Source organism: Hemiscyllium ocellatum, chromosome 32 (assembly GCF_020745735.1).
Source record: "Hemiscyllium ocellatum isolate sHemOce1 chromosome 32, sHemOce1.pat.X.cur, whole genome shotgun sequence".
NCBI classification, from domain to species: domain Eukaryota; kingdom Metazoa; phylum Chordata; class Chondrichthyes; order Orectolobiformes; family Hemiscylliidae; genus Hemiscyllium; species Hemiscyllium ocellatum.
In genome coordinates, this window is record NC_083432.1 from 46,832,414 (window position 1) to 47,120,771 (window position 288,358).

The 288,358-nt window shown below is 39.8% G+C and overlaps 3 protein-coding genes across 4 annotated transcripts in view; all 3 read left to right on the forward strand.

Annotated features, from left to right (window-relative positions):
• The first annotated feature begins 3,237 nt into the window (after nt 1–3,237).
• Nucleotides 3,238–212,264, forward strand: npepps (aminopeptidase puromycin sensitive). 2 transcript variants are annotated; one of them, XM_060848704.1, is made up of 23 exons: nt 3,238–3,571; nt 89,645–89,729; nt 101,224–101,301; nt 103,702–103,823; nt 104,620–104,727; nt 115,602–115,802; nt 117,424–117,520; nt 118,577–118,610; nt 135,017–135,131; nt 145,834–145,998; nt 149,157–149,261; nt 152,584–152,644; nt 154,520–154,629; nt 157,734–157,797; nt 162,796–162,935; nt 167,565–167,699; nt 175,092–175,311; nt 180,269–180,411; nt 193,109–193,165; nt 196,736–196,843; nt 200,973–201,128; nt 206,474–206,521; nt 211,099–212,264. In XM_060848704.1, the coding sequence occupies exons 1-23, from the start codon at nt 3,272–3,274 to the stop codon at nt 211,249–211,251; spliced, it is 2,805 nt and encodes a 934-aa protein (XP_060704687.1). In that variant the 5' UTR covers nt 3,238–3,271; the 3' UTR covers nt 211,252–212,264. The 2 variants fall into 2 exon arrangements, 1 of the variants encoding a protein (XP_060704687.1); XR_009646443.1 differs by lacking the exons at nt 206,474–206,521; nt 211,099–212,264 and adding an exon at nt 198,425–198,560 and having other exon boundaries at nt 200,973–201,052.
• A 23,149-nt stretch (nt 212,265–235,413) lies between these two features.
• kpnb1 (karyopherin (importin) beta 1) lies at nt 235,414–276,527 on the forward strand. The gene is made up of 22 exons (XM_060848669.1): nt 235,414–235,771; nt 235,903–235,961; nt 244,056–244,238; nt 248,576–248,776; nt 250,014–250,166; nt 251,036–251,095; nt 251,182–251,271; nt 252,810–252,920; nt 253,596–253,697; nt 255,487–255,711; nt 256,503–256,694; nt 258,335–258,465; nt 258,825–258,972; nt 259,812–259,883; nt 260,284–260,428; nt 262,603–262,685; nt 264,418–264,525; nt 265,091–265,234; nt 265,553–265,658; nt 265,746–265,860; nt 266,384–266,545; nt 274,571–276,527. Coding segments are annotated over exons 1-22 (2,646 nt in total). The 5' UTR covers nt 235,414–235,716; the 3' UTR covers nt 274,572–276,527.
• A 10,340-nt stretch (nt 276,528–286,867) lies between these two features.
• si:dkey-225f5.4 (uncharacterized) overlaps nt 286,868–288,358 on the forward strand; it is a 20,300-nt gene continuing 18,809 nt past the window's right edge. Inside the window, exon 1 of the mRNA XM_060848887.1 lies at nt 286,868–286,943. Coding sequence (XP_060704870.1) covers nt 286,882–286,943 — 62 coding nt within the window. The 5' untranslated portion in view covers nt 286,868–286,881. The remainder of the gene's footprint in view (nt 286,944–288,358) is intronic.

Here is a 288,358-nt window from a genome sequence, read left to right on the forward strand (position 1 = left end):
ATAAAATTACAATCTCTTAGTTAAAAAATTCTTCAGCATCTTCACCTTCAATTAATTTGCAACTTTCAGACTTCACATAATGAACATTTTTCAATTCAGCCTTTGTTTTCCACTTTTTTTTTGAATATAGCGGTGTCTTGTACTGCACAGCCCTTCATTCAAGCCTTCAACAACAAATAGTTTATAAAAGACAATAAACCTATGTTGATTCATAGAATTTGTCCACTATAGTGCTTTCTAAACTAAAGATTTCCCCCATGTGGTTGACAGAAACCTTAACCAATCTGGGAAATTTCTTGCAGTTCTGCTCTCACCCTTTCCCTCCCTCCCAGAATGACAGCGTTTGCCTTGTCCTCATTTCCACTCTGCTTGTGTTTGAACCTTTATCATGGACAGATCAATATATATTCAGACAGATATATTCAATATTCAGGCATTTATGGAGACTCTGGACAATGTCTTTGTCTCTTCACTTTAATAGATTATAACTTCCTTTGCCTTCTATTCCATGACATCTTGATCAATTAATCTTCTCTACCACCTTCTATCCTATCCTTGACATACTGTTTACTTCTTCCTACCCCTCCACCTTTCCAACAGTATATAATCTACCATATTTCTTCCCTCTTCATTTTAAAGGAGTCATGTTCAACATGAAAAGTTAATTCTATTTTTCTATCCATAAATTCTGCCAGATCTGCTGGGTTTGTCCACCATTTCCATTCATGTCATAGAATCCCTACAGTGCAAAAAGAGGCTATTAAGCCCTCCAAGTTTGCACTTACCCTCTGAAGATGCAGCTACCCCCAATTCTATCCTTGTAACCTCATACTTACTGTGGCTAATTGTTCTGTCACGGGTAAACCCTCCTGCTTAATTTAAAACAGCAAACTCAGACAAGATTTATCCCGTGCAGTAATTTGTGAAAATTCAAGACTATTTAAAGTAAAAATTAACAACAGAGAATAATTAACTAACAACTCTTTACAACTCCTTCCTCTAATCTTTTGCTTTCCCCTCTATAATACTACTCCGATAAAATCCCTGATTAAGATTTACTGAAAAATTCAAATTTTAAAACCAGCCTGCTGTCGAATCTTCTCTTTATATTTTCCTTTGTAGATTTGCTCTCCAGGTTGGTGTTGATATTTTAATCTGTGCAAACTCCTTCTCTAGACAGTCCTGACTAGCAACCTACATCTGTTGGTCTTTTGGTAGTTTTCCCTCAACTGCTACATTTTTTCCAGACTTATACCCTCAAAGTATCAGATTGTGTCATTAGTTTTTAATATTGTCAATATACTAAATTCAAACTTAATTGGAGTTTGGAACTTTTTGGGTATAATTTAAACTGATTGGCCAAATTCAAATTTGTTTTTGTCTCCAGGCAACCAGCTACACTAGCTGCTGGACTAAAAAGGTTACTCTATATCTTGATCAGAACACTTGGTGCTGTCAAGTAGTTCTGATAGCTTTTAACTTTCTGAAACGTACAGTACACCTATATTTTCATAACACTAATCCACCTAGGCTGCACATAACAGTCAATTTTAGCATGGCCAATTCTCCTACTCTTTACACCTTTGGACTTTGGAAGGAAACTAGAGCACCCGGCAAAAACCCACAGACACACAGGGTTAGTCATGCTAACTCCACACATAGTTATATGGTGCTGGAAAAGCACAGCAGGTCAGGCAACATTAGAGGAGCCGGAGAATCGACATTTCAGGCATAAGCCTTTCATCAGGAATGAGACTTGTGGGCCGGGGGTCTGACAGATAAAAGGGAGGGGGTGGGAGTGGGAGGGAGGTAGCTAGCTGAGAATACAATAGGTAGAAGAAGGTGGGGGAGAAAGTGATACGTTGGAGAGGAGGCTGGAGCCGATGGATAGGAAAGACGATGGGCAGGTCAAGAGAGCGGTGCCGAGTTGAAGGCTTGGGACTGGGATGGAGGGGCGGGAATGAGGAAACTGGTGAAATCCACATTAATCCTGTGTGGTTGCAGAGTCCCAAGACGGAAGATGAGGCGTTCTTACTCTAGGTGTCTGGTGGTTAGGGTTTGACGATGGAGGCGGCCCAGGACCTGCATTTCCTTGATGGATGGGAGAGGTAGTAGTGGCCTCCTCTATTGTCAAACCATGAAAATCCTGGGCCTCCTCCATCGTCAAACTCTAACCATTCGATGCCTGGAGGACAAATGCCTCATCTTCCGTCTTGGGACCCTGCAACCAGACGGGATTAATGTGGATTTCACCAGTTTCCTCATTTCCCCTCCTCTCCACCTTATCCCAGTGCCAAGCCTCCAACTCAGCATCACCCTCTTGACCTATCCATCGTCTTTCCCATCCATCCAGTCCACCTTATCACCTCCCCCACCCTCATCTACCTATTGCAATCTTAATTACCTTCCCCAGCCCCATCCCCCTCCCATTTACATCTCAGTCCACAAGCCTCATTCCTGATGAAGGGATTATGCCCTAAACATTGATTCTCCTGCTTCTCAGATGCTGCTAGTGCTTTTCCAGCACCACACTCATCGACTCTGGTCTCCAACCCTCACTCATCCAACTCATCTATGCTGACCAGGTTTCCCAAACTAAACTAGCCCCATTTGCCTTCATCTGGTCCATTTCCTCGAAACCCTTCCTGCTAATGTACCTATCCAAATGTCTTTTAAATGTTGTAACTGTGTTTGTATGTTCTACTTCCTCTTGCAGTTCACTTCATATATACAAGACCTTCTGTGTGAAAACATTTCCCCTCAGATCACTTTCAAATCTTCCCCCCCTCACCCTAAAACTATGTCCTCGAGAGTTTTGAATTCACATACCTTAGGGAAAAGATCTTAGCTATTCGCCTTTTCTATGGCCCTCTACAAGGTCAACCATGCACCACACTATATCTGCGAGTTTTCCAGGCAATCGTACCGTCTCCCTACACTCCATCTTTGCAAGTGTTTCCCCATTCAGATAATGATACAATTTTTCCGTTTAAAGCCACTGTGCCTGCCTCCCATCAGGCTCTCAGTCACCCATTAGGCCTAGGCAATGGTTTCCATGACACTCACTTCTCTCTCCCTCCTTCCCCACCCACTCGCAATCACGCGCACGTAAAGATCTGTGACGACATGCGTCGCCTTGCGGATTCTCGTGCCGCGAGTCACGTCCACTGATGTCGAGCGTACACCGGGTGGCGCGCGGGAGCGCGCGCAGGGTGACGCGCACGCACGGACTGGCGGACGGGAGGGGGCGGTCAGTTTGTCAGCTTCATTGATGTTGCTCGGCGGCGCCACCGCGGTCCTCGCTTTCCGCCGCCTGCTCACCGCCTCGAGCTGCTGGAGAGGCCGCGTCCCTCTCATCCTCCGAGCCAGAGCCCCGACACCCGCCATCGGCAACCGAGACGGCGCATCTAAGAGGCTCCTCGGCACCCGCCCTCACTGTCCAGACAAAATGCCGGCCAAGAGACCCTTCGAGCGGCTCCCCACCGACGTGACCCCGGAGAACTACTCGCTGTGTCTGAAGCCCGACCTCATCGACTTCACTTTCGAAGGGAAGCTGGAGGCCTCTGTGGAGGTGAGAAGCAGCCTACACAAAGGATATTTTTTAATTAAAAAAAACACTCCGTAATTGAGCCCTGGGCTCGTGGGTCGGGATCTACGTTAAAGGCCGCAAATTTACCTCAAAATAATAACCCCTGGGGCGCAGGTTTGTAGCCAATCCGGGTGCAGGCCTTTACCTGGACTTGTGATGGGGAGTGGTGCTTTTAATTCTTGATGGTGATCACTGTAACTCTGCAAAATGAAGGGAGAAGGAGGATTTGATATAGTTTTAAACCCTGATTCCTTAGTGTATACTCATTTTACGAAGGGGGAGGCCTGAGGTTGTTTTTTAGTATTAAATGGAAGACCTCTTTAAGCTTAAATACTGAATACGATTTGTGCAGAAAGTCCACCGCCCCGTCCCGCCCCCTTAAAATGCAAGGCCAGAAATTTGGAGTAAGTGTTGCATAAAATATAAGCGTCGGGGGGGGGGGGGGAGAAGAGGTGGAGAAGCGCACATTTTGAGAAATGTCGAATCTGTCGTTTAATATCTTTCTATGACCAGGGCGCAGGCGCCGTGTTCAGTCTGTTGCCATTGACAGCAGTAATCTTGAGTTTAATATCTTTTTAAAAAAAACTTAATTTTTTTTAATAGATGTGCTTAGGATGTTTTTTTTAAAGTCATCTGTGTCAAGGTACAAATTGCTTGAAGCGTTAATGATTTTATGTATGAGACCATAAATCATTATCTTTTGGAATAAATCTTTTTTTCTAAAATGAAACAGCTAACGTATTTCCGTGTTCACAGTACTGGATTATTGCCAATTTTTATAAACAAAACGATTAATGTACACTGAATAATTAGTGAATCTTAACTCGTGTTGCTCTGTCTCTTATATTTTTGTTTCTGTTGCATTGGTGTAACTTTTACTACTGCTCCGGCCATTTTATCTAAATCTCCGTTCTGATCTAACGTGCTCAAAAAATTGGCAGTGTTGATCTCTGCGTCAAAAAGTGTGGAGCTGGAAAAGCACAGCAAGTCAGGCAGCATCCGAGGAACAAAATGCCTGAAACGTCGACTCTCCCGTGCCTTGCATGCTGCCTGACATGCTGTGCTTTTCCAGCTTCACACTTTTTGACTTTGATTCCCCAGCATCTGCAGCCCTCACTTTCTACTTGATAGTCTCTGCACTTTGTTTGCTTAAATGATTTTGGCAATGGTTAGGTATTGTCATATCTTAGTCTTCTAATTCCCTCTGTATCTTGGGATTTATGGTTTATATTTTATTTGAATTTTTTTATTATTTGGCCATTTTTAAATTACCATTTATAAGTCTGGGATTTTAAGATATGCTTGGCAGTCCAGATATTTCAAAAAATTATTTTTACATCCCCATCCATACATATAGAAAGAGCACCATGGCTTCCTTTTCAATTTTTGAGAGCCCCATTTAGTCCTTTTGATTTATTGCACTTTTTATTTTTGGTGGTGAAACTGTTCTAATTACCGTATATTTTATTTCAATCTGGGTTTCATGGCAGTTACATTTTACAGAAGCCCATTTGTACACAGCATTCAGTTTCCTTCATTTGCGCTCTTCACAAAGTGTCTTGTAGAACATTGAACTTTTCAGGCTCAGAAATGATTTTTAAATTGCATGGCCTGATCTCTGGAACCACCCCTCTAAATACTTTCCCTTCAGGATCTGATTTAAAAAGCATTCTCTGCAATAATTTTCCAACTTTTCATTCAGTTATCTGGTCTAATTTTCTCCTTAGATATTCATTTCTCCATCTCTTTTTCCTCCTCTGTGAATCATCTGTGATCTAGTACGTCAGATTAGATTACATTACTTTGTGTAGAAACAGGCCCTTCGGCCCAAGTCCACACCGACCCTCCGAAGATCAACCCATCCAAACCCATTCCCCTACATTTTACCCTTTCACCTAACATTATGGGCAATTTAGCATGGCCAATTCACCTAACCTGCACATTTCCTCCCACAGTCCAAAAACCGGAGCACCTGGAGGAAACTCACGCAGACACAGGGAGAATGTGCAAACTCCACACAGACAGTTGCCCGAGGCAGGAATTGAATCTGGGTCTCTGGTCATGTGAGGCAGCAGTGCTAACCACTGTGTCACCGTGCCACCCAAAAACTGGATCAGTTTTTGTCCAATGTGTACAGAAGGGTTTCCTGACACAGTATGTTGAAGGGCTGACCAGAGGGAAGGCCACACTGGATCTGATGCTTGGTAATGACCCAGGCCAGGTGTTTGATTTAGTTGTAGTTGAGCACTTTGGAGAGAGTGACCATAATTCAGTTACGTTTAGTTCAGCAGTGGAAAGGGATAGGTACATGCCACAGGTCATGAGTTACCGATGGGGCAAGGGCAATTATAATACGATTAGGCAAGAATTAGGATGCATAGAATGGGGTATCAAAATGCAGGGGATGCGGACAATGGAAATGTGGAGCTAGTTTAAGGAACAGATATTACATGTCCTTGATGGGTATGTCCCTGTCAGACAGGGAGGAGGTGATAAGGAAAGGGAACCGTGATTTACTACAGAAATTGCATCTCTTGTTAAGCGGAAGAAAGAGGCTCATGTGTTGATGAGACAAGATGTTTCAGATGAGGTGATGGAGAGTTACAGATCAACTAGGAAGGATTTAAAGAGAGAGTTAAGAAATGGAAAGAGAGGACATGAGCAGTCTTTAGCAAGTAGAATAAAGGAGAACCCTAAAGCTTTCTATAGGTATGCAAGGAATAAAGGGATGACTAGAGTAGGAACAGGACCAGTCAAAGACGAGTGGGAGGTTGAGTGTGGACCCTGTGGAGATTGGAGAGATGCTAAGCTAGCGTTTCTCATCGGTTTTCACTCAGGAAAGGAGAATATTGTAGAGGAGAAGAATGAGGTGTGAGATATTAGGCTACAAAGGATCAAAGTTAGTTACAAAGAGGTGTTATCAATTCTAGAAGGAGTGAAAGTAGACAAGTCCCCTGGGCCGGATGAGATTTATCCAAGGATTCTCTGGGAAGCTAGAGAGGAGATAGCAGAGTCTTTGACTTTGATTTGAGTCGTCATTGTCTACAGGTTTAGTACCAGAGGACTGGAAGATTGCAAATGTTGTGCCCTTCAAGAAGGGCAGTAGAGATGACCCAGGTAATTATAGACCAGTGAGCCTTACTTCTGTTGCAGGAAAGGTTTTGGAAAGGATTATAAGAGATGAGATTTATAATCATCTAGCAAGCAACAATTTGATTTCAGATAGTCAACGTGTTTTCATCAAGGGCAGGTCGTATCTCACAAACTTCATTGAGTTTTTTGAGAAGGTGATGAAGCACATAGTCATAGAGATGTACAGCATGGAAACAGAACCTTTGGTTCAACCCGTCCATGCCGACCAGATATCCCAACCTAATCTGGTCCCACCTGCCAGCACCCGGCCCGTATCCCTCCAAAGCCTTGCTATTCATATACCCATCCAAATGCCTCTTAAATGTTGCAATTATACCAGCCTCCACCACATCCTCTGGCAGCTCATTCCATACACTTGGCTACCCTCTGCGTGAAAAGGTTGCCCCTTAAGTCTCTTTTATATCTCCCCCTCTCATCCTAAACTTGTGTCCTCTAGTTATGGACTCCCCGACCCTAGGGAAAAGACATTGTCTATTTATCCCATCCATGCCCCTCATAATTTTGTAAACCTCCATAAGGTCACCCCTCAGCCTCCGATGCTCCAGGGAAAACGGCCCCAGCCTCTTCAGCCCCTCCCTGTAGCTCAAATCCTCCAACTCTGGCAATATCCTTGTAAGTCTTTTCTGAACCCTTTCAAGTTTCATAACATCTTTTTGATAGGAAGGAAACCAGAATTGCATGCAATATTCCAACTGTGGCCTAACCAATGTCCTGTACAGCCGCAACATAACCTCCCAACTCCTGTACTCAATACTCTGACCAATAAAGGAAAGCACACCAACACCTTCTTCACTATCCTGTCTCCCTGCGACTCCACTTTCAAGGACCTATGAACCTGCACTCCAAGGTCTCTTTGTTCCCAACACTCCCAAGGACCTTACTATTAAGTGTATAAGTCCTGCTAAGATTCGCTTTCCCAAAATGCAGCACCTCACATTTATCTGAATTAAACTCCATCTGCCACTTCTCAGCCAGTTGGCCCATCTGGTCCAGATCCTGTTGTAATCTGAGGTAACCCTCTTCACTGTCCACTACACCTCCAATTTTGGCGTCATCTGCAAACTTACTAACTGTATCTCTTATGCTCGCTTCCAAATCATTTATGTAAGTGACAAAAAGTAGAGGGCCCAGCACCGATCCTTGTGGCACTCCACTGGTCACAGGCCTCCAGTCTGAAAAACAACCCTCCACTACCATCTTCTGCCTTTGAGCCAGTTCTGTATCCAAATGGCTAGTTCTCCCTGTATTCCATGAGATCTAACCTTGTTAATCAGGCTCCCATTGGGAACCTTGTCGAATGCCTTACTGAAGTCCATATAGATCACATCTGCTGCTCTGCCCTCATCAATCTTCTTTGTTACTTCAAAAAACTCAATCAAGTTTGTGAGACATGATTTCCCATGCACAAAGCCATGTTGACTATCCCGAATCAGTCCTTGCCTTTCCAAATACATGTACATCCTGTCCCTCAGGATTCCCTCCAACAACTTGCCAACCACCGAGGTCAGGCTCACCGGTCTATAGTTCCCTGGCTTGTCTTTACCGTCCTTCTTAAACAGTGGGCCCAACGTTTGCCAACCTCCAGTCTTCCGGCACCTTACCTGTGACTATCGATGATACAAATATCTCAGCAATAGGCCCAGCAATCACTTCTCTAGCTTCCCACAGCATTCTCGGGGACACCTGATCAGGTCCTGGTAATTTATCCACCTTTAGTCGTTTCAAGACATTCTCCTCTTACACGTCTTCTCTGTAATTGGGACATTTTGCAAGATGTCACCATCTATTGCCCTAGTCTGTATCTTCCATATCCTTTTCCACAGTAAATACTGATGCAAAATATTCATTTAGTACCGCCCCCATTTTCTGCGGCTCCACACAAAGGCCGTCTTGCTGATCTTTGAGGGGCTGAAAATGTGTTGCTGGAAAAGCGCAGCAGGTCAGGCAGCATCCAAGGAGCAGGAGAATCAACGTTTCGGGCATGAGCCCTTCTTCAGGAAGGCTCATGCCCGAAATGTTGATTCTCCTGCTCTTTGGATGCTGCCTGACCTGTTGCGTTTTTCCAGCAACACATTTTCAGCTTTGATCTTTGAGGGGCCCTATTCTCACCCTAGTTACCCTTTTGTCCTTTAATATATGTAGATGAGGGTAGGGCTGTTGACGTGGTATCCATGGACTTTAGTAAAGCCTTTGATAAAGTTGCACATGTTAGGCTGTTGGAGAAAATGCAGAGGCATGAGATTGTGGGTGATTTAGCAGCTTGGATTAAAAATTGGCTTTCTGAAAAAAGGCAGCAAATGGTTGATGGAAAATATTCAGCTTGGAGTCTGGTTACTAATGGTGTGCCAAAAGGATCTGTTTTGGGACCACTGCTGTTTGTCATTTTTAGAAATGACTTAGGCACAAGCATAGGTGGATGGATTAATAAATTTACAGATGAGACAAGTTCGGTGGAATAGTGGGAGTGAACAGTTTGGAAGAACATTACAGGTTGCAAGGGGACTTGGATAACCTGCAGAATTGGGCTGAGAGGTGGCAAATGGAGTTCAGTGCAGCTAAATGTGAGGTGATGCACTTTGGGAAGAAGGCAGAATATTGGCAGCATCCAAGGAGCAGGAGAATCGACGTTTCAGGCATGAGCCCTTCTTCCTGAAGAAGGGCCCATGCCCGAAACGTCAATTCTCCTGCTCCTTGGATGCTGCCTGACCTGCTGCGTTTTTCCAGTAACACATTTTCAGCTCTGATCTCCAGCATCTGCAGTCCTCACTTTCTCCAGGCAGAATATTGGGTCAATGGAAAGATTCTTGGTAGTGTGGATGTACAGAGGGATCTTGGAGTAAATGTGCATAGATCCCTGAAAGTTGCCACCCAGGTGAACAATGCTGTTAAGAAGGCATGTGGTGTATTAGGTTTCATTGGTAGAGGGATTGAGTTCCAGAGCCGCAATATCGTGCTGCAACTATCAAAACGCTCGTGCGGCCGCACTTGGAATTTTGTGTACAGTTCTGGTCACCATATTTCGTGAATGATATGGAAGCATTGGAAAAGTTGTAGAAGAGAATTACCAGGATGTTGCCTGGCCTGGAGGGAAGGTTTTATGTGGAAAAACTGAGAGATTTGGGTCTGTTCTCATTGGAAAGAGGAAGGCTAAGACAGGATTTGATAGAGACATACAAGATGATTAGATTGTGTAGATAGCGAAAGTCTTTTTCCTAGGATCATGATGTCATCTTGTACGAGGGGGCATAACTAAAAATTGAGGGGTAATAGATTTAAGACAGATGTCAGGCAAAGGTTCATTACACAGAGTGGTAAGGGCGTTGAATTCCCCGCCTGCCAGTGTAGTTAACTCAGCCACATTAGGGAGATTTAAACAATCCTTGGATAAGCACATGGATGACGATGGGATAATGCAGGGGGGCGATCTGAGAATAGTTCACAGGTTGGCGCAACATTGAGGGCCGAAGGGCCTGTTCTACGTTGTATTGTTCTATGTTCTACATTAAAAAAGGAAACAGTATAGAAAGAGGTGGATTCGAGCAATTGCCGTCATGATCTTGATTTGCCAAACCTAATTTTTAAATTATTCTTTTATTTTGGAAATAATCCAAAATCTTGTTTCTTGCTTTGTTTTAGAGTATTGCTTAGTTCTGTGTCTCATGAAAACTACCTTTTCAATCCTATCGCATTTGCTTGATTTACAATACTGCCTAGCAGTGAGAACCGACTTCACCTGCTTTATAAATGATTATAAAGTTAAAGTGTTCAATAGGAGGAATTGTAGAGTGTGGAATTCTCAAAATGGTCTATCAATTCACTGGTAGTTGCTGAAAATTCTCTTAAATTCACAGTATAAATCCTTAAGGCACATAGCAAAGGTCAATAATGCAATAGCCAACAATTAGCAATAGTATTATGCATCAGGTATTGAGGTATTAGAACTATTTGAAGTAGAAGTGGGGTGGGTGGTGGAGTGTGGAACAGTGGTTTGATTCCAACATTGGATAGCTGACTGCATAGAGTTTGCACGTTCTCCTCATGTCTGTGTGGGTGCCCCATGGTGTCCAGGAATGTGCAGGTCAGGTCGATTAGCCATTGGAAATAAAGTTAGAGGAATAGGGTAAGGGGCGGTGGTGAGTTTGGGTGGGATACTCTTGGGAGGGTTGGTGCAGTCCCAGTGGATTGAATGGCCTCTTTCTGTACTCTAGGGATTCTGCGTTTTTATAATTTAATGTGTACATGCAGCTATTAATATGTAACATAGAAAAAGGTTGGGAGTCCTTGATTGTACAACCTATCCTTCACACTGAAAGGCACAAGGCCTTAATGCAAGTGTTAAGAAAAGTTACTCCATGAGGAAATGCGATACTAATTTTTAAAGTAATTATTATTTTGTCCCAAATGTGTGCACCTGTCTAGAGCAGGTAGTAAATGGACTGAGATTGGTCTAAGTTTATTCATGTCTTTGGCTATGTAAAACCTGGGAACATTTTTGCACTTGACTATCGAGTATTAGTAAACCATCAAAAGCTCAAGGATCAGCATTAAAATCATTTAATTTACTATATAATTTCTTTCTTAACATTTTGTGAGAAATGTTTCCTTTCAGTGCATTGAGCTAAAATCTGGTCTCTTGTCCCCAGTTTTTAATTGCTGCACGATCAGTACCTGCTGTTGCCTAGGCCCCAAGCTCTGGAATGCTGTCTCTACGTTTCTGTTTGTTTTTTTCCTTTCAGATGCTTACAAACTATCTCTAGGAATAAACTTTTGGTTATCTGACCTAATATCTTGTGATGTGGCTTAGTGTCATTTTTTACTTTGTAATAATCTTGAGGCATCTTGGGATATTTCATTATATTAAAGATGTTCTATAAATAGGATTAGTTGTGCATGTTTGGCCATGTAAATATAATCTAATAACTGTGCTGGAAAAATTACTAGACAAATGACCAAATACTGTGATTGTTGCAGAAATTGTTTCTATTTGAACCTATGAAAAAAAACATTTCCTCTGTGAGTATTTGTCCTTTCTTGGTACCTTTCGGTACCAAACTGTACATGTATTTAAAGCAGTGACATGAGCAATTTTAATGTTTAGTTTTCAGTAGAAGTTTGTAAGATAACTGGTGGAGTTGTTATCCTGTACAGTGTGTAATATGGTTGAGTCCACTGCTGTCTCAATTAGGGCATGCACTGCAAGAGAAAAATATCAATGCACTCTGACCATTCTTTCTGTATGGAGGCTATATGATGGATGGAATCAGGGCATTATTATGATGCATTGTAAAGTTGAATGATCTACAAATATTATGTTTAGTCTCCTATATGAACTTTGAGTTGTCATTGAGTTTCAGTACTATTTCTAGTCTTGTTTCCCTGAGTGGGTTTTTTCAAGTTCTCACTCGCTGTTTGTTTGTTAAAATATGACAGTAACAAGAATGTAACAGCAAATCAAAAATCCTTTTTGTAAACACTGTTAATGCAAATGCAACTTATTTTGGTGTCATATTTATTTGTAGATTCCTATTTGCACTATTTTCATTGGAAAATTATAGACCAGTAAGCCTAATATCAGTAGTGGGGAAAATTCTTGAATCCATTACCAAGGACTTTACAATGGAGCATTTAGAAAGCAGTGGCAGGATGATACAGAGTCAGCATGGATTTATGAAGGGGAAGTCATTCTTGACAGATCTATTGTAATTCTGTGAAAATGTAACTAGCAGTGTTGACAGGGGAAACCAGTCAATTCAGTATATTTGGACTTTTTCCTGAACGTGTTTGACAAAGTCCTGCATAAGAAATCATTGTGTACGATTAAAGTGCATGGGATTAGGGGAAGTGTATTGAGATGCATAGAAAACTGATTGTCGGAGAGGAAACGGAGCAGGCTGTAACTAGTAGGATGCCACAGGGGTTGGTGTTGGGACCCCAGCTATTCAGAATAGAGATTAATGATTTGGATGAGGGAACAAAATGTAACATCTCAAAGTTTGCACTTGATACCAAATTGAGTGGGAGGGTGAACTGTGACGAGGATGCAGAGATCCTTCAGCATGATCTAGACAGGCTGGTTGAGTGGGCAAATCGATGGCAAATGTAGTATAATTTGGATAAGCGTGAAGTAATTCACTTTGGAAGCAAAAACAAGAAGGCAGATTACTATCTGAATGGCTGTAAATTGGGAGAGATGAGTGTGCAGCAGGACCTGGGTGTCCTTGTGCACCAGTCGCTGAAGGTAAGCATGCAGATGCAACAGATGGTAAAGAAGGCAAGTGGCACTATGGCCTTAATTGTGAGAGGTTTCTAGTACAGGAGTAGGGATGTGTTGCAGTTATGCAGGGGACTCGTGAGGCCACACCTAGAATACTGTGTGCAATTTGGCCTACGTTTCTGAGGAAGGATGCTCTTGCTCTCAAGGGAGTGCAGCGAATGTTTACCAGGTTAATTCTGGGGATGGTGGGACTGATGTACAGGGAGAGATTGACTAGGAGGAGTCCAGATGAATGAGGGGGGCTTTCATAGAGACTTATAAAATTCTAACAGACGAGACAAGGTAATGCAGGGAGGATGTTCCTGATGATGGGTGTGTGCAGAACCTGGGGTCACAGTCTGAGTAGAATGGAGATGAGACATTCCTTCACGCAAAGAATGGTGAGCGTGTGGAATTCATTACCATAGGAAGTAGTTAATGTCAACACAATGAATTTATTTAAGAGGCGGTTCGATAGAGCACTTGAGGCATGTAGGATCAAAGGTTATGAGGAGAAAGCAGGGTTAGGCTATTGAGTTGGACGATCAGCCATGATCGTGATGAATAATGGTGCAGGCTCGAATGGCCTCCTCTAGCTCCTATCTTAATTGTTTCTATGAGGGAAGTGTGAAAGCATCTATTTGCATAATTTCTTTGAAAAGTGAACTAAAGAAAGAAGTGGGAGAGTGTTATGATGTGTTTGAAGGGGCTCATGGTTGGAAGTTGCAGAAAAGGCTGAAGGTATGGTAAATATGGACCTTGACAAGGTAGTTGGTCTGGACTAAACTTTAAAGTTGTAAGGAGATTGAGTGACAGAAATTGAAAGAATGGTTGGATCTGGCCAAGGGCCTTTTTGACCATTTTATAGGAAATCTAGTTTGACTTCAGAGTCTTCAGAGGATGCAGGATGGAAAGTGTCTTGGAGAGATGCTTCTTGAAGTACTTTAAGAATCAGTGATTTATATATCTGAAGAAATATATACAATTAAAACTAAATTAATATTAAGACCTATCCCCATCAAAACATGCAAGAGCAAAAGTTTAAAATAAGTCTAGCAGAATCTGTGGAAAGAATAACCGTTCATTTTATTGAGTCTGATATATCTTTGGAACTGATGAGAGGTGGGAAAAGTGATGGATTTTATGCTGTTGAAAGGCGTGCTCCTGCCCACTTTTTTCAACTGTATACAATCAATCACTTTTTTCTTTGGGAATGAAGATTTGTGGAAGGGTTGTATTGGGCTCAAGGTATTATCTTTCTCTTTCAAATGCTGCCTGACCTGCTTTTTCTCCAGCACTTCCCAATTTTATGTCACATCTCCAGCACCTGCAGTATTTTGCTTTTGTTTGAGTTTAAGTGGGATTGGGCTGGGGAGAAAGATGGATTTAAATCAATAAGTCTCTGTCCTTGGGAAAAGGAACACTATAAATTTTCCAATTTAAAAATGTACAGTGATTTGAGAGCTTTTTATTGTGCAGTATTCTGGATTTTATTGAGGTAACACTGTTCTTGCTGTTTGTGAACACGTTTTTCATTGATTGACAGATACATTTGTATTTGTCGAAGGAAGATGTTGCATCAATGTATGTTTCACTTAATGTCATTGTGACCCTTTTTCAAACCTATTTAATCATGTATATTATCAAATTGTTATAATTAATTACAACTATAATTGTCTTTGAACTGCCTGCTTAGCGAAAGATTGTGTGCTGGAGAGTTGTTAATAAATAAGTTCCTATTTTATGTTTTTGACTCTTGAACTGGAACTAAGCTTATAAATCATAATTAAAGCAAGTATTTTCTATTTTGACTAATATTTACTTGGTGCAATAAATAATAATTGAAAGTAATAATTCACTGAGAAGTAAAGCATCCCACAAATTGGTAGGTATCAATAAGTTGGAACTAAAACACCTTCAGGAACTGGGGGTCAGATACAGGCTGTAAATTAGCTTGGACTGATGAGATAAACTCTCCCAGTTGAAATCCATGAAGACACTGAAATGTCTCTAAGAACTATTCATTCTTTGTGCTATAGACTGTTGATCACTGTTACCTATCTATGGTTCTGGATAGTCAGGGCAGGATATGAATACGTTCATCCTAACCAAAGAGTGTAGGATTTTTAGGGGTTGGTGTGAATTAAACAGACTTCAATCCTGAAGGTCAAATAACTTTGTAATTAATTAATAAAGACACTGGGAACTGCCATTTTTAACTTTGAGAGAACTAAAGGCAAAAAGTAGAATGGTTAATCAAAGGAAAATAATCATACTGTGATTCTTCCTTGGGATGAATCAGCGCAGAACAGCTTACTTCAGCATAATTTCCTACTTCTACAGCCTCTTTCCATTTGCTTTTCAATAAGAAAATAATAGTCAAGGAAAAATGCCTTTGGCCTTTCAATGTGTGACCCTAAGTTTATTATTCACTCATCTTTTCACCCAGTGACCCTAATATCTGAACAATAGATGATTTATAAAGAAGTAAAATTTTTGCTACATCTTGTGTACATTCCAACAAGAGTGAAAGGGAGGCAGCTAAACTCAAGTTATTGGATGAGTATACAGCAAGAGTCTGTATGATGCATGTTGGATGAATTCTTTCAGTGCCAGGCCAAATTCAAAATATTGAATGGAAGTGAAAGAGAAACCGTGACTGGTAAAGTGAGAATATGAAAATAGAATGGCAGATATAACAAAAGGAACACCATTTTTGTGTACAGTATAGTATTCAGGGAAGTAGGTGGTGGGGTGGGATAATTAAGAGGAAAGAGCATGTGAAATTCCAGGAGGCACAAGACAAAGCTGGAATACTTGATGAACACTTTGCATTGGTGTTTGTTAAGGAAAAAGGTGCTGACAAAATATCAGGAGCAACAAAAATTGATCTGAAGGTTGGACTGAAAAGGCTGACTATGATAAGAGTGGAATTTGCATCCCATATTGCTTAAAGGAAGTGGGAATGCAGTTTGTAGAATGTCTTGCCGTAGTCTTCAAATCTTTGCTGTACTGGGTAAGTTCCTGAGGATAGGGAAATGTGACACCCTTACTCGAGGAAATACATTGGGTTGTCCTAGCAACTAAAGGCTGGCCAGTTTTAAAATCATGGAGTAAAGTTTTAGAAACAATTGTGGAAGAAAAATCAATAGGCACTTCTTAGAAGCTTCAGTTAAATAATGAGCTCCAGCAAGAATTCCTAAATGGCAGGTCATGCTTGACTAACCTGATTGAATATTTTGAAATAAGAGAAGATGAAAGGGAAAGCAATGGGTGTTGACTTTATGGATGTTAAGAATTTTCTTAAAATCCGCAAAGTACTATGTAAAACACTGGTTAGTCAGCATGGCCCTCCTTCTGTGCCTTGTCACTGTGAAGTTTTTGCACTCCACTAATTGACCTTTTGAGGTACTGTAATTCAAATGGTTTAATCTTACATATGCCTACACAATCTGTCTCATTGCTGAAACATGTGATAGTAAGGATTAAGCTATGCTTTTAATGACGACACAGAAACATGGGCATTTGTATGTAAGTATTTTCTTATTGCACTTGGTATAGCAAATATATCTCTCAGAATGCTTTTGGAGTCAGGTCCCCAATTTATTTCCAGAAGAACTGATATTTCTATTCCTAAAAGTCAAGTTTCGATAATATGTAAATATGCAATAGCTGTAAATTTTGCAGTAACCTGTAACAGCTTATCCTCTGATTCATCTTTTATGCTTTTTGACACCTTTAATTCAAGTTTTTAATTGAAGACCTTAAAGTTGCTTTTTTTTTGCTGAGACCTTGTTCCTCACCTAATTTGGCAGTGTCTGCACTCTGAATATGTATAAGGTGCACTCATCTTTTGGATCTGTCAAAGCCAATTACTGTTGAAATTCCAGCAGTTAGTTTTTTTAATGAAAGCTTCATGAATAGAATTTTGAAAGCAAGCAGATAATTGTTTTGACAATGGTTAGAAAATGTAAATGTATTAATTACTATCAGGTGTAAAACAGTTCTATGTGCAAGGATCAAATGTTTTCTGCTAAGCTCATGCTGGATCGAGGAATTTCTTGTAATTTCCAGCAAAGAAAAAAAAGGTGTAAAGGAATATGGGGATAGTGTGGTGAAATAATATTGAGATGGAATTTCAGTTATGACCCAGTTGAAGAGCAGAACAGGTGTGATGGACTAAATGCTTATACCCCCCTATTTCCTATGTTTCCCTCAACGTTGACAGGCATTAAAGATTTACCAGTGAATTAAACTAATTCGATCCACAAATTCCTGTAAGCATGTGGTCAACCCCAACAGTTCTGACAATCCTATCTCAATGGAGGTCCAAACAAAGGGGACACAACTGTGTTTTTTAAACCCAGGAGCCCTTTATTTGCTAAACCTTACCTTATTGTCTAATGCTAATGAAAGCTTACTGTTCTACTTCAGTGCTGCTAAATCTCACACTCCTAACAGTATTGCTAACTAGCAATTTGAGAAGATTTGAGGCTGACTATTTGACATTTTCTTTCCAACTGATGGCCTTCTATTTCATCTTGGAGCTCATCTTTAGCTGTAAAAAGAAAAGGGATGAAGATTAATTATTTAAAGCAATATCCATGCCGCACATTATGAATCTTCCATCTGCTTTCACTTCCCAACTTCTATTGTAAATTGTTATGCTCACATTTATAGTGAAACTAAAATCCCACTTAATAAGTTTTCATAAACATGTAGGTAGAGCTTAAACTTCTACCACCCTTAAACCCTTTGCTTTACTTTGGGATCTTCTCAGATGCTCAGTGTTCCATTTTATCAATGTGTGCTTACACTTTCTGAAATGTGGTGAATATATCCTAACATTTAAATGTTTTTACTAGTTCTTCATTTTCTTGACAGTGAATTTATTTCCATGCTTTTTAAATTACCCTCTTATGACTGTCTTCTGTTTTTCTTAATGATATTTCCATTTGTGTACACCACATTTCTTTTGTTGTTTGTTCGTCCAGTTAGATGGTCTCTAAGTTGCTGACTTCACCTTCTGCTTCTAAGCTCTCAGTTTTAAGATTTGCATTATTGAACATGCTTGCAGTTGGTTTCTTCATTCCAATCATTTGATATATGTATGAATGATTTATTTACATGACAATTTTACTGTCATAATCAAATGCTTTCTGCTTTGCACCAAAAATAAAGTCATATTATAAATCCAGCCTAACCCTGCATAGAAGTTAAACAGTCTTAAACACCCCTATTCTTGAATTAGGTTTGAATGAAATAATTAACTATTGTGATTTATTTGAATTTTTTTCAAAGAAGTGTTCAAATAAACCTTGCATGAAAAATTCCATATACTGAACTTCCTATTATTCATTGAGTTCTAGCCCTAACACTTTGGCTCCTTATTGATTCACTGGCTAGTGGAAAAGCTAATTCACCTGCAGTTTGGTTTAATGATAATATTGTCATTTCTAATTCAGATGCCTGTGGTGGGTTCAAATTTGGTTCCAAGACTTAAGCACATAATGCTTGGCTGACACTTCAGTACTATCTTTGCATGAGGTGAGAAAGCAAGGTCCTATTTTTTTCCCCCCTCTGACATAATTTAAAGTACATCCATAGAAGATTCTTGTATCTTGGCACCCCTAAATCAACACCACTAAAATATGTTATTGGCCATTATCTCATTGCTATTTCTGTGTCCTCACCATAGTTAAATTGGTTATAGAGTCCGAGTCATATAGCAGAGAAACAGACCCTTTGGTCCAACCAGTCTATGCTGACCATTATCCCAAACTAAATGAATCCCAACTGCCTGCACTTAGCCTCTGGCTTTCCAAACATCTCTTATTCATTATTTATCTACATGCTTTTTAAACGTTGTAACTATACCCACACCTGACACTTGTTTAAAAAAACACACACAAAATTGCCCCATATGTCTTTTTACAATCTTGCTCATCTCCCTTTAAAAATATGACCCCTAGCCTTGAAATCCCCCACCCTAGGAAACAATTCTTGCCCATCCTTATTTTATAAACATCCAAAAGGTCGTCTCAACCTCCTATGCTGCAAAGAAAAAAGTCCCAGCCTATCTAGCCTTTCCTTATGACTCAAACCTTCCATTCTTGGCAACATCCTGGTAAATCTCTTCTGAACCCTCTCCGCCTTGATAATATCCTTCCTATTACAGGGTGACCAGAATTGGATGCACAACTGATTGTTGGACTTACCTTCCATGACAATGCTACTTCAGTTCAAAAGTAATTAAATTTTAATGAAACACTTTGGCACCTCCTGAATGAGCAAGAGATGTTAAATATGTGGAGTTGATGGCCTAGGAACATTATTGTGAGACAATTAATCCAGAGACTCAGGTAATGCTCTGGGGAGCTGGGTTCCAATTCCACCATGGCAGATGATGGAATTTCAATTCAAATAAGAAAACATCTGGAATTAAGAGTCTAATGATGATTATCTAATGATCATGAAGCCATTGTTGATTGTCAGAAAATCCCATCTGGTTCACTAATGATCTTTAGAGAAGAAACCTGCCATCGTTCCTTGGTCTGGTCTGGATGTGACTACAGACCCATAGCAATGTAGTTGACTCATAACTATTCTCTATTCAATTAGGGATGTGCATTGAATACTGGCCTAACTGATGATGCCTACATCTCACTTTTAAAATAAATAAGTTTGCTCTTTTGTTTACACTTACTTACATTTTCAAAACTTTGTATATCCAGTTGAACCTGTTCTGTTGTGGTAAATGTATTCTTTAGTTTTGATGTTTCTCATCGTAACTGATCTCCTTATCCCTGCTATTCCATAGTCCAAATGTGTATTCAATAAGAACAAAGAAAATTATAGCACAGGAGCAGACCTTTTAGCCCTCCTGTTAAGTTTTTTTTCCCTGAGATTCCTGTACACTTGATGCAACTGCAACTCGCCAACTTCTGTGAACAAGCAAAATTTATTAAGCACAGTACAATACAAGCTTTGGAGAAACCCTCAACACTCTTCGCCATGCTTGCGAAGCGTGCCCAGTGAAGCTCTTTGAACAAAGGAAACAGTTCTTCCTTTATACAAAATCTTTACATCGTAGTTAATAATGCCCACAAGACAACCTCCAGTCACATACCACTCAAGACACAATGCAGTGACGATATCACCTCCACAAAAATCTAATGCAAATCATTCCTTTAATGGCCAGATCTGATGTGATTTGTACTTTTCTTAAACTACAGGGTGTAGTCAGAATTCCAACTATAATGTTGTTGATTTCTGAGTGGGGATGAAAATATAAATAGATGACGACAATGTGAATAGCTTTGAATGACAAGGAAATGGCTATGTAAATGGCTTTGAATAATAGGAGTTGATAATTTAATTTCTTACAAACGATCTGCAAATCAGAGGCATCCTACCTTAGAATTTCCTGCAGGTCAGCAGGGTAAGTTAACTCTTTAATATCACATTACCTCCTTTTATTGTTCCATGATAACTACCTAGATGGCACTACCCGCTTTTCATAAGACTCTGACAGCCAATATTTAAGCAAGCTATTGACACAGAGCATATAATGATTCTAACAACAAAAATCACTAGTCTGTGCAGTAGATAGGATCTGCAGGATCCTCCCATATGGAAAAAATGTTCACCAGTAAAGTTCTTAAATCCACAGTCCTTAATGACCACTCCACTTCCTCCATGTTGAGTAGAAATGAGCCAGTTATCAAAAATCTCCTTCGGTAATAATACCCTTATTGGCATAAAATTCACTAAAGAGGAGGAAAGCAACAACAAATTGCCATTTCTAGATATCACAGTAGAGTGAATAGCCAATGGGGAACTTCAAACCAGCGTCTACAGGAAAATAGCACATACGGACCAAATACTGAACTACCAAAGCAATCATCCCAACATCCACAAACTAAGCTGCATTAGAATATTATTTCAAGGAGCCACCACACAGTGCAGCACCCGAGGAATTACAAAGAGCAGAGGAAAATCACCTATCTGGCATATTCAAATAAAATGGATACCCAATGAACATAGTCCACCAATTTCTCAGCAACAAACCCAAACAAGCAGACAAAATGCATCCAGAAACCTTAACCACTCTCCCCTACATCAAATACACCTCTGAAATAATTGCCAGACTACTCTGACCTCTTAGCATTATTATAACCCACAAACACACCAAAACTCTATACAAACAACAAGCAAAACCAATGTCATCTATAAAATACCTTGCAAGAACTGTAACGACTACTACATTGGACAAACAGGCAGAAAACTAGCTACCAGGATGCATGAACATTCACTAGCCACAAAAAGACATGACTCACTCTTACTAGTATCCTTATGTACAGATGAGGAAGCACACCACTTCGACTGGGACAACACATCCATCCTAGGACAAGCCAAACAGAGACAGATGAGAATTCCTCGAAGCATGGCATTTCCTTATCCACAGACACATTGATTTGGGCCCCATATACCAACCCCTGAGAAAGGACAGAAATGATGTCACCAAACCCAAGGAAACTTACCCACATAAATAGAAAGTGGGTCACTAACACCACTGCTTCACCAGAGGTTCACCGATGTTAGCTATTATGGTGACAAAATGTCTGAAAATGAACCTATCAGCTCAGCGAGCAAACTTACATCTGACCTAGTATTTTAACAAAGCAAAGTTTTTAAATATCAAACACTTTCATATGGCATAGTTTATATCGAAACTTCCTTTTTCGACCCAAGTATTAGTATGATCTTAATTTCAGTGTTTCTCTCTTTTTTTTTGCATTCCCTCAATGAAGTTACACTTATAAAAAGAGAAAACCCTCTGAGCAGACCACACAGTACTGCAGTCCAAGCCACTCCCTCCCCCAGAAGAAAGACTCTCCCAGTCGAGTCCACAGCCCAGAAACTGAGACCCTCAAAACAAAAACCCGGGCAAAGCTTCCCCAGTAGTCAATGCACTTCTCTGTTGGGATCCGAGCGGAGTGGCTCCACTTTCTTCCCCTTTTCCCAGTGATGCCATGTTATCCTAAAAGTACTTCTAAGGAGAGGTGATTAGATTAGATTACTTACAGTGTGGAAACAGGCCCTTCGGCCCAACAAGTCCACACCGACCCGCCGAAGCGCAACCCACCCATACCCCTATCCCTACATTTACCTCTTGCCTAACACTACGGGCAATTTAGCATGGCCAGTTCACCTGACCCGCACATCTTTGGACTGTGGGAGGAAACCAGAGCACCCGGAGGAAACCCACGCAGACACGGGGAGAACGTGCAAACTCCACACAGTCAGTCACCTGAGTCGGGAATGGAACCCGGGTCTCAGGCGCTGTGAGACAGCAGTGCTAACCACTGTGCCACCGTGCCGCCCACTAGGTGCGGGGGATAAAGGCGATAACTTTTAAGTAGTACCAAATTTTGTTTCGATGTTTTTCTTTCAAGTTCCTAATTTCTAACTTTTTTTTGTATGCACTCACATTATGTTCCAGTTCCTCAAACCTAGTGTCTGTAGTCTCCACACCTTTTTCAGGGTCTTGACCTTCGCATGGGGGATTTTCTCTCTTAACAACTGATCTAAGACAGGATGGTAGAGACAAACACAGGAGCTATACCTTCTATCTTTTTTCCTTGCAATCTAAGTTCTGGACCCTCAAACCTCACCACTAGAGGATTTGAACCCCCTTTTACCCAGGGTACTTGAATTCCCTTTTACCTGGGGGACCTGAACTCCTGAATTCCCAGCAACTTATGATTCTGAAAGCGAGCTTGTTGGCATGTAAGTGCGTAAGTTACCTCAGAGATTCCATCACTACAGAGTCCTAGGGGATAAGGGATTGTCTGAGTGGTAGGTTAAGGAGAAAGATTAAGATAAATCTGACCTTGTGGGCCCATCTGTGTCTCGCAATCGGTACTCAGATGATCACTTATTCAGGTCACCTGGAAACCTATATATGTTGGAATTCCATCACTGCCACCAAATGTTAAGCTCTTTTTCCCCTGAGATTCCTGTACACTTGATGCAACTGCAACATGCCAACGTCTGTGAACAAGCAAAATTTATTAAGCACAGTACAATACAAGCTTTGGAGAAACCTGAACACTCTTTGCCATGTTTGCAAAGCATGTCCAGGGAAGCTCTCTGAACAAAGGAAACAGTCCTTCCTTTCCACAAAATCTTTACGTCACAGTTAGTAATGCCCACAACACAACCTCCAGTCACTCCCTCACAGTCACCTGCCACTCAAGACAGAATGCAGTGTCCTCATCACCTCCAGAAGCAATGTAATGCAAATCATCCCTTAATAGCCAGATCTGCTATGAATTGTATTTTTTTAACTGCAGGGAGTAGTTAGAATTCCAACTATTATGGTATTGATTTCTGAATAGGGAGTGAAAATGTAAATAGTAGGAGATGACAATATAAATGGCTCTGAATTGCAAGGAAATGGTCATGTAAAATGACTCTGAATAATAGGAGATGACCACATAAAATTTCTGAGTAAAAAATGAGGTCTGCAGATGCTGGAGATCACAGCTGCAAATGTGTTGCTGGTCAAAGCACAGCAGGTTAGGCAGCATCTCAGGAATAGAGAATTCAACGTTTCGAGCATAAGCCCTTCATCAGGAATAAGAGAGAGAGAGCCAAGCAGGCTGAGATAAAAGGTAGGGAGGAGGGACTAGGGGGAGGGGCGATGGAGGTGGGATAGGTGGAAGGAGGTCAAGGTGAGGGCGATAGGCCGGAGTGGGGTGGGGGCGGAGAGGTCAGGAAGAGGATTGCAGGTTAGGAGGGCGGTGCTGAGTTGAGGGAACCGACTGAGACAAGGTGGGGGGAGGGGAAATGAAGAAGCTGGAGAAATACGCCCTCGGATTAATGAGTTCAACACGCGGCGAGATATTGAAGTCCTCAGCAGGGGCCTCACCTTCGTTCCCCTACGCCCTCGGATTAATGAGTTCAACACGCGGCGAGATATTGAAACGACCCCTTCTCCCGCCTCCAACACACCCCATCCACCTGGACACCCCGTGCAGGCCTCCTACCCGCCCTCGACCTCTTTATAGCCAACTGCCGCCGTGACATCAACCGACTCAACCTGTCCACCCCTCTCACCCACTCCAACCTCTCACCCTCAGAACGTGCAGCCCTCCACTCCCTCCGCTCCAATCCCAACCTCACCATCAAACCCGCAGACAAGGGAGGCGCGGTGGTAGTTTGGCGCACTGACCTGTACACCGCTGAAGCCAAACGCCAGCTCGCGGACGCCTCCTCTTATCGCCCCCTTGACCACGACCCCACCTCCCACCACCAAACCATCATCTCCCAGACCATCCAGGACCTCATCACCTCAGGGGATCTCCCATCCACCGCCTCCAACCTCATAGTCCCACAACCCCGCACCGCCCGTTTCTACCTCCTGCCCAAAATCCACAAACCTGCCTGCCCCGGCCGACCCATTGTCTCAGCCTGCTCCTGCCCCACCGAACTCATCTCCCAATACCTCGACACGGTCCTGTCCCCTTTAGTCCAAGAACTCCCCACCTACGTTCGGGACACCACCCACGCACTCCACCTCCTCCAGGATTTTCGCTTCCCCGGTCCCCAACGCCTTATTTTCACTATGGACATCCAGTCCCTGTACACCTCCATCCCCCATCACGAAGGACTCAAAGCCCTCCGCTTCTTCCTTTCCCGCCGCACTAACCAGTACCCTTCCACTGACACCCTCCTTCGACTGACTGAACTGGTCCTCACCCTGAATAACTTCTCTTTTCAATCCTCCCACTTCCTCCAAACTAAAGGAGTTGCCATGGGCACCCGCATGGGCCCCAGCTATGCCTGCCTCTTCGTAGGATACGTGGAACAGTCCATCTTCCGCAACTACACTGGCACCACCCCCCACCTTTTCCTCCGCTACATCGATGACTGTATCGGCGCTGCCTCGTGCTCCCACGAGGAGGTTGAACAGTTCATCAACTTTACTAACACCTTCCATCCCGACCTGAAATTCACCTGGACTGTCTCAGACTCCTCCCTCCCCTTCCTAGACCTTTCCATTTCTATCTCGGGCGACCGACTCAACACAGACATCTATTATAAACCGACTGACTCCCACAGCTACCTGGACTACACCTCCTCCCACCCTGCCCCCTGTAAAAACGCCATCCCATATTCCCAATTCCTTCGTCTCCGCCGCATCTGCTCCCAGGAGGACCAATTCCAACACCGCACAACCCAGATGGCCTCCTTCTTCAAGGACCGCAGATTCCCCCCAGACGTGATCGACGATGCCCTCCACCGCATCTCCTCCACTTCCCGCTCCTCCGCCCTTGAGCCCCGCTCCTCCAACCGCCACCAAGACAGAACCCCACTGGTTCTCACCTACCACCCCACCAACCTGCGCATACAACGTATTATCCGCCGCCATTTCCGCCACCTCCAAACGGACCCCACCACCAAGGATATATTTCCCTCCCCTCCCCTATCAGCGTTCCGCAAGGACCACTCCCTTCGTGACTCCCTTGTCAGATCCACACCCCCCACCAACCCAACCTCCACCCCCGGCACCTTCCCCTGCAACCGCAGGAAATGTAAAACTTGCGCCCACACCTCCACACTCACTTCCCTCCAAGGCCCCAAGGGATCCTTCCATATCCGCCACAAGTTCACCTGTACCTCCACACACATCATCTATTGCATCCGCTGCACCCGATGTGGCCTCCTCTATATTGGTGAGACAGGCCGCTTACTTGCGGAACGCTTCAGAGAACACCTCTGGGCCGCCCGAACCAACCAACCCAATCACCCCGTGGCTCAACACTTTAACTCCCCCTCCCACTCCACCGAGGACATGCAGGTCCTCGGACTCCTCCACCGGCAGAACACAACTACACGACGGCTGGAGGAGGAGCGCCTCATCTTCCGCCTGGGAACCCTCCAACCACAAGGTATGAATTCAGATTTCTCCAGCTTCCTCATTTCCCCTCCCCCCACCTTGTCTCAGTCGGTTCCCTCAACTCAGCACCGCCCTCCTAACCTGCAATCCTCTTCCTGACCTCTCCGCCCCCACCCCACTCCGGCCTATCACCCTCACCTTGACCTCCTTCCACCTATCCCACCTCCATCGCCCCTCCCCCTAGTCCCTCCTCCCTACATAAAATTTCTTACAATCTATCTGTAGGTCAGAGGCATACCACCCTAGCCTCGGGACTTCCAATTTCCTGCAGGTCAGCAGATTAAGTTAACTTGTTAATATCACACTCCAAGCCTGCGCCAATCATCTATCTAAACCTGTCACCTATTTTCTAAGGACCTGTATCCCTCTGCTCCCTGTCCATTCATGTATCTGTCTAGATACATCTTAAATGATGCTATTGTGCCTGCCTTTACCACCTCTGCTGGTAATGCGTTCCAGGCACCTACCACCCTCTGCATAAAGTAGCTTCTACATATGTCTCTCTTAAACTTTTTCTCTCTCACTTTGAACTCGTAACCCCTAGTAATTGAGTCCCCCACTCTGGGAAGAAGTTCTTGCTATGCACCCTGTCTCTTATGATTTTGTAGACCTAAATCAGATTTCTCCCCCCCCCCCCCTCCCGACTTTCAATACTCCAATGACTGAATTACCAATAGTTAGAGTTGATTCTGCACTATCTCCCACGTTTTGTATTCAATTGACTTCCAAATCCATTGACAACTTCGCTATTTGGGTCTATTTCAGCATTTTATTTTTCCCAAAACACATTTACATAATTTTGTATTTATGTGTCTCCTAGCCTGTTGATATCTTGAATATTTACCCATAATTTACTATACTTCCTACCCTTCCAAGACCCAGTTTTGATACTGCCTCTATTCTGTTGGGGTAATTACTTAATGCGGTTAATTCTTTTTTGTATAACAATAGCATGGCAAAATTAAAATTTCCTGCCTTATTGAATGTGTGTTTAAAATGAAGGGTTTTCTACAAATGCACTATTTTTACTCTTTTATAATTCCAATAGCTTCCTCATCCACTTATTATTGAAAATATTTCCCAAATAGAATGCAGCAGTTTTAAATGAATGTGAAATGTAGCCAGAGCCTGATTTTGATGTTAACTTTGGCAACTTCCCAATAACTTTGTGTCCCATAAACTTTAAAGCATATTGATGCAACTTAGGCTTGCCTAAATATCTTGATGGGAAGTGGTAACAACTTCAGTTTGTTGTTTCTTTGTTTAAGTTGCAATTGCAAATATACAAAATGTAATCATTCTCCTAGAAAAAAATGTTATAAGAGAACCTGTTAATTTCTGTCAAAAGTAGATCAATCGTATATTAGTCCAGGCATAGATGAAACGAATTACCTGATCTTTTCTGAATTACAATTCTGTATTTGCTACATGCTGCAAAACAAAGTACTTCCATCAAGGAACATTTCATTTAGTATGGTTAAATTACTGATTGTACTTAACCTAACATCCTAATTTTATTTTCTGTAGATTCAACATGCTTTCACTTATTTTGTACATAATTTGCATGATGGGAATTATGCCAGTTAAACTGATGTGGACTTGTTGGGCCGAAGGGCCTGTTCCCACACTGTAAGTAATCTAATCAAAAAACAAGAACATAAAGAGCTGGAGCTGGCGCCTGATTTTATTTTACCTCAACTCCATTGTCTTACCTAATCCATATATCTCTTGATTTCTTCGTGACTATCTAATAATCACAATGTAACAAGTTCAGAGCACATTGGATTGATGATTAATTAGAGGGTGCTGATCAGTATGAATATAAATGGGTTACTCTCAGTTGGCTGATTGAGATCAGTGGGGTACGACAAAGATCAATGCTTGGGCTCGGCTATTCATAATCCGTGCCAATGATTTAGATGGGGACTAAATGCAGTGAGGTCTTATTTCTAAGTTTGTTGAGACAATGATGAGATGGGGGTGATGGAAGAAGGCTTGAAGTGAATTTGAAAAGGAGAATGAATGGGAAAGAACATGAAAGATTGACACGACATGAAGTTATCCACTTTGGTCAGTGGGGTAGAGATGGGGTTTATTTCTTTAAAGGTGAGACATTGGAAAATGTGGATGTCTGAAGGAGTCCGGCTGTCCTTGTTCATGAATTGCTGAGATCTAACCTGCAGGTGCAATAATCAGTTAGTAAAAAATGAGGTCTGCAGATGCTGGAGATCACAGCTGCAAATGTGTTGCTGGTCAAAGCACAGCAGGTTAGGCAGCATCTCAGGAATAGAGAATTCGACGTTTCGAGCATAAGCCCTTCATAATCAGTTAGAAAAGCATAAGTTTCCTTGCTAGCGGATTTGAGTGGAGGAGTAGAGATATCTTGCTTGAATTGTAGAGAACCTTGGTGTGACTGCACATAGGGCGTTGTGTGTAGTTTGGACCCCTGACCAAAGAAATGATGATTTGCATATAGGGACTGTAGCAGAGGGTGACCAGACTAATACCTGGGATGGAAAGACTGTTCTGTGAGGAAAGACAGAGGAGACAGGATCTGTATTCAAAATAGTTTGGAAGAATGAATGGTGATTTCATTGAAACCAAAAAATTCTTGAAGGGATAGGCAGGATAGATATAGGAAGGATATTTCCCCTGGCTGTGGGAATTCTAAAACTAGGGGATATAATTTGACAATAAGGAACAATGTACAGAACAACCTTTGTTATCCGAAAGTCAATTATCCGAATTTCACATTATCCGAGCAAGATCTCAAGGTCCCGTAAAAACATTGTTCGGATAACGGATAATCAGTTTTCTGAACAAAATGCTCCCTGTCCGTCTCGCTCGGATAATTGAGGTGGTTCTGTACTTGGATTGAGATGAGGAGAAATTTCCTCTGGTAACTTTTTCATGCACAGGGTCGCATTGAATGAGCTGCCAGAGAAAGCAGTAGATGTAGGCAATGTTGCAACATTTAAAAGACATTTTGGAGTCTACATGAATAGAAAAGATTTAGGGGGATGTGGGCCAGAAGCAGGTCAATGGGACTTGTTTAGTTTATAACCTGTTCGGCATGGACAAGTTGAACTGAACGCTGTTTGACTTTGACTTTGACTCTGACCCAGAGAGTAGTGAAGAATGGAACTCCAGAGGACTGTGGATGTTCAATCATTTGTGTTCAGAGCAGAGCTCAATAGTTTCTAGACATCATCAAAATTAAGGCATTGGGGGGAAATGGTATTCAGGTAGATCGTCTGTGATCTAGAATAGTGAAGCAAACTCTAGGGGCTGAATGTTATTCCTTCTCTGTTCTTATTTATCAGTCTCCGTCTTGAATCCACTGAGCATGTATAGACCTCCTGGGACAGTAAATTCCGATAGTTCATAACACTGAGTTAAGAAATGTTCTCTTCGTCTCAGCCTGTAATGACCATCCTCTTATCCTACAATTACGTCCCTGATTCTAGATTCTCCCATCAGGTGAAGCCGCCTTCCAGCATTTATCTTGAAAAGATTTCAGAATCTTTATTCTTGAATGGGAGCACCTTTTATTCTTTTAAATACCAGAAAGTGTGGGCTCATTGAACTCAATCTCTTCTCATGACACCACAGGAATGAATTCAGTGAACCTTTGTTGTAAACGCTCAAAGGTGGTTATATATTTGTTTAGGTATGTAGACCAAAACACTCTCTAGTTTATTCTAGTTGTGATGTCACTTGAAGCAATGTATACTTGCAGCAAGACTTATTTGCTATTATTTTCCAAGTCCTTTTGTTCTAAAGGCCAACACACTACCAGTTACTTGCTGTCCTGCATGCTAATTTTGTTTTTCTTGTCCAAGCATGCCAATCGTAACTGAGCACAACATTTAATCTCTCTCCATTAAAATGCTGTTTTTATTTTCTTGCTATCTAAGTGAATGACCTCATGTTCTTGCATTATACTCCATTTACCTTCCTCATTCGCATTCACCAAACTATTAAAAATAGCTTCCTCCCTGGTTGATTCTGGGAAAGTGTCCAATTCATCTATAAACTTGTTCTCCAAATTACATGATGTACTGGATTAATTTAATAAGTTGAAAGCTGAGACTTTTCTTTACGTAAGCCTTCAGCCAATTTTTCCAAAGAGGTATTAAGTGGATGTGTTGCATGTTCATTGAATGGAATGTTCCGCAATTTGGTAAGATCACATCAGGGTGAGGTGCAAGGGAGTTAGGGTGCTACAGAATGGATTTGAGGCCCTTTTTTTTAAAAAGGAGGAAAATTGACCTGCATTTAGAAAACAATTTGGGCAGCAAAGCTGGTTATCTGCCAATGTTTGTGATTTAGTTTTTGGATTAGGGTTTGGAAACTGATAGGGAAAGTGAAAATGACAGGCAAGTTTGGAAAGATTTTGAAACAACTGCAGCATATCCCCAGATATTGGTTGGTTGTGCAGTCTAAAAGTAAAGTTTCAATAGTCCCAGAGGATCTGAGGGTTACTTTCTCATTCGAGAGAGACAACCTGTGATGAATTTCACCTGAGGAACACCACCTGTCAGACGAGGAGCAAGGTTGAGAAGGCAAGACCTTTATAGTAACTTCAGGCAATGATGGAGTTGAACTCTCACTGTTGGTATCATTCTGCAGTGTGAGCTAACTGTTCGGCCAGCTGAGCCAAAGGTGTTCATTGGGATTGATTTATGCTTGGGAGCATGAACATCTTTAGTGCGGAAAAGCTTTGGAATAGTCTGGTCTGTAGGAATGTTTAAAATTGCAATTTAGCAACAAATTAAAAGATAATTGCACCTTCAGATGCAGGAATTTTTTTTATCATTCTTCCTTTGAGGCATGGGCTGCGTTTTTTGTATGTGTATGAAGGGCTAGATTTTAATGAATTCTGGGTTACCACTTTGAAAAGTCTATTGTTACAATGTTACTGACTTTCTGTTGAGACAAATTGTATAAAATGTTGGTTAGGCCACTGCTAGATTATTGTGTGCAGTTCTAATATCCACATTATAAGAGGAAGAGTTTTAAATGAAGAGAGATTTAATAGACTGGGATTGTTTCTTTTGGAGCAGAGGAGACCTAGAGGATGGGGGAATATCATTGAAATGCATAAAATTATGAGGGCCATAGATAGGGAAGACAGAAAGAAGCTTTCTCCTTGATAGTGACATGAATGATGAGGCGTAGATTTAAGGTAAGGGGAAGGAGTTTTAGAGGGGTTGAGAGGGGATGTGAAGAAATTATTTTCCCCCATCCAGAAGGTAGTGGGAATCTGGAACTCACTGTCTGATAAAATGATCGAAGCAGAAACCCTCAACGTTTAAGAAGTATTTACATATGCACCTGTGATGCAAAGGCATATAAGGCTTTGTTCCCAGTGTTGGAAAATAGGATTAGAATAATTGGGTGGTTTTTAAACGAGCGCAGAAAACCTTTTTCTGTGCTATTGACTTCTTTAACTCCATACTTTATGGAATCATTGTGTGCCTGATTTAGTTAATGTCCTTGTGATTATTACTTTTTAAAATCAACATGAGTCATTTCTAGAATTTTGTTGTCCTGAATTGAGTTCTGACTGTTAAATGCACCAGTCTTACTGAACAATGTGTTCTGGAAGAAATGTCATTGCTTTTCCACTCTTAATATATTTTCAGAGGGCGGATATTTGGATTTTATAGTTTTGACTTTGCACCATTTGACTTCCTTTATGTATTACCCTTTCACGACATATTTGGAGTCAGTTTTTCTCAGCATCATCCTCTGCAGGAGTATGTAATTTTTTTTACAGCTTGACAAGTTTACATGATGTGCATTAGGAAGATGGGCATAGTGATTTGTATTGGTAATTTAGAATAATAATAATCGATTTTAAAACAGACTGAATTATGTTTATGTTCCCTTGCGCAATTATTTGCGACCAGCACGGACCAGTACTTGAAATCATGATGTGGCCATTTCAGAGGCTTGGATATCACACGGGCAGCAATATTTGTTGGATGTTCCAACTTCTAGATGTTTCAGCGGGAATAGGAAGGGGAGGTAAAAGGTGCAGGAGTAGCATTGCTAATCAGGGATAGTATGACAACTGTAGAAAGGGAGGTTGTAGAGGAGGGATTGCCTACAGAGTCAGTATGGGTGGAAGTCAAACAGAAAAGGAGCAGTAATGGTATTGGAAGTTTTTTTACAGACCCAACCCCACCCTCCAAGAAAAGCAAAACTGGTGGCAGCAGCGGGGGGAATTTTGGAATGATGCAGAAGTAACAGGGTTGTTGTCATGGATAACTTTAATTTTCCTAATATTAATTGTAGTCGGGATTGTGGTGCTGCAAAAGTACAGCAGGTCATGCAGCATCCGAGGAGCAGAAGAATCAACATTTCGGGCATAAGCCCTTCATCAGGAATGAGGCTATGGGCTGGGGAAGTGCGGGTGGGGGAAGGTAGCTGAGAATATGATGGGTAGCTGAGGGTAGGGGTAATGGTGATAGATCAGGGAAGAGGGTAGAGTGAGGGTAGGGCTGATCAGGAAAAGTGAAGGGAACTTGTGCCTGGAGTCCAAGGAGATTGGGGAAGCCTTAATGAATACTTTGCTTCAGTATTCATTACTGAGAGGGACCTTGTCATTTGTGAGGACAGTGTGAAGAAGGCTGATATGCTTGCACAGGTTAATGTTAAGAAGGATGTGCTGAAAAGTTTGAAAAACATGAGTATAGATAAGACCCCTGGGCCAGATGGGATATAACTAAGGTTACTACAAAAAGTGAAGGAAGAGATTGCTGCATCTTTGGCAATGATCTTTGCGTCCTCCCTGTTGGCTGGAGTAGAACCAGATGATTGGAGGGTGGCAAATGTTGTTCAGTTGTTCAAGAAAGGGAATAGGGATAATCTTGGGAATTTCAGACCAGTCAGTCTTATGTCTGAGGTGGGCAAATTATTGGAGAGAATTCTGAGAGACAGGATTTATGATTACTTGGAAAACCATAGTTAGATTAGAGATGGTCAGCATGGCTGTGAGGGGGACAGGTCATGCCTCACAAACCTTATTGAATTCTTTGAGGATGTGACAAAACACAATGAAGGTAGAGCAGTGGATGTGGTATATATGGATTTTATCAAGGTGTTTAATAAGATTCCCATGGTAGGCTCATTCAGAAAGTATGAATGCATGAAATATAGGGAAATTTGTCTGGATACAGAATTGGCTGGCCCATAAAAGACAGAGGGTGGTAAATGGACAGTATTCAACCTGGAGCTCGGTGACCAGTGATGTTCCACAGGGATCTGTTCTGGGACCTCTGCTGTTCGTGATTTTTATAAATGACTTGGTTGAGGAAGTGGAAGGGTGGGTTAGTAAGTTTGCCAATGACGTGAAGATTGGTGGGTTTATGGATAGTGTGGAGGGCTGTTGTAGTTTGTTGCAAGACATTGACAGGATGCAGAACTGGGCTGAGAAGTGGCAGGTGGAACTCAACCTGAAAAAGTCTGAAGTGAATCACTTTGCAAGGTAGAATTTGAATGCAGAATACAGGGTTAAAGGCAGGATTCTTGGCAGTGTGGAGGAACAAAAGGATCTTTGGATCTATGTCCGTAGATCCCTCAAAGGTGCCATCCACGTTGATAGTGTTGTTAAGAAGGCATATGGTGTGTTGGCCTTCATTAGTGGGGGATTGAGTTTAAGAGCCGTGAGGTTATGCTGCAGCTCTACAGGGCCCTGGTTAGATCACACTTGCAATATTATGCTCAGTTCTGGTCCCCTTATTATAGGAAGGATGTGGAAGCTTTCGAGAGGGTGCAAAGGAGACTTACCAGGATACATCCAGGACTGGAGGGCATGCCTTATGAAGAAAGATTGAGGGAGATAAGGATTTTCTCATTGGAGCAAAGAAGGGTGAGAGGTGACTTGATAGAGGTGTACAAGATGATGGGCATAGATAGTGGTTTATCAGAGACTGATTACCAGGGTGGAAATGGCTATCGTGAGGGGGCATAATTTTAAGGTGATTGGAGGAAAGTTTAGGGGAGATATCAGAGGTAGGTACTTTACTCAGAGTATGGTGGGTGCATAGAATGTACTGCCGCTGGTGGTAGTAGAGTTAGATACAATAGGGTCATTTAAGTGACTCTTGGGTAAGCACATGGATGCTAGTAAAATGAAGGATATGGTAGGTTAGTTTTATCTTGGAGTAGGATAAAAAGTCGACACAACATTGAGGGCCGAAAGGGCTGTACTGTACTATTGTATATTCTATGTTTAGCACGTATCACTCAAAAGACTGCACTTTTTCTTAATTCTGTTTCTAAAATATGCTTGACAATGACAAGGCATAACTAGTACCCTGTTTGTGGGATAGTTTTTTTTTATGGTGAGTAAAGCGTTTGCAAAGGTCATTTTGGAAGGGGACTAATACACTGGCAGGGAAATTTGCTACAACTGCTTGGGAGGATTTAAACTCGTAAGGTGGTTGGGGGGGTGGTCACCTGCCCTGCCCTGCCCACTCTTGGGAAATAAGGCAGGGCAGGTGACTGAGGTGAGCACTTTGGGGCCACCGACCATAATTCTATTCGTTTTAAAATAGTGCTGGAAAAGGATAGACAATTGAAGTTCTAAATTGGAGAAAGGCCAATTTTGACAATATTAGGCAAGAACTTTTGAAAGCTGATTGGAGGCAGATGTTTGTAGGTAAAGGGCCGGCTGGAAAGTGGGAAGCCTTCAGAAATGAGATAACAAGAATCCAGAGAAAGTATATTCCTGTCAGGGTGAAAGGGAAGACTGGTAGGTATAGGGAAGGCTGGATGACTAAAGAAATTGAGGGTTTGGTTAAGAAAAAGAAGGAAGAATAGGTTAGGTATAGACAGGATAGATCGAGTGAATCCTCAGAAGAGTATAAAAAAAGTAGGAATATACTTAAGCGGGAAATCAGGAGGGCAAAACGGGGGCATGAGATAGCATTGGCAAATAGAATTAAGGAGAATCCAAAGCGTTTTTACAAATTTATTAAGGACAAAAGGGTAGCTAGGGAGAGAATAGGGCCCCTCAAAGATCAGCAAGGCGGCCTTTGTGTGGAGCCATAGAAAATGGGGGAGATGCTAAATGAATATTTTGCATCAGTATTTAATGTGGAAAAGAATATGGAAATAGATATAGACTGACATCTTGCAAAATGTCCAGATTACAGAGGAGGAAGTGCTGGATGTCTTGAAACGGCTAAAGGTGGATAAATCACCAGGACCTGATCAGGTGTACCCGAGAACGCTGTGGGAAGCTAGAGAAGTGATTGCTGGGCCTATTGCGGAGATATTTGTATCATCGATAGTCACAGGTGAGGTGCCAGAAGATTGGAGGTTAGCAAATGTGGTGCTACTGTTTAATAAGGGCGGTAAAGACAAGCCAGGGAACGATAGACCGATGAGTCTCACCTCTGTGGTTGGCAAGTTGTTGGAGGGAATCCTGAGGACAGGATGTGCATGTATTTGGAAAGGCAAGGACTGATTCGGGATAGTCAACATGGCTTTGTGCGTGGGAAATCATGTCTCACAAACTTGATTGAGTTTTTTGAAGAAGTAACAAAAGATTGAGGGCAGAGCAGTGGTTGTGATCTATATGGGCTTCAGTAAGGCGTTTGACAAGGTTCCCCATGGGAGTCTGATTAGCAAGGTTAGACCTCACAGAATACAAGGAGAACTAGCCATTTGGACACAGAACTGGCTCAAAGATAGAAGACAGATGGTGGTGGTGGTGGAGGGTTGTTTTTCAGACTGGAGGCCTGTGACCAGTGGAATGCCATAAGGATCGGTGCTGAGCCCTCTACCTTTTGTCATTTACATAAATGATTTGGATGCGAGCATAAGAGGTACAGTTAGTAAGTTTGCAGATGACACCAAAATTGGAGGTGTAGTGGACAGCGAAGAGGGTTACCTCAGATTACAACAGGATCTTGACCAGATGGGCCAATGGGCTGAGAAGTGGCAGATGGAGTTTAATTCAGATAAATGCGAGGTGCTGCATTTTGGGAAAGCGAATCTTAGCAGGACTTATACACTTAATAGTAAGGTCCTTGGGAGTGTTGCTTAACAAAGAGACCTTGGAGTACAGGTTCATAGGTCCTTGAAAGTGGAGTCACAGGGAGGTAGGATAGTGAAGAAGGTGTTTGGTATGCTTTCCTTTATTGGTCAGAGTATTGAGTACAGGAGTTGGGAGGTCATGTTGCAGTTGTACAGGACATTGGTTAGGCCACTGTTGGAATATTGCGTGCAATTCTGGTCTCCTTCCTATCGGAAAGATGTTGTGAAACTTGAAAGGGTTCAGAAAAGATTTACAAGGATGTTGCCAGGGTTGGAGGATTTGAACTACAGGGAGAGGCTGAACAGGCTGGGGCAGTTTTCCCTGGAGCATCGGAGGCTGAGGGGTGACCTTTATAGAAGTTTACAAAATTGAGGGGCATAGATAGGATAAATAGACAAAGTCTTTTCCCTGGGGTCGGGGAGTCCAGAACTAAAGGGCATAGGTCTAGGGTGAGAGGGGAAAGATATAAAAGACCTAAGGGGCAACCTTTTCATGCAGGGGGTGGTCCATGTATGGAATGAGCTGCCAGAGGCAGTGGTGGAGATTGGTGCAATTGCAGCATTTAAGAGGCATTTGGATGGGTATATGAATAGGAAGGGTTTGGAGAGATATGGGCCCGGTGCTGGCAGGTGGGACTCGATTGGGTTGGGATATCTGATCAGCATGGACGGGTTGGATTGAAGGGTCTGTTACCATGCTGTACATCTCTATGACTCTAAAAGATATATCTTCATGCTATTTAGAATTGCATTGTAGTCTTTTTTTTGTTTCACTGACTTTGAATGTTACAATTGAATTTGGAAAATTCCACTGATGGCTTTCTACTGGAAATGATATTCTTGATGTGGGATTTCGAACTGAAGTCTTTCCTACCTCATTTTATCAGTGTTAAAATCCCTAGCAAAAGCCCATTGCAGGTTTCAGGAATTGGTCTAGTATTCTTCTCTCAACCAATCCAAGCAAAAGGAAATCACAGGTCATTTATCTTATTGCTGTTTGCGAGAATTTGTCCCTGTATTGCATTTGGCTGCCATTTATTTACATAATGACTGACATTACGTAGAATGATTCTGTGTGGAATGATTTGAGATATTTCTGAGCAATATGATGAAGCACTATCGATATTACCTTTTCAAGTAAGTGTCAAAACATATTTAAAATCATAGAAGAATGGTCACTTTAGCCACCCGCCTAGTCGTGCATGTTGGCATACTCAATAGAAATGGTAAATGGTTTGTTAAAAATAATTAAACAATTCATTATTAGTCGAGAGTTATAATTGCTGTGATCATGAATAAAAAGTGATTTTGTGAAACTATAGTGGAGCTGCCTGTTGAATAATGAATTCATGGAATAGCTGTCCCTCATTTAACGTGAACAATATAATTTTCAAAATAGTATGGAGCAGTTCAAATGAATTAAGTTTTGCATTTTGTAAAATAATGAGCAACAGGGCAAATAGTCACTATAATTCATGTATCTCAGTTTTGTGTAGTTAACTTAAACTGCCAACAAGACTATGGAAATAAGCATGTTCGGATTGATACATTGTAGTCATTCAAATTGTAAGACTGACAAACTGCCATGTCATCTGTCATTTGGAAGATTAAATAACTACTTTAACTGGGCTTGACATTTCTTGACTGTTCAGATTTATGTGTGCCACTGTTTTCTCTCTCATTTGGTGACTTTCTGGTGGAATAAATTTTGACTTCTGTTTGACCTTGTATGAATCATTATCTGATTTTGTTGAGCAACATTTATAGCATTGAGGTTTCTTTGTCATAATAGTGTAGTATAATTTGAATTCACTTTCATGTTTGTATATTATGCATTTCATTTATTGCAGCTTTGAGTTCACAGTCCGCTTTTGATTTAGCATCATTGGGAATTTTAACTCTTGTCTGTCTATTGACAATTTCTAAATCTTTTGTGTCACCGTATAGCATGATGCTTGTTCATATTGTGGTATTTGTTAATTAATGATTAATGACTGAATGTATAGGATCAAATTGCTTTGGCTGAAGTAGTTGGATAATGTATTTGTAACATTTGTATTTCAGAGCTGCTTTGCATTTTCATAAATTGCATGCACAATCAGTCTTTGAGGATGTATTTGATGACTAGGTGATGGCAAAGTGCTAATGTCATTGGACTAATAATCCAGAGTGCCAGAGCAATGTTCTGGAGTTATGGCAGCTGGTGAAATTTTAATTCAATAAAAAAAGTATCAAAAATAAAGCTAGTCCAATGGTAGCCATGTAACTATTGTCAATTGTCATAAAACCTGTCTGATTCGCTGATGTCCTTTTGGGGAGGAGGAGTTGGGACTGCAATCATGACATGGTACTCCTTCCTGCGCATCTCCCAAGGGCATTTAGGTGAGTTATAAAACCTTTATAGTGAAGTGATTCAAGATTGCTTTTTCAATATGTCTATGGCTCTGTACCAATCACTGTTAGAAGATAGGACAACAGAAGTCGGCTATTTATCCCATCACTTGACTTGAAACAATAACTCTTTTTCTCCACAGATGCTGACAGACTTGCTGCGTTTTGCCAGCAATTTCTGTTTTTTAAGTATTTTAATTTGGTTAAGAAGATTAATGAAAGTTGTAATTTAGGCTTTACTACTTGGGGTCATAGAGGTGTGTGGCATGGAAACAGTCTGTTTGGTGCAACCTGCCCATGCTGACCAGATTTCCTAAACTGAACTTGTCTCATTTGGCTGTGCTCCTCTAAAACTTCCCAATCCACATACCTGTTCAAATCTTTTTTACATGTTAGAATTGCACCCACCTTTGCCATTTCCTCTATTAGCTTGTTCCGTATATGCACCACCCTCTGTGTGAAAAAGATGCCTCTTGGTCCCTTTCAAATCTTTGCTCTGTCACCATCAATGTATGCCCTCTAGTTTTGGACTCCCCTACTCTGGGGAGCATATCAGGGTATTTACCTTATCTATGCCATTTGTGACTTTATAAACTTCTATCAGGTCACCCCTCAGCCTCCTATTCTCTGGAGGAGAAAAGTTCCAGCCTCTCCTTATATCTCAAAACTTCGGATCTCCGTGACATGCTTGTAAATCATATCTACACCCTTTCCAGTTTAATAACATCCTTTACACAGCAAGGTGACTGGAATTGTACACAGTATTCCCCTTTAGTGTTCCTAATGTTCTGTACAGTTGGAACATGAAGCCCAATTCCTATGCTCAATACTCTGACCAATTAAGCCAAATGTACCAAACTTTGTCTTCACCACCCTGTAGAGCAGTGACTTCAATTTCAAGGAACTCTGTGCCTTCACCCCGCGGTCTCTGTTCGACAACACTCAGTCATAGAGATGTACACAATGGAAGCAGACTCTTCAGTCCAACAAGTCCATACTGACCAGATATTCTAACCAAATATAGTCCCATTTGCCAGCACTTGGCCCATATCCCTCTAAGTCCTTCCTTTTCACATAACTGTCCAGATACCTTTTTAAATGTTGTAATTGTACCAGCCTCCACCACTTCCTCTGGCAGCTCATTCCATACATGCACCACCCTCTATGTGAAAAAGCTGCCCCTTAGGTATCTTTTGTATCTTTGCCCCTCTCACCCTAAACCTATGCCCTCTAGTCTGGACTCTCCCATCCCAGGGAAAGGACCATGTCTATTTATCCTATCCATGCCCCTCATGATTTTATAAACCTTGATAAGGTCACCCCTTAGCCTCCATGCTCCAGGGACCACAGCCACAGCCTATTCAGCCTCTCCCGCTAGCTCAAATCTTCCAACCCTGGCAACATCCTTGTAAATCTTTTCTGAACCCTTTCAAGTTTCACATTGTTTCGATAGGAAGGAGACCAGAGTTGCACGCAATATTCCAAAAGTGGCCCCGTACAGCCACAACATGACCACCTAACTCCTGTATTCAACACTCTGACCAATAAAGGAAAGCATACTGAATGCCACCTTCACTATCCTATCTACCTGTGACTACTTTCAAGGAGTATGAACCTGTACTCCAAGGTCTCTTTGTTCAGCAACATTCCCTAGGACTTTACCATTTAGTGTATAAGTCCTGCTCTAATTTGCTTTTCCAAAATGCAGCACTTCACGTTTACTTAAATTAAATTCCATCTGCCACTCCTTAGCCCATTTGGTCAAGATCCTATTGTACTGAGGTAACCTTCTTTGCGATCCCCTACACATCCAATTTTGGTGTCATCTGCAAGCTTACTAACTATACCCCTTATGTTCACATCCAAATCATTTATATAAAACAACGAAAAATAGTGAACCCAGCACTGATCCTTGTGACACACCACTGGTCACAGGTTTCCTATCATAAAAGCAACCCTCCATCACCACCCTCTGTCTTCTACCTTTGAGCCAATCTGTATCCAAATGGCTAGTTTTCCCGACATTCCATGTGATCTAACCTTGCAAACCAGTCTCCCATGAGGAACCTTGTCAAATGCCTTACTGAAGTCCATTTAGATCACATTTATCGCTCTCCCCATATTCAATCAAGTTTGTGAGATGTGATTTCTCATGCACCTGATTAAGGATTCAGATAATATGTCAAATTAGTGATTAAACAATCAATAGATACCTGGGAGAAAACTGTCTGATTAAACACGGTGGCTCAGTGGTTAGCATTGCTGCCTCACAGCACCAGGGATCTGGGTTCAATTCCCGCCTTGGGCAACTGTCTGTGTGGAGTTTGCACATTCTCCCTGTGTCTGCATAGGTTTCCTCCTGGTGCTCCGGTTTCCTCCCACAATCCAAAGATGCGTAGGATAGGTGAATTGGCCATATTAAATTGCCCGTCGTGTTAGGTGGACTAGTTGGGTAAATGTAGGGTCGTTGGAGGGTCGGTGTGGACATGTTGAGCTGGAGGGCCTGTTTCCACACTGTAGGGAATCTTTTTAAAAAAAAGCCATACTGACTATGCTTAATTGATCCTTGCCTCTCCAAATACATGTAAATCCTGCCCATCACAGGGTTCCCTCCCAACAAGCCCACCACCGATGTCAGACTCACCAGTCTGTAGTTCCCCAGCTTTTCCTTACCATCTTTCTTAAATAGTGGCATCACATTAACCAACCTCCAGTCTTCTGACACCTCACTTGTGACTATCGATGATACAAATGTCTCAGCAAGGGGCCCTGCAATTACTTCCCTAGCTTCCTGCAGAGTTCTAAGATACAGCTGATCAGGTCTTGGGGAATCTATCCACTTTTATGCGTTTAAGACATCCAGCACCATCACCACTGCAATGTGGACATTTTTCAAGCTGTCACCATCTCTTTCCCCACGTTGGTCTATAATACAATTCCAATAAGGTGATCATCCCTTTCTTATCTCTCACTTCCACCCAAATAACTTCCCGATGCATTCCCAAGGAATATCCTCTCTCAGTACAGCAGTAATGCTATCCCTTATCAATAACACCTATCCCCTTCCTCTCTCGCCCTCCTTTCTATCCTTCCTGTAACATTTGTATCCTGGAGCACTACACTGCCAGTCCTGTCCCATCGTTTCTATAATTGCTATGATATCCCAGTCCCATGTTCATAACCATGCCCTGAGTTCATCTGCTTCCCTGTTGGCCCTCTTGCTTTGCAGTAAACGCAGTTTAATTTATCAGACCTACCTTGTTCTCTGCTTTGTTCCTACCTGCCTTGACTGTTTGACTCGCTGTCTTTGTCAACTGTACCAGTCTCAGATTGATCTCTTTCCTCACTATTTTCCCTGTCTCCCATCCCTAATCTTACCACTTTAAATCTTCTTGAAGCAGCTCTAGCAAATCTCCCTGCCAGTATATTAGTCCCCTTCCAATTCAAGTGCAATCATTCCTTTTTGTACAGGTCACTTCTACTCCAGAAGAGATTCCAATGCTCCAAAAATGTGAACCCTCCTCCCCTGTGCTAGCTCCTCAGCCATGCATTCATCTGCTCTGTCCTCCTATTCCTACCCTCACTAGCTCGTAGCAACAGGTGTACTCCAGATACTGCTAACCTCAACAACCTCCTTTTTAAATTCTTACCTAACTTTCTATATTCTCCCTTCAGAATCTCATCCTTTTCTCTTCCTATGTCATTCGTTCCAATGTGTGCAATGATCTCCTGCTGGTCCCTCTCCCCTTTGAGAACATTCTGCAGTCTCTTTGAGATATTGTTGATCCTGGCACCAGGGGGGCAACACAACATTTTGATTTTTTTCCGTGCTGGCCGCAGAAAGTTCTGTCTATGCCTCTGACGAGAGATTCCCCTGTTACAATCGATCGCTTGGAACCCGACATACCCCTTATTACATTAGAGCCCATCTCATTACCAGATATGTGGCCATTCGTGCTACATTCCCCTGAGTCCATCACCCTCTACATTTTCCAAAACAGCATACTTGATTGAAATGGGGATAGCCACAGAAGACTCTTGCATTACTTGCCTATCCCTCCTACCTTTCTTGGGGTTAACCCATCCACCTGACTGTATCTGCAACTTTTCCCCCTTCCCATAAGTGCCATCAATCTCACCCCCTAACTCTTGTAAATTCCTCATTGCCTCTAACTGCTGCTGCAACCGATCCATACGATCTGATAGGATTAGAAACCAAAGACATTTCCTGCAGACATAATCAGTAGCATGGAAACTCTCCCTAAACTCCCACATTCGACAGGAAGAGCATATCACTCTACTGAAGGCCATCTATGCTACTTCACAATCTACAGACCCAGAAAATGGCACTGTCGTTTTGCTCTAAAAAATGTGCTCTAGGTGCACTTAGTACTTGGGGTATATATCCTTGAACAATAAATATACTGTAAATTTTGGAGACTCGATATGAATGCAAGTTTGGTCGTCTTTACATAGTATCAGTAATTATGAGCAAATTTGAGGATTGGCTCTGTCAGTACCAATTAAGTAGCAACCAACAGAGTTCTACAGCTGACTGACCAGCCTGGTTTTGAGAAACTGAATTCCACAAAGGCACTAAGATTGTTGTCCACCTGAACTTGCTGAAATTGTATCAGTAAAGGTTGCATGAAAACTGTTACCCAAGTTTCAGTCTCTGGTTATTCTAGCTAAGACTTGAAGGTTTTCACTAATTAGACTAGGTGGGCCAGATGTTAAGGGGAGTGATGCTGAGCTGCATGTAGATATTATGTAGAATCATCCATGTACAAGTGTTACAGCATGATTGCTTCCAAGCTTTGAAAGCTGCACCTTTCAAAACCACAACCACATTAGTTAAATGTACGACTCATAAATTGTGTATGGTTGAAGGGATATTGTAGCTAGAGTTGGAGATTACTGATGATAATCCAGAAGACAATAGAATTTAGCCCAACGTTTGTAAGAGAACAACTGTGGCACGTGAATTTAATAATGTGTAGATTGTGCATTCAAATGAACTTGCTGAAATCTTTTGTTTGAGAACTACGTCACAGATTTTCAATATCTACTTGCAAAATGTAGATAAGGTTCGAAGGTCCTTAATTATTCAGCCATAATTTTACACCATTGGCCACTGCAACAGGAATCCACCTGTTTGCAGAACCCATGAACAGAACAATCACAGGAGCATTCATATTTATTGTCTAAGGGATAAATTCCATAGGCATAGCATATTTCACAAATTAATTGACGATATATATTCCAAGCATTTACAGATAGAGATTGTAGTTGAATTGTCACTTCGAATATAGAGGCAAAATAATTAGTTTGTATCCTCAGTTGTCTTTTTTTGTGGTGACTCACATGTTGTGTTTGAAGAATATATACTGTGGATTGCTGTAGTTCTTCAACATTTCATTAAGTTGGGATTGTACTTTCGCCTCTGGAGCTGTTAATATGTATTCTTCCTGGAGAGATGAAAAGAAAATACCTTTTCTCCAACTGTCAGGCTAGAACTGTCAGTTTGAAATTGCTGTCTTCTGGTAGTTCAAATTTCCATTGCACAGCTTTATTTTAAGTGATCAACAAATTTGCAAAATGTTGAAAGTAGAAGAATGGTGACATGCCTTACATGATTCTTCCACAGTGGACCCAAGAGTGTAAACATTTGAAAATCTTAATTTTGGCCTGGTTTTATTTCCTCACTGCTGAAATGCAGATTTTTTTTTGAGAGTATAATTTCCTGTGATTTGTTGTCATTATGGTCATGTTATGTGTGTACGTTTTATGTTGCTTAATCTGGTCTAGTGACATTTAGGACTGGATGCAGTAGAAAATTTAATTTACTAGTAATGTTTTTATAACGTATCTAGGAAATTAAATGAAAATTAACTAGGCATATGATCTAGGGTTGATGTCACAGAAGAAAATGAAGTGTATTATAGAAAGCATAAAGAGCAGCAAGAAAATAGGTATAATAAGGCGATGATTATATGGAAATGGGGACAGCAGTAGGCCATTCAGACCTTCAATCCTGTTACAGAGTCTTAGAGATATACAGCATAGAAATAGACCCTTTGGTTCAACTTGTCCATGCCGATCAGTTATCTTAAATGGTCCCATTTGTTAGCACATGACCCATATCCCTCTAAACACTTCCTATTCATATACCCATCCAGATGCCTTTTAAATGTTGTAATTGTACTAAGCCTCCACCAGTTCCTCTGGCAGCTCATTCCATACACGCACCACTCTCTGCATGAAAAAGCTGCCCCCTTAGGTACTTTTCAAATCTTCCTGTCCCATCTTAAAATTATGCCCTCTAGTTTTGGACTCCCTTAACTTGGGGATAAAACCTTGGCTATTCACCCTATCCATTCTTTGTTTTTCTAAACCTCTATAATGTCATCCCTCAGCCTCCAACACTCCAGGGAGAAAAGTCCCAGCCTCTTCAGCTTCTCCCTAGAACTTAAATCCTCTGACTTTGGAGACATGCTTGTAAATCTTTTTAAAACTCTTTTCAAGTTAATTACAAGCTTCTTATAACAAGGAGGCCATAATTGAATGCAGTATTCCAAAAGTGGCCTAATGAATGTCCTGTACAGCCTCAACATGACCACCCAACTCCTGTACTCAATGCATTAACCAATAAAAGCAAGCATACCGCTGTCTACCTGCGACTCCACTTTCAAGTGAGAATATGTATAGGGTATAAGCAGGTAGGGAAAGAATTAAGTTTTGAGTTTTGTGAAACTAGAGGTTTGACTGAGCATGACTCGGATCAGATAACTTGCAGTTAACAATGAGGTGCTGGAAGCAAGGGTAATGGGTTAACAAGGTGGAAAAGCATTCATTATGTGGAGCCATTTAACAATATTGGAAGCATTCAGTATGTAATGTCAGTTTAACAAGGTGAAAAGTATTCATTATGTGAAGCCAGTTAAGGTTAAGAACATGCATTATGTAACACCAGATGGCTTAATCTTTGCTATTGACACTCACTGATTGTAACGGTCACCCAAACAATATGCATGATGCCTCACCTGGCTGTTCTTCTCTGTAAAATGACTATATAATTCATTATAAAACTGCAGTTCCAGAGAAGATAGAAAGCTCATGTCTCTGTGCACATGGGCGATTGTTCTCGCTTCCTCTAGGGCCCGGAATAAAAAACAAAAAAGTTAAAACTGTACTGTCTCTCTGACAGTATTGCTTCGACTGAGGGGGAAACCGGATGACACCAGGAACTATGAACCTGCACTCCAAGGTCTCTTTGTGCGCAGCACTCCCGAGGACCTTGCCATTTACGATGTGTCTGGACAGATGCATGAGTAGGTGGGGACCAGAGGGATACAAATGCTTAGGAATCGACCAACAGTACATTTGGATCGGCTCAGGCTTGCAAGGCCGAAGGGCCTGTTCCCAGGCTGTAAATTTTCTTTGTTCTATTTATTTAAACATTTACTACAGTATCACAGTTACAGAGTAACAAGACACCAAGCCGTAGTCTAAGTAGACGTTCGAAAACCTCAGCAGAGAAGAAGTGCCAGCACTTGCCAACCTCGTGCTCTGTCAGACTACTTTGAAAATGGCACTCACAATTCTAGTATTTATCCAATTTTTGCCCACTAAGCATGTCAATCAAACTCATGCTGATGAACATGATGTCCTCCCCACATTCCTGCTGTGCTTGTGATGAGCTTGTTAGTCTTTTGATCGCATTACTAGAATAGCGATGACGAAACTGCTCTTGTACTGACTCAGGTGATGACATTGTGTTGATATCCTTTAAAGTTTGGTCACATACCCGTTACCTCATGTCCTTGTTTAAACCTGATAACTGACTTTTTTTATGCTTGGTCAGTAAACTCTGTATTCAAACCTCTACCGTCTTTGCTCTTAGATACTTGAAGTGAACTGTCAAAGACATTTGTTCCTCCTTAATAACTAATTGTTAAGTTTCATAGCTGCCTAAATGTGTTCTTGTACAGAGGTGGACTTCTTGCTTCTCCCAGCAAAGTTAGCTTACTTAATACTTTTTCCTTTTGCTTTATTTCTAACATTCTTTGGGTTCTTTAATTTGATGCTTTCCGTTTGTGTCCTTTCTCAGTGCATCCTCTTCTATTAAAAAGTAGTTCACTGATGAAGCAGCTGAAGGTTGAGCCAAGAACATAATTCTGATGATATCTTATAGTGATGTCCTCTGACAAAGGAGGAGATGGAGATAAGCCAGGTACTTAGAGATCAATCTTTCAGTGAACCATTGATAGTGCATGAATTTTTACAAGCTATAAATTGGATGAAATTAATTGCTGCTTATACCTCTAAAGTCAACCAATATGGATTTGTAAATATTAAAGGAAATATGTGGCAGCATAGATAGGAAGTTGGTAAGAAAGCATAGTGGTACTTAATGAATATTTAGTATAGAAGAATGTAAATACTGGTTTCTTCAAGGAATCATCATGGTTGAGATCATTGCTTGATCATAGAAAAACAATGCATACCGAAAATTGAAGACATGGAGGAAAAACAAGAGTGGTTAATTGTGGAAAGTTAAGATTAGGTATTTTGCTAATGAGGGCTGTCTAGCTATGGTTTATGCTTTAAAGCTCTGGAATTGTGGGCATAGGATGGGTGGGACGCCTTATGACGGAGCTGGTGCTCCTGATGAAGGGCCTTTGCCTGAAATATAGATATTCGTGCTCGTTGGATGCTGCCTGACCTGCTGTGCGTTTCCTGCACTACTGTAATCGGGACACCTTATGGGTTTGGTGCATAGTTACTGCAAAGAGTTTGAGAAGATTGTGAGTTTTTCTCATTTTATGGCCCTATGGAGAGAAACCTTCCATGAAAGTTGCTAAATATGACACTCAGCTGATTTCTGGTAAGGTTTAGCTTAGTTTTTAACTTCATCCCTAGCTCTTAAAAATCTGACCATGGGACTGGCTCTGTTTTTGTTGGTAGAACAGACAGAAGCTGAACAACACTCGTTCATTCCGATTAACATCTATTTCACCGATGTTGAACAACCTTTGCAAAGAGTGGATAATCAGCTTCCTGTCGACAAATGGGAATTTTGTTACTGTTGGTTGTGGAAAGGATGGATAAGCTGGATCTTGTGCATGGTAACAATGAATGCAGGGGGAGTCTTTTAGGAGGTAATGAGCAAGTTAGACAAAGAACAGCAAGTGGGTGTGATTTATTTGAATTTCCAGAAGGCCTTTGACAAGGTAGCACAGAGGAAGCTGCTAAGTAAGAGGTGTTAGGGGCAAGGTACAAACCTGGATAGCGGATTACCTGACTGGTAGAAAGCAGATGAAATTAATTGCTGCTTATATCTCTGAAGTCAACCAATATAGATTTGTAGATATCAAAGGAAGGCTGGGGATAAAGGAAGGCTGCCGGTAACTCATGGAGTTCTGTGGGGGTCCGTGTTTGGACCACACCTCTTCATATTATGTATCGAAAATCTGCACAAAGGAGCTGAATGCATTGTTGGGAAGTTTGCAGATAATTCAAAAATAGGTGGCGAGACAAGTTATGAAGCGGGGAGGCTGCAGAAGGATTTGAGTATAGGAATTGGGAGGTCATGTTGGTGGTTGTACAGGACTTTAGTTAGGTCACTTTTGGAATATTGCATGTAATTCTGGTATCCTTGTTATAGTAAGGATGTTGTGAAACTTGAAAGGGTTTAGAAAAGATTTAAGAGGATGCTGCCAGGGTTGGAGGATTTGAATTACACTGAGAGGCTGAATAGGTTGGGGCTGTTTTCCCTCGAACGTCAGAGGCTGACGGGTGACCTTTAATGAGGTTTATAAAATCATGAGGGCATGGATAAGGTAAATAGCCAAGGTATTTTCCTTCGGGTGGGCGAGTCCAGAACTAGAAGGCATATGTTTGGGGTGAGAGGGGAAAAATTTAAACTGAGGTAATTTTTCACGCAGAGGGTGGTGTTTGCATGGAATGAGCTGCCAAAGGAAGTTGTGGAGGCTGATACCCATCCAGATGCTTTTTAAGTGTTGTAATTGTATATGAATAGGAAAGGTTTAGACTGTTATGGGCCAAATGCTGGCAAATGGAACTAGATTAGGTTAGGATATGTGGCGGTATGGGCGAGTCGGACCAAAGGGTCTGTTTCCATGCTGTACATCTCTATGACTGTGTATGTAAAATTCAGTATTCTTAGCAAATAATCGTAAACTCAGTAGTACAGGGAAATTTTCTGCAGTTCATCTGAGGTAAATTGGAATTAAACATTTGTGGTTCAGAATACTTGATCTTATGCTCTGGAATTTCTCATTACAGACCATTTGGATTTAAAAGGTTTGAAGCTTTAAAATTTGATTTTAGCAGTTTTGTAACATGTTTGCATTATTTACTGTTTTAACTAAGTACGTTGGATGATTGATTAGCTTGTGATTCTGAATGCAGACTTTCCTTATAATTTTCATGTTAGCAGAGAGATTTGAATGAAGAAAGTCTTCAAGTAAGGAACAACCAGGAAAGAACTCCAAGCTGGTAGACTCTATAATCTGTGATGCAACTCTTTGGGAGTCTAACGTGTTAATCAGAAAATACTGGAGGTGTGAAAGAAGGGCACAATAATTATCATGGATGATTTTAATCTGCATGTTGACTGGAGAAGTTAGATGGGCAAGGGTAACATGGAAGAGAGTAATTTGTAAAGTGAGTCAGGGATGGTTTCTTAGAGCAATGCATTGCTGACCCTACCCTGGACTTTAGTTATAATAGAGTTAAATTAGGGTAGAATTAATAAGAATTATGGATCCTGGAGGTGGTAGTGGTTATAACTTTAAAATTTCAAATTCAGTTTGAGGAAGAGCAACCTGGGTATCAAATCTGTGTCCTCAATTTGATTAGTCCCCATTAGAGGTATGAAGAAAAAGTTGTTTTAAAAAAAAAAGTGGGCTGTGAAAATAGACTAAGGGTAAAGTCAGTAGATGAGCAGAGGCAAATATTTTAAGTAGATATTTCATAATACATAGCAAAAATTTATTCTAATCACAAAAAGAGAACTCAGTAAGAATGTTGAATGACATGTGACTAACAAAGACAGTCAAGGAGAGTATCCAGTCAAAAACTAAAACATACTAGTGATAAGCCAAAGGATTGAGACATTTTTTAAATGCTAGCAGCAGATGACTAAGAAGCTAATAAAAGAGAGAGAAAATTGATTTGTGAAAATAAGTTTGCAAGAGCTAGAGGTCTTGCCATAACTTGGCAGGCTGTTGATGAGGAGGCCGCATCTGGAGTACTGTATACAGTTTCTATCCCTGTATTTAGAAAAGGGTTTATTGGCATTAGGATGATTCAGTAGAGGTTCGCAAGGCTGATTCCTGGGGTGAAAGGATTGAGCTATCTGGAACAGCTAAACCAATTAGGCTTTTATTCATTATTTTAGAAGAACAAGAAGTGATCTTATTGAAATATACGTGATTCTTTTGGGGACTTGTCAGGATAGATGTTGAGGAGCTGTTTCTGCTTATGGGTAATTTTGAACTAGGAACATTCATTTAAACTGAAGTTTCTTCTCCCAGGGGTAGATGACTGGGATGGTCTTCCCTAGTGTGTTGTGGAAGCTCAGTCATAGTGTTTAAAGAGGAGGTAGATAGATTTTTGAAATAACGGAGTTGAGGGCTGTGAGGAGCTGGCACAAATAATAAATTGAGGTTTGTGGTGGGCAGATAAGCCATAGTCTTATTGAATGGTCAGGCAGGCTTGAGGGGACCAAAAGCCTATTCTTAGTTCTTATTTTCTTCTGCCTTCTTGCTCTTTTAGTCTCATCCAACTAGAATACTAATGCAACAGCCTTCTAATTACAGTTTTTAACATCCAAATGAATGAGGAAGAGGTGACAGCTCAATAGTATTAGCTCTGGACTGTTAATCTAGAGACCCAGATAATGTTCTAGGGGGCAGAGTTCAAATCCTACCATGGCAAATGGTGGTATTAGAATTCAATAAAAATCTGGAATTAAGAGTGCAATGATAATCGTGAATCCACTTTTAAAAACTGACCATGGGAAAACTCATCTCTCTTTGAGAGAAGGAAATCTGCCATCCTTACCTGGTCTGGCTTACATTTGACTCCAGATTCACAGCAATGTGGTTGATTGTTAATTGCCTTCTGGCAAAGTAGGGATGGATAATAAATGCTGCAATGATACCCTCATCCTATAAATTAACTTCTTAAATAAAATATCAGCAAGTAGGACCTCTGCTTCGTATCATTTGAAGTCAGCATCTTTGACAATGATGCAGATTTTCAATATAAGACTCGAATGTTAGCCTCCGTTGAATATTCATATCTAGTGTTGGGCTTAAACTGTGCAACCTAATGACCCATAGATGAATACACCATCAGCCTTGCCAAGCTGAACCTTGTAGAATATGTAAACCCGAGCTGCACAGTGTATCAGAATCTTGACATTTTGCATTAAAATATTAAAGAATTAAAACTTGTTTTTGATGTGATTAAATCAAGATTGTATAGGGACAAGAGCATATAACTTGACAACAATGGTTTTGTGACTCACTAAAAGTCCTTTGTGTTATAATCTATACCATTGAACTGTGAGATTATCATTTGAGATAGAAGTTTCTATAGCACCTTTAAAAGTGTCTAAAGTTACAATTAAAAACAACAATTGCAATACAATGGATGGAATCGGTGATTTAAAATAGCCAGCTAGTTTATCTACAAATTAATAGGGGTGACAATGATGTAGTTTGGCAAAGAACTGCAGAATGGTGTAAGCTGTCAAAGCTAAACTCCTGGCAGCATGCAATGGTAACCTGCAAGGCATTGTAATTGCTGCTGTAATCACTCTTTATCGTGAATTTTGGCTTTCATTTCATGGCAGGCTGATTGTTCTGGCTGTACTCTATTTAGTAGCATTGTTGCTCAGGATTCTGAGTTGCCTTTTGATCAGTGTCCTTGATGTGTGATAATGAAAAAGGATTAATGGCAGTGCCATTACCACAGATTGTAAAATAATCTCCTGTTAATAATGTGGATATTGTGTCCAGCATGCACACTATTTTGCAATAAAAGTTCAAATTTTTAAAAGTGCGAATATGAAATCTGCACTTCAGTTTTAGGCTGATGCAAGTGATACTGCAGAAGCACAAAGTCTGATACTGATTATGCAGCAATTTCAGGGATTGTTATAACTCCTTCAAGAATTTTATAGATTTTTCAGACAAGGTGCTGCATGGATGGAACGAGCTACCAGAGGACATGGTGGAAGCTGGTGCAATTACAACATCTAAAGGCACCTGGTAGGCCTATGATTAGAAAGAGTTTAGATTAGATTCCCTACAGTGTGGAAATAGGCCCTTCAGCCCAACAGGTCCACACCGACTCTCCGAAGAGTAACCCACCCAAACCGCTTTTCCCTCTGACTAGAGCACCTAATTGACAATTTAAGCATGGCCAATTCACCTAACCTGCACGTCTTTGGACTGTGGGAGGAAACTGGAGCACCCGGAGGAAACCCATGCAGACACTGGGAGAATGTACAAACTCCACACAGACAGTCACCCAAGGTTGGAATCGAACCCGGGACTCTGGTGCTGAGAGGCAGCAGTGCTAACCACTGAGCCACCATGCCACCCCAAATTTAGAGGGAGATAGTCAAAATGTTGGTAAATGGGACTAGATTAATTTAGGATATCTGGTCAGCATGGACTAGTTGGACCAAAAAGTCTCTCTCCGTGCTGTACAACTCTGACTATAACTGTTCAACATTTTGTCTGGGGATTTCTTTGTTTTTAGAACCGCCTTTGTTAAAATAGTCGGTAGAATACTAGTCTACAGTCACTGGATGGAAGTTATGCATCTTGTGATAGATACAAAACTATATCTAGGCCAAACTTTGCAGTTGATGAAATTCTGCAAGTCGCATGATTTGTGTACCATATAGAAAATTGTAGAACTCTGTCAATTGTTATTACATTGAGTGACCTTTTTATAAGGAAATTTCTCTCAGATTCTCAAGGAATCTTTAAAATTGCATTCTAATCAGGCCAATTTGAGGATAATTATAGATGCAAGGAAAGTGGAATTTGCAAAATTTCCGTACCAACTCACATGGTTAAAATAAGCTACTTTAGTGTTATTTAAATGGAAATGAAAATCACTGCCACATAGGAAATAAATCCATGAGATAAACTAGCAGCTAGCGGATAATATAAAGGAATGAACGAATAAGATAAAGATTATAGGTCAGGCCTTGTTATCTCTTTGACAGTAGAAGTACAAAGTCAGACTGATACTGTAAAGTTTATTTAACTAAGCTGCATGCACTTATTGCCTGGGTAGCTAAAGGTTGGTGATCTGTCAATCCAGTTATTAAAGATGAACTTTGCTCTGTATGTTTTGATCCAATATAATAGTAGAGAAGAACTTCAAATTGAGAGTCTCTGTATTTCTTGAAACAAGATTCTAGTTAGTTGTGTGGCACATATTAGTTGTATATAGGATCTTGGGTGAATTTTAGTTGCAGTCAGTTGTCCAGTTGAAGAGCAGGTATCTTTCATAACCATGGTTTCCAGCACACTGGTTGATAGGGTCCTCAACTGCATCTGACCTACCGCTCATGCTTCTGCCCTTGCCCCTTCCCATCACTCAACAGCGTGATTAGGTCCCCCTTGTCCTTACGTTTCATCCCACCAGCCTCCACATTCAAAAGGATCATTCTCTGCCATTTCAAACAATTCCAGCAGAATGCCACCACCAAATATATGTTCCCCTCACTCCTGCCATCTGCATTTTGCAGGGATCATTCCCTCTGGGATACTTTAGTCCATTCCATGACTACCAACACTGGTCCCGTCTCTCCACGGCACCTTCCCATGTCATAGCAGAAGGTGCAACACCTGCCCCTTCACCACCTCCCTGCTCACTATCCAACAGTCTTGCCAGGTGAAGTAGCATTTCACCTGTACCACCTTCAATCTTGTGTATATTCGCTGCACCCGATGTGGGCTACTCTACGTTGGAAAAACCAAATGCAGACTGGGTGACCGCTTTGCAGAACGCTGCAGTACTGTGTGCAAGTGCAACCCCAACCTTCCTGTAGCCAGTCATTTCAACACAGAGCCCTGGCTCGCATGCATACTTATCTGAGCTCAGATGCACAAACTGGAGGAGCAACATCTCATCTTCAGACTAGGCATTTTACAGCCTTCTTGATTTAATATTGAATTCAACACCTTCAAATTGTGACTCCCATTCTTCTAGCTTTACTTGTAACATTTTCTGTCAATGTGCCCCCCCACCACCCCCGGTGGGACTATCTTCTCTTTCAGGTCTGGCAGTAAGACGCACCATTATTCTGCCATTGTTATATTCCTTTCACGTAATCTGAACTATCAACATCGTCTCTCCATCAGCAATGTATATCCACCACCCACCACACACAAGCCCCCCTCACCACCACTGTGCCACCACCCCCCCCAATTTGAGCAAAAAATGCTGCCCCCTCTGCACTTCACTTCAGCTCTGATGAAGAGTCATCTAGACTCAATGTTAACTTGTTCACTCTCCTTGGATGCTATCTGACATGCTGTGATCTCAAGCATTTCTTGTTTTCAGGTATCCCTATCCATTTGTCCTACCAGTTGACAATCTCAGCATCTGATCTTGCACATGCACCAGTCTTCCCAGAACAATGAATGACAGGCATGGCATGTAGGGAAAGATCTGGGGCTGCTCTAAGTATAGTGCAATGGTTTATTCAACTGTAATTAATTCCTGACACTAATTGGCTAGGTGTTGCTGAATATTTGCCTTGGCTTGTGCATTTGTATCAGTACTGACCAGGATAGCATTGTTTTTTATTTGTCCATTCCTAATTGTCCTTGAAGTTGGTGGTGAGGTGCTGCTTTGAACAGCTGTAGTCCATGATGTCATCATGTATCATAGTTTCTAGGCACCCTCAGCCATGTTGTGCAGCTCTGGTTAGCAGCATGCCAGTCAGTCTACCTGCCTCTATCATAGGCAGCAGATAAGCTGCAGGCAATGTCCCTCCACACCTCTGATTAACCTTCTCCTGAGTCCACGTTGCCTCTTCCTTCAAGCCCATTCCACTATATAGCACACTTCATGTGATAGTCCAGTTACTGGCTGTTGCCTGCTGTTGTCTCCTGGGCTCGTTTGAACTCAGCCCGAGATGCTCCAACCTGGCAGAACCATTCCTTCAATCCAGTTTTTCCTAGATCTGTAAGCTCTACCTTCTCTATGGTCATTTGACGGTGCTGCTTTGATGTCACAGGCTACTTCATATGTGGTAAGCGTGACTTTCAACACTGCTGTTATCAAATTCGGTTTGGTACTTATTGGTAATATTGCAGTTTATTTCTGTTGGTTCAGGCCAAAGCAGTGCTATCTATGTCACCAACTTAATATTTTATAGGGAACTATTGGGACTAGTTTTTGATGTCTTGGAACCCATGTATAGGAGACATTACCCACTTTTGTTTCCTTCGGCATTTCTGGCTAGAAACACGTTGAGCTTGAGCGTAAGAAGCAAAATACATTTAAATGGATTTTTGCAGTCTTTACGTTATATTAACTCTGAACAATTGGTTAAAAATTCAGGATTTGGGTGGCATGGTGACTCACTGGTTAGCACTGCTGCCTCAGTGCTTGGGGCCCAGGTTCGATTCCCAACTCAAGTGACTTTGGAGTTTGCCCATTCTCCTTGTGTTTGCGTAAGTATCCTCTTGGTGCTCCAGCTTTCTACCTCAGTCCAAAGGTGTGCAGTTTAGGTGGGTTGACCATGTTAAATTACCGAAAATGTCCAGGAATGTGCAGACTTGTTGGGTTAGCCGTGGGAAATGCAGGGTAACAGCGATAGAGTGGGGTGGGATGCTCTTCAGGTCATTGTGGACTTGATGGGTCAAATGGCCTGCATCCATACTGTCGGGATTCTATTCTGTGATTTTTGCGAGACAAATCATAGTTTAGCCTTTAATGGAATTTAAGATCCTTGGCAAGTTTCTGACAGACTGAACTTTGAAGCATGCTCGGTGTCTTTAGTTAAAGCAGGTGTGACTAAACAACTATTAACTATTAAATTCAGGTTTTCAGATCCATATAACTTGACCATCTCAATTTCTTTTTACTTGTTTTGCCCTGTTCATATTTCAAGAGTTTTGTTTTAAAATTATCACTCTTGCCTCATGGGTTAATATTTCAAAGTGTACAAATTGTTTTAGATGATTTCCAATCAACATGTTCAGAGATGTTACTGCACATGTCTGGAACATGTGGGACTTGAACCTGGGCCTGCTAGGCAAGTTGGAGGTACCATTGCAACACAAGAACTCCACATAAACTGCATTATTGATGGCTTAAGGCAAGGTTTCCCAAAACAGGGTCATCAGCTGAAGTGTTGGGGCGGTGAACTCTAGCACAGTAATGAGTGTCCCCTTATACTCATAGGTGGTCTTCTCCCTTCATCACTCAGTGAAGTGTCATGACAATTATTAAGCCTGAAAAGTGAGTAATAGCTGCAAATATTTTGTGAAGCACAAGCTTAAGATATTTGCAAGTTGATGTTAGTTAACTTAAACTCTTGTGATCCATTTAATATGGATCACAAAACCTAGCATCATAGAATTCAGCAGTAGGTTACTTGTCTCATTCTGCTTGTCTTGCCTTTGTGTAAGAGTTGTGCATTTAATCCCATGTCCATACACCCACTTCCTTCACAGTAAAAGATAACCACAGATAGGAATATATCCATTTATAATTCTTGAACCAACTACACCTTTTAATAAGATAATGGCTGATCTTTGTTCTTATGTCCTCTTTCCTGATCTAAGAAGAAGGATCAGAGGAGGCCATTTGGCCCCTTGAGCCTGCCTGCGAGTCAGTATAATGAGGCTGATCTGTATCAACCCTGTTTTTGTGCTAGTTCAGCATAACTGTCAATACCTTGATACGTCAAACATCTTTCTATTTCACCCGTAAATATTTTGAATAATCCAGCCTCCATGGCTATCTGAAGAGAACTTCAGACATTCACTAGCCTCCTAGAGAGAAAATTTCTTTGCATCTTGGTTTTAAATAATAGTCCAAATATTCTTAACCTATATTCCCTAATTTGAGATTCCACCATGAGTGGAAAACATTTCTCAACATTTAGGCTATCAAACTCCTTCAGAATCTTGCATGTTTCATTAAGGTCACACATCATTTTTCTAAACTACTGAATAAAGGTGTCCTGTGAACTGTTCTTGATCAGTCTTCATCCCCGGATTCAGCTTTGTAAATCTCTTTGTCACAGTTTCCAATGCTAGTAAATACTTATACTTATTTAAGTACAGGGATACCAAAACTGTACATATTACTCCAGATGTGATCTCACAGATGCCCTGTAAGGTTATAACAGGAGTTGTCTGCTTTTGATCTGGCAGGAAAGGCCAAAACTCCATTTGGTACCTTAATTACTTGCTGCACTTGCATGCAGATGCTTTGTGTCTTATGCATATGAATACCCATATACCTCTGGGTGCTGCATGTTTTTTGGAGTCTTTACATTATATTAACTCTGAACAATTGGTTAAAAATTCAGGATTTGGGTGGCATGGTGTGAATAATAGCTCACCTTTTGATTCAATCTACCAAAGTTCATGACCTATGAATAGGAAGGGTTTGGAGGCATATGGGCCGGGTGCTGGCAGGTGGGACTAGATTGGGTTGGGATATCTGGTTGGCATGGACAGGTTGGACCGAAGGGTCTGTTTCCATGCTGCACATCTCTGTGACTCTATTACCTAACATTGTGACATTTAAACTTCATCTGACAGACTAAGTCCAGGTTGTTTTGTAAATGTGAATTCAATATAGACACGCTTAATGAATTGGGGACGCTTTTTCTAAAGTGTGAACTTTTAAACATGTGTTGGCAGTAATGCAATTGCGTTATCAACACTAAGTGCTGTCTCTAAAGTGCAATTTTTCTATAACACGGGGCTCCGCAAGAACATAACCATCGCATTATAGAAGAACGGCCTGTAAGTAGGCAAAAGCCTACCTGTGTCCCCTTGCAGATTCCTTATGTGTTCAACACAACCTGCTCTCTCTACTTTTATACTCTCAGCAAATTATGATACATTACACTTTGCCCTTCATCCAAGTCATTAATACAGATAGTAAATAATTTAGGCCATAAGACTGATCCTTGTGGCTCTCAAAGAACAAAGAAAATTTACAACCCAGGAACAGGCTCTTCGGCCCTCCAAGCCTGAGCTGATCCAAATCCACTGTCTAAACCTGTTGTTTCGAAGCATCTGTATCCCTCTGCTCCCCACCTACTCTTACATCTGTCCAGACACATCTTAAATGAATCTACCGTGCCTGCCTCTACAACCTCTGCTGGCAACACGTTCCAGACACCCACCACCCTCTGTGTGAAGTACTTGCCGCATGTATCCCCCATAAACTTTTCACCTCTCACCTCGAAAGTGTGACCTCTCATTATTGAATCCTTCACTCTGGGGGAAAAAGCTGATCTCCATCCACCCTGTCCATATCCTTCAGTATTTTGTAAACCTCAATCAGGTCCCCCTCAATCTCCTTTATTCTAATGAAAACAAACCTTACCTACTCACCCTCTCTTCATAGCTAGCACCTTCCATACTAGGCAACATCCTCGTAAACCTTCTCTGCACCCTCTCCAAAGTGTCCACATCCTTTTGGTAATGTGGTGACCAGAACTGTACACAGTATTCTAAATGCGGCCGATCCAATGTCTGTACAATTTTAACATGACTTGCCAACTCTTATACTCAATACCCCATCCAATGAAGGCAAGCATAAAATATATGCCTTCTTGACCACTCTATCCACCTGTGCAGCAACCTTCAGGGTACAATGGAGTTGTACTCACAGGTCTCTCTGCCCATCAACTTTTCCCAAGGTTCTTCCATTCATGTATAATTCGCTCTAGAATTAGACTCGCCTAAATCCATCACCTCACATTTGTCTGGATTGAACTTCCATCTGCCACTTTTCCACCCAAATCTCCAGTCTACCTATATCCTCCTGTATTCTATGACAGTCCCTTATGCTTTCTGAAACTCCACCAATCTTTGTGCCATCTGCAAATGTGCTGATCAACAGTGCCCTCTTCTAGATCATTTATGTGAATCACAAACAACAGTGGCCCCAACGCTGACCCCTGTGGAAGATCACTGGTCTCCTTTCTTCATTACGAGAAACTCCCTTCAACTACTACTGTCTCCTGTTGCTCAGCCAGTTCTTTATCCACCTAGCTAGAATACCCTGCACACTGTGACTTCACTTTCTCTTATTAGTTTACCATGGGGAACCTTATCAAACGCCTTACTAAAGTCCGTGTATATGACATCAGCAGCCCTTCCTTCATCTATCAACTTGCTCACTTCCTCAAAGAACTCTATTAACTCTATTAAGTTGGTAAGGCACGATCTCCCCCACACACAACCTTGTTGCCTATCACCGATAAGCCCATTTTTCTCTAAATATAAATAGATCCTATCCCTCAGTACCTTCTCCAGCAGCTTTCCCACCACTGACGTCCGGCTCACTGGTCTGTAGTTATCTGGAATATCCCTACTACCCTTGTACATGGGGACAACATGAGCAACCTTCCAGTCCTCCTGCACCTCACCAGTATTTAAGGATGCCACAATGATATCTGTCAGGGCCCCAGCTATTTCCCCTCCCCCCTCCCTCAGCAACCTGGGATAGATCCCATCCAGTCCTGGGGATTTGTCCACCTTAATAACCTCTAGCCTACTCTACACATCTTTCCTACCTATGTCAACGTGATCTAGACTAATCAAACTTCTATCTCTAATCTCAACATTCATCATGTTCCTCTCCTCAGTGAACACTGATACAATCATTCAGCACTCCACTCCACTGGTTAGATGTGAAAAAAGACCTATTAATCACAACAATGTCTTATGTGCATTAACTAGTTGTCATTCCATGCTAATACATTAATCCCAATACTAAGATCTCCAGTCTGTGCAAAACCTTTTATATGACTCCTTATCCAAACATGCTACATCTACCAGTTCCCCTTCATCAACTCTACTCATTGTATTCTCAAAGAACTTCAAATTTGTCAAATGTAAATTCCCTTTTGCAAACCTGTGTTGATTCGGTTTTATTCTAAGTTTTTCTAAATACCCGTCTACTATTTTAATAATGCACTGTAGCATTTTTCCAAAGATATGTTAGGCTCACTAGTCTACAGTTTCCTGCTTTCTGTCCCCTATCCTCGAGTCCATTGGAACCCTTTTAGAATCCAATAAATTCTAGAATATTTAGACCAATGTCCCAAGTATCTGAGTAGCCATATCCTTTAGATGCAGGCCACGAATAATGGCAATATGCCTGTATTAATTCCATCAGCTTTTCAATACTTTATCCCTCATGATGAGATGATTACAAATCCTTCCTTCCATTAGCACCTTGATTATCTGTTAGCTCTGGGATATTTATAGTGTATTTCACCATGATGACTGATGCAAAATATTAAATTATCTGCCTGCTCCCTGTTGTCAATTTCCTAGTTGTGACCTTCAAAGTTCCCCAATTGCTTTAGCTCATCTCTTTTTATATACCCACAGGAGCTGTTGATATTTGCTTTTATATTTTCTTAGTAATTGACATCGTTATCAATTTTCTGTCTTTGTTTAGCTTCTTAGTTATCCTCTGCTGGTTTGTAGAATAAAGAATTCCCAATCCTCTGGTGACCACTAGTGTTTCGTCACGTTATACACCTTAGTTTTTGATTAGATATTCTCCTTGAAGCACCTTGGTTAACAAAGATAGTCATTCTCCTCCGAGTCCTTCATTTCGACTGGAATAAATTTTTGCTGTGAGTTATGAAAAATCTGCTTAAATGTTTACCCACTTTGTTGCCACTTGGTCTATTTTACCAGTCAACATTAGAAATTTTTTTTCATGCTACTTTAATTGTTGTTATTTATGTTGAGAACATTGTTTTGAGACCCAGGTTACTCTCCCTCAAACTGAAATTAAAATTCTGCTCTTAGACCCCATTCTCTTTCCTTTTTCCTTTAACTCTTGAACCCCTTACTAATCAACAACTTCTGTCTCTGTCTTAAGTGCCATGCTGTGAATAAATTTCTCCTACTCTTGGTCTTGTATGATCAACCTCTTATACTACACCCACTTGATTCACCAGGCAGGGAAAACAACTTGTCTACTGTTGTCACATCCGAATATCAGACTTGTGAAAGTTTAACAAAATTTAGGCTGAGCACATGGAAACGCAAGTCCAATCTACTGAACTTTTCTTTGTAGCACAACACTCTACTAAATGTTCACTGCCCCATTTCCCAGGCAGGGATGTCCTTCAATGAGGAGAATAAGACAGCACAGTACTCTGGGGGTGAACTCACCAAAGCTTTGTTTGATTGACACAAGTCTTCCTAATGCTTGTTCCCCAGCTCCATTGTGATGATGTCATCTTGTTTCCACTTCACTCAGAGCAATATGCTCAGAGACAAAGTATGGTTTTATCTTCCTTTATTGCAGGCCCGAGAGAGTGATTGCCTATGTGCACTGGGCCATGTGTTTTCAATCTTTTCGAACAGCGGTTTCTTAATGAATAGTCAATCTATTTGGATGCTTACCCCACAAAGGCGGCAGCAGCAATTTTGTTGTTGGTGTCCAGTCCGGCTGCCCTGGAGAGGGGTCAGGGTGGATGGAAGGGGTGGGGGGGAGGTGGAGTTGTGGGATGGGGACAACAATAGGCGGGGGGACAGTGTTGGTGGCAGGGTCTCGCACGCTGTGTTCTGCTGCAGTCTTCTGAACGGGGAGCAGACTTTAAAAACTCTGAGCCCTAGAGAAAAGGCATTTAATCAATTAACTGAATAATCGATTATCCGAACAAAATAGTGCCTGCCCATCTCGTTCAGATAATTGAGGTTCCCCGTACACGTTCTCAATGAAGGCTGTGCCATTTGCAATTCCAATTATCTCTGCCACTGAAAGTGGGCTCACATAAAGTTTTCACTTCCTTAGGACCGCTTTCACAGCATGAAGTTAGTTATTCTGTGAATAATGTATGTATTAAGCTCAAAACGTGAATTAGTTCTGTTTTGGTGAGGATCAATACTCAGAACTTTAGTATTCATCCTAACTGGGAGACAGGATAGATTCACTTTACTTTGCAATGTTTTAGGTTTTTTGCACAGATTGCTGTAGATTTTTTTAACTGAAGTGGTGGAATTTGTTACATCTGTCAAATGTGAGCAGAGTTTTCTGAGCAACTTGTTGACTGTGGATTGGCCTGAATGTGCCTCGGTGAGATTTTTTTTCACTCCTGTAGTCACTGACATCAACCAGACAGGATAAGACCTCAAGGAGAGTAGCATAATTGTGATAATGTTGAGTTAAAATGGTGGAAGTATTTGTTCTGTTTGAAGTATTTGCTTCATTTTTTCTTTGTTGTACCTGCATGCTAACGATTGTGTTTCTTGTAGAAGACACCAAAGTCTCTAAGTATCAGTTTTTAAACGTTTTTCACCATTTCAGCATAGTGATATGAAGATTTGCTGGGTGGTTGATAGTGAGGAAGGTCTCAGATTGCAGGAATAGATAAATGGATTGGAGTGTAGGTTGAGAGGCGATCTTATAGAATTTATAAAATAATGTGGAGTATAGATTTGAATTAATAACAGTGGTCTTTTCCCAAAGGTGGGGTATTTCAAGATGAGGGGGCACATTTTTAAGGTGAGAGGATAAAGATAATAAAAAAAATGTGACGGGCAAATGTTTTTACATAGTGGTTCACTGTGGAATGAACTTCCTGAGGAAATGTTGGATATGGGTACAATTACAAATTTTAAAAGAATTTGGATAAGTACCTGAATAGGAAAGGTCTGGAGGGATATTGGCAAACTACTAGTTTAATTTGGGATTATATTCGGCTTGGGCTGAAGAGTGTGTTTCCAAGCTATATGACTCGAAGACAATGGACCAACTGCTGGAAATATTGTGTTTTCTCGTTGGTGCAGATTCAGCACACTCAAAGACCCCTTCTGTCCTGTACGATTCAGTGATTTCAAAAATGTTATTCTATTCCTACCCAAAGTGAATAGTCTCTCATTCTCCCAGCCTAGACCTGATTTAATTATTTCCTCTTGATATATCCTGTCTATATCCTTTATTAGCCACTTGTTCAGCCTGTCTTCATAACTAAACTGTGTACACCAGGCAACATGCTGGTGAATCGCCCCTCTACAGCTCCTCCAGTGCAATCACATCCTTCTTATAGTGCAATGACCAGAACGGCATGCAGTACTCCAGCTTATTGACTTGGATAGTCCATTACCTTGTAACTTTTTATAAAAGTCATTAATATCGATTGTAAATAGCTGAAGCCCAAGTACTTTTAGCAGCATCCAGCTAGTTGCTATTATATGTACCTAAGTAATATATTTTGGACCTACTTACTATAGTCTCTGATTACTCTGCTCTAACAATCAAACACTAAATTCCATATAGTTCACTGATCTGAGTGTGTTTGCTTATTTTAGCTCAATTTGTTTCTATGATTACTTTATAAATATGTATTTGAGAATAATAGCTCGAAGTGTGGTTCATAGCCTGTTGCAACTGAGGCTGGTGAGCTCTTTGCTCAAGTATTGGCAGAATTTAGTACCATTGGTATTTGCAGAAATGTGTTTTACAAGCATGTCCTTTGTTCAGCGCAAAACAGATTGAAAATATAGGTCAGTATTAGGAAAGTTACCTATAGCAAGCCTGCCTTTCCCAGTTGTTTGTGATTAACCTAATATTTTTTTCTTAATTTTCATATTGTGTTAGATTTTCTTGGTAACCTCCCTTCCTGATGAAGGACTTTTGCCCGAAATGTCGATTTTACTTCTCGGATGCTGCCTGAACTGCTGTGCTTTTCCAGCACCACTCTAATCTAAACTTTGGTTTCCAGCATCTGCAGTCATTGTTTTTACCTAGCCTCCTATTTAACCATGGTTTTCTTCACTTCCTAATTTCTCCTCCTTTGGCTTGGTTTTTTTTGTCTAATATTTTCATGAGTTATATGGGTGTTATTTTTTCTATGTTAAACGTATTGCTGTACATAATGTGCTGAGATGAGAGTGGTGCTGGAAAAGCACAGCAGGTCAGGCAGCATCCGAGGAGCAGGGAAATTGACATTTCAGGCAAAAGCCCTTCATCAGGAATGGCTACATGATGTGCTGTTAAGGATTTCAAAAGAACAGATTTTAAAGGAAATACTATGCTAAAACTGTGTGTATTGGGGAATAGGAGTTGGTTAGCTTAGGTGGCTAGATTGTTGGTTTGTGAAGCAGAGTGAGTAAGAGGAGTTTTGAGGATATGGGTCAAATGCTGGAAAATGACACTAGATTATCTAGAATATCTGGTCGGCACAACTGAGTTGGACCAAAGGGTCTGTTTCTGTGCTGTACATCTTTGTACAGATTTAAAAGGGACCCAGGAGGGCAACTTTTTTTACACAGAAGGTGGTGTGTGTATGGAATGAGCTGCCAGAGGAAGTGGTGGAGGCTGGTACAATTGCAAAATTTAAAAGACATCTAGATGGGTATTATGAATAGGAAGGGTTTAGAGTGATATGGGCTGGGTGCTGGCAGGTGGGACTAGATTGGGTTGGGATATCTGGTTGGCATGGACGAGTTGGACCGAAGGGTCTGTTTCTCTGCTGTACTTCTGTGATTCTATTTGGAACACCTTCATCAAGTTGGGATAATCTGTTGGGTTCATGGATTGGTTAAGTTATACTCTTCTCTTCTGTTCGTGTTTCATTCAGCAATCTTACAAATAAATTCAGTTTTGTTTGAAACTTTGTGGTTGAGCCAGTTGTATCACTCCTGGAATATCAACTCTCCATCTGCTTAAAAAAACTAGCAAACTTAGGTCATAGTCTACTTTCCTGAAATGTTTTGAGGGGTCTGGCCTGGTCCATTGTCATCTCATTCCCGACTCGAAGCAAAACCCTCAGGGACACAGTATAGTTTTACCTCCTTCATCTTTATTCCAGGTCCTGGAGGGAGAGAGAACAATCGTCCATGTACACAAGCATGAGTTCTTGGTCTCCTTTCAAACAGCAGTTTCTTCGTGAATTATATAGTTATTTGCAGGGAGGAGCATCCATATACGGCAACATACATATCAGTGAGTCTCCGTCGTAAAGATTAAGCCATCTGCTGTTAAACAGTGAATGTTCTTAACCTCTAACTGGCTTTACATACTGAATGCTTTTTCATTTTCTTAAATGGCTTTACATAATGAATACTTTTCCACCTTACGTTTACGGTAAGTTCTTATTAAATCCCAATCATGCTTTCTGAACCTTTTGTTTCACAAAACTCAAAACTTAACTCTTTCCCTACCTGCTCATACTTTATACATTTTCTAACCATAACAATCTTAATGGGCAAAAACAAGACTTAAAAGAAGAATACTTCAGTATTTGTATCATGGTCGTTGTGGGGAATGTGTTGGCCCTTGAGCCAGAAGTGACATTGTTCACACCAAATCAACATCAACCTGGCCAAGGAAACACTGACTGCACTATTAGGAGACCCAATGACACATACACCAAACACCACAACTTCTTCAGCAAGGGCAGTATGTCACGCTAGTGGACCTATCCCTTACCAGAGAAAGTGAGGACTGCAGATGCTGGAGATCAGAGCTGATAATGTGTTGTTGGAAAGACGCAGCAGGTCAGGCAGCATCCAAGGAGCAGGAGAATCGACGTTTCGGGCATGAACTCTTCTTCCTGACCTATCCCTTACCCCCTACTTCACCTTCAACAACAAAACCTACACACAAACCAACTGAACACCGTGGGACCTGCAATATCAGGGTTCTTAGCAGAGGCAGTAATGCAGAGACTCAAACAAACAGCTCTGCCAACCATCCAACCCAAACTTTGGATTTGCTATGTGGATGACACCTTTGTCATCACTAAGTGAAACAAATCAGGAAGTCTTCAAAACCTTACTGGCATAAAAGTCACTAAAGAGGAGGAAAACAACAACAAACTGCCATTCTTAGATGTCACAGTGGAGCGAACAGCCAGTGGGCAACTTCAAACCAGCATCTATAGGAAAACAACACATATGGACAAAATATTGAACTACAGAAACAATTATTCCAACATCCACAAATGAAGCTTCATCAGAAAATTATTTCAACGACCCACCACACACTACAGCACAAAGGACCTATGTAAACTAGAGGAAAATCACCTATACAGTGTATTCAAGAAGAATGGGTGCCCAATGAAAACAGTCTGCCGATTTCTCAGCAAAAAACCCAAACAAGCAGACAAAATGTATCCAGAAACTTTAGCCACTCTCTGCTACATCAAAGACATCTCTGAAATGACTGCCAGACTATTCAGACCCCTTGGCATCATGGTAGCCCACAAACCCACCAACACACTAAAACAGCAGCTAATGAACTTGAAAGACCCTATACAGACAACAAGCAAAACTTGTGATGGTGGTATAGTGGTGAGCATTGCTGCCTTCCAAGCGGTTGACCTGGGTTCGATTCCCGGCCATTTGCAGTGTTGTGGTTTGTAAACGGCCTTTTAATGGAAAGGCACTGAAATAAATCTTTCATTCTTATGGGTGACACGGTGGCACAGTGGTTAGCACTGCTGCCTCACAGCGCCAGAGACCTGGGTTCAATTCCCACTTCAGGCGATTGTCTGTGTGGAGTTTGCACATTCTCCCCGTGTCTGTGTGGGTTTCCTCCGGGTGCTCCGGTTTCCTCCCACAGTCCAAAAAATGTGCAGGTTAGGTGAATTGGCCATGCTAAATTGCCCGTAGTGTTATTTACACTACGTAATCTAATCTAATCTAATCTAATCTCATGTCATTTACAGAATACCATGCAAGAACTGTAACAAACACTACATTGGGCAAACAGGCAGAAAACTAGCCACTAGGATACATGAAGATCAACTAGACACAAAAAGACATGAACCTGTCTCTCACTAGTATCCTGACATACAGATAAGGAAGGACACCACTTCAGCTGGGACAAACACATCGATCTGAGGACAAGCCAAACAGACGTGCCCAAGAATTCCTAGAAGCATGGTGTTCTAACCGGAACTCTATCAACAACCACGTTGACTTGGACACCAATTACCACCCGCTGAGAAAAAGAACAGGAAATGACATCACCAACCCAAAGAAAACCAAACATATAAATAGAAAGCAGGACTTATCAGCAGTGCTTCGTCTAGAGCCTCACTGAAGATGTTACCTAGTATGGTGACAAAGTGTCTGGAAATGAACTTTCCAGCTCAGCTAGCAAACCTACATCCAGAACCTTAACCTGAGTTGCAAATCTTCTCAAAACTTGCTAATAACATTGACATAAAATTTTTATATTTTATAGCAAGCAGTATTCTGGAGTGTCCCATCTACTGCATTCAAACCAAAAAAAAATTAAGCTCAAGCTTTATTTATTTGTATGACACTACATTGTCTAAAGCTATTCAGGTCTCTGTAACTTAAACAGATGCAAAAGATGGGTGTTATAGAATCTAGGCAACAGGGAAAATCTTGTTGATACAAATCTACTGGGTATAAATTTAAACAAAATTTTAGCTCTAATTTTTGGGAATTGCATTATGGATATTATTTCTCTTCCTACCTTTGAATATGGTGAAATCTCTTGCACATAGTCATGGAGGAATTTATAGCTTTAAAGGAGGCCATTTGACCCATCAGATTTTTCTCAAAAAAATTAGAACATTTAATCAACATAATTGAGTTTGATCTCGAATGCATGGCAGTATTTATCACAAAGAGGACTCATTTATGTTTTTATGCTGTTGTTTTATATTCATTTCCCAGATGTGGGTATCACAAACATAGCCAGCATTTTTTTTAGTCATCTCTTAACTGCTTTTGAGACAATGGAGAATTTGCTAAACTGTTGCAAAGGGTATTTAAGGGTCAGTGATGTTGTGATTTGCCTGGAAATCGTACAAGCACAACTAATTTGCTTAAAGAAACGTTAGTGGCTTTTTTACAACAATGTAGCTGCATGATTATCATTGATTGATTGAACTTAGTTGCTATGCTGGGTTTCCAACTCGACTGCTGACCATGAGTCCAGGCCTCTGGATGGCAAGTCCATTGACATACCCATAATGGTTCTTTGCCTTGTATCCTTTCAAGAAAGGATATTCTTTTTGAGGAGGGTCTTGTGGTGCTGTGATAGTATCCTTGTCTTTGTGCCCTACAATCTTTGGAGGGTTAGTGTGGACTTATTGGGCTGAAGGGCCTGTTTCCATACTGTAGGCAATCTAATCTTATGGGTGTGGTATTCAGCAAGAGCAAATTGGAAGGACTGCAATAGAGCGTGGTAGATGGCAGGAGCGACCAACTAACAAAAGATTTAATGATGCAAAAACCAAGGAGGGTATAGTTTAGAATATCATTTTATATATAAATGAGTATAGGAATGCAGTTATGATCAGATGAGGCACCAACGGCTATGCAGTCATCTGAGTGCAACATGAAGAGAAAAAGAAATAAATAATCCAGCATAACAATTCACAGGATGGAGAAAAAGGTTTACAGTCTAAACTTATTGAATTTAAATTTGAGTTCAGAAGGTTTTCAAGTGTTGAGATGGAAGTTCTTTTAGATTGCATTGAACATCACTGGAAAGTTGCAACATTGTGTGGACAGAAAGGTCAGTGGGAGTAAGGTGGTGAAATAAAATGGCAAGGAACAGAAAGCTTAGGGTCATGTTTTCAGACTTGAGAGATGGTCAATGGTTGTTCCAGTCTATAGTTGGTCTTCCTAATAAAAAGCAGTAGAAATTCCACCTAAGTCAGAGATTAATGAGTGAAATTATGAAGAAAGTTGTATGATCTTGATTTATATTCCGTTAAGTTTAGGGTTGATCTAACTGAAATATAAAATGAAAAAAGGAGTTGATAGAATAGCCACAAAGGACCACCTGCCAGTAAAAGTCTGGGCAAAATCTTAAAATTCAAGGCAGGTATTTTAGAAGTGAAGTTTCAAAACCTTTTCACTAAAAGGGTATCAGAAAATAAAACTCCTTCAACTTAATGAAGTGTTGAAATTTCCAAGACTAAGATTTTTGTTAATTAAGGTTATTGAACGATATCGAGAGTGAATCAGGATTGGAGAACTGAGAGGATTAGGACTTTTTTTCTTTATTCTAAAACTGATCTCATGTTACAGTTTCCTGTCTATAATAGTAAATTAACCATTAATAGACATTGTGCTCTTAAAAACAACTCCACTTTGACAGAATAATGTGTTGCACACTATCTATAGATTTTACATCTATAACTTCAAGTTTAAAAAAAAGTGCGTTCTCTACTAAAAGTAATTTGCATAACATAGCAAAGTTAAATAATTACTACTTGAATTGAATAAAAAGAATTTGAATTAATTAACTTTGAATTAAGAGCATTAAATTGCCTATACTTTGACCTTTTTGGGGAGGGGTGGTGAAATGACTTGAGCGATACCATGGATGATGATCTGTGGCTTTGAATTGAAGTGGTTGTTGAAAGTTTACTTTTAAGTGCTTTCTTATGTAAAACCTGAGGGGGAAAGTGCACCTCTTGTAGAATAGATGGAAATGAGCCTTTCTTTTGGTGCATCTATGGAACTATGCATATTTTGCCTAATGTGAAGACTGGTTCCTGTGGCATTTTTCACTTTTCTGGATTGCATAGTAACATTTTAGTGCTTGATGGTAAACAATGGGTCAGGACTAGTGTGAGAGCTAGTATTTTGTTGCAGGACCCTTCATGTAACACATTTAAATCCCTGATCTGAAAAGTCTATGCACTGCTTTCTCCTACTTTTTGTTTGACTTCCTGACACGTACAGCATTTGAGAGTTGCTTGGATGAAACCATTGCCATACTTTGTTGCTGAATCTATAATCTTCTCTGGATAGTCCATTTTGGTGACGCCATAGATCTTGCCAGGAAAAATAAACCAAATGTTCCTGAGATGGTTATTGATGAAATAGAAGACTACTTTGATCAAAATGGATGTTTTCAGATTCTTCTTTCGTTTGAGGCTTCTCTAATAAGGTAAAAGGTTGTTATGAAATTAAATTATATGATGGACATCTATTTTATTGTAGGCACTGTTAATACACATTGCCAAATATGCAAGTTGACAATGTTTTCTACTGGCTTCTCTGTTCACCTCTGGGTTGGTTTTCAGAACTTGGCATAGTTCTAGTGTTGCACTCCTCACTGTTGGGTAGGTTTCCATTTGCTTCAGCTCAGATTCAAATGGAATTTGTAGACTGCCTTCAGTATTAGTATAGTACCATGTTAAGATTTAAGTTACTATCAGTTGATAAACATTTGTGCAGTATCTTTTCAAGACATGTGTTTACTGATTACTAACAGAACCCTTTGGATGAAATGTTTTATGGAAAGATTATGAACATAGTCTGGTCCAGATTAATATTAGCGAAATTGGATTATTAGTTTATTTCCGGTGCAAACAAGTCTTCCAACTCCATGCCCCAACTTATTTCTCACCCTTTTTATCCTGGAGGTACTGACTCATGCTGGATGACAGCTTGTAGAATGTTGACCGCCCTCTAGCAGCTTGCCTGAGTAGATATGTTTTATGTGGGGAGGCAGTGGCCTAGAGGTTTATCGCTGGACTCTTAACCCAGATAATGTTCTGGGGACTCTGGTTCAAATCTTGCCACAACAGATGGTGGAATTTAAATTCAATAAAAATCTGAAATCATGAGCCTGTGATGACCAAGAATCTATTATCGATTGTTGTAAAAACCCACCTGGTTCACTAATGTCCTTTAGGGAAGGAAACTGCTGTCCTTACCTGGCCTGGCCTACATGTGATTCCAGACCCATGTGGTTGATTCTTAACTACCTACATGGGCAATAAATGCTGGTTATCCAGTGACGTCCTCCGCCCATGAATGAGTATGAAAGAAAAGTGACGAGATTTGAGTATTGGCATGCCATTTGGCAATTTCAACAACTTGCTTTTAAATACATTTTAGCATAGAATAACCATCTCTTCAAAGAGGTAGAAGAATGGACAGTAGAAACTGAGCCAAATTAGAGAGTTGGAGTGGTGTTCAAAAGCTTGGGTAAAGAGATTTTAAGATTGTTTTCTGAACAATGGTGAAGCAAAGGAGTTTAAGGAGGGCATTTCAAAGTGATAACTTTGTGGATGAAGGCACAGCTGAGAATGGTGGAAGAAAGGTGAAGGAGTTGGTGGGTATATGAGTAAGAACCAAACATTTTTGAATAACTGATCTCCTAAATAATCAATTCTCAAAACCCAGTTTGTAGCTTAAACAAAAGATGTAGCAATTTATTAATAATAATGAGTAAAATTGATCAGTCATCTAATTGGTTTATGCTATAACCCAAAACCTAAATTTTTAATCCCATTCATACATAAGGCAGACACAGACAAGCCAACAGTTAAGGGATAAATAAAGAACATAACAAAACTGGCCAGATTACTTAAAATGGTTTTCATGACCTATTGTTTCACAGGCATAGATGATGGCTTCTGGTTGATTTTCTAAAACTGTTGATCTGAGTCACCTTTACAGTTCGCTTGGATAAAAACAATATTTGTCCACCACTGTGATGTAAAATGAAAGTGTGTTTTGGTTAAAGCTTAGTAGTTTAACCAATCAAATCACATCTGGAATGCAGTGCTTTACACTTGTCTTTTAAGTAAAATACGAGTTAGGGTCTAGGCTATCTTGAAATGTTTTGAGATTTGGTCTGGTTCATAACACAAGAAACGGTAGGAATTAACAGGTATTTTTCTGAATGGCACCCAGTGACTAGTGGTGTCAGTGCTTGGACCCCAACTATTCATAATACATTCATGATTTAGGTGAGGGTACTAAATGTAATATCTGAGTTTGCAGATGAAATGAAACAGGGTGGGAGGGTTGAGCTATGAGGAGAATACAGTGTGATTTTAAACAAGTTGAGTATGTGGTAAATGAAGTATAATGTGAATAAATGTGAGATTATCAATTTTGGTGCCAAAAACAGGAAGGCAGATTGTTATCTTGATGGTAGATTGGGAAAGTGGGAGGTGCCACAAGACCTGGATATCCTTGTACACAAGTCACTGAAAATAAGTATCTTGTTGCAGCAGGCAGTGAAGAAGGCACATGGTATGTGCCCTCATTGTGAGAGGATTCAAGTTCAGGAGCAGAGATATCTTGCTGCAGTTGAACAGGGCCTTGGTGAGACCATACCTCTGGTATTATGTGCACTTTTGGTCTCTCTATCTGAGGAAAGATGATCTGGCTGTGGCGGTAGTGTAACAAAGGTAAAATAGACTGATGTCTGGGGTTGTAGGACTGACTTTTGAAGAGAGACTGATTGGTTAGGGCAATCATAGTAAGTGACATTTGCATCTCTCAAATGCCAGGCAATTACTGTCTCCAATAAGAGGCCCATCTAACACTGCCCCTTCACATTCAAATTCCCACTATCAACATCCTTGGGGTTGCCATTGACCTGAAACTCAATTGGACATGCGACATAAGCATAGTGGCAACAAGAGCAGGTCAGAGCATAGGAAGACCGGCGAGTTATTCACCAAATCAGACCAATTAATCTTTCCACCAGCTTCCGTCCTGTCTGTTCCTCCCCTCCCTCTCTCGCTCCACCCTCTTACTCCCCCCACTGTGTCCCTTGAACCCTTCAGTCAATGAATACAATTTACAGAAGAACATTTTCTTTCTTTGTCTCAATCACACATGAACATCTTCCAACTTTCTTACTGTGTCAATTTGCAGCCTTCATGTTTCCCTAGCCTGAAGAGTATTGAGACATTCACATTTCAGAGCTGTGAAGATGAGGGAGCTGCGCTTCATAAATTCAAATTTGCTCAGTGTGGTATACATGAAAATGTATTAGGATTGTTCTATTATCTGCATATTCCACTCAGCTTATTAACTTACAAATTATTTTCTTATTGAGTATTTGTTTTTTTAAGTCTTCAAACAACCAGAAGTTTTAGTTATCCAATATCCCACTGTGAAATATGCGCACATCTAGCCCCCGGAGAACAAAGTACTGCCACACATTCCCCAAGTGAACAAATGTTATCACCTTACACCGATCCATTTATACTAAGAACAGATGTCCCCAATTCTTAACAAATGGGCCACCCCGGCGTGGTCAAGCGCTTTCCTAAAATTTCCTTAGCAGATATGTAATATCTAAGGCTACAAGCTTTCTCAAGTAAGCAAAAAAAACCTTAGAAAAATGTGATGTATTTCATTAGAAACCTATAAAAGTTTATCAGGACCAAATGAGATAAAAGCAGGAAGAACTTTGATAATCGGGGAATCTCTCACTAGTGGTCACATCCTAAGGGGGTGGGGTAGACCATGTTGGGTTGAGATGAGAAATTTCTTCACCCAGAGAGTGGTGAGCCTGTGGAATTCTCTGAAAGCGGTTGAGGTTAAAGCATCGAATTTTTCAGGAAGCAGTTAGATATAGTTTTTATAGCTGAAGGGTATGGGGAGAAAGTAGGAATAGAGTACTAAGTTGGATGATCAGCCATGGTCATATTGAATGATGAAGAAGGCTCAAGAAGAGCTGAATCACATACCCATGCGAGTATTTTCCATTTTTTTGTAAAAAGTAGAGCTTCAAAAATAACAACCTCTGGATTGCTACCTTAGCAACATGTAAATTGGCATAGGATGAATAAGGTTAGAGAAGTGAATGTATGGCTGAACGTCTGGAGTGGGTGAAGTGCAGTCCATTTGGCACTGGCACCAGCATTGGGCAAAGTAGGATGTATTTTGTTGGGACAGTCTTTACCTGAACTGTAGAGTTCTGCTGTTCTGATGAACCATGTAACTAGAAGAATAGAAGGGACTTTAAAGTAAAGAAGTGAGAATGAGGGTTCAATGTACCAAAACAAGGAATACAATAAAGACATAAATGAAAAATACATATGTGAAAACTGAATGTCAGAGAACAGCAAGAAAGGGCAGTGGGGAGAGAAAAGCTAACTATACATTAACAGTCAAGACCAAATGCTACCAAGCTAAACAAAAAAAAGCCAATATGATTTAATGTGATTATTGAGATGTGACTGCAGAGATGACAAAGAGCAGATTTTGAATATTGAGTGGTGTATGACAAATCAAGAAGAAGCTTGGTAAAGGCAGCGGGGCAGCAATGTTAATCAAAGATAATGTGCACTAATTAGAGGTGACTATGATTCAGGAGATCAGAATGTAGAATCAGCTTGGGTGGAGATTAGGAATAATTGGGGGAAAAGTCACGAAATTTACAGGCTCCCTAAACAGTGATTGCAATGTGGAAAGAAGTATGTTAAAAATATTTGGTGCTTGTGGTAGAGGAGCAGCAATAATTGAGTAATTTTAATTGACATATATATTGATAAAATCAAATTGGTAATATAACCTTAATGAGTTAATGGAATGCTTTTGGGATAGTTTCCTAGAGCAGCACATTCTGGAACTAATCCGAGAGAAGGCTATCCTGGGTATGGTTTTGTTAATGTGATCGGATTTTAAGCAAGATATTTCTAGGTCACAGCGATCATCATATGATTGACTTTGACATCCACTTTGAAAGAGGGAAGAATGGGCTTAATTATAAGCTTAAAAAAGGACAACTATAGATCAGAAACTCTAGGGCAAATCAAATGTCTGTCATGGGGAAAAGTTTAAAAAATCAATCATACAAGAGTTTATAACTGGGCATTTTGAAAGACTGGGGGTAATCTGACAGAGTCATTGTGGTTCTATGAAAGTAAAACCAAATGAAGAAGGCGGTCTTAGGTTACAGGAGGATAAAGCTGGGCTAGTCAGATGGGCAGATCAGTGGCTGATGGGGTTTAACCTTGCTATGTGAGAGCTGATGCACTTTTGAAGAAGTAACAAGATAAAGGAGTACTCAATGAATGGCAGGACAGTAGGAAGCTGACAGGAGCAAAGCAATCTTGGGGTGCTTGTCCACAGATCCTTGAAGGTGATAAGGCAGACTAATAAGGTAGTTAAGGCACACAACACACTTTCCTTTCTCAGTCATGGCATAGATTGTAAGGTCAGTGATGTTATGTCAGAGCTGTACAAGAACTTGATTTGCCACAGCTGGAGTATTGTGTACAATTCTGGCTGCTACACTATGAGAAGGATATGAGCTCTGATTGCACCGGAGGACTGCAAATGAAATTCACCAGAATGTTGTCTGGAATGGCTCAGTTTAGTTATGAAGAGAGGCTGCATGAGCTTGAAAGATTTGAGCAGAGAAAGCTGAGAAGAGGGTCTGGGGTGTATAAGATTGAGGGCATAGAAAGCAGCTGTTCCTCTTATTTGAAAGGTCAGTACGATGGAACATAATTTTAAGGTGAAAGGCCAAAAATTTAGAGGGGATCTGTGGAAAACCTTTTCTCTCCCAGGAATGATGGGAATTTGGAATGCCTGTGCCCATGAGTGTAGTTGACGTGAAAAACCTCGAGTCTCTTCTGTACTGTATGATTCTGTGTTTAACCAATTTATTGCAGTTTAAGTGACACACTGTGAGTAAAGTAGAGCCAGGTGACATTGGGCTCTTGGATTTCCAGAAGATGTTTTACAAGCTTCCACGTAAAAGATTGTATGAAATTGGAGCTTGAGATATGGCGAATAATATTATAACGTAGAACATTGGCTGGCTTGCAGAAAGCAGTACATGTAAAGGAGTCTTGTCTTGTTTCTAGGTTGGTAGGATATGTCTAGTGTAATTCTTTAGAAGTTTGTGTTGGATGGCTGGTTTGCAATGCAGTATGGTACTAACAGCATGGGTTTGATAATGGTTGATGTTACCATCAGATTGCCACCTCTCAACTCTGCCCATTGCCTGAGGCATGATGACCTCGATAACTTTGCTTCCATGACTTTACTGATGATCAAGAGAAAATTGGGGTGGTAATTGGCTGGGCTGGATGTTTCCCTGCTTTTTATGTACTGGACGTATCTAGGAATTCTTTCTCTTTGCCTGGTAGAGTCAGGGTTGTAGATGTATTAAAGCAGCTTGGCTAGGGACGGGAAAGTTATGGAGCACAGGTCTTCAGTACAAGTCAGAATGTTGTTAGGATCCATTGCTTTGCCACGTCCAGTGAATTCAGCCATTTCTTAATATCTCATGGAGTTGTGGAATTGGCTGAAGACTTACTTTAGTAATATGGGTGTCTTTGGAGAGATTGAAATGGATCATATATTTAGCACTTCTGGCTGAAGATTGTTACAAATCTTCAGTCTTTTATTTTGTGTTGATATGCTGGGCTCTCTGATCATTGAGAATATTTGTGGAGTTGTCTCCTCCAGTGAGTAGTTTAATTGTCCTTCACAGTTCGTGAGTGGATGTTGCAGGACGACAGGGACTAGATTTAACCTAGCTGTAGTAGAATGATTTAGCCCCCCTCTATCACTTGCTATTGATGCTGCTTGGTACTCAGAACTCCATGTTGTAGCTTTCTAAGGTTGCTACCTTATTTTTAGGTGTGTCTGATGCTCGTCCTGGCATGACATATTATTCATTTGAAACAGGGTTAATCTTCTGGCTTGATGTTGATGATAGAGTGGGGAATATTGCTGAACCATAAGATTGCGGATTGTGTCAAAGTTCAATTTTGCTGCTGTTGGTGACCTGTAGTTCCTAATGAAGAATGTCCAGACTTGAGTTGCTAGATCTGTTTGAAATTTATCCCATTTAGTGGTTGAGTCACAAATTGCAACATAGGACATTCTCAATGTGAAGACTGGACTTTTGTCTCCGCAAGGATGGTGCAGTGGTTGCACCTGTTAGTGTTGTAATGGGACAGATGCATTTGCTGCTGACAGATTGGTGAGAAATTATGTTTCTTAATGGTTCCCTACCACCTGCTTGTAGACCCAGTATAGTGGCAATGTCCTTTTACTTGATCAACTCAATCAGTAGTAGTGCTGCCTCTTCATTCTTGGTAATGGACATTGACGACACACTGAGTACATTTTGTACCCTTGCCACCCTCAGTGTTTTCCCCAAATAGTGTTTAGCATGGTGGAGTAATGAGAGGTTGGGTGAGTATGCCATGTGGTAGTCAATGGGTTGACTTGCACATATTTGACCCTGATGCCATGAGACTTCATAGTGTCTGAAGTAATTGTTGAGGGCTTCTAGCACAACCTGTTCTCAGGGTATACCAGTGTACAGCCATGCCTGCTAGATCTGCCCCATTAATGGGACAGGACAGGTTAGTGATGGTGATAGTAGCATCTGGGACATTGTCCATGAGTACAATGGCATAAGTATGACTGCTGGCTATTGCTTGACTATTCTGTAAGACTGCTGTCTCAATTTTGGTACTTGCCACCAGATGTTAGTAAGGAGGTCTTTGCAGCATTGAGTTTGCTGTTAATGTTTTTTCAGCTCAGATCGATGCCAGGTAGTCTGCCTGGTTTCATTCTTTTGAAACATTTTAGGAATTTGATTTTAGTACATCATTTCAGAAGCAGTTAAGAATCAAAGCTATTCTGCGTTCGCAGTCAAATAGTGCACATGAGAATTTTAATTTGATTTGATCTATTGCTGTCACGTGTGCCTAAGTACAGTGAAATGTTTTGTTTTTCAAGAAGAACAGGCAGATCATAGCAAACAAGGGCACACAGATCATAGAGCACTTAATGCGAGATATGCAAGGTGATGGCTGCGCAGGAGGTGTGCAAAGCAAGATCAGCATTAAATTTGAAACTAGAGCAGTCTGTTCAGTGTAATTCGGCAAGGAAGAAGCTGTTCGTGATCCTGTTGGTGCGTGTTCAAGCTTCTGGATCTTCTGCCGGTTGGAAGAAAGTTGTTCCATGGTGGGAGGGGATCTTTAATGAGGTTGGCAACCTTTCCGTGGCAAAGAGAAGTTTAGGTGGAGTCCATGGATAGGAGGTTGGCTTTCATGATGGTCTGGGCTGTGGATGCAACTTTCTGTAGTTTCTTACGGTCCAGGGCAGAGCAGTTGCTGCACCAAAATGTTATGCACTCTTGTTCAAATGCTTTCTATGGTGCATCTGTAAAAGTTGGTGAGGGTCTTTATGGGCCTGCCAAATTTCTTGAGCCTCCTGAGGAAGAAGAAGCATTGTTTTGCTGCCTTGACCATCGCAGCGTAACAGAATTTCCAGCAAAAATGCTGATTGTGAAAAGAGAACTATTGAATTGGTCAGTTAGTGTGTTGCATATTGAGTGTGGTGCCTGTTGGTAGGAGTCGTCATTATTTGTTATGAGTGTGTTTGCTGTTGCTCATTGGAATGCAACTGTAATGGCAGTGACCTCTCCTGAAGTTGGAGACAAAAGCTTGTTTACATGCTTGTTTTGCCAACCTTACGTAACAGCACATCTGAGATCATTAATGTTTTCGGCCTTCACTCCCTTTTTGTTGGCCTTTGCCAAATGCATTATGCTCAGAGCTGACATTGATATAGCTTCTATCATCAACACTTTAGAATCTCTGATAAATAGCTAACAGTCAGTTTCGGAGACCACGTTAAGTGAACTTTTATCTTAATAAGTGCAATTGATATATGCTATACAATGTAATGCTTTGAAGGTTTAAAAAAAACTGGTTCATTTCGATATAGTATCACTTTATCTTTATTCACTGTCCTTTATGTTTAATTATGGAATAAGTGAGTTTACCCTGAAAACTGTAAACAACGTTTTAGTCATGGTGAGGTTGTGGAATAATCCTTATGCCCAATAATTTATATTCTTGCTTACAAATCTGCAATTATTTTTGCATTGGATAGATGTATCCTTACTTTAAAAAAATTGTTTTGAAACAGAACAATGCTGCATGCTTGGTATTGCTTGAATAATGTGTTAATGTTTTGATGCTGAGTTAGAATGCTGCAGGCTGCAAGTATAAGTATAATGGTTCAAATTGTGTTGGATTCAAGTCCCTGTGACTGTCCTGATCTCCCTATTTTCCCTCTTTGAACCAAATTTTGCATTATGTATTGATACATGTAAACCACGATTCAGAAGTCGTATTTTATTTACAGATATAACTTTAAAAGTTGATGCAAGTTTTAAAATAGAATAATCTTTTTGTAATTGCTGATGTTCTGCCTCTGTACAAAGTAACACAGACTTTTCAACTTCATCATGATGGGGTTAATTATTAGATCTGTTACAGTTGGCATTCCTATATGTTTGTTCATAGATCGTTTATTTTCTTTTAATGAATTTATTTTAGCTGAATATTTTTGGCATATGTGCCACCCAGATTTCTTTGTTTCAACCTGGCTTGAGTATTTGCTTCAAAATGTTGAGACAGACTGGAGCTTGCTTCTAGTGACAGCACTGCATAACAATGTGTGGTATACCTAGCCCCAAATGAATATTTTAATCAGCATATGGTATAAATTATATACTTTTTTTTAAAAAAGGGTGTGTTCTGTTGAATCAGTGAAGAACAAGTACCTACTGTCTTTAGGACCCAAATTATTTGCACCTATGAAACAAATAAATATTCAAATATATAATTAATAACAATCATGTTTAAAAGGACCCACTACTTCTAACTACAATACAGGGTGACAGTAAGCAGGTGTGATGTCTGTAATTCTTCGAATGTGATTTGCTCTTTGTTGAAAGCCACTGGCTTCCAGAAGTTGAAATAGCATGTCATTGTTTTGTTATAAAATTACGGTTTAAAAATTAACACACCTCTAAGAGGGGAGTTGGAAGACAGTGGTACAGTTGTGGCAAAGCCAGAAATGTTTGTTATTTAGTAGTTGACATATGAATATTGCTGTCTATTGGACTAAAAAGCCACTGAAATGCTAGGACATGGTCTCTGTACCCTACCACGCAGGTTTTTATCATTTTAGAAGCTGGGAAGTTAAATCTCCTGAAGAAGGGCTTATGCCTGAAACGTCGATTCTCCTGTTCCTCGGATGCTGCCTGACCTGCGCTTTTCTAGCAACACCTTTTCAGAACTTCACTGTTCACTACACCATCAATTTTAGTGTCATCTGCAAATTTGCTAACAATATCTCCTATATGCACATCTACCTCATTTATATAAATGATGAAAAGCACAACTGACTTCAGCATGCTTTCATATAAAGGCACTATGGTATGTTAGATCGGTGGTTCTTAGTACAGAACATAAATTTATCAGCTATTGCTCTCTGTTGCAACCTATAGTCTTAACTTAAACCCTGAGGTTGAAATGGAAAACCTTCCTGTAATTTACTATTTAAATCTTAAGTTTTTTTTAAATCACCACAGGATGCGATGCTTTGATCACCATGTGACAGGTGTTACAATTGTAAGCAATGTAAATACTGGAGGATTGCCACATCAGTGTACAACAACATTTTATTTGAACATTTTGTTTCGTAGGTATTTCTGATCACTGAAGTATTTGACCATCAATTTTAGAAGAAATTGTATTGCTTTCCAAAGTTGTAATTTTTCCACAAATACTTTCCCCCACAAAATTATTGCATATGAGCCTGTGCAGTATTTGTTTTTCTGTAAACCTTTTTGTCTTGTGTTCTCTTTTTATGTATTAATATAGTGTATAGGTGTTGTTATCATTGAAAGTATTTCAGTTACATATAATTTGTTGACCACTTTCTTCCAACTTTTCTAATTTGGGCATCACTAATTTACATGCATATGTACACCAAACAAGCAGAAACATAGCAAAACAGTTGGTTTGTTAAATTCTGTTTCAAAACTATTCCCTCTTAAAGTGGAATAAAATTCCTCCATTCTCTAATTTTTTTTTAATGAGCATCGACCCCACATGCAAAACACATCTGATCTTGTGCTGCTGAAGGCTACCGACATACACCTGTGGATGGGTATTGTTACCATTGCATGCTGGAAAAGGAACCAGAATATATTTCAGACAAGTGTGCATTTCTGTTTACCTTGAATCTTCAAGGTGAAATATTATATCTATAATAAAAATGCAATACTGCACATTCTGTAAATTTAAATAACATAGTGTGATAATCCAGAAAAAGCAGTCATGGTTCAGTTTGAAGTGATTCTTTGGTTAGATAATTTCTCGGAATTTTCAGACAAGTATCTGTAATCACAACAAAGTTGTTAGAATGGATAGCTTCCAGAAGACTATTGGCAGAACATCCTAAGCATGAATTAATCTAAGTATAGTCCATATTTCTGAGAATCTGATTGCAACCAAGATTTTATACATTTGACATAGGAGGTAAAATGCTATCTCTTGAGGTTGCAAATTAATTTCAAGTGGCAAGAAATTTCATTTGACTAATTATTGTGCACTTCTAGATTCCAGTCTGCATTTGGTCTGTTTGACTGTCTTACATATTCAAGTTAGCAAATTACTCTGACTGTGTGCTTGTGATGTTTTTCAAATTATGCTGAGGCAGCGCAATTTAATGTTAAGTTAAGAATCCATTTTACTTGCGTGAAAGTTTTGGAGGCTCAAATTTGGCAATTGTTGAGAAAGTGTCCTGAGGTAACTCTGCTGATATCTGTGACTAGGCAATTGCAACTTTCTGGAGGTTGGCAGTTGACAGTATTGATTGGCAAAATAACTAGGAAATGACTGATGTTTAAAAGTTGCTATCTGCATAGCTCTTCAGACCATTAGTTTTATTGATTTCCTATGCATTAAATTAAATGCCATAAATGCAGCCAAAATAAATCCGTATTAATCTTGAGGGTTTTTGGATTATTTTCCTTGATAATTTTCCAGTATACCATGCTTTCAGTGACTTATTCCTGAAACTGAAGCATGCTTAAACATTTTGAGAGAATATCATGGGTCAGTATTGGAGCACAATGTGGCCACTTTTTTCCTTTGCCCCTCAAACCCTCTGTATGAACTCTAGTTTCATCCCTGCTGCACTTGGAGTTGTCGATGAACCTGAAGTTTTCTCTAGCTGTTATCACTAAAGAAATTTATTCAGTATTGCTTGGTTACATTGCACCACTAAGATGCTTACTGAGGCAGAACCCATTAAGAGGTTGGCGTCCTGGGAAGAAATTACCATGGTGTCATTAGCAAAGGCAGAGGAATGACAGTAAGTCACCACTTATGTGCCCTCATTTGGTGGGAATGGATTGGTGGAGTTTGGACTTGATTTATTTACTTAATTCTTAAGTAACTTAATTTCCATGTCTGAGCTAAGAGGGCTGGATTCAAGTCCCACCTGCTGTAGGGGTGAGTCATATCATCCATGGACAAGTTAGCTTTGAAAAAACAATATCTTAATTCTGGTGGAGGGGGCATGTTGGGGTTTAGTATGCCACCATCCTGCCTAGTTAAGTTCCCTTTCCAGATCTCCAAGTGCTGTATCTGAGACAGAAAGATTTTACTCCGTGCTTCTCATTTATGTCTTCAATAGTTTACTCTTGCTTCAGTGTCTGTCTGTCTGTCTCCCTTTCCTTTCTTCCTTTCCTTTCCTTTCCTTTCCTTACCTTTCCCTTCCCTTACCTTTCCCTTCCCTTCCCCCTCTCTCCTTTTCCCCCCCTCTCCTTTCCCCCCCTCTCTCTCCTTTTTCCCCCCCCTCTCCTTTTCCCCCCCCTCTCTCTCCTTTCAAACACCTGTATAAAAGAAGTACTATAAAATTACCAACATTTTGCTGGTTTTAAATTTTTGATTTCTTTTGGTGAATGCAGTAACTGCACAGTGCAAATTTGAATGGCCATATGCTTTTATGAATTTATAATTACATAATTCAGCTGTGCACCTTTTAAAAAAAATAAATATATTCAGGTACTTGTATTTTGAAGGCTTGAAGTATTGTCCATAACACCTTTTACTGCATATGGCAAAAAAATCAAACAGGGTATTCCCATGGTGCAGTGGCTACAAGTCCTGTCAAAGAGAAGCATGAACACTAAATTTAAATAAGAAATTTAGTGTTCTGTTCAGTGCACTTCTTTACAGAAGGAAAAGGTGTACAGGAATCTGCAATGATTCTTCTAACAGGAACTAACATTTGGTCTGCAACATGCATTCCAATGCTAGTTGTGCATTCGATATAAAATTAGCACTGACTCATGTAAATCTTATCTCTTAAAAACAAATACCCACCATGAACTAGTTGGATTATTCTTGCATAAATAATATATTCATAAAAACTACTTAACTTTACCACATTTACCAAATGTAAACTTAACTTGAGTGAAATGTGGGTTTTTTGTATTGCTTCAACTTATTTGGCCTTTATAACGTGTGACCCTGAACAATCAAGCTTTGTCTGTTTTCAGTAACTCTATACACTCTTAGATAGCAGCGTGGTACACCACATCCTCTGGCAACTCATTCCATACGCATACCACCCTCTGCGTGAAAAAGTTGCCCCTTATGTCTCTTTTATATCTTTACCCTCTCACCCTAAACCTATGCCCACTAGTTCTGGACACCCCGACCCCAGGGAAAAGACTTTGTCTATTTACCCTATCCATGCCCCTCATAATTTTGTAAACCTCTATAAGGTCACCCCTCAGTCTCCGACACTCCAGGGAAAACTGCCCCAGCCTGTTCAGCCTCTCCCTGTAGCTCAAATCCTCCAACCCTGGCAACATCCTTGTAAATCTTTTCTGAACCCTTTCAAGTTTCACAACATCTTTCCAATAGGAAAGAGACCAGAATTGCATGCAGTATTCCAACAGTGGCCTAACCAATGTCCTGTACAGCTGCAACATGACCTCCCAACTCCTGTACTCAATATTCTGACCAATAAAGGAAAGCATACCAAACGCCTCCTTCACTATCCTATCTCCCTGCGACTCCACTTTCAAGGAGTTATGAACCTGCACTTCAAGGTCTCTTTGTTCAGCAATACACTCTAGCACCTTACCATTGTGTATAAGCCCTGCAAAGGTTTGCTTTTCCAAAATGCAACACTTCGCATTTATCTGAATTAAACTCCATCTGCCACTTCAGCCCATTGGCCCATCTGGTCCAGATTCTGTTATAATCTGAGGTAACCTTCTTTGCTGTCCACTACACCTCCAATTTTGGTGTCATCTGCAAACTTACTAACTGTTGGGATCCATTATTAAGGTTAGGCAGTGTAAGAAACTTTATTGTTAGGTAGTGCTCACGTAAGGTAGTATTAGCAAGTCTGGAACTTGTTAGCTTCACTAGACAACAGTAAGCCATTATGTTACACTAAGAACAGACTGAAAAGCTGATGGCATAGCCTTAAGAGGCCCCAGGGAGGGTGAAAAGATAACAGGACATTGGAACCCTGTTAAATTGCACGTAGCTCAAACTGAGGTAACAGAATGTTATCAGCTCGGGACCAATGCCATACGAGTATACCGTATCTTGCCAAATAAGGATGTAGCACTGGGATGCAAGCGGCTAAAAAGCTAGACAAAGAGAACAATAGACAGAAGGTGCCTTCTCCAGTGAGCTGAAAACTTCACTGTATTTGTGTACGGCTCTCTCTCATTAAAACAGCTTATATTTTGAATCAGATCCAGTGTTTCTCTCCTTCAAACGAACACGGGGACGGTAGCCCGTCCTAACATAACTGTAGCTCTTTATGCTTGCATCCAAATCATTTATGTAAGTGACAAAAAGTAGAGGGCCCAGCACCGATCCTTGTAGCACTCCACTGGTCAGAGGCCTGCAGTCTGAAAAACAACCCTCCACCACCACCTTCTGTCTTCTACCTTTGAGCCAGTTCTGTATCCAAATGGCTAGTTCTTCCTGTATTCCATGAGCTCTAACCTTGCTAATCAGGCTCCCATGGGAAACCTTGTCAACCGCCTTACTGAAGTCCATATAGTTCACATCTACTGCTCTGCCCTCCTCAATTTTTTTTTTTACTACTTCAAAAAACTCAATCAAGTTTGTGAGACATGATTTCCCACGCACAAAGCCATGTTGACTGTCCCAAATCAGTCCTTGCCTTTCCAAATGCATGCACATCCTGTCCCTCAGGATTCCCTCCAACAACTTGCCCACCACCGAGGTCAGGCTCACCGGTTTATGGTTCCCTGGCTTGTCTTTACTGTCCTTCTTAAACAGTGGCACCACATTTGCCATCCTCCAGTCTTCTGGCACCTCACCTGTGACTGTCGATGATACAAATATCTCAGCAATAGGCCCAGCAATCACTTCTCTAGCTTCCCACAGCGTTCTCGGGTACACCTGATCAGGTCCTGGTGATTTATCCACCTTTAGCCGTTTCAAGACATCCAGCACTTCCTCCTCTGTAATCTGGACATTTTGCAAGATGTCAGTCTATATCTATTTCCCTACAGTCTATATCTTCCATATCCTTTTCCACAGTAAATACTGATGCAAAATATTCATTTAGTATCTCCCCCATTTTCTGTGGCTCCACACAAAGGCTGCCTTGCTGATCTTTGAGGGGCCCTATTCTCTCCCTAGCTACCCTTTTGTCCTCAATATATTTGTAAAAGCCCTTTGGATTCTCCTTAATTCTATTTGCCAATGCTATCTCATGTCCCCGTTTTGCCCTCCTGATTTCCCGCTTAAGTGTACTCCTACTTTCTTTATACTCTTCTAAGGATTCACTCGATCTATCCTGTCTATACCTGACATATGCTTCCTTCTTTTTCATAACCAAATACTCAATTTCTTTCGTCATCCAGCCTTCCCTATACCTTCCAGCCTTCCCTTTCACCCTGACAGGAATATACTTTCTCTGGATTCTTGTTATCTCATTTCTGAAGGCTTCCCATTTTCCAGCCATCCCTTTACCTGCGAACATCTGCCTTCAATCAGCTTTCGAAAGTTCTTGCCTAATATTGTCAAAATTGGCCTTTCTCCAATTTAGAACTTCAACTTTTACATGTGGCCTACCCTTTTCCATCACTATTTTAAAACAAATAGAATTATGGTCGCTGGCCCCAAAGTGCTCCCCGCTGACACTTCAGTCACCTGCCCTGCCTTATTTTCCAAGAGTAGGTAATGTTTTGCATCTTCTCTAGTAGGTACATCCACATACTGAATCAGAAAATTGTCTTGTACACACTTAAGAAATTCCTCTCCATCTAAACCTTTAACACTATGGCAGTCCCAGTTGATGTTTGGAAAGTTAAAATCCCTTATCATAACTACCCTATTATTCTTACAGATAGCTGAGATCTCCTTCCAAGTTTGTTTCTCAATTTCTCTCTGACTATTGTGGGGGTCTATAATACAATCCCAATAAGGTGATCATCCCTTTCTTATTTCTCAGTTCCACCCAAATAACTTCCCTGGATTTATTTCTGGGGATATCCTCCCTCTGCACAGCTGTAATGCAATCCCTCATCAAAAATGCTACTCCCCCTCTTCTCTTGCCTTCCTTTCTATCCTTACTGTAGCATTTGTATCCTGCCAGTCCTGCCCATCCCTGAGCCATGTTTCTGTAATTGCTATGATATCCCAGTCCCATGTTCCTAACCATGCCGTGAGTTCATCTGCCTTCCCTGTTTGGCCCCTTGCATTGAAATAAATGCAGTTTAATTAGTCCCACCTTGTTCCTGCCTGCCCTAACTGTTTGACTCACTTCTGTTCTCAGCTGTACCCGTCTCTGATGGATCTCTTTCCTCACTATCTCCCTTGGTCCCACCTCCTCCTCTCCCTCCCCCAACCCCCCCCACCTTACTGTTTAAATCCTCTCAAGCAGTTCTCGTAAATTTTCCTGCCAATATATTAGTCCCCTTCCAATTTAGGTGCAATTTGTCCTTTTTGTACAGGTCACTTTTACCCCAAAAGAGATTCCAATGATCCAAAACTGTGAATCCTTCTCCCACAGCCATGCACTCATCTGTTCTATCCTCCTATTCCTGCCCTCACTAGCTCGTAGCACTGGGAGTAATCCAGATATTACTACCCTTGAGCACCTCTTTAAATTTCTGCCTAACTCTCTGTGATCTCCCTTCAGAGTCTCGACCTTTTCCCTTCCTATGTCGTTGGTTCCAATGTGGACAATGATCTCCTGCTGACCCCTCTCCCCCTTGAGAACATTCTGCACCCTCTCTGAGGCATCCTTGATCAGGGAAACAACATTCTGCTTTTTCTCTGCAGACCACAGAAACGTCTGTCTGTACCTCTGACTACAGGATCCCCGAACACAATTGAGCTCTTGGAAGCCAACATACCCCTCGTTGCATTAGAGCCAGTCTCAATACCAGAAACTTGGCTGTTCGTGCTACGTTCCCCTGAGAATCCATTACTCCCTACATTTTCCAAAACAGCATACCTGTTTGAAATGGGTATATCCTATCTCGCCCTTCCTGGAGTTAACCCATCTATGTGACTGTGCCTGAGACTCTTCCCCCCACCCCCCCCCCCCCAAATTGCTATCCATCACATACTGTTGCTGGATAAGATTCAGATCTGATCCGATCTGATAAGAGATTGAGTTTAGATTTTTTTTATTTGTGAATTGTTGTGAGATTTGTGAACGGCACTGTATGTAGCAATATCTGAGCTGAAATACCAGTATACTATAGTTGGAGTACTGCATGTGATAAAACAGCAAATTCCTGGGGCTGAATGAAGATTCAAAGCCAAATGCCGTAACTTGAAAGATATCTTTTGTTCCTGTTTTTAAAAAAATCTTAAAATATGCCATCAAAGTCCGAGTTTCTTTACTGTTTCATGGGATATGGGTGTGGCTGGTATTTATCGCCCATCCTTTGTTGCCTTTGAGAAGGTGATAGTGAGCTGCAATCTTGAACTGTTTGGAGTAGGTTTGGTAGAAATATATTCCACAGCACTTGGGTCACATTGTGAAATATTTTCAAGTTAAGGATGATGTGAGACTTGGACACGAAGAGTCAAGGTCCTATGTATCCCTTACCCTTGTTCTTAAGGCAATAGAAATTCTGGGTACTTCAAGATATGAGACATTGCACGTTTCTGGTGTGTGCAAGGAAGAAGAAAAATCTTCAATCCTTCAGAAGTTAGCATACTGGTGTTCCTCAAACTTTGACAAGATCAAAATAACTTTAAACTTGCCAGTGTCCGTCCTTATCCCTCTGCTTTTCCTTTTTGCTCCCTCCCCAGCCTCTGAAGTTTCCATTGCCGCCTAATTCATTCTGTCCTTATTGGTTGAGCTGTTGGTTAGAGTAGGATAATGCATAACTTTAATGTCATGTTGAGTCATAATTAGATTTTAAATCAGGTATTTGATTCATTACCAAGACTTACAATTTGGCTTCAGTAGAAATTGTCCATCCTTTCCTCAATTCCAATGTCAAGAGATGCATTTAATCACCTTCATTTCAGCTCAGCTTCACTATTACCTCTTTTGATTACTGAGCTGTACTCTATATAAAGCGACCAGTATTTCTCTTGCTTCTTTTCTCTGTGCTCCAATTTTAGAATCTTTACCAGTCGCTACTCCATGACCTTGCAAGCTGTACATTTTTTACATTCCTACAGTATAATTGATATACTCACTCTTATAATTGATATACTTTGAATTCCCCACTTGCTGCTGAAGCTTCAACCATGCTGCTTGCGCTAGAGACCTAGTTCCCTAAATGACACTAGCCTGTAATTTTTCAATCTATTATCAAATGTCTCCTCAACACCACTCCTTAGTCATTTCTGAATGATTCTGCATCCATTCACTACTTTAAGTAAAACGTTTGAATGCCCACTGATTAAGTGCAGTTTTGCCGAAGAAGTGTAATTTTTTAATAAGGAAACCTATCATTTATTGGTTCAGCCATCTAGCTTCCTACCCCCTGAGTCCAAACAGATCTTAGATGCACAATGCTAATTGTAGTGGTTGTTAACAGTGCAGTGCCCAAAAGAGTTATAAGGAATAACTCCTCATGAATCTTTACATTCCATTTAACTCCAGGGGAAATGACATCTATGTCTACACTTCCTTGCCCCATCCTCATCTTACATGTTTCAACGAGATTGTGTCTCATTCTTCTAAATTCCAGAGAACATAGAATTTACTCAGTTTCCTCTCAGGACAACCCTCTCATTCTTGGGACCAATCTTGTGATAATTTGTTGTACTAATTCTAATTTTAGTATTGATTTCCTATATGAAGATTGAGGGAGCGACCTTCTGGAGTTTTATAAAATCATGAGCATGGGTGAGGTGAATAGCTAAAGTCTTTTTCTCAGGTAAGGGGACCAGAGGGCATAGATTTAAGGTGAAGGGGGGGGGGGGGGCTGCGGGGGGAGATATTTAAAAGGGACCTTAGGGATAACTTTGTCATGTAGAGGATGGTACGTGTTTGAAATGAGCTACCAAAGAAATGATGGGGCGGGTACAATTACAATATTCAAAAGGCACCCTGGATGGGTATATGAATTGGAAGGGTTTAGAGGAATATGAGCTAAATGTCGGCAAATGGGAGTAAGTCAGATTGGGATGTCGGGTCGGTGCAGTTGGATTGGACTGAAGGATCTGTTTCTGTGCTGTCTGTCTCTCTGAAAGCTACTTTCTGAAGGTGAAAAATCTATTTCATATCAAAGATGTCAGTTATTGTAGATTAAAACTGTAAATTGAGTAACAGTAATTTGATATTTTTCAACAAAAGACTTGGAAAATCTATGATGATTAAATCTTACAGAAGATCAAATACTTCTTGACAAATTTAAGAAAATGTTTTATGCTATCCAGTGTATTCATACACGATGTGGAATTTAATGCATATTTTCTTTCAAAGTCTGTACTTCAACATATGTCTGCAGGTTTGTACAACATTGGATGGAAGTGTAGAAGATATTTTAACCACTGCATCATCCAAATAAGTTGAAACTATAAAAGGGTGGTTTTGCAGTGGTAAAATAATGCTGATTTACTCTCCCATATGTGATATTTTTGTTGTCAGCTCTTCCATGTAAGAGAGATGCTGCCTGGCATTTCCCCCAAGTTGTTCTTGTTCATCTTCACACACTGAGCAGTCATGGATTGAGTTTCCTGCTTCCCTTCTTGGTCATTGACTGTGAGATGAAAAATTGCTGAATTAAATTTCCAAAATGGGAGTGTAAATTTGAAATGAGAGAGCATTCAAGACCAAATAAATTCATTAAATGAGATATAATCAAAAGTATGTTTCTAGTGATTGTAAAAGGTATTTCTGTGTTTAGTGTTCTAACATTTAGACTTGTGGTATCTTTGCAGGTTAGACAAGCAACAAATCAGATTATGATGAACTGTGCTGATATAGACATCATAACAGCATCATACGTTCCTGAAGGTGGTGAAGGTAAGCATGATTTTCTTCTTTCCAGTTTTACTTAAAATTCCTAAAACTATTGCTTCCGTATTGGGCAAGAGCATGATTGCACGATGCCAGTTGTATAATTTTACCAAACATTTAGTTGTCTATGTAACTTACGTAAAATTGAGCAGTTTTCCAATTTAAACAAACCTTATTGTATATTCAAAATCACCACCCTAGAACATTGAGCATAGCGGAGGATGGAATCAATTAAAAACAACAGCAATTGGCTAAGGATTTTTTGTCAGCTTTTTGCAAATCCATGACTTCTACCACCTAAAACAACAAAGGCAACAGTTGCATGGGAATTCCAATATCTGTGAGTTTTCCTCCAATTTACGGATCATCCTGGCATAGAAAAATTATAACTACTTGTTGTTTGGTCAAATTCCTGGATCTCCGTCCCTACCAGCCCTGTGGGTGTACCTACACACGACTATAGTGGTTCCATAAGGTGGCTAATTCCACCACCTCAAGCTGTTAATGATGGCTAATAAATCTGTGATGCTCACATCCTAAGAACGAATGTAAAATAAAGTGCTCCATGCTCATCCAAGGTTTAACAAGCAGATAAACTTGCCCTTCAACCACCTGCCAATGAATGTCATTTTACGTTGCTTAACCTCTGCCAAAATATGCCAAAGATAATTCATTACCTGATGCACTTTCTATTTAAATCAAATGAGGTGCTATATAAATTTTGACATTTCCTGCGATGTTACCCATGATGTTGAGTAGGCTTATAAACTTCAAATTAATTATTCAAACAGCAATCAACAAGATTTACTGGGCATGTACATTTTATACTCTGCTTGGATAGCAGGAACAATTTCTTGTAATCTTTTGTTGTCTTTCTGGCTGGAGAATTGTTTTACCTCTTCTCTTGAAGTTTTGTGATCCCAGCCAAGTAACTTGCTTCCAAATATAGTTGTCATGCTTTTTTCTAATTTGGTTTTCAAATAATTGTGCTACGCCAAAAAAAAGGTTTCACTCTGCAAGTTTGTTTCGTAACTCAGTGCTAATCTGGATCATATTTTTTGCATCTCCCTGAGCTACCTTGAATTCTGTGATGTGCCAAAGTGAATTTTCCCATATTCAAAATTTGTTTTTGTCAAGTGTTCAAAAACATTTTTGATACAATTGCACCATGACTTGCACAAAGGCTGTCACAAACTCGTGTGTCAGCACATTTTAAGTAGCTTCATTGTAACAGCTAATAATGTTATCTGGTCTCTTTGATTATATAATCTCTGTTGTCGTCTCATGTTCTACCATCACCATCCCTCCCCTCCCCAAGTTAATTGTTATATTGTGCTAGTTTACTATTCCTGTCCAATTGTCAGTGAAGCAGGTCCATTGTGTAAAACTGCTTTTGACTCCGTACTGACTGGCATAGGGCTGAACAATCCTAATCAGAAGTATCAAAAAAGCAACATCCCCAGCTGAGTTGTTCTAACATAGCATTAGACAACACAATTTAAAGACAGTCCCAAATATGATACGGTGATAACTTAGTTAGATACAACATAAAGGTGTCAAAAAAATTTCACCATTTTGACGATATTAGGATGCTTGCAGCAGCACAGAAATTAAGTGCACATTTCATTAATATTCCAAGTGGATTTTAGATACTGCAGTATAATGCAAAGAAACCTGTGCCAAATGGTTTACTTCAGCAATAACTAACTAGATTTATTGGATCAGTGTTAGTTAAAATTGTAACACACCTTTCTTTTATCTGAGCTTGCATTGCCAAACAATTAATGTTTGGGAGACCAGCAAGAATGTTAACTGCTTCGGATATTCAAATGTGTTTGTGTACCCATTGTTTCCATGAAAATGTAAAAATTATGCAGCAGCTTTTACTGTTCTCATTTCACTTCAGATTCAATTTTGTTTGACTTCAGAAGTGGTCATCTTCAAAACAAGGTTTACCTTATCGAGTATCTCTATTTTGTACTGTGTTTTAAGCTAAATATAACCAGGGAACCTTTTGAAGACAAAAGAGGAGCTAAAAGAATTAGGAACTTAAATATTTGACCTCAAATTCATATTCCCTTTGTGGGAAAATCTAAAGCCTCTCATCATAATTTTAGGAAGGGGGTCCCTTGTTTAAATCAAAGATAAGGAATTTCTTACGGAATTTCTTGTGATGTTAAAGAGTTTAAACATTAAATGAGTAAACTATATATGTTACACATGTAAAAAAAAAAGTTAAGATGAAACATTGGCAAATGAAGTTAAGTATGGAGAAATATGAAGTTTCTCCTTTGGCAGGAAAAACAAAATTAGTGTAAATGATGAGAGGCCGTGAAGTTTTGGACTTCAAAGGGACTTGTGTGTCCCTGTCCACGAATTACTTAGTTACATGCAGGACCAACAAGCAATTGAACAGGCAAATAGTATGATGGCCTCGTTGAAAGAGGATTTGCGTACAGAGGAACCTCGGTTATCTGGCATTTGATTATCCGAATATTGGATTATCCAGCAAGATTGCGAGGTCCCGATGCTTGGCTAAACTGTTATCCAGCTTTCGATTATCCGGAATTTGATTATAAGAACACAATATTCCCCATCCATTTCCTTCAGATAATTGTGGTTCCTCTGTATAGCAGTAAAGGTGTCTTACTGTAATTATGTAGAGTTTGTAGTTGGACGACATTTGGACTATTTTGTATAGTCTTTCTCCCTTATCTGCAGAAAGATTATACTTGCCATAGAGAGAGTGCAACAAAAATTCAACAAACTAATTACAGGGACTGAGGGATTGTCCTATGAAGAATGCTGAAATACTCAAAGCTTTTTATTGTTTAGAGCTTAGAAGAATGAGAACTGATTTCATTCAAACACAAAATTCTTAATGAGGCTTGATGGGGTAAAATTCCCCTGACTGGGTAGGATTGTTGAAGCCAGGTGACAGTCTGTGAGGCACAGGACATTTTTAATTGAGGTACGGAGACATTTCTTCACTTGGGTAGTGAAACTCTAAAATTCTCTGTCTTCAAAGGCTGTAGAGTTTCAGTTGTTGGGTTTAAGACAGACTGACAGATTTTCTGGTGGGAAAAATTCAAGAAAATTATCTTGAAGTAGACTTAATCTAATTGACTGGTGGCATGGGTTTAAAGGGTTGAGTGGTCTACTTCTGTTCCTAACTTTTATTATCTTGTATAAATCTTAATTGACACAGCTGTTATACTGAATGTTTTATCAAAACCTGTGAAGTGATTTTTCCCAACTGGAGTTGTAATTCACGAGATGGATGACCTTCTACAGACTGGATTATTTTATGAATGTTGCTTTTTATTAATTACAAATTATAGAATCGCTACAGTGTGGAACCAGGCCATTCGGTCCATCGAGTTCACATCGACACTCTGAAAAGCATTCCACCCTGACACACCCTCCTGTCCCTCTGCATTTCCCATGCTTAATCCACCTAGCCTGCACAACCCTAGACACTATGGACATTTTAGCATAGCTAGTTTACCTAACCTGCACATCCTTAGACTGTGGGAGGAAATCAGAACACCAGAGAAAACCCTCACAGACACAGCAAGAATGTGCAAGCTCCACACAGACAGTTGCCTGAGGCTGGAATTGAGCCCAAGTCCCTGGTGCTATGAGACAGTGGTGCTAACCACTGTGACACCATGCTGCCAAATGGAAATGGAAATTTAAATTGGATAAAGAGATTTTCAAAGGCATCAGAAGTATGTGCTCAACAAGAATTTGTTTTTTTTTTAATGGCTTTCAACAATGCAACCTGATGATAACCTGAGCATTAAACAAATTCTATTGTCAATTGTAAGAATACTAAAATGGTTAGTTCATAAATCTCATTCAATGTAAAGCAGAAATCTTTGCCTTCTTTGGACATTTAAATTATATAACAGTACCATTAATTTATGTATTGTGTTACTGTTTACATTTTCTTCAAATAAGCCCATAAAATATAAGAGCACAAGGAAGCCATAGCATCCACTGAAATCCCTCAACTCTCTTCCTGTAATTCCTTAAACATTTTCCTTTTAAGGTAAGTGTGTCAGCAACCTAAATTGACCGCAATCGTCTTTTACCTTTTTTAAAAAAAAATCTAGAATGCAGGTTATGAAATCAAGCCAATTGCATTAGTTCACTTCTACTTTGTTTACTTAGGGGTGGCTGTCTAAAGTTAAAACCAAAAAAGAGTGCCTGTGTATTGCTATTATTTTCCATTCTAATAAAATGTCCAATATTTTCATCTTTTGTTTACATTAAGGAAGTTCAGGATTTATTTTGTGAAAGTGAGTGAATAACTGTATAGTGAGAACCAAGAGTGTTCATTTATTTTCCATCTTCAGAAAGTGTTGCTAAGGGAGAATGATCATGAATCGTATAGATTTTGAGCCCCCGGTTTGACATACTGTTATGAAGGTATAGGGACGTGCTGTACCTTTGAGAGTTGAAGGACTTAGCAAACAGAGTGCTGGAGAATTTACAATGTAACGTTTGGTCCAGCATCTAGTAGTACTTGGGTTGTTATGAGACAAAAAAAACAAATTTGAAATTGGCCAATCAGTTTAAATTATGCCCCAAGATTCTAAACTCCAATCAAGTTTGAATTTGGTATTTTGACAATATTAAAACCAATCAAATGATCCGATGCTTTGGGGTATAAATAGTAAACAAATTGAGCAATTGAAGGAGAACTACCAAGCCACCAACATATGCATACTGCCTGGAGAATAGCTCCCTTAAAGATATCTTTATCTATCAATGACCCGTGAAACATAAACTCTAAGAAGAAGAAAAGAAGACTGATGAAGATACAAAGAGAGATTCAACAGCTGGCTGGTTTTGAAATTTGAATGTTTTGGTAAATCTTAATCGGTTTTATTGGACCAGTATTATAGAAGAAAAAGTGAAAGATACGTTTGAGAAAGGAGTTGTAAATAGTGATTAGTTAATATTCTATGTTAGACTTAAAGAACAAAATTCTTAAACTTTTTTGTACTTTTAAATAGTGACTTTTGGGATAGTTCTTGGCCTTTCAAATTTTCACAGATTACTGCACGGGGTAAATCTTTTCTGTGTTGCTGGTTTAAATTGGTGGGGAGTTTACCCCATGTCGTAGTGTCATGCTTGGTAACCTATTTATCTGAAAACTACATGCAAATTGTTCAGACTGGTCTATCAGATAACTCTTTTTAACTCTTGGTTGTTTACCGAGGCTGGACTCATAATTGTTGTTCCAGCAGTAGCAATCGTTTACTGCACAGTGGGGCGTTGTGATTCAAATTCTGGTGTTATGTTGTTTTCTCCTGCTATTATGGAAGACAAACTAAATTGTCATGGTGCAAAACGGAGACACCACCTGATGATCTGGCTCAGCAACAGAGAGTATACAACTAAATACAGTCTACTGTCACTGTGCTGTCAGCATTTGGGTTGTGTAAAGTGGAGAGATGTTTTGAACAAAATACTAGAATGACTTCTGAAAACAAATGCCTGCCCCCTCGTTCCCAATCACCACTGCTACCCACTAAATGTTTCTTATCTACATTCTGCCTCTTTACCACCTGATGAAAGACATGATGGCAGGTTCAATATACTAGCTGATAACACTCTGCTCTATCTTTCCACCATCTTTGTTGATTACTGTAGTATTGTCAGTTTGCTAATCTGCTGTTCATCCAAGTGAACTGTAATTTTCTCTAGATGAACATTAGGGAAGATTGAAATTGATAACTTTGCCTCTCCATCACCTATTGGTTTAAGTTAAACTTCATGTTTGGTAAGTTTGATATTCTGTTTAACTCTATTTTCTTCTTCAAAGCAGCAACTATTTCCAATTTCCTTATCACACATCTTTATTCTGTCTTAGCTCATCTAGTGGTTAAACCCTGTCATCCGAGCTTTTGTCCCTCCAGGTATTCCAGTGCTATCCTAGTCAGCTTTCAATCTTCCATCTGCAGCAGTTCTTGATCTGTCATTTGTAATTCTCATCCTTGATTTAAATCCCTTGACAAACAACCTGTATAAACCATCTGTATAAACTCCTTAACTCTACAATTCTCAGATTATGGGCAAATGAAACTTTGGTCTCGTGTGTAACTGGCACACCATTTGGCCCATAATTGGTGGCCATTCATTTAATCAGCTAGGTCCTAGACTCTAAGTTCTATTCAACATTAAGCAGTCAAAATTGTGAAACACATTGCAGGGGTAAATAGCATTAAATTCCATTTGTTTTTCGATGGTTGAATAGTAGTTTCTGTTCTTGTGTATTCAAATGTTTCTGAAAGCACTTAATGGTACATTTAGAACATTTTGCAGAGAGAGCAATCTTTTATAAACTGTGAAATTTTTGTCAGAAAGAATTCTTTGATCAGTTCTTTGGTCTACATTAGTCACAACCATAGATGTGATTAGTTGGAAGGAGTTGTTGTAGCAGATTTAACTTACTTGTGATTCTAACAAAAGTTCAGAAAGAGAAGGTCAAACTTAAAGTTCCTCTTGTACAGAACAAAGAGCTTATGGAGTTCCTGTAATGGCAAAAGGAAGCAGGAAAACTGTGTCCAGTTTTGGTCCCCACATCTCAGGAAGGGCATAATGGCACTGGAGCGTGTCCAGTGGAGATTCACACGGATGATCCCTGGAATGGTTGGTCTAACATACGAGGAACGGCTGAGGATCCTGGGATTGTTTTCATTGGAGTTTAGAAGATTAAGGGGAGATCTAATAGAAACTTACAAGATAGTACGTGGCTTGGAAAGGGTGGACGCTAGGAAATTGTTTCCGTTAGGCGAGGAGACTAGGACCCGTGGACACAGCCTTTGAATTAGAGGGGGTAAATTCAGAACAGAAATGCGGAGAAATTTCTTCAGCCAGAAAGTGATGGGCCTGTGGAATTCATTGCCGCAGAGTGTGGTGGAGGCCGGGACACTAAATGTCTTCAAGGCAGAGATTGAAGATTCTTGATGTCACGAGGAATTAAGGGCTACGGGGAGAATCTGGGTAAGTGGAGTTGAAATGCCCATCAGCCATGGTTGAATGGCGGAGTGGACTCGATGGGCCGAATGGCCTTACTTCCACTCCTCTGTCTTATGGAAAAACAAACTAGCCATTGCTGATATTGCCGTACAATGCACTTTTCAAAAAAAAAATCTGTAATCTCTGCTAGCTGCACCCCATTCAGATCCCTCAGCTCTTGAAATTTTGGTCACTTGCACATGATCAATTTTCATTGCTTTATCTTTAGCACTGTGCCTTTCACTGCTTGGCCCTGAGCATGCTTTGCTCCTTTAAGATGCTCTTTGAAAATTAGCTCATTGACCATATATCTTGGCTTAGTATTTTCTGACATATTCTAAGACAGATTGATATTTCTTCTGGACAACTCCTTGGAATGGTTTGTGACATTGAATATGGTATGTAAATGTAAGTGTTGCTCAGCTTGATCAAAAGTTACAGAGAGGCTCTATGTGGGAGAGGGGAAGCATAGGTTTATGAGGCAGAAAGATATGGCAGCAATGCAGGGCAGCTATCAGGATACAAATACCTGGAGTGCATCAGAATATACAAATGTAGAAAAACAACAGCAGTAGAGTCTTAGGATCAAATGTGGTAAAAACGCAAAATTAATGCCTTTTTACTTAAATCCATGTTGTACTAAGAGCAAAGCAAATAAACTAACAACACAAATGGAGCTTAATGCTTTATAACCATTATGGAAACATGGTTACACAGGTCAAAACTGGAATATCCCTGAAGTAAATATTCAGGGATATGTTCATTTTCTAAAGGACAGGGTGATGGTTTAGCTTTGTTAGTGTGACGTGGAATAAGTATGGCAGCAAGAAATGAACTTAGATTGGAAATTGCAGAATCCATGTAACAAGTAGAAAGGGATAACAAAAGGAAGAAATCGCAGTGGGCGCAGTCTAAAGCCCCCCTAACAACAGCTATATACTGTATGGCAGAGAATAAATCAAGAGATGATGACAGGTTTTAAAAAAAGGTAGAACCTTTACCTGGCTACCATTAAGCCTCACTTCAATGGGGAAAATCAAATTGGCAACCAATGGTAGTCATGAGGAAGAATATAATTACTTGTTCTTTTGTCTCCCTCTTTTTTTTGAATAGGGATGTTAAATTGACAGCTTTCCAATTCTCTTAACTTTTCCTGAATCAGTGGATTCTTAGAAGATTACTTCCAGTACATCCACTACAGTTATAGCTACTTTTAAAATCCTAGGATGTAATCCCATCAGGTCCAAGTGCAGTGTTCCTTTTAATGTTACTACCAGCTGTACGGGCCTCCAAGGCCTGTGATGGCAGTGACTTTCCAGAACCAGAAGTCAGTGTCACGGTCAGCATGCCATTGCCAGCTGCTGTGTGCGCAACATCTGAGCAGCTGCACACGTATACAGTTTTGAGAGGATGTCATCTGGGTCACTTACCAGCCTTTAGTGCTATTAGTTGTTGTGATTTTGCAATGTGTTCAGCCCTTCTGCCATTTCCTGGTTTCTCATTATTATTGTCCCATCCTCATTCACTTAAGTTCACATGAATCTCTCTTGTCTTTTTTATATATTTAAAGAAGCTGATAACCCCAAAAGGTGATCTGTAAACTCACCACATCTAGCACAGGTGGACCTCAAAATGTGGGACAGATAAGATATTTAGATTTGTGCATTTGCTGTGACATCTCAATTTGCTCTGTGAGTATCCCTTTTATGTATTCTATATCTTCCCAGGTGAACCACCTCCATTATGTTTAGTTGCAAACTTAAGGGTTTCCATGAGTTGTCGGGGATGTTTGTTCTCTTCAAGGATGCTTCAGGGATATTCCTAAAGCACTTCTGTTCTGGGAGATTCCTGTTATGACCTAGTTCAGTGTTAGAAAGGTGGTTTGAGGAGTCTGATGTCAGACCTATGAATTGTGTGTCCTGCCCAGTGATTTTTAATGAAGTAGGTCTTCTTTGTTATACCCGCTGAAGAAATAGACTGGTTATTGGGATCATTAGTCACCAACCCATTCACAAGTGTCTCCAGATTATTTTTCATTCATTTGCAAGACACTGGCCAGAACTTATTCCGTGTGAACATAGCTATTCATCCCCCAGATTTTACTCTCAATTAAATCAAGCTCTATCAGATTTATCTGTGTAAAAGCCAGCTACTTTCAAGGCTGTATCTGGATAATCTTGCTCTTTTGACAACTCGTGCTTCCTGTCTCCACTTGACTTACTTTCTTGCCCTTGCTAGACTGACATTGGAATCATTCTAATTTCAAGGCATATCTATTTCCTTTTTTCTCTGCTTTGTTTAATAGGCAGTGTTTCTCGAATTCTATAAACCCAGCTACATGTCAGCTAATGCTTTTATCACAATCCTGTGAGATTGACCATTTTCCTTTTGGCTCTGACATAACGTGGAGGCCGTCTCCACCCCCCTCCCCCCGGTCGTCACAGTGGTTTGCTGTTCCAATAAATACAAGTCCCATTAATATAACAAAACAGAATTTAGTCTCTTAAAATTATAACCAGGTTATGGACCTTCCAGAATGTTTTCTCTCGCTCTCACTTGCTCTGGGGTCTCTGTCCAGCTGACCCCTTGTATATCCATGATGACATAACAATGTTTCTTTCGGTGGATTGGTTTTATGTTGTCAAAACAATCAGATTTAAATTTAATAGTTTTTGGTATATAACTGCCTGGTTCAAATTGATTGGCTAAATTCAAAACCCATTGTCTTGGCAAAAACTGCTGCTTGGCCTGCTCACTGTCTGGCCTTTCAATACGAATGTTTTCGTATGGGCTATCTGTGCACCCGCTCTTAGACATACATTTTAAAATCTCTAAGCAGCAAAGAAACATTATATTTTAAAGGGATCACGCAATGCTTTTCCCTCCAGCATTTTACAATTTTACACACTTCAAATTCTAACGTCCTGTCTCCCAATCTACAATTGCTCTACCCAACTGTGAAACACTGAAACGTCACCTTGAGCCCATTGTATTAAAAGTGCTATGCAAATAAAGGTTAAAGTACTATCAGTTTTAAACACTTTCAAAGCTTCCCTCTTTTGCTATCATGTTTTAATGAATTTGAACTTGCCCCATGATTTCTAGTGCTTCTCCAGAGCTGCTAATACTGTCGGACATAATTGCAGCTTTGAGGTTAAAGTCTCAGATCCAGGCTTATTTCATTGCTGCTAATTGAGGATGCACATAGCCTCATGCATTAAATTTTGGGTTACAATCTACTGGGGATATTTTTGTTCAGTGGATCAGTTGGCTGGAAGCTAGCTTGCAGTGTGAAGCAGTGCCAACAATGGGAGTTCACTTCATGCACCAGCTGAAGTTATCATGAAGGACTCTCCTTCTCAAACTGTCTCGTCATCTGAGGCATGGTGACCCTCTGGTTAAGCCACCATCAATCATGTCTGCTTAATGGGAGAGCACCCCTATGGTCCAGTGGTACAACGATGATTTGATTTTACGTTGAATTTAGTTCAGGGAGTAGGTTCTCAATCATGAAGTGTTTCTGCAGAAACAGAGCACAGAGGACTCATCTTCCAGTTAGTTTTTTTTAAGCTGTATGTACTTTACGTATTGCTGTAAATGCATTTTGCGTTCAAAATGTTACAGTTGTCTTTTAATGTGAGCAGGAACTGCTACAGATAACTACCATGAGTTCTTGCTTGTATTTGTGTTGTTAATTCTTTACTTACAGTATGTACTAGAAGCCAATGAGCATATTGTTCTGCTCAGTTTGCATTATAAGTAGTCATTGATGAGGAGAAAAAAGCGTATAATCTTTATATTCTTTGGTTAAGGAGGAAGAACATCCGGCAAAGACCTGGCTCCTGCTCACCACCATCCGTGTAGGTGCGGCAACCTCGTAGAGAGCACATTGATTTGTGATACTGTTCACAGTCAAACAGTTCATTTGCACTCACTGTTGGTACCTAATGGCCAGTCTGGCAAGGTACTCCAGGCCTCTGTGGGAACTGCATCATGGTGAAGGATAGGGATGTCAATAAGGGGAGAAAACTGCAAGAGGGGAAATGAAGATGTCGTTTTGAAACTTTACATAAACTTCAATAGCAGAGGTATCTGGTTGTGATCAAAAAATAAGCAGCAGCTAACTGTCCTGTTCGAAGGCAGTCTACTCCACATGTTTCGATTGGTAGTTCATTGTTGTTCTAGCACTTAGCTTTCAATAGCTGGACAAAAGAAAAACCTATGCATGGCACATTTAGAACTGAACAGTCATTCATGTCTGTCCCCTTTAGGTTGTCAAACATTTCTTGACAATGAATACCAATCTGTTTCACAGGAAGGCAGAAGACCCTTGCGAATAAATAAACTACATTATATAGTTGGTCCAAATTGTTTTGTCTTCCTTGTGGATCAGTGTATTACATAAATATAAAGGTATAATTATTAGTTTGTTGTTTGTTCATTTTAATAAATGTATGCCTTTCTACAGAAATAAACGCAACAGGATTCAACTATCAAAATGAAGATGAGAAAGTAACACTCTCATTCCCTAGTGCTCTACAGAAAGGTAACATTACAAGTTTAATTTGGTTTGTATAACCTTTTGGTTCACTTCTGATACTTGCATTAGATGGGGGAAAAAAAATCTCATGTCTCTGAATTTTCCTGTCTCTTTGGTTTCTCTTTGGAGTCAGAGATGTACAGCACGGAAACAGACCTTTTGGTCCAAATTGTCCATGCTGACCAGATATCCTAATCTAATCTAGTCCCATTTGCCAGCATTTGGCCCATGTTACTCTCAACCCTTCCTATTCATATACCCATCGAGATGCCTTTTAACTGTTGTAATTGTGCCCACTTACAGATAGAAATTCTGATGTATGACCATTTTGATATGTGCCAGGAGTCACAATTACAATTGTGATCTTCTGGCTATGGTTTTCTAAACGTCAACTTCAGTGGTTGGAAACGTGTGGGCTCAGACTTTGTGAATGGATTGTTCAAAATTATGCTTTGGAACTTTTTTATCTAGTTTCTATTTGAGCTTGGAAAATCCACCTATTATGGCATTAGACTAATTCTTAAATTATTCAGGGTATTGTCTCTAGGAACCCATTCCATGTCTTGATTTATGTATGTGCTCTGAAGAATGTCTTGATCAACTATTAAAAATTGAAGGCGCCCATGCCTAGTCTGTTGTGTGGATAATTGCATTTTGTTGGATTTTTAAAAAAAAAAATTCTGGGCTAAAGCGAAAATAATTTTTAGGTGTATGCATAATTAATTTGTTTCTTGAGCTGTCCTTAATTTGTTTTTAATTTTGAGTTGATCAGTCATTTTAACTGTGTAATTGTCAGTTCACTTGGTTGTCAATTGATGAAAGAATGCTGTAGTTAAAAAACATTGGCAGCAATTCAGTGGGTTTTTGTGATAATTTCTCACATTATGGGAGGAGCAGTGGGCTCAGTTAACTAGTTGCTAACTTGTAATTGGGACTGAAACGTACACACAGTTAGACCAAGGAAATAAACAGTGGAAGAGAATAGATTGTTACAGGGGCACAAAGGATGGCAATCGACAGTCAAGAATAAAGTTGCACAGCAAAAAAAAAAGCTCCTTCTAGTTCAGGAGTCATTTTATACTTTTGGCACTTGTCTTCATACCTGTTATATTCAAAATGGCATTTGTTTTCACTGGAAAAGAACCAAGTATTGTTGTTGTGAAATGTTTTAAGTTTTAAATCACATCATTTGGTAGGAATGAATTATGTAATTCGAACTTATCCCTTGAAAAAGGGATTCCAGGGAATGAAAATAAGACCTTCCAACTGATTACCTATCAAATTATTGAGAAGGGGAAACATCTATCATGAATTTTACAATTGAAGATTTTGCTAGTTGATTATTAGAGCATTTTTCAGTCATGTGTGCTACACTGATGATAGGAATGACAAGCTAAACAATATCCTCAACCAGAAACTGAAAGGTACTTTGTCCATTAAAGGTCACAAGTCAGGAATTATGAGTGGGTCCTCAAAATACTTTTTGTTCAAGGGATGGAATTGGGAGATGAAAACAGAATAAACCTTGAATGTTAGACATAAAGGTGAACCTTTGCTATTGTGCAATAGATCTGTCAACATTTGAAAGAAGGATGAATCATAATGTGGTCAAAGTAAGCAGTCTAATAGGCTAATTCAGTGCACATTTGAAGAGTCAGTCACATTTAGGATGGCAAGAGTGCAGTTTCATCTTTTGGACTATATAACCGCTATTATTTCTACTATTGTGGAAGATGATATGCAGTGTACGTATGGTTATAGTGGAAAGTGTGCTAACTGCACAATTTGGAGCAGTTGCAGGAAGAATTCAATGATAAAGTAGTCTATAGTTTTGCTCAATTTTTAAGAGAAAGACACTTTCCTTTGGTCCTTTAATAAAAATGTCATATTTACTGAAAACTGAGTGGTGTATTAATGCCCTGACTGACCTAGTTTTAAATTTGGATTGTTCGTATGGTATGTTCTTGTCTTATTGGATGAAATTACCTTCGGCAGTTTATCTCTTAAAATTACGTGTCCCTAGTATTAGAAGTATCCAGTTTTGCAGCCAAGGAAAACCCAAGAGAAATGTGTTTTTTGGTGTTGGATGTGAAGATAATTACAATGATCTTCTGAGATGGCTTTTGGGTTCATTATTGGAACAGACCAAAAGCATCTGTTACTATGTATTTGGCTTTGCTGTGCGTGTTAATTCCATTTCCAGCATTTATACCCCCAACAAAAAAGTTAATGCAAAAAGTTGTATTAAAATCTTCCACTCAGGAAGCTGTACTGATATCCTCGGTGCTTAATAAAGAAGGTCATTTCTGTCAGCTGTGCAAGTTTGCCAGTCTGCTGTATAGTCCATTTGTAAATATTAATAAAACATACTTTTTTCATTAATTATAGCATTATTTTTTGGAACAGGTCGTGGCATGTTGAAGATTGATTTTGTTGGTGAGCTCAATGACAAAATGAAGGGATTTTACAGAAGCAAGTATACAACACCATCAGGAGAAACTCACTATGCTGCTGTGTCTCAATTTGAGGTTAGAAAATAAAACTTCAGTGTAGTGAAGTCCTGTTGAATCATTAATGCATTTCTGATAAAACTTGAGGTTTAGGGCTAGGTTTTGAAAGTGTGGCAATTTATTAGTATTGATTTCTGGAGTTAGAAAAGCAGAGTGTGGCTCTCGTTCTTTACCAGCCTGTTGGGTGTCACTTTGTGAGCTTTTAAGAAGCTCCATCTGCTGGAGGAGAAAACAAAGAGCATCAAAGGCCATATCTTAAACAGCTTCCACTGAGCTTGAGAAGTGCTTAATTTTTAAAGTTATTTGACTTTGAAATTCTGCTTTTGTCTAAAACGAAATAGACGGGTAGAGGTTTTGGAATAGCAACTCTGGGATTGAACCTGTGCTTGCTGGTTTTCACCTTGGGCTATTCATGTTGGGAGGATGGGACTTAATGAGTCAAGAGTTGCTAGGATCCCTTGGAGTTTGGGGGAAGATGGACATAGAATCTGATAACCAGTTCATGTGCCACTACACAAGTAGAGCACATAACAAATTATTTTATTCAGCTAATAATTCACTTAGTAACTAGGTTTTAAAATGTCTGTACATTGCAAATCACCAGATTTGGATTGATGGATTTGAGGCATTGAGCCAGTATTAGTCTTTAGTTGAAACAGTATTATGCATTTAAACCCATGTCATTATTCCATAAATAGAAAGCATTGCCCACATTTATCCTCTGCAGTTTTAATTATCTGGTTTGACTTTTGATCTTTTGATTCCATTGCTGTTTGCCCTCTTTACCCATTGTTTGTTTTTTCTCTCTCTCCAGCCTACAGATGCACGGAGAGCATTTCCATGTTGGGACGAACCTGCCATAAAAGCAACGTTTGACATCACGTTAATTGTTCCGAAGGACAGAGTTGCCTTATCGAATATGGTAAGTTTTAATGTGTACTTTGTTTCCATGTATGATCCTGTAAAAGGAGGTACTGGTGGAATAAAAAAGGATGAAAGCTGTTCAAAAGTTTATACGGAAGAATTGCAAAGAATGATTCATAGCTAAATTATTAAAATGAAGAAGGCAAGAATTGTCTTATCTGCAGAATAAGTAAATGTAATTACTGTGCATATTGTCTAATCACCATTTATCTCAAACAAAATAATTTGGATTGTGTGTTTTTTTTCCTTTTGGTCAGGTTTGCTCGCGGGGCCAGCATTTATTACCCAGCCCTGCTGCCACTTGGGTGCTGTGACCTGCTTTCTTGATCCATTGCAGTTCATTTGGTGTTAGAGAGGATGTTCCAGGGTTTTAACCCAGTGACAGTAAAAGAGTAGCAATATATTTCCAAGTCTCTCAAGTGAGTGGCTTAAACAGGAACATGCAGAAGCTGGTGTCTTGTGTATTTGTTGCCTTTGTCCTTTAAGATAGTGGTGGTTTTGGGTTTGTAGATTGCTGTCCAAGGAACCTTAATGAATTTCTGCAGTGCATCTTGCAAATGATTCATACTGATGCTATTGTGTGTGTCAGTATGTGAGGGAGCGAACTTTTATCAGTGTGGTGCCAGTAAACAGGCTGCTTTGTCCTGGATGGTATCAAGCTGCTTGAGTTTTGTTGGAGTTCCATTATCTAATGTGGGACAAGTAAAGAGTATTCCATCATGTACCTGCCATCTTGTCATTTGTGGGCAGGCTATGTGAAGTTAGGAGGTGTGTTACTCGTGGTTTTCTGAAGCCTCTGACCTACTCTTGTAAGCACATTATTAATATGGCTAGTCCATTTCAACTTCTGGTCAATGGTTAACCCCTAAAATAATGATAGTGGCAATTCAGTGGTGTTTCAGTTCCCTCTTGATGGAGATCATTATTACCTATCAAGTGTCTGGCACAGACATTCGTTCCCACTTAACAGCACAAAGCAGAATATTGCCCAGGTTTTGCTAAATTTGGACATGACTGCTTCACTATGTGAGGAATTGCAAATGGTGCTGAATACTTAGCAATTATTAGCAAATACCCCCATTTCTGATCTTATTATGGAGGTGGGGAGGGAGGTCATTGCAGCAGCTAAAGATGGTTGGACCAATGGCACCACGCCAGGGATGTACCCGAGCTGAGAACACTGACCTCCCACAACCTCGACTGTCTTCCTTTGTGCTAGGTGTGACACCAACCAGTGGAGAGTTTTCCTCCTGATTCCCATTGACTTCAATTTTGCCAGGGCTCATTGATGCCACAGTAACTCAAACGTAGCCTTGATGGTAAGGACAGTTGCTCTCCTCTCCTCAGGCATTTAACCAGTATTAGTTTTCAGTTGAAACAGTTTTATGCTTTTAAGCAAATGTCATTATTCCACAAACAAAAGCCATTTCCCACATTTATCCTATGCAGTGTTGATGGCATATACATTATGTGGTTGGACTTTTAGATAATTCTTGTAAAGTTTCTCATGTTTAGAAATATAGTTTTCACTCTATAGTCTGTGTTCTAGGGCTAAAATGAGTGCAGGAGCTAAGTGGTTTTGGTATAATCGAAGCTGAGCATTAGTGAGTAGGTTATTGCAAACCAAGTGTGGCTGCATAACACTGATAACACCTTCCATCACTTTACTGATTATTGAGAGTAGATTGATTGATTAGGTGTCACTTACTGGGTTAGATTTTTTTTGTGCAGGACACACCAAGGCAATTTTCCATATTATTGGATAGATACCAGTGTTCTAACTGTATTGAATAGCTTGGTAGAGACATAGAAGTTCTGGAACAGAAGTCTTCAGCACTATTGTCCAAATGTTGTCAGGATCCATAGCCTTTACCATATCCACTGTCTTCACATATTAACAAGAAATAGATGATGTGAATCAGATTGACTGAAAACAGTCATCTGTGTCACCGGGGAACTCTGGAGGTAATTGATATATATCATCCACTCAGTAATTCTAGCTGGAGATTGTTGCAAATGCTTCAGCCTTTTATGTTCATGTGCTGAGCTCCTCAGTCACATTGAGCATGGGGATATGTGGAGCTGCCTCCTCCAGTGAGTAGTTTAAGTGTCAATTCATGATTGGTTAAGGCAGGACTGCAGAGTTCAGATCTGATCCATTGGCTGTGGAATCACTTAGCCCTGTCCATATTTTGCTGTTTGGAATTCAAGGATTCCCGTGTTGTAGCGTCACCAGGTTGATACCTTATTTTTAGGTATACTTGGTGCTACTCCTGCTATGCCATTCTGCACTTTATTTTTGAACCAAGGTTGATCCTGTGTCTGAATAGCAATGGTAGAGTTGGGAGGATACTGCACCAAGCGATTGTAGATTGTGTTTGAGAACAATTCTGCTGTTGCTGATGGCCCACAGCATCTTCTGGATGATAAGTTGCTAGATCTGTTTGGGATCTGTTTCATTTATCACAGTATTACTGCCACACACTGCAAGGGAAGGTATCTTAATGTGAAGACATGACTTTGTCTTTACCAAGGCTGATGGTGTCATGGACGGATGCACCTGTGGCAGCAGATTGGTGAGGCTGTACCCAAGAATGGTTTTCAAAATTATTGTTTGCTTCACCATTGGCGACAGACCCAGTCTATCAGCTATGTCCTTTTAGTACACGGTCAGCTTAGTCAGTAACAATGCCAGTCAGTCAGGTTTTGTTACTTTTTTACTGGAGTTTTTATTCACAGTTTGATTCAACTGAATGACTTGCTAAGGCCATTTCAGAGAGCAACTACAGTGCTGTGAGCCTGGAGTCACATGTAGATGAGGCCAAATAGGATAGCAGATTGCCTTTCATAAAGAATATAAGTGAACCAGATGGGTTTTTGGTCCAAGCAACAATGGTCATCATTCGAGTTTTGTTTCAAGATTTTAAAATAAAATTTCAAAATCACTATCAGCCATGGCAGGAATCTATCCAGGTCAGGATTACCCAACACTAGTTTATTAGTCCAGCGAATGTCACTATGCCTGTACCTCCATATTAGCATAGTCACTATGTAGTTAGATATTGTACTTTTCTGCTTGAATAAAAGCTGATTAATTTCTCAGAGAAAACTGTGATGGACCGCAACTCATTTAATTTCCTCATTACAGATCCAGGTAAGTGACCATGGTGAGATGTTGTGTAACCTTCACTGTTACAGTGACTTGCTGTCAGCTTTCTCAGCAAGCATTTCTTACAACACCAGTGGGAAGTTTTGAATTACTGACATCTTTATGGATACTTGGAAAACTTGTCTGTTTTCCTACTGAATCCAGTAACTGTAAAAAAAAATGTTCAATGTACAGAAAGAGTGTCTTGTGAGCAAAGGCTAAGCAGGTTGGGACTTTACTCACTGGAGTTTAGAAGAATGATAGGTGGTCTCACTGAGACGTAAACCCCTTAAAGAACTTGACAGGGTAAGTGCTGAGAGGATGTTTCGCTTTATGGGAGAGTCTAGGACCAGATGGCATTGTCCCAGAATAATTCCAATTTAAGATCTAGTAGGAGAAATTTTCTCTTGGAGGATTGAGTGTCTTTGGAACTCCTTGCCTTGTGAGGGTAGAGTCCTTGTATATATTTAAAGTGGAGATACCATATATACTCAAAAGTCAAATTTTTTGGACTATTTTTAAAGGTTCAAATTACAGGGTTGACTGTTACACGGGCAGTAGTTTTGAGGGGCTGAAATTCATGCTGCAGTTCGAAATACCATATTATTGGCAGAAGTTGATTTGATTGCTCAACTAATCCCTGGTTTAAAAAAAAGAACAACACAATGAATTACTGTAAAGGTACTTACCAGATTAAAAACAAGAGAAACAAGAATGAATTTCTGGTAGTAAATTTTATTTATACATACCGGTATGAAAATTTAACACATCAAAGATTCATTGAAATCCTGCAAAATCACGCTGTTCAACATAATCACGGCCTGGTGTAATGGCACACTTAAAATGAAACATTTATTAAATTCTGAATGTGTAAACGTCTTGAACATTCCCACCAAATTCTTCCATTTCCCTCCCATTTACTCTCGTATGTAATGAACCTCAGCAACATTAACAAATTTGTCAAGGAATTAAAGATCTATGTAGGTAATATGTTTCACTTTTATTCAGATAGAATGGCACAATTAAAATAATTAACTTTTTAATAACTTTTGGATGTATAGTGAACAAAGTGCAATAAGTACTGATAGACTTGGTACTGGTCTGAATGAGTGAATGAATCAAAACATGCTGTAGTTAAACCGGTTGGCTAAATGCAGTTATGAAAGAATGAATAGAGACTCAGTATAATAAACAAAGAGCAATGAGTAGTTACTGGTATGAATGAATACGAATTTGTTTAAGTGGGTTAATGGGAACATGCAGTTTTCTTTGTTGGAGGTTTATAATGCAATATAGTAGGGTCAATTTTTACGTGAGATATAAGGAAAATATAAGATATTTGGCCAAAAATAAAGGGTCGACCTTTACATGAGGTCGTCTTTTACATACTTATATATGGTAGATGGACTTTTGATCGGGAGAATTATGGGGAAAAAGCAGAAAGGTGGACATGAAGCATGTTGGACCAGCTGTGATTGTGTTGAATGGCAGATCAAGTTTAAGGAGCTCAGTGACCTAATCCTGTTTCTATTTTTCATGATTTTATGTAGAATTCTGAATGAGAGGGGTCTTTGAACCTTATAGTGTGTGCTAGCTAGTTTTTGAAGTGAAGAAAAAGCAGCTTAGTCCACTATGTTACATTTTAAAAGGTCATTTATATTTTCCATAATTACGTGTGTGGATGGGCCCATAATCATCATCCTGTTATGATGATCTTAACCCTACATGTCCTCAGTTCTGAAAGTTGAATTCATGCACTGCCATGTCTGCCTTCAAAAAACATAGGTTTGTTTTCAGTGTTTAATGTTTTTTTGCTTTCATTTCTTGGCTTTAAAAATATTTTATAAAGTTTTATGAAGTATTCATAACCTGGAATACTGCGCCCATATTGGAGGAGGCTGTTCACTAATAATATGGTAAGAGGGTAAGAAACTCGTCCCTCTTCATTGACCTCAAGCTCCTTTATCATTTTCATTGGTGTTTGCTGTCACTGTCTTCTGATATTACTGAAGGATTGTTCATGTTTCCTTTTCTTGCAAGTTTGAAATGTCAGTAATTATGTATGAAGTACATTCTGATTTATGCTGTAACTCATTCTCTTTGAACTGTAAGCATTGAAATTTCCCCACTTAAGTTTCTCCTCAAGCTGCAGCCTAATGCCTTCTAAAATACAAACATGGCAATATGTAATTTACCTCATCTCTCTGTTTTCCTACCCTTTGGTAGGAAATGTCAAACATCGCCCCACAGATACATTTGCTGTTGGCCCTTAACTGGGTTTCTTAATTATAATGTACTCAAGTTTGAGGTGCTCATCATCATCATCATCATATGTCAGTAATTGCTGTGTATAACTGTTAGTTAGAGATTAGCACGCTGAGGTTACAATCCCATTTTTCAGGTGAATTTCTGATTCAGTGTCGTAAATAACATTTGTAACCCTATCAAAACTTCAGCTAGGTAGCACTGTTGAAAGGAGCTGTAAGTGTATTTTAAAGTTCTCACTGGGAATTATTCTTGTCAGATTGGGAGTGAGGCTTATTGTTTTCTGATTTACGTACATTTGGAGCAGCTATTAATTTAAACGAAACCTATAGCACCTGGACTGATGGTGCTTTGAGTAATTGACAAACCTTTTACCATGTTTAAGCTTTGACATGTCTTCTGTTGCTATTCCGTGATCATTTTATGCAGGAAATGTTAATAGAACATAGAAACATAGAACAGTACAGCACAGTATAGGCCCTTTGGCCCTCAATGTTGTGCTGACATTTTATCCTATTAACTTACCCTTCATTTTACTATCATCCATGTTCCTATCCAAGAGCTTAAATGTTCCTGATGTATCTGATTCTGCTACCACTGCTTGCAGTGCATTTCCCGCACCCACCACTTTGTGTAAAGAACCTATCTCTGACATCGCCTCTAAAACTTCCTTCAATCACCTTAAAATTATGCCTCCTCAGGATAGCCATTTGCACCCTGGTTAAAAAGTCTCTGGCCTCCACTCTATCTATGCCTCATCATGTTGTACACCCCTATCGAGTCACCACTCATCTGTCTTCACTCCAGTGAGAAAAGCTCCCTCAACCTTTCTTCATAAGACATGCCCCCCAGTCCAGGCAACATCCTGGTAATTCTCCTCTTCACCTTCTCTAAAACTTTCTATAATGAGGCGACTGGAACTGAACGCAGTATTGCAGATGTGGTCAAACCAGGGCTTTATAGGGATGCAACATAACCTCGTGGCTCTAAAACTCAAGCCCCCTGCTAATGAAAGCCAACGCACATTGTCGTCTTCACAATCTTATTAACTTGGGTGGCAACTTTGAGGGAATCGTGGATGTGGACCCCAAGATCCTTCTGTTTCTCCACACTGCCAAGAATCTTGCCTTTAATCCTGTATTCTGCATTTAGATTCGATCTTCCAGAGTGAATCACTTCAGACTTTTCCAGCTTGAACTCCATCTGGCATTTTGCAGCCCATTTCTGCATCTTGGCAGTGTCTCGTTGCAACCTACAACAGCCCTCCATAATATCCACAAACCCACCAACCTTCATGTCATTGGTAAACTTACTAACCCACCCTTCCACTTCCTCATCCAAGTCAATTATAAAAATCATAGCTGAGGTCCCAGAACAGATTACTGTGGAACACCGCTGGTCACCAAACGTCAGGCTGAATATTTTCCATCTATTACCACCCTCTGTCTTCTAAGGGCCAGCCAATTCTGTATCCAGACGGCCAAATTTTCCTTTATCCCATACCTCCTTACTTTCTGAGCCAGAACGCCTTGCTAAAATTCATGTTCACCATGTCCACTGCCTACCTTTATCAATGTGTTTTGTCACATCCTCGAAGAATTCAGCAAGGTTTGTGAGGCATAACCTGCCCCTCTCAAACTCATGCTGACTATCTCTAATCAAACTATGGTCTTCCAAGTAATCATAAATCCTGTCTCACCGAATCCTCTCCAATAATTTGCCCATCTGGTAAGATTGACTGGTCTGTAATTCCCAGGATTATTCCCAATCCCTTTCTTAAACAAGGGAATAACATTTGCCACCCTCCAATTATCTGGTACTACAATCAGTACCTACAACAAATCCGAAGCCTGACCTGCTGCGCTTTTCCAGCAACACATTTTCAGCTCTGATCTCCAGCATCTGCAGTCCTCACTTTCACCTCCATGATGCTGCAAAGCCTACCATTTGCCCACCAGGCTGGTCTTTTTGAAGATATGCTAGTTAATATGCCAGGATGGTTAGGTACATCAGTTATGGCACAAATCTTTAGGTATGTTCAGGATCATTACTACAGAGATGTCGTTAAAGGACATGATGGGAAATTGCACAGCTAATAAAGAGTAGTAAAGCTCTTTACAATTGTGATTGCATTTCATGAGGCAGTAACTGTGCTCAGAGCCTGTGTCTGTAATGATTAACAGGAAGTTGATTTGAAAGAGGTTGAAGGTGCAGTTATGAGTGAAAAGGAGATTCTGTCAGAACATTGAGAGTGGGAAGAGATTATGTGCAGTAAGCTAAAGAATGTGTAATTGATACAGGCAATGAATGTTAAGCAGTCTAAACATTTAACTGTTTATGTAGATAACGAGCATTCATAATTACTGTTTGCTGTTTCAAGCTGTAATTTTATCTTGAAATTAGTACAGGAAATAAAATTATTCATTTTTATTTTGAGTTGGAAGGAATAGTAAACTTTCTGTTGCTGTAAAACTAATGTTAGTGTAATGTTCGTACTGTAAGCTCTTAAAAATTTGTTAATCTACTGCAATTAGCCTAAGCTGTGATCTGATGGTGTGTGTTGTGGACCCTCCCAAAGTTAGGGAGAGCAAGACCGGCCACATCAGTTAAATCAAAGCAATTCTCATTCATATATTATTTGTCCTGTGCACTTGCTTTGATGTTGACACAGGCACAATGTAAAGACACAGTCTGCTTTGTAGGTAACCATGGCTTGTTTGCATCACAAATTCTTATCATGGGGATCCATGAAGATCTGAAGTTCAATTCCTTCAGATGCAACAGCTGGGCTCATAACATTGTGAATCTGCATTCAGAGGCTTTGTTGCCCTTTTGGTGAAATAAACTGATATTAGAAACTTGTGAATGTTGAAAAGGAAATGGCTCTAGGTTTTAATTCTTTGTTTCTTGTAATCAGGTGCTAAGAATGGATTGGGATTAGCTTCAGTTAGACAAATCTGAGAGAACGAATTTACAAAATAACTGGTGTTCTTATGTTCATTTATTTTGTTTTGTTATTGTTTGAAATGTGCAGTTACTTCTCAGTGGTTCTAAACCAGTCTGTCCAGGTTTGCTTGAAATTAGATTCCAAATGTTAAATAAAGATCACGCAAACTTCAGCCTCAATTTTGTTTTTATAAACTTACACCGTTTACTGATTCTGTTTTGACTGTAATATTAGTAAATCTACCAGTCCCAACATTCATGTTTCTGTATCTGTTGCGTTTGACAGAAGTGTTGAATTTTGTAGAATTCAGCCTTTATTTACAACTGCTACTGAAGACTGGTTGCAGTATTGCATATAATCTAGCAGATCTGAAATATTACTTACGACAAATAACAATTCCAGCATCTCTTTCTGACCAGTTCTTGTTCATTTTGAACTTGCTTGCTTTTGGAATCTGTGTGCCTTTTTCAAGAGAAGAAACAAGAAGACTAATCCAAAACCTCAAATTCCCACTGTTTTACCAGTTGCAAAGTTTTTTTTGCAATAGCCTTCGTAGATGGTTGATCTCTTGGATCTGTGAATTATAATTGGGGAAATCAAGAAAAATTCTCAATATTTGAGCCACCGTACATCAGTGCAATGTCCTACCTGTTTACACCCAAGTGCCCAGATTTTTGTCAAAATTCACCTCTAGCTGAGTAATATTTTGTTTATTCTTGATCGTAAATTCGTCATCCTTGGGACAACTTCTAATGTGCACAGCAGTCCAAAAATCATGACCATCTGGGTTTGATTTTTGGGAAAAAAAGAAATGGCTTCTGAAAAAATTTCTGTTTCTTTTAATGCTAACCATGCAGATTCATACCATTAGTGAAACTACTACAGTTGCTTTTTTTGGAATGAGCCTCTTTTCCCCCAATCTGCGTTGAAAAAAACCCTCCAAATACAGTATGTAGGTGTGGAACAGGTTGGTCCGCAAAGAAGACAAAACAGTAAAAGAGATGTGCAAACTAATATGAAGTTCTCACTCTTGGTGTACTGTCATCATAGATGGGCTGACCTGAAAAAATATCTGCGGATGAAGTAGACTGTGGCCCCTCCAGCTGTGGCAAAACTAATGGAACTTGGAAACCACCAGAGTATTGTAATTTTCTGCAGGTTTCCTGCTAAACCATTGACAGTGAGATATCATACTAGATTCTTGAATTTTTCAACCTCTTCGCTCTTTGTTGGTTGCAAAAATGCCATTGGCCTATCTAGCCTTTAACATCTAAGATTCTTCCGAGTTGTGATTTTCCCAATAACATTCACTCCTGATTAAACACTCTGTGGGAAAAAAAAACTCAGATGCTACACTGAATTTAGCTTGATGAAAACCAGAGAAATTTGGATGGTTTAGGGAAGAAGATGACCCTATTCCTCCCTGCTGTCCTATTGGATTTGCTCACGTGTGTATTGGTTGAAAACAAAATAGGTTATAATTGTGATAGCTTCCAAAGTTGCACAGACATCTGAGTTACTATATGACCATTTATTGAATTGTTGGAATGTTGCTATCATTGGTGCATTCCAACCCAAGAATTGAGAAAATTCTTGGCTTGTAATGTGGACTGTAACTGAAGTAATTGTAAAGAAAGTTTATTTATTCAGATAAATGGGATAAAATTGCTCTGATTGAGGCTACTTGAAGAACCATGACACATGCTTGCTGGTTTTTGTTTTTCTCTGACCAAGAGTTTGTTCTGTCAGTATTGGCGTGTTATTAAGTCTGATCTTTTTTCCATTCATCAGTGACTTGTTTCATTGGAAAATGCATGTTTCAAAACTTGTCAACCTGAAGAGATGTCATGTTTAAAGCTGATAAAGAGAAAAATTGATGTGTAATTTGTTTTGACCTTTTGTGTGAAAACGTTGCCCCTTAGGTCTCTTTTATATCTTGCCCCTCTGACCCTAAACCTATGCCCTCCAGTTCTGGACTCCCCCACTCCAGGCAAACGACCTTGGCTATTTATCCTATCCATGCCCCTCATGATTTTATAAACCTCTATAAGGTCACCCATCAGTCTCTGACGCACCAGTTAAAACAGCCTTAGCCTATTCAACCTCTCCCTATAACTCAAATCCTCCAACCCTGGCAACATCCTTGTAAATCTTTTCTGAACCCTTTCAAGTTTCATAACATCCTTCTGACTGTTCACAAGACTGGTAGGGAATACAAGGCTACATCTGCTCTAACTTAATGGTAAACACAACAATTAAAATGAGTGCTGATTTATAAGATTTACTTCAGTGATGTTTCCTTTTGTGACAATTTTGAGTGATTATTTCAACCACTGCTAATACATCATGTGATACAAGGATTTTTTTGATTTGATTTTTATTTAACCGATCCAGTTTATTTTAGTACAGAATTCTTCATATTGTTGCAGTACAGAATTGGATATTTCCAGGTGAAGCGTGTTGCTAATGCATTCTGCAATTTCTAACCTGAGTTCTGCCTTCAATGTTACAGAACGTGACTGAGCGTAACCCATATCCTGACGACGAAGACATGGTTGAAGTCAAGTTTGCCAAATCGCCGATAATGTCCACGTACTTGGTGGCATTTGTGGTTGGTGAATATGACTTTGTGGAAACCAGGTCATCAGATGGCATTCTAGTCCGTGTCTACACACCCATTGGAAAAGCGGATCAAGGAAAATTTGCTCTCGAGGTTGTTGTTGTTTTTGTGTCCTTTTGTATAGTGTATCCTTAAAAAGAAATTGAGGGAGAGGAAGAACTGCCCTCGTTTCTTGAATCCAAGATATCATTTGTACTCCGGTTCTCTGAATGAAACTTTAAAGTTATCTGATCCCTTAAGAAGATAGTTAAAGGGTAAATTCAAAATGGGCACTTGTGCCATTAACTTTTACTTATTAATCCTTTTACTGTTTGAACACCACATGGTGTTCCAGCACTACATGACACTATGTACTCCAGCATGCTATGTGAGTGAGCACACATTGGTGACGTACAGATTTTTAAAGCAATGAATTCCTAGCTGCATGAGACTTAAAGTAAAACAGTGTTTCATCAAAGTGCAGATAACTTGACATGCAAGTCTTTTTGACCAATCTAGTGGCCTTTGTGGTAATGATGAGGACAGAGGACGAGGGATGATTTGTCTTGGAGTTGTGTTGGAAATGCCATTGGAGGAATCTGGAGGACAGAACAGGGGAGGGGAGTTAGTGGGGCAATGAGAAATCACAAACACAGCTCATAGCTTGTAAAGATCTAATATTTCAATTAAAAGAAATTAATACCAGTATGCTTAGAATTTAAACCAAGGGCATTGTCAAAAGAATTAGGTTTTTGCATGTCATAAATTTAGTAAATGATATGTAGGACACTTTTTTTTGGTGAATAGCAGTGCCATTCACAACAGAAAGACCTTGGGATTTCTATAGTTGGTTTCCAATCTTTGGGTTAGGGAAGCTGAAGTCATCTGTTCTCATCGGTTACTGCCATCCAGAAACCTTCCTGTAACTTCTGTGTGGGAACATCAGGTGAGAACCAGACTTGTCTGTGGAGAGTCTCACTGCTTGAACTCTCAGTTGATGACGACTGGTAATTTGGATGAAGTTATGTAGGATGATTGCATGATGTTCAGGTAACAGTGTCCCAGCAAAGAGTCAACACCTTCAGGAAGGTAATTGGTGGAGAGTGATGGGAGGGAGACATGCAAATCCTTCAATGAGAATCCTCAGTGAAATATTTTGGATCATGTGCTACTGTGTTGTGTATAAATCAACTTTGTAACCCTACTGTTTTTCTCCATATTAGCAGTGACATTGCTCATCCTCCTGCTGTAACTGCTGACTCATAGGGGCCAGGTTTCCAGGTAAAAAAAAAGGCTCTCTGGGGAAAAAGTATATCTAGATATTGGGCTGAAAATAATCTTCCTAAATAGATACTAGTACAGTCTTTTGCATTTTGCAATCATGTTAGGTTTAAATGTAACTTTTAAAAATGCATTTTAAATGAGGAAATTAGGACATTAAGAAACTGATTCCCTGCAGACCCATCAGGAAGAAGGAATGTCACTGTCCATTGCAATTTAGAGAATAATTCCCTTTTTAAAAAACAAAAAAAAAATTCCACTTTGGAATATATTTCCCATTTTTTTATAGCATAAGCATCTCACATTCTAGATTTTTTTTTATTGCTTTAGTGAGATCTTAAAGGAATCAACTCTGTTCCTGTTTGTATGGAACAGAAATAGACATTTACAGATGAGCAGATAAATGCAGTTTTATGTTCAATAGTAATAAAAGCTCTGCTTTTCTCTTCATTAGGTTGCTGCCAAGACACTACCTTTTTATAAAGAATATTTTAATGTTCCGTATCCTCTTCCAAAAATTGACCTGATAGCCATTGCAGATTTTGCAGCAGGTTGGTACATTAAAGATGTCACTGCTTTTCAAATTAATGTTAGTCATTTTGTATTTGCTAGCCTATGTTTACTCTTATTTACGCCATGCCTTGTTTTTGAAATTCTTGTTTGTGCTTTTGAATCCCTCCATTACCTCTTCCCTCCTCACTTTGTAATTGCTTTTAGCCACAACCCTCTGTTATATGTACTAGTTTAATTCTGGACTGTTGAGCATTGATGATTTTAATCATCTGACCACTAATGGCTATACTGTCAACTGCTAAGATGATAGCACTGAAATTTCCTCTCTAAACCTCTCTGCCTTACTCCATCTTGTGGACATGACACCAGCTTATAGTCCAACAAGTTTATTTGAAAGAACAAGCTTTCAAAGTGCTCCAAAAGCTTGTACTTTCAAATAAACCTGTTGGACTATAGCCTGGTATCATGTCATTTTTAACTTTATCCATCTTGTTTTCCTTTAAGATATTCCTTCCAACCTCCCACTTTGACCAAACATGATTTGGTGTGATCATTTATTTTGCAATATTCCTTTAAATTGCTTGGGGACATTCTATCACATGGAGCTTTATAAATACAATTCTTGTAGAGGTGGTGATTTGAGACCCTCTGAAATTCATGATAAAAATGCAACTATTTAATCCGTAACTTTTTCTGAACAAAAATATGCCTATTTACATCATCCTAATGAAATAATTTATTCAGAAATTGTGCCATTTTTGACAGTAACTTTGTGAAAAATTGTGCAATGAATTCTTGTCATCTATTGTCTTGTTTTCCGATTGCCATTCCTCTGTTCAGTTGGTGACTTCCCAATATGTCACTCAATAATTGGCTACTGAAAATTTGTTGAGTTCAAAAATTGATGGCCTATTAATTGTAATCTCTACGTGCACAATTCCATCCCTTCTCACACCTATATTCCTCATGATTGCCAAAGGAGAGAATGACTTCTACTCGTCATCTCTCTTACTTATCTTTCTTTGAGAGCCGTATGTTGTCATCCTTTGATGCCGCAAATTTGCCATCCCTCATGGTGTTGTTTTTATTCACAGGTGCCATGGAAAACTGGGGCCTTGTAACATACAGGTATTTGCTGAAATGTGTTTATATTTATGTAACTTTATGCAATGTGGAGCTTAAACAAGCAGTTGGTTTGTAATTGGGAATGCTGGTTCTCTGGGAAATAATTTTAGCAGTTATGTTAAAGCTAAAAATTAGACAGATCTTAAGTCTAATTTCTAGCAGAGTAAAATTTCAGTTGGACTACAGAAATGCTCACCTCAATGTTCAGTAACATCTCGGGCTTCACAGAAAAAGAGCCGCAAACTGGGACTGGAATCTTGCTTCCATAATGAGAGAACAGGTTAGCCCCTAGGATCATTACAGCCGTCTGTGATTGTATGGGTTCTTTTTCTAAAGTCCTTTGAAAATCCCTCTGCCTATCTTTTAAAATTGTCCTTTTCAAAACAAAGTGAATGGTGGAACAATGTATATGCTGTATTCTTTTTCCTTCAATTTTATTGAGTTTTTTGTACTCCCGTTTTGTCGGTCCAGGCATGGACTAGCCTATTTTATATTGCTGAGCCTATCCTCTGTTGTGTAAAAGATGAAGGCAGGTACTTTGAAGATTATGTGCCAGATGAACAGGGGGGAGCTGAAAAGTGTGTGCCAGTCTGTATAAAGTAACCATTCTAATTTTGTTTTATATACGTGCTGCCACGTAGTTCATAAACAGTCAGAAATTTATATGTAGTCTCATAGATGCAAGGTTAGTTTTTTTTATATTCTAAGGTGTTCTGCCTTTGGCCCCCTGTTTGTAATGATTTTTGCTGGTCACAATTCCATGGGCAAAGGTGATCTTCCATTGAAGAGGTCACTACAGAGGAATCTTGATTATCCGAAGAACATGGGCGGAGAGTATTTCGTTCGGATAATCGATGCCAGATAACATAGTTTAACCAAGCATCAGGACTTTCCGATCTTGCCAGAAATTCTGATATTCAGTTAATTGAATGCCAGATAATCAAGGTTCCTCTGTATTTATATTGCTTAGAAGGATAACTATCTACACTTATTTGGTCCTCTTCAAATATAAACATTCCATCAGAGAGAAATTAAAAGCAAAAGTGCTGTACAATTTTTTCGCGGTCTGTAAGGGTCCTTTAAATAGTTTAACCTACTTTTACTATATTAATTTTATTGAAGTGGGAGGCTTGTAAAATATGTGCTTCATTAATTTGTCACCTTTCAAATTTAATCAGCATCCTTTTCTCCTTAATCAAATCAAAGAGTGTTAAAAGACCGGAGCTAGTCTTTACCACAGTCTTTCTCCACATGCTACATCCACTCTCCTGCCCATTTCTTGCCCCTTTCATATTTTTCAAGTAACTAAATTGCCCGAAAAATTTTCTAAAAATTCTCCACTCCCAGTATTTGTTGCTGAAAATGTAATTCTTTAATTGTCTTTTTAATTGAGTTTTTTGTACTCCCCTTTTAATTTATTCTTTTATCTCAAATATTGTTCATTTCCTTTACCATCCTTTCAACCAATAGGAACAATCCAGTTAATCATCATTGTTATCAAGCTAAGTTAGTCATAGCCTAGTGGGAAGCACTCCACGCGTGAGTCACAAAGTTCCAAGTTCAAAACCTGCTCCAGGGCCTGACCACAAAGGTCAAGGCTAATACTGTCGAAGGAGTACTGTACTGATGGAGCTGCCATGTTTCAGACAAGAAGTTAAGTTGGATCCATTGCTCAATTGAATGTGAAAGACCCATCTCTATTTTCTTCCTAGCCAATATTTATCTCATAATATTAATTGGGATAGTTTTAGAATTAAATGAATCAAGAGATCAGAGTTATTAAGGTACATACAAAAGAACTTTTTGTTGTAGTATATAGCAAGTCCAACAAACTAAGATGCAGTTCTGGACTCTTGACAGGTGAAAGGAGTAGCAGCAGGAGGACATTTTGGTGATCGTGTTCATAATTCTACTAGTTTACCAAAATTACAGTAAAGCACAATGATAGAACAGGTCTTGGAGTTCTAAACTGGAGCAAGGACAATTTTCCTAAGCTGAGGAATGATTTTGCAAAAGTGAACTGTAAGCAGCTACTTGAAGGTAAATCAGTGTCAGAGTAGTTGCATGCATTTAAAGGGGAAATTCAGGAGTTCTTAAAGTGAAAGTCTTCACGCAAAGGAAGAAGGTGTACAGACAGCTCTAGAGCCCCCTGGATATCCAGAAGCTTACATGATGAGATAAGGCAAGAAAAAAGGAAAGCTTATGCCTGACACTAAGAATCCAAAACCCAAGAGGCAGATAGAAGGTTGAGCAATAAAGTCAAAAAGTACAATAAGAAAGCAGTGACATGACTATGGCTAATGAGAGAAATTCAGAATAATGTTCGATCAAGGAAGGGGCATACGTATTGTCCAAAAAATGCAGCAGACCTGAAGATAGGGAACAGTTTAGATTTCAGCAAAGGAGGAGGAAAATAAGAGTATGAAAACAAGTTTTTGGGAATGTATAAACTGATTGCACAAGTTTGTGTGTGTGAAGAGAAGATTAGTGAAGAAAAGGTAGGTCTCTTGCATCCAGAAACAAGCGAAATTATAATGGGGATCAAAGAAATGGCAGACCAAATACCCAGGGCCTGATAACCTACAAGTAGAAAAAGTTGCCTTAGAAATAGCAGATGCGTTGATGGCCATGTTTCAGAATTCTGTAGCCTCTGGAACAGCTGTTATTGATTGGAGGTTGCTAACGTAATGCCACTATTTTAAAAAGGAGGTAGAGAGAGAGAACAGGGAATTATAGATCTGTTAATTTGACATTGGAAGTGGGGAAAATGCCACAGTTTGTTGTAAAAAGGTTTATTAGCAGGGTACTTCGAAAGCAGTGGCAGGTTTGGGCAGAGTCCAATACAGAGAGATTTACAAAAAGAAATGGAATTTTTTTGAAGTTGTAGCTAGTAGAGTTGATGAGGGGGACCCAGTGGGTAGCTTTACTTACATTTTCAGGAGGCTTTTGATAAGGTTCCATGTAAGAAATCAGCACGTAAAATGAAAGCACGTTGGATTGGAGATTGTATACTAACATGGATAAAGAACTATTTGGGAAACTGGAAGTACTGTAGGAAGTAAATGAGTCTTTTTTTTTGAGTAGCAGCCAGTGGTACTGCAGGCGTCAGTGCTGGAACCCCAGCTATTCACAATAATGTTAATGGTTTATATGAGGAAGCTAAGCTAATTCTGAATTCGGAGACAGTGCTAAACTGGATAGGAGAGGGAGCTGTGGGAACGATGCAAAGATGCTTCAGTGTGATTTTGACAAGTTGGACAAATGTATGGCAGATGAAGTATAAATGAATGAATGTGAACTTATCCAGTTTGGTAGCAAAAACAGGAAGGCAGATTCAAATCAACCAAATATCAATTTTAGCAATACATTCAGTGTCGGGGTAATTAAGGAGAGTACCACCAATAAAAGAATCTAATATATATGTAATTCAGAAGATTTTAAGCCTGTCTTCATTTAAAAACAAACAATGTCGATGTAGTTGAGGAGGCAGAGAATTAAGTATTGCACATGATAAACACAGGGGGTGTGGAATTATAATGATATTAACATTCTTGAAAGTGGATAAATTGCTAGGGCTAGTTTAAATGTACTTCATGCTGTTCAAAGAATCCAGGAAGGAAGATGTAGAAATTATGACTATCATTTTCCAATCCTCACTCGATATAAGTTTGATGTTGGTGGTTTAGAGCTCTGCTAATTTTGGGCTTTGTTTTGTTTTAAAAGGAAGCAAGGGAAAAGCCCGTATAAATTTCAGACCCATAGACTATCCTCGGTAGTGGGCAAATTGGAAACAATTCAGAATCACAAAAAATTGTCATGGATTTGTTGAGGGAAGATTATGGCTGACTAATGATATAAATGTTTTGAGGAAGTAATTAGTATTGAAGATAATGCATTTGATGTGATCTACATGAACTTGAGCAAGATCCCACATGGCAGGCTGGTTTTGAAAAGGAGCACATGGGATTCAACAGAATGTTGCAGGCTGTTTATAAAATTAACTCAGTGGCAAGAAAGTAGTTGACAAATACTTTTGCAATTGGAAGGCTGCCTTTTTGGGCTAGCTCACTGCTTGGTCCCCAGCTTATGGTGGCACATATTACTAATTTGAACAAAGAGGATGTGATTGGGTAATTTGCAGATGACACCACAATTGGCTGCAAGATTGATAATGAGAAAATTAGTTATAGACTGTAGTATTATATCAATGAATTGGTCAGATGGGCAGAAAAGTGCGAAATGTAATTCAACCTGGAGAAGTGCTAGGTCATTTGAGCAAGTCAAAGTAATATACAATAAGCAAGAAAATATTAAGAGCTGTCGAGGAAGTGAGGGACCTTAGTGTGAATGTTCAAAAGTCCCTGAACTTACTTTTCTGACAGGAGTAACTATGAACCTCTTAATTGGATCCTGAAACAGAGCCAGCTCTGGCTAGTTTCTTTCTGAAGAGGTTTAATTGGTTTTATCAGCTTCAGTGACAAATTGTGTGTCCCTGTTGGCCTAAAAACAATACTACACATAGTTGGCTATTGTTGGCTGAAGCATTCCAAAATAAAAAGTAGGAGATCCGCAATAATCGGATGCCTAGCCTTAGGATGGTATCAACCGAAAGAGTGTGGAAGGGCCTTATTACCCACGAAAGTCCACTGGGAAATATCCTGGACAAACAACCTCCTTATGTTTGCATATATAGCACTGCTCTATTTTTAAAAAAAAAGCTCATGCTACCTAAATTACAGCCCTGAACCTGTCAGACTTAGTAAACAATCCTTTTTCAAGTGGATCAGAGGCCCACTAGACTCTTTACTTTCCAAGTCTAGGAGTCATTCCAGATGTGTCGGTAGCTCAGTAGACAGTGACCACGTAATAGAAAAGCCTAAGCAGGCTGTCCATTCACTAAAAAGGCAATCTACACGGAAATATAAACCTACGACAAAACGTACAAAAATTCAATGGAGGAAAAGGGAGCACATCAGAGAAGGTTGCCAAAACATTCAGCTGTGAAATATCTGAAACATGTGACCTATATGCAAGGAATCACTATGTGGTTGAATGTCTGCTTGAGAAGTAGTGATCACCAGTTGGTTGTTCTGCATGCTTTGTGGCTGCCATCTCCTGACCGTAGGCCTGTTTTGCTGACAGGCAACAGATAGACCGACCATTTAGAATAAAGGTGGAGAATATCACTCAACACCCTGCCACTTTGTGAAATGTAGCAGCAGAATGCTGCCTAACCAAACCAGCACAGTTTGCTTGAACTGAAGTTCATAAATGAGATTGGCTTTGATCAGCATGAAATGTCAGGCAGGATTATGTGACATGAAGTATCGTAGGCTGAAGAACTCGTGGACATCTAGGGTGATCCCGAAATCAGGGCCATTGACATTAAGCTAATGGAGAGCATCACTGAACTACCATAGAATTTCTACAGCATGGAGGCAGGCCATTCAACCCACTGAGTTCACAGAGCATCCAACAGAGGCCCACACCCAATCCTTGTAACCCTGCATTTCCAATGCCAATCCACCTAACCTGCACATCTTTGGATTGTAGGAGGAAGCCCACACAGACACTGGGAGAACGTGAAAACTTCCCACAGACAAATGCCTGAGGCTGGAATCGAACCCAGGTCCCTGGCACTGAGGTAGCGGTGCTAACCACTGAGCCACCATGCCGCCAACTATTAATGACTGGGAGGTCTCAAGGCAATGAAAGAGCAGCAAAGAATGATAAGATCTATACTTGAACAGCACCACAATGGTGGAAAAATGGAGAACTAAGTCATTCCAATAAAAACAGAGGAGGGAATAAAGCACGCTCTTACCAACACTCTTTTCAATATTGCATTGGTTGTTTTGGTGTACTTCCTAAAAAGGACCACCTAAGAAGCTTCCATGCTCCTGGGAAGGCAGAAGAATCAACTGCTCTGCTTTGGTCTTTGCGGACAACATAATTCTCCTTGGCAACTCCTGTGATGAATGGAACAGAATATTAATCTGGACCATTGAGTAGACATAAAATGACTATTGTCAAAGTACAAGACTTAACATCAACACTACAAAATTAAAAGGCTTTCACTTCACCCATAAGGGGACAAACTTCCTTCATAATCGCAACAAGAACTGGATTATTAAGGGTGAATCCAAATCCTGCATCCCACTGAGAAGTACTTGGGAGGAGAAGCTTGAAGCCTAGATGGCAGGCCTAAGAGAAGCTGTTCTCTGATCACGCAAAATTAGGATCCTGAAGACTGTTGTTATCCTTAGGTTGAACTCCCATTGGATCCTGTCCGAAATGTTGCACTTCTCAAACTTGGTCAAATCATCAAAAATTCTATTGAACAGATCCAATGCCTTCCATCACATACAACTGATGGTCTTCTGTACTCCAACAATAGGAATGGTGTGCTCAGCCTATTAAAACCTGAAGTACAAATTCCAGCTGTGATTATTTGAAAGCACACGGCACGTCCGGACAATAGATTAATCAAGTATTATCCCAAATCTGGGAAAAATGCAAGACAGGTGATATAAAGGCACTGCAAGTGCCCGAAGTCAAGCTCCCACAGGATTTTAGTGTTAGCTTTTAGCATTTGCTGGAGTCTTGAAGCTGGATGTGGAAATTGTTATTCTGCTCTCTGTTACAAATAAAAATTTGGGCTTGTTTCCAGCTCCTAGTGATGAGACTATCTATTTTACTGAATTTGCCTTTGCCAAGTGTGTTTATCGAATCATGTAATCCCAACAGTGTGGAACCAGGCCATTCAGCCCATCGAGTCATCACCAAGCCCCAGAGCAGCCCACTTACCTGGGTCCCTGGTGCTGTGAACCACTGTGCTGCCTTATGTTTATGGAATGTTATTATCTTGGAACAGCTAATCAGTGGTGGTTAACATATATGTAGTCTTGTTAAATATTTCAATAGAGTTACAATTGAGCTAATTTTTTAAATTCTTATTTTGTCTACATTTAGCTATACTGTAAGAATAGTGTGTTTTGCTTCAAGTCTGGTAGTTTTGCCACTTGAATTACATCCAGAACATAACGCCTTGTGCTTTTTTAAAAATTAAGAAAAAGTTGGGTTCTAGGTTATCTTTTTAATATATGTTAAGGGGCTTTAGTTTGGTCCATAACAAATTAGGGTCTCTTGTTGGGATCAACATCTCTAATCCTAGGTTGGGTTTAGGATTATAGAACTAACACTTTTTTTTTCAGATGTTGTTTGGTTAATTTAAATAGAATGTGCATTGTGTTGAAATGGCTCTTTCAGTCACTAAGAGTTTCTATGACTCTGACTCTTGGAATGGAAGAAGTCACTTGTGGAGTTGTTCAGAAAGTTAGCAAAGCAAAGCTTTTGGAGTTGGCAGACAACCTGGGGTTGCTTTTGTCCATGTGAAAAGGAGAGGAAATTGCAGCAATAGCTCGACATTTACAATTGTGAGAATGTTTTTGGAATCTTTGGATATGGCTAAACTTCAATTGCAAGCGAAGCAACTTGAACATGAAGAGGAAATGAAACAGTTTAAATTACAATTGAAAGCAAAAGAAAAAGAAACAGAAAGGAAGGCCCTAGTAGAAGAATGGAAAGAGTCTTCGAACTTCAGAGGTTGGAACTGAAAGCTCAAAGTTGCCTGAAAATGGTGGAGTCAAGATTAGAGTGATGCTGGAAAAGCACAGCAGGTCAGGCAGCATCCGAAGAGCAGGAAAATCAACATTTTGGACAAATGCCCTTCATCAACATTCCTGATGAAGAGCTTTTGCCCGAAGCGTCAATTTTCCTACTCCTCAGATGCTGCCTGACCTGCTGTGCTTTTCCAGCGCCACTCTAATCATGACTCTAATCTCCAGTATCTGCAGTACCAGTTCTGCCTTGAAAATGGTGGAGGTAGAGGTGAAGGTAGGAATAGTGGTGAGGACAGTGATGGAGAGCAATCCCATCATAGCCAAAGGCCTGTTGGGGATCTGCTTAAGTACGTCCAAGCATTGTCTAAGTTCATTGAGAAGGCTGTAAAAGCCTTTTCATTTCATTTGAGAAAGTGGCTAGGTAAATGAAATGGCTATTAATCATGTGGATATTGTTGATCCAAACAAGGTTAGTAGATAGAGATAGTGAGTTATTTACATTACTATCAGAGGTGGTATCTGGGAAGTATGATGAGATGAAAAAAGTAATCTTAAGTGCATATGAGCTAGTGCCAGAAGCCTATAGGCAATGTTTAAGAAATTTAAAAAGGGAACTCAGTCAGACATACACAGAGTTTGAAAGAATCAAATGAAATAACTTTGGATAAATGCCTAGAAAATTTATCAAACATACAACACTCTTGGAGAGAGAACTATTTTGAAGGAGTTCAAAAATTTTCTTCCTGAAGTCGTGAGCACTTGTGTGCAAGAGCAGAGGCTTAAGACTGCAAGATTAGCAGCAGAAATGGCAGATGAATATGAATTGGTTCATATATCAAAATTTGGCTTCCAACATCAATTTCAATCCATGAGGAATAGAAACTGAGGAAAAGAGAAATCCTCAAGTGTTAAGGAAAAAGGAGATCTCATTGTACATAGCAAATGTAGTTTGCCACAGGGTAAAAAGGAAACTCATAAAGGGGAAAGAGAAGTAAAAATGCTCCGTGTATTCACAGTAATAAAGTAAGCCACTGGGAAGACAGATGTGGGAAAACAGGATAAGCCAGTGAGTTTTGTTGAAGTGGAAAAGGAGAAAACAGCGGAAGCTATAAAGCCAAAAGAATGTACAATCTGGTTAAGGGTTGGTTGAGAAGCAAGTGCTAAATCTCTTTCAAGAGTTTACTTGTGTTGGTAAGATTTAACTCATGTATTTGGAGAGCAGGTAAAGGAATAAGTCGTCTTTGGTGAGAGATAAGGAGATGCCTAATTTGAGAGGTGTATTTCTAGAAAAGTGGTAATGTGTGAGAAGAGCAGTGTTCCATTATATAAAGTGAGGTTGGGGAGTCCAGTGAAAAGTGGAGTAATAGAGAAGTTCTGTGTTCCAGAAATAGTTTATCCTTTGTATTGATGTAGCTGGATCACAGGTGGGAGTTGAAAAGCCAGTGGAAAATCAGGAAACTGAGGTGATACAGAAGTATCTTGTGGGATGTTTCCTGACTCTGGTAACAAGGTCACAAGCCACAGGTGAACAGGAGGCGAAATCGTAGAATAAAGATAAAGTTGAAGTTCAATTTATCAGAAACCATGCTTGAGCAAATGGTTAGAGAAAAACAGGTGGAGGACAAAATGGATATTTTTAGTTCAGAGAAGTTAACTGAATTGCCACAAAGATGAAAAATTAAAGCAGTTGTATCAAAAAGCATACACCGAGGAAGAATCTGTGTACCTCAGAATGTTACAATCTTAGAAATTGTTTTGGTGAGAAAATGGAGACCATCACACATTCAGGCAGATGAAAAATCGGCAGAAGTTCAAGTTGTATTATCGGTACGTTATAAAAAGCAGATATTGTGGCTTGCACATGAATTACCAATAAGAGATCTTTTGAGAGCAAAGAAAATTTAAGTCAAAATGCAAAAACATATTTTTTGACTTGGATTGCATAAGGATGTCATTGATTTTTGCTGGACATGTCATATGTCACATAATTGGAAAACGTCAGTCAGTGATAACACTAGCACCCTTAATACCTATTCCTGCATTTGAGGAACCTTTTATGTAGGACCCCTACCCCTACCTGAAACAAAAATTGGGAAACTATATTTGTTGTCCATAACAGATGTGTCTACTAGCTTAGTGGGGGCCGTTTCATTATGCAGCATCACAACTAAAAGGATTATAGAAGAGTCATTCAAATGTTTTACTAAATTTACTTAAACCACAGAGATACAATTGGTTCAAGAGTCAAATTTTAAATCAGTTATTCAAGGAAGTTGTGGATAGAAATAAAATCCATTGCACACCGTCCAGAATTGCAAGGAACATTGAACAGTGATATCAAACTTTAAAGACCATGTTGACAACTTACAGTCAAGACTATCAGAGGATTGGGATATAGGAGTTCTATTTGCCTCTTTTACAGTTAGGCATGTACATAATGAATCAATTAGGTTTTGGACATTAGGTAAGTGGATCGCTGAAATCATTTCAAGAGAAATTGGCAAGTCAGTTCAGAGATCATATATTCAGACCAAATCAAATTTTAGGGAAAGATTAAATAGAGTGGGTGGGATTGACGAGACAGCATTTAAAAGTAGCAAAACACATGATGTCGCTGGAAGCAGACAAGAAATCAAAAATTTGCAACTTTGCTCGTGGAGATAATGTTAGTGTTAGTGTCAGTGGTCAGTGAACCTTATAAAGGAAAGGTTTGGTGGCCTTATTAAATCGAAAGGAAATTGAATAAGCTGAAATATTTAATAAGAATGCCAGATTGATTTCTTTCTATGTGTCAGGTGAATATGCTCAAAAGATATTTTGATAGGGAAGATAAAGCAAAAGGAGAATGTGTTACTCATTGCAACAGAGTAAAGAACCAATGATTGTTGTAAATTTGGCATTCCTCAAGTTAAACTGGACAATGAGGAAGTTCTCAAATTGGGCTAAATTATGGAGTTCCCCTCCAGAGGAAAATTGAAATGACCTGAGAGGATTATTACAATCACATGGTGGAAATAAGCTGGGAAGTACTAACCTAATTACACATAGATTAGAATATTGTCATGTGCACTCAAATGAGTGCAGTGAAAAGTTCGTAATGTCACTTTTGGCACAGAGTATCAGGTACAGATACTTTGTGTTTGTTACAGAATTGAAAGAGTAAAAAGAAAGCCTGGTGAAGGAATACAATGCTTTAAGAAAACTCAAATTACAGTCCTTGACATATTTCACTGAATCAGTGCCTACCAGGCTTCAGAACAGGGAGCCTAGCTGCCTCCACGTGCTGGGCTGTGGCCCACGACTCACCTCCAGGACTCTGACTGCCTCCAACCACAGGCTCCAGCCCACAATTTGCTTCCCGTGCTGTCATGATGTAGATCTAGGAATTGCTGTTTGAATTAATCAGCATCGTTATAAAAGTAACCCTCTAAAGTTGGCATAGGTTCAGAAAGAGATTGAAAGCTCACTTTAAAAATATAATTGAAGTGAGTTGCAGACAATAGAGCTCACCCATAGTAATGGTGCCAAAACCAGATGATACCCAGTGATTTATATGTGGACTATAGTAAAGTCAATGCAGTTACAAAATCTGATTCATAACCTGTGCCATGTTTGGAAGACATTATTGAGAAGATGAGACAAGCAACTCGGAATTATAAGTTGGAAATACAGAGGATATTGGTAAGGACCTTATCTGAAAAAGTGAAGGAAATTTCAAATTACGTGACACCGAATGGACTGTACCAGTTTAATGTTATGTAATTTGGTATGAAGAATGCATCAGCCACATTTCAAAGAATAATCAATAGTCATTTCAGGATTACCCTGTTGTGTGGTGTACATGGATGATCTGGTGAGATGTGGAAGGAGTATTCGGAACATATGTTGGAATTGTTCAGCCAACTTCAGGAAGCAGGCTTGGTGATAAACTTCCTAAGAGGGAATTTGCAAAAGCCCAAGTCATATTCCTGGGTCATGTTATTGGTCATGGACAAATGGCTGCACAGGATATGAAAACAGGTTATTTAGAACGTTCCCATACCACTGAAGAGGGAAATACTACAGTTCCTGGGACTGAATGGTTTTTATTTAAAATTCATACCAAATTTTAGCAGTTTGCTTACTCTACTGACTGTCCTGTTGACAAGGTGCAGAAAATGTCCATGGAAGCAAGAGCGTCAAAAGGCATGTGACAACCTGAAACATGTTAACCACTTCCCTCGTGTTAGTCACACCTAACTACAAAGCCATTCAAGGTGGCTATCAGTGCAAGTGGGTGTTGGTGCTGTAATTTTGCAAGAAGACTACGAGAAAATAGTGTTGCTGAGTATTCAACAGAAATATTTCACAATTGAAAAGGAGGCCATATGTTTGCTGTTAGCATTGCAACATTTCAACATTTATGTTGCCAGTCCTGTGTCTGAAACAATTGTATATGCTGATCATAACCACTTAAAGTTATGGGAATAAATTTAAGGATAAAAACTTCAGACAGTTTAGATGGAGCTTATTATTTGTGGCCATTCAATTTGAAAGTTATGCATGTGGCAGAACTAGAGAATGTAATTGCCAGCACATTGTCGCGACTGTGAAGGAAGACTGAGATGTTCTGTGGCAGGAAAAAATGGATTAAAATGGACTGTAGTATTCACTGTAAGTATGCAAACATTCATTGAAATGTGGATATAATGTATATGTATTGTAATGTATTTGTAACATAAGACTAAAGGTTTTTATAAATGAAGCTATCTTTGTATATTGATTGATCGATCATTTTTATAAAGTGGAGGGGAAAGTTGTGTTGATATTTTGGCTTTAAGAGGAGTATTTTGTCCTGGTTCTTCTATATAGAGAGAGTGAGACAGAAGTGATGGAGCAGTATGTTTCAAGCCAATAAAATGAACAGCTTGTGGGGCTTTGGAGTGTATTTTTAAAAGCTGAAACAATAGCAGCAGTGTGAAGGGATGGGGTCAAGCTCCCAGAGAGCCAGTTCAAATATTTTGGCTTTGTACTGCGCACAAAAAACAGGTGGCTTGAGAGAAATAACTGCCTAATGCGAATCCTAAAGATCCAGAGATAGAAATCATTTACCCAGCAAGTATTGAGACTAACAATATCCCTGACACCAGAGTTACTGCAAATTTTCAATGCCAGATGAATTGACCATATTACCTGCACAGCTGGAGTTGATGAACACTGGCCCTATGTGCTAGGGTATGGTGCTGTGTCTGACGACATGAAATATAGACATTATCTCCATGTTCAAGCAGGACTTGATTATTTATGGAGTTAATCTGTATGGTGGTGGGTTATTCATGCAACAGTAAAATACAGTCAAATTGAATTATAGTAACGTCAGTGTTGGACAAGCCAGAACATCACTCAGTCCCATGATTCTCCTGGCATAAATCATTACATTTGGTAACTTGGAAGCACCATTTGACTCAGTGTGGCATGAGACCTCGTCTTCTGCTCAATATTAGTGCAGTTATGCTAAAAGAAGTATTTCCCCACAAGCAATATGCTTGGAAGAGGGAATCGCTGGAATTCGAACAAATCGGCCAGCTGATTCCAAAAGGTGTATAGAATCCTTTCTTTTATTACCTGTGTAACAAAATGTAAAATAGGGAGGTTATGCTGGAACTGTATAAATCATAACTTCGGCCACCAATTAAGTAATGCGAACAGTCCTGGTCGAATTAATACAGAGGAAAGTGCAGAAGAGATTTATGATGATGTTAACTAGATTGGAAAATAGCAGGAAGATTTGATAGGTTGGGATTGTTATGCTTGGAGCAGGGGATTCTGAGGGTAAGTTTGTTTGAGATGTGTAAAATTCTGGACAGAGTGAATGGAAAGGCCTCCTTGCTTTGACAGAATCACAGATGAGAAGGCATAGATTTAAAGTGAAGGTGAAAGAATTAGGGGGGGAGATGAGGAAAATTGGTTTTCAACCAATGAGTGTCTGGTGTGCATCTCACTCACTGGAAGGCTAGTAGAAGCAGAAATCTTCAGTTTTGTTTATAAATTGCCTGGAGTACAAACCAATTGCTGGAAAATGGAATTAATCTACAATGTTCAGCTGGCACCAATACAAAGGACCAAATAGCCTTTTTCTGTGCCCTAAACATTTATGACTTCTATGAATCACTCAACATAACAAAAAAGATAATGATCTGGGCATTAGTACAATGTTGTTGTGGGAACTTGTTATCAGTGGCTACTCTTCAAAAATACTTCCTTATTAATGAAACCTTTTGAGATGTCTGGTAATCATGAAAAGTCCAGTAAAATGCAAGACTTGTGCTTTTAGCTGCCTATCCTGCTTTTCAATCTGTAGTTTCTAGTGATCCTAGACACAATCTCCCATACCCTCAATTTGGCATCATCTTGGATTTACTTTGCTCCCTCATCCCTCATCATTTTTATATTTAGTAACAGAATCGTCCGCCAAAGAGACCCTTACATCTTTCCATTATGCAAAGTTTATTCTTTCCCTACCTACTCTTTTCCTTCTACCTCAAATAAGCTTTCTTTCTGCAGTCTAATATTCCTGATTACTAAATGTATTAATATAAATTCTCCATTCAGGATTATGTTTGGTCAGCTACACTTGATACCCAAGCTTAAAAAGCAATGCAGCATTGGCCATTAAGTAACTATTTGTTAAAAAGTTGGTTTAAAGTGTTTTCAATTAATATTTATATTTCACCTCCCTCATCCTCCAGCTCCCTAAGAAGAAAATATGCAAACTCTATTTGTCACCTTTCTCTAAATATCCTACTTGATTTTGAGGTCCAATAAATCTTCCTGAAATGCTTTTGTAATTTCTAGGAGCTAGTTAACAGACAGCTATTTTAATTTGATCTCTTACAAAAGGACATTCATGAATTTTATCAATGGTTCACAAAAGGTTAGTTACACTGCAGTTGTTCAAATAATTCTCCACATGTATAGCAAACTGGATCTATGCTAAGTTGATAGACACTGACAGTGTTACAATGCACCACTAAGCATCTAAGTAGTAGGAAGAGGAATCTTCCATACTCATACTCCACATAACGAATTGAAATCAATCAAATAAGATATCTGAGAACCCACTTCTAAAAATTTCAGAAGTCGTCATCGAGGTATTTCTGCACTTTAAGAAGCTTTTGTACTTTGGTACAATTCATTCTTATGACATGTTCTTCGAACTGATCAAAAACCTTGGAAGAACCAATTGTAAGTTAGAACATTTTTCTTGACAAGTTATCATGAAGTCAAACACGAACCACAATTGGTTTCAAGTCTATTGCACTTGTGAATATTTTAAGCAATTTATTATCCCATTGCTCATAACATTTAAAATGCTGCAATTCTTAAATGTGTCCAAAGCTTTAAATATTGTCACAACTTAAATGGGAAGTGTGCGTAGATAATTCTGTCCTAATGTCCATTAAGCTGTCATCTGATTTCTACCAGCTTTGACAATACGAAACGACTCTTTATTGTATCAGACTTAACTTCAGCAAAAAGAATTTCTAATTTATTGCTATACAACTTAGTGTACCCCTTCAAAACAACCCACATACATGTATTTCAATTTTCCAGACACAACACAAATTGATACCACACATTAAAAAATGGCAGGGTAAAGATTAAAAATCTAGACACAAGGTGTAGAAAGTTAATTTCTATCGGTTCTTTTGATTTTAGCAATAATAAATGGTGTTGGCTATAGAGTGGCTGTCATCCTTCAGCGGTTGATTGGGTGGATTTAAGTCTTCAAAATTTTTTGGCATTTTCTGTCTTTTTCCCACATGGACAGAGAGAGGGAGAGATGGATGCTTTCTGTCTGCAGGCTCTGGATGTTTCCTTGTCTCTGCTGTACTTATAACATTTTAATACTCGATGTCAACCAAAGCCGTTTGGCGCCACTCTGTCTCGCATTTTTCTCCTCACAATTCAGAAATCAACACTTGGAATTGAACAGCTCAGAAATATGCAGCATTTGGTTTTGGTATCCAATTACTAATATTAGCTCAAAATGGAAAAGTAGGCACCTGGAAGAACCCAGAATCCTACTTTCTTTTCCCCTCCCTCGGGCACAGCATCCATACTTTTGCTCTAACTGCCATCATTATCTCAAACAAACAACAAAAATTGCGAGAAAAACTCAGGAGAGATGGCAGCATCTGTGCAGAGAAAACAGAGTTAATGTTTCAAGTTCAGTGACCCTTCTTCAGCTCTCAAAGTTGGAGTGAGACCAGGTTCGCTGTATGATTCGGTTATTCAAGCTTAATGGCCAAAACTACCAGTACTTCCATTCACTTTGAATTTTAGGGTCAGTGAGATTGAATTTTACAATTTAGAATTTAGATCTGGGTAGGAACTTAATTTTTCAGTCAGAACTAAATGTACAATTTAATGTGAAGTACACTTTTGAACTCCATTAATGTGTTTTGAGGATTCTAACAAACTTAGACAACTTTTATTAAGGACATGTTCTGGTACTGCAATATACTAGTAGATCATATTGAGATGAGTGAAGTGGATGGACTGTGTGTTTCGTTCTTGAACATCATTCCACACTGTTTGAACTCTTGAATTAATGTGATGGAAACAGCACTGACAGAACAAATCCTGACATACAGGACCTTGGTGTAATTGCAAAGTGGAGTAAGCAAAAACTGCTTTGTGAATTTACCCTGAAATATCTTTAGAAGCTGTATAGGTTTAATTATTTACCTTCAAAATGCTCTTCTCATTTCCTGAAATATATCTCTTATTTTTCATTTCCTCCAGAGAAACAGCTCTCCTGATTGATCCCAAAAACTCCTGTGCTTCATCAAAACAGTGGGTCGCTTTGGTAGTCGGCCATGAACTTGCTCATCAGTGGTTTGGAAATCTAGTCACCATGGTAATATTCAAATTTTTGTAAAATAAGGCTGTATTTGTTAAAACTCAGCTTATCTTTGTTCTGTTTTCAGTAAGATATGTGTCTCCAGGCAAACTCCTGCAGGCGACACAGAATTTCAGTGTACCAGTGAACCGCTGTTCAGGGTAATTCATGGTTCAGTCACAATTGCAAAGTCTGATTCAAGCTAACAACAATTGGTGTTACAGATTTCAGGACATCTCATACTACAAAAGGTAGTAGATTTCATTTCTCTGAAGTCGTTTTAGGTTGTAATGAAGTATGTGTTACTGAGTTTCTAACTACCTCATTTACTTTTTTTTGCTAGTATGTTTTAACAGCAATGGAATTACCTGGTGTGTGTCTGACAAAAGGTGGTAAAGTTTCTTTCTTACCTCCATAAAATGTTGTTGTAAATTTTATTCCCCACAAGGAGCTTCTAAGTTGAAACCTTTTACACTTTCTACCGTTTCCCAGAATAGAATGAAAACAGCGAATGCTAGAAACATGCAGCCTGTCAGGTAGGATATGTGGCTAGAGAAACTAGCATCTGTGACTTATCAGAACAGATCAACATCACTATGTCACCGTATAAATCAGACTTTTAATGGTATTCAACCTGAAAAGTTAACTCTTTCTCTGTCCCACAGATGCTGCCTAACATACTGAACATTTGTTTGTATTTTGTATATCCAACATGAGAATAGTTTTCAGAGATATTGTGGTTATGTCAGTCAGTATTAAAAATGTATACCAGTGCATTCATATCTTGAGTGCATATCATCTCATGTTTGAAGCAAAACTGGCATGCTTGATACACAAGTAGCACAAGTTCTACTGATATATCTGTGTATGTTGTCTGCTGATCCAAGGAGTTGAAGTTATGCAAGTACTTAAGTATAGGCAGCAACATTAGAGTTTGAATATTGTCATTCTACTGCCAGATCACACTTTCATGAGACATCTATAAAAGTAAGTCCATTTAGGTTTAGTGTGAATTCAGCAGCACTTTTCTAGGATTTTCACGTAACTTTTGATTATAACAGTGTGAATACACTGTATAAGTATCAATATAATATGCACAACAATTTACAGGTACAATCCTTTATCCGAAATGCTCAGGTCCAGCTGGGTTTTGGAATTTAGAATTTTTTGAATTTCAGAATAAGTGACAGTTTAGTGAAATTGTTTAAAAAAAAAATTCTTTCCAAAGAACAGACTAACTTGAGTAAAACAGGCCCTGAAACAAAGTTGAGGCCTGCCACTGCTGGACCATGCCCCTGCATGTTGCATCTGAGTGACATGCATCGAGCGGGTGTGGACTTGAGTTAACTGCACGCCAAACAACCTTATTAATGAGAAAATAATTAGCAAAAAAGTCTTTGGATTTTGGAACTTTTCGGATTTTGGGATTTCAGATAAAGGGTTGTCTTCCTGTACTTTATTCTGTTGGACATGGTATGAAAAGCCTATTGTCAGCATTTTAATACTAGCTGAATATATTGTTTGGGCTCCATTTTATTAGATTGTACAATTGGGAAATTAGGAACTGGTGGAAAATTCAGCACAGTGAGTTTGCTGTGCCATTATATCATGACTGATCTGTGGCCGAACTTGATATGCCTAACTTTGGCTAAGTTCGTTAGTACTTCCATTTGTCAAAAACTTATCTATTTCAGACTTAAAACTAACAACTGATTAACTGAACATTAGACATCAACTATTTACAACTTCAGAACAAAATGAAGATGGCTTCATTTTTTTTGTCAAATTAACCCCATTACTGTGATATACAAAGGTCACTCAGCTAAGCTCATATTAATTTCTGCACATATATATATGTATCGGTTCAATCTTATCGATATTTTATGCTTTAAATCTGTGATAACGCATCTGTTATCATATTTTAATGACCTGCAACATGTACAGTTTGTTAATTAAAAGTTTGTAACATAAGACTACAATGAAATAGTCTTCTATTCTTGTCTGAATGTAAGAGGATTATGATTCGTATATACAACTGTTTGTGACATGTTGTTCTTCTCATAAATGTTAAAATGTTGCAAGGCCAGTACCAAACTCAATAATTCCTTTTCGATGGTAGAGTATTTTCTCTGGTGGATGTTGGGTCTCTTTGAAAAGTAGCCAATTGGCTGTTCAGTTCCATTATCATCATCCTGTAGCTGTACAGCTCCAACTCCTATCACGAGCATCAACTGCAACTTTGAATGGTGTGAAAGTTATGGAAAAAATCTTTTTCAAAAGTTTTTTGTAGTTAAGACTGATGTGGTTAATACTACTTTTAAATTGTCAAATACCTCCTGGCACAATTCTGTCCACCAAAATTTTTTGTACTTAAGTAAATCTGTTAGCATGTCATGACGCTGCTGAAGTTTGGAACACTTAGTAGAATCCACTTAGTCCCAAAAATCGAAGCACCTCTTTCATCGAGGTTAGTAGAAATTTCTTGAAACCTTCGTCTTTGCGTTCCTTGGAGTCAACCTTCGATGATCGATATTATGGTCGTGGAGTCATGGAGATGTACAACATAGAAACAGACCCTTCGGTCCAACCCATCCATGCAGGCCAGATATCCCAACCCAATCTAGTCCCACCTGCTAGCACCCGGCTCATATCCCTCCAAACCCTTCCTATTCATATACCCATCCAAATGCCTCTTAAATGTTGCAATTATACCAGCCTCCACCACATCCTCTGGCAGCTCATTCCATACACGTACCACCCTCTGTGTGAAAAGGTTGCCCCTTAGTCTCTTTTAGATTTTTCCCCTCTCACCCTAAACCTATGCCCACTAGTTCTGGACTCCCTTACCCCAGGGAAAAGACTTTGCCTATTTATCCTATCCATCCCCCTCATAATTTTGTAAACCTCGATACGATCACCCCTCAGTCTCCAACTCTCCAGGGAAAACAGCCCCAGCCTGTTCAGCCTCTCCCTGTAGCTCAGATCCTCCAACCCTGGCAACATCTTGTAAATCTTTTCTGAACCCTTTCAAGTTTCACAACATCTTTCCGATAGGAAGGAGACCAGTATTGCACGCAATATTCCAACAGTGGCCTAATGACCCAAGAACGTCAGCTCTGCCTTTGCAAATTCTGTTTTCTTTAAGAGAAGCAAAACTGGTAATAAACTTAATTGTTCAAAGACCTCTGCCAACTGTACCATGTGATCCTACCATGACTCATGAAAGATCACTACATCATCCAGATAAACCGCGCATGTTGTTAACCCAGCCAAACTCTGTTCATGAGTCTTTGGAATGTAGCTGGTGTGTTCTTCATTCCAGATGACAACTCTTTAAAATGATATAGGCCATTTGGAGTTACAAATACAGAAACTTCTTTCATATTCTCTGATAAAGTTGCCTGCCAATAACCATGCCGTAAGTCCAACTTTGTGATGTAACTGGCTTGTCCAACATTCTCTATACAGTCCTTCAATCTTGGTACTGGCTATGAGTCCGATTTTGTTACAGCATTGCCCTTCCAATAGTTCACACAAAATCATTGAGTCCTGTCAGGTTTGGGAACTAACACGACCAGCAAACTCTACTCACTCCGATTCAGTTCGATGGTATCTTCGTTGAGCATCGGATCCACTTTCTTCTGGTCCTATGGCTTTGAAAGGATTAAACCTGTAGGGGTGTTGTTTTATTTGAACAGCATTTCCTACTTCTATCTCACGCACAATAACATTAATCCTCCCCATTTTATTCGTGCATATGTCCTCATACTACTGCAACAAACCTTTCAACTGCGTTCTTTGCTTCCAAGACAGTTCACTAACTTAGACCCACTCCTCAAGGACTTCCATATTGTTTAACGTATTTTGAGGCACATCAGACTTCATGACACCTGGATTTGATTCCTCACTCTGCGGGGCAGTAATTAACACTTGTTTCTCTAGTTCCCTGACTCTATTATAATGTTTCGACATATTCACATGACACACCCAATACAGTTTTTCCGAATCAGCATCTTTACCAGATGGTTTACCTGATTCAACTTTTTCTCAATATGATAGGGAACACTAAGCCTGGCTTTGAAGGTATCTCCTATCACTGGTACCAATACTGATACGTCATCCCTTCGGAAAACATCCAAATTTTAGAGTTTTTATTTGCCACCTGCTTCATTCTATGCTGTGCCCTCTTTAGATGCTGTTTAGCTTACTCACCTTCCGATTTGATCTCTCCTTCACCTCCGATACATAATCCAAGTGTTAGATCTCCGACTTTGGTCCTGTCAATTTCTCTTTAATTAATTTCAAAGGCCCTCTTATTTCATGTCCGACTACTAACTGAAAGCAAGTAAACTGAGTAGATTCATTTGGGTAATCCTGACAGTATGCTCTTAACATGTTCATCACAGTCTGATGCCACCTTTCCAAAGCTCCCTGGCATTTAGGATGGTACACACGTGATTTCAAGTGCTGTCTGCCTAAGCTATCCATTACTTACTTAAACAGCTGAGTAGTAAAATTAAACCCTTGGTCTGATTGATTGAATCTCTCTGGGTAGCCCATACTGCGTGAAGAAAGTTATTAACTTCTCTACCACCTTTTTTGCTTTAATACTCTGGAATGGAATTGCCTCCGGAAATCTGGTAGACACATCCATTATGGTTAGCAAGTACTGGTTCTCACTTCTAGTTTTTGTGAGGGGACGGGCACAATCCATCATAATCCATGTGAAAGATTTGTTGAATGCGGAATTGGCAACAACGGTGCTGGTTTTATTATTGCCTATGGCTTTTTGGATGGGTTTAGACTGATCCACTCTGTGATTTGGACATATTTGAACAGATTTGGTGTATGAAAGATCCAGCAGAGTTAAACACTTGCCGATTCATGTCCTAGATCTTTAAATGAAATGTAGGTGAGACAGTTTGTTTAATTTCAGTTACTTGTGGTTGATTAAATTAAAAATAAGAGAAATCATTCTTAAGATTGTGAGAAGTCCTGGGTTCAAATCCCGGACGAGCCCCCAAACTGTTATGACACAGTGGTGAACCCTTCTGCTACTTAAACGAAACACCAAGAAAAGCTCACCTTGCCTCATAACCTGTTAAAATATGAGTGACAGAATACCCACATTCCACTATTTAAAAAACATAATATAAATTTATTCCTTAACTCTAAAAATGAACATTATACAACAACTATTTACAACTCAAACCCTCCTTCGTCTTAAATGTTTCTAACAGCTTCTAACTGTGTAACAACATACTGTTCTAATAAAAAAACCCATATGAAAATTCCTTCAACTTAATTTCAAAACCACACTGCGGCTGTCGTCTCTGGTGTCCTCCTGCCAGCTGAAGATCTCCCTGGGTCATCCTCTGTCTTTTACTGCAATGATGTTACATATGAGAAAGGTACCTTTTGATAGAGAGTATTTTGAATGGCAGTCTCTCTCAGTGGCAGTATACTCTGTCTAAAGTTCAAAATGCCTGCTGCCCTATACCATAAACATCAAATCATATCATTGAATTTATTATTTTTGTCAACTTTTGATTCAAACTCTATTGGGTTTTAGTATCCTGGGTCATAATTTAAACTGGCTAAATTTGAAATGTTGACAGAACAGCAACCAAAACTCAGGTATCAATTTCACAGCCAAATGTTACATATTTTCAATTTTCCAGTACACTCTGAGACTGCTAGCTAGTCATATATGACAGATGCAAAACAGCATTCACTTTCTCTTAAAGGTACAGTATGTATCTTCAACTTCGTAATGGTACCCACCACCCTCTATGTAAAGAACCTTGTGCGCATATTTCCCTTAAACTTTTCCCCTCTCAACTTGAACCAGAGACCCTTTGGAACTTGCAGCTTGGGTTGGTACCTGGGATTTCGATGTTGTGGCTATTTCGGAGACATGGGTAGAACGTGGACAGGAATGGCTGTTGCAGGTTCCAAGGTTTAAATGTTTTAGTAGGGTCAGAGGTGGGGGTAAAAGAGGGGGAGGTGTGGCATTGCTTGTCAAGGATAGTATTACAGCGGTGGAAAGGGCAATGGATGAAGACTCTCCATCTGAGGTAGTTTGGGCTGAGGTTAGAAATAGGAAAGGTGAGGTCACCCTGTTAGGAGTTTTCTATAGGCCTCCTAATAGTCCTAGAGATGTAAAAGAAAGGATTGCGTGGATGATTCAGTAGAAGAGTGAAAGTAATAGGGTGGTTGTTATGGGGACTTTAACTGTCCAGATATTGACTGGGAAAGCTATAGCTCGAGTACGTTAGGTGGGTCGGTGTTTGTCCAATGTGCGCAGGAGGGTTTCCTGACACAATATGTAGACAGGCCAACAAGAGGTGAGGCCACACTGGATTTGGTTCTGGGTAACGAACCAGGCCAAGTGTTAGAATTGGAGGTAGGTGAACACTTTGGGGACAGCGACCACAATTCGGTGACTTTTACTCTCGTGATGGAGAGGGATAAGTGTGCACTGCAGGGCAAGAGTTATAGCTGGGGGCAGGGAAATTATGATGTGGTGAGGCATGACTTAGGATGCGTGGCTTGGAAAAGTAGGCTTCAAGGGAAGGGCGCAATCGATATGTGGTGCTTGTTCAAGGAGCAACTATTTAGTGTCCTTGATAAGTATGTACTTGTCAGGCAGGGAGGAAAGGGTCATGTGAGGGAGCCGTGGTTAATAAGGAATTGGAATCCCTTGTTAAAGGGAAAAGGGAGGCCTATGTAAAGATGAGGCGTGAAGGTTCAGTTGGGGCGATTGAGAGTTATAAGGTAGCCAGGAAGTATCTAAAGAGAGAGCTAAGAGCAGCAAGGAGGGGACATGAGAAGTCCTTGGTTGATAGGATTAGGGAAAACCCAAAGGCTTTCTATAGGTATGTCAGGAATAAAAGAATGACTAGGGTAGGAATAGGTCCAGTCAAGGATAGTAGCGGGAAGTTGTGCGTGGAGGTTGAAGAGACTGGGGAGGCACTGAATGAATACTTTTTGTCAGTATTCACTCAGGAACAGGGCATTGTTGCCGATGTGAATATTGAGTCATAATTAATTAGAATGGATGGCTTTGAGGTATGTAGGGAAGAGGTGTTGGAAATTTTGGAAAGGGTGACAATAGATAAGTCCCCTGGGCCTGATGGCATTTATCCTAGGACTCTCTGGGAAGCAAGGGAGGAGATTGCAGAGCCATTGGCCTTGGTTTTTATGTCCTCGTTGTCTACAGGAGTAGTGTCAGAAGACTGGAGGATAGCGAATGTGGTTCCCTTGTTCAAAAACCCTAGTAACTATAGGCCGGTGAGTCTCACTTCTGTTGTGGGCAAAGTCTTAGAGAGAATTGTAAGGGATAGGATTTATGAACATCTGGATAGGAATAATGTGATCAAGGATCGTCAGCATGGTTTTGTGAAGGGCAGGTCGTGCCTCACAAATCTTATTGAATTCTTTGAGAAGGTGACTAAGGAGGTGGACGAGGGTAAAGTGGTAGATGTGGTGTATATGGATTTTGGTAAGGCGTTTGATAAGGTTCCCCACGGTAGGCTACTGCAAAAAATATGGAGGTATGGCATTGAGGGTGCGTTAGAGGTTTGGATTAGGAATTGGCTGGCTGGAAGAAGACAGAGGGTAGTAGTTAATGGTAAAGGTTCATCTTGAAGTGCAGTTACTAGCGGCGTTCCACAAGGATCTGTTGTGGGACCATTGCTGTTTGTCATTTTTATAAATGACCTGGAGGAGGGGCTAGAAGGTTGGGTGAGCAAGTTTGTGGATGGTGGAGTTGTTGACAGTGAGGAAGGATGTAGTCGGTTACAGCAGGATATAGATGAGCTGCAGAGCTGGACCGAAAGGTGGCAAATGGAGTTCAAAGTAGGTAAGAGTAACAAGAAGATGGAGTACTGGGCTAATGGTGGGATACTTGATAATGTGAATGAGCAGAGGGATCTTGGTGTCCATGTACACAGATCTCTGAAAGTTGCCACCCAGGTAAGCAGTGCTGTGAAGATGGCATATGGCGTACTGGCTTTTATTGATAGAGGAATTGAGTTCCGGAGTCCTGAGGTCATGTTGCAGTTGTATAAAACTCTGGTGCGGCCGCATCTGGAGTATTGTGTACAGTTTTGGTTGCCATACTTTCGGAAGGATGTGGAGGCACTGGAGCGGGTGCAGAGTAGGTTTACCAAGACGTTGCCTGGTATGGTAGGAAGATTGTATGAGGAAAGGCTTGAGGCACTTGGGGCTGTTTTCATTGGAGAAAAGAAGGTTTAGGGGTGACTTGATAGAGATGTACAAGATGTTGTGGTTCTGTTCGCCGAGCTGGAAGTTTTTGCTGCAAACGTTTCGTTCCCTGGCTAGGGAACATCATCAGTGCTATTGGAGCCTCCTGTGAAGCGCTGCTTTGATGTTTCTTCCGGTATTTATAGTGGTTTGTTCTTGCCGCTTCCGGGTGTCAGTTTCAGCTGTAGTAGTTTGTATGTGGGGTCCAGGTCGATGTGTCTGTTGATGGATCTTCTTGCCGTTTCCGGGTGTCAGTTTCAGCTGTAGTGGTTTGTATATGGGGTCCAAGTCTATGCGTCTGTTAATGGAGTTTGTGGATGAATGCCATGCCTCTAGGAATTCCCTGGCTGTTCTCTGTCTGGCTTGTCCTATGATGGTAGTGTTTTCCCAGTCAAATTCATGTTCCTAGTTGTCTGAGTGTATGGCTACTAGGGATAGCTGGTCGTGTCGTTTTGTGGCTAGCTGATGTTCATGGATCCGCATCTTGGATCACTGATGATCATTTATTTGCTTTCAAATGTCATGGCCTTTGATATCATTACGGTCAACACATGTGAAAATTTGCTCCAGTAAGGATTTTCCAACATTTGCCTATTCTCATAGGTATCAGTGCTTGCTTGCTTCACTGGTTTGCTGTTTTCATTAAATATTAAACATTTGCCATTACAAGTTCTTTAAAGCACATTTCACTAACACAAATTTGCTATAACGCAATTGATGAATGATGTTTTAAAGCGTGTTGGTTTTAATGTGATTCTGGCCCCATTAGTTTAAATGGTGCGGCTATTACACAATTTTCTTATAACATGGGATTGCATGAGTACAGAACTACCACGTTATAGCAGAACTGACTGTAAAGCCAAAAGATTAACATCGATCTTGTAAACAATACCTTATACAAATAATCTACAATTATTGCTCTTCTAGTAGAAAACTGCACCAGTTGGAACATGCAGTCTCATTTAAGGTGTTGCTGGAATCAAGATGTTGTTGGTTTCTGGTTGCAAGAAAACCAGAGAGAGAACTAGGGGAGGGGTGTTTAGATGTTTGTATGGTGCCACTTAAGCAAAATCTAGCACAGTAAAAGAGAAGTGTCAAAGCTGTCATTTGAAAGCCTGTTTTCTTCTTTATAAATTCAATATTATATTTCTATAATTGGACACTGGAGTCCTCACTGAGTTATGTTCTTTTGCATTTATTAAGTTAATGTGTACATTCCCAAAAGCTAAATCAAGCAATTATCTTGAATTAATATTTAAAAAAGTAAAGTTGATGTATTGACTTAATGATTTGAAACCTTCTTCTGGTGAAACTAGTTATGAATTAGTTGTGTATTTTTAATCTGCATTTGTGCCAATTGAAAATAGGGTTGAGTCTTCTCATGCTCCTCTTTGTGTATGATTGCTTCGATCTATCATTATCTGGAGAAGTTAATCTAATCGATTGGGGTTAACTAGATCTTGGTCCAAAGCTGCATGGCTCACGAGCAACCAGGCTGTATACTTACAGATGACACATTAGCCTCTGCAGTTTTGACTGAATGAATGAAGTGCAATTAGGATTATAGAAACAGAAATTGATGGGAAAATAAACAGGTCTTGCAGCATCTATCTCAAGAAAGCAAAGGCAACATTCAGTTCTTAAGAAGGGTCACGAGACCCAAAATGTTAGCTCTGCTTTCTCTCCATAGGTGCTGTCAGACCTAATGAGTTTTTCCAGCAACTTTTGCTTCGTGTTTCTGACTTCCAACATACAAGTCATAGTATTGTGAATCACGGAAACAACTCTTCAGCCTAACTCATCCATGCCAACCAGATATCCTAAATTAATCTATTCCTGCAGTTTGTTTTTGTTTACTGCAGACAGGATTATGTTGTAAGTCCTTCTCAGAAGGAGAACTGAGAACTTATTATTAGCAATAACTTTTTCAGAGAAGATGTGAGTGTATCAGTGGAAAGTAGGGAAGATGTCTGTTTGAATGGATTCAATCACAACATTGGAGTGAGTCGATGTCTTGGGACTTGTGTTAAAGCAAAATCTACATCAAAAGAACTAAGAAACCAGATTGCAAAATGATATTGTTGTGGCATTGCAGACCATTAGGGTGAAACAGATGAGAAGTTCAGTGAAATCTGAAGAAGCCTTTTGGATAATCTCTATAGGATAATACCTAGCAATGCCTCTGAGATCAAAGCGTTTTGAAATCTAGCAAGGCGAGACGTAAATTTCTTCATGTATCTGAGCCAAAGGCTCAAGCTTTATCAAAGAGTCCTCATGTTGTTTGGTTTTAGTCTATTGAAAAGTCCTGCAGATTTCAAAATACTTTCACAATGAAATCAAAAATAGAAGTCGAGCAGCCATAATTTCATCCTTGGGATGACTATTTAAATATTTGTACTGTATTTTAAAGTAAAAATGTTAAATTTTGTTCAATTGTAATGTTTGATTGTAGGAATGGTGGACCCATCTGTGGTTGAATGAGGGATTTGCTTCCTGGATTGAGTATCTCTGTGTTGACCACTGCTTCCCAGAATATGACATCTGGACCCAGTTTGTATCTGCTGACTACACACGAGCTCTGGAACTTGATGCTCTTGACAGCAGTCATCCAATTGAGGTAGGCTAATTCCACCCCCGAGTCCTTGGATGTTATGTGGAGATGCAGGGATGCTTTTAAATTGAATCCTCTGCCGAACCATGACCTGCCATCGATTGTAAGATCTGTGTTTAATTAAGAACAGTTGTCAGAACATCAACCTTTGCAGCTTGACTCTGTTTATGTGCTCCATAGGAGTAATGGTTTTGTGGTTACCATATTCAGAAGTTCTGTCAATGTTTTTGTTTCTTTCCTGACAATTTCTGTCTCCTGTCCCATCTGTGATAAAGGTGCTGATTTTTATGGCAAGCTCCCATAGGCAACAGCTGCCATACAGTATGTTGCCTAACTAGAAAATTCTTGAAGTAAATTCAGGCAATCTGTTTAAGTGGGCAGGTTGTCTGATTGTACCTTCTCCTGGACTTATTGACAGTGACATATATGTGTACTTGCTAACGAAGATCAAGTGGTGATCAGATTTGAGAACTCTGACTAAAAGTTCCCAGTCCAGGGATACTGAGCCTAGTTGTTTTTTTCAATTGTCTGACAAAGATAGATATGAGATTTTGCTCAAATTTTCTGTTATTTGGTTGAGGTACGATGAAGTATAGTACTCAAAGTTGAGTGCACCTCTTCACAGTTTTGCTTTGGCCATGTAGTGTCACAAATATTAATTGAAATGTAAATGTTTTAGACAGTGATTCCATGATTAAGATTTAATATGGGAAACTGTTTATATTCATGTTTTTGGCCTTTTTTGTATATCCACTGCAAGTTGGTTCCAATCCCATGAATTAAGTTATTTTTCATTGCAAAATCAGTTTCTTTGCTGAAAGACCATCAAATAAGCAGAATAAGGTAATTTTGAGCACATCAATGAACCCAATACACATCATCACTGAAAAATAAACTGCAAGATTCTGCTGAGAAGAGTATTTGCTCTTGAAATATTTTATCACCAGTAAGTCAAACTAGTATTTTAATCACCATTAAAATAAAAAAAACACATTTAAAATATTAAATTGGTCATGCAGCAATTGTGAAAAGAACAGTAGACATTTCAGGTTGATAAACTTGCATCAGAGTTAGGGTTTTTAATCCAGTAGACAAAGAAGCAATCAGAAAGACAAAGGGGAAGGTATGACTTATTCCTCACTCTTCCCTTTGACTTAGTTTGTGCCCAGAGAATAGCAACAATGTTCACAACATAACCCACAACCTGTTACAGCTACGTTGACTACATTTCCTCACAAACCGCTTCCTGTAAAAACTTCATTCCATCTCCATCGCATTTTTTCCAATAATGCTATCTTCCACAGCAGTGCCTCTGACATTTCTTCTGTTTTCCTCCCACCCCCTCACCTAGTTTAAAAATCCTGATATAAAGTCATTAACCTGGATCTCTCATTTATCTCCACAGTTGCAGTATGACCTGCTGAGCATTTCTCGCATTTTTCTTGCTAGGTTGTTTCTTTTTTTGTGTGTATTTCATTTGAATGGTACTTATGGAGCAATTCATGCCTCATTTCGACATATCTGTTGTTTCTTCACTATTTCCATTGCAGCACTTCTTGACTGTTGCATTATGAAATCTCCAACCTATCTCAGACCTTCTCATTCGTTTTTCCTTTCCCCTCCCCTTCCCATGAGCCTAAAAACCTTTGCATTTCTCTCTCTCTCTGTTAGGAACTCTTGCTTCTCTCTACATGTGTTGCCTCACCTAAATATTTCTAGCATTTTTCTTGTTTCAAATCTCAGAAACTGGAAGGGTATGAGATCAGGCGATGGAGACTTGATCCAAGCCTTTGCATTAAAGTAATTTACTCTCTTCTAACTTATAAAATTCTACTTTAAATATTTGTGCCCAGATTTATAAACAGAAATGTCGACGTAGGATCTTGAATCCATGTATTTGGCATTTCGGGTGATTAACTGGTATACCCATGTACCCATCACCTACCATTTAAAAACACAATAAGGTTGGTTGTTAGAAATACTCATATGCAGAGTTCCAACCACACAGCAACAGGCTGGTGTAATGATAGACTTGTATTTCAAGGTTCAGGAAGATTTTCTTGAATTTCCTTTCATCCCAAGTTAACACCACCTTTAAAACCGGTTTCAAAAGTTAAACATCTTTCTCAACCAGCGTGAGATGTTCATGTAATCCTAGTAATTTACAGAATCTGGAATCCCTGGACTTTAAGTTAAATTAAACTTGGGCATTGCTTTATCTTTGGTTAAAGTTGAAGGTAACATTTTTAAACAATTTTCATCTCTGAATTGAAGCTAACTTTCCTTGAATCCACACAATAGACATTAAAAAGTCTGTTCAAACTTCCTGCTATGTTACATTGTTAAATTGAAGTAAATATTATTTTAAAGAGAGATAGTAGTATGTTGACATTATTTAAGGCACGCTGGGACATATACTAACTCTAGAAACCTACGATTGCCTTATCACATCATCAAACTGTTGAATGAATTGAGAATTTACCTTATCCAGAAGTCTATCCCATGCAGTACGCCAAGCTCCAACATGCAATAGTGCTGGATGTGTCCTTTCCCCATTTATATTTATCCTCTTCTCTTTCATTTACACTTTAATTTAAAATAGTGTTCCAAGTTCATTTTATATTTAAATATATTGTGTGTCTCCTATGCTGTTTCCTCTCAAGGATTTGATCTCCTTTAAAGATTGAAGAGTAAAAGTTGTCGAATTTATCTCCGTGTTTCAGTCTTCTGACACAAATCAGTGTTATGGTTTTCTCATACCCCCACTTCCTGAGCTCTGATTTGGTGTGACCTCTTCTAATGTAATATTATTCAGTGTCCTAGAAGTGGCCATAATTTATGATGCAGCATGACATAATTTGTCAGATCTTGAGATGCCTCTAGTGAGCAATTTTGGAGAACGATATACAGCAACTGAGAAACTGAAGTCTAACAAATATAGTTTCTTTCTTTCTACATATTTATGATTCTTTAAATAACCTCCAAAAAGCATTTGATTTTGATGTGATCAATCCATGGTGTAAGTATATCTAAGCCCATTTTTAAGCACTTTTTTATAGCAAGCATACTTACATAAGCATACACTGTTTAGGCTGCTCCCGTTATGGCTCAATGTTTTAAGGTTGCAAACAAAAAGCATTAAAAGTACAATGTATTTTTTAAAGGTCACAGTAGGACATCCTGCAGAAGTGGATGAAATATTTGATGCAATTTCTTATAGTAAAGGAGCATCAGTAATTCGAATGCTGCACAATTATATTGGGAATGAGGTAAGACTTCTAAAATACAAATTAATGGTGTATGTGGTACTAGCGCTGTGATCTAATGAGAACCAGTGTTTAGGAAGTTTTCAAATGTATACAATTTGAACTTGTTCAAAAATGTAGCTTGTTTTGATTGTATTGAAAGCTGGAAATTCTATATTGGTTCTAAAATACAAATATCTATCACTAACAATACAATGTATACCATAGGAGAAAGTAAGGACTGCAGATGCTGGAGATCAGAGTCACAACGTGTGGTGGTGGAAAAGCACAGCCAGTCAGTCAGCATCTGAGGAGCAGGAGAGTCAACTTTTCGAGCATAAGCTATTCATCTTGATGAAGAGCTTATGTTCGAAACGTCGAGTCTTCTGCTCTTCGAATGCCATCTGACCTGTGCTTTTCCAGCAGCACACTTTTTGACAATGTATACTGGAGCCCCATTTCCTAATGGATTGTTGCAGGGAGGCAGTTATCAATAATTATCTTTACCCTGTACTCCAATTTCAGGTTCAGCTGTGGCTCAGTGGGTAGCGCCTTTGCCTCTGAGTTAGATGGTGTGTTTTCAAGTCCCACTCTGGATACCCGAGTGTGGAATCTGGGTTAGCTTTCTGTTGCAATCCTGAGAGAAAGCTGCCCTGTCAGATTTCTCACACCTGGAACAAAATGTTATATCTGCCTTTAGATAGACATCCAAGATTCCTTGGTGTGATGCAGAGAAGAGTAGGAAAACTTTCTGAACTGATGAACATTTACAACTCAAAGCAGCAACTAAAATATGATCTGGTTATTTAACACTCTACTATTATTAGGACCTTGCTGTGCACAGTTGACTGTTGTTTCCTCATATGACAACATTGGCTAATTTTGAAGTGTAGTCAATTGACTGTGGGGTACTTTATAATGAAGACCTGAAAGACGCTATATGAATCTTAATTTTTAAAAATGTTAAAGCAAAGAACATTGGAGCTACTTAGTGCAACAGTCATTTATCTTCAGAGAAAAAGCAAGTTAATGTTTTGGATTTATGCTGTTCACCAGAACTGATTTCTGCTGAAAGGATTGTGTCTGCAACATAAACTTCCTTTTCCTATTTATTGAGTACTTTGCCATGTGTTTTGTTATTAGATGACTTCAGATTTAAGTTCATACCTGCAGTAAGGATTGAACACCCATTCATTGAGCTGCCCTACATCCAAACAAATTCTCTAGTCTAATTCTAAAATGGATATCTGTTTGAGGGTATGGGTTGAATGTGAATGAGAGATCCCGGGAGATGATCAGAAGGCTGTCATCTAGTCAGGACCTAAATGTCATGAGGGAAGTCATACAGTTATCAATGCATCAAAATGCCTCAATCCAACAAGAACATTAATTTTTCCCTGAATTAGACACAATTTACTTGTGAGATTTTAGTTTGTTTTTAAGCAGAAGTATTAGCTGTTGGGATCTTCTGTTATTGCATAATTGCATTCAAGATACAGCATTGATCCAAATGAAATCATTGCAAAGTTATTTTCAAATAATTTGCAATTGATAATATTTAGTGATTCCATCAAATGGGCAAGTTTATCTTAGCACCTTATGTTGTTACTATATTTGTCTGTCTTGAACAGATCTCTGGAATTTTAAACCATTCTTGTTTTACCTGATTTGTGAGGCAAAGGTAATTAAAATAAGAGATTCTATTACATTCATTGCCACACTTTTGACTGCTGTGATTTTACACAAACCATATTTACAGGACTAGACTGTTTAATCATAGGCCTTTTTTCACATGCAAAGAGTAAAATGCGGAAAAGCTATGATTCTAGTGCATGAAGATGTGGGGCATAGCAGTGGGCAGACAAGAGGAAGGAGCATGTAATCTGTGATTATCATCTGCATTTCTGGAGAATTCCAAGAAATAATGAATAAATATCACTTATCAGAATTCCTTAGAACTAGCAAGGTTTTTTTTGAAAACAACAACTATTCTGCAACCTGTTATTACATTGCACAATTGTAATGAAAGATAAAGTACAGATCATCCCCTTTGTCCTTTATCACTTGTGGACATCAAACTATATGATGAGTTATTTGAACCTGAAAGTTTCGTAATAAGATCTTCATGTCCTACTTCACGTAGGTGGGCCCAGTTGCATCAGGCCTTGTGCAGGAGTTCATACAACTCGTAGTTTATCTGCAAGTCATGGCAGTGGGCTGAGGAAAAAAATAAACCCTTCAAGGTCAAGTTACAATTCTTTCCACTTTCCTTAGTTGTTTTTGCAGAATTTTAAAAGAAAGCATTTTGAACCATAAAATTTAAGAATATTCTCTCTCATTTTTAAAAATTTAATAAATTATATATTCTTGCCATAAAATGGTGAGCTCCTAATTGGGATAAGTAGCTTACCAGGCTGTGTATTGAAACATATTTGGATTCTACCTTGCCTCCTTTTTTCCGCATTAGCCTAGAAATTGCTGACTGCGATGTTAGTGTAAAATTGTGTAACAAGCTTGTTTGACACTTCTCCATCTGTCTGATTTTAATGAAGAAATTAACTCTTTCAGAATAGATGAAAAAAATGTCTCACAAGTACATCAATAATATTTGTACACTGAAATTGCAAACAATATTTCTAGGCTAATCTAAGCATAGTGGAAAGTGGCTTGGTTGGTCACTGAGGTTGAGCGCAGAAGCATCTTGTTTCAGCACTCAGCCTTGTAAACGGTAAGATTTAAGAATTTTGGGGATGGTTTTTATCCTTGCCCCTTCAAAGATCAAGATGGACATGGTTCTTGTGGAACCATATCATGCATTATTCTTTTAAAGCAAAAATGAAGATACTTTGTTTGACATGTCGAGATTCTGATGCTTAAATAAAAGTGCCAATGTCCAGTCTCTTCTTTTCTTCCACTATCAAATTTTTTTAAAATCTTCAAAATTTAACACTCAATAGTTGGATCTTTTATATGGAAGTTTTAGAAATTTTGTACAATACTGTCATTTTATCCCATGAATATTGATATTTGATATGCAATTGATATGTCACAGTAAGTGATGGGTATAACGGGTTACTTTTGGATTGTCTTTGTTAGAAGGCATCTGGCTGATATACATGTAATTTAATGTTTTATGGAAGAGGGAAGCGAGACTGGAATTTGGATGTCAACTAAATGTTTTATAGTTGGTGCCTCTTCTATTTGAGTTAATCAAACTGATTTTAAAAGGAATAACTTGTCAAACTTTTATTTCAGTTTTACTTTAGTTTTAGCTAGGATGCTATTTTGTATTTGCTGCCATAATTGATTTGCTCATTTTATTTTTAAAAATTGTCCTTTTTTACAGGATTTCAGAAAAGGAATGAACTTGTACTTGACAAAGTTTCAAAATAAAAATGCTGCAACAGGTAATTCAACTTAATTAGAATTGAATAAATTATTTGTGGTAGTTATTCCAGCAGTGGGAATTGTCAGAGTCTTGTCAATTTTTTTTAATTAAAAGCAAATTATCTAGTTATTCCTCTGTTTGCAGGACCTGACTGAACAAGTTAATAAAACCATACAGTAAACACTAAATGGTCATAAATGCTTTAGACTAAGACTCAGGTTGTTTTTGTAACTGGGGTAAGTCTTTGTAAAAAGTTGTCTATTCTGATATCAATGGGAAGGGTCTGTTTCCATGCTGTACATCTCTATGACTCTAACTGTTTAAGTGTAGCCATATCGTGCTGGTCTTAAAATCCAGCTGGTTGATGGTTTTTTAGCATAATCTGAATAGTGGAGTGCTTTCTTAATCTTTGACACCAGCCTATTTCTTTATGCACTGAGATTTCTGTCTACAGTGAAACAAATGAAATTGTTCTAGAATGCAGGTTCATTATAACTGACATTATTGGAGAGCTGAGTGAAAATTACAAAGTAAGGTCATAGTTGTAAATGATCATTCTCTGTACTTTTAAAATTGCAACATTTAGTTTATCACTGAAAGGGAACTGTGTTCTTAAAGTTGTTTGTCTTACACTTATCAGGGCAGATGCGGCAATGCTACATTTTTGAAGTGTAGCACAGTGGAATCTGGCTCTGAAACATGAAAAGTTAGCAAGCAGGTGCAAAAAGGAGTTGAGGCAAAACAGAATTTTGGCCTTTATAATTAAGAGCGTTGGGGTGGACTTTGGAGAAATCTTGTTACAACATTGAGGGCACTGGTGAGGGCACACCTGAGAAAATGTGTGCAGCTTTGGTCTGCATATTTAAGAAAGGATATACTGGTAATGAAGGCCAAAGTGAAAAAGATTCAGTCAGCTGAATGAAGGTGTTGAGTTACTGCGAACAGCTAAAAACCCTGGTGTTCAGAAGAATTATGTGTCATCTGATTAAAACCTGCCGAATTCTGAAGGGCTTGGTAGGGTAGGTGTTCAAAATATTTTCACTAGTTTGGGAATTTTTAACTAGGGTGTTGTTACAGAATAAGGGGACACCCTATTTGCAGTGCAGCCTCACAGTGCCAAGGACCCGGGTTTAATTCCAGCCTCTGGTAACTATCTGTGTGGAGTTTGCACATTCTTCCTGTGTCTGCATAGGTTTCCTCTGGGTGCTCCAATTTCCTCCCACAGTCCAAAAATGTGCAAGTTGGGTAGATTAGTCATGCTAAATTGCCTCTAGTGTCTAGAGATGTGCAGTCTAGGTGGGTTATCCATAATAAGTGCAGGGTTACAGAGATAGGATAAAGGGGTGGTCGAGGTGTGATGCTCTTTGGAGGGTCGGTGTGGACTAAATGGACCAAAGGGACTGTTTCCACACTAGGAATTCTATCTGATGATAAAACTGCGATGTGAAGAATTCCTTAACATAGAGACAAAGAATGTCTGGAATTCTTTATCCCAGAGAGTTGGGGTGGCTATATCACAAACTATTTCAAGAGGGGATAGAAGTTTGAAGTATCGAGGAGTTGATGGCTAAGAGCTCACACAAAAGATTTGAGGCCTGAGGCAGTTCACTTCTTATAGAATAGTGGGGGGGCAGGTGTTAAATGGCCTACTCCTCTTTCTTATGCTCTTATTTCAAAGGGATCAACAATTTAAGATTCAGTCCAGCTTGCAGTTTAGCTCACTTGTAATTGCTGGACGCTACCTGTTATTATATACAGTCATCTGAATTCTGCAAGCAGAAATTTGTCTAGATATTGTTCCTTTCTGGAATTAAACTAAAATAGATTGTGGGAGGATGGAATATTGAAGGTTGAGGTACTTTTGATTTTTTGGTTTAATTTTTTTTTCTCTCAGAGGACCTGTGGAACTGTTTGGAACAAGCTAGTGGAAAGCCTATTAATGCTGTGATGAGTTCATGGACAAAACAAATGGGGTTTCCGCTCATTTATGTTGAAGAAAAACAGGTGTGTTGCTCATCCAGTCATAATGTTATGATCCTAAACAATGTTTGTTCTGAGCAAGTCAGATTCCAAAATGGAATCTGGCTTCATAGATTTTCTTTTAATTTAAAGTGGCAGTCATTTACTGACACATCACACAAAGCTGTCGATTTTAATTTGAGCAATAAAATGTATTACATAAAATAAATAAAAAACCAAGCCAAGCTCTCAATACATTTTTAAAATGAAAAATTTTAAATACTCTCTCTGTCTTTCTCGCTCTCTCTCTCTTCCCCCCCGCCAATCTCTCTTTCTCTCGCGGCGCTCTCTCTCTGTGACTTTGCTGCTGCTTCTCCATCCCATTTCTGAGAGCTGTGAAGCCTTTTCCTTTGACGACTGTCACAACTGAAAGCCAAGACATTCTCAGCCTATTGAAAAATATTCAGGGTTCCAACCAAACACTCCTGGTCTGGAAATTTCACAAACTGCTTTTTCACTGAGTAACTTATTTCCTTAACTGCCTTGACCATTCTAGGTGAAACTGTACTTCCATCTAACTTTAGTCAGGCCCTTTCAAAACAAAACTTTTCAACTAGATTAGATTCCCAACAGTGTGGAAACAGGCCCTTCAACCCAACAAGTCCACACCGACCCTCCGAAGAGTAACCCACCCAGTCCCATTTCCCTCTGACTAATGCACCTAGCACTATGGGCAATTTATCATGGCCAATTCACCTGACCTGCACATCTTTGGACTGTGGGGAAAAAACTGGAGCACCTGGAGGAAACCCACGCAGACACGGGGAGAATCTGTAGACTCCACACAAACAGTTGCCCAAGGCCAGAATCGAACATGGGACCCTGGTGCGGTGAGGCAGCAGTGCTAACCACTGAGCCACCATGCTGCCTTCGATACTTCAAAATTCTATCTCCTCTTGAAATAGTTTGTGATACAACCACCACAACTCTCTGGGATAAAGAATTCCAGACATCCACTAGTCTCTATGAGAAGACATTCCTCACAATTCAGTTAAATCAAAAACTTATGCCCATAAATTCTGCTGAGCTAATGACTTGTTATTTTCCATCTGCGGCTGTAAATCCAAATAGTATAAATAAACGTCCATTAACACGCCAAGAACCACGTACTGGTTTAGAAGCATCATTCTGGATTGTTAATTTTTAAACCACTTCATAAAAATAGACCAACATCATACACCACTGAGTTAAAATCCAAACTCTGGAGAAAAAAGTTTTAATATCTGAACATGTACATGGCAGAGTTGAAATAGGCTCAGCGAATCATAAAACATTTGCAGCACAGAAAGAAGTCAGTCACCCTGTCCTAGTTGTGGTTGTTAAACAGAAGTTCAAACAGAAATATTTTACACCCATTTCAATTAATTGAGCTCCTACAATGGCTCGTGTGTTTTCTCTCTCGTGCGCGCGCTCTCGTTTTTTCTCTCTCTCTCTCTTTCTCTCTCGCGCGCTTGCTTGCATTGCTCCGTCTGTGTCTCTTTTGCTGCTCCTTCCCCCCTCTGCTTTTCCCCCCTCCCCCCTCTGCTCTTCCCCCCTCCCCCCTCTGCTCTTCCCCCCCTCCCCCCTCTGCTCTTCCCCCCCTCCCCCCTCTGCTCTTCCCCCCCTCCCCCCTCTGCTCTTCCCCCCCTCCCCCCTCTGCTCTTCCCCCCCTCCCCCCTCTGCTCTTCCCCCCCTCCCCCCTCTGCTCTTCCCCCTCCCCCCTCTGCTCTTCCCCCTCCCCCCTCTGCTCTTCCCCCTCCCCCCTCTGCTCTTCCCCCTCCCCCCTCTGCTCTTCCCCCCTCCCCCCTCTGCTCTTCCCCCCTCCCCCCTCTGCTCTTCCCCCTCCCCCCTCTGCTCTTCCACCCTCCCCCTCTGCTCTCCCCCCTCCCCCCTCTGCTCTCCCCCCCCCTCTGCTCTTCCCCCCTCCCCCCTCTGCTCTTCCCCCCTCCCCCCTCTGCTCTTCCCCCTCCCCCCTCTGCTCTTCCCCCTCCCCCCTCTGCTCTTCCCCCTCCCCCCTCTGCTCTTCCCCCCTCCCCCCTCTGCTCTTCCCCCCTCCCCCCTCTGCTCTTCCCCCTCCCCCCTCTGCTCTTCCCCCCTCCCCCCTCTGCTCTTCCCCCCTCCCCCCTCTGCTCTTCCCCCCTCCCCCCACTGCTCTTCCCCCCCCCCACTGCTCTTCCCCCCCCACTGCTCTTCCCCCCCCACTGCTCTTCCCCCCCCACTGCTCTTCCCCCCCCACTGCTCTTCCCTCCCCCACTGCTCTTCCCTTCCCCACTGCTCTTCCCTTCTTTCTTGTCACTCCTCCCTCTCTCGCTTCTCCTCGTTATCTCCCTCTCTCTTGCTGTTCCTCTTTCTCGAGCTGCACCTTCTCTCTCTCGCTGCTGCTCCTCTCTGTCGCTGTTGCTCGCTCTCTTGCATGCGCTCTCGCGTGCTTGCTCTCTCTCTCACGCACTCTCTCTCTCGCACGCGCTTTCATTGCTACTTTTCTCTCTACTTTTCATTGCTCCTTCTGTCTCTTTTGCTGCTCCTTCTCCCCCCCCCGACTGCTCTTCCCTTCTTTCTTGCCACTCCTGCCTCTCTCGCTTCTCCTTTCTATCTCCCCCTCTCTTGCTGTTCCTCTTTCTCGAGCTGCACCTTCTCTCTCGCTTCTCCTCCCCCTCTCACTCACTGCTCCTCCTCTCTCTCTGTTGCTCCATCTCTCGCATGCTCGCTCTCTCTGGCGCGCGCGCGCTCTCTCTCTGTCTCTGGCGCGCGCTCTCTCACGCTCTCTCTTCAAAATATGATGTATCTATTAACATTACTTTAATAATGCAGTGCTGTTGTACAATAAAGTAACCTTTGAAAGGAAACTTTGAGCTTTATGCTCTCAGCTCCCCTCTGTGTAAGTGCCAATTCGTTTTATAGCAATTGAAATATATTTGGCATTGCATGCCATGCTCAAAATATTTTATAGCTCTTCCATGTCCAAGTACCATTTAAATATACTTTTTAATTGTCAGTTGCAACCTTTTAAATACAGAAACCTTTTGAGAATAAAGCCATCAGGCTTAATATTAATTTCACGTCCAAGACATATGCTGTTTTCAGATACTACAGTGGTCTATGTTTTTCAGCAAGGGGACAACCGAATATTGAAGATTTCCCAGAAGAAATTCTGCGCCAGTGGACCATTTACTGGTAAGTGCAAATTAAATAACTGATGCTATATTGTATTTATTTATAATTTAGCCCCGAGAGTACTGCATAATATCTATAAACCTTTAGAATATGATCTTTCCTCATCATGAAGCTTCTATAAAGATGATGATTGTTGAGTGTGAATGAATATTGCAAAACGGATTTAATTATCTTAATGCAATCCTTGAAGGTTGCATTTGCAAAATTGCTTTTATAATGTCTAAAGCAGATACTACTTTAAAGTAAAATAGTTTAGTTTAACATTTTTGTAATTATACGCTTAAAATCTTGGAGCATCGCCTCAGCATCTAGAAATCTGAGCAGGGGAGAACATGTACCAACTTCTAATCCTTCCACCCAAAAAAAGCCACTCTCCTGCTACCATGCCCCATGGAGTTCTTTAATGCCTATTTCTTATGTTCTCCCGAAAGCAAATGATTCAGCATCACAATTAGCAACTGCATTTTCACAGGTTTATATTTCTCACACACAGCTATCCTTGTGATGTTGAAGTGAGGTTTTAAGTTTCACGAGATTTTCATATTGAATTATAGTTTTCTGCCAAATCCTCACTGAAGACTCAGAACAACAACAACATTTTCAGTCAATGTGCCACCTAGATTACCTTTCCTGTAAAGATATTATTTACAAAGCATCTTCCAAAAATTCGAATTTTTTATAATTCTCTGTTCTTGGAATGTTTCTTAATGAGTGTTGTAATATATCTCAATGTTAAAACACTGACAGGGTTACAAACCTGAGTTTTTATCTAAGCTTTTGGGAAAATGTGCTTGTCACAGGAGGCATGGAGGCTGTTTGGAAGGCATCAATTAATGGGAAACATTATACAAAATTGGGAGAGGCCCCAGTAAATGGGAAACTGGGAAGGAGCCCAATAATTGAGTCAAGTTATTAGGTAGTCGATGAATATTGGAGGATGCCAGTAGATGGGGAATTGAAAGAGAACCACAGTAAATAGATGATTAGGGGACAACAGAAGTTGGATGATTTGGCCAATAGATGGGCTATTTTTTCCAATAAAAGAAAGGCAGATTACTTGGATCCATAAAACTCTGAAGGACACCGGTGAGGTGTAGAGGAAATATTTCCACCTGTGGGTGAAGGGGAGGAATTAGTTCAATAAGAATTCTGAAGGATTTTTTTTACCTTCAAAATAGTGATCAAGTAAAACACACTGCCACATGAAATGGTTGGAACAGCTGACCAAGTGCTTAGTCAGCAGGTGGGTTTTTTAAAGGTTAGTCTGAAGAACAAGTGAGATAACAGTTTAGCAAGGAAGCTTCAGCATCAGGTACCCAAACTGATGAAGGCCAAGAGTAAAGGAGCTCAGGAATGTGCTAGTTGCCAAGAGTTGGAAGAATACTTTGGTCTCAAATGCCTGGAGGAGCTCACAGATACTGATAGAGGAGAGGCCGTGGATATTAAACATGAGAATAAGAATTTATATATTCAGTCTAAGCACCAGGAGCCATTGTGGGATTGGTAAATAGGTCTTGGTATGATTTGGAATACAGACAGCAAACTTCAGATGAGTTCAAGTTTATGAAAGGTGGGCAACGATTAGAAGGGAAATCGGACTAGTCGAACCTGGAGTCAGCAAAAACGTAAAGGATTTTGGTGGGGAGTATTAGCAGTTGAGAGGCATTGGATACTCAGTTCAAAATCAAGTAGGTCATCTACATTGTGAATAATCTGGTTCAGATCAAGCAATAGTTGGTGAGACTATTGCAATTAGTGATTTAGGAGAGGAGTTAATGGCCAAAGGGAAGGCTTCAGTCTCTCCAACATTAAATTGAAGGAAACTTTCAGGGCTGGATGTTGCATAAGCAGTCTTGACAATACCAAGGCAGTAAAGGGATCAGCAGAGATTGCGGTTAAGTAAAGTTGGGTGCCATTGGCATCCGTGTGGAAAATTATGTTTCAGGTGATATGCTGAGGGTTGCATTTAAATAAAAAGTAGAAAATGGGATCAAGGATGGGGGCTTCCAGTGCAAGATTGGGAAGAGAAACCAGTTTAAGAAATAAAAATTAAATTGTAGGAAAAACTCAGCAAGTCTGGCAATATCTGTGGAGAGAAAGCAGAGTTAATGTTTCAGTTCCAGTGACCCTTTAGAGATTCTTTGAGTATGTAAAGACAGTAGGAGTATAAACAAATAAAATGTCTCATCCAGCTCGACCACAGGGGAAACACCTTGGAGGAATTTGTAGGATCACCCATACCTCATTACTGGTCTGTGCTAAATTAGATGATCTCGACTGAAATACTCAGGCTACTGCAATTGAACATTCTATTCTTGAGTAAGGAAGGGGAGCAAGAAATATTTCCATCTGTAACCACTGTATTATTAGATGTGGATGAACACTGTGCCTCTGCTTTGATTCTTCATGTGGTCAGATTCTCTGCTGGCTATTAATGCTTAAATTGTGGATGATCAAGCCTGTGGGGTGAGGAGCTAGTTGGCAACCAAAACTTGTGAATAATCTTGTAACACGATTCAGTTTCCAGGAAAATCAGAAAATTGGGAGGGGATGAAATGAATGCAACTAGTTATTATTTGTTATATTTATCAGTAAGATTTTTTTTAAATTGCCAAGTATCAGAAAATAAACATTTCACCAGGTTTCACTCATGTAGGTGAATTATTTTGGCTGTGAACTGATTTAAATGGTAAACAGTCACCTTTGAACATTTTACTTCAGAGATAAGTCAATCTGTGCAAAACCATTTTACTATACGTAATCATTTGTTTAACTTGCAGTCAGACAAACGATCAATTTTTAAAAAAATGATGGTACTGGCATCACAACAGCACAGGTCAGGGATTGATGAAGACTGTGTGCCTCATATGCCTCTGTCTTTTAAATATTTGGCAGTGACCAAAAGCTCTAAACTGTTATGAGTTGACTGTTGTGGTGGCACAGTCCAAGATGAATCCTATGAAGGATTTTTCCAAAAAAAAAGTATTGTTCTTAATTCAAAATGATTAGTGGCACAGCTGGTTTTTCTTTATGAATCAGAATTTGATTGTAATTTGAAGTCCTCCTCTAGTTAGTTAAGTATTGTAGCAGATTGAATCAGTTTTTTGGAGCAACATTCCTTTGTGCTGTTCTCCTGTCCTTCAAAATTTAAGACTTTTCAAAAGATGCTGGGAATCTGCAGCAATCCAACCATACAGGCAACTGCTCCCAGTCTCTTCTCTCTTTTTTTTGTTTCCTTCTTTGAGAAAGATATGTTTTAGAAGAAAGATGAACCATTCATGATAGAGGAGGTTAAAGATAATAATTTGGAAGAGAAGGGGTACAGTATTATAAAGATTAATTAAAGGCTAAACAATTCATAAAATTCTTGGAAAAAATGTGACTTTAAAAGAGGAAGGAAATAAATTGAGTTAAGTAGCAAGAAATAACAGCTTTGCCAGGTGTACAAGAATGAAGTGAGTATCAAAAGTTAATTGTGATGCCTTAGGACATTGGACTGGGGAATTATTAATGGAATATTAAGAGATTACAGAGACTTGGACCAAGTGCCTCAAACTCATTTGTTTCACAAAAAGAGGTATCCATGTAAATGGAACTAATGAGGAAATTCTCTTGAAGTTCTGTACCTCAGAGTTGTGGAAGCTGAATCATGATAGGCAGATTCTTCAGATAGTCCGAACTGCAGGCACTCAAAGGTTATGGGGAACAGGCAGCAAAATGGAGTTGTCGTCAGGATCAGATCAGCCATGATCTTAAGTGTCAGAGCAGGCTAAAGGGGTGAAATGGCCTACTCCGCCTTTCTGTTTTGTTCTAATGTGTGAAAGAGCTCGTCGCTCCCAAAATCTTTCCAGTGGGTAACCTGTTGTGGATATTGAGCACTTAGCTATATTATTTCAAATTCACATGCAGGCAATTTACTTTTATGTGAAACAGTTAAATTAGCCACTTCACAGCATGTAAAATTTCTAAGTCATTGTTATCATTCTTGAAACCATAACCATTCAAAAGTCCTATCTAGCTGAAATCTCAATTTTCTTATTCCTTCACATATTTCATTGGTATACGTTTATTAACCTTTCTGGTGGCTTTGTCATAACTAATAGAATAGGCATTATCCTTTCTCCTTTGTTATAGCTGGATTGAGTCATAGAGTTGGCGGGGGAATTAAGAGCCCCCTTTTTAGGGGCTCACCTTATTGATGACATCATTGAGTAAGTCATCCTGGCTTTTAAAAACTAATGATTCAGTTCAAATAGACCAAATTAATACCATGGAAGAACTATTGAACTGAATTTGGAGAGCGGGGAGTGTAGAAAGCCTGTAAAAAGGGAGTAAAATGATTGGTTGAAATTTAATTTTTTAATGTCTACAGTTGTTGATGACATTTTGGTCTTTTTGAAAATGCTGAAAGGATCAGTAGCATGTTTATCATTCAATTATACTCATCTGTCACAAACTGGAGAGTGGAGCCCAAAAAGATTAGTTTTAAATCCATATCTATTTTATTTCATTTATGTCTTCCTCTTCCGACTGATGCTGGAGTAGAGCTCTCGGGGGCACAAGCGGTGACAAGGACTACACTTGAGTACTCCTCATTTGAGTTTGGTTCCACAAAGAACTTAATGGCCTGATACATATGTGCAAGTATTCTATTGGATGGTGATCAAGATTTTAAATGCTTTACTCAATTTTCCCCATCCCACTTCCCTGGGACTGCAAGATCAAATCCTAGCACACCTTTTAGCGACCCTGCTGCATTGTAAAATTCATCTGAGCCATTGATCAAATTTAGATTTTCTGGGAAGGAAGGAGGAGTCCTGTGCCACAGCAGTCAGTGCACCTAGCCTCAAAGCTGTCTGGGAACTTTGTTTTATTTCTTATAAATGACATGCATTCTGTGCCTGCGTCTGTCCATGGAGGGAAAATGGAGTCAGTCTTCACAGGGCTCTACTACTTAAATCCATACATGTATAAGTACACCTCTCCTATGTTTCCCAGGTAGTGACTGTCCTCACTGGATGGTCCCTATTAGTATCTGCACCAGTGAAGATGTAAGCTGTGATAGTATGAAGGTGTTACTGGACCAGCCAGAGACGACTATCACTGTGAAGAATGTGAAAGCGCACCAATGGATAAAGGTAGGTCACCGGAGAGCTTCACAAGTAGATTAGGCTATGTATTCTTTCTATCTTTCAGTTAAATAGACTTTTGATCTACCTTTTAGGGTCCAGACAAAATGGTGAGCAGGCAGTCTACTCTGAGGCCTCATCCAGCATTGCTCGTTAATTAGTTTTAAGGTACATGAGAAAAACTAAATAATTAACTTAACACCCTGCTTCCAAACTGTTGAGGTTCAGCTTCCACTATTGTCTTTATTTGAAGGGATTCTGATTTGGTGCAGAATTCTTTGTCAGTAGTTCTTTGGTGCAGTGCTTTGGAATCCCAGTGTGCTGCTCTTTGGAGTTCGTAAATCCAATTGTCAGGAAACTGTCAGTTTGATCTTAATCATTTGTTGGTTTGGGAAATGTACTGACTGGAGAGCTGGCATAACTGTAGATAAGCAGCACTGAACAAAAGAAATTCCTTTCAAAAAGAGGAACTTCCAGCAATTTAGGGTTTTACTACTTCTATTTTTTTTTAAAAGACAAAATATAAAATTATACCAACTGGGTTTCAGATTCTGGCCTCTTGAGTTGAGATTTCATCTCCATTTGTTTTTTTTTCCTGATAGAAATCACTATGCATGTTTGGAATTTGTCCAACAGTGTGTCAGCCCTACATCTACAATTCTTCTTGTCGATTGTTCTTTAATGTCCTCTGCTGTAGAAGAGTTGAGAAAGAAGTAAAAACACATATTAAAAGTTGTAGAAATCTTTTTTAAAACTTTAGCAAATGCTGGATATGGCAAGCAAGGCAGTCAACATCTGTGAAGTAAAAAGGTTGGGTGAAATTTTCAGTTGTGTTTTAATCGTTTTCTCTTTACAGACAGTGACATGATGGGTATGTCCAGTACTTTTTACTCTTAATCACAGTGTGAAAGTATTTTAAGTCCCCTGCACCACAAGGTTCTATTGTTGATAGAGCCACTTAAGGAGCTGTGTGTGCAGAGACTACCTGGCTCTTACAAGGCACAGCACAGGTACATAGAACATAGAAGGATACAGCGCAGTACAGGCCCTTCGGCCCTCGATGTTGCGCCGACCGAGTCCTACCTAACCTATACTAGCCCAATAACTTCCAAATGCCTATCCAATGCCCGCTTAAATGAACATAAATGAACAGGTAGAAAGGTTATTTGTTTATTCTCAATCTTTCTCTTGTGGAATCTCTTAAAATTTAATCACCATTTAAATGGCTGATTGTAGACTCCATCTTCTTGGATGTCAACTACAAGTCGTACAAATTCTTGGCAAGAAAGACATACATCCCTTTAGATTTTGAAAGATTAGGTGAACATAATGAATAAGAAACTATGCTGCCAGAGGAATAATTTGACAGTCTTAAATTGGACATTGAGTATAGACGATACACAGTATATGATCGTAAACTTCCCAAGTATTGCTTATTTTAGAATGTAATTACCCTTCGCATTTTGTCAATTATTGTATTTGCATTCTTCTTTCAGCTTTGTAGTTTGCTTCTTTCGCTACATCTTAAATTCATCCTACAAAATTATAAAGCCTGTTAATTCAGAATATAAATCTTGGCCTTTCCAACCATTCATGTGCCTCTCTTTGGACATCTGCATCCACCTCTTTCTGTGTGCGCCTATTTATGTCTTTCTTTCTATGTTGCTGTGACACCCTTCCTCTCTTGAACCTTGACTCTCTTGTATACTCTTCTCCCTTTCTTCCCTCCCCTTCCCCTCATCCCGTTCTTCCCTTCCTCTCCCACCTTCCCTGCCTCCACATCCTCTGATCCTGTTCGTTCACACTCATGTATTTGCTCTCTCTCAGACCCTTTGCTCACTTCCTTTTCCAATCTGCATGTCCCCTTTATGTAATTTTTCTCCCCTTTTTTTTATTATATTGGTTTGTTGTCTTTTGCCTCTCCCTGTCATCATATTTTACTCCTCCACTCCTTGTCTGTTTCTGTCTTTTTGTCTCAGTTGTACTCATTCTTCATCTATTGCATCTGAGATCACAATGCTCAAGTCGTTAGAAACAGTAAATAAGTAGGTGGTGCTCTATCCTCTAAACTTTGCCAACTCTCCAGCTACGGCCAAATGGACTTTCAAAAATATATTGTATAGCTTAAGAACAAAGAGAACAAAGAAAATCTACAGCCCACGTACAGGTCCTTCAGCCCTCCAAGCCTGAGCCAATCCAAATATACTGTCTAAACCTGTCAGTCAATTCCTAAGCATTTGTATCCTTTGCTCCCCACCTACTCGTGCATCTGTCCAGACGCATCTTAAATAAATCTACGATGCCTGTCTCTACCACCTCTGCTGGCAACGCGTTCCAAACGCCCACCACCCTCTGTGTGAAGTACTTGTCGTGTGTTCCCCCCCTTAAACTTTTCACCCCTCACCTTGAAAGCATGACCTCTCATTATTGAATCCTTCACCCTGGGGAAAAAGCTTGTCTCTATCCACCCTGTCTATGCCCTTCATGATTTTGTAAAACTCAATCAGGTCCCCCCTCAATCTTTTTTTGTTCTAGTGAAAATAAACCTAACCTACTCGACCTCTCTTCATAGCTAGCACCTTCCATACCAGTCAACATTCTCATAAACCTTCTCTGCACCCTCTCCAAAGCGTCCACATCCTTTTGGTAATGTGGCGATCAGAACTGTGGACAGTATTCTAAATGCGGCCAAACCAATGTCGGTACAATTTTAACATCTGCTCAGTGCATATCCAAAGTCCTTTTTTTTTATATAAATGTATGTCAAGCTAGTTTGCTTCATGAGTTTGTTGACAGCCATAATATGTTATTTATTTGGATGAAATTTGGTGAAATGTCAAATAGGCTTACTAATGTTGTCCTTCAATAGAAGGAGTGCATTTGGGATTTTAGGTATTAGTTGGGATCTTAATTTTCTGGTAAAATTAAACTACTTTATTTTTAAGCAGGGTTGTCATTAACTGATTTATCTTGGGATCAGAAACTGATCTGTTGCGATATGTAATAATTTGGTTATAGATAATGGAGAGATACAAGTTTAAAAACCACATGTATGAAGAGATCATTGGTCTTAACTTTAGCTTTAAACATATTATGAGATCGCCTATCTTCCCAGTTCTGTTGGTGAAAATCTGGCAACAGTCTAAAATCCCATTTTTATGGTGCGCTGATCTATTTTTTAAAAAAAAGAGCAGCAAACAGTTACGTTTATAGTTCTGAGCTGATTTGTGTGTGCACATGAGGGTTGCACCCAAATGTACAAATCCTTTCAAACCAAAATCTTCTGTTGGCTATCCAGTATTCCTATCAGAGGTGCTCAGATCCAGCTGATTAATCTGGCTTTGAGCATTGGCTCCTTCAAGCTCATGGCCTTACTTATACTTGAGAATTAAATGCCTAACTTTGTTGTAACTTGCTTTGCCTTCATCAAGCTAGCTATAATCTAGCACAATACTTTACTCCTTGTTTGTATTATTCAGTGCTGCACTTCAATTTATGGCTGTTGTTACTCAAATAATGTATATTCGACACAATTACAAAATCTGACAAATCTAGAATAATCATTTATAAAATGTACAAGGAATTTCACATACAAGAGGCGTAATATATACGATTGAGGTGTTCATGATCCCCACATATTCTCCTCAGAGCTATTGAGGGGAAAAACTGAAGTAGGGCCAGGAGACATGATTTGCATTGCATGGTCTCCAAAACAGTTGTTGCACAACTTCATATTTACAGATGAATCTGAATATTTTGTAGCCCAACCAATGCATAAATCCATCCATTAGTTGTTGATAATCAACTAAACATAATAGTCTATTAATGTGTGTGTATAAACTGAGACAGTGAAGAGAACGGTTAATTAAAAGGGATAACTACTTCCATAGTTCTGATCTTGATGGCTAGCTCATCTATAAATCTGGTCATTCCCAAACTTCTGTTCAATGAGTGGGGATACAACTATTGCAGAACTCATACTGCCGTTGTAACAGATTCTTCTAAAGATTTTGAAACCAGTCATTCGGGTCAGGTTCCCTTCTCTATTCGCATTGGAATTAAATTGAGTTTTAAAAAAGGGTTTTTTCCTCCCGCCTCTGCCCAAGGGTCTCATTCCTCTCTTTTACTGGGATTTGAGTAGTCATCTTGGTACAGCTGAACGTTAATGGATGCGCACCTACTTAAAGCTTATGTCATTTAAATCTATAAGTTTGAAACTAGAGTAATCTGGTGTGATCTATATATATGAAGTCTACTTGAGTAATGTTCATTCATTTTCCACAGTTTCCAAACTGAGCAAAGCCTCTTTCCCACAGAGCCATTTGAAGTCAATTGATGGGACTGAGAGCATAAAACATGAGAGGTGGTGCTATTACGTTGACATTTTCAGAACACCTGAAGTAACTTAGCTGTTTTATTTCAGAATTTAGTGATTTGATTCGATTCGATTGATATTATTCAAACGATGCATGCATTCACTAGGTATCACTTATACTGGTCCGGGTAGTTTTATATAAATCTATCTAATGAAGTGCACTGCTGACTCCAGAATGGATGTTCTAAGCAAGTGAATAGATGTACATCAAGATCTCCATATGAGTGTGCATGAATCATGTTTTGTGTTTTTTTTAACTTTAGTTGAACCCAGGAACTGTGGGATTTTGCCGCATTCAGTACAGTCCAACAATGCTCGAGAGTTTACTACCAAGTATCCGGAACCTTACACTCCCTCCTGTAGACCGGCTAGGGCTTCAAAATGACTTGTTTTCACTGGTAAGTGGGAAGTGAGTTGGAAAACAGCCATAGTAGAATATGCTGTTTGTGTTATTGAAAACTTGTGTGATTCTGAGCTACAGGAGATTTGTGAAGCATTTCTTACAGAAGCCCAAAGATATAAATTACTTCAAAATAATCTGTTTTGTGATCAAAATTCACTTCTGAAAAAGTTGAACAATTACAAATTGATTCTGAATATCCATGTGGTTCAGGTTCTTTACACATAGAGAAGAATAGCTGGGGGTAAGTCATAAATTCAAATGAAGTAATTTGAGTAGTCTGAGTGCTCTGTTGTTTGATTGATTCAAGTTTGATTCAATTGTTTGATTCAAGTAATAATTTGATCCTACGTGGCTTTCTGTAGGTTATGTTGTTCAAGTTCAGCTGTTATGTTAATCGTGATGATCTCCCTATGGTTTGAAATTTTCTATGGAAACTGAAGTTGCACCACTTCAATGGGTGGTAGCCTCTGTGATGGTGTTTTGTGTGTCGTGGCCAGTTATCAGGCTTCTGCTCAAGTAGGGGTCAAGAAGCTCATTAGCCTCAGCCCCACCATCCCCAGCAGTGACTACTGTGATCAAGTGTTGTAGCAGGAAGGAGACCAGGGTGTAATTGTGCTGCAGTAGTGCTTATCTGGGGAAGCAATCGTTTCTTAACAGATCACTTCTGGATTTTTCACCTGTCCAGTGGGCGGCCACCCCACCGAGTTTCCCACTGTTGACAATATTCCATGACAGAAATGGGATATAGGGATCCACTCTTGATGTAGCAAGAAATAACATTGCCAGCCTTCCTGCCAACAAGCTGGAAAGATTTGGTTCCATTGCATTGAATAATAATGTCTATAGTGTTAGATTAATAATTGAGCTGCCAGTATTAGGAATTTAGCATGTCATGAAGAAATTTTAACCTATAGTAATAATTTATTCATATAAATAAATAAATGAAGATTCACACTAAATGCCTCCATTTCAAAGTATCAAAACTTAAAGTTTTTAGGCTATTTGTTTACATGATGTAAGACATGAGGTCACTCTAGTCAATATAAAGGAAGCTGAGTGTTTCTCTCAGGTTCCTAAGTTTTCTGTAGAGAATATGCATGTATTTTGTGATTTCTTTAGCATGTTTTAGAAGTTGTAAAATTTAGTTTTCCTTCTCTTGGACAGAAAGCAGAAAAAGACTGCAAGAATTTGCTTACAACTTGTAACGATGCTAAACCTTTTGACATGTCCAGTACAGACAACAGCAAAAAAAGGCAGTTTAATATTTTTTACTTTGAGAGGCAAGCATTTAATCTCCAGATTTTTCTCTCTTGTGATATATTAAGGTTGAAAAAATTAACAACTTATTAATGTATCTACTGGATTATAAATAAGTGTGACATTATTCACTTTTGGTAGAAAAACAAAGACAGAATGTTTTTTTAAATAGCAAGAAGTTGAGAAGTGCAAGTGTCCTAAAGGATCTGGTTATTCTTTTCCATGAGTCACTGAAGGTTAGGCAATTAGAAAGGTAGATATGACACTGGCATTCATTTCAAATAAGTTGTTTGTGGAAGTAAAGTTGGCTTGCTAAAGTTGTGTAGAGTCTTGGCGAGACCTCATCTGGAATTCTATGTACAGTTTTTGTCTACTATCTTAAGGAAGGATATGCTTGCAATAGCAAGAGTGCAAAGGAGGTTCACTAAGTAAATTCCTCAATTGGGCAGATTGTCTTCAGAGCAGAGATTGAGGAAATGGAATCTATTCTCTCGATTTTCGAAGTATGACAGGTGATCTCACTGAAACTTAAAAAAAATTCTTAAAGGGCATGCTGGGGACTATCGATAGGATGCTTTCTATATCTGGTGATTGTAGAATCAGCAAATAAAATCCCCAAGACAAGAGCAGACCACATAAGACTGAGTGAAGAAATTCATAATCATTGGTGAATTTGTTTGAATTCTAAACCCGAAAGCTATGGAAGCTCAGTTATTGCGTGGTCTCCAGGCAGAAATCAATAGGTTTCTGGAAACCAACGTCATTTAAGGATATGGAAATAGTGTAGGAAACGGCATTGAGAGATGATCGGTCATGATCTAGAAATGACAAGGCCACCTTGATATTTTAAATGACTCCTTTTTCCTTTCTGCAAGATGTGATTTTCAAGCAAAATCACATTTTAAATATTTGTAATATTTTCAATCTTAAAAAGTTACACTTCAAGCTTTTTGAACTCGGACAGTCAAGGAATATGGGGATTGGGTAGAAAAAGTAGACTTGAGGTTGTGGTTCAACTATAATCGTAACAAATAGCAGAACAGACTCCAAGTGTCAACTGGCCTACTCATTTCTTAAATTCATATGATTTAGATTAAACCATTCAGTGCTTACGTACTTAAAGCCTACAATAAATATTCAATAACATAATGGATCACAATAACTGGGTCGTTAGACTTGATGTTGAGAATCTAAAAGAAAATGATCCTATCTTGATAAAATATTTGTATTTTATGTTTCCTTTTGGACATCTAAATTAAACATTTAGTCACTGAGTATTATTTCACGCTCCAGCTTTTAAGGCAGGTTCTACTAAAGAACCTTTGGGAGTCCAACTCCACTTTACCAAATTTGGCAGGGAATGCAGGACCTATGATTATAAACTTAAAGAGCCCTGTTCCCAACTTCAGATTGTCTTTTTGTTTTGTTTCCATTGTCCTGCCTGCGTATTTTCAGATATTAATCAGTCTTGTGAGAGGTAGTATTCCTGTCTTCTGTTCTGAACTTATTCCTTTTAGCTGGACTTTTACGCATTTCTTCTTAACATGCAGTTATGGTCTAACTTGTAGTATTGGAGATGAATTTTCTATTTCATTTAATTTATGTCTGTTCAGTGCTGAAAAATGCAAGTTTTACAGACAAATCTTTAGAACAGTGATCTGGCATAGAAATTACCTTTATGGCCCTTCTCTTTAACAATTCAAAAGCTTGAATGTTTCTTGTTCTTTGACCACTGCTGAATGGACTATTCAAGATCCAGCCAAGTTTTTCTAGGTCCTCCCATAATCTCATGATGTTTGCATTACACAGTATCACTGTGATGACCTCAAATTTAATCTGATAATCTAATGGATAATTCTGTTTGATTTGCGAACTGCTACTCTGCAATTACCAAACAGCTGTCAAATCCTTTAACATCTCTACACCCCTGTAATTGTTAATCCAACTGACAGCACAGTGTCATATGCATCCACTGAATGTAACTATCCTACACATTGGATGTGCATAATGTAATGTCAAGTTCGTGGAAAGGGTTGTTTTTCTTCTCTAGTCCAGCTTCTTGGGAATACCTTGTTTTGATGTAAATCTTATTCATTACTTCACACTGGGACATTCATGGTGATGCATTGTTTTCTACCTAAACAATGACCTTCGAAATCACCCAGGAATACATCCGAGGGCTTCATCCGTACTCAGTCACATGGAATCATAGGGTTAGTTTCCAACAGTTCAGTAATGTCACGGTCTACATCACCACAGTCTCTGATCCTGTGTTATCAAACTGCTTATCCAGGTACAGTTGCCTTCAGCTAAATATTGGGATAATTGAATTGATTGCTGGAAGTCGCTACCACAAATTCCATATTTATTGGGGAGGTGTGGTTTTGTTAGTCAAGGACAATATAATGGCTGAAAGAACTTTTGACGAGGACCCGTCTACTGAGGTGGTATGGGCTGAGGTTAGAAACAGGAGAGGAGAGGTCACACTGCTGGGAGATTTTTTTATAGGCCTCCGCAAAGTTCCAGGAATGTAGAGGAGAGCATTGGCAAAATGATTCTGGGCAGGAGTGAAAGGAACAGCGTGGTCATTATAAGGGACTTTAACTTCCCCAACATTGACTGGAAATGTTATAGCTCTGGTTCGTCGGATGGCTCAGTTTTTGTCCAGTGTGTACAGGAGGATTTCCTGACACAGTATGTCGAAGGGCAGACAAGACAGGAGGTCACACTGGATCTGGTACTTGATAATGAACCAGGCCAGGTGTTTGATTTAGTGGTAAGTGAGCACTTTGGAGAGAGTGACCATAATTTGATTGCATTTAGTTTAGTGATGGAAAGGGATAGGTACATGCCACAGGGCAAGAGTTATAGATGGGGGAAGGGGAATTATAATGCGATTAGGCAAGACTTAGGAGGCATAGAATGGGATAGCAAAATGCAGGGGATAGGTACAGTCAAAATATGGAACTGGTTTAAGGAGCAGATATTGCATGTCCTTGATAAGTATGTCCCTGTCAGGCAGGGGGGAAGTGATAAGATAAGGGAACTGTGGTTTACTAAAGAAATTATATCTCTTGTTAACTGGAAGAGGGTGCCTGATGTTACGTTGAGGCCAGATGGTTCAGATGAGGCAATGGAGAGTTACAAATTAGCGAGGAAGGATTTAAAGAGAGTGTTAAGACCAAGGAGGGAGCATGAGGAGTCTTTAGCAGGTAGAATAAAGGGGAAAACCCTAAAGCTTTCAATATAGGTATGTGAAGAATAAAAGGATGACTAGGGAGGAATAGGGCCAGTCAAAGACAGAAATGGGAAGTTGTGTGTAGACCCTGTGGAGATTGGAGAGGTGCTAAACGTAGTGGTCTCTTCTACATTGGGGAGACAGGACGCCTACTTGTGGATTGTTTCGGAGAACATCTCTGGGACACCCGCACCAACCAGCCCCACTGCCTCATGGCTGAACACTTCAACTCCCCCTCCCATTCCATCAAGGACATGCAGCTCCTGAGTCACCTCCATCGCCAAATCTGATCACCCAGCGCCTGGAGGAAAAAATGACTCATTCTACCTTGGGACTCTGCAACCACACGGGATCAGTATGGATTTCAACAGTTTCCTCATTTCCCCCAACCCCCAATTATCCCAGTCCCAAGCCTCCAAGTTGTACCGCCCTCCTGACCCGTCCATCACCTTTCCCATCCATCTTCCCCCCCCCCCCCCCCCCCCCAACCCCCGACCTATCACCTTCTCCCTCACCTTCATCTACCTATCGCAATCTCGGCTACCTTCCCTCCCATTTATCTCTCAGCCCCCCCAGCCCACAAGACTCGTTGTTGATAAAGAGCTTTTGCCCGAAACATCAATTCTCCTGCTCCTCTGATGCTGCCTGACCTGCTCTCCTTTTCCAACACCACACTCTGTTTAAATCTCTGCTTCCCTTGCTACCTGTTGAAAGGGTGAATCTGTTTATTCGTGTTGATTGTGTGGAACAGCCTTCAGGTCTAAAATGGAGAAGTATCTTGTTTTTCAAAGACTTTGGCATACTTGAATCGTGTGATTATTTCACTTATGGAGAAGATGTTTTAAATTGCTATCTTGTGACGAGCATACTGATGAGTTGTTTGAGATAATTGCCAGGTTAACCAAATAGCAACTCTGGCTCATGTCCAAATGAATGTCATAGTGTTCGCAACCTGGATATGAAGCAAATTTTTGTAATGGATACAAAGCATACGGGTACAGTGGAAGACATTAGATAAAATGCTCATAGTTGCCCTGGTGACAAAGCATTATGACTTTCTGCTCTGCCAGAGACAGCTGTTACATTTACTGCCACCCACTGAGTTTGATTTTGCCATGTTAAGGAGGCAAAAGCTGGGGTAAGAGGATAAAACCTATGCTGTCAGAAAAAAAATTGTTTTTGAATTTAAAACAACAATATTGATCAAATTTTAACTAAAGATTTGACACAAAATCTAAACTTACTGAATGATCTTCAGTTCTGAAGTGCTTTGGGATATCCTTCGAATATGAAATGTACAATGTGAATGTTCTGTTGCAGCATGATGGAAAGAACTTGAAATTAAAATGTTGGAGAAACTCAGTAGGTCTTGAACATCTATGGAGCGAGAAGCAGAGTTAATGTCTTGAGTCTCTTGTTTGAGACTCATTACTTGAATTTACTTCAAGTCCAGATTACGAACACTACAACATCCATTTGGAGAATTGCTCCAGAAAGAAGGAAGTTAACTTATTTGAAATTTGTCTTTCAGACACAAATGTGGAATATTTGGCTTATAGTTTGATAGCAAGGCATGCTCAAATGAAGGACAAATACAAATCCTTTATCAAACCTATACGTCTAAGGAAATGACATATGTTTGATCTTGTAACTTGATCTGTATACATGAATGAGTTTTGAGTGTGATAAAATCTTTCTAATTTTGTTGTAAATATTTTCAATGCCATCTTTCCTCAAATAACAGCAAATATTGTAAACTAAATTTCCAAAAGTGATAGTTGGTGCAGCTGTAATATGCGGAGCTCTGACAAGTTCATATTTATACATTAAAAATGGATAAGCCATCATCAAATCACACTCCGTTGGCATGGAATGCATTTAAGCTTTTTGACAGCTTTGGTAAAACTACAAGTGAAATAGTGGATTGGCAATTTTAAACCCTTATTTACTTAATTAACTTTTACGAGGGTAGCTTCACTAAGTAGACATTACATCCTTACTGGGACAATTAGTAGAAGAGGCGATTCATCAGTGCAGGAGGATGGTGACTGTTGGATGTGCAGATTTTGAAATGATAATTCTTTGGCTGGTTTGCATTTCAGACAGAAATTGACTCCAATTCTGAGTCTTTTCAGTGTTTTCTTAATGCATTTTTGGGTAACCCAAATATGTATTTGGATTAAACAAATTTAGTTGCCAATTTGACATTCTCCACAGTTCAAATTAAGGCTGAGATTTGTCAAACTTCGGAAATATCAATTCAGGGTCTGTATGATACTGGCATATCCATTTGGGTTAATGGATCAAAATGTCAGTAATGCTAACGTGGGTTCAAAATTGAGCTGGTATTCGATGTTAAAGTTGTATAATTGTAAGTTGTTGTCATTATACCATCATTGACTATGTAGATGCAAATTCTCTTTAATAAAACCAATTTAAAACTCGTACAGATTTTGCTGAAATTTCATTATTCATTTGTCCTTAACTTGCTAAATCCCAATTGGCACTGTTCACAGTTAACTGACAATATTAGCAGCAAAGCTCTTCATCAGTTACTTCGAGCCAAGCCGCACAATACAAATGGGAATCTGCCAGTAATGGCTGTCGTTTGTGAAATAGCCAATTCTATATAGTTGGATTTTAATTATTACAGAAATGATAACATTTTAACAGGTCTTCATTGACTGTGAAACCTTTTCAGATATTCTGCTATTGCAAAAAGTGCTATGTAAATATATGTTTCTTCTTCAGTTGAGTTCTTGGAAATTTGATTATTCACCCTGCAGTATTTTGCAACAATGTGCTATGTTACAATCAATTGACAGTAGCCAGCTGATGAAATTTTTGATTTTAACGAATGATCTACTGAGTTATCTTTTTTGTATTTTTCAGGCTCGAGCTGGCATTATTGGCACAGTGGAAGTTTTAAAAGTCATGGAGGCTTTTGTGAATGAGCCAAATTACACAGTATGGAGTGATTTAAGCTGCAATCTGGGGACACTTTCTACCTTAATGTCCCACACGGATTTTCATGAAGAAATGCAAGAGTTTATTGTTGACCTGTTCTTGAACATTGGGCAGAAGCTTGGCTGGGACCCAAAACATAATGAGGGTATGATTTTAAACCATAATGATTTCCAAGTGGTCTCTAGTTAAGCAACCATTTTATTCTTTGGTGTTGTTCTCCCATTTCAATTGAATCCAAATTCAGAAGAATGTGGAACACTTAAGTTTACAACCTGGAGTCACCTTCACACTTGAGGAGAGCCATGCAATACCAAGTTGCTTCCTTCCTTTGATATGTTAGGGTCTTTGGAGAAAAAGTGGGAAAAGTGGCCCTTCATGTCTGCTTTCAATATTCTGTCCTACTAGATCAGAATTGATTATTGGGCAAGTCTGAGAGTCTCATTCTTCCAATAAGAGACTGCTTGTCTGTACATGATCTGCACATATGAAGAGTTTTAAAAAAAAAAGCATCACCAATTGTATGACCATTCACCACAGGCCATAGGATACTAGCATCAGTTTTAAACGTTAGTATTTAAGTGAAAAACTGATACTGTAGTGTACCAGCCAAAGATGAAGATCAAGGCTTGTTGATATGGCTACAGCTATGATGTCTCTGCTTTTGAAGGGGTGGCTGGTCTGGTTCAGCTGGGTGTACAGATATAGGTGATAAGGCGAAGGATCTTTGGAAAAGATGATTTTGCTGCAAAAAGATGCTGCATTGTGTTTGACCAGCAGAGAGATTATACCAGTATCAAAGAAATTGATGACGTAATCATACCTAACTAAGAGTTCGTTATAAGAAACCTTTGAGACAGTGAAATGGTTATTTTAGAACCTAAAGACGTGCTTGACTTGATTAATAATGGAGGGACATTAAATGTTCACATTGGAGAGGGCTGCTGCCTATGTTACTCTGTTGAAGAACATCATATGGAGGGAAACACCCTTGTGGATTTAAGGTGATTATCAGGCACTGGGGAATTTTTGATTGAAAATGATCACAAATATTCTCAAAACTCACTAATTACAAAATGATAACACAGGAGGAGGGTATCCAGCGATCAGATATGTATGAGCTTTGTTTAAGAATAAACTCATTGTTCTGCCTTCTCCAGGAAATTGGGGATATAGGATTTATTTTATGATCAGTTTGATATACTAAGATTTTCGAGTAAAAAGTGAGGTCTGCAGATGCTGGAGATCAGAGCTGAAAATGTGTTGCTGGTTAAAGCACAGCAGGTTAGGCAGCATCCAAGGAACAGGAAATTCGATGTTTTGTGCCTCATTCCTGATGAAGGGCTCTGGCCCGAAACGTCGAATTTCCTGTTCCTTGGATGCTGCCTGACCTGCTGTGCTTTAACCAGCAACACATTTTTAGCTCATACTAAGATTTTCTTCTGGCTTGCATGAAGGAATAAAATGGTATATATAATTTTGACAAGGTCACTTAGAAGTATGTTATGTAGGTGGTACGCAGAAGTTAGAAAAAGGTGCACATACACTGAGTTTGCAAATTTATGACTAATAGAATTTTAGATTAGATTCCCTACAGTATGGAAACAGGCTCTTCGGCCCAACAAGTCCACACCAACCCTCCAAGGTGTAACTAACCCAAAACCCATTCCCCTACATTTACCCCTGACTAATGCACCAAACACTATGGGCAATTTAGTATGGCCAATTCATCTGACCTGCACATCTTTGGATCATGGGAGGAAACCAGAGCACCCAGAGGAAACCCATGCAGACATGGGGAGAATGTGCAAACTCCACACAGACAGTCGCCCGATGCTGGAATCGAACCTGGGTCAGTGGTTCTTTGAGGCAGCAGTGCTAACCGATGTGGGAAAGTGAGAGTCTCCACTTTAGAACAAAAAATGATAGACCAGAATATTTTCATAATGGCAAGGGATTAAGAAAAAAAGGAGCAGGGTTTTAATACAAATTTGTGATAGATAGCATACTGTACATAAGGGTAGTTAAGAAGATTAATGGAATGTTCCCTTTTTAACCAAAGGAGTTTGGAAGTCAAAGGTAATGAAATGATGCTTCCATTGTACAGACTATTGGATTCCAGTTTGGACACTGCAGAAAAAGCTTAGGTACACCACAGATTCACCAGAACAAAACCAGCACTTAAAAGACAGACTGGATGAATTTGGCGTATATTCCCTCAAATTTAAAAGTTTGACAGGTATTCAGTATTAAGATATTTCAAATGATTGAAAGATTCACTGGGATTATTGAAAGTTTCCTTTTGTGGAGGAATTCAAAATAAGACATGATCTTTAACTCCAAGCTAGGCGACTTAGAGGCAAAATCAGGAAACACTTTTCCACACACAGGCTCGTGAATCTAGAGTTAAAACAGGCCAGAGAATCTGGAACTCTCTCCCTCAAAAAGCTTTGCTTTGAGTTAAGCCATTCCAAGACTCAGATCATTAGATTTTTATTAAATAGGGAAATCGTGGATTATGGAAACAGATGGAGATGAGTTGCTAATTAACCATAACCTGATTGAATGTACATGAAGCAGGCCTGGGAAAAGGGTTGCATTGGTTGACAATAAGAATTATGTTGGGTAGGGTGCGGAGCAAGACAGTTGCATGAAGCAGACTTGGGAGTAGGGTTGCTTGAAGTTATGTCAGCTGTGTGGAGAAGAAAGTAGATGTCAAATACCGCAGACAGTGGATTGGAAGGATGACAACTAAAGGAATACAGATCAGCAAAAGCCTTTGAAGTGTTTGCAGAACGAGTAAGGATGTGAGAAGAGCTAACTATGGACAGAGTTTGTGTTGTATGGCATTAAGCTGCTGTAGGTCATGGGTAATTAGAGTTATAAATCAGTAGGACAAGATGCTGCCAACAGCATTTCAGGTGAGTTGGGAACAGCAGAAAGTTGGTTCTATAAGTCAGAGTTGGAAAGTGATTTTGTAACAGTGGGAGAAGAATAAAAATAGTTTACAGTGGTGAAGGAGGGAAATGACGACTGTCTTGGCTATGAATAGGATTTCAAGCTAATTCAAAGTTGAATGGGACTGACCACCATTTAAACAAAAAAAAAGAAAGAATATGCGGATGCTGAAAATCAGAAACAAAAACAGAAATTGCTGAAAAAACTCAGGCTGGCAACACCTGTGGAGAGAAAGTTGAGTTGACGTTTCGGTCCAGTGACCCTTCCTCAGAACAAGCTAACCACCATTTAATTCAGTCAGCCAAAACACTCAAGTCTAAGCAACTGAAGCTTTCAATCAAGAGCTAAATAAAATGGATTCTAAAATAGTTTTAATTTGTTTAACACCTTTTTAATATAGAAAATGTCAGAACTGTTTGTTAAGGCACGAGGATAAAATAGACTCCAAGCCAAATTACAGAGGTATTTGGGGAGCGTCCTAGACATTTGGACAAAGAACTGTACTTTGAGGAAGGCTGAAAAGGCTGTAGTGGATTTTCAGCAGACTGTGGCTCAGGCAACTGAAGGCACAGTTGTCGTTGGTCAGTAAAAGGGGGTGGTAAATTCACCAGAAGTTGGACCTAAGAATATTAATCAAAGGTGCAACTCTAAGCAAATTTCATGAATTACTGTTGACGAGACATGACACGTCCATCTTATTCCACTGTTAATCCTTAATAGTTAAGGCAAGTGATGTAGTATTGTGAGACATTCCATGATACATTCTATCAATTTCTGCATTGAACAGACCATGAACAAATTGTTGACAAAATATTGCAGTCTTCCACAAAAGTTTTTTGATTGTAAAATACTGAATCATTTGCTCTTGAATCCAATTGTTTGTCTTTGCTGAAAAAAAATTTTTGTTGAACCATGCAGTGAAATATGGTTCAAAGAGACTTCTGCAGAGAAATTGGAGAATATTAGCAATGTACTGTATGCAAGGCTCTGTTGACAGACACCATCATTAACAATCCTGGAACTAGCAATATGACTTTTTGCAGTGAATAAGTCTGAACAGAATTCCTAGCAATGATCAAGTGTGTTTTTGTCCTTGCTTTGCCTTCCAATATTTAATTGATAAATATCTCAGCATATGTTGTAATGAGTTTTTGTATGTTCTATAATGCAAGTCATATGATGCTCTGTCAAGGAATGCTAGTCATATGTAAAAGTCCTGGCCAAGTATTGACCCAGATTTTCTGGTAGTCTGACAGTTTTATTGCAGCATAGATAGGAGTTGCATGTATGGACCTTGAAGAATTTCCATCATAGCAAACACCAAAGGAATTGAAGATTTCACTGGGCAATTCCCTGCTGCCGAGACCCTCCAAAAATATCTATTTAAATCAGAGAAATTTGGAGAGTTGTGATGAAATTAGATAAAATAGCTACTAAAGAAAAGTTGTACTATTAAATACATAGTGGAATTTGACTCGCCCTATACTTAGCTCTCACTCTCAACTATATCACCCTCAGAGCATTTACAACCTCCAGGTCCCAAATCACTCTATTCAGAAGATGCGATTGCCACTCCTCAAACATTTAACCCATTATTCCACTATGCTTTGCATATATAGGAATTTTACAGAAAGGTTATACAGTGAGTTATGGTAATCTAGATAATATGCTCCTGGAAAGATAATCTGGAGGTTGTGCTTTCAGATTCCACTATAGCATTTGTGACTTTTGAAATCAGCCACAGTAACTTGAGGACTGCGCTAAAACAAAATTGTTGTGAAAAGGCAGCTGTGCTACGGAGAAAAACCAATGCATTATCCACCTCCCGTCAGTCTGGCCAGATATGACTCCAATCTTAGAAAATGTAATTGACACTTTCATGATCCAAAGTCAATTGACCTGTTGGTGACAGCCCAAGTAAGGTTTAAAAATGGAATTTTCTTCTTCCTCAACTCAACCCAGTCCAATGCATTCTCTAAGAATTTTGTTGATATGGGTGCAGTATTTTTGGTATGTGGTGTTTATATTTGCGTATAGTAAGCTTAACATCTCAGTTGATATGAAGATAATTTGGATATCTATGGTCAGGTTCATTTTTTTTTAAAAAAAAACCATTAATGGGCTCCTGTTTTAAATTTCTGTCTCAGGTCACCTCGATGCACTCCTGAGAGGCTTAGTCCTTGGAAAGTTGGGAAAAGCTGGGCACCAGCCAACCATAGACGAAGCAAGACGTAGGTTTAAGGATCATGTTGAAGGAAAACAAATCTTGTCTGCTGATCTACGAAGTCCTGTAAGTTTGGGTTCATTTAATACTTGAAGTTGCTTTTTATACAGTGTTTCTTTTGCCTTATTTAGGGGGGACAGAAGAAAGTATTAAAAGTTGAAAAGATTTTACTTAGGACTACTTTTGGTATCAATTTCTTGAATTTTGCTTTGGGAAATAAGTTTTAAAATGTTTCACTCTGCAAAATCGTATGCCTCCTTAATTTGATAAATTATGATGATATTTAGTTGATTGCTCGGCAGTTGCTGAGAACCATAGCCAAACAGTTCAAATGTTTGTCTGAGTTGGAGCTGTTTGTTTATTCTGTTGCCTGTTTTGGAGCCATTTGTTAGCTTCCTCTTAAAACGTTGAGTTTTTTTTTTCTGGGGCTATCAAGCAGCAGTCTGTTGGTTTTATTTTATGTGGAGGTGCCTGTGTTGGACTGGGGTGGACAAAGTTTAAAAAAAAATCACACAACACCAGGTTCTCGTCCAACAGTTTTGTTGCTCCACTAGCTACCTGACAAAAGAGCAGCGTTCTAAAAGCTTGTACTTCGAAATAAACCTATTGGACTATAACCTGGTGGTGTGATTTTTAGTTTTATTTGTAATTTCCAAAATACGCTGGTTTGACCAATCTACTGAACTTGATGAAAAAGAGGAAACTGTGTAAAAATAAAGATCCAGCTATCATTGAAGTTCTGAAATGCTTTTGTCAGTTATATCAAAGAACAAATTCAGCCTAATACCTGCTGAAAATATAGATACCTTACTGGCTATTTAAGATAGGAGCAAGATTGGTCTACAGGGATTCGAGAAGGCAGCTCACCAAGAAGCAGAGGAACAGAATAGGCCATTAAGTTATTCAGGTTTGCTTTGGCATTAAGTGAGATCATGGCAGATCTGTTAATCCTCAAGTCCACTTCATTTCTTTAGTATCTTTTTAGTTTCTTCACAGGACATGAACATTGCTGGTTAGGTCAACTTTTATTGCCATCCCTACTTTTTACAGAGGGCAGTTAAAGTCTACCACATTGCTGTGGGTCACGTGTAGACCAGACCAATCAGGACAGCAGTTTCCTTCCCTAATGGACATTAGTGAACCAGATGTATTTTTCTTACAATCAACAATGATTTCACTGTTGTCATCAGGCCCTTAATTGCAGATTTTTTTTCTTATATTAAAAAAGATTATTTAATTCAAATTCCACCATCTGCTTTAGTGGGATTTGATCAAAAGTCTGTCATTCATAGTCTTTAATACACTTAAAAAAACAGCCTCTATAACATTCCACACTAAGGAATTACAGAATCACCAGGAAAGACTAATTCCCTCCTCTTCTCTGAGCTAATTGGGTGACCCCTTACTCTGAGATTGTCTTCTGGTCCTGGACTTTCCCACAAGCGGAAACAACCTTGTTATCTACCCTGTCCTCTAGAATCTCAATGGATGCTTGGCTAACCAGATAATGGGTAATCAGGCATCTACCCCAACCTGCCACATTTTCGCCTACTTACTTATCCTACTTACTCAAATCCCTCTGTAGATTTATTTTTATCATCCTCACCATTTGCTTTTCCACTTATTTTTGTGTCACCTGCAAAGTTGACAGTACTGGTTTCACCTACCTCATCCAAGTCAAGAATGTATTCTGTAATTATGTAGCCCCAACACTGATCCCTGTAGCATTCCAAGAGTTGCAGGTTGCCATCCTGAAACTGCCCTCCTCCGCCCTCCAATCCCAATCTTCTGTCTTCCATCAACTAGCTAATCCTGTACACATTAATATATTACCCTGACACTGTAGGCTATTAAGTAGCCTCATATGCAGTACCTTATCATGTTTTGGAAATCCAAACCTAATCCATCTACTGATTCCCTTTTGCCTGTCCTGCTTGTAATCTCCTCAAAGAATTCAAATAAATTTGGGAAATTATGCTTGGCAATCATAAAGTCGTGCTTATTTTGTTTAATTATATTACAAATTTATAAATGCTTTGCTATTGCATCCTTTATAATAGGCTCCAGCATTTCCCAATGACAAATGTTAAGTTGTTCTATAGCTGACAGTTTTTGTCTCCTTCCCTTTGAGTTAAGGGTGTCACATTAATAGTTATTCAATCCTCCAGGACTTTTTGAGAATTTGAGGATTCTTGGAAGATTATTATTGGTGCCTTCATTGTTTCTGTAGGTAGTTCCTTTCATATCCTAGGAAACAGCTTATCAAATCCAGCAGACTTGAGCCCTGTTACTTTAGTATTTTGGTTCCTGGTTTCTTTTCTCTAGTGCTATTTATTACATTCATTACCTCTACCCTTTCTGACCCTTGATTATTCATTACTTTTGGAGTGGTATTAGTGTCTTCTCCCTGAAAACTAATGCAAAATATTTATTCAACTCACCTGCCATTTCCTGGTTCCCCATTATAACTTCTCCAGCCCAATACTCTACATAACAGATGTTCATTTGGCCCTTGTCTTTTTATATATTTAATGAAGTTCTTGCTGTCTTTTTTTGATGATCATTTACCCTTAAAGTTTCATTTTAAGACTTTTCAAATCCTCTGGCCTATCACTGATTGTTTCTATATTGTTTGTTTTATTCCTTTCATTTTGATGCTACCCTTAACCTTCTGGATTAACCACGAACCACTTCCTCAAATTCTTCTTCCTCAGTGGACTGTGTCTTTGAGTCATGAACTATTTTCTTACATGTCTGTCCCTGTTGGCATGCTGTCTGTTTGGCTAATCTCGTTTCCTTATCAACTGCAGCTATTTCTGCCCTAATTGCTTTTTAATTACCCTTATTTAAGTTTAGCATAGTTATTTCCAATCCAAGTTTCTCGCACTCATCTGAATTCTAAATTCTACTGTGTTATGGTTACTGCTTCCTCGGCGATCTTTTATACTTAAAATGCCTCATTGCACATTACCAGATTCAAAAGATCCTGTTCCTGTTTGGATCCACAGTATATTCTGAGAATAATCCTGAATATACACTATGAATTTTTCCTTGTGGCTACCTCTACTGTTTTGATTTTCCCAATTGTCATGAAGATTAAAGTCACCCATGATTAATGTACTGCTTTGTTATTTACGTGCTCTCATTAGCTCCTGATTTTATTCTGTCCTCCAGCATAGCTACTTCTAGACAGCTTATAACCTACTTTCACCTATATCGTCTACCCCTTTTTATTTCTTACCTCCAACCATATTGTTTTTATATCTTCTAATCCAGATTACTTCTTGCTATCATACCCTTTTCATCTCGTAGTAACAAAGCTACCCTGTCCTTCTACCTGTCTTTTTGAAAAATCTCATAATCCAAATATTTAGTTCCCAGATTAGAGTTCCATGTAACTCTGTCTCTGTAATGGCTACCAGATCATACCCATTATTTTCTATTTGTACTATAATTCATTTATTTAGTTAGAATACTACAAGGCTTTAAAAACTACTAATTGGCCCTTTTAACATTTTTTGCCCCTTTGACCATATTTGCCGTTATTTTTCTATGTTTGTACAGTCTGTCCCCCTCTGGGTTTCATGATCCAAATAGCTGCAATGCTGCTTCTGATTTCCCTCTCCTGAACAGTCCCATTGCCTAATCATCCTTGAGCACTTACACGCACTCATTGAAAGCCCCAGTTGCTCAATTCATCAGGATACTCATCTCAGGACAACACAAGTGAAGCCCATCACACTGGAATAGCTCTTTTCCACCCCAGTACTGCTGCTATTGCCCCATGAACTGAAATCCATTCTTTATGCACCAGTCTTTGAGCCACGCATTTCATTCCTTGACTTTATTTATGATTTGGAGGTGCCGGTGTTGGATTGGGGGGTACAAAGTTTAAAAATTGCAATGCCAGGTTATAGTCCAACAGGCTTATTTGGAAATAATAGCTTTCGGAGTGCTGCTTTGAAAGCTCGTGCTTCCAATAAACTTGTTGGACTATAACTTGGTGTTGTGTGATTTTTTACTTTATTTACCCTGTGTCAGTTTGCCTGTGCCTCAGATAGTAATCTTGAGATTGTTATCATGGAAGTTCTACTTAATTTAGTGCCTAACTGTTCCAACTCTTTCCACCACCACTTCAAGGGCAACTGGGGATGGTCAATAAATGTTTGACCCAGCCAGTGAACCCTTCATTCCTTAAAAGGTAGATGTGCAAAGTCACTGCAATTATAATCAGAGACTGAGTTAATGATCAACTGTTATTTTCCAAATGATCACTGAGTGTTGTGGATTGGTGAAAGACAGATAATGTCTGACTAATCTGATTCTGTTTTTGTTTCGAGTTAACTGTTTATTTTCTATTTGTTCGTGGGCTACTATAAAGCATTTAGTGCCGATCCCTAATTGCCCATGAGAAGTTGATTGTGGTCACATTCTTGAATCATTGCCATTGTGATGGTGGAATGTGTATGAATGTTGTCTGTGAGGACTTCCAAAAGGCATCTAATACAGTTCAACACAAATTAGGAGCGTAAATTAACATATACAGAGTTGAAGAGAACCTTAAGAAATGGGTTAGTAATTGTTCCGGAGGCAAGAAACAAATCAATGTTGGTTTTTCCAGCAAGCGCCAGGACTTCAGTGTTAGCTTCAAATGGGATCTCAGGGCCACTGTGGAGATTTCCAGCCCACCAAAGTCATCGGCGTGTCTGTTGTTGCCATCTTCTGAGAGACAGTGTCCTATTGCCCAGCTCCTTACTTGCAACCCATTGAAGGTAGCAAATTCCCAAGGATAAAAGCCTATTCATATCAGGCTGATAGCACCCAAGGAGAATTGGACAGTGCACATGGACACCTCAAAATTTTTTATATATAAAGGCCAGAGCTGCAAGACAATCACAGTGGAAATAATCAGTGTTGCGGAAGTAATTATGGTTACACACTCTTTTTGGTTCCACCATTGGGCATGGAGCATATGCCTTCAATAACCACCCAGTCTTCTACTGGAGTTTGTTTTGGGATTGAGGGGTAGCAGGGCTGGCACCTCTATTGAGCTGGGATCTCCACACATGGCAGGAGGGCTTTGCTGGAGGGGTGATGTACATATACTGTTGATTGTGTCTGCTGAAAGCTAAATTAGGCGAGTAAATGAGTTGCCTAGCAAACCGACACTTTGCAGGTAGATCTCTTAATCTTGAAGTTTAAAATTTGTTTAGGCATGGGAGATATGCTGCCATATATGTCATTGTCTGTGTTGACCCAGGTTTTCAGGTTAATTCTGTAAGATTTTTAGTTCCCTTTACTTTGTCGTCTTGGCATTTCTTCTGATGACCTTTTGTTATATCCAATTAGCAAATCCTTGGGAATTATATAATCAGGCAGCAGAGCAACATGTCCAGACACATACTTAACTCCTGAATAATACTGTAATATCATTTTAAAACACAAAAGGTCTAAAGTTCAAATGTTTGTGGTCAGCTTATTCTCATGGTGTCTGAGATGAGCGTTATCAATTTTATGAGATTGATTGATTTAATTTGTATTTCTCAGTTTTAATTTAAGATGTCAGATACTCAAAATCCAGGAAGCCCAGATAACTCTCCTGGGATACAAAAGTAACATAATATTCTGTTTAAGTCAGGGACATTTGCAAAATCCGTCTGGAAGAAACTGTTTTAAAATCTGAGAAATAACCAGTCAATCTTGCCAATTTGATATTCCTAAACAAGAACAAATAAACTGTTGTTTGCAAAGAATTAGTTTAGTTCTTAGAATTGTGATATTTTTACTATTCTGTCTAGTTGCAGTTACATTATATTACGACTGTTTCTTATGTGTGTTCATTTTTATTAACAGATCAATTCACTTCTTATTTTAAACTTAAAACAAGATCTCATGTGATGCTCTATTGCTTTCAAGGACTGGAGTGAGATCTTATGAAGGCCTAAGTCCAGTAGCTAAAAGCAATTTCCAGACAGGGTTTGCTCTGCGTTTCCCAGGTGCATTACCGAAAGCTTACCTAGATCTCGCGGCAAGGGAAGACACTCTCAAAGGTATGAGAAGTTGGGTCTCACCCATGAGAGTGGTCCAAGCTGCAGTAGAGAGTTTTATTTAAAGAAGTCCCAAAGATGTACCTGCTTAAATAAAGTTGTTGGACAGCTAACATCTAAAACAAGGTTTGCTCTGGTGTTATGCTGCATCTTCTGAAGAGCAGGAGGATCCTGTGGAGGTGTGGGATAAAATCTTTGATTAAATAATCTAAAATAGGGTCCTCATTATCTTTTGTGCAAACTTCAATATTTTACCTAGATATCAAGTTGTGCAATAACTGAAGGGCACAGGGAGATGGCATTTGTCATGGAAAAATTTAAGATAGAAAACAAAATCTGAAATGGAATGGATTTGAATCATTAACACTCTGACTTCAAAAACCTCATCTTCACTACCTCCATTAGTCCTTCTTCTGTTCAGTATCTGTTTTTGCCTCTAAAGCAATATGACATTTAGTATGTTTAAGTGCTATATAAATGCAATTTACTTTGTCCAGCTCTTGTTCAAACTGTGTTCCAGTAAAATTGTCAACCTTAGCAGTAAAAGTATTCATCAACTTCAGAGGGCTGGGACTGTTCTCATTTACAGCATTGAAGATTAATGGGAGATTTAATTAAGGTGTTCAAAATTATGAAAGATTTTATTCGAATAATTAGGAAAAATACTTCCACGACTCGGAAGGGAATCATTAACCGGAAACACTGATTTCAGATTAAAGGCCAACAGAGGCGTAGCTGTATTAGAGGGATTTTTTTTTTTGCAAGCTAGGTACTGGAATGAACAACTTGAAAGGTTGATGGAAGTACATTTTCAATAAGGAATTGGGTAAATGCCTGAAGGAGAAAGCATTGCAAATCTTTGGACAGCGAATTGACTTTGTCTTTTCGAGGGATAAGACAGGCTAACTGATTTTTTTTCTGGAAGACTCTACAATCTTCTATTCAATGGGAGCATATTCCTGTTGCTGGTGTTAGTGAGAGTTAATGAAAGCTGTGATTTTCATGTATTTTCCAATTTGTGAACGCTGCTTCATTTAATCTCTTGTGTACTACTGAGAGCACCAAAGGTGTTAAAGTTGTTTGTGATGTCTATAGTGGAAACGTATAGAACTAAGTTTTTGCTCATAAGAAACTTTTATATTCAGAATATATGATACAAAGAGATTCAATAACTGATTACCTTAATAAAGAGTCAGAAAAGCACGCACCAGCATAATTATCAAGATTAGTGTTTTGATAGAGCCTAGTTAGGTCTGTCTGCAGTATTGCAGAAAATGAGTTGGGCCCATTTGTGCTTCAAGGGATTAAAGTTTGCATCACTTTAAGGTGAATACGAGGTGAATCAGAAATGAAGCACTCCAGTTCTTATCAGGGAAGCATTTTATTTTACCTTTCCTGATCTTCCACTATTACAGTACATTATGTATTGCTATGTCATTTCTTGTGCTGTTGTAAAAAAAATCAGAAAATTTCAACAAGATTCTGACCTATTATTCCCAATTAGTATTGATGGTTTCCTATCAACATGGTAACCATTTAGTGAAAGAATGTGCAAAATTCGGCTGAAATCACTAAAAACCTCTTTGTTTCCCCCCCCCCCCCCCCCCCCCCCCCACGCTGTGTCTTTCCCAAGGGAGTTTTGTTGCAGTCCTTTCTAAGCAAATATTTGTTCAGTGCATTGTAAATGAAAATGATTCAATTTTGAGTTGCAACACCCACATTTTTAGAAAGAAAAAGTTGTGACTTGTCTAATAAGTACCATTTTCCACAGTTCTGCATTGACATATTTAATAGTGCAATTCCTGGAGGTTATGGTGGTTGGTTACTTGGTACAGAAAAAGTTTTCTGGTAATGCTTTGTCGTCAAGGTGGGAATTCAGTTTGGAGAAAGGAACCGTTTGCTTCAGCTTTGTTTGAAGTGCAGATTGAATATAGATGCAAAGGAAAGCTTGCCTGTAACTCCCTGACAATGTACTAAACTAAATCTTAAACACAGTAGTTAGTACGCCAGATATCTTTGTGACCTTCACAATTTCAAACACTTCTGTTCTGTTCTGCTGCCCTATCTCACATACTAATGCAGTGTGGCCCTGCTTTAGTGGTAACTTGTTGGTGAATGCAAGCCCATATTTTACTCCTTCGCTGTGTGGTATCCTTCCTCCACAGATTCCAGGGATATTTGCTTAAACCCCACTCCCCATAAAACAACCGTTTAACTTCATTAAAAAAAAAGGCTGATGGTATTAATTCTGTAATCTGCACAGACTATCAGGGTGAAGTTGTGATTAGGTTGTGTGAATTTCATTTATTCAAGCAAATAAGAGTTGCAAAATATATTTATGCTGCAGTCCTACCAATGAGGCAGTGTCTAACAGCAAGGTTATTATAAAAATGTAATGGTTGACCACACAGGATGGAAGCTCGCAGTGATGGTTTAGCAGTGGCTAATACTAACCACTATGCCATCTCATATCGAGAGAGTGCTGCACAGTTGAGGGTGGAGGATGGTGAATGAGGTATCTGCTCTCTCCATTGAAGACAAAATATCTCTCAGCACGATTTGGAAACTGAGGAGGAGTGTTCTTCCTGGTGCTTTTTTCATATTCATTCATGGGATGTGGGTGCAGCTGGCTGGCCAGACAGCACTATTTCGCCATCCCTAATTGCCCTTGTGAAGGCAGTGTTGTGCTGGCCAGTGCTTCGATGCTTAACCAACACAGATGATCTGGTCATTATCATGGTGATGTTTATGGGATCCTGCTGTGCACAAATTAACTATCTTGTTTTTCCTGCTCTATAAGAGACAACACTTCAACAGTGTTTTATTGACTGTAGAGCACCTTGGGGTGTCTTATGATTGTGAAAGAAACTTGATCACAAATGTAAATTGGAAGCAGCTATGCACTTGTAATCTTGCAAAGGAATAGTTACTGGTGTGGCCATCTGTGCTCTGAAATGTACTCTGCATTCTGGGGAGGGGTGTTGAAGCACAATATGACAAATCTCCAGAAATCATTCTGTTGGAATGTAATATGATGTGTAGGAATGTTCTTGTTGCTTACTACATTCTTGATGGAAGTGAAACTCAATAGATATTTCATTCCCACAGTAGCCTTTTAGAACAAGATTTTTAACTTACGAACTTTGGACATATCGTATTTAATTGAAATTCATTCTTTTTCTTGCCTTCCTGCAGCAACCAGTTCCTATATCATCATAAATGGGACTGAATTCAAATGTTTGAAGGTCACCAAAGTGTAGTTGTAGCACTGAACTGAGGCATTGAGCTGCATAGTTCTTTTTATGACCTTCAGAAAATAATGCACATTTCAGGTGTAATTTTGAATCCTTTTTTTGTAAAACTTGTGTAAACAATTATGTTTATTACACTCAGCTGACCTGTGTAAGGACAGTCATGGCAATATCACAAATTACATGAGGTAAAAGAAAAGAAAATCAGTGACTAATGACAATCCAGTGGATCAGCGAACATTGAGGAGGATAGTTTGAGGGTATCCCATGTACTTGGGTAGCCTGCAGACATTGATGGTCAGGGGCATGCGGGCACCATATTGAAACATATCTAGCACTTGGGAATAATAGCAAATCAAAATCCTCTAGGTAGGAGGGTTTTTTTCTTTTCTTTTTCTCTGTACAGTGGTGCATCACTTACCAGTGATTATCTTTCCTTCTCTCCCCTTTGCCCCAACCAAGTTTGTATCAATTGACCTGAACAGAGGAGCATTTGGTTGGATGCTAGTAGGAAAGTAGTTGGCACGGAGCAACCCATAACTCTCACCTAGGGAAGGGAATGTCTGCAGCATTTACTGGTATCTTACGGAGATTGATAAAACTTTATCTGAAAGTGTTCTCAATTTGTGGAATGGTGGAGACGTTGGCCAGAATGGCTGGATATGCCATGTTACAAACATTTTGTTGTATAATTAGTGAAAAAACTATTATTTTAATGGATACCTTGCAGTGGGGTACAGCCTGTGTTCCAGTGTTATGAACTATGTAAAATATTTATTCAGTTGTTTTCTTAAACACTTTTTTGTTGTGATCATTTTAGTAAGTTGTATTCAGGGTCTTGGGTGAGCAGCAACTGTCGATATAGATGGCAACTGTGTACCACCTCAATGCAGGTTCAGCTCCACACTAAGTACTTGCTTATAGTATCAAATTTGTTAATTGATCCAGATTTTATCTGGCTGATCAAAAGTGTATGTATAGAACTAAAGAAAACATTTTTAAGTATTCATTGTTTTCCCCCAAAATGTTAATTTGTATAAACCATTAATGCATCAGAGCTGAACGGTATTTTTAAAAAATATTTATGAAGAGTGGAAAGTGCCCATTTTCTCTCCTTAACTCAGATATTCCTAGCAGAGTAGATAAGCAGTTTTGAATCTGCAAAGAGCACCAATCTCTGTTCTTAGTCCTTAGCTTACCTCAGAATTCGTTTAGGTCAATTTCCCACAAGGGCTTTCAAAGAGGCAGGCCAGTTAGTGTCTAAATATTAAATACTTCAAATTGAGAACCACCGTGCACAATGCCTGTTATTAATATATTGTATTTTCTTTATTCTAATTATGAGTAAAGATTACAGTAAACTATTGAAGGCTTATTCATCTCACAGATTATCAACTCTGCCTTAAATCCTCTTGAATGTAGGTCAGTGCTGTGCCTAGTAGTTATTGAACAACATAATTGCTTTAATGCTAAGTCACATGAATTTTTCTAGTATTCTGAATGGCAATGTTTAAGTTTTCATTGAGATCATGATTAGAAGATGTGATATTATTTTCAGAAAAACGTTTGTAAATTTATTCATAGTTTTTCTCTAATGTTATAACCCCAACAAGAAGTTGATGTAAAATTATTTTTTAATTTCAAGTATTAAAATATAAATTGGAACAACCTGCATTTATAACATTGTAAAACCGCCCAAGGCACATCCCAGGAATGTGTCCAAAGTAGGTTTGATCACCCATTAGGTCAAATGTTTAGTAAGGAGGTAAGTTTTATGTAGAGTTTTAAAGGAGCTAAGGTTTAGAGAGAAAATTCCAAGTTTTGGACTTTGACATCTGAAGCCACATTCACCTAGGGCGGAGTGATTAAAACCAAGGATGCTCAAAAGACCAGAATTAGATGAATCTGAAGAAATAGGAGCAGACATAACTGGGCAGTGTTGCCAAACAAAGAGAGCTCAGAGTGCAGATGCATAGTTCCTTGAAAGTGGAGTTGCATGAAGACAGTGGTGAAGAAGGTGTATGCCTTCATTGATCAGAACATTGAGTATAGGAGTTGGGATATTATTTTATGGTTGTACAAGACATTGGTGTGGCCACCTTTTAGAATACTATATACAATTCTGGTCACTCTTCTATAGGAAGGGTGTTGTTAAACCTGAAATGGTGCAGAAAAGATTTACAAGGATGTTGCCAGGACTGGAGTGTTTGAGCCAAGGGGGAGGCGGATCAGGCTGGAGCTTATTTCACTGCAGTGTTGGAGACTGACATGACATTATAGAGGTTTATAAAATCATGAGGGGCATGAATAGGGTGAATAGCCAAAGTCTTTTTCCTAGGGTGGAGCAGTCCAAAACAAGAGGGTGTAGGTGAGAGGGTAAAGATGTAAAAGGGACCTGAAGGGTAAATTTTTCATGTAGAGGGTAGTGCTTGTATAGAATGAGCTGCCAGAGGAAGTGGTGGAGGCTGGTACAATTACAACATTTAAAAGGCATCTGGATAGGTATATGAATAAGAGGAGTTTAGTGGGATATGGGCCAAATGCTGGCAAATGGGACTAGGTCAGATTGGAATGTCTGGTCAATGTGGATGAATTGGACTAAAGGTCTGTTTCTGTGCTTTATGACGCTATCTATGAGCCTGCTGCATCTTCAATACGATTGCGGCTGATGTTTTACCTCATTCTATTTTCCCAATTTCCAACCCATCTGTTTCCCTGAAAAACCAAAAAATTAATCTTTCAGCCTGACGTGGTTAACATTCAAGTTTCTACAATGGTCTGTGAGAAAAGATTCCAAATATTCACAGCTCTCTGCTTTAAATGATCAATCCCTTTTGAAGCTGGAGGAGACTGTAAAGATGATGATGCATATGGCCATGGACAAATTTGAAAAGACAAAATTAAAATTCAGATTTCTCAGACTGTAACATAGCTGCAAAGCATTTCACGACATGTGGGATACATCTCAAATTCTGCAATCTGATAAAGTAAAAGCATTCTTAACCAAGTTCTGCAGTTTTATTTAAATCTTTTCAACCATCTTTGATAATCTATTTCAATATCTGAATAAAAGTCTTGGGGGAAAAGCAAACTTGAATTTATGTAGTGCCAAGGCACTTTACAGCCAATAGAGTAATGTTTAATATATATATATTATTCTTTCAAATGTACTTTTACTTCACCAATGCAAAACTCACTAATTCTTTGTTACAAACAACTTGTGTTTATACATGCTTAGCTCTGCCTGAAATTTACAGTACTGTCTGATCTGTTAGAACTGTATTCTGCAACCGGGACTTTGGAATCCCTGCTATTCAAAAATCTACCAGGGAGTCCCTTTGTTATGGCTGATAATCAAGGCTCCACACTAAATAGAAGGTCATTATGATTATGTCCTTTTCAAACAATAAGGAGAACTTGTATTTGTTCCAACTGGAAATCATCTGTTTTCTGTTTTCTCCTCAGGTATATTTAACAGTTCTGAAACATGGAGACTCTACAACGCTAGATACAATGTTAAAGGTAAGTGGCTGCTTCTATACCTAAAATGTTATCCAAGTTTTATCTTTTAGCATTTTAGTATAGCTGTAAACAGAAAAAGAATAGTGATGACAAGTCACAGTTTTCTGCAAAGTAATACAGAGCTGGAAGATCCCTCTTAGGATTCACATTTTATGCTGAGCTAAATAACCTTAATCAGATCAGCATTAGAAACAGCCAGCAGTGCCTGAAGTGCCTAAAAGGAGTATTAACGATGGCTTAGGTCACTGATCACTGTCCAGTGGTTCTCACTGGAAGGTTAGGATATACTTTTAATCTCCTTGTTCAGGGCTTTTGTGATACACTATTGGAGCAGATGGGACTTGATCCTGGGTCACAACCTGTAATGGAGTTGATGTTTTAAACAAAGGAAAGAATGATCTTTGAAGTTAAAATGTTTTCAGTGAATTTTTAGTTCTAGAATTCATTTAAAGTTTTGTGTGGTCTTGTAGAAAAGGTAAAATGGTGTCCCTTTTTAACTTTCAGTTGTAGCTCTTGTTGAATTTATCTAGCTATAAGTTTTCGTTCTAAAGTTCTTCCTGCAGAATCTGGTCACTTACAGCCTAACTTCTGTCTTAATTGAGACTGCCTAACTGCCGGGAATAGATTGTAACTGAAGTAGTTAAGGCCACTGTGTTTGCTTTGTCACATAACTATCAGGTGTCGGTGAGATGTAAAATTCCATTGCTGCAAAAGCCTTTACCACATGTTGTTAATAACCATTCTGTATAATTATAAAATAAATTAGGACTTAAAGTGATAGGGTTGCACAGCACAGAAATAGGCCATTTAGTCCAACTTGTCTGTGCCAACCAAACATCCCAATCTAGCCTAGTCCCATGTGCCAGAATTTGGCATGCATCCCTGTAAGCCCTTCCTATTCATTTATGCACTCAGGTACTTCTTAAATGTTGTAATTGTATCCACCTCCACCACTTCCTCTAGAAGCAGATCAAGTCCCATCTGCTCCAATAGTGTATCACAAAAGCCCTGAACAGGAAAATTAAAAATATATCCTAACCTTCCAGTGAGAACCACTGGACAGTGATCAGTGACCTAAACCATCGTCAATACTCCTTTTAGGCACTTCAGGCACCACCCTCTACGTTAAACAGTTATCCCTCCAGCCATTTTTAAATTTTTCCCCGCTCAGCTTAAACTAATGCCCTCTAGTTTTTTTTACTCGCCCATTCTAGGAAAAAGACCTTGGCTATCCGCCCTATCCATGCCCCTTGTGATTTTATAAACTTCTATAAGGTCATCCCTCAGACATAATTAGTATTTCCAAAGATGCTTCCTGAAAGTGGACTTTTCAGCTTCCATCCTGAAAGATATACAAAGAAAGACTTTGTAGAGATTCTCAATGAAATAGAAGAGCTCAATGCTAATTCTGAATTGGAAATTGAAGCTCTCACTGATCAAATAACATCAAGACCAAAGTCAGGGATCATATATTTTACAGGTACACAGGGACGACAAACTTTTTGACCATCGCATGCATGGTTCCATTTTATATAAATGGTTGGAAACCTGTATTCATTTTTAAAGCTGAAAATGTGTTGCTAGAAAAGCGCAGCAGGTCAGGCAGCATCCAAGGAACAGGAGAATCGACGTTTCGGGTATGAGCCCTTCTTTAGGAATGAAGAAAGTGTGCCAAGAAGGCTAAGATAAAAGGTAGGGAGGAGGAACTTGGAGGAGGGGCATTGGATAGCTGCAAGGAGGTTAAGGTGAGGGTGATAGGCCGGAGTGGGGGGTGCGGCTGAGAGGTCAGGAAGAAGATTACAGGTTAGGAAGGTGGTGCTGACTTTGAGGGTTGGGACTGAGACAAGGTGGGGGGAGGGGAAATGAGGAAACTGGAGAAATGAGTTCATCCCCTTTCCATCGCCCCTCCCCTAAGTCCCTCCTCCCTACCTTTTATCTTAGCCTGCTTGGCACACTTTCCTCATTCCTGAAGAAGGGCACATGCCTGAAATGCTGATTCTCCTGCTCCTTGAATGCTGCCTGACCTGCTGCATTTTTCCAGCAACACATTTTCAGCTCTGATCTCCAGCATCTGCAGTCCTCACTTTCTCCTAGTTCATTTTTAAAGCGTTTGGTGTTTGCACATATGCTCCATGCAAAATTGCTACATGTTTTCTGACTGCCTGAAGGTATACAGGGTGATAGTGCCACCCATAGGACGGGGTTGTTATTACAGAGTGCCTGCGCAGTTCAAATGATCAAACTCTGACAGACACACCATATGTACGGTGAATGGAGAAGGGTGGCATAAGGGGAGATCAATCAGAATTTGTAGAGAGAAAAGTTAGAATTGTGGAAGAATCCTTCAGGAAGAAAAATGCTTTTGTTATTGTATTCTGTACTGCAAAATATCTTTCATGGCCTCAATGTCTAATGTGGATGAGCTTGTGTTTAAAAGCTATTTGTCAAGTTCTTAAGAACTCTTCCAATCCGTCACGATGTTTTGATGTACATTTGCTATTTTATAGTAGAATCTGATCTGTGTAGTACAATTGCCCATAAACAGCAGTGAAATAAATGGCCCTATGTGTTTTAATGTTTTTTATTGAGTGATAAATATTGGCTGTTCCACTCGAGAGATTTTACCTCCTTTCTTTTTGAAGTATTGTCATTGTCCATTTCAGGTTGGCCATGTCTAATGTTTAATTTGTAAGATGGGGCCTTCAAAAGTGAAAGGCTCTCTCAGCAGGTCACAAGTGTTAACCTGTATTTTATGTTCAATTCTGGAGTAGAATTGAATAATTTATAATGTTGCCCTGAACCAAGACTGGCATTAAATAAGCCATTATGAATTTTAGAATCATGACCAACCAAAATTGTTATCACTGATGCTTGGTATGAGCTGAGGACTGAGTACAGAAATTACTGTCTCACTCAAAAAAAAGAGACTCAAGCTTCCATCAGTTAGTATGGTGAGATAAGTAAATTGATCATTTTTTCTACTTGAACAGGGAAAGTTAAGAGATGATGTGATGGGAGTAATCAAGATGAAGTTTCAGTAAGCTAAATCAGAAAGAGCTATATCCACTGTTTGGTGAATCGGTAACTAGAAGGCATAACAGTGTCATCAAAAGAACAAAGGAAGAAGTCAGAGGAAATTTTCTTGCTCAAAAGATTATTAACACATAGATTTGATATGAGAAATAGTGATAGATGAATAATATGTAATAGTTTTCAAAGGAAAGTGGGTAAATACTTGAAAAAGGAAAATTTAATGAAGTGGGTGGTAAGGTCAGGCAATTGAGGTTAGAGATGGCTATTTGAGAATTTTGACAGTTGCAGTGTGCCAAATAGCCACAACCTGAGTCGTACAATCAGTGATTCTAAATTTCAGTATCTTGGATGGTGATTATAGAGGATAAATTTGAAAATGAGGTGGAAAATCAAAAATCTCTTGTTGGTTCTTGGTCACATGTTGAAGATGACTGCATGAACAAAAATCCATTTGGTGACAGGAAATTGCATAGAATGTAATTAAATGCATGTTTTCAAAGGCTATTTAGGCTGATCAAACTCCCTTCCTTTTTACAGCTACATAATCAAGCAGATCTACAAGAAGAGAAGGTCCGAATTGAAAGGTTATTGGGTGCTATCTCACACCCTGACCTCATTCAGAAGGTTTTGACCTTTGCTATGTCGGTATGTTACTTCTTACTATCCATCACATGATTGCTCAGGTTACTTCCATTGCAGTTTCCTGTTGTGCATTTAATTGCAAGTCAGACTAAAGTGCACAATGGAAAGGTCACAGGAAGATCTTCATCTCTCCCCTACCTGCATGCGTTTCTGTCAAATGAAATTCACTTGCTTAAGACGACCCTTCAGGACTTCATTGCGTAACTTGTAACAACTTCCCACAAATACCATCATATCTGAAAACAAATACCTTCACAGTTAGTACTTCCTTCACTGGGCTGTGTGCTAGTCATGTTTTATGACTATCTCCAGTACTTAATATTCATTTTAAAGTGAAAATTTTAATTTTAATTCACGTTTTATCTTTTGGCAGTTCAAGGATTGTTTTTATATCTTTAGAAATGAATTATTTGATTTGTAGTGCCTGATCCTTTTGTTGCTTTTCCTTCATTCTCTCAATCAGCTCAGCAGAATCTCTGCCGCAAGCAGAATGAATGTCTCATTTGAACTTTACTGTGATGTGGCACTGATACAAGGGGATTTACCCATCCATAAAGTTTAATTAGTAAACCATCATTAACTCCTGTCCTTCCTCTTTCCGTTTTTCTATACATGGTTCTCAAAACTGCACACTTCTTTGATAGAGGACATCACTGTACATACCTCCAACATTCTCCAACCTCTATCCCACTTTTTATTTGCAGAATCATTACATCAAGTTCCAAAAGAACAAGTATGGCACCACAGACAATACAAGACCTAGTCCTGATTTGAGCCACTCATGAAACCACCTACAACCATCGTTGTTTGTTATTTAACCAATTGTTGGGTGTAAAGTCAAGTTTATCAACGATTTATCTGAGAAATGCTCATGGCGACTTGTAAATGAAAATGGTGAAAAGAACTAAACTTGTATTAGCATTCCTCTTCCCACCTTTCAAACTAGTGCATACCAACTTTGAGAAAAGGGCTTAATTTATAGATGTTAGCAGTGATTAGCATAGCTGGCAACTTAAACTTTTCCCCATCATGGTCCCCCTCCTGTCCTACCTATCTAAACAGCAGGAAGTTTCTAACATCTTATTGATATGGGTCCTTAAGAATAAAAACTTAAGATCAGAAATTAGTGCTAATTGCAAGTACTACTTTGATAATATACAGTTATATTGCTGATGTAATTTCACTTGAACTTTATCATAGTTGTTAATATTAAGCTTGAAATACCCCCATCAAATCTAGCATCAGGAAATATTCTGTTAAATTTAAACCTAAAAGTTACCAGTTGGTTTCTGTGCTGCCTTTCTCTGAGCACATACTAAGCTGAAGTGCCCCATGGAAGGTTCAATCCTGCCATTGTTGAGGAATATGTTTGAACTTATTTAGAGAAATGTATTGGTTTCAGACTCCCTTTTCAGGATGTTTAGGAGTAGAAAATAACCCGAGCTTCTAAATCCACCAAAAACTCCCCTTGTAATAACTGTCAGACCCATGTCTGTGCCATTTCCCCTGATGCGCACTCTTCTAACTGGCTGGTCTGCTCAGGGGCCTAAACCACAGGTTTTCTGTCACTCTTTTTCCCTGCAGGATCTGCTCACCACCAGCTGGGAGGGCGCGACATTCTCAGCCACGGTATTCTCCATGAATGAACCACCGAGATGAGATGATCCACTAACAGGAGATGCGCTTATAGGGGGTGTGAGCAGACTACGCTTTGAAAAGAGTAAATCAAAGAAAAAAAAGTGTTGTTGGAAACTTGACTGATGCAATAACCTTCAAATTTGTGTTTTACTTTTAGTTACATTAGTATAAACATGCTGGAAAAACTACTGTACATGGTACATTCTGTTCTTTTCATTAAGCTGGACTTCAGTGGGATTTATAGTTTGTTTTCATTTGCAGCTGTATTGTGCAAAAAAAATGCCCTAGAGATTTAGCCCTTGTTTGCCATATAGACAGCTTAAATAGTGGGTTTTAAGTTAAGTTAGATAAGTTAACTATAGCTTCCTGCCCCTGGTAAATGGTAATGGATTCTTCTGCCCAGTGCAGTCAGTGCACAAACTAGAACAATTGAGACCACTGCCCTGCTGCATGAGCTTACCTGCCCTTACTGCTGCTGCTTGAAAATTATATTTGATTTTATGCTTATCTTTGCATGCACAGAGACTTAGTGGATGTATATGTGTAGATTTATATCTGTAATGTATTGAAGTCACGTTTGTTATCACGTTTTACCTGTCATTTTCACTATTACTTTTCATCACTAATATTAAGCATCATTATCTTGAAACACTTTAATAGGCAATGTTGCTTGTACACCAAAAGTTTTGCATATAGTGCCTGGTTCCCCTTTGTTCCCCCACCTGTAATACTTTCCGATTTGCACCTTGCTAATTAGATCCCTATTGTTCTTAAAAGGTGTAGCCTCCAAATTTTCATGGATTTGCATCTACTTACATTTCCTGCCAACTTGTTCATTTATAAACTTTGAAACCCACGTTTATAGTACATTTGCCTTACCCAAGCCAATTTCCTACAGAATATTTGACTTCTCTAAGGTGATTAAATTATATTTATACATCCTAGTTTAATTATCCTCTGCAACCTGAACCCTGCTTGATCCAAGGTCTGATTGCAAGCCACTGAAGATTGACACGGTTTGAATTGGTAATAATGGACCTGACGTCTTCGATAAGATTGAAAGCTGTAGAAATCCTTACTTAGGTGGAATTACAGATACTTTGCAGGAAAATAAGCCATTTTGCCCAAATGATCTATTTGTCATTTAAGCACCATGCAAGCCTACCTCCTTTTTAGGTAATTCTATCAATATAACCTACTATTTCTTTCTACTTCATGTTTGTCTAGTTTTCCCTTAAATGCATCTATACTACTCGCCTCCACTACTTCCCACAGTCTTTTTCCTTTTTACATCTACAGGATTTTGAAAACTAAGTGAAGTGTTACCTAACCCACTTCAAATCTTTTGTTTTAACTTGGGTGATATTCAGCATGTGGGCAAAGCTACTGGTTTTTCTTAATTGTTGCAGAGAAATATTCAGAATTTCAGATACCGAAAACAATTCCAAGCAATAACAGTGGAATTTGAACTGATTTTACATTGTAAAGCACTGGTCCTGATTATGGGGATTAGCAAAATCTTGCATATTATGTTCTTTCTTCACAGAAACTAAAAACCTAGCAGAATTCAAAACCCAAGGAATTGGTTTTACAAAAGGTCTTGAACATTGTATAAGAAAGTTCAACATTTCTTGCCTTGAACCAATGATTCTGTCTTTGTTCTTCTGCTTTTAAGCTAAGTGCTGGTTGAGTCAGAGAGGAAAGCTGGGAGACAATCAGCCTGAAGGCAACTATCATTCTTTCTTTGTTCCCCCTTTCTCGATCACCAGCTCCCTGACCACATAGAAAACAAATTCTCGTCTTCATGCAATATGTCCTAACTTTTATTCTTTATAGCTACCAGACAGATGGACAAGTTTAAGCATGTGTCCTGTGTTTCATGTTTATTTCTGATCCTGAAAATTATGAAGTAAAATTGGAAGTCAATGCACCCTGATACTTGATGGTTAACGCACTGTCAAACCATGTGAAGGAGATCTAGTTAATGAACCCTCTTTGTATGTTGATTGGCTCATTTTCAGGAAAAGCAGCTTTGAGGGACCAGAGTCCTCCAAGATAGGGAAGACGAATGAAATGGGAAAACCACTTGTGTTACCCACTTTTTCCCTTTCTGGTGACACTGGCTGCTGCTGTAATGTGTATTGCTGCAAAGTCTGTAGATATCGGCCGAATATCATCAGCAATGATATCTCACTACAACTGAACGAACCGCCACCAATTATTGTCTAGACAGGGACAAGTGGCTCACTGGATAAGGTTACACCAGCCTGCTGTAGGTTATGAGGATCATACCTCAGCAAAAGTCATCAACTTTAGTGAAGGAATTGAAAAAATGAAGAGGTGTTTAAGCCTATAAGTATAAATACATTGTTTGGTTTCATTTCTGCATACAGTGCTTTAGCCTTCGTGGAACTGATGCACAGCAAAGGAAGAAAAATGTTTGCAAAAATAAAGATTTTTTTTGTTAACCACAGTGCTTTTGTTGTTCTTGTAGGAAGAGGTTCGTCCCCAGGACACGGTTTTTGTACTCGGTGGCGTATCAGGTGGAAGTTTAATGGGTAGGAAAGCTGCCTGGAAATTTGTAAAAGATAACTGGGAAGAACTGTACAATCGCTATCAAGGAGGCTTTTTAATAGCACGATTAATCAAGGTAATCAAGAAAATGTTCTCAACTGCCCTGAGTCCATTATGCCTTTACTTTCAATTCAAGAACTCAATATTGCTTCAGCAGGAATATCTAGCTATTCAAACCATTTCACTATGATGAGTCATGTACTTAATGTGATTGATTTGGAGAACTGGCCTCATAGAGAAGGATGACTAAAATGATGTCCTGCCACATCCAAGTATGGCAGTTTGATAGTTATCATGTTCCATTCCTGAACTATTATAAATCTATATGCAGCATTATTCTACTTTTTTTTTCTGCTGCAAGTGTCCTATAATAAGAGCTGTGAAACATAGCTGAAATGTAGATTCCCAAATTGAGCTTGCTGCAGATTATTGGAATACTTGTGTTTCCATTTGTGGTATTATTGAACTATCTGAAGATCGTCTTATGTTTCTTGAGCAGAAAAGGAACAGACAGATCTGGAATTTCATCAACTTGGATGGAACAGGGAATTCAAGATGTCTTTTACAAGTATTTCTCAAGTTTTTTGATTAGATTACTTACAGTGTGGAAACAGGCCCTTCGGCCCAACAAGTCCACACCGACCCACCGAAGCGAAACCCACCCATACCCCTACATTTGCCCCTTACCTAACACTACGGGCAATTTAGCATGGCCAATTCACCTGACCTGCACATCTTTTGGACTGTGGGAGGAAACCGGAGCATCCGGGGGAAACCCACGCAGACACGGGGAGAATGTGCAAACTCCACACAGTCAGTCGCCTGAATCGGGAATTGAACCCGGGTCTCTGGCGCTGTGAGGCAGCAGTGCTAACCACTGTGCCACCGTGCCATCCAAGTTCATTGGTCATGATTTCAAGGAATGTTTTTTTTAAAAACTCCATCAGAATAATTTAATGTTACAATGCAATAACCTACTGACTCCCAAGATTAAAAAGAAAATTCGAGGAATATCTGACAGGCAGCATGATGGGTTATTTTGCTCACCTTCAGGGAGCAAGTCCCCAATCATGAGAATTATCTTCTGTCTGAGAATTCATGGAATTCAGTTGGAATCCTCCTCCAGCTTGTACCATTTCTTAGCCCCTGCCACTGCTTCCGTAGTTGCATTGAACTGAATTAGGTTTATTGTCACATGTACTCACATTAGTACAATGAAAAGTTTACAAGTCCCAACTTACGGTGCCAGCTTAGGAACAAAGGTATCTTATACAAAGCAGCAAAATAAATCAAAGTTTTAAAAAGTTAAACATTACAGTCCTTCTTACTAAAAAGTAGAAAAACAAAGAAACACAGTTAACACTGAGTTGAGCATGGATCTAGATTCATGTAGTACCTGCAAATAGCTAGCATTCCAAATGTTTTTTGAAGCAGAAATTAAAGCAATGTACTGAGGCACTTAATACAGTTTAAGGAAAGGGAATGTTGTTTGCACATGGATCAGAGTTTGCTTATGGGTAAGTTCCTGGGGATGATGGACATTGAAAAGGTGTTTGGGTGGGTTGGGCCAGAACTGCTGAAGGCACTGCTTACTTTTGATGGAGCAAAGTGCAGGGATCAATGGAGATCAGACCCCACAGGCTATATGACTATGGAGGAAGTTACAAAAATAGCAACAGCCAGCACAATTGGAAGACTCTTTAGGTTAAGTCAAGGATTTTTAATTTAATTTAGAAGTAGGAGTCCAACGCAAGTATGGCAGGTCAATCATTTTGATGCCTTTTACCCATTCCATCCAATCCAATAAGCCATGTATGCCACTTGTGGTCAGGAATTTATCAATCTCTGTCTTAAACATACTAAAAGACTGAACATCTTAGCCCACTGTAATAGACTTCCAAAGGTTCACAACTCTGAGTAAATGGTTTCTCCTCATCTCAGATCCAAGTGGCATCTTCCTTATTTTTTAATTGTGCCCCTTATTTTTCGACTCCCCAACCAGGGGAAACTTCTTACCTGCATCTACCCTGTCTAACTCTCAAGTACTCTACAAGCTTCAATAAGATTACCTCTCATTCTTCAAAACTCTAAAAAATACAGAAAATGCCCAATCTCTCTCCATACGACAGTGCCACCACCCCATAAACAAGTCTGGTGAGTATTTGCACTCCGGTGATAGCGATAATATGTTTCATGAGATAGACACCAAATTGCACACAATACTCCAGGTTCAGCTTCACCAAGTTCCTATACAGCTGAAGCAAGACTTAACTACTCCTGTGCTCAAATCTTCTTGTGTTAAAGGCTAATATTCCATTAACCTTTCTAATAGCTTGCTGCATCTGCATGTTAGCCTGCAGTAATTTTTCAACAAGGATATCTTGGTCCCTTTGTACATCTACAGTTTCCGACTACCTCTTATTTAAGAATTACTCTGCACATCTGTTTCTCCTACTAAAGTGCACAATCTTACATTTTATACATTATTTCCCGTCTGCCGTATTTTTGTCCATTCATCAAGCCTGTAGAAATCCTCCTGAAGCTTTTTGTAGGTTCTTCACAACATAGTTCCTCTTAACTTTGTATCATCCCAAATTTGGAAATAATGTATTTTGGTCCCCACTTCCAAATCATTCATATACTGAACAGCTGGGGCCCAAATGCTGATCCTTACGGTAAAGATGTTGTGAAACTTGAAAGGGTTCAGAAAAGAGTTTCAAGGATGTTGCCAGGGTTGGAGGATTTGAGCTATAGGGAGAGGCTGAACAAGCTGGGGCTGTTTTCCCTGGAGTGTCGGAGGCTGAGTGGGTGACCTTATAGAGGTTTACAAAATTATGAGGGGCATGGGAAGGGTAAATAGACAAAGTCTTTTCCCTGGGGTCAGGGAGTCCAGAACTAGACGGTATAGGTTTAGCTTGAGAGGTGAAAGATATAAAAGAGACCTAAGGGGCAACTTTTTCACACAGAGGGTGATACGTGTAAGGAATGAGCTGCCAGAGGAAGTGGTGGAGGCTGGTACTATCACAATATTTTAAAAGGCATTTGGATGGGTACATAAATAGGAAGGGTTTGGAGGGATATGGGCCCGGGTGTTGGCAGGTTGGACTAGATTGGGTTGAGGTATCTGGTCGGCATGGACAGGTTGGACTGAAGGGTCTGCTTCCATGCTGTATATCTCTGACTCTACTCCATTCATCACAGCCAGCCAGCTGGCTGGCTATTTCTACTCTGTTTTATGTCTGTTGACCAGTCATTGATACATGCCAGTACGCTACTTCCTATTCTGTGTGCTTTAAGTTTTCTAATCTTCCTATGGTGGAACATTATTAAAACCATATCTTATGAAAAATATTTTTAAAGAGACATAGATGGATAGGATATGGTGTGGATGATGACATTTAGAATTTATTTTCATTTATAATTTTGGTTTTAGATGAACAGTCAAGCATTATACTGCCCTGTAGAGTTGAGTCTTAAAATCATACAACCCCATTGACCCATCACGTCCACACCGACCCTCCAAAGAGCATTCCACCCAGACCCACCCTATCTCTGTAACCCTGCATTTCACATGGCTAACCCCCTGAGCCCGCACAATCCTGAACACCATGGGCAAGTTAGCATTGCTAATCCACCCAACCTGCATGCCTTTGAACTGTGGGAGAAAGCTGGCGCGCACAGAGGAAAGCAACGCAGACACGATGAGAATGTGCAAACTCCACACAGTCACCCAAGCATGGAATCAAACCTGGGTCCCTGGCACCGTGAGGTAGCACTACTAACCACTGAGCTACCATGTCGCCCTGATGGAGAGATTTGACTGGGGTCTCCATTTTCTCCAGGGAATACACTGCAATTGGGCAACACATCAAAAGAAACCTAGGAGCACTCCTAAACGACGAGCATTTGTAAAGCAATATTGACGAGCAACAAATAGGAGCAAATTACTGCAGATGCTGTAATCTACTGAAGACAATAAATGCTGGAGATCACAGCGGGTCAGACAGCATCTGTAGAGACAGAGCAAGCTCATGTTTCAATTCTAGCTGACTGCTCGTCAGTGTCTTTGTGAAGAGTCATCTAGACTCAATGTTAGCTAGCTCGCTCTCTCTGCATGGATGCTGTCTGACCCGCTATGATCTCCAGCATTTCTTGACTAGGAGAAACATCACAAGGCACTTCGCAGATGTGTAATTCTTAAAAAGTACGGAATCAAAATACGATATTAGATGTTGTAACCATAAGCTTTGTCAAAGTGATAGGCTTTAAGGAGATTCTGAAAATAGAGAAGAAAGGCTTAAAGAAGGATTTCTAGGGACCAGTCAAAGGCACAGCTGTTAATGGAGCAGGTAAAATGGGGGCATGAGCAAAGGGTAAGAGATGTAGCAACTAAGTGTTCTTGGATGAACATTACACGAAAGTGAGATGGTGCTTAATATGCTGCAGTTAGATCTGATAATTGTGTGGTGATTATGCTATACCTGAGGGAATAAAGATTGCAACTATACCATCTTCCTGGATAAGAGACAGTTAAATCTTTTGTTAGTAACAAGAGTTTCAAAGGTGGAGGTGAGGGAGTGGTTGAGAAAGGATTGTCGTGTACAGCAGCTAAACTGGTGATGGTTGCAAGTAACTCTAATTGAGGATTAGTAAACATAAAGCTAAGTGGGGGTGCGTTCTCCTTTCTTTCTGAAGTCAGTGATCAGTTCTTTTGTTTTGCTGACATTGTGAGAAAGAAGTTGTTATCTTGTACCAAGACACCAAGCCCTCCATCTCCTTTCCGTTTTCTGACTCATTGTTTGATATGTGCCCTATTACAGTGGTGTCATCGGCAAACTTGTTGGCATTTGTTTAGATTTTGGCTATACAGCTGTGGGTGTATAGGGAGTACTGTCGGGCGCTGAGAACACATCCTTGGGGGGCTCCAGTGTTGAGGGTTATTGGAGGAGATGCAGGCTTCACTCTGATGTGATAGTCTGTTATAGTGATGTTGGTCAAGAGATTGAAGTTGACTTGGAAACTCCCCTCCTCTCCTTCAAATTGTGATACAGGATCTTGCGTGTCAGTGTGAAAGTGCAGTACTGTGTTAGCATTGTACTAGAGCACCAGCTTAGATGTTATGTTTAAGTCTTTAGAATAGTAATTGAAGCCACAGCCTCTTGAGTTTAGAATGCTGCTAACTAAGCCATGGCTAACACTACCCTATCTCCAGAAGACTACTCAGAAGAATTCCCCTATTAAGTTATTCTGATAATTGTAAGGTTGTACCACTTTTAATAAAATGAAGATTAGATTTTTGCGTTACCTCCAGAGTATAAAAGACCAAAATTAATATCTCTACTAAATATTGATTCCTTTTTCTTGAATAGAAAGATATTTTGTCATCTATATACTGACTGATCTTTTACCTCTCAAATTTAGCTAACAGTCGAAGGTTTTGCTGGTGACAAGATGGCTGCTGACATAAAGGTAAAAGTAAATTCTCAGTTATTTACATGTAATTTTTTTTTCAGTTTTTAGGCTTAGCTGTAAATATTCCACAATTCCAATCCCATTAATGTTCACCAGCTTTGTGCCAGTTTCATCATTCTCAAATGTAGAATTTTTTAAACTACGTGGGGGTCAAATGTTTTAAGTCTCACTGTAAATGTGTTTAAATGATTATGAACAGCACTTGATCACTGCTACTCTCAAACCAAAGAGGAATGAAATGGAAAAGTTAGTTGCATACTATTACAGTAACAGTTTGTTACCATCATACCTGTTTTCCTATTGTGAGTTTGACTACAGTATGCCATCGTTTTAGGTGTCTCCCCTTCATTCCAAGGCATAACCAGAGCATTGCTGACTGACCAGACTTTAGCAACTTAGAGAATGCTCATGTCTGCCCATATCACCCTGATGTACAATGTGATCCATTGGTGAATCATGGATGGATCCCCAAGCAATGGATTTGAAATCCCCAGGGTGGGGTTGGGGGAGTCCTTGGAACTACGTCAGTTGTGTAATGGGGGAAACTCTGAGACCATGCCTGTATTAGCAAGCAAATAGCCAGAAGGCTACATTGTTGTTTGTAGGTAACATGCAGGACTGTTTCAATATTTTCAATGGGATCCAAGACTGTGTGCCAATGAGAGTGCAGATCTGCTATTTATAAACCTTCTTATTTAAAAGAAACTGACCTGAAGAGGGATGAGAAATGGCTTGGGAGAAGGACTTACACAGTTTAGGGGTTGCTACTTCCATTCATTAACTGCAGCTGATTGTGAAGGATTAATTGGGTGAAGAGGATGTGGTATACAGATTTGCTATAATTTGATCAATGCATTTGCTGCTATGAGGCATTAAAACATACAGTTACTGTTCAATCATCACAGCCTTGTGCAGTTTGCTATCTAGTTTCATGTACTGAGAGTTCTAACCAGTTGTAAAAGGGTGCTCAGAATTGCAGCCACCTCATTATCTTGTAATGGAATTAATTGTCTCAACTGAAGGAGAATTACTGAGACTGGAAAGTGATTAATGGTTCCATCAATTGCTTATTGATTTTTTTTTAAGAGTTTCCCACAGGCAGTTTTCATGAAATGTTTCTCTTGTTGCTGTAAAATTCTGTTGAGAAAACTTTTCGTGTAAAATCTACTTTTAAAATGACTCAGCAGCTGAACAGAGTTGTCTAAATTTCTGAGCACAATGTGCAAATAGTTCAATTAGTGTGAGAGGCTGACCAGACTGCAGAAAGCTGTGCTATCGCTGACCATTTTACAAACTGATTATGCTCCATTTCATGTTCTGGTTGTTAATATATACTTTTTTTTACTGGATACTAATACCCTTGATCCAGCAGGTTTCAATAAGCTACGTGGGGGTCAAATATTTTAAGTCTCACTGTAAATGTGTTAAATGATAATGAACAGCACCTGATCACTGCTACTCTCAAACCAAAGAATAGAAGTGCAGGAATAGGATATACCATAAATGATACTTCTCAAGTTGCAATGTGAAAAGCTAGGGCTTTCTTTTAAGCAAGGAAACGTTTGGTGGAGCTGCCACCAATCATCAGTGTGTACTAAAATGTATCCCTGCAACATAATTTTTGAAAATCATACATAATATATTATGTCCTAAGGTTGTGGAATCCCTCAGTCAGGTCAATTTACTATCAATAGCCAGAGTATACAGTTTTTCTGGAAATCCTCATTTTCTTTTCCTCTCTGCAAGCAATGCCCTCGTTTTGATTTGGCAATGTTGAGTTCCTTATCTCGGTCTTTCTGCTGAGAGAGCAGAGTTGAGTAGAGGACAGATCAATTTTTTTCAACACCATTTTAGAAAGGAAAGAACAAAAATTGAAAAATCAAATGAAAACTGATGACTGTGTTTCTGTCCCACGTTCAACAATTGCAAATACTCTCCGCTATTTCTACTGTCTGCAGAATATTCAGAAATGAGAAGATTTGCGGACACACCCTCCTGGGACAGTGTAGGTTCTCCATTTACATCACCCACTAACTTTGATCTAAACTAAAATTAACTCTGAGGTGTGATGGTGCTGAGCCATGATGGGATAGATTTTCCCAGTGCGATTGGATTGTTTGACTGCTTCAACTACAGACAGTTTAATCGAGGAGGAACAGGCACTTTGTTACTCACCAGATTTTCCACCCAAATATCAATCGCTTCAATTACCTCGTCTTGACAATGCTGTCTGAGATATCTTGCAGCGAACTCATAACTACATTTACTGGCACGGACAAGAGAGACGAATTAACTAAATTATTCTTCCTGTTTTAGCCATATCTAAAATGTTTATTTTAATTTTCATATCACTTTTCTTTTCCTTTCTAAAAATAAGCAGTGGTGTGTTTACCGAGATTCTTTTTAATTTAAGAACAGCCCACAGAAAATTCTTCAGGTTTAAAGCAAAGGAAAGTTTATCAGTGCTTTGAAAACAGAGGAATGGTTCAAGCTGCATTGTCATTGTTGCATCCAAGAAAGAAAGAAGAGAAGATCAAAGACGATAAAATCATGAGGGGCATGGATAGGGTGAACAGCTGAGGTCTTTTCCCCAGGGTAGGGGAATCCAAAACTAGAGGGTATAGATTTAAGATGAGAGGGGAAAGATTTAAGAGGGACCTGAGGGGTAACTTTCGTGCAGATGGTGGTGCGTGTATGAATTGAGCTGCCAGAGGAAGTAGTGGAGGCTAGTACAATTACAAGATTTAAAAGTCACCTGGATGGGTGCATGAATGGGAAGGTTTAGAAGATTCGGGCCAAATGCAGGCAAATGGGAATAGATTAATTTAGGCTATCTGGTCGGCATGGATGAGTTGGACTGAAGGGTCTCTTTCTATGCTGTACATCTGTGAACTTGTATCAGAACTAGTTTATGTGAATTAGAAAGGCCAGTAAGGCCGTTGCAGCTGAGGATCTTTCAGTTGATTATACACCAGTACCTTTTGTAGGAGTTCAGTGGAGTGGACTTGCTGATGAAGGTGTCATAGTTGTAAGCGTGAAATTGGTTTACTTTGCAGGCAAACCACAGATTTCTTTTCAGGATTCAGACTTTTGAGAGAAGAGGCAGGTATTTAGCTAAGCCTGGAGAGCTGATTACCTTTCAGATGTTACTAACAGACTGACAGCAGACAAAGCTGTAAAGTCGAAGGTGAATGAAAGAAACCAATTTCAATCATATCATTTAAAAACAAAGTGCTAGAAAAACTTAGTACATCAGAACTGCAGAGTTGTATCAAACTCTTAATATTAAAACTGTTGTTTATGTGTGCACACATGCTGCAAGACCTGCTGAGTTTCTTTGTCTTGTTCTAAATTTCCAGCATCCAAAGTATTTTGCTTTAATATCAGTTAGGGCATTGAGTTGAGACTTTCAGCAAACAGGTTTGGATTTTTATGTCCTATTGTCAAAAACCATTGCTTTTTCTTTGCAGTGGATTATTGTGGAGTGATTGGCATTACATCAACTATTTGATTGTTCAGAGCTGGCTGAGTGAGCTGGCTGAGTTAGATGTCTGGTCTACTAGTCACTTGTGTTTACTTGGCTGAAATGTTAATGCAATGTAAGAAGCGTCACATTCTAAGAGGTGATGAATTTGCTTTTGTCCTGTTAAATGCTAAGTGTTTCTGGAAGCAGTCAACTTCCTCGTTCGATATTTGATAGCAGCCATTTTAAAATCCGACCTGAGTCCATTACACAAATAAACTGGAGTCATGGAGATGTACTGCATGGAAACACCCTTCAATCCGACCCGTCCATGCTGACCACCTGCCAGCACCCAGTCCATATCCCTCCAAACCCTTACAATTCATGTACCCATCCAAATACCCCTTAAATGTTGCAATTGTACTAGCCTCCACCACTTCCTCTGGCAGCTCATTCCATACACATACCACTCTCTGCGTGAAAAAGTTGCCCCTTAGGTCTGTTATCTTTCCCCACTCCCCCTAAACCTACACCCTCTAGTTCTGGACTCCCTGACCCCAGGAAAAAGATTTTGTCTATTATTCCTATCCATGCCCCTCATAATTTTGTAAGCCTCTATAAGGTCACCCCTCAGCCTCCAACGCTCCAGGGAAAACAGCCCCAGCCTGTTCAGCCTCTCCCTATAGCTCAAATTCTCCAACCCTGGCAATATCTTTGTAAATCTTTTCTGAACCCTTTCAAGCTTCACAACATCTTTCTGATAGGAAGGAGACCAGAATTGCATGCAGTAGTCCAACAGTGGCCTAACCAGTGTCCTATACAGCTAGGTAATATAGTTTCTTCTTAAAAAGAATTACAAGGTGGAATCTCTCTATTCCTGTCCTCTGGGAATTACAGTGCCAAAACATAAATTAATGCAATTGAAAACTGGTGGTAAATTTGAAGCTCTTTCAAAAATTTGAGCATTGTAGCTTTTATCTTAGAGCACCACTGTACCCATTTTGTGAACCACCAAGTGTTGGTCTCAGTACTGATTTAATTTTTCACCAGTGAAAATTGTCTTTGTTCAAGTTGATCTATCTTTTTCATCACCTTGTCTCTTGAATTTCAGAGCTTTTTTGAGACTCATCCTGCCCCTGCCGCAGAGCGGACCATCCAACAGTCATGTGAGAATGTCCTGCTGAACGGAGCCTGGCTAAAGCGTGATGCAGAAGCCATCCAGCAATTTTTGATGCAACGTAGAGGGGCACACCCCACAGTGTGATCAAAATACCCCCTGAGCCACCATCACCCCACTGCCTTGCCATGGGGAGGGGAGTTTGAAAGTATATTTCACAGCCAGAGCCTGTCACCTATTAACTTTGGTTGAAAATGAATGTAGTTAATACCTCATTTTAAAAAGAGAACAGAAAGCTACTGTCAGCTGATATGAAATGTGTTGTTTGGAGTGACGTGTGTACAGACAGTGACATGGCAAGATGCAGTCTTAATATGACATTGGATTGGTGACAACTTAGAACACTGAAGCAAGCCTGCTGGTTATATTGTGGTAATGTCATTCCTTCCCTCCTCTCTGGCCAAGGCGAGTTAATTCTTATTTAATTATTTCTAGGCCTCAGTTTAACCGTTGATGTCCTTCATAAAGAGGAAGAAACATCTCAGTAACAGCCACATTGAATAAAAATAGGAGATATAAATAAGAAAAAGTATTAGAGCTTTCATTTTTAAAGAAAATGGGTTAGGGACCTTTATGAGAATAGGATGCATGATTTTTTTTTTGGTGTGTATACCCGGGGCCATTTTCACTGTTAATTTGCAATTTAGCACATAAATTGTTTTAAAGAAAAGATATAACTTTAATACTTGAAAACAAGAGTTAAAGCCCCCTTACCTGGGAACACCATTAGAGAATAGCAACAAAAGTCAGTCCTGATTCCTGTGCTACGTATATCCTTTTGTGAAAGCCTTAAAACTGATTCAAACTGGCATGTAACTGGGGGGAGGGGGGATGGTGTTGGGGGTTGAGAGTGGGAAAAAAAGATGTAAATGGTAGACTTAACCTGAGAGTGGGAGAGCCAAGATGTACTAACCCTGCAAAATAAAGCATTCAGAGGAATGGGCTGTACCTCATTTTAACATAAATCCAATATTTAGTGTGGCTTCAGTTCATTTGGAGAAGGTCATCGAACTAATTGTCAAACTGCTTCCCTGAAATACTCGTTGTGCTTTTTGTTTTAAGATACAGTTGGTGTTAATAAAAAAAAGAATTGTCAGTGATATGTCTCTTGCTTTTTCTGTGCATTGTGATATTAGATGGTGTTTATGTATTCAAAGTCTGGGTGTGAATAAAGCCAGGGTTTAATTTTAAGATTCAGATCATATTACGCATCATGTGTAATATATTCTAATCCTTCGTTTCACTGTAGCCTGGACCAGTTACTAATCTGATCTATGGACTGAGGAAGGTATGGATGGCCGTTTGTTAATTATTTATATTGGAAAACCTCTGTTTATTAATTTAATGCAGTTGTGGATCAGTTCCAGTGTTTCTAGGATTATAATTGATGGGGAAAAATGCTGGGTATTGGGCGGGGGCGCGGCAGGGGGAGGACTGGGGAAACAGTGGAAGAATTGAGTGTATCGAAAGCAACAGGATGAAGTTGGAAGGCTGTTTTGAAAATGAGCAAGTATATTAGATTCTTTACTTTATTAGTTTACACTTAATACAAAAATAGAGAGGATATCCTTGAATTCTATGTAAATCACTGTTAGGCCTCAGCTGGAGCATTTATGTTCAATTCTTTGCACAACACTTCTTCCTAAAATTGGACAGGAGATAGAGGAGGTTTTTATATCAGCGATGATAGATTACAGTTTCTCTGGAGAGAAAGACTGGAGAAGTGGGGATTTATGTTCTTAGAGCACAAGCGATTTGATAGAGGTGTTCAAAATCATGATGAGAATAAATAGAGAGGTTTCCAGTACAGAACATTGGTAACTAGAAAAGACAGATTTAAGGCAAAAAGAGTCTACGGCAATGGGAAATATTTCCATTTCACAGCCAATTAAGATGATTTGAAATGCATTGTCAAAAAGAATGATGGAAGAAGATGCATTAACAGCTTTCCAAAGGGAATTGATTACATGCTTGAAGGAGCAATTTGCCAGATTATGGACAAGCAAGACCAATTGGAAAGCTGTGTCAAAAATCTGGCACAGGTTGTGTACACTTGAGGCATTTAGTTAATGGTAGTATTCCACTGGATGGAAATAATCATAAGGGAACTGGCAGTATAGTGATGTTTCACCCATAGAGCCAAAACATACTTGTCTGCTGGCAATCTATTTGTTGATGTTAAGCCCCTTTCTACCTTACCTGGTCTCCATTAGTTTTGTATTTTATAAGAGGACCATTACCTTAGGCCTGAATTGGTAATCCTGGAATGGACTGTATTGTAGGGGTGTTAGCGGGCTCAGAACCAGTTGTGGAGAACCCCCAATGTCGAGCAGAGCACAAGAGGGAGGAAGTTGAACTCTTTTTATATTTAAGTCTTAATTTCAGCCTTAATATCTTCGAAAAGTCAAAATGGTGCCAGAGTGTGGTAACATATTACACTTGTCACTGTGTATAAAAATACACACGCACACGCGCGACAAATCATTCCATTCAATTCAGTTGCATGCATCCCCTGAAGTACACCTACAATTTATACCTTGCACTTTCTCTCTTGGTTCCTGCTGTATTCATCTTGAAGTCCATTTTCTGCTAAGACCTCAACTACCACTCCAGGATGAAAGAAAACAAATTTGCATGTATAGGGCATTCTCCACAACATGCAAACGACTTCACTTGTCAATTATATACTTCTGAAGGGCTGTCATTGTTGTAATGCATTTCCAAATCTTCAACTTTCATGCTGTACATCTCTATTACTCTCTAACTCCATAATGTGTTATTTTGGTGAATTACATAAACTTGCGTTGTTTGCTACACCTAGAATCATAAAGATGTACAACACAGAAACAGACCCTTTGGTCCAACTTGTCCATACCAACCAAAACTCAATTAATCTAGTCCCATTTGCCAGCATTTGGCCCTTATTCATCTAAACCTTTCCTATTCATGTTTCCATTTAGATGCCTTTTAAATATTGTAATTGTACCAGCCTCCACCACTTCCTCTGAAAGCTTATTCCATATGTACAAGACCCTCTGCATGAAAAAGTTGCCCCTTAGGTCTCAAAACTTCTGGCCCCCTTCACCTTAAATCTATGCCCTCTGGTTTTGGACTCCCCTACAGTGGAAAAAGACCTTGTCTATTCATGCCCCATATGATTTTATAAATTTCTATAAGATCACCCCTCAGCCTCCAATGCTCCAGGGAAAATAACCCCAGTCTATTCAGCCTCACCCTATAGCTCAAGCCCTCCAACCTTGGCAACATTCTTGGACATCTTTTCTGAACCCTTTCAATTTTCACAATATCTTCCCTATAGCAGGGAGACCAGATTTGCGCGCACTATTCCAAAAATGGCCTAACCAGTGTCCACTACAGCCACAACATGACATCCCAGCTCCTATACTCAGTGCACTGACCAATAAAGGCAGGTGTACCAGATGCCACCTTCACCACCCTGTGACTCCACTTTCAAGGAATTATAAACTTGCACCCTATGGTCTATCTTTGGCAACACTCCCCAGGACCTTAATCGTTAAATGTATAAACACTGCTCCACCAAAACGTAGCAACTCACATTTATCCAAATTTGACTCCATCTGCCACTTCTCGGCTCATCTGACCCAATGTCCCTCTGTATTCTGTGGTAATCTTTTTCACTGTCCACTATACTAACAATTTTGGTGTCATCTGCAAACTTAGTAACCATACCTCCTGTATTCACATCCAAATCATTTACACAAATGACAAAAAGTGGACCCAGTACTACTACTCGTGGTACAGCGCTGCTCACAGGCCTCATGTCTGAAAAGTAACATTCTACCACCACCCTCTGTTACCTACCTTGGAGTCAAGGTTGGTATATTTAACATTGATCAGTATCTAAAGAGATTTTTTTTACAGTAACCTGTCCAGTGCACTATGGTTACAATGGTGAATTAATGTGCTGACTTCTGCAAACTGCCTCTATTGCACACTGGCAACAATTATTAAGCTAACAAATCCGTACTGATTTTCTCTTCCCTACTCTGGTTGCGGTCCTTGTTGATAACTGTTACACTCTCACTGAGATCAAATGTCACTACTCTCTTCCCTAAATTTGCTGAACTATTGGGAAGCAGTTATGGGGGGAAATTTACAAGTCTCGTAAAAACAATCTGCGTCAGAATAGCCATGTCTGTTGAAGTGCTAGTCACAAAGTCTCAGTCATAGAACATAGAACAATACAGCACAGAACAGGCCCTTCGGCCCACGATGTTGTGCCGAACATCTATCCTAGATTAAGCACCCATCCATGTACCTATCCAATTGCCGCTTAAAGGTCGTCAATGATTCTGACTCTACCACTGCCACGGGCAGCGCATTCCATGCCCCCACCACTCTCTGGGTAAAGAACCCACCCCTGACATGTCCCCTATACCTTCCACCCTTCACCTTAAATTTATGTCCCCTTGTAATACTCTGTTGTACCCGGGGAAAAAGTTTCTGACTGTCTACTCTATCTATTCCTCTGATCATCTTATAAACCTCTATCAAGTCACCCCTCATCCTTCGCCGTTCCAACGAGAAAAGGCCGAGAACTCTCAACCTGTCCTCGTATGACCTATTCTCCATTCCAGGCAACATCCTGGTAAATCTTCTCTGCACCCTCTCCAAAGCTTCCACATCTTTCCTAAAGTGAGGCGACCAGAACTGCACACAGTACTCCAAATGTGGCCTAACCAAAGTCCTGTACAGCTGCAACATCACTTCACGACTCTTGAATTCAATCCCTCTGCTAATGAACGCTAATACACCATAGGCCTTCTTACAAGCTCTATCCACCTGAGTGGCAACTTTCAAAGATCTATGTACATAGACCCCAAGATCCCTCTGTTCCTCCACCTGACTAAGAACTCTACCGTTAACCCTGTATTCCGCATTCTTATTTGTTCTTCCAAAATGGACAACCTCACACTTGGCAGGGTTGAACTCCATCTGCCACTCCTCAGCCCAGCTCTGCATCATATCTAAGTCCCTTTGCAGCCGACAACAGCCCTCCTCACTGTCCACAACTCCACCAATCTTCGTATCATCTGCAAATTTACTGACCCACCCTTCGACTCGCTCATCCAAGTCATTAATAAAAATTACAAACAGCAGAGGACCCAGAACTGATCCCTGCGGAACTCCACTTGTAACTGGGCTCCAGGCTGAATATTTACCATCTACCACCACTCTCTGACTTCGACCAGTTAGCCAGTTTTCAATCCAATTGGCCAAGTTTCCCTCTATCCCATGCCTCCTGACTTTCCGCATAAGCCTACCATGGGGAACCTTATCAAATGCCTTACTAAAATCCATGTACACTACATCCACTGCTCTACCCTCATCCACATGCTTGGTCACCTCCTCAAAGAATTCAATAAGACTTGTAAGGCAAGACCTACCCTTCACAAATCCGTGCTGGCTGTCCCTAATCAAGCAGTGTCTTTCCAGATATTCATAAATCCTATCCCTCAGTACCCTTTCCATTACTTTGCCTACCACAGAAGTAAGACTGACTGGCCAGTAATTCCCAGGGTTATCCCTATTCCCTTTTTTGAACAGGGGCACAACATTCGCTACTCTCCAGTCCCCTGGTACCACCCCCGTTGACCGTGAAGATGAAAAGATCATTGCCAACGGTACTGCAATTTCCTCTCTTGCTTCCCACATAATCCTAGGATATATCCCGTCAGGCCCGGGGGACTTGTCTATCCTCAAGTTGTTCAAAATGTCCAACACATCTTCCTTCCTAACAAGTATCTCTTCTAGCTTACCAGTCCGTTTCACACTCTCCTCTTCAACAATACGGTCCCTCTCGTTCGTAAATACTGAAGAAAAGTACTCGTCCAAGACCTCTCCTATCTCTTCCGACTCAATACACAATCTCCCACTACTGTCCTTGATCGGACCTACCCTCGTTCTCGTAATTCTCATGTTTCTCACATACGCATAAAATGCCTTGGGGTTATCCTTGATCCTATCCGCCAAGGATTTTTCATGCCCTCTCTTAGCTCTCCTAATCCCTTTCTTCAGGTCCCTTCTGGCTATCCTGTATCCCTCCACTGCTCTGTCTGAACCCTGTTTCCTCAACCTTATGTAAGCCTCCTTCTTCCTCTTTACTAGACATTCAACCTCCCTCATCAACCAAGGCTCCCTCACACGACCATTTCTTTCCTGCCTGATAGGTACATACATATCAAGGACGCGTCGTATCTGCTCCTTGAAAAAGTTCCACATTTCCACCACATCCTTCCCTGACAGCCTATGCTCCCAACTTATGCTCCTCAAATCCTGTCTTACAGCATCGTAATTTCCCTTCCCCCAATTGTAAAATCTACCCTGTTGTGTGCACCTATCTCTCTCCATGACCAAGGTGAAAGTCACAGAATTGTGGTCACCATCACCAAAATGTTCACCCACTAACAAGCCCATCACTTGTCCTGGCTCATTACCAAGTACCAAATCCAATATGGCCTCCCCTCTGGTTGGACAATCTACATACTGAGTTAGAAAAGCTTCCTGGACACACTGCACAAACACTGCCCCATCCAATCTACTTGATCTAAAGAGCTTCCAATCAATATTTGGGAAGTTGAAGTCGCCCATGACTACGACCCTGTGGCTTCTGCACCTTTCCAAAATCTGTTTCCCAATCTGTTCCTCCACATCTCTGCTGCTATTGGGGGGCCTATAGTAAACACCCAAGAAGGTGACTGCACCTTTCCTATTTCTGACTTCAGCCCAATCAGTCATTGTTGTGATTAGCCTGACATACGATAGTATAGTACACAAAATGTCTGCGAGCATTCACAAAGTGGTAGCCATGTGCTCTTGTACCAATTTTATTTGCTCAATGGATAAACTTTAAAAAATAACTGGGAGTGATAATATAGAATGCTGAAGTCTAATTCTGATCAAGAATATAGTATTGCTACTTTAAGTTAGTGTTTTCATACTTTCTGGTAACCAAGATGGCACTGGAGAATAATGACTTTGTACATGTCAGTGTACTCTTGTATTCTTATACTTGAGAACATGCGACAGCAAAATCTAATTCTAAATACTAGCACAATGTAAAGTTAATCAAGAGATGAAGTAAAGACCATTGTTCGAGATGTTCATAGTCATAGAGATGTACAGCATGGAAACAGACCCTTCGGTCCAACCCGTCCATGCCGACCAGCTATCCCAACCCAATCTAGTCCCACCTGCCAGCATCTGGCCCACATCCCTCCAAACCCTTCCCATTCATATACCTATCCAAATGCCTCTTAAATGTTGCAATTGTACCGGCCTCCACCACTTCCTCTGGCAGCTCATTCCATACACGTACCACCCTCTGCGTGAAAAAGTTGTCCCTTAGGTCTCTTCTATATCTTTTCCCTCTCACCTTAAACCTACGCCCTTTAGTTCTGGATTCCCCGACCCCAGGGAAAAGACTTTGCCTATTTACCCTATCCATGCCCCTCCTAATTTTGTAAACCTCTGTAAGGTCACCCCTCAGCCTTCGACGCTCCAGGGAAAACAGCCCCAACCTGTTCAGCCTCTCCCTATAGCTCAAATCCTCCAACTCTGGCAACATCCTTGTAAATCTTTTCTGAACCCTTTCGAGTTTCATAACATCTTTCTGATAGGAAGGAGACCAGAATTGCACGCAGTATCCAACAGCAGCCTAACCAATGTCCTGTACAGCCACAACATGACCTCCCAACTCCTGCACTCAGTACTCTGAAGCATAAAAGAAAGCATACCAAACGCCTTCTTCGCTATCCTATCTACCTGCGACTCCACTTTCAAGGAGCTATGAACCTGCACTCCAAGGTCTCTTTGTTCAGCAACACTCCCTAGGACCTTACCATTAAATGTATAAGTCCTGCTAAGATTTGCTTTCCCAAAATGCAGCACCTTGCATTTATCCGAATTAAACTCCATCTGCCACTTCTCAGCCCATTGGCCCATCTGGTACAGATCCTGTTGTAATCTGAGGTAACCCTCTTTGCTGTCCATTACATCTCCAATTTTGGTGTCATCTGCAAACTTACTAACTGTACCTCTTATGCTCACATCCAAATCATTTATGTAAATGACAAAAAGTAGAGGACCCAACACTGATCCTTGTAGCACTCCACTGGTCACAGGTCTCCAGTCTGAAAAACAACCCTCCACCACCACCCTCTATCTTCTACCTTTGAGCCAGTTCTGTATCCAAATGGCTAGTTCCCCCTAATTTCAGTGAATAAATTGAATTGTATATTTAATATATCAATCCATTTGGTTTTATGAATTTGACAATTTGCAGTGCATTATGCTTTTAGGAGAAACAGTTGTCAGAAATTAACTTGATAGAATTCTTGAGTTCTTTCTTATACACAATGGTTGTCAACTTGCTGTGTAGATTATAAAGGAACCTGTGATAATAGTTAAACTTTAACCTTAAATCTTTCAGTAAGGTTACTAACACTGCAAAAAAAAGTGAGAATGAATGCCCATGGCATAAAACCAGGATTGCAAAATGAGGGTAGTTGATAAATCTTCTAATTTAATAAATGCTAATTCACTTCACTCTTGCCAGGGAAGCTGTTAAAAAGCACTAGCTGCGTTTCCAGAACTGGAGTCTGTTTGTGGCTAGCTACCACCTTAGTGTATGGAGGTAGGTTACTTTGTAATGGGGTCATTGTAATTGAGCCCAGATCTACCCTTGTCTTACATTCCCTTCCAGTTAAAATTTCAAACTGTTTAGTTAGGCCACAGGTAAAGTGCCAGGAATGATTCTGGTGTTCCATTATTGGAAGATATGATCACAGCTGTAGATGAGATTTCTAAGAATATTACCAGTTGTGGAGAATTTTATGTATGTGGAAAGTTTTGAGAAGCTGGTCTTTTTTTTTGAGTACAGGGGTTTGGGAGGAAGAATTAGCTAACGTTTTGATTGAGAATTTGAGCAATTGACCAAGTGTATTCAGTTTACAAAAGGCAGGACAAGTCGAATTTGGCTAATTACCATCCCAATAGCTGACTTTTATTAAAAGGGTTCTCGATTGCCACTTGCTGCCAACAACATAACTCTCCAATACTTTGTATTCCACAGCTCCATTCAGCTGCAGATTTTGATTACAACTTAAGCCCAAACAACTTAAGCAAAGGAACTGAATTCCAGACACAAGGAGAGAATGATTACCCATTATTAAAAAGCAAACACTTGATTTGAGGTTGACATCAAGGAACTCTCTATGATCCCAGCTAACACCAGTCGTCTGACTCCAGAGTGAAACCTGGCTTGATAGACTATAAGTTTTCATTTTATAATTTGGTATGTGGTGGTCAGTCACAACATTATTCACAAAAGAGCCAAAGAACTGTGGATGTTTTAATTCCGGAACAAGAACAAAAATCGCTGCCATGGGTGGTACTGTTGTTATCTGACGTACTGACCTCTAAGTTGTGGAGGCTGAGTGCAAGCTCTCTAAATTTACTCATGGATTATATCACCACTGAACATCAGTGGCTAATCTCATTTCATCTGGTGATCTCCTTCCAAGCTCACAGTTCCCAACCCCACGCAGTCTGCTCCTACCTTCCATAAACAGGACTGCCCTGCAGGTTTATTGTTTATGCCTGCTCCTCCCCACAGAACTCATCTCTTCCTACCTCGACTCTTCTTTTTGCCTCTTGTCCAGTTCCTTCCTGCTTACATTCATGATTCTGATGCCTTCAGTTTCAGAATTTTGAGTGTGCCGGCTCTAACCACCACCTCTTCGCCAGGGATGTGCAATCCTTTTATAGGTCTGACCCCCCATCAGGGTAGTTGCAGGACTGTCCACTTCTACCTGGAGAAAAGGTCTGAAACATCCTCACTTTGAACAACAACTTCTTTAATGCCTCTCACTTTCTTCAGGTCAAAGGTGTGCCCATAGGTACCTGCATGGGCCCAGTTATGTCAGTTCTTTGTGGGATAAGTGGATTATTTTTTGTCCCAGTTCCTACCCACAACTCTTCCTCCGGTACATCAATTACATCATCCATGCTGCTTCCCTTTCTCATCCCGGATTGGAAAAGTTTATTAATTTTGCTTCCAATTTTCACCCTTCTCTCATCTACACGCTCGACCATCTGATTCCTCCTTCGCCTCAACATCTCTATTTTCACTTCTGGTGATAGGCTGACCACCAACATTCACTACAAACCCACCAACTCCCACAATTACCACGACTGTGTATCTTCACAACTCCCCTTTTTCTGTAAAGCATCCATTCCATGCTCCCAGTTTCTCCGTCTCAGCCTCTTCTATTCTGATTTGGCAAGTAGGCCTCTAAAATATCAGTCACCTTCCTCAACTGGGGATTACTCACCACTGTGTTTCATGGGCCCTTATCAACATCTGGCCCATCTCTTTCCTCCCACAACAGCATTGTAGTCCCCTCGTCCTCACTTGATATCCCACCAGTACTAGCTGTCATTAATGCCATATCCAACATGACACCACCACAAGACACTCATTCCCCTCTCCTCCCTTGTCAGCCTTCTGCAGGAATCATTTCCTCTGGGACACCCAAGTCCACTCCACTCCCGACACCACTTTATACCCTACAGCAACTTTCCTTGTAATAGCACAGTCGTTAACACGTGCCTGTTACTTCCTCCCTACTTAATGCAGGTAAAGCAGAGATTTACCTGCACATCACTCAATCTAGTCTACTGTATTTGCTACTCACTAAGTGGTGTCCTCTACATTGGGGAAACAACACAGACTGGTGACTACTTCGAGAGAACACCTATATTCTGTTAGCAAAAATTAGCCTGAGCTTCCTGTATCCTGGTGAACATCTCTGTCTCAGTCTTGCTGCAGTGCTCCAGTGAAGCTGTGGAGAACAGCACCTCATTTTTCGTTTCGGGATCCTGCAACTTTCAGGACTCCATATTGAGCTCAATAATTTTCAGGCCTTATTTTACACCTTTCCATTTCCTTATTCCCAACCCCAGACCTTGACATCACATGGGCTGCTACCACAACCAACCCACTGTCAACTACTAATGGTCCCAATTATCAGCTTCAGATTTCCCCAGTATACCTTTACCCATTCATTTACCTGCCCAACTGTTGTTCTCTCTAGGCTTCATCTCTACCTATCACTTCCTCCTCCCCTTATACACACACATACACACACACACACACAAGCCAACTGTTTCCTAACTACAATCAGTTTTGAGTCACTTGACCTGAAACATTAAAAGCTTTCTCTCCACAGATGCTGCCAGCTCTGCTGAAGTTTTCTAGCAATTCCTGTTTTTGATTGGCAGCCTTGTGAATATATTCAATGTACTTCTTCACATTAATGTTTTATTATAACTGGTTTACAACATGCAAGAACTGAAAAGATCTTATTACAAATACTGCATGTAAAGATTTTAAAGACTTCTGAGAAGATTTGTAGCTCAGGTTGAGGTTCTGGATGTAGGTTTGCTCGCTGAGCTGAAATGTTTGTTTTCAGACGTTTCATCACCATACTTAGGTAACATTTTCAGTAAGCCTCCAAACGAAGCACTGGTGGTGTAGCCTGCTTTCTATTTATATGTTTGGGTTTCCTTAGGTTGGTGATGTCATTTCCTGTTTTTGTTCAGGGGGTGATAAATGGGATCCAAGTTGATGTGTTTGGTGTTAGTCAATACTGACTTGGATCCCATTTACCACCCCTGAGAAAAAGAACAGAAAATGATGTCACCAAAGAAATGACATCAACCCAAGGAAACTCAAACATATAAATATAAATGCTTCATCCAGAGGCTCACTGTATGTGATGAAACATCTGAAAACGAACCTTCCCGCTCAGTGAGCAAACCTACATCTAAAGATTTTTACCTTCACCTCAGCAACTGTACAGATATTCAAGTCTCCGTGGAATCAGAATGACCCTTCATTTGAAAGTTCTTTGTTCACATGTTTTCATCTTTAGTACATGTCTCTTTTTGAGACTCTTAAACTGCTAACAGCTCACTTCTCATAAAGTTCCTTAAAGTCGTCTTATACAGCCTTCAGTTTCTGGATTTTTTTCTTAGGGACATTAAATCCCATCAGAACTTGCTTTATTCTGTCCTGACTCTTCGGGGAACCACTAAAATGCACTGTTGCTCTTGCAAAATGTTTCTCCTTGAAGGACACACTTCATAGAACATAGAACAATACAGCACAGAACAGACCCTTCGGCCCACGATGTTGTGCCAAACATCTATCCTAGATTAAGCACCCATCCATGTACCTATCCAATTGCCGCTTAAAGGTCGCCAATGATTCTGACTCTACCACTGCCACGGGCAGCGCATTCCATGCCCCCACCACTCTCTGGGTAAAGAACCCACCCCTGACATGTCCCCTATACCTTCCACCCTTCACCTTAAATTTATGTCCCCTTGTAATACTCTGTTGTACCCGGGGAAAAAGTTTCTGACTGTCTACTCTATCTATTCCTCTGATCATCTTATAAACCTCTATCAAGTCACCCCTCATCCTTCACCGTTCCAACGAGAAAAGGCCGAGAACTCTCAACCTATCCTCGTACGACCTATTCTCCATTCCAGGCAACATCCTGGTAAATCTTCTCTGCACCCTCTCCAAAGCTTCCACATCTTTCCTAAAGTGAGGCGACCAGAACTGCACACAGTACTCCAAATGTGGCCTAACCAAAGTCCTGTACAGCTGCAACATCACTTCACGACTCTTGAATTCAATCCCTCTGCTAATGAACGCTAATACACCATAGGCCTTCTTACAAGCTCTATCCACCTGAGTGGCAACTTTCAAAGATCTATGTACATAGACCCCAAGATCCCTCTATTCCTCCACCTGACTAAGAACCCTACCGTTAACCCTGTATTCCGCATTCTTATTTGTTCTTCCAAAATGGACAACCTCACACTTGGCAGGGTTGAACTCCATCTGCCACTCCTCAGCCCAGCTCTGCATCATATCTAAGTCCCTTTGCAGCCGACAACAGCCGACTTCAATTTGAAAAACTTCTGTAGGCTCACTGTCTTTACGGATAGCTCTCCCTTTCTAAAGGGAAACTCTCATTATGTCATGGGAGACTTTGTTCCTAGGCAACAGCCCAATTTACTTTTTCCTTTCCTAAAGCAATTAACTACTTAAGATGACAGTTTTTTAAAAGCCTCATTTAAATGCATGTAAAGATATTTCCAGTCAACCTAGTTTCATTTTGGAGTTCTCCTCCTGAATTGCCTAGAAAAAGACTTTGATTATTGGAAAGCAAATGTGGATAGATTCTTGTTAAGTGAGTAGTTGAAAGGTTAGCAGCAAGGATAGGTGAGAATGCAGATCTGAGGTTAAAATCTGATTATCCACAAGATTATTGCATAGGGAAGCAGTTTAAAATCCACCAACTTAGTGTCTTCGATTTTTCAACATCAAATATTAGACACATTTAATTTCTTAGAAAAATAACTGTTTAACCCCCCAATCTCCACTTCCTGGAGCAGTACAGCCTCAATACTGACATCAACAGCCAGTTTAAATTACTTCTCAATTTGGTGCTGCTAAAACATGTCTGGTTGTAAGCACAAGTTTCCATTTATCAAAGGCACTCTAACCTTTGAATTTGTCTCGTCAAATTTCTTGCCTTTCTTTAACCAGATTCATTAAGTGAGCAACGCTAGTAATAAAACTTGAAACAAATATTTGATTAAATTCACGCATGCAAATGCATCACAGATTTCTGTATCTTGTCTGGAATTGGAGAAAATCCAAGATGGCCCTTATTTTTGGTTTGCTTGATGCAACTTGGTCTTGTTCCACAGCTGCAAGTAAAAAATGAGGTCTGCAGATGCTGGAGATCACAGCTGCAAATGTGTTGCTGGTCAAAGCACAGCAGGTTAGGCAGCATCTCAGGAATAGAGAATTCGACGTTTCGAGCATAAGCCCTTCATCAGGAATACGCAGGGTGATCAAATAACTCCGTTTTGTTTTGATAAATTTACTTTTAGTCAAACATATGACTAATTTGGCTGATTGTAACTAATCATTCAAGTTGTATGTAAATGTTCTTTCCAGGTTTGTTGAACACATTCAAATTATTGATATAGATTTAAAAAGTTGCATGATCCTTGAATAACCTTACTGGTTAGTCATCAAAACGTTAATGGTGCATTTTGATCTGCTTGTATTTCTTTAGGTCATCCATATCTTGTAAAAAGAAATGGACTAATGTTTTCACTTATTTTTCTAGTAATTTTTCCCAAAAGTACTTCCTCACGAAATAGAAATGTGAAAAATAGCAGGAGAAGGTTATTTAGTCCCTTCAAGTAAAAAGTGAGGTCTGCAGATGCTGGAGATCAGAGCTGAAAATGTGTTGCTGGTTAAAGCACAGCAGGTTAGGCAGCATCCAAGGAACAGGAAATTCAACGTTTCGAGCCAGAGCCCTTCGAAGGGCTCTGGCCCGAAACGTCGAATTTCCTGTTCCTTGGATGCTGCCTAACCTGCTGTGCTTTTACCAGCAACACATTTTCAGCTATTTAGTCCCTTCGGCCTACTCTGCTGTTCAATAAAATCATGGATGATCATCCAACTCAGTATCCTGTTACCATTTACCCCATATGCTTTGATTAATTCTCAGAACTATATATAACTCTTTGAAAACATTCAAGTTTTTTTAGCCTCAACCACTTGCTGCAGCAAAGAATTCCAAAGGACCGCCATTCTCTGAAGAAAGTTTTCCTCCTCTCACTCTGATCCCATATCCTTACCCCTAGTTCTGGACTGACAGCTTGTCAAGAGCATCCTTCCTCTGTTTGTCTCATCCAGCTAGAATTTTATAGATATCTACAAGGTTCTTCCCCTGCTCCCCTATTTCGCCTTCTCACTTCTTCGAAACTCCAATGAACATAATCCTAACTGATCCTCCCTTCATATGTCAGTCCTGCCATCCCAGAAATCTTTGTTGCACTCCCTCCACTGCCACAACATCCTTCTTCAGATAAGAAAACCAAAACAGCACATAATACTCCAAATGTGGCCTCACCATGGCCCTCTACAATTGCAGCAAGATATCCTTGCTCCTGTATGTGGATTCTCCTGCGATGAAGGCCATCATACCATTTGCCTTTATTACCACCTGCTGCACCTGAATGCTTACCTGCAACAACTGTTGTACAAGGACACCAAGATGTTATTGCACCACCACCTTCCCCACTCTATCTCCATTCAGATTGTCAAACAACCATGATTATTACTTTTAGGCAGGGCCAGGAGTCCTACACAAGCTGGCCAGATCCTGAAAAAGAGTGCTTTGAAAGCTGATATCAGAATTAAAGATGAACGTTTACTTGATGGTTTGTGTTTTCTCATTACCTGAAATGCTATGTCTGCCAGAATTTCTCCATATCTTCATGTATTCCAAGCCACTAACATTTTAGACATTTCCTAATACCCAAGTAGCCTCTGTCCTGACTCCGTCCTGACTCCAGCTGATGGTCCTACTGGGCAAATCAGATCTCAGAATGAAACCTGGCTTAATAAATTTTTTTTTGAACTTTTGTTAATGTGGTGGTCATTAACTGAAACAGGCAGAGTTTCTTCAACAAGAGGTTTATTACACAAAAAAAATCAGTTACATAAATATAGAATACAGTTTGAAAGCCATAAAATACAGTTAAAGTTTCATTTGTTTTGCTGACATCATCCATTGCAGACACTCAAAACTGGAGAAATTATCCCTATACACCTGACCTTTCGATTCAACTTAACAGATTCTCCCCACTTCTTTCATATGAATGACAGAATCTTTTTCCAAATTACTCAAAACCAAGAGCTTAAATTTTCTGAACTTCTAGTAATCTGAAGACATTTCTGGTCTGGACAGTGTAAAAACTAAACTTTTATGTTGAAATAATTATTAGCTACTAGATCACAAGTTTCATTTTTGCATTGATTGCTATGGTGGTTTGTCAATGTTCTTTCAAGTTCAATCTTCAGCAGTCAGTCCAATGCGATGTTATAAATTCCTACTTCTGAAACTAACTAAAGGTTGGGACATAGACAGAGTCTAACCTCACACCTTTAATGCTTTGTCCGAGTTGAGATGTCACTTCCTTTTTAATAAAACCTGAAGTTATCTTGGGACTGTGACTTGAAAGTAGTTCTGGGATTTACATATTAATCAATTGAAACCTGCATCCCCACTCTAAATGATTAAAGACTTGACAGCAATCTAGGTTTGTTCAATACATCACATCATGACACACTGATCTTTTACTGTAAATTCTGTATCCTATGATCCTGCCTCACTAGCTACTTGCAGAAGGAGCAACACTCCAAAAGCTAGTACTGCCAAATAAACCTGTTGGACTATGACCTGACACTGTGTGATTTTGAACTATCTCTAACAAGAGAAACAGTAATCATCTCCCAATGTTGTTTAAATGCACTTTTGTTGCGATATTCCACCATCAACATCTAGAGGGACTCCACTGAACTAGAAACATAACTGGAACAACCACATAAGTACTGATAATGAGAGTAAGTCACAGGTGGTGTGTTCTGCAACTATTCACTCATCCTGACCTCCCCAATTTTTTATAGATAACAAAGTCAGGTGTGTGATCCAGTACTGTCCATTTGCTTAGAAAGGTACAGCTCAGCTAGCCCAAGCATGCTGGCATTCCATCCACCATACTTACTGTGCCAACCAAAGTGGTTTCAGTGTGTGCCACCTCCAAGAATTTCCCCCAGTTCTTCTACAGGATCAGCCATCCCCGCAATTTCTAGATGAGCTAGTACATCAAGAGCCATGAACTATAACTTTCCTTCCTAGTAAATATTGAGGAAAGAGATGAACCGGAGACTGGTACAACTGGGACAAAGTACAAGTCAAACAATCAGGACAGACAGGAACAAACCATAGAACAAGGTAGGACTGAAATTAAACTGCATTTATTTCAATGCAAGGGGCCTAACAGGGAAGGCAGATGAACTCAGGGCATGGTTAGGAACATGGAACTGGGATATCACAGCAACTACAGAAACATGGCTCAGGGGCAGACAGGGCTGGCAACTTAATATTCCAGGATATGAATGCTATGTGGGGGGGGTGCAAGAAAAGAGCAGGAGTAGTGTTTTTGTTCAGAGATAACATTACAGCTATAGTTAGGGAGGATATTCTTGGGAATACGTTCGGGGAAGTTATTTGGGTGGAACTGAGAAATAGGAAAAGAATGATCACCTGATTGAGAATGTATTATAGACCCCCTAATAGTCAGAGGGAAATTGATTACAAATTTGTAAGCAGATCTGTTATCTGTAAGAATAACAGGGTGGTTATGGTAGGGGATTTTAACTTTCCAAACATAGACTGGGGCTGCCATAGTGTTAAGGGTTTAGAAGGAGAGAATTTGTTAAATGTGTACAACAAAAACTTCTGATTCAGTATGTGAATGTACCTACTGGAGAAGGTGCAAAACTTGACCTACTGTTGGGAAATAAGGTAGGGCAGGTGACTGAGGTGTCAGTGGGAGAGCACTTTGGGGTCAGCGACCATAATGCTATTTGTTTTAAAATAGTGATGGAAAAGGATAGAGCAGATCCAGAAGTTGAACTTCTAAATTGGAGGAAGGCCAAGTTTGACAGTATTAGGTAAGAACTTTCAAAAGTGGATTGGGGGCAGATGTTCACAGTTAAAGGGACAGCAGGAAAATAGGAAGCCTTCAGAAATGAGATAACGAGAAACCAGAGACAGTATGTTCCTGTTAGGATGAAAGGAAAGGCTGGTAGGTGTAGGGAATGCTGGATGACCAGAGAAATTGAGGTTTTAGTTAAGAAAAAGAAGGAAGCATATGTCAGGTAGAGACAGGATAGATCAAGTGAATTCTTAAAGGCAGTAGGAGTATACTTAAGAGGGAAATCAGGAGGGCAAAAAGGGGACATGAGATAGCTTTGGCAAACAGAATTAAGGAGAATCCAAAGGGATTTTATAGATATACTAAGGACAAAAGGGCAACTAGGGAGAGAATAGGGGCCTCAAAGATCAGCCAGAAAGCCCGTGTGTGGAATCACAGGAAATGGGGACATACTAAACGAGTATTTTGCATCAGTGTTTACTGTGGAGAAGGACATGGAAGATATAGAATGTCGGGAAATAGATGGTGACATCTTGAAAAGTGTCTATATTACAGAGGAGGTGGTGATGCATGTCTGAAAATGGATAAAAGTGAATCAATCCCCAGAACCTGATCAGGTGTAGCCCAGAATTCTGAGAGAAGTTAGGGAGGTGATTGCTGGATCCCCTGCTGAGATACTTATATCATCGATAGTCACTGGTGAAGTGCCTGAAGACTGGAGGTTGGCTAACGTGGTGCCACTATTTAAGAAAGGTGGTAAGGAAAAGCCAGGGAACAATAGACCAGTGAGCCTGATGTTGGTGGGCAAGTTATTGGGAGGAATCCTGAGGGACAGGATTTACATGCATTTGGAAAGGCAAGAACTGATTAGGTATAGTCAACATGGCTGCGTGTGTGGGATATCTCAAATTTGATTGAGTTTTTTTGAGGAAGTAACAAAGAGGATTGATGAGGGCAAAGCAGTGAACGCGATCTAAATGGACTTCAGTAAGACATTCGACAAGGTTCCTCATGGTAGACTGGTTAGCAAAGTTAGATCTCATGGAATACAGGGAGAACTAGCCATTTGGAAAGAAGGTAGAAGACAGACAGTATTGGTGAAGGGTAGCTTTTCAGTCTGGAGACCTGTGACCAATGGTGTGCCACAAGGATCGGTGCTGGATCCACTGCTTTTCGTCATTTATTTAAATGATTTGGATGCGAAAATAGGAGGTATAGTTAGTAAGTCTGCAGATGACACCAAAATTGGAAGTGCAGTGGACAGTGAAGAAGATTACTTCACAGTACAACAGGATCTTGACCAGATGGGCCAATGGGCTGAGGAGTGACAGATTGAGTTTAATTTAGATAAATTGAAGTGCTACATTTTGGAAGGCAAATCAGAGAAGGACCTATACACTAAATGGTAAGGTCTGAGGGAGTGTTGCTGAACAAAGAGACCTTGGGGTGCAGGTTCATAGCTCCTTGAAAGTGGAGTCGCAGATAAATTGGGTAGTGAAGGCGGCATTTGGTATGCTTTCCTTTATTGGACAGAGCATTGAGTATAGTAGTTGGGAGGTCATGTTGCGACTGTACAGGACATTTGTTAGATGATTTTTGGAATATCGTGTGCAATTTTGGTCTCCATCCAATCAGAAGGAAGTTGTGAAATTTGAAAGGGTTCAGAAAAAATTTACAAAAGATCTTGCCAGGTTTGGAGGATTTGAGCTATAGGGAGAGGCTGATTAGGCTGGGGCTGTTTTCCCTGGAGCATCAGAGGCTGAGGGGTGACCTTATACAATTTAAAATCATGAGGGGCATGGATAGGGTAAATAGAGAAGGTCTTTTCCCGGGGTGGGGGAGTCCAGAACTAGAAGTAATGGTTTTGTGGCAAGAGGAGAAAAAATTAAAAAAGGACCTAAAGGACAACATTTTCACACAGAGTGGAATGTTTATGGAATGAGCTGCCAGAGGAAGTGGTGGAGGCTGATACCTTTTAAATGTTATACTTGTATTTCGATGGGTATATAAATAGGAAGGGTCTAGAGGGATATGGGCCGGGTGCTGGGAGGTGGGACTAGATTGGGTTGGGATATCTGGTCAGCATGGACAGGTTGGACCGAAGGGTCTGTTTCCATGCTGTACATCTCTATGACTGTATAACACACCATCTTGACCTCAAGATATATTACTATTACTTCATCACGTCAAAATCCTGGAACTTCCTAACAGTAGTGAGAATACCTACACAACAATGACTGATGGTTCAAGGTGTCTCACTATTATCTGCTCAAGGACCATTAAGGATAAGTGAACAACCTAGGCCCTCCTATTCCTTGGATGCTGCCTGACCTGCTGTGCTTTAACCAGCAACACATTTTCACCTGTGAACAATTTACAAAGTTAGATTTAACTGAAGTATGTAAAATTGAAGAGTCTAGATCAAGAGGACTATATATTTTAGAAATTAATAACACTGGGTACAGATTTAGCTGGGGGGGGGGGTGGAATTTATCATAAGAATATAGAAAATAGGAACAGGAGTAGGCCATTCAGCCCCTCAAGCCTGCTGCACCGTTTAACAAGACTTTTTTTTCTCCCCCACCTAAAGAATGGTAACTGGACCGAGGAAGATGGGAGCAGAAATTCTCATTGCATTTAAAAAGTATTTGGACATTCACTTAAAGGGCTGTTCCTATAAGGTTATGGACCCAAATCTAGAAAATCGATTGACAACTTTTTTCTAGCAACCAATTATAATGCGTTAACTGGCCACCTTCTGTGTAGTAACTGTTTGTAATTCTTCCTTCTTTACTCAGTAAAGAGACACTCTCTGGAGCCCTTATTGCCCAGCATACCAGGTTTTAGGATAGACTCTGAAAAAAGGCAATAGTGTTACAGGAAGAAAGACTTTCAAAAAGAAAGAGTTGCATCTATATAATGCATTTCAAAACTTGGAACGAAAGAGTTAAGGATACAGAAATCTACAGAGTACTAGACACATGGAGAGTATTTAATCACATGCCTGGCTTGTTTTCTGTAAGTGATGTAAAGAATGGAAGATTCAGGAGGTGAGTTAATTGCCAGAGAATACACCACTTGCTCTTGTAGTGAGTATTTATGTTGCAGGTCAACTATTATGATGTTTCAGATCCAGTGAAATTTCTTCAGCACACAAGAGTCACCAGACTAGAATCATTCACTCTGCTTTGTCTCAATGATGCCCCAGCAATTTCTGTTTATTGTTACTGTCAAATATTGCCTTTAGTTGTGCAGATCTTAAGATAAAGAATTCCATTTCCATTAACCAGTGCCTTAAAATCTACCACACACACCAAGATTTTCATCATCTGTCTGGCATCCCCTTCGAATCAGCATCAAATGTGTCTGATGATGCTCCTATGAAGTGCCATGGGGTGTTCTACCAGCATTAAAAGTGCTGTTAAAATGTCAAATAAAAACCAAAAGAACTGCAGATGCTGTTAATCAGAAACTGTTCTGGGGAAGGGTCACTCAACCCACAACGTTAACTCTGATTTCTTGCCACAGACGCTGCCAGACCTACTGAGCTTTTTCAGCAATTTCTGTTTTTGTTGTTAAAATGTCAATGGATGGTATTACAATAAATCTTTTTTTAAATTTTCTCAAATCCAACATGGCATCAATAAATTGAATCATCTCTGAAAAAACATATCCATTTTAGCTTTTAAGAAGCTGATTGTTTAAAGGAATCCCATTCACTGATCCCAATTTGTCTATATCACAGCAGTTCTGCAACTTTAGCCAAATTCATTAATTTTATGAAATGTTGTGCCAAAATGTAACAAATCTAGAAACTAGTGAATGAGACAAGGGGAGGAAAAAACTCAATCATTTGTGTCGTGCTTCACCCTTCCAGTCAGAAGGGGAAAATCGGCCAGGCTTTTTATGACTCAAATCTCAATGCGTTGTTTTTTTAAAAATCCTCCAAAGCAGGGTCATGACTTGCAGCAGTAACAACTAGAATCATAGAATGATACAGCACACAGGAAGGCCATTTTAGCCACCGGGTCATGCAAATTCTTTAACGGTTCTCCAACTAAATTAATTCTCCATATTTTTCTTCATTTAAGTATGTTCCATAAGGTATTATTAGACCTGCTGTCATCACCTTTGCATATAATGATGCATAGCTGTATTAAAAAGTTGGTACGTATGTAGTTATACTTCTACTACACTTGTATGAGGGCATTAAAACATAAATTCGCAGCACAAAAGGCAGCTATTCAGTACAAGTTGACCACATCTAGAATATTTTGAACAGATTTTAACCCCTTACGTAAGAAGATCATGAAGTAAAACCTGTACCTCAGCCATGAATATATTAGTAAGGGAATCAAGGGAACAAGTTATCACAAGAATCCACGCCCACTGTCCTTCTCCTTCTACTACTGTAGCATTAAAGGCATCTTGTGAAGCAGCTCAAAGAAGGATGCTAATAGGAGGAAATGTTTGCAATAATTTGTGGTTTCAGGAGGCAGCATTGCAATGCTGAGCAGATCTGTTTTGGACAGAGATTGGCAATGGTGGCCATGGTCAATACATGTTTGGAATACTGCGTGTAGTTCTGGTCTTTTTCCTATCAGAAGGATGTGAAATTTGAAAGGGTTCAGAAAAGATTTACAAGGATGTTGCCAGGGTTGGAGAAATTTAGTTATAGGGAGAGGCTGAATAGGCTGGGGCTATTTTCTCTGGAGCATCAGAGGGGTGACCTTATACAGTTTATAAAATCATGACAGGCATGGATAAGATGAATATACAAAGTTTTTTTTCCCTGAGTTGGGAAGAGTCCAGAACTATAGGACATAGGTTTAAGGTGAGATATAAAAGGGATCTATGGGACAACTTTTTCACATAGAGGGTGGTGTGTGTATGGAATGAGCTGCCAGAAAAGGCTAGTACACGGTGGCACAGTGGTTAGCACTGCTGCCTCACAGCGTCTGAGACCCGGGTTCAATTCCCGACTCAGGCGACTGCATGTGTGGAGTTTGCACGTTCTCCCCGTGTCTGCGTGGGTTTCCTCCGGGTGCTCCGGTTTCCTCCCACAGTCCAAACATGTGCGGGGTCAGGTAAATTGGCCATGCTAAATTGCCCGTAGTGTTAGGTAAGGGGTAAATGCAGGGGTATGGGTGGGTTGCGCTTCGGCGGGTCGGTGTGGACTTGTTGGGCCGAAGGGCCTGTTTCCACACTGTAAGTAATCTAATCTAATCTAATTTAAAGGACATCTGGATGGGTATATGAATAGGAAGGGTTTGGAGGGATATGGGCCAAATGAGACTAGATTAAGTTAGGATATCTTGTCGGCAGGGAAGAGTTAGACCAAAGGGTCTGTTTCTATGCTGTACATTTCTATGTTGGTCATGGGGATCCATGGTCAATAGAAGCTGCTGCTGCCCCCTCCCTGGAAACGGCGGGAAATACAAACTGGAACCGCCTCACTCACCAACAACAGCCGCGTCTCCCTCCGCCTCCTCAAAGTAGTGCCCTTACATTTTACACTCGTGAACCGCACCCTATGTTAATTTAGGCCGCGAAGGTAAACCACACGTACTGAAAAAAATAGAACGATTTTCTCCGGACATCGGTTGTTCCTTTCGTGGAGAAACTCTTTACGGTTCTCTCCCGGAGTGGTCGGTCTGATTCGCAGAGAAAACGCTCCGGAGTTCAGGGCAGGCGGTAAAGTTGGATTAAGGTTGGAGGCAGCCCCGGGGGGGGGGGGGTGAGAGTGAGAAAAGGGATTGGTGACAAGGGAGGGGGTTAGAGAGAGAGACATAACCCTCCCTGGAAACAGCCTCAAGGTCGGAGCGGGCAATATTCGAAATTCGGCCGAGAGCAAAGACAAGAGCAGCTCAGCCAATCAGGGGTCACCTTGAATAACATCAGGCAGCGGCCGGTGAAGAGTTGTAACGTCCCAGGCAACTGGCTCACGCGCTTAACCAATCAGGAGTCTATTTAGATAGGCAGTAGGGATGTAACGGCAGCGGGCATTGACTGACGGGAAAGACGAGTCGGAGGTCGTGCCCAGCTGCCGTTGACGGCCTGTGAGACGCACAGTTAGTGGCAAACGCCATTCACCAATCAGAAATGGCAATGGATAGCTTGCCGGGCCCTGGAGTCACAAACCAATTAGAGATCGTGTTAGTTAAGGCAACCGTTTGGCGGTATATGATGACATCCACCAATCGAGGAATGCGTTGGATATCCCAACGCTACTGACTAATGAAAAGCCGCATTAGATAGAGCTGGGCAGTAGTGGCGGGCCAATAGGAAAGCGGAACAAGCGCGCTCGCGCTGCACTGGGCGACATCCGCCAATCCGATCAGGCGTTGGATTGCCTGGGCATCCACGGGCCAAGAGGAGGTCCCGTTTGATAGAGTGGTTGATTGCGTGAGTGGAGCAGGACGGGTGTGGGGGGGAGTGGTGCTCTGTCTGGCCACTTGGCGACGGCTTCGTGCGACTGACGTATAGGCGAGCCAATCAGGCGGAGGCGACGGCGCGTGCGGATCGGCCAATGGGGAGGCGCGTTTCGGGGAGCGGCGGTTTGCGGCAGGCAAGGAGGGGGAGGGGAGAGGCGCGCGCGCGGCCGGTGCTATATCGCTCCGCCGCCGGCAGCACTCGGCTTTTGCGCAGCTGCGGAGCCGGGTGAAGGCGTGAGAGAAGCTTGGGGCTCTTTCAAGGAGCGAGTGCGAAAGAGAAAACAGCTAATAAAATATAACACCTCTCTATAATAAATCCCCTCCGTTTATCTATCTATCGCTCTTTTTAAACCCCCCCCCCCTTCCCCGCCGTGTGTGTGTACATCATATTTTCTGAAAGGAAGCAGAATCTGAGTGACCCAGAACCATTTATGGCCGTTTCTGCCTGAGAAAAATCCTCGTTGTTTCCCACATGAGATTCGTTAACATGGAGCTTATCACAATTTTAGAGAAAACCGTCTCTCCAGGTAAGGGGCCTGATGGTGGAGGGAAGAGGGGTGTTATTTTCATTTTTTTTTCTCTCTTCCGTGTTATTTTAAACTATTCCCTTTTTTTTCCCGCCCGCCCTTCTCTTTCTTTCTCCCCCTTTCCTCCCCAGATCGTAATGAGCTGGAAGCAGCGCAGAAGTTTCTGGAACAGGCGGCTGTTGAGAATTTGGTCAGTATTGGATTCTGTTTTAATTTTTTTTTGAATGGGCGATGGTTTGATCTAAATCTTCGGTTTTACAAAAAAAAATGTGCGTGGGTTGATGGGGGTGTTGTTGGTTTTTAATTTTTTTTGTAGAAAATAATGTATTCATTTTAATGGGGCGGGGGGGAAACCAAGGGCCTTCATTGAGAAAAGGCCCCCCACTCAATTTTGCCCAACTCCCGCCCGCACGGGCGGGGGGAGAGGGGAAACTGGAGTGAAAAAAAATGGGCAACCTAACTTGTTGGCAGGAATTGACCCGGTGATTGACAAGGCGCACGAGCCAATGGGCGCGCGCCAATGGCTGGTGGGCTCGCCCGCTGGCCAATGAGGACGCGCCGAAGGGGCCGGGTTTCCGCTCTGCGCAAGTTTGGTTGATGGGAAGGGAAGCTGGGAGTCGAGGCCTGAACGCATGTTGCCGGCTCAGCCTCCTGTCCCTGTGTGTGTCTGAGAGAGGGGGCAGCCTAGCCCCTGTACTGAGCGGTGGGGGAGGCCGCGAACCATTATAACGCATGACAAACTTATCACCTATACATAATCAGAGCATTATTCCTTTCTCAATAATATTTGAAGATCTGCTCAATTTAGGGCTTGACATCATGCGTGTGATTTCCTCCTGTGGTGCTATCGTGTAATCTTTTTATTTAGTTAAAGTGGGTTGGGAACTTCTATTTCTTACTCAGTATTCGTATCAATTGATCAGTTTGTAACACATCGAGAGATAAGTTTGAAGTGACAACAGCTGTTCAGCCCATCAGGTTTGAGCCAAACGAAAAATGGCCACTCGCCCGTATCCCAGTCTTGGTCTACGTAGATTACAGCATTTTGGATGCAAATTAGCTTTTGCGTTTTATTTGCTATCGCCGTACATGTTCGAGGTCCTTGATGAAAGGCAATTCTTGTCAACCTTTCCTTAATTCTTTTGTCAGTTTCAAATCTGTCTTTCTAATGGAAATACCTTCCTTTCTGCTGTCCAGGTGTCTTAATGGACTTCAATTAAATCTTTCATCTGTCTTCTGTATTAGAAACATGGATAATAGGAGCAGGTATAGGCCCATCAGTCCTTTTGAACGTGCTTCATCATTCAGTATGTTTGTGGCTGATTGTTCAGCTTGGTACCCTGTTCCTGCTTTCTCCACTTTTTTTTTGATCCTAGAACAACTACCTTCTGAAAACGTTCAACATTTTGGCCTCAGTTGCTTTCTGTGACAGAATTTCATAGGCTCACCACTTTCTGGACAAAGAAATTTAGAGCCAAAGAGACAGATGCAATATTTAGCCTTTTCGGACCTTCGAGTCTGGTCTGATCGGTTTCTCAATCCCATTCTTCCCTCTCTCTAACCCTTGATCCCCTTATTAATCAAGGAACCTAGCTATATGTCTTAAATACAATTAATGACTTGGTCTTTACAACCTTCTATGGACAGAAATTTCTTCTGTTCGAAAAAGGTCAACTCTTTAAATTCTTAAACTGTGACCATTGATTTTGCTCTCCCCAGTTGTTGGCAGCATCCTGAATTTACCCTGTCTAGACCTGTTGGAGTCTTTTAGGTTAACTAGTGTGTTGCTATGTTTTAAATTTTACAATTTTAATATATTGCATTTGATAGAGCATCTGGTTTTAAGATTTTAAAATCCAAGTGCAACTGTTGCTGTAGCAGGGTCATGGGCTGTATTTTGAGCTTTTTATATAAAAGAAATTGCATTCTATCAAAGGTTATTGATGCTTTTTTGGTTAAAGTGGCTTGGCACGTTTTTTTCATGATGAATTCTCAATTTTTTTGTTTTAAACAAGGTTACTTGAATAATTATATGTAACATGAGTAGGTCAATCTGTTAGTTGACCTCTTTAACACACCTAAGAATCGTGGAAGCAAAGCAGTAAGTATCATTGGCTTTCTTGAAACAATCTCGTCAGAGCTCATAGTAAGAAAGGAAAAGTGAATGGAAAATTAGTTAGATGGATTGGCACTAGTCAGGAATCCAAATCCATGGTTATTTTCCAAATGGAAATGCAAGTACATTGTGAGGGCAGATTTGGCTTTTATTGGGTAAGTAACAAGTGCATGAGGCAGCATTTGATTATTTGACATTAGGTATGGATCCTATAGACACCTGTGAGCTCCTCACAAAAAATAGGATTGTAGAGTGAACATTGAAGATGGGGGTATTAAGCTTTTTAAAATTCAGATAGTCATCTGGACAGCTATTTTTGAACTTGCATATCACTTATTTGCCACAAATTTGTCTGCACTGTTTCCACTTAATCATAGTCATTGTTCACCTGAAGACTCTTAATATAGTTCTGCAACTAGCCTGTCAGTACTGCACTCAAATGTGAGTCTATATCATGTCTACATCAACCTTACACTGCATTCCCTTTCAGCATTGGCTCATGGAATAATAATGAATAGCAGAGGTTGCTGCTGATTTGTTTTTGTCATCGGCTGATTCAACATCCTGCATTCAAACCTGCTGTCATTTTGGTCTCCAGTGTGTGGAGTCTTTGGCTAGTAAATCACCAGGGAACCTTTCTGACCAAGAAGGCATATGCCATGACCAGGCTTGTGTGGCTATAGGCGTCTGAAATTGTATGTATTCAAGCAACGTCTTGCTCCCATTACTCGTATGTGTAAAAACTTAATTTGTGTTCAAAAACATGGCTGACAGCCATTGTTATCGTGTGGTGCATATGGATGACAGTCCAGTGTGCCCCTCCATTCTGCTACAAAGACATTTGTCCTGTTTCCACTGGTTTGGGGGCAAATAATTTCTTCATATTTCAAGTTGATATTTTCAATTCTGCTAAAGTGGAGGTTTTGCCAATGAATTATTGCACTGTAGAAATTCAGTTTAGGAAAGTTTGTCCTGTACTAGATTTAACTGAGATCCTTAATCTGTCCAGGGATATCTGATTAGCCTAATAGTTTGGTGTACTACAAATATGCTATTGATTTTATAGCATGCTGCTAAAGTAAAAAGGTAAAGTTTTCAGGTTCAGACTGAGCAATAGGTACATGCTAGGAAACTGGAATAGTGCTTTAAGTTGATTTGCTGTATGTCAGGGCTGCTTCAAACTTAAATTGATGTCTTATTTTGAAAATACCATTTCTCAATTTCACCTGAATGTTTCCAATGTTTTCCTTGAATGCTCACTTCCTGCACAGTTCTACTTCTGCTTTTAAATGGTGCCATTAATGTCCAAGTGGTCATAATCAGTAAAATAAAATAAAGAACTAACCATACTGAAAATCTGAAACAAAAACAAATCACTGGAAAATTCAGGTCTGGCAGCAACATTGATAAAGACGGCAGAATTAACAATCCAAATCTGCTGACTTTTTATCAGAGCAGTTCAGAAGCGTTCTGATGAAGTCCCCAGACTTGAATCAGGTCTGAAGGGAGCAGGGTTTAGTTTCTCCAGTTTCTGTTTTGATCATAAACAGTACTGCATAACCTCTCAAACTATCTTTAGATTTTATCCTGAGTGATATGAGAACTAGTTTCAAGTACTTTTGAGATTTGACTGCAGTTTTAAATATTTAATCCTATCTAATGGGCGGCACAGTGATTAGCACTGCTACGTCTCAGTACCAGGGATCGGAGCTCTTTGTAGAGGTGGTGCAGGCTTGATGGATCTCAATTGGTCTCTGTGTACACTGTAAGAGTTCTGAGTCAACAGTTTCATATTGTACTTTTAAGCATCTCTTATTTCCATGCTTCTTCAGACCTTTTATTTACTTGTCCCACAACCAGTTGTTTATTTTGACCTTACAGTATGGACCCCTTTCTCATTGTCAAGGTCATGATTATCCTGACCTAATCTAATGGTAGGTATCTTAATTGAAAGGCCACAACCTGTAAAGCAAGCGCTTTCTCTCTGCAAGACTGCTCCTGAACATTGGTGCTTCTAGCAAATTTTGTTTTATATTTCCAACATCTCAGTAGTTTGCAGTATGATATTTCATATCATTCTGCCATGGGCAGCTTTTTGATATCTCAATGTGTGGGTAACTGAATATGAATCTTCTGATAGATCTCACCTTTTCCTGAATTAAAGACCATAACGAATGGTGATTCTTGATTAGTTCACATTAAATTGTGGCTTCAATTTTTCACTGATCCCAAGGAGAACATATTTGTAGCTGTCTTTGTCTCCTTGATAATATGTCTGCATTTGCACTAGTGGAGGCAGCTTGAGAATGCAGAATCCCTGTAGAATTCTCCAACTGTATCATGAACAGGGAGAATTACTGCCCACTAACCTTTCTATCTCTGGGACAGAATCTGAGTCATACTAAAGCAATTCACTGTTTTATGAAATATAACAATACGTCACCAAAAAATGGATAGTTTTATTTTAAACAAAATATTTCTGAATAGTTGATTTTCCTTTTAAATAAATTCCATGCAAATTAACTGCAGTTTTGTATTGGCACAATATTTCTGAAGATCAGAAATCTGAGCAAATTAATAATGTTCTGAGGAAGAGTCACTTGACCTGCAACATTAACCGATTTCTCTCTGCCAGATGCTGCCAAAGCTGTTGAGCTTTTTCAGCAATCTTTGTTTCTGATTTACAGCACCTGCAGTTCTTTCGATTTGAATTACTACAGTGGTTGTAATTTAAGATAGTTGGGCTCTTAGCTTTTTATAGAGATTGTAGATGCCCCCACCCTGAACCTTTTCAGTATAATACTTACTTCACTGACCTGTATTGCCTCTGCAATTGCATTCTGATAGCACGGATTAGAGGTTGGACCGTGCACTTAGTTAGAATGAGTTTGTATAGTTTTGAAAGGAAACTTTGCATTTGAGTTGTGTACAGATTAAAGACAAGAGTTATACTTTTTTTTATTTGATAGATTTTCAATTGATACGTGAAACAGAATAAGAGTAGGTCATTTGGTTCCATGAATCTGTTCTTCCATTCACTGTAAGCTTGGCTGATCTGCAACCCAAGTCCACAAATCCTGTAACACACCTTTTTGCCAACTCCTTAGATTTTTGCCTAACTTTCATCAACCTTGATTACTACTTGCAGAAGTGAGTTCCAAACTTGTACCAACTTTTGGATACAGCTCTATTTCCCACTGAAAGGGCTAGTTATAATATCCTACAGTGTAGTAAAAATATGCATATTATGTTACATGTTTATAGGTGTTTCTGATATTTAGTGGAAAATCTTACAAGACAGACTCTATTTTCTGAAATTTCTGCAGCTGGCTTGTTAAAAATATGGTAGTTCTGTAAACCAACCTCAACAGAAGTTCATCTCCATTGACTTTCATTGTTCCATGCTGTCTTTACTTGCAGCATACATTGTTAAAGCTTAAGAGGTGATGGGAAAGGAAAATGGTAACATGGTAATGTCTCAGGGCCAAGTTTTCTATTCACTCATGATATTTGGGCACTTTTTTTTGCCTGTATCTCAAGAAAATGGCAGTGGGCACTGCTGCCTTGAACTATTGCAGTCCATGTGCAGAAAGTAGACCACTGGGGAAGGAATTCTATGACTTTGAAGCAATGATACTGAAAGAAAAATGATATATTTTCTAGTCAGGATGGTGAATGACTTGGAGTGAAACTTGCATGTAGTGATTTGTGTATGAGCAGGCCTGACATTCCAACAACCTTAGCTAATGCAAATCTACCATAGGTGGATTTCATTTTCGCTGAATAAAGCGCTCTAATGACACGCAACCAGTATTGATTTTTTTTTAAAATCCTGTTCACTGAAGTGGGCAACATTGAAGGAAAATCTGCCCCCCTCACTTGGTCTGGCCTACATGTGACTCCAGATCCACTGTTTCGTGGTTGACTCATAACTGCCTTCTGAGATGTATCAAATTATGACAGTCTGATTTTTAAAAGTGAAACTGGACAGACCATCTGGCACTGACCAAGGTACCTAGAATATGTACAACCCTGTTGACCCTGCAGAGTACTCACTAATGTAACATCTGGGGTCTTGTACCATAATTGGGAGAACACTCCCACAAGCTAGCCAAGCAACAAGCTGATGTAGTTGTTTCCATGGAGTCAAATTTGCAGGCAATCTCCCAGCAGTTGCCGTCACTGTCCCTATGTTGTATCCCACTGACAGGACTGACTGGTGGTGGTGTATGTAAGGATGCCAGGAATTGGCATGCCAGTCAGTGGACATGGAACCCATAAGAATGCTGCTGAGGAGCACCACTATTGGCCAAGTCCTAAACCACTTAGCTTCTGGCTAGGTATGCAGTAGGTAGTGAAGAGTCGACTCGTGCAAAATGCTAAAAGAAATTGAGTGGGTTTGGCCACATTTTATGAAGAGAAGCAGTTAACGTTTTAAATCCAGTTACACTTAAGTTCGAAAGAGACATTGGACTTGGTGGTAACTGTTAGTTTTTCCAGATATACTGCTAGACCTGCAAAATGTTTTCAATTTGTGGTTTTATTTCTGTTCCAATGTATAATATTGGTTTTATTTGAAGGAAATGCATACTAGCTCATGCTTGTCCATCTACTTGTCATTGATGCATCTGTCCTTGGCCATGTTAATGACAGACATTGTCCTTGTAAGGGTAAAGAGATATGCTCAAATTGAGCATCCTTCCATTGGGTTGTGTGACATATTGAATTGGTATAGATTTCTCGCACCTCAACATGATGTGTTATGGGTGTTCAGAATTGTGTTCAACTGCAAGTAGAGGCTCCCTTAACTAACTCAAACCCCCTCCCTGGTAACTGAGGCTTAACTAGGCTGTTCATAGCCATGCTAACTTGTTTGACCTTGAACTAAATTCATTTTATGTTGCTAACATCATACAGTTGATTGGCTTTCTCACTCAAATGCTTCTGTTGTTAAAATACTCAGCTCTGTCTTTGTTACCTACGGCTTGAATTGTTGTTACCTGTTGCTGTCCTGCATAGTCATTTATGTAAATGTAAGCTTATCCAAAATTCTGCCTGTGACTTGAGTCCCAACAAACTCTGTTCAGTACCATCCTGTACCTGCTGATCTACATTGGTTCTTCAGGCAAAATCTCAGTTTTAAAATTCTCACCATCTTCATTTCGCTCCGTGGTCTCACCCTCCCCACCTCAATACCTTCCAGCTGCACAGCAGAGATATGTTCCTCTTGTATATTCCCAAACTTTAGTTGCTCCTTTTTTAGTGGCTGTGGCTTCAGTTGGCTGGGCCTTAAATTCTAGAACCTGCTTCCTAAAGTCTCAGCCCCTCTAGTTCTTTTCGGTTTTGAGTTGCTGCATAAAGTCTATGTATTTGCCCTAATGTGACTGTTGAAAGTTTGTTAGCATTCCTGCAGAATAGTTTGGGAAGGTCTTTTACCATGTTAAGTACATTTTATAAGTTATTTGCTTTTGTTAACTCATGCACTAACTTTCCAACTTTTATTTGTCACTTGGAACTCTGTAGTTGCACTTGCACTTCCAAGCGACTGGCGATTACTTTGGATGGAAGAAGTTTGTTTTAAGTCTCTTGCATTGTTGACTAGTGCAGTGTTCAGGGCTCTTACCTCTGCATCCAAAGGTTGTAAATTCAAACTGCAGGCTAAGCTTGAACACCTCAATTTAAAGTGACTTGGCTATCAAAGATGCTGAGTTTTTTTTTAGTAGCCTGTGAACTCCTGAAGTAGCTTGGTTAAATTTGTTTTCTCTCCTATATCTTTTACCTTCTGTAGTGTGGATCTCTATCATGGTGGCAGAAGCTACCCAGACATAACTTCTCTTTTGATTGAAAGGTCTCTGATCGGTTCATCAGAGTTTTCTTAAAGACTTAAATCTGATACTGTTTTCTGGTTCTGAGCATTAATGCTGAAGTTCTTTGTCATCCAATTATCTGAACTACTTTGTAAAGACAACTGTAGTCATGTCCATTGCTGTTTTGCCATATGTATAAGTTGGAAATCTTTAATGTATGACTCAAGTACAAACTATAGACTATTATCCAAGATGTCTAGGGTTCTGGGTGAAATGTGTTTGTAAGCATTAAACTAAAAGTGCTTGGTTAGTAATAACTGCAATACATGAAATTAATTCTTCTATGTTCCTATTAATCTAGCCTACCTTCTTGGTGGAACTCTCAAAAGTGCTAGCAAATCCAGGAAACAGTCAAGTTGCTCGAATTGCAGCTGGTCTACAAATCAAGAATTCCCTGACATCTAAGGATCTCGATGTCAAAACACAATACCAACAAAGGTGGCTTGCAATCGACACCAATGCCCGACGAGAAATCAAAACCTTTGTAAGTTGTCACTGCAGTGATACCCTTTTAAATAAATTTTCATATTAAAAATGTATTTACTACTTGGGAAAATGAGGCTTTATGCCTTTCAAACATTATTTTACACTTGCCAAAATAAAAATCTAACTGATCATGAAAAGGGAGTAGTCCTTCACATTTTTGACTTAGTCAACTTTAATGTGGATTAAGTAGTGTTTTTCTTTGGATAACAACAATTATTTGTCTGTAGTTGAGTATAACTTTACAGCAGATAGCAGAGGTTAACCTCTTTGCCCATGGTATGTAGTTTTGCATGCATGACTAATGTCCAAAAGCTATACTTCAGAGCAAAATTTTATTGAAAAGAAAATTAAATCCTGATTTTGAAGTATGTTTGGGCAGTCTCTAGCTCCTAGTAAGCTGGGAAAATATAATAAAATAAACCTGATTTAAAAATTTGTTCTGTTCACTGTATTTAAATCTGGTGGTGTTTGGGGGTCTAAGCAAATACAATGGATTATTAATAATGCTTATCAAAAATAGCTTGCAGCTTCACTACTAACCAGTAATGTAAATACATAAGTGACATGACCTATATCTAGTTTTAAATCTTTGCTTCTTCCAGACGTCCCCAAATCACTGTCCATCTTTAGGCGACTTGATTCACTGCAAATGATATCTAGAAATGGCTGGTGCACTAGATACTGTAGAAAAGAACTATGGGCCCTTGTGACATTCTGGCAATAGTCCTGAGACTTTCAGCTCCAGAACTTGCCACACCCCTATGTCCAACTATTTCAATGCAGTAGCATTACTGGTTTTTGGCCAACAAAATGTGGGAAATTGCCCAGCTATGTCCTGTGTGCGCACATTAGGACAAATCCAACAATCATTTACTGTCTCTTATTTGTATAATCAACCATAAATAGTGATGGAAGATGTCCTGGGCACAACCATTTTCAAATGCTTTGTGAATCATCTTTGTTCCATAAAGGCAAAAGTGGGGTGTGTTCACTTATACTTGTTGCTGAACATAGTACAATCATAATGGAAGATTAGGAGCAGGCCATGTGATCCTTCCAGGTTGCTCTGTCATTCAGTATGATCATAGCTGATCTGTATCTCATGCATTTCTCTACATGCCTTTTAGTGTTTTTCATATCAAAAATGTGTCTAACTCTTACGTTTGCTCAATGACCTGTCCTTGTAGTAGGAAAGTACGTGCTTTGAAGAAATGCTTGCTCACTCTCAGTGGCTCAGTGGTTAGCACTGCTGCCTCACAGCACCAGGGACCCAGTTTCAATTCCCACCTCTGGCAACTGTCTGTGTGGAGTTTGCACATTTTCCCCGTGTCTGTGTGGAGTTTGCACATTTTCCCCGTGTCTGTGTGGGTTTCCTCTGGGTACTCCGGTTTACTCCAACAGTCCAAAGATGTGCAGGTCAGAAGAATTGGCCATAGTGTTGGGTGCCTTAGTCAGGGGGAATGAGTCAGGGTTGATTACTCTGGGAGGATCGCTGTGGACTTGTTGGGCTGAAGGGCCTGTTTCCATACTGTAAATAATCTAATCTAATCTCTTTGCTAAGTTGACCACCCTAGTCAAGAGACTGTGACCTCTGATTCCAGGTTCCCCAACCAAACTCCATGCATCTAGCGGTCTTGTAGTGTTGGAATATTCTGAATTGAATTGTCTAGATCCTCTGAAAGCTAATGAATGCGGGTTCAAGGATCAGAAAATGAACTGGACTGACCTTATACTTGAGACAAGAACCGATCAGAGGCTAGAGATCTTGCAGCAACTAATTTGTTGCCTGGCTCCCCAAAGCCTTCCCACCATCTACAAGGCACAAGTGAGGAGTGTGATGGAATACTGCCTGTTCTTGAATGCATGCAGCTCCACTAACACTTAAACTTTACACCAAAGTAGCTTGCTTGATTGGCACCATTTTCACTCGGTCCACACGAACTCAGAACTAGCCATGTGTACCATTTAAATGTGAATTGCAGAAATTTACCAAGGTTCCCTATATAGCATGCTCCAAACCAATGACCCCCTACCGTCATCAAGACACAGGGCATTTTCTCAACAACTAGAATAGGAAATAATTGCTGAAGGATAATGGAATAGGAGGTCCAAGGAAAGTATTAGTGAAGATATGGTGCATCACACCTGGACGGATTATTGTGTATTAATGTTTCTTGCAAGTTAAACTCCCTTTGGTCACTTTATTTTCAAGTCCCAAATTTTGATGTTGTGACAAAGTTATTTATTAGTGCATTAATGAATATTTGAGTATGTTCGTATAATATTGAGTTGTATAACTCAGTGTACACATACTACTAATGTAAGATTGCAAACTCACTGGAAGATTTATCTATGTAAGAACTATTCAGACCTGTTTGCAACAATGGCAAATCCATTATGTAAATCTGTTCGTACAATTCAGAAAATGTCTGTTTAATGCCATCTTAACCTTTTTTTTATTTTGCATGTGCACTGGCTGTGATACTGATCAAAAATATCCCAATATTATGCATGAATACATAACCGAGAGAAACTAATTTGCTTGTACTTTCATGCTTCCTTCTGTTTATTGTTTAACAAAACGCCATAGTGTCTCTTCTGAAATAAGATAATGTCTGAAGTGTAAATTTTCAATTCTTATTGATGACTTGATCTTTTCTGTTGTGGTTCTGTTCGCCGAGCTGGAAGTTTTTGTTCAAACGTTTCGCCCCCTGGCTAGGAGACATCATCAGTGCTCTGGAGCCTCCTGCGAAGCGCTTCTTTGATGTTTCTTCCGGTATTTATAGTGGTCTGTCCTTGCCGCTTCCGGGTGTCAGTTTCAGCTGTCCGCTGTAGTGGTTGGTATATTGGGTCCAGGTCGATATGTTTGTTGATGGAGTTTCTGATGATGTCGCCTAGCCAGGGGACGAAACGCTTGCAACAAAAACTTTTGTATGTGGGGTCCAGGTTGATGTGTCTGTTGATGGATCTTCTTGCCGTTTCCGGGTGTCAGTTTCAGCTGTAGTGGTTTGTATATGGGGTCCAAGTCTATGTGTCTGTCAATGGAGTTTGTGGATGAATGCCATGCCTCTAGGAATTCCCTGGCTGTTCTCTGTCTGGCTTGCCCTATGATAGTGTTTTCCCAGTCGAATTCATGTTGCTTGTTGTCTGCGTGTGTGGCTACTAGGGATAGCTGGTCGTGTCGTTTCGTGGCTAGTTGATGTTCATATATTGTATCAAGCAACATGAATTCGACTGGGAAAACACTACTATCATAGGGCAAGCCAGACAGAACAGCCAGGGAATTCCTAGAGGCATGGCATTCATCCACAAACTCCATCAACGAACACATCGACCTGGACCCAATATACCAACCACTACAGCGGACAGCTGAAACTGATACCCGGAAGCGGCAAGGACAGACCACTATAAATACCGGAAGAAACACCAAAGAAGCGCTTCGCAGGAGGCTCCAGAGCACTGATGATGTCGCCTAGCCAGGGGACGAAATGTTTGCAACAAAAACTTCCAGCTCGGCAAACAGAACCACAACAACGAGCACCCGAGCTACAAATCTTCGCACAAACCTTGAACTTGATCTTTTCATTTTTTTGATTTTGATATGCGCACCTGTGATGACTTTGCTAAATACAGGTTTTAGCTTCAATACCATAATATGAACCAAAACAGTTGGTCTTTGCTATTTATTTCTGGTGTCTGCTGTAAAAACAATGAACTGTTTAAAACAGTGCTATTACAATAATAGATTAAGAGCCCAAGTTCAGTTTGTGATGTCTGTTTTCTAACTTCACTGGCACCTCCAAATCTTGGACTGGGGTGAACAAATCACAACACCAGGTTATAGTCCAACAGGTTTATTTGGAAGCACTAGCTTTTGAGGTGCTGCCTCTTCATCAGGTGGTTAATGAAAAGGCAGTGCCATGAAAGCTAGTGCTTCCAAATAAACCTGTTGGACTATAACCTGGTGTTTTGCAATTTTGAAATTAGAAGTTAAAAATTGCAATGTGGTGCAAGATCTGACCTACATAGTATGCGTATATTTTAGTAGGCTCTTGGGAATCAACCATTCATATCATTCTGGTACAAATAATATATTTCAAAGTTTCCTCTGATCTGAATTGCTTTCTTTACTGGTGGAAGTATTTTTCTTTCCTGCATCTGTTTGTTTTACATATCTATAAAGTGGCCAGTTTGAAGCTTAATCTATTCTAACCTAATTATGTCGCTACAGACCTGATCTTTTAGCTTCACGATTTTTTTGTGATGGAATTGTTGCAAATACTGTTGCTTATCTTTGAAGAAAGATCTTGTTTTAAATTTTAACTTCTCCCACAGGTCCTGCAAACTCTGGGCACAGAGACCTACAGGCCCAGCTCAGCATCCCAATGCGTTGCAGGAATTGCATGTGCAGAGATCCCTGTTGTTCAATGGCCTGAGCTCATTCCTCACTTGGTTGCAAATGTTACAAACCCCAATAGCACTGAACATATGAAAGAGGCTACTTTGGAAGCTATTGGTTATATATGCCAGGATATAGTGAGTATTTTCTTCGTTATCCTCCAAAATACAGTATTGATGCAGTTAAGCTTGCTTTCGTCTTTACAACCAATGACTTTTTACAACTGTCATTGAGTATTAACTTTCATTTTGAATTGTGAATGCCACTGTTGCTTGTGAATTGCATATTGATCTGAGAGCCTGCCTAGCACTGCATACTTAAATTCCCATTTATTTCATTTTTCCATCAATTGCAATTCACACTGAAGAATTGATGCTGATGTCAATTTTACTACTTAAATGTATATGTACTTGCCGTATAATATGGGCTAGCTTGTATTGTGCAAGTATGCATTCAGCAGCAATGCACTTGATTGCATTTGAATTTCAGCTTGGTTTGGATAATTCTGTTGTGAAGGAAGATTCAAAGGCCAGCAGTTTGTATGGCTTCATATAGTGGTGGATGCAGCTTCATGTTTGTTAATATTCCTCTCAACCAATTATCAATTATGAATTTGAGGTTGTTCCAAAGATATTGTCTGCAACTTATTTGCCATCAATGCATGTAGCCCTACAAAATAAAAGGAGCTGTAGATTTAATTTGAATATTGAATGTTGGTTTGGATTATCAATCTGTTCCTGAATACTGATGATACCGAAATATTGTTTAGGAATATTCTATCTACAAAGGCATATCCACTATGAAGCGTTTGAGTGTAGCTAAGGATTGGCTGACTTATGTATTATGATAGTACGTGATTTTCTTTGCTCGTCAAGCCTAATAACCTTGCATGAATTGCATATCTTTACCTGTTAGAAAAGGAAGGAGTCATACTGGGTAGAACTTCCAATCTCTGGGCTGACTTAATTTTGCTCAGATGGTAGCTTGATATTTTGTGTGCCCATTTACACTTTCATCTGATGCAAAGAGGTTATTATTTCTCGAGGTTTTTAGACTGGTGGATTTTCTGAATTCCCAACAGCTGATTGTCTCCCAAGTTACATGAGGGAACTTGGCATTTGAAAATTAATTTCATTTAATGCAAGTTTGAAGGTGAACTGAACATTCTTAGATTAAAATTGCGAACAGTTTAAAACTAGTGAGCTGACTTAGTGAAAATTGGGGAAAAAAGCTGAACTTCTTCAAATAATCACTGATGCTTGTGATTCTGCCTTTAGAACTTGGCATTATATAATCTTTAAAGAATTTGTCTAGCAAGGGTCAGAAAGTGAAGAGGAAAGTGCAAAAGCTGAATAACACTTATGCCTTTTGAAGGACCCTGAGCAACTACAGGACAAATCAAATGAAATCCTGACTGCAATTATTCAAGGAATGCGGAAGGAGGAGCCCAGTAACAACGTGAAGTTGGCTGCAACAAATGCACTGTTGAACTCATTGGAATTCACCAAAGCTAATTTTGACAAAGAGGTAATCTACCATGCCTTTGTATTACCATTTAACATTGTCTTGAGAGATTCCTCTATCTGGATGCAACCTGGCAGAAGACGTCAAAGCAAGCCAATCAAATTCTGTGTGACAAAGCAATATTTAGGAATGTAGGTGTATTGGTGTTCTCCTCTATCTTCCTATTTCTTTCTCCTCTTTCTCTTCTCCCCCCTCTCTTCTCCTTCTCCTCCTCCTCCTCCTCGCTCCTTCCCAAAAAATTAGTCAGCTTAGCATTATAATTATTTGGTCAAAAGTCCATGATGAGAAATCATGCACCACGCTGCAATGCACCTGATGAAACCATGAAATTAAAACTGAGACTTGTTGACCATGCTTCTAGTGAAATGTTCTGCTATTGAAAATGTAGTGTTTGTTTCATACTGTAAAACCCATCTTTCTGATCGTTTGGTACCTCAACTGAAAATTAATTTAAATGCAGTGTTAATGTACTTTCCAAATGGAGAAAAAGCTTAATAAAGAGTAAATGTTCTCAACTGAATAGAATTGCCTCAAAGTTCTAAACATTCAAAGTACCAAACATACTGTGCTGCCTACGAGTTGACCCTACTCAATAGAATTCCTTCAGTGATCACCAAGTAGTTTGCTGTTTAGTGACAACATTACTAGATTTTACACTGTTTGGTGTTAGTTTGCAAACAAAAGTTCAAGAACAAATCAAGGCAGATTTGCCAATGGCTTTGAGAAAATTCAGTGGACTGCCATACTCTCTGGAGCCCACTATATAACAATGTCCTTTCCTGGTTGTCTGCATAAGTATTGCTAAATATTCATTGATAAGGGGTAGTGATAAATTTTAATGCATCTCTGTATACACTTTTATTTCTTTGCAGTCTGAAAGGCACTTTATTATGCAAGTAGTCTGTGAAGCAACCCAGTGTCCTGATACAAGAGTAAGTAGCATTAAATTCCCTAAACTAAAAACATTCACATGAAATTTACCATCACTTTTAATTGAACGATTGTTTCAACCTAATAGGTCCGAGTTGCTGCCTTGCAAAACTTGGTGAAGATTATGTCCCTTTACTACCAATATATGGAAACCTACATGGGTCCTGCTCTTTTCGCTGTAAGCATAATTTGTTTGTATCTACTCTATTGCCCTATTTAGGGGACATGAGGATTTGTAGAAAAATGAATCTTCATACTACGTATAAACATCCAAATCAATTACTAGTGTAAATCTTTTACGTACAGGTTAGAATTTGAAACTTTTGAGAAGACTGATTTGGGTAGATGCTTTCTGTAATTTGATATGGTTAAGTCTCACTTTCAGCCCTATGGTATTTAGAAAATTGTGGATACAAGACACAATTTGGAGATTAGAGCATGTGACTTAATCCAGTACTGAGGAAGTACAATATTGTTGGAAATGCTATCTTTTTGAGCTAAGCTATTAACTGAGATTTGCTTTACACACTTATGCGCAAATGAAGAAAGTAAAGTACTGCTGCCTCACAATGTTAGTGACCAGAGTTCGAATCCCATCTCGGGTAATTGTCTGTGTGGAATATGTACATTCTCCCCCGGTCTGTGTGGGTTTCCTTCCACAATCCAGAAATGTGCAGGTTAGGTGAATTGGCCATTCTAAATGGCCCATAGTGTTCAGGGATGTGTAGGTTAGATGCATTAGTCGGGGTAAATATAGGACAATAGGGTAAGGGAATGGGTATTCTATGGAGCGTCAGTGTGGACGTGGGCCAAAGGTTCTGTTTCCATCCACTGTAGGGATTCTATGAAAGGAGTGACCTTGTCAGCCTCATACTGCCAGAAATTGCATCAATCTCATTGCTGTTTGAGATCTTGATGTTTAAAAATTTAGTTCTGTAGCTAAACTATAAAAGAGCCTACTCTTAGATTGGATGCAGATGCTAAGGTTAATGAAGGTTTTAATAAGTGGATCTTCAACAAACTAAGATGCTACACCGCTGCCTTTCACAATTATGAAGCATAGTGCAGTAGTGAATTAACTTGACATGCTACTGAAAAATTTCATTCTAAGCAAATTACTTGTTCTGTTGCTAGTTTCGATTCTGATGGCACAGTGCGCCGTGCCCCCTGCAGACTGAATCATTATGCTGTGGTGATTTGTATTCTAATCATAGATTTTCCAAATGAACAATTAGATGTCTCCCAAAAAGCTGACAGCATTTAATTTATGCCTTTGCTGTCAGAAGATGATTTAGATTTTGTATCATTGGAAAGCTGCAATAAGTAGTGATATAGTGCAAGTAATGAAGTTAGTACCATTGTTTAGCCTTAATACAGTTAATCAATTATAAACAAGTTTTGATTTGAGGTGGCACCATTCAGGTAGGATGTGCAAAGTCAATACTTTGTCATCCTGTTCCACAAGAGTTGTAAATAATATAATGGAGTGGCTTTATGAAAGACCAGTATCTTGCTAAAGTAATTCTGAACATTGAGTGACCACTTAATAATCATGCATCAGTGTTAGCAAAGCATTAATTTGAATATTTTAATATTAATTTTAATTTGGGCCTGTTTTAAGGACTGTATTACTAGTGTCAGTGATAAATCAGTGAGCAAATAGTATTTAATGTGTGCACATTTAACAGTAACTTTTTGTTGGTAAAACCTTTCAAGATTACCATTGAAGCTATGAAGAGTGATATTGATGAAGTGGCCCTACAAGGAATTGAATTCTGGTCCAATGTTTGTGATGAGGAAATGGATCTTGCTATTGAAGCTTCAGAGGTATACTTTTTAAAATATATATTTTGCAATATTTTAAGCTTTGTTTTAAAAAAAAAATTCAGGTCAATGGGTATATGTAGTTTAGTTCTGTTTTTGCTTGTTGGGCTTTACAGTACTGACTCTGTGAGAGTCCCAGATTAATGCAGTTTGGAATTTGTCTTAATGCTAGAAAGCTTTACTTTTTAAAAAAGATTATATGACGCCCTTCAAGTGTAAACTTTCAATATCTATTCTGACATTTTACTCGAGGTAAAATAGCTCTAGTAGGGAGTTTATATATTTAAATTCAGTAGAACCATATCGTATGATGGTGCTCCATGTGTGCACAAAGTTGGCAATTAGTCTGTGATGAAAAAACATGCACCACGCTGAAATTGTTCAGTTGATGGATATATTGAAACAAGGTTGAGACTTAATTTGCCAAGTTTTGAATAATATTTGAAGTTTAGGTTTAAAGTTATGTAGTTAGTTGACCAGGTTAATCTTGGAATTCCTTTTCTAACAGAGTTGTAGGTTTCCTACATCGATTAGACTGTAGTAGTTTAAAAAAGCAGTTTCCTTCATAAGGGCAGTTAGGGATGAGGACAGGATAAGGCCTTGCCAGCAAGGCTAAAATCCCCTTAATGTTTTTAAATTATTCTATTTTAATAAGTACTTTATACTTGGTCTTTATAGGCTGCAGAACAGGGAAGACCACCTGAGCACACCAGCAAATTCTATGCCAAGGGAGCACTCCAGTACTTAGTACCCATTCTTACCCAGACACTGACTAAACAGGTAAGGTGACAACTTCAATGATTTTTAATTATCTTTTTTATGCTGTTGTGAATTCATGATGAACAGCACAGCGTTTTGGTTACAAGTTGTTCCTGTAATATTGACTTGTTATTTCTGATCATAAAGCAAATTTGAGAATATGAAGTAATATTACTGGAACTGTATTGTTCTTTCTGTTCTGAAAGTACAGTTTTGTACAACTTGGTGTCCCTTTTAAGGCTGAGCGCTGTATTTACTGAATGTTAAGAACATGTATGAACCTTCTCAATTAGAGGTGAGGTTTTTGTCAAAACAAGTGAAAATTACTTTGTAGTGCAAGCAAACTTTCTGCCCCCAAAGCTGTTTGGTTAATAAGTGGATTTATAATGTCAAGACTAAAGTTCTAAGCACATGACTGCCTCAATTGTTTGTTGTAGTGTACTGTATTCATGGTAGGTGAAATATTATGCAGTTTTCATTGTTATCTAATAGATTAGGCGATTCACTTAAAGCCATAATTCTGGGTATAAATGATGGGAGAGGGGCTTTTCCTGCCATACCTGTTGCACATCTATTGTGTATAGAAATTATTTCCAAGTAGCATGCTTGTGATCACAGCTAAGCTTGTCTATTTGCCTCCCTTGCCTGATTGTTTAATTGCATGTCATTGCCTGTAAAATGCTTGGAGGTATTTTGAGGTTGTGAATAGTGCTGCACAAAAGTTTTTTTTTCTCTCTCCACACAAGTAAGGTAAAATTGAGTTCCTGCTTTGAGACTTTACGGTTCTATCTGTAGACATGTTCTCCAGATCATCACTGGTTTTGGAATAAATTAATCTTGTACCACAAAACAGTCTGTCCCTACCTGCTGTTTTTAAAATATAACTTTTTACAGTTGTATAATCATAATATAAGGACAGGTATTTGTAGGTGGATTCATCTGACTTGAAGCCTTATTACTTTGGTAACAGATAATGTATCATCCAACTCTTAGAACTTGGCATGTTCATATCCATAAATATATCTGACTGTCAAAAATCCACCAATTAGGACTTCCTCCCCCATTATAATTTTGTCACGTGTACCAAGGCACAGTGAAAAGTGTTGTCTTGCGAGCAATACACGTAGATCATAGTTAAGTAGCATAGATAGTAAATAATAAGTAATATTCATTAAAAGAAGTAATCCATTTTGTGAAGTAGCTTCAATTAGAATTTTTAAACTGATCACTAAATAAGCCAAAGCCTCTGAACTTTTTACAGGGAATATACTGGGGTGAGGAGTATTGTTACTGTACTTGAATTTACAGTATGCTAGGTGAACTAAATTCTAGAAAGTTTCTAATGTATTCTAGATTTTACTGTTCAAAACATTTTTTTGTTTTTTTAAGTGTGGTGTTAACTAGGACAAATGTGAAATTTCAGTATCTGAACAAGTCTTTGAAATACATTTCCATTTTCTTGTACCTTCTGAAGAAGCCATACCCTGCATCCCTTTTGAGTGTAACTTCTGACAGATGACATGCTTGAATGCAGAACAAGATAGCTAAGATCAAAACAAAATTAAGATTTTAAGCTTCAATGTGGGGCATGTCTAACCATAAGTCAGAATTTTTTTAGTCCCCAGCTCCCCTGTTTCCAGTCTTCTGATTAGTATCAACAAGTTAATACCAAAATTCCCCTTTTTGTGCCCATGTTCACTGAGAAAAACAGAGTTAGCATAAAATGTTGATTTGTATATGGTCAGTTGATTCTTGACAATTGCTGGAATGCAGTATCTTTATTTTAAATCGTTCACCCTTTCACTATTAGGATGAAAACGATGACGATGATGACTGGAATCCATGCAAAGCTGCTGGTGTTTGTCTCATGCTGCTGGCAACGTGCTGTGAGGATGACATTGTTCCACACATACTTCCATTTATCAAGGAACATATCAAAAATCCGGACTGGAGGTACAGAGATGCAGCAGTGATGGCATTTGGCTCTATTCTGGAAGGACCTGAACCCAATCAACTGAAACCACTAGTGGTACAGGTAAACATAATCTAAAGTTTCAGTCACTGCTTATGGAGCTACTAGACAATGTGTTCCAAATATTCCAACCATTCAGATGTCACTTTGAATGTGAATAATGGTAAATGTTTTGTTGGAGCACCTCTTTAAAATGGTTATGTACTTAGACTGTGATTTTTATATTCCTGCACTGCTCCTTTCAGCTATGTGGCTAGGAGCTGCCTTAAAAAAAAATGTTGATCTGAAAGATGCCTATGTTTCTAAATTACTGCTGTAGTAAACTTAGATTTTAATGCTTGGTCAGTCATTTTCCTGACCTTTTGATCCTTTAGAGGAGGGCAATAAATGCAAACCAAGCCACCAAAACCGAATTCCTTTTATAATTGTAAATCAGTTAGCTTGTGAAGCTTAGTTTAAATGATTTGTTTTCCCTTTTTGAAACATGGGTTGCTGACTCCTGCAAGGAATTTTGTCTTGATATGAAGTGCCCAGATAGTTGGCAGTGCTGGAGACCATAGGGAATTGTAATTTTTGTATTCATGCTGAAGCTTTCAAGAATTAGGCAAATCCAAAAACAATTAAAATAGTCACAGACATAATTGTTTCAAGTCCTGTAATTTCACTAACGAAAACAAAATGTTGGAAAAGCTCAGCAGGTCTGGCCGCATCTATGAAGAGAAGTCAGTTAACGTTTTGGGTCTGGTGATCCTTTCTCAGATCTGGTAATTTCACTGTAGGGTTAATGAAGTATTGTCTATCATTTTGACTATTTTAGTAGTTATCATTGTTTCTAAACTAATTTCTAATTACAGGCAATGTCTACATTGATAGACCTAATGAAGGATCCAAGTGTGGTGGTTAGGGATACTACAGCTTGGACAGTGGGTCGAATTTGTGAGTTGCTTCCTGAGGCTGCCATCAATGACATGTACTTGACTCCTCTACTGCAATGTCTCATTGAAGGTCTGGGAGTTGAACCTAGAGTGGCTTCTAATGTTTGTTGGGTAAGCAGTTTGTTGCAATTACAGCAATCTGGAATTTTTAATTTGTTTGTTCTTAACCTATACTGATGTGATTTATTAAAACAGAAATTCTAATCAAGCAATGAGTTGACAATGCCTTTAGATTCTTTAATGACTTTTGATAGTTACCTCAGACTCACTGCTTGGTGCCTTTATTGTCGAATCTGCAACAAACAAATGTCCTCCAAGTGATAAAAGGGGGGACATGGAGCTTTTTAAGTTCTGATGTTTTTGCTTTCTAATGCCACTGTACATTTTGAACTAATGTGTATAAAAAGTTTTAAAATATTTACAAATACTTTTGTTAAGAAATTCAGACAGTTATACTAAATTTTGAGTATTTAAATTAGAAGTGGAGCACTTTTGGCTCGGAGCTGAAAAGCTGTCACATTTGGCAGTAAATTTGAATGTTAACCATGAGGGATTATTGAAACATCTGGCAGATAGTGGGGACTTTGGGACCTGATAACCTTTTGGGCATATGAGAAGGAAAAGTATGGCTTGCTAGGGCATAAGTTTCGAATAAAATATCTTGATTCTCTTATTACCTACCAGAAGGTAGTCCATACTGGTCATAGGTCCACATCAGTCATATTGGAGTTCACCACCAACCTAGTGCGGTAATTATTTTTGAGAGGATTCCAAGTTCTGCACCTGAGCAGACTCCTGAAGCAATATCAAGTTGCATATTTGTTATAGCTTGTAATTTCTTCAAGGAAAAGTACATTAGAGGTTAAAACCTCTGCTCTGGTGCCTTGTAATCCTAAAGGGTGCAGTCCAAGATTATGAATACAGCATGGCCACTGGGTCTGATATAGGGGTACGTAGTGCTGATGATCTAAAGACCAGACTGGACCCCCTCAAAATATATTAAGAAAGTAACTTCGACCCAACGTTTGGAAGGTGTTGTGTTCCAGATGCAATTTGATTGGTCAAACTACTCAACAATAAGCAAAACAGTTTATTCCAAAACTACAGTTAAAACAAAGCGAAACTTGGAATAATTGCTCTGTTGCAGTACTTAAAGAATAATAACTGTTTAGTAGTAAAATAATTTAACTGTTCCAAAATAGTAATATCCCATAAACACACCCTTGGCAAAAAAGACTTCACAAGCTGTTTGCTTTCTTACAGACTGCACACTACCTCTTGTTTAATATCTCTCTGAAATCTAGGACAAAATAACCTTAAAGTCACAGCATCATCACATGGCTATTTTAAGTAGATGGTCAGTACTTGGGAGAGGGGTGAGAAGCAGCAATCCTTTCATGTTCTTTCCAATTGTGCATGCCTCTGAGGTCCATGTGTGGCAGTGACTTCCAGAATTGGCAGAACTAGCATGCGAATTGGTGCAGAACCTCAGTAACCATGCAGCTTAAGGGACCACTTGAGTGAATATAGAATTTGAGGTCCAGGTGAAAAATGTTAATGACTGAACTGGAAATTAATGCCATGAGCACTTCTATCTCTCTGCCTGTAGTTCTTCTTTGTACTGATCTCTATAATCTCTGCTTCTGTGTTTCATTTTGGTAAAATTAATTCGAATGTTACAATTGTTGCAATTAAATTGTAAATCCTAATTATACTTAAAAATGCTAAGTATGCTATCACTATTTTTGCAGGCTTTCTCAAGTTTAGCAGAAGCTGCTTATGAAGCTGCAGATGTGGCAGATGATCAGGAAGAACCTGCAACATATTGCTTGTCGTCATCATTTGAATTGATAGTTCAGAAGCTATTAGAAACTACTGACCGGTAGGAGAAATACCTTGCACCTTTGCTTGATGTATGTCGGCTCTTGCCAATCTAGGCATCTGCTATAAAATTAAACTTGTAACTTGTTTGCAATTTCTTTTATCGCTGAACTATATTTCATTAGAACGGCATTTGCCACAAATATTCACTTCTCATTCTTGATATGTAGCTGTTCATAGCTCATACTTCACAGTTGCGTCGTTTTACAACTGAGATACCCATTTGTCTTCACAGTCAAATATCGTGCAACTAAATGAGTCATTTCTGCTTGGGTTGTTGAATCATGCAATATCTTAATTAGTGCTATGGTTAAAAGTTCTGAAAATGTAAATTTGATGTTGAATAAAATGTCTTTTTAGGCCTGATGGGCATCAGAATAACTTGCGGAGTGCTGCATATGAGGCACTGATGGAGATAGTCAAGAACAGCGCCAAGGACTGCTACCCAGCAGTGCAGAAAACAACTCTGGTCATCATGGAAAGGCTACAACAAGTGTTGCAAATGGAAGTATGTAGATTATGTATGTGACGGGTACCTGGTATTTAATATTGTTGTATTTGGTTTTAAATAGCCATTCTGACTCACATGCGGAAATATTGAAAGTATTTCAGTGAATTGAATATGCAAACTCTTTGACCGTCACATTTGTGACCAGTTTGTTTAGTTTTATTTCTTTGCTATGGGCATCAAACATTTTCCCACAATATAACGATCATCAGTGTGACCCAAGTGTCAGTATGCTAACTGAATGCCCAAACTGGATATGCATTTTGGTAAATTTAATCTGTCCAAACTAGTAAAATTGCTTCAATTCTTTCGGGGTTTCTTTGGAAAAAGTGCCTTTGTGTTTGAGCCACTTGGGGCACCAGTGTGTACTTTGCAGTTGAGATGCTGCCATGAAGTGATGTAGCATTAATGTAGATAGAAAGTATACAGAGAAATGGAGAAGTGATTAAATACAGGATATAGTGGAGTTAAGCATTTGGCCTACACATTTACTGATCACTTCAGTAATAACTCTGCTTTTCCTCTATATGGCAAATAAGCAGCAAAAAGATATGAAAAGTAACAGATGTGAAAAGACTACCAGTTCCTTGCAGTTGTGATGCAACAAAACATTGTCATCCACTCCCTTTTATCAGCAGCAACTTAGTCTGAAAGAGACAATTAAAAGGAACCAAAATTTGAGATCAGTTCAGAAAATAGCAAAATTCCTTCAGATCAAAAGATGTTACATTGTATATCTTGTTTCCAGGTGCCACAATGGCCCATGTACCTTCTTTATATACTGTTGCTTTCATGAAAGTTGTGGAAATCCCCTCAAACGTTTTCCTTGTTCCATCTAGTCTCACATTCAAAGTACCTCAGACAGAATTCAGTACAATGATCTTCAGTCTCTGCTGTGTGCTACCCTACAGGTAGGTTTTTTTTTCTCTCACATCTTTTTTATGTTCTAGTGAGAGCAGTTGTGCTTGATTTTTGTGCTGAACAGCGCTACTCTGTTCTGTTTTGTCAGGCTCCCTGTGTGTGTTATTAGCATGTTTTCATTATCTGCAAGATGTCCCCTGCTTTCTAGTTTAAAGCTATTTTACTGCTGCAGGCTAAAAACATATGAAAAATAGTAGAACTTTTAAGTAGAACATCCATGTCCATTAATTGAGGCAGTTATTGAGTTGGATTTATGTGATGTTTTCTTGCATAGAATGTCTAACAAGCTCATGCACTATACAGAAATAGTGATTATGAATGAATCTGAACATGTTTAGGTTTTCATAATAAATTTATAGATTTACTACAAAAAACTGGTCTTGCCCTTAGAATGTATTGCGGAAGGTGCAGCATCAGGATGCACTACAGATTTCTGATGTGGTGATGGCATCACTGCTAAGGATGTTCCAGAGCACTGCTGGCTCCGGAGGTGTGCAGGAAGATGCCCTCATGGCTGTCAGCACTCTAGTTGAAGGTATGCTTCATCATTTAAGAGTGCAGTGGAAGAACTGTACAAATGTGAAGTGTAGTTTCATTTTAATATTCAATTATTTGGAAAGTGCCTAACCCACCTTCTTCCCAAGACCGATTATTCTTGATATTTTTGCTTTTCCATCAAGGTTAACATTGAAACCAACTGAAATTTTTGTTCCAATCTAGGAATGCGGCGATCAAAATTGATCTGATTTAAATTCTATCCTTCCTGTGCAGAATTGAATTTTTGAGTTCTCAAATTAGTGACAACCAAATTGTGGGCAGAAGGTGGCTCAGTGGTTAGCACCGTCTCACAGCACCAGGGATCCAAGTTCAATTCCACCCTCTGGCGACGTTGAGTTTGCATGTTCTCCCTGTTATTGCATGGGTTTCCTTTGGGTGCTCCTGTTTCCTCCCACAGTTCAAAGATGAGACTAGGTGGATTGAGCTTGCTAAATTCCTCATACTCTCCAGGGTTGTGGATTAGCCATGGGAAATGCAGGTTACAGGGATAGAGTAGGGTCTGGGTGGGATGCTCTTTGAAGGTTTGGTGCTCGCTCAATGTTGCAAATGGCCTGCTTCCACACTGGGATTCTACCATTAAAAATATGAACAGTTATATTGTTATCTTTCAACTTATAATAGTACTATGGGCTTAATTCAATTTAGTTTGCATCCCTCCTTGAAATTAGTTTTTAATACTTTACACACATTGCAAATTTTGCACTTAGTCTCGAATAATTGGATCACTTACGTTAAAATGAATGAGTTGATTCTATATCCCACAAATAGAAATTGAGTCCCTAAATGATTAAATTGTTGAAATTTCAATATCTATTAAGTAATTTGCTAATTCATATATGTAGGAAGGTATTTGGAATGTACTAAGCCTTATTTAAGTCCATTCAGTTACGTACTAAATTATCATCACTATCTGTATACTTGGGATTACCATTAATCAGAAACTGGAGCACCGTATAAATGGAGTGGCTACAAGAACAGGTCAGACGCTAGGAACCGTACTGCTACTAACTCAGCTCCTGGCTTGCCAATTTAGAGTGAGTGTACTTACTTGCCTGGGTGAGGGTTGATCCAATAATACTTGAAGTTTGACACCATTTAGAACAAGGTTGAAAATGTGTTGCTGGTTAAAGCACAGCAGGTCAGGCAGCATCCAAGGAATAGGAAATTCGACATTTCGGGCATAAGCCCTTCATCAGGAAAGATTCCTGATGAAGGGCTTATGCCCAAAACGTCGAATTTCCTATTCCTTGGATGCTGCCTGACCTGCTGTGCTTTAACCAGCAACACATTTTCAACTGTGATCTCCAGCATCTGCAGACCTCATTTTTTACCATTTAGAACAATGCAGTCTGCTGGATTTGGCACTGCATACACAACTCCCACCCACCACACACTTATCCTCAGGCAGAGCAATGTGCACCACCTACAAGATGCAGTGCAGAAATTCACAACTCCATACACATTACCCTCCAAGCCTATGACCATTTCCAGATAGAAGGGAAAGGGCAGATATCATTAAAACATGGAAATCCTACAGTATAGAAGCAGACCATTTGGCCCATCCAGTACACACTGACCCTCTAAAGAGCAACCCACACTCTACTCCTTTTTTGCCCCATTCCCCCTGAGACCCTACATTTGCTGTGGCTAATCCACTTAGCACATTCCTGGACACTGGATAATTAAGCATCGTCAGTCCATCTAACCAACACATCTCTGGACTGTGGAGGAAACCAGAGCACCCGGGGGAAATCTACACTGATGATGGGGAGAATTTGCAAAATCTACATAGTCACCAGGGGATAGGATTTGATCCGGGACCCTAGCGCTGACAGGTAGCAGTGCTAATCAGTGTGCCATCATCACTGTGGGAATACCACCAAATTTCTCCCCCTCCTCCTCACATGGAAATGTACTGCTGTCCCCTCAGTGTTGCGGGGTCAAAATCCAGGAGCTCCCTCCCCAAACTTTAAAATTAGCTATTACTAGCTACCGGAGTCTGCTATTGATCCATTTTAGTATGGATGAATAACTGATGTTGAGTTGTGCAAGATTAAAATGCTGTTGCTTTAATTATCCAGTTTACACTTTTGAGCAACTAATTTTCTTCCTTACACTTTGAAAATGATTATCAATCTCCTTTTTCTATAGTACTAGGTTCAGAATTTTTGAAGTACATGGATGCCTTCAAACCCTATCTAGGGATTGGACTAAAGAATTATGCAGAATATCAAGTAAGAATGCTTTTTTTTTTGTGGGTGGGTGGGAAGTGGGAGGAGATCCTGATGGTAGGTTTACTAGGTAACTTCCATCTGCTCTGAAACACATCTAAGTAGGCTTGTAATCTTTACTTTCTGTATCTTTCCCTTCCTATTCACCATCCTTTCCCCCAAAACATGCCCCAACTACTTGTCTTCACCTGATCTTGAATATAATTTTTAAAAATGATCCTTTGTTGTACCTTTTCACATTCTTACAATTCTTCACAAGGCGTGAATTAGTTGTGAAGCGGAGTCACTATTCTGCAGCAAAAGGGGTTGCCATCATTGGTCACTTTCAGTTTCAGGATTTCAATCCCAAGTGCCAACTTTTTCTCCTTTTTTAGCATCAGATGATGGAAGAAGAAAACAAAATACAGTCTGGAACATGTTCAAAAGCTCCCAGTGCAGCCATTAAGGATAAATAATCCACCTTTTTTCTTTTGATTATGCTGAATGGTGGTGACAAAATAGCAAAACTTATTTATTTAGATCAAATATCCACTAGTACAAGCAGAGGGAATCTCTGACAATGTACTTCAGTCTATCATGCAGTTTCTTTGAAGCTCAACCTGGCCCACAACATTTTTGTTATTTTAAAGGTATGATATAAATGCAGATTAATAGTTTAGTTCATTTGCCGAGTACTTTGGTCAGACCACATTTGGAGTATTGTGCGCAGTTTTCGACGCTGTATCTCAGTAAGAATGTACTGGCCCTGGAGCATATTCAGAGGAGGTTCACGAGAATGGTCCCAGGAATGAAAAGCTTAACATATGAGGAACATTTCAGTACTCTGGGCTGATACTCGATGGAGTTTAGAAGGATAAGGGGAATTTGAATTGAAAAATAATGAATGGCCTGGACAGAGTAGATGTTAGGAAGATGCTTCCATTGGTAGCAAAGGCTAGGACCTGAAGTTGCATCTTTCGGGTGAAGGGAAGACGTTTTTGGACAGATAAGGCGAAACTACTTCAACCGGAGAGTGGTGAAATCTATGGAATTCATTGCCACTGAAGGCTATGGAGGCCAGGTGACTGAGTATACTTAAGACTGAGGTTCTTGAGAATCAAGGGTTGTGAGGAGAAAAAAGGAGAATGGAGTGGAGAAGTTTTATCAGCTGTGATTAAATGGAAGAGCTGAATGGCCAAATTTCTGCTCCTATGTGTAATGGTCTAAGATAGCTTAATGAATAAGAGACTCAAGGAACCTGCAATATTTTTCAGAACTTTTCAGTAACTTGACAATTAACTATCGGCTTGTAATTACTTTGAGAAAATAGCACGAGCAAACTCTGCATCTCTTTTTCAGGAGCAAATTAAAGTCAGTAACACTGGTGCTCACTAGTTTTGTGATAGAGAAAAATAGCTGTAAATGGCTTATTTATTGGCACATATTTCACATTGCCTAGGCTTTAACCTGTGCATTGATTGATGAAATGGATCAAATTAGAATTTTCTTTCAGTGGAAATTAGCTTGGTGAGGCTTGATACCAAATGGAATTGCAACCTTTGGTGCTAAGATTTTATATGGGAAACTTGTATGGGTGAAGTTCCATGCCTGTAACACCGCAGAGAAGTACCATCACTGACTATAGCCCAGACAAATGTAGCTTTAATTATAAAGGATATTGGGCTAGCTATAATTATTAAATATAACGTGGTTTATCAAAGTTGGCCTATTGTTTTAAATACTAATGTTTTTGAAGGTGTGTCTTGCGGCAGTGGGCCTAGTTGGAGACCTGTGCAGAGCCCTCCAATCTAATATGCTACCTTTCTGTGACGAAATGATGCAACTTTTGCTAGAGAATCTGGGGGTAAGTTGGCATCTAAAATACCAGATTTAATTTCTTGATTAACATCTAGAAAGCTTTGTGTTTGTTCAAACTACTATGACTTGATTATAAATTGTCAATTTCTGTTGGTGGTGATTGAGACAATTTGCTTTATCGATTAAAGGTTTTCCTGAAGTACAGCAAAGGTTTCATTTGCTGGTACTTTTGGGATTGGGAGTCAGTTGATCAAATGTTTGGGTTCATTACGTAAACCTCTTCAATGTAAAAAGACTATACAAAGTAATAGCGTAATACAGGGGATATACACGCCTCTATTATACTTCATTTGCAACATAAATCACTTAATGCAATGTTTCCTTAAATGAAACTTTGAATTTTTTCACTCACCCTCAACTGACTACTCAGACATTGCGGAGATTGTGATAATACAATAAGCTTCCAGTGTTGTATAATTTTTGCCAGTTCGTGTGGCACTGGTTAAAACAAAATTTGCTGTATGTTTATATTATCTAAAATTGGGTTCTAGCTGTTGTAGGATTTTGAAATATTTTCTTAGAACACTGGATGTAATTTCTTTTTCTTTCAGAATGAAAACGTCCATCGATCTGTTAAGCCACAGATTCTGTCTGTGTTTGGGGATATTGCCCTTGCTATTGCAGGAGAATTTAAGAAGTATCTAGATATTGTCCTGGATACCCTCCAACAGGCGTCACAAGCTCAAGTAGACAAAGTAAGTCCAGCTCAAAGCATTTAAACCCCACTGCAACACAATTTGACTTCATTGTTTGAAAAAGTGTAGTTAACTTGGCAGAATGATGTTGAACTAATTCAGATCTTTATAATTTTTATTATCGTGACCTTGTACACCAGAAATTCTGTTTTATATGGTTTAGACCATTAAATCAAGCAAGTTTTTTAAATTGCGAAGATTTGGTTTCTTACATTTGATTTTTATAAAGATCCTGTTTAATAAATTTAGGTTGTACCTGAACTATGTGCTTGTATTTGCACTTTGGTCAGCTGTGCTAAGATTCTAACTTATTTTTAGACCGATTATGATATGGTGGATTACCTGAACGAACTAAGAGAAGGTTGTCTTGAGGCATATACTGGTATTATTCAAGGTCTCAAGGGTGACCAAGAGAATGTGCATCGTAAGTTTAATTGCTCAAAGTTAATGAATCTAATATTTGAAATTTGGATGAAGTTGGTTTTAAAACTACTTGCATTTGCTTCTACAGCTGATGTGATGTTGGTGCAACCAAGAGTAGAATTCATTCTCTCTTTTATCGATCACATTGCACGAGATGAAGATCACACAGATGGGGTAGTTGCCTGTGCTGCTGGACTGATAGGGTAAGCATGCTTTAGATAAGGGAAACGATTGCTTTTTTACAGCTGTTAATGAAAGGTCACTCATTTATAGCTTCAGTAGTTTTCCACTTTTTCAACACTGGCACAGTGGTTAGCCCTGCTGCCTCACAGCACCAAGGACCTGGGTTTGATTCCAGACTCAGGTGAGTGTGAAGTTTGCACATTCTCTTTGCATGGATTTCTGCTGGGTGCTCAATTTTCCTCCCACAGTTCAAAGATATGCAGGTCATGTGGATTGGCTGTGCTAAGTTACCCAGTAATTTCCAGGGATGTGTAGACTAGATGGACTAGCCATGGGAAATGTGGGGTTATAGGAATAGTGTGAGGGGTATTGTAGGATTCTGATTCTAATATGCTTTACAAGTAAGTAAATGCATGGCCTTGTTCATACATTCTTTCTGGAGATGTGTATATTCTCTAGAAATTCAAAACTGCCTATGTGCGAGGCCAGGGAGTTTATTTTTACAAGACCTGTTCATTTTATGATTCTTGAATTGTTTTTCAGAGATTTGTGTACAGCATTTGGGAAGGATGTACTGAAATTAGTTGAAGCCAGGCCTATGATTCATGAATTATTGACTGAAGGAAGACGATCAAAAACGAACAAAACTAAAACTTTGGCAACATGGGCTACTAAAGAGCTACGAAAACTGAAAAACCAAGCTTGGTAAGACATCTGTTGCCTAGGATGATTATTATACTGGTTATCTTCAGTGGCTTTGTTCTTGTTTTTATACTAGAAGCTGCTGTTGAAACACTTTTCTTGAAACAAGTTTTAAAATAAGTAAACTTAATGGGCATTTTTTTTGAATTCTATGCACTTTGCGCTTGTTTAATAGATTATTTTGAAAAAAATTTAATGGGCTATTTTCTAATTATGATCCCACTGAGAAGGGAGGACAAAGTTTTTAAAATTTTAAATCTGGAAGTATTTGTTAACACCAGAGACCATATTGAGACTGTATTTCTTGGTTTATTTTCCCCATTGTATTTAAAAGTGAGGTGACATTTGGAAATCCAAAGTGCAGTTCAGAGAAGAACTAACCACATTAACACTGGGAAGGAAAAGGAATTGTCTTCTGGCTAGTTTTTATTCTCTCCTGGAGTACAGTGATTTTGGATAGAGTGAACAATCTTGGGCAGGTCTCAACTTTATAAAAGCCTTTATTGAGAACACTTATGCTCCTGGAGGAGGATTTATTAGATGGCGATAATGCGGAGGTTAGAAGTCATGTGAAGTCAAGATTGTTAAATGAAGGGCAGGGGGCTTCTGAAGCATTTTCACGTGGTAAATCTTGTGGAAAATTTTTTTTTGGAAGCATTTAAAGGAATCCTTCACTGATTTCAGGTCATCAGTGAGGAATTTTGATGGCGGCACAGTAGTTAACACTGCTGCCTCACAGCACCAGCAACCTGGGTTCAGTTCCAGCCTCGGGCAACTGTCTGTGGAGTTTGCACATTCTCCCTGTGTTTGCATATGGGTTTCCTCCCACAGTCCAAAAATGTGCAGATTAGGTGAATTGGCCATGCTAAATTGCCCGTAGTGTTAGGTGAAGGGGGAATGGGTCTAGGTGGGTTGCTCATCGGAGGGTCGGTGTGGGCTTGTTGGGTCGAAGGGCCTGTTTCCACATTGTAAGTAACGAATATAGTAATCTAAAGTCCAGACCCTCCTGAAGTTTTTTCATTCACTTGTCCACAATTATTTTCTTTACAGTGGTTAGCACTACTGCCTCACAGCACCAGGGACCTGGGTTCAATTCCCGCCTCAGGTGACTGACTGTGTGGAGTTTGCACGTTCTCCCCATGTCTGCGTGGGTTTCCTCCGGGTGCTCCGGTTTCCTCCCACAGTCCAAAGATGTGTGGGTCAGGTGAATTGGCCATGCTAAATTGCCCGTAGTGTTAGGTAAGGGGTATATGTATGGGTGGGTTGCGCTTCGGCGGGTCGGTGTGGACTTGTTGGGCCGAAGGGCCTGTTTCCACACTGTAAGTAATCTAAAAAAAAATCTTACCATATATTATTGTTGACTGTCAATGTAGTTGTCAACTCTTCAAAACATAATACAGAAATGCTCTTTCCTTGATTGGATTCCTTTAAATCCATAACACTATCTCACTAAAATTTCTTGCCAAGAACAGACTTCCTATCATCTACAAGTGTCCTTTGCTAACTTGTGCAGATCTATTTTGAGTTTATTGTACTCCCATTCCTTATTCCTGCATGCAAAACATGTATCATTTACCATATTCAGGTTATTCTGTGCTTCATTGACTTAACAACTTCATTAGTGAATGAAACTTGATTCCAGCTGTTTAATAATGAATAATTGCAACAAATTCCTTAAATTGTCCTGATCCTTTCTACTCCATGTAGGTGACATTTTAGTCAATCCATTTCCCCCTCAAGGACAAGCAGTCAAGATGGTAGGGTAACTGTTCATATAAGTTGAAATGTGTTAGCAAAAAATAACCTTGGATCCTGATAATGTACAATCTGAATAGATAGAATTTTAAAAATTACATGAAGATATGTCTGGGATTAGACAACGCACCTTTCCTAACAGCAGCTCTAATGTAGAACACAAAATTAGTCAGGAGATAATGGCATGCCTGAAGAAAAGGCAGTACATTAATCATGGACAACTTTAAAGTTGATCGGAAACAATTAAATGGGCAGAAGTGACCATGAGAGAGATTTTGTATTTGGACTGTTTCCTGAAAGTGTTCTGGATCCAATTGTAGATCAGACTAAAATGAAAAGAAAAATGCAATGCTAGAAATCTGAAACCTAAGCAAAGTGGAGAAATGTACGTCTGGCAACATTGGAGGAGAGCAAGGAGGAAGTGAGGACTGCAAACACTGGAGATCAGTCAAAAAGTGTGGTGCCGGAAAAGCACAGGTCAGGCAGCATCCGAGGAGCGGGCGAGTCAACATTTCAAGCATAACCCCTTCAGGAATGCGGGGTGGGGAGCTGAAGAGGGCTAAGAGATAAATGGAGGGTGGTGGGGCTGGGGGAGGGTAGGTTAGAAGGTGATAATTAGGTTGAGGGGTGATGGTGATAGGTCAGAGCAGAGGGTGGAGCAGATAGATGGGCAGAAAGATAGACCAGTAGGATAGTTCAAGAGGGTGGTGCTGAGTTGGAAGGTTGGATCTGGAATAAGGTGCAGGCTGGCAAGATGAGGAAACTGAAATGGACTGATTCCAAGGCGGAAGATGAAGTGTCCTTCCTCTAGGTGTCAGGTGGATTGGATTTCATGGTGGAGGCAATCCAGGCCTTGCACGTCTATGAAGTGGTCTGCCACAGGGCATTGAGGGTTTTTGGGTGCATGTGTCCCCAAGATGTTTTCTGAGCTATTCTGCGAGGTTGGCATCCTGTCTCCCCAAAGTCGAGGAGACCCCATCAAGAGCAGCAGCGGACACATGGGTGAGGTGTTTGGATGTGCAGGAAAATCTCTGCCAGATGTGGAAGGATCCTGTGGGGCCTTACATGGAGATGAGAGGGGAGGTTCCGGTGCAGGTTTTATACCTCATGCAGTGGCAAGGAAAGGTGCCAGGAGTGGAGGGTGGGTTGGTGGGGACGTGGACCTAATGAATGGGTCACACAGGGAATGGTCTCCATGGAATGCTGATTGGGTTGGGGAGGGAAATAGGTCTTTGGGGTCTGACTCTAGTTGGTGGAAATGGCAGAGGATGATGGTTGTGTCCAAATATTGGTGGGGTGGAAGGTGACGACTGGGGGGTGGGGTTTCTATCCTTGTTGAGGGGTGGGGTTCAAGGGCAGAGGTGCACGAACTGGAGATGTGCTGGAGGGCATCTGCTCTGACCTATCACCATCACCCCCCACCTTTTATCTCTCTATCACCCTCCAGTGACCTTCCTGCCCAGCCCCCCCATTTCCCCCTCCACACCCCCATAAAATCCCTGAGCAAGGACTTCTGCCTGAAACGTTGACTCTCCTGCTTTTTGGCTGCTTTTTCAGTGCCACGCTTTTTCTATTTATGGAGCGAAAGCAGAGTTAACCTTTTGTCTGGTGGCTTTTTAGAACTCTGGAAAATACAGGTACTGCCAGACTTGAATTTTACAGCTGTTTTTTCGATTCTCTTCTCTTTTATGGTTCAGGCTATTTTTGACCTGGTAATGTGTAATCTAATGTAAAATAAACAGGTTTAAAGTCCACTAGAGAACAGTGACTGTAACATTATGCATTTGAGAAACGTGTCAGAAACAACTAAGGATAATTACATAAGTGAGGGCTTGGGTGGACAGGGAAAGGAATTTAGCAGAAAAAATGGTTGAACAAATGACTTTTTAAAACCTTACTAGAAAAATTGAAAGTACTAGGGAAACTAATGGGACTAAAGGCTGACAAGTTCACCAGGCCTGATAGGTTGCATCCTTCTAATTTTAAAGGAAGTAGCTCTAGCAATAGTGGATGCACTGGTAGTAATCTTGCCAGAATTCTTAGATTCTGGAAAAGTCTCAGGTTTGGGAAAGTGTTTGTTGAAAAAGGGATGGAGCCAACAAAAAGTGACTAGGGTAGTTAACTTTAACATGTCATTGAGAAAATATTGCATTTAAGCAGTTAAGGATTATCAGATCAGTTACTATCTCATCGAATGGCAAAGCAGACTTGATGGGCAGAATGGCTGCCTTATGGTACATGTGAATCTACTGTCTCAATACTGCTCAATTGAAAGACAAGGCAACCAATAAATTTTTGCTAAACTGAAAATGCTTGTGACCAATACAATGCCCTTTTATGATCTCTATCCCCCATATCCTTTCTCTGCATCCTCCATTTCAGTTTAATTTTGAATACACTGGAGTTTGAGGCATTTCACTGTTTAGTGGTATTTTGATTTACACCTAAAATTGCACCCTAAGCATTTTTGGGATTTGTTTGCTTATTGCAAATCCCAAATTAAAATTATCGATAGCATTTCTGTCCTGATTTCTGTTAACTACAGTTCTCCTTTTGTAATGTCACCTACTGCCAATATGTAGCAGGTCTCACCAATTAGCATTGTGCCCTCCCTTTTCTTGCCATATGTCAATTTGTCCTTTTGTTATGAATGCTGCTGGGAAGGAAAGTTGTTTTTTGTCGGAATTGAGCATTTGATATTTGTTCTAGTGTATGTTTTATTCACAAATTTTAACTCCAGTAGAAACTAGAAGGCCATACTTTATATTTTAGCACAGTCCAAAATTTGTGCGCCCAGATTGGGAAATTTCAAAATCCAATTTATGCGGTGTTGCATATAATCTGCTGAGTTATGTAAACTTCCATAGTATGATCTTCCACCTTTCCCAATTTCAGTCTAACCTCATACCTCAAGCTGTTTACAGATATTGTGATAAATTTTATCCATACAAGTCCAAATATTCATCCGTGTTCAAATGATCTGAATCCAATACACACCCACACCCACTCCAGATAATCTTTCTTTTCTTTGGGACAAACCTCTGTCCTCAATTACACCCAGAAACTCCTGCCATTGTTGCTCTACTGTCTTTCCCCAGTCGATTTTTATCAGTTCCTTGAATCAGGGGAAAGGGAAAGCAACAGGGAGTATGGAGTTAAGTAGAAAGATAAGCAGCAGGTTAGCTTGTGTGCAGGGTTTAAGTTCAAGGCAGACTATGAATTAAGCAAAAAGGAAGAAAAACTTAGGCTATATTACTAGAGATGTTGGAAATCAGAGGATAAGAAAATTAGCATTAAGGTGCTTTACCTGAATGCTTGTAGTATACGGAACAAAGATTGATTGATTAATTGTGCAAATCATCATGAATGATTATGATGTAGTAGGCATCACAGACGTAGTTGCAGAGGCTTCAGGGCTGGCAGTTAAACATCCAAGGATTTACAACATATCAAAGACAGAGAGCTGGGCAGAGGGGGTGGGGTTGCCTTGTTAGTTAAGAATGAAATTAAATCTGTGGCCCTGAATGACAGGGTCAGATGATGTGGAGTCTGTGGGTGGAGTTGAGGAACGACAAAGACAAAAAAAGTCCATAATGGGAGTTATGTGCAGACCTCCCAGCAGTGGTCAGCGCCAGGGGTGCAGGATGTACCAGGAGATAGGGCATGTCAGAAAGGCAAGATCGCTGTGATCATGGGAGACTTCAATATGGCAGTAGACTGGATGAATAATGTTGCTGGTGGATCCAAGGAAAAGGAATTCATGGAATGCTTACAGGATGGCTTTTTGGAACAGCTTGTGATGGAGCCCACAAGGGAGCTGGCTATTCTACACTTAGTGCTATGTAATGAGCCAGACTTTTATAAAAATCTTTAAGGGAACATTTAGGCAGCGGTCATGGTAGAGTTTCGTCTGCAGTTTGAAAGAGAAGGCAAAATCGGGTGTAATAGTGTTACAGTTAAAGGTATTTACAGGAGCATGAGAGGAATTGACGCAAATCGACTAGAAGCAGAGCCTAGCGGCAAAGACGGTAGAGAAACCATGGCAGGAATTTCTGGGTGTAATTGAAGACGCAGTGCAGAGGTTCATCCCAAAGAAAAGATTATTCGGCGGGGTGGGGGAGTTAGACAGCCGTGGCTGGCAAAGGAAGTCAAGAAATGTATCAAAGAGACAGAGCCTATAAAGTGACCAAAATCACTGGGATATCAGAGGAGTCCGGGGCAGAGTTGAGTATGGTAGCCATTACAAAAGAGTGCTAGAAAAGCTAAAAGGTCTAAAAATAGATAAATCTCCTGGCCCCGATGAACTACATCCTAGAGTTCTGAGGGAGGTGACTGAGGAAATAGCGGAGGCGTTGGTTGTGATCTTTCAAAAGTCACTGAAGTCAGGGAATGTCTCAGGTGATGGGAAAATCGCTGTTCTAACCCCCTTGTTCAAGAAAGGATCGAGACAAAATATGGAAAACTTTCGGCCGATTAGCCTTACCTCTGGTTGTAGTTAAAATTCTAGAATTCATTGTTAAGGATGTGATTTCTAAATTCTTGGATATGCAGTGTCAGATTAGAATAAGTCAGCATGGATTTAATATGGGGATGTCATGCCTGACAAACCTGTTGGAATACTTTGAAGAGGTAACAAGTAGGTCAGACCAGGGAAAGCCAGCAATCTATCTGGACATCGAAAAGGAAATATGTACTGGTGCGTGTCCAGCAGAGATTCACACTGATGATCCCTGGAATGGTGGGCCTAACATACGATTAATGGCTGAGGATCCTGGGATTGTATTCATTAGCTTTTAGAAGGTTGAGGGAGATCTAATAGAAACCTACAGAATAATGCATGGCTGAGAAAGGGTGGACACTGGAAATTTGTTTTAGGTGAGGAGATTAGAATCCGTGGGCACAGCCTTAGAATTAGAGGGAGTCAGTTTAGAATGGAAATGAGACACTTCTTCAGCCAGAGAGTGGTGGGCTGGCTGGGCGATTAATCTCTGCCTTGAAGACTTTTAATAAATTCTTGATCATAGGAATTAAGGGCTATGTGGAGAGTGCTGGTAAGTGGAGTTGAAATGCATGTCAGCCATAATTAAGTGGCGCAGTGGAGTCACTGGGCCTTACTTTCACTCCTGTGTCTTATGGTTTTAATTCTGAAAAAACTTGACCTTGCAGAAACAAGATAAGCAATGTAAGTACCACGGCTTGATTGCTCTTTGATCAAAGAAGTAACCTAGCTACATTTGTTCACTGAAAGTGTCTCACTCAGAATATGGGTGGGTAATCCTATCCCAAACTTTACATTGATTCAGCTATCCTCTACTGCCAATGCTATACTCCAAAAAGTAATTGTTTTAAACTGAATTCAAGCCTATACTTTATGACCATGAGACCATAAGAAATGGGAACCTCCCACATCTGAGCAAATGCTCTTTCCCACTTGGCCTGTATCACCTCTTGGTTGAAATTCACTAGAGGAACGGAACTGACTGAGTTGCTGTCTTCTGTAGCAGTGAAATTTCTCTTGTATTATATGGGATTGTATAATGCAGTCATGACAAGTTGGTGTTGCTGCACATAATCAAATATATTTACACAAGCACTACATCTGATTTAAAATAAGACCATTGGCCCTTTTGAGCCTGCTCCACCATTCAATAGGATTGACGCTCATCCAGTTTCCTGCCCTTCTGCCATAACCCTTGACTCCACTAGGGATGAAGAATTAGATCAGCCTTAAATATGAGAGTTTTGTTTCCATTAGCTACACTCCTTAAAGCACTTACCCCTCTGATTTGTTAACACTGTATATTTATACCACAGTTCAGGTCCAATTAACACTAATGCTCTTCCCTCATGCCTCAGGCATTCCTATCAACCATATAACAATGAGTGGGACAATTGACAGATTCAACCAAGACTAGGGCTGATGTTTGAGTGTTAATATTTTCCACAGGCAAGACTTGCAAAGATTCCAATTAAAGGTTATAGATGAAAGAAAATGAAAAATAGATTGGATGTAGGATAGTTTACAGTGGAGCAGATGTTCAGAGTTTCAGGGAATGCAGCTGATTTCTAAAGTCTTCCCCCTCTAAATGAGCCATTGTCTGACTCGAAGCCCACCAAACAATAGATTACCATTGGATAACTGAGCAGCTGTTCTGACCACTCGCATTTTCTAAAATAATTAATTTGAACTAGATGGCAGTGCCAAACAAGAGCATCCTGGGGTTTGAGAGCTGCACTGGGGAATTTTCAGCTGGTATATTTTTTTTGTTCCAGATTCTGACAGCATTGGGATGAGGAAGACACCTGAGGCCCCACTGGAATTCTCAAATCTTTGGAACAGAAGTGAGGAGTGTGCAAGGATGTTGAATGTTTGAGAATGTGAGAATGAGTGAGTGAGGTTTGCATCACACCACCTGATCCAGCAGTATCTTGGACTGAACGCCGAAACAGAGGCCAACATAACCTGCAACAAAGAACGAGAAGAAATCCCTTTCTCTCAAACAGCGGGAGTGTTTTAAGAAAATAAATTCAAAGGATTATGGACATTGCTGCTGGGAGGAAAATTGGATCCTCAGCCTGGCTGATGTAATCGTACTATGTGGAAATTCGTGCATGAATAATGAGGTTGAGGTTCTTGGTCAGGGATGAGTGTGTGAGAGTGAGAAGGCATACACTTTCTCTACTTCAGATACATTACAATTTACTTAAATGGTTAGCATTTGCATTAAAGAGTTGAATCTACTGAAGCAGCACAAAAGAATTGAATGAGAGTTGCTCTTATTGGGAAACACTGATGAATGTTCAGAGCTTCCTTGTGCGAAGCTTTAGTTAGTCTTCAGCCTAGTTTAAGGAGATGGTATCCCCTTTCTAAATAGCTTGCATTGGCTATATTTTCATCCACTGAATCAGATCCAAACAACATGCCATTTAACCTATTCCAACTATTTTTGAAAATATCCATATAGTTTCTCAAATGCAGCAAAATTTTGTATAGACCTTTAATGAAAGGTGGCCTATTTTTAGCAGTGTTACTGCCATTTGCTTTGAAAAATAACGATGCATTGTGTTTTACAAGAACGCTGGGATAGATAGATAAATGGTGTGTTTAGATGTTTTATTTCCATACCTCTAAATTCAGTGCATGTAGGTTAACAAAGGGATCGTGGTCAAGCAAATCTGGTGATCAGTGACAGTTATTTGGAAATAACCATAATAGTGCTGTATGGTCAAGGTGGCAACTATATCCCCACTGTTGTATCTTGCCATCATTGTCATACCACCACTTTTGCCTACCAGGTATTTTTGAATTGATGGCCATGTTGGCTGAGGGCTTGTTGCTTTCTCTTCACATCATGAAGGATACTATCTCTTTAAAAGAAAAAAAGAAGCCTTTCTTCCCCTGTAACGAGAAATAAAACTGTGAAAAAGTGTAAATGATGCAGAGGGATTTGAAAAGGTTCAAGAAATCAAAATGAAAATGCATCATGCCCTAATCTGCCGGATAGCACTTTGGAACCCCCCCCCCCCCCCCCCCCGCTCTTTCCCCTCCACAATTTGTACTGTAGCAGCTGAAACAACAGAGTGCCAAAGATTTATTAATTGTATTCAGGTCATGCTTTGGATTTCTAAAGAGTTTGGAGGAAAACAAAATCAAATTTCATATTGAAAGTAGGCATGTAGGATGCCATTCAAACGACTTGGTGATCTATCTTGCTTTTATTTGATTAGGAAAATAAAGAAAAATTGTGGTATTGATGTCTCGCTGCTCTTGGTATCAGACGCTAACTAGACCAGAGACACTTGTAAAACAAAAGTGGCATATTTTTCCAACAAAGTCTGAATTTAAAAAGTGTCAAAACATTCCCCAGCACAACTTGTACTTAGTCTTACATTGTGATTCTGAAACAACTATAGTTCCACACAATAATGTAACAACTGTATACAGGGTATTGGATATGTGCCTTAGTGTCAGGTGAATACAGTTTGGTGCTGTTTTCATCCCACTTCACTGAAGGCTGAGAGTTGAGGCACCATGTATTTACACTGGCAAAAGGGTGTTTTATCCAGTTAATAATTGCAAACTGGGAAAGGTCTGGGCCTTTTCATGCCTTTATTTTGTACTTTGGAGATCGTACTGATGGGGAATTCTGATCATTCCTCAGTGCTACCTGTTGCTGTCCTGTGGGCTTTCAGCTGTAGAAAACAGGATAATAAAGTACACTGAGAAATAGTAAGTGTTCTTTGTGTCTTTATTGATCTTCAGTAGTTTTTCTTCACTATTTAGTTGCTTCTTCCAGAATAGTGAGCAACAATCCTTTATGCATTCAAGTAGCATGTAAATAAACATGTTTTGGATTAACTTGGTATTCATAGACTGAGTCTTCCAAGATTAGATTCTACTGAGCTATCAACTGAAACATTTTCACAGGCTTGAAACAGTTATCTTCTCACTTTGATGCTCACCCTATTAAATATAATTAACTCAGTGCTGTGGGTTTGATTTGAAATTCCATTCAGTCACTACTTCTAAAACAAGTGAAGCAATCCAAACTAAATGGACCTACAAATTTATTTTTTTTCTCTGTGGGACCTTAAAATGGTTCAAGATTGTGGTAGTTATTTGGGGAAAAATAATTAAACAAAACCCACGCATCTGCAGCTATAACTCGTCAATGTTATATCACTGTAGAGTTGTGCTAAAACTGCCAGTGACTGTTTAGAAATAGCTTTTCTCAGATGTATTGTCTTTCGCAGTCCCTTGGGATTAAAGATGGTGTGCTTCCCCTCACTTAATGGGTTATGAGATTGATAACATTTTCAGTGCGTCTCCGGATCAGCTCTGGTCTGAAGTCAAGCAGCTGCTATTTAGAGTAACACTTGAACAAAAGAACATGTAGTTATCTTTGAAATTTTTGCTAGTGTGACTGTACAATGGACAAAGAGTGAATCTTTCTGTTTAAGCTGTCCTCAGTTTGTGGAATTTGTCACTTAATGCTGACACTTGCATGGACAACTGATGTAAACCTTTTGGACTATCAAAGGTCCAATAAAATGAAATGTTCATGTATTGCTTTTGATAGAAAAATGGCACTGTGATAGAAATTGTACTGGATCCTGAAAGAACTACCCAGCTGGGACTATTCTCCAGCCCTATCTCTGGTCATCTGAATTCAGCGGTATCAAATATGTATCCAACTCTTCTGAACCTGCCACCTATGGAATCCATATATACCCCTATCTTATGCAGTGCATTCCAAATCATAATTGATTAAGGAAGTTTCTCCATCTAGCTTGCTGTGATTATCTTGGAATTGTGACTACTAGTTAGATTTATAGATTTAGATTTTATTGTCATGTGCACTCTAGTACGGTGAAGTGTGTAATGTCGCCATAGTGCCATCTTGGGTGCAAGGGTACCTAGGAATAAAAGTACCAACCAGTGGAAACAGCATATCCTCATTTGCCATGTTAAAATTGTTAGTAACATTGTAAACTTCAAGATCATACTTAATTCCTGCTGTAGGGAGAATAAGCCCAATTTCTCTGCTTTTATCTAAAATCCCTCATTCCCAAGTAGCATTCTAATAAATTCCATTCTACAGGAGGGAATAACTTTGACTGAAGTTATAACAATGTGTGACCAAAGATTTTTATGTCCCACACAAAGGGGGTGAGAATTATAAAGTGCAAACACCAGTAAGGGTGGATTGAATGAACAAAGGTGTCAAATAAGTGATATGTAGAATTTTGGGGATAATTGTATGGCTGAAGGATGTTAGACAATTGATGTACTAAAATGAGTTAGTTTGGAAATATGGTGACTTTAAGACGAATGAGTGAACCTCCGCTGTTGATGTTATCTGGTACCCTGAGATCTGGATCAACAATGCTACTTGAGACCAATGATGGCTAGGATGTGAAATTTGTCAAAGTTAAAGCAAAATACTACTAGGGTCATTAATTTCAAAGTTGCTACTAAAACTGAGTTTTTCCAGCAGTTTTTATTTCATGCAAATTGTCTCAGGTAGGCAGGACATCGTAGTTGATTCGAAGGGCAGCAGCAGTACTTGAGTAAACTAATGTTCTATGCTCTCTGCCTAGCACGGTATTCCATTTAGAACTTTACTGATACAAAAAAATGCAATCAACAAAAATATATTTGTAACTGAGTGAAGAGTTGATTTAGTTTTCATGTAATCGTTATTCCTTAGCCTTCACCTACTTGTGCTGTCTGTCCTACCTTTCCATTTTTTTATGAAATCCTTGGATGCTGAAAGGAATTTGAGGCATCTACATGTTTGAATAACAATTTTTTTGTACACTTGAAGACAACTTTCATACTCTTACCAGGAATTTAATCACCTCCCAGTCTATCCCTGATGATGAGATTAGCCATCTTATTGAATGGGAGAGAAGACTCAAAAGCCCAAGTGACCTTACAGGTATCTGCAGTTATATAACTAGGTTTCTGCTTGGTTATACTGAAACAGACCTAACCAAAATCGCCACTGGTTGTTTTTCAGACTTGAGGCCTGTGACCAGTGGAGTTCCACAGTGCTACTTTTCATCATTTTATATACAATGATTTGGATATGAGCGTTAGAGGTATAGTTAGTTAGTAATTTTGCAGATGACACCAAAATTGGAGGTGTCATGGAGAGCATAAAATGTTACCTCAGATTACAATGAGACCTTTCTCAGATGGGCCAATGGGCTGAGGTTTGTCTGGTGGAGTTTAATTTAGATAAATGCGAGGTGCTGCATTTTGGGAAAGCAAATCTTAGCAGGACATGTACACTTAATGGTAAAGTCCTGGGGAGTGTTGCTGAACACCTTGGAGTACAGGTTTGTAGCTCCTTGAAAATGGAGTCACAGGTAGATAGGATAGTGAAGGAGGTGTTTGGCGTGCTTTCCATTATCGGTAAGAGTATTGAGCACAGGAGCTGGGAGGTCATGTTGCAGCTGTACAGGACATAGGCCGTGTTTGGAATATTGCATGCAATTCTGGTGTCTTTCCTAAAGGAAGGATGTTGTGAAATTTGAAAGGGTTCAGAAAAGATTTACAAGGATATTTCCAAGGTTGGAGGATTTGAGCTATAGGGAGAAATTGAATAGGCTGGGGCTTTTTTCCCTGGAGCATTGGAGGCTGAGGGGTGACCTTTTATAAAGGTTTATAAAATCATGAGGTATATGGATAGGATAAGTAGACAAAGTATTTTCCCTGGGGTGGGGGAGTCCAGAACTAGAGGGCATAGTTTTAGGGGTGAGGGGGGAAAGATATGAGACCTTAGGGGCAACTTTTTCATGTTGACGGTGATACATGTATGGAATGAGCTGCCAGAGGAAGTGGTGGAGGCTAGTACGTTTGCAACATTTAAAAGGCATTTGGATGGGGTATATGAATAGGAAAGGTTGAGAGGGATATAGGCTGGGTGCTGGCAAATGGAACTAGATTAGGTTGGGATAGCTGGTCAGCATGAACGAGTTGAACTGAAGGGCCTGTTTCTGTGCTGTACATCTATGATTGATTTATAGTTCTCTCCCTTATTGCTTTTTACACAATGAAGTACATCATCCTAATGTCCAACTGTAATCCTGCATTGATTTGATTCTCTTGCCAATACAGTTGTATCTGGAGTATCTCTTGTCATTGCCCCCAACTATATGGTGATAGTAAATTGAAGAACTGGAGTCAGTATACACAATTGGGACATTCAAATCCACCTTTCTACTGCCCCTCTTTTATTTTTATAAATTAAAGGCAGTGATTCTGCATTTGTTGAAGCTAGTGAGGTGGTTCAGAGATCCAGAATTCATCTGTTGCTGGTGCTTCATAACATCCAAACAAGTGGAAGTTTGAGAACAATGAAAATTGACAATTAACAGCTGGCTCTGTTTGCTTTTTCCATGTGTTGGAATAAAAGGTACCATGTCAGTTTGACAAACGTTTTCTGTATTTTTGAAAGTGTAATTTTCAACAAATAGGGACACTGGAAAATGTTTATTTTAAAGGTTGTGGCACTCCCTGATCATTACTTTTACTTCAACAAACATCACTAAAACAGATTATCTGATTACAGCTGTTTATGGGAACATAGAGTCATAGTCGTACAGCACAGACACAGTCCCTTTGGTCCAATCAAACTAGTCACTCCTGCCTGCTCCTGGCGCATATCCCTCCAAAGTCTTTCATATTTGTGTACTTGTACAAGTGTTTCAAACATAATTGTACCCACATAATTTCCTCAAAGTTCATTCCACACCTGTCTTTTTTTTAAAAAGGCAATGTTTTTAAAAGTCTTTATTTAGGTGAAAGGACAATGTGCTCTCAAGTGTTGAAATCCCCTATCCTATGGAAAAGACAACTACCATTAACTCTATTTATATCCCTTATTATTTTATCACCTCTCCCATGCCCTAATGGAAAAAAAGTCCTAGCCTATCCAGCATTTCTTTTTAACTCAAACCTCCATTTCCAGAAACAGCCTGGTAACTCTCTTCTGAACCCTCTCCACTTAGTAATATCTTTCCTATAACTGGGCAACCAGAGCTGAACAGTGTTCCAGAAGAGGCCTCACTAATGTCCTGTACAACCTCAACATGATTTGCTGACTCAGCAATGGAGGCAAGTGTGATAAACACCCTTTTAACCACCCTGTCTATATGTGACAAACTTCAAAGCATTATGTACCTGCACCTGTAGGTCCCTCTATTCCACAACACGACCGAAAGCCCTACCCTTGCATGTTGTACCAAAATGCAATACCTTGTGTTTATCCAGATTGAATTCTATCTTCCATTTTTCAACCCATTGACCGCTTTGATTAAGATCCCTTTGTAATCTTAGAAAACCTTCTTTGTGGTCTACTATACCACCAATTTTGGTGTCATCTACAAACTTATTACCCATGCTTTCTATACTCTCATCCAAATCAGTAATATAAATGACATGCAAAAAAGGATGCAGAAATGATCCCTGTGGAACACTGCTCATGACAGGCCTCCAGTCCAGAAAGGAACTCTCCACCACCAATCTGTTTCCTGACATTAAGCCAATTGTGTGTTGTACTGGCAAGCTTACAGTGAATCCCATGTGACCTAACTTTACTAATTAGTCGATCAGGTGGAGGCTTTACGAAACTGCATCTACTGCTCTGCACATATCAATCTTTTTGGTAACTCCCTCACAAAACTCGATCAATTTTGAGAGGTACAATTTTCCTTGCACAAAACCATACTATCCCTAATCAATTTGTGCCTCTCTAAATATCCATAAATCCTAAGCTTTATGATCACCTCCAACAATTTTCCCTCCACTGAAGTCAGACTCACCAGTCTATAGTTCCCTGATTCCTCTTGATAGCCTTTCTTAAACAAAGGTGCAACATTAGCCACCCTCTAGTCATCAGGCACCTCACCTGTATTTGTAGACTATGTAAATATTTCTCAAAGGACTCTCGCAGTTTCCCCCTTTATTTTTCTCAATGTTCTGGTAATACACTAGATCAGATCCTGGAAATTTATCCATTTTTTATATTCACTGAGACTTCCCAAACCTTCTCTTCTATAATGCTAACTTCTTAAAACCTCAATTTATTTCTCTGCAATCTCTAGACTCCATTTTTCAGTCCACAGTATAAACTGACATGAAATATTCATTTAGTATCTCTCCCATCTCTTGTGGTTAACACAAAGATGATTCCTGCTTGACATGCCTTAAGCTTTTTACTTGCTGCATAATGCCATTGGCCATGTGTTAGAATGTACTCAAGGACAAAATACCGTACTAGAGCAGCAAGGTCAAACTTTCGAGATCACATTGAAGGCTTATAGTCAACATTATCAGAGGACTGGAATAAAGTAATTCCATTTGTACTTTTTGCAAATGGGATGAACCTGATGAACCAACTACATTCAGTCCATTTGAATGAGTTTTTGGGTGTGAGCTGAGAGAACCACTGAAAGTACTTAAGGAGAAATTGGTGAGTCTGAGTTTGGAGACTATATATTTGGATGATGTGTCAAATTTTACGGGGATTAAATAGGGTGGGTGAATTGGCTGGACAGCATTTAAAAGTAACACAGCATCTGCTGAAATAGGAGGCAGACAAGAAATCAAAAGTCTTCAGTCTTGCTTGTGGAGATAAAGTGTCAGCATTGCTACCATTTAAAGGCAAGTTTTAGTGAGCCTCAACAAGTGAAAAGGAAATTGAGTGAGGTGCATTTCTTGATAAGAATGACATATAGGAATAACTTTCACTGTGTTATGTGAATATGCTCAAAAAGTATTTTAATAAGGAAAGAAGGCAAAAAGGGAATATGTTACTGGTGACAACACAAAGTAAAGAACCAAGTTCAGATGATTCTGAATTAGATTGTCCTCAAATTAAATTGGACAATGAGGAAGTTTTCAAAAATTATTGTCATTTTCCAGGGGAAAATCAAAATGATCTGACAGTTATTACAATCACATTGGGAGATATGTGGGAACAAGCTGGGAAATATTAGTCTAATTATGCATGATGCAGATCTAGGGAAAGCTGTTCTAATTAAGCAATATCCCTCTAGATTTAACCCTTTAAGGTTGGCACCAGTTCAAAAAGAGATTGAAAGCATGCTCAGAGATGACATAATCAAAATGAGTTGTAACAAATGGAGCTCACCCATAGTAATGGTGCCAAAACCAGATGGTACCCAACTATTAAGTGAGAACTATCAGTTACAAAATCTGATTCATGTTTGGAAGACTGTATTGAGAAGATGGGACTTACTCAGAGGATGCTAGCAAGTACCTTTATTCAAAAGATAGAAGGAAATTTGGATTTTGTGACGCCAAATGCACTGTAACAATTTAAAGTCATGCTCTTTGGTATGAAAAATGTGACAGCCACATTTCAGAGACTAACCAAAAAGTGGAGCAATAGAAGCAGCATGAAGGGGTAGGGTCAAGCTCCCACAAAATCAAGGTTTTATTTTAATTTTGTAACTCAGTAGGTGCTGGGCTCTTGAAGCTAGATGTGGAAGCTGTTATCCCGTCCTCTGCTCCAGATAAAAGCTTGGATCCCCTTCCTTCTGCTGGAATGGGAAGTGAGATAATCTATTTTACTGAATTTGCCTTTATCAATCACCTATTTATTGTTTCGTTATTGTATTGAAACAGTTGCTGTTAAGTAATCAATTATTCTGAAAAGCTTTCCAGTAGAGTTCAATTGATTGCAATTCTTTCTTTTGTTTGTATTTTAACTGGAGTTTAAGAATGAAGTATGTTTTGTTTCAAACCTGGAAGTTTGACCAATCAAATTGCATCCAGAACACAATGCCTGACACTTTAAAATAAGAAAAAGTTGGGATCTAGGTTATCTTCCTAATCTATTTTGAGGGGGTTTAGTCTGGTGCATAACATGCAAAATTGTATATTTTCCCAGGACTGGATGAGATGTATCCCAGGCTGCTGTGGAGACAAGGGGGAGATAGCCAGGGCTCTGAACTTAATTTCAAATTCTCTCTGGCCACAGGAAGAGTGCAAGAGGATTTCAGTGCAGAAAGTGAGGTGCCACTATTCACAGAAGTGCTGCAAATTCTAATTTCTGTGGTAGGGAAACCGTTGGTAAAATCCTGAGGGGCAAAATTAATCTCCACTTGGAGAGGCATGGATTAATTAAGAATAGCCAACATGGTTTTGTCAAGGGGAGATCTAGCAAATTAGATCCAGTTTTACAAGGAAGTGACTAGGTGTGCACACGAGGGTAGCGCAGTTGTTGGCATATCCATGGACTTCAGTAAGTCTTTGACAAGGTCTTCTGTGGGACACTGGTCAAGAAAGGTTGAACCCATGGGATGCAGGGCAATTAGGCACCAGGTAGAGGACATTAGTTGAAGGTTGCTTTGTGTCCAGTGGCATGCTGAGCTCTTTGCTATTTATAACATATGTTAATGATCTGGACATAAATGTAAGAGGTGGTCCACGCCCCCCTACAACCCACCCTCCCATCATGGCACTTTCCCCTGCCACCGCAGGAACTGTAAAACCTGTGCCCACACCTCCTCCCTCACCTCTATCCAAGGCCCTAAAGGAGCCTTCCACATCCATCAAAGTTTTACCTGCACATCCACCAATATCATTTATTGCATCCGTTGCTCCCGATGCGGTCTCCTCTACATTGGGGAGACTGGGCGCCTCCTAGCAGAGCGCTTTAGGGAACATCTCCAGGACACCCGCACCAATCAACCACACCACCCTGTGACCCAATATTTCAACTCCCCTTCCCACTCTGCCGAGGACATGAAGGTCCTGGGCCTCCTTCACCACCGCTCCCTCACCACCAGACGCCTGGAGGAAGAACGCCTCATCTTCTGCCTCGGAACACTTCAACCCCAGGGCACAATGTGGACTTCAACAGTTTCCTCATTTCCCCTTCCCCCACCTCACCCTAGTTCCAAACTTCCAGCTCAGCACTGTCCCCATGACTTGTCCGACCTGCCTAGCTCCTTTTCCACCTATCCACTCCACCCTCTCCTCCCTGACCTATCACCTTCATCCCCTCCCCCACTCACTCATTGTACTCTATGCTACTTTCTCCCCACCCCCACCCTCCTCTAGCTTATCTCTCCACGCTTCAGGCTCACTGCCTTTATTCCTGATGAAGGGCTTTTGCCCGAAATGTCGATTTCGCTGCACTTTGGATGCTGCCTGAACTGCTGTGCTCTTCCAGCACCACTGATCCATAAATGTCGGAGTGATGTTCAGCAGATGATATGGGACATAGTTAGGAGTAAAGCCTTAGACTAAAAGATTATATGGATAGGCCTGTCATGTGGACAGAAAAGTGACAAATATATTTTAATCCTGAAAAGTGTGAGATAATGCATTTTTTTGGGAGGATGAACAAGGCAAGGGAATGCAAAATGATTGGGAATACCTTTGTGAGTACAGAGGATCAGAGAAAACCTAGTGTGCATGTTCATAGATTTTGAAAGCATCAGGAGAGGTGATTAAGAAGGTATATAGGATACTTAGCTTTTTCCATCAAGGTTTTGAATACAAGAGCAAGGAAGCTACGATAGAGCTGTACATAATATTATTTAGGCCACAGCTGGAAGATTGTGTGCAGTTCTAGTCACCACACTTTAGGAAGAATGTGATTGCAGTAGAGAAAGTGCACAGGAGATTCACAAGGATGTTGCCTAGGCTGGTGTGATTTCTCTATGAAGAGAGAATAGATAGGCTTCAGTTATTTTGTTTCGAGCAGAGAAAGCTAAGGGAAGGAAACCTGATTGAGGAGTACAATGTCCTGAGGGGCATAGAAAGGGTAGTTAGCAAGAAGATTTTCCCCTTCATAGAAGTGACAGTAGCCAGGGGACATAGATTTAGCATAAGGGCAGGAGGTTCAGAGGGAATATGAGGAAATAAAAACTATCACCCAGAGTATGAGATTTTAGAGATCTACCAGGATGTTGCTGGGAAGAGAAGGTTTGAGTTAAGGGGAGAGGCTGGGTAAGCTGGGACTTTTTCAGTGAAGTGTAGGAGGTTGAGGGCTTGACCTTAGAGAGGTTTATAAAATCATGAAAGGTATAGATAAGGTGAATGGCAGGTATTTTTCCCTAGGGTGGTGGATTTCAAGACTAGGGGACATATTTTTAAGGTGAGTGGAGAAAGATTTTAAAAATATACAAGGGGCAGTTTTTTTTTACACAGTGGTTCATGTGTGGAATGAACTAACTGGTGGATGTGGATACAGTTCCAACATTTAAAAGACATTTAGGTAAGTACATGAATGAGGATGCACCGAAAGGTCTGTTTCCATGCTGTATGACTCGTATCTGGAATTAATTTCATCGTAGAAGATTCATAGAATCCCTGCAGTGTGGAAGCTCCCCATTTGGCCCATCAGATTCATACCACCCCATCTATGTAACCCTGCATTCCCTGGTTAATCCACCTGAACTATACATCCCTGGACGCTCTGGGCAATTTAGCATAACCAATCCACCCTAGCCTGCATATCCTTGGACTGTGGGAGGAAAGCAGGGCATTCTGAGGCAACCCATGAAGACACTAGGAGAACTCCCCATTGACAGTCATCTAAGGCTGGAATTGAACCCAAGTCCCTGGTGCTATGAGGCAGCAGTGCTAACCACTAAGCCACTAAGTTAATAACAAATGAAAATATAAAGTTCCCAAAACTGGGATAGAAGCAGCAACCCTCACAACATTTGCAAATTATTTAGACGAATACTTGCAGTGTCACTTGGGAATGGCTCAAGTGCTGGAAAATGAGACTACACAGTAGTCTGCTGGTATATGGGTGACCAGAACAGACATGATGGGCTGAAGGGCCACTTTACACTCTATGCTGATGTTGTCCTTCTCTGATGAAAATTTCAGCATTTATTCGGAGGCAGTAACCAATAGCACCTTCTCAGCCGGAAAGCGCTCTGCGTAACGGGGGACACAGTGTTTGCTTTTGTGTTGAATTTGGTCGACTTCCCGCTGGGGGCCATAGCGCCTTTAAGAGCCTGGCTTAGCCGCGCCTTTAAAATGACGCCGAGCTCTGTGAGAGCCAATAGCAGACGGTGTTGGTGTGATGCTCCAGTTTGAAATGGCCGAGCGGGATGGAGGCGAAACGTTGGTGGATAAGGCGAGAGAGTAAGTACGGTCAGGTCAGGTCCAGCGGAGCCTCTGCCCCGGGGAGAGGGACATAGCCCGCGGCAGCTCCCGCTTGGATACATCTCCCTGTTACTGTATCCACTTTGTATCCACATTGTATCCGTGTGGGAGCTCACGCGCATCCCTCTCAGCGCTGGCAGCTTCTGGTTCGAGTCAGGGTTCCCCGCCCCATCCTGCTGTCGTTCAGGGCTCCGTAAACTGTCCCTTCCGTGTTAGGAGCATGTCCTTTGCAATTTTTTATTTATTTACTTATTGTCACGTGTTTCTAAGTGCAGTGAAAAGCTTTGTTTGCGAGCAGTGCAGGCAGACCATAGTAAGCAAGGACATACAGATCTTCGAGTGAAGAAAAAAAACTGAGAGGCATATAGGTTACACCACAGGACGTGTGCTAGGCAAGATAAAGATCAGCATAATTTGAAGTTGGAGAGACCATTCATCAGGAGAAAGTGAGGTCTGCAGATGCTGGACGTCAGAGCTGAAAATGTATTGCTGGAAAAGCGCAGCAGGTCAGGCAGCATCCAAGGAGCAGGAAATTCGACGTTTCGGTTATAAGCCCTTCTTCAGGAATGAGGAAAGTGTGTCCAGCAGGCTAAGATAAAAGGTAGGGAGGAGGGGCGATGGAGATGCGATAGGTGGAAGGAGGTCAAGGTGAGGGTGATAGGCCGGAGTGGGGTGGGGGCGGAGAGGTCAGGAAGAAGACTGCAGGTTAGGAGGGCGGTGCTGAGTTCCGCCTGGGAACCCTCCAACCACAAGGGATGAACTCAGATTTCTCCAGTTTCTCATTTCCCCTCCCCCCACCTTGTCTCAGTCGAATCCCTCGAATTTAGCACCGCCCTCCTAACCTGCAATCTTCCTGACCTCTCCGCCCCCACCCCCACTCCGGCCTACTCGAGACCATTCATCAGTCTATTAAAGGCTGGGAAGAAGCTGTTCTTGAACCTGTTGGTGCCTGTTCAAGCTTCTGTATCTGCTGCCTGACGGAAGAGGTTGTAGAAAAGCATAACTGGGGTGCAATGGGTCTTTGATGATGTTGACAGCTTTTCCACAACACCAAGATGCGTAAATGGAGTCCATGGATGGAAAACTGGCTGCTGTGATGGTCTGGGCTGTGCACACCACCTTCTATTTCGGCAATCTTTTATGTTTGAAAGGAAAATAAAATAACCATTGTAGATTCTTTGCCCATTTCAAAGCTGTCTTTGGCATTGTTTCCCTGTGAACAGAAATCAATGTTAAGTCTTTCAGGGGATACTTAAATTTGAGTAGGAGTAGGGCAATTTGCCCTTCCAGCCTGCTTCGCCATTCAATATGATCATGGCTGGTCATCTTACTCGGTGTCGCAAGCAGACACAGGGAGAATGTGCAAACTTCACACAGACAGTTGCACACAGACG

Excerpts from the sequence above, each read along its gene's own strand:
- npepps (XM_060848704.1), top strand. The coding sequence starts at position 3,272 with ATGTTGCTCGGCGGCGCCACCGCGGTCCTCGCTTTCCGCCGCCTGCTC. Across the intron at positions 154,630-157,733 it reads TTTATGTTGAAGAAAAACAG|CAAGGGGACAACCGAATATT; the intron begins GTGTGTTGCTCA and ends TATGTTTTTCAG. Across the intron at positions 206,522-211,098 it reads AGATGGCTGCTGACATAAAG|AGCTTTTTTGAGACTCATCC; the intron begins GTAAAAGTAAAT and ends CTTGAATTTCAG.
- kpnb1 (XM_060848669.1), top strand. The coding sequence starts at position 235,717 with ATGAGATTCGTTAACATGGAGCTTATCACAATTTTAGAGAAAACCGTC. Across the intron at positions 244,239-248,575 it reads GACGAGAAATCAAAACCTTT|GTCCTGCAAACTCTGGGCAC; the intron begins GTAAGTTGTCAC and ends CTTCTCCCACAG. Across the intron at positions 253,698-255,486 it reads CCCAGACACTGACTAAACAG|GATGAAAACGATGACGATGA; the intron begins GTAAGGTGACAA and ends TTTCACTATTAG.